Source organism: Pipistrellus hanaki, assembly GCF_964339955.1.
Source record: "Pipistrellus hanaki genome assembly, chromosome: 7".
In the NCBI taxonomy this organism is placed as follows: Eukaryota; Metazoa; Chordata; class Mammalia; order Chiroptera; family Vespertilionidae; genus Pipistrellus; species Pipistrellus hanaki.
The window spans coordinates 21,622,686-21,898,811 of NC_140509.1; the positions used below are offsets into that span (position 1 = coordinate 21,622,686).

The 276,126-nt window shown below is 36.3% G+C and overlaps 1 protein-coding gene across 2 annotated transcripts; it reads right to left on the reverse strand.

Moving 5' to 3' along the window:
- Window positions 1–15,285: 15,285 nt before the first annotated feature.
- On the reverse strand, window positions 15,286–236,516 carry HMGCLL1 (3-hydroxy-3-methylglutaryl-CoA lyase like 1). Of its 2 annotated transcripts, none has more exons than XM_084890880.1 (9): window positions 236,443–236,516; window positions 122,663–122,743; window positions 122,330–122,437; window positions 101,923–102,018; window positions 99,394–99,542; window positions 86,743–86,806; window positions 84,503–84,691; window positions 19,072–19,197; window positions 15,286–16,632 (listed from the first exon to the last, which is right to left on the reverse strand). In XM_084890880.1, exons 1-9 carry the CDS (start codon window positions 236,467–236,469, stop codon window positions 16,531–16,533), a joined length of 942 nt encoding a protein of 313 aa, XP_084747006.1. In that variant the 5' UTR covers window positions 236,470–236,516; the 3' UTR covers window positions 15,286–16,530. The 2 variants fall into 2 exon arrangements, with proteins under 2 accessions (XP_084747006.1, XP_084747005.1); XM_084890879.1 differs by lacking the exon at window positions 236,443–236,516 and adding an exon at window positions 168,212–168,704.
- Window positions 236,517–276,126: the final 39,610 nt, after the last annotated feature.

Below are 276,126 nucleotides of genomic sequence, written 5' to 3' on the forward strand. Positions count from 1 at the left end.
TAATACTCACCAGAGTCCTATTTGGTATGTGCTAGGTTTTTTTTTTATTTTTATTTTTTTTTATCTCATAGAAGAATAATGAGTTTAGAGAGATTAAGAAATTTTTTTCTAGGTTACACAGTTGATAAGGGACTGAGTTGGGATTGGAATTTTTCTGCCTGCAATCCAGTAGTCTTTAATCCTGTTTATTGTATTGTTTATGCATAGGGTAAAAAGAGAGAAAGAAAGCTTAAATACAAGAATCCACTCCAGGGTTAAGAAAAATCCACTTTGATAGTGGGTTTCCCTCTAACTTTGAGAAACAAACTGCCACTGGTCAAAGTAGCTGCAAATGACCTAGTAATCTGCTCTCACTAGGAGTTAATTAGCCTGAAAACCAGGGGCAGGAATCAGCAGGTGTGTAGAAAACCAATAAAATGAGGGGTTAACTGGGATAGCTGAGAGAAGTCAAACCAGACTTCTGAAATATAAAAATTATATGCATGTGGCTAAGTTATATGTATGAGAGAGAAGAGCCAAAGGAAGAAATAAAGTCAAATCCATTAAATGCCTTTGTATTTTTCAAGATGCCATACTTTTATTTATGAATATATATAGAACTTGGTAATTAAGTCATGGGCCCTCTAATTAAGGAATCACTGACCAGTGGTTTTCTACCTAACAGTCATTCTTGGTTATTAAATAGGCAGGTTTACAGTTTTCTGGTTGCCATTTATTTTGGCATTCACAACTGCTCTTGCTTTTCCATTATTATTCTCCAGTGTGATTTTTTTTTTAATGAAGGCAAGATCATTAACTTAATAAATGTTGATTCATTATAATGTTCATTGTGGTGGCCCTGAAATGTGACAGGCAAGGATCTGCCCTCCTGGAGCTAGAAGTCAAGTGGTAATGACTTAAATATATAATTACACAAAATACTTGGGCAAATTAATATCAATTATGGCAGCATTAAAGCATTTTGGTGGGATATCCTATTTGCACTTTCTTTATCTGGTATCCTGCAATATGATAGGAAAGCAGTAGGCAATTATTACTTCAACTTTAATATTACATTATGGGCTGAATGGTTGTAACCTCCCCAAAATTCATATGTATTTGACATCCTAGCCTCCTATGAAGTGAATTAATGTCTTGAGTGTGAATTAATGCCTTTGGGAAGTGAATTCATGTCTTGAGTGTGAATTAATGCCTTTGGGAAGTGAATTAATGTCTTTAGTGTGAATTAATGCCTTTGAGAAGTGAATTAATGTCTTTAGTGTGAATTAATGCCTTTGGGAAGTGAATTAATGTCTTTAGTGTGAATTAATGCCTTTGGGAAGTGAATTAATGTTTTTAGTGTGGAGCCCACATGAATGAGATTAGTGCCCTTAAAAGAGAGAACTCTAGAGAACTCTGATTTCATTTTTCCTATGATGATACCACAAGAAGTCAGCAGTATGCAACCCAGGAGAGAGCCTCACCTGATTCCAGCCATGCTGGCACTCTGATTGGGCAATTTCAGGCTCAAAACTGTGAGAAATAAATTTCTATTGTCTATAAGCCATCCAGTCTATGGTATTTTGTATTGCAGCCAAGGCTGACTAAGTCTTATGATTAATTCACACTATGTAATAGTTATCATCATTAGTCTTGATGATTACAATTAATGTCTGGACAATTATATAGAATGGATTTAGGAATATCTTTACAAGAATTGAACTCACCCAGTTCAATTGTGTAGAAATTGGTGTGGCTCAGGGGTGGAGCATCAGCCTACCAACCAGGTCACAATTTGATTCCTTGTTAGGATGTATGCCCAAGTTGCAGGTTCAATCTCCAGTATGGGCCATACAAGAGGTGGCCAATAGATGATTCTCTCTCATAATTGAAGTTTCTAGCTCTCTCCCTCTCTCTTCCTCTCTGAAATCAATAAAAATATATTTAAAAAATAAAGACTTGAAAAAATATCTTGAAGCTTATAATTTTGAAGGCTTAAATGTTTTCATTACCTCATTAAATTTAAAAATTATATTTATTAAATTATATATCAACATTCAAAAATATTTCAAACATGCTTATGGGTCTTAATGTAAAAAATAACTTTTGTTAATTAATATTTCTTTCATTTCTTATGGGAACTTAAAATATGTTAATAATAGACTTCTTTTAAAGCCTAAATATAAAAGAAAATAATACTATACATTTAACTTCATTGTAATAAAAAGCCTCATATTCTCTGGTTTCTAAAATATATGACCATATATTATGTTCATCCTTGAATATGTTGAATTACACTGTAAAACTTAGTATAAAAGTAACGGGCACTCAGACAGGTGGAGAAAATAATTTCCATTTTCTTTGTATATACTGGATTCTAAATTGCATGTTGCCTTCATTTGTAACCCAACCACTCAGTTATAGTAAACTGATGTGATGGGAAGTTTATCTCAAGACTTATGTAATCTTCGCCCCTTGTGTATCATGATATTTGAGGAATATATTTTCTAGGGATAACATATGGTAGAACAATCTTTCAGGTTACCTGTTGTGACCTTGAGTTTGCATTATAGGGGTAAAATATGCTTCCAATTAAAATTGTCCTTTGGGAATGCTATTCTTTATGAATTCAGGGTGAAGAATAGCTGAGTCTGGTCTGTGTCTGACAGCTGGGGCAAAGCACCTTGAGTCAATAAAACTCATATTTATTCCATCCTAAGTACTTACCTTTGGTTCACGTTGACATGATTCCACAAAGAACTGTAGATTTGTAAATCTCTAATACAGGTTATTGTCCAGACAATGCCTGTATTCCTGAAAAAAGGCTTATATACTGACAAAAAATAACATCAAATAAATAAATGATTGCACATCAGTAGTTCATTGGCTTTGTTTTATGTGCTTTGAGGCTCACAAGAACTTTGAAGACATAATTTATTTCCCTAAAAGATGTTTCTAGAAAACAAGATATAAAATTTGAACTTAAGGCTCTGTAGATCAGGCCTTACATAAGTTCTTCTCGATACATGAATTTACTTTCTTTTGAAAATGATCCAGCCATTTCAACCATTCCCAAACTATCTCCTAGGTTGACTCTAAAATAATGCTAGTAAGCCTACTAAACATTTTTCACAGTCAAGTCAAATCTAATTATAGGATGATTATTTTTCTTTACTTTCCTGTAAGCATCATCTTTTAGATTCTTCCATTTCAGTTTATCACCAGTGTCAAGCAGACAACACAAAGTCAAGTGTAATGAAGGCTAAGTAGTAAATAATTAACATCCCTAGTTTTTACTATACCCTAGTTGTTTTCTGGAACATATTTTATAATGTTTACTCTCTGATTTACATCTGAGTAGCCAAATCCAAAGACACTTTTCTCTTGCTATAGTTACTACAACCCCTCACCAACACTAGAATATCAAATTAATGACTAATAATGGGGAAGAAGTTAACCATTACCAGAACCTCCAGATAATTGAAAAGGTTTTAAAAAAGTTATGTTTTTCATTCTACGTGTTCCTTAATAGCCTATCAATACGAAAAAAGATAAATCACTCTCTTTTTTACATTTGTTTTGTCTTAAGAAATTTGGTGTTGTTTGAGAAACATTTGAATAATAACATCTCATGACATTATAAAATTTATTCCTGTTAAATAATTTAATCATTTTTATTTCTTTTTTTATTTCTACCTTTTGTATTGAACAAATCTACTGATGGAGAGAGTGAATTCTGTGTCTCAAGACTGAGCATGTGGTTGTAGAGGATTGGATTGAGGCTCTAAAATCATAACTCCAAGCACCTGCCCATCTGAATTCCTTGCATATATAATTAATAACCTCCTTATTGACTGGTTTACACACATCCATAGTCTCCTGTTTTCTCACTATGCTTCAGCCCCACTAGCATTTTATGAGTTTCCCAAATGCATCATGCCCCTAGCTTCCACCAAACAGATGTTTATATATGGTATTTTCTCCATGTGAAGTGGTCTTTTTCCTCCTTTTCTACTGTTTAGTACCTTAGTTCTTCATACACTATTCCATATAGTGCTAGAGAAAGACAAGCTTCTCCTGCATAGTACTTATTACACGTGTAATTGTCACTTGATGATGATTTTTGTGGGTCCCACGTTAGATAGTTATGTGAGGAACCATTGGTGATTTAAGTCATTGTTATATATCTAGCACAGAGAACAAATTTATCCCTTGGCCTGACTGACAGGGATTGTTGCTTAACCAGGATCCAGTCTTACCTACTTCCATATATAGAAATATTACTTTCAGCTGTCAATATGCTCCAATAAAATCTTGAGTTCCCTAACTCTAGCAACTAAGTAAAGTGATATGACACAGTTCTAACAAATGGCAATGGGAAAACAATAACTTTCCTTCTAAAAAGCGAGAGATACAGCAAGGTTGCTGTTACCCTTTCTTCAGGCCTTGGATGTGAAAGTAAAGGCTATCTTGGGACCATGAGGAAATCAATATAAAGATGAAAGATAAATATGCTTTCATTATGGTGAGGCAGATAAGTAGCGTTATAGGGTATTTTGATCACCCCACATAGGTGAGATGAGCTTCTATCCAGATTAGTTCAGATGTTGAGACTGCTGGGGTCACACATACCTAAAGCATATGAGGACAAGTATTAATTCACCTACTGAATTTTTCTGAGAAGATCATGATAGTGTCCAAGCAGATCTGAAAATGGCTTGTGAGAAGAAAGGGGTAAATGTCTCTGGGTGTAACTGTGTGGGTACAGCCAAGGTTGGGGTTCCCATTCTGTTAGGTCCTTGCTGATGATTGCATGATTTGCACTTCTCCACCAGCACCAATGGAGGGATATCCTGGGCTTTCTTATCATCTTTTCCAGTTGGGGCAATTTGACTGTATGAGCCCTTTCAAACATTTTGCCTCCCAACCTATTTTTTATTTTATTTTTTTAGATTCCACATGTATATGAGATCAAATGATATTTGTCTTTTTCTGACTTATTTCATTTAGCATAATGGACTCAAGGCTGATCCAAGTTGTTGCAAATGGCAAGATTCCATTATTTTTATGGCGGAATAGTATTAGATATGGTGTGTGTATGCCTTGCTTATTGTAAAAAATGCTGCAGTAAACATGGGGGTGCGTGTGTCTTTTTGAGTTATTGTTCTTGTTCCTTCAGATAAATACCCAGAAGAAGAATTGCTGGATCATGTAATAGTTCTATATTTTAAATTTTTGAGGAATCTCCATACTGTTTTCCATAATGGCTGTACAATTTACATTCCCACTAACAGTATTCAAGGATTTCCTTTTCTCTTAAGTCCTTACCAACACTTGTTCTATCTTGTGTTTTTTATAATAACCATTCTACCAGGTATGAGGTGATTTTTTTTTTTTTTGTGGTTTTTATTTGCATTTTCTTGATAGTGATGTTGAGGAACTTTTCATGTGTCTGTTGTCCAACTATATGTCTTTTTTGGAAAAATGTCTGTTCAGACCTATGCCCATTACCTAACTGCTTTGCTATTGATTTATATGAGTTCTTTATATATTTTGGATATTAACTCCTTATCAAATATGATTTGAAAATATTTTCTCCCATTCAGTAGGCAATCTTTTTATTTTGTTGATGGTTTCCTTGCTGTGTAGAACTTTCTTAGTTTGATTCAATCCTACTTGAAATATATATATATATATATATATATATATATATATATATATATATATATATAAAATCTTATATATATATAAGATTCCACATTTTTAGATGACATGATAGTGTGTGTATATATGTGTATACCTCTTCCTTTCCTATTTTAATGTGGTTTTATCTTTTTTTAAAATTTATTTTTGTGACTAGAATGTTCAACTCTATGTTGAAGAAATGTGACAAGAATGGGGTCCTTCTTTGTTTCTGACCTTAGAGGAAAAGCTTTCAGCTTTTTACCTTTGAGTATGATGTTATCTATGGGCTTGTCATATATGACCTTTATTATATTGAAGTTTGGTTCTCTCTTACCCACCATTTGAGAATTTTTATCATAAATATATTCTGAATTTTGTCAAATTCTTTTTTGACATCTATTTAAATGATCATATAAATTTATCTTTATTTTTATTAATGTGGTGTATAAGTTGGCTTGAAAATGTTGAACCATTCTTATATTCCTGGAATAAACCCAAAATTTATCATGGTATATCATCCTTTTAAATATTGTTGAATTCAGCTTACTAACATTTTGTTGCAGATTTTTTTCATCTATGATCATCTAGGGGTATTGAGCTATAATTTTCTTGCCTTGGAGAGACCTTGTCTGTTTTTGGTGTCAGGGTAATGATGACCTTATAAAGCGAGTTTCAAAGTGTTCTCTCTTCCTACTTTTTTTTTTTGAATTAGAATAATTAGTATTAATTCTTCTTTACATTTATGGTAGAATTTACCATTAGAGCCATCTTGTGTTTGTTTGGAGGTTTTTGGTTGATTCACTTTCCCTACTAAAAATGTTGGTCTCTTAGAATTTTCTATTTCTTTCATATTTAATGTTGAAAAGTTGTATTTTTTACGGAATTTATTTTTTCTAGGTTGTCCATTTTTGGTATATAATTTATTCATAGTATTTTTTTGTCTTTTCTATTTCTGTTGTATTGGTTGTAATTTCTCTTTCCTTTCTGATTTTATTTATTTGAGACCTCTCTTTTTTTCAGAGTAAATTGAGCCAAAGGTTTGCAGATTTTGTTTATCTTTTCAAAGAACCAGCTCTTAGTGTCATTGATATTTTCTATTGTCTTTTTAGTTTCTATTTCATACTTACTAAATGATGATGAAATGCATGGGAATTTTTTATCCACAGGCTTAAACTTTCAAGGTATCAAATGGCCTGTTCTTCCTCATGCTCATTTTTTTTCTTTGCATACTATACCATTTAACTTGAGTATCGTGACCAAGAACTGATGGCAGAGTAATAAATAAACTCCTGAAATTGTACATGATTGTCCATACATGCTAGAGTTTGAGATTAGTGAGTCAACCAGAAGGTAGGTAGTGTGCAGCCATTGTGATTGAAAAAAGATTGGCATAAAAATAGACAAATATACAGAAGTACATAGTGCCAGAAAAATGAGGTTAACACCATTCACCTAGAAACTCCATACTTTTCCAATTAAGCACTATCTAGTCATTGGTTCCCAATAGTATTAGTTGGTCTGTATACTGGAGTTCATGTAGATCCTTATCTGAGAGACCCTGTCAAGCACTTTAGAGCTACTAATTTGCAGCTGTACTTGTCATCCTGTAGTGCACTATCAAACTTGAACTAACCTACCTTCTCAGAATTAGCGAAGCCAGGGACTGCTACTATCTTGTTCAGTATTGAAACCTCTGAATTTGGCAGTGTTTATCTTATATATCTGCTAAAAAATACTTGTTAAATGGATGAATAAAGTTTACTATTCTGAAACTTGTAGGCAAATAAGAACCTTGATTTGTACTTGTGCTTTTTCAATCCATTTACAGGATAAGCTACAAGTTTCCTTAACAGCTTGTGGACTTGTATATGAGGTAGTTCTAGCAAAAGTGGTTAAAATAGCAAATATATCTTAGTTGTTTACTTACAGTCTGTTGGGCATCCAAATTTTTATGAATTTAACATAGTAAGAAAAATGGAAAGTACCAAGAGGTTACTAAAGAGTAGGAGCTCCTCTAAATTAGGAAAATGAGGGTACACTTTTCCAAAACATCACATTCGGAAGCCATTGAGGGCAGGGATTATATTTTGCTCTGCACACTTCAATAGCAACTGGGACTGTTAGGGAATGAAGTTTATCATAAATCCCTCAAAATTTTAAGGTTACTGGCTATGTCAATTCATTCAGCATACTCCGATGAGATGCTATAATATGTTAGATAACATGTGAGACCCAGGGATGCACAGGTATACATGATGCAGCCTCTGATTTTCAGCAGCTCACAATCTATCAGAAAGACTGGCACATAATGAATAATCATACTGAAGAGTGCTCAAGTATAAACAAATTACTGTGAGAGCATGCTGGATGAGTAGCTGCTACCTGAGGGAAATTATCAGAGGTCAAGAAATGAGCATGAGGAAGACAGGCCATTGAGGAGTTGTGATGCATTTTGAGGAAGTTCGAACAGAGACTGTGGAGGGCAGGGTAGTAGGAGATAATAGAAAATTTTATTAAAATGGTACATTAAGTCCATATTTAAAACTAGGGCACAAATGAATCCTGAGCACAGCAGTACTTCATACAGACATGCTTTTTCTTTAAACAGTTGGTGTAAAGTGGAAACCTTGACTCATCTTGGAAAACCACAAATCATTAAAGCCCAGCTCCAATTTATGTAGATATACTAAATGGTGCTACATATAAGTTATGAGAAATAAAAAATAAAATAACATGATTTTTTTAAAATTAAAGATAAAAGTGATAATCCTACAAAGTCACTGTCTTGCACCTGGTCATTTATCCAAACATTCTGCCCATGAAATTAATATATTTATTGATAGTTCACAGAAGTTTTTTTTTTGAAAAAATAAACACATTCATTTGAATTTCTTGGACAGTTGGAAACTTCTCTTGTCAGCCTGGATTTGAGTTTCAGAAACAATTGAATTTCATCTGAATACAAATACAGGAATATTGTGGATAACTGAATCGGTTAATATGATTGTTAATACTATAAACAAAACAAAAATAAACTATTAATACTTGTCAGCATAATATAAAAACAGAATGTGACTATATATTAGTGAATTTTTTTTCATATGGAATGGACTCAATGCAATTCTAATTTTAAAAGATAATGTTATTGACATGAATGGCATAACTTCCAAAATGACAGCTTTGGAGCATAACATTGCCAGCCTGTGCACATTAGATCCTAGTGATGGTGGAGTGCTGCTACAGAAGTCCATCAGGTCCAGGAAACAGCCTCTAGTCACCTGAATAGTAAAAGCAGGACTAAGAGCTTCCCAATGCCCATGTTGGACACCATCCTTTACATATGTCTACAAACCCCTTACAGAAACACACACATACACCCACTAATGCTCTTAACAAATCATCACATATTTCTCTTTTCTTCCTCATTGCCCATAATTCTAACCTTAACTCCTCTGATCTTCAACATCGATGAAGAACCTGAGAGCCAACAAAGCCAAGGACATACTCTTTTTTATTTAAGAGCAGGTCATTACATATGTTTTTCTTTATACAAGTGTAATAGATATCCTAGTGTTAAGGCTGCTGTGAGAAAGATCCAGATATTCAATCCCCAGAACTTATTCATCTTCCAACTGGAAGCTTGTACTATTTGACCAAAGTTTTCCTACTCCCCAGCCCCTGGTAACAACCATTCTCCTATGTTGATTATAACAGATAACAATATTGTGTTATATACTTTAAAGTTAAGAAAGATCATAATGTGTTATATACTTTAAAGTTAAGAAAGATCATAAATGTTTTCACCTCAAAAATATATGGTAATTAATGTCACTTAACTACTATGGTGGTAATAATTTCTCAGTATGTAAGTGTATCAAATAAGCATGTTGTTTTGACAATATTATATCTCAATTATATTTCAGCTGTGGGTGGGAGGAAGATATAAAGATATATATGAATCTAAATAGAAGTGCATTTGTGGCTATCCTTACAAACCATGATCAAAGGTTTAAATCCCATCTACCAATTTCATAGAAAAGATTTGACTGAAGTTTATAAATATATTGCTGCTTTCCTAATGTCTACCAGTGGTTCTTGCAAACTTATCAGAAGAAATTAGTTTTTTATATTTTTAACAAATACATTTTGAAATTGAGATTTTTAAGACAAAGTAAAATGGTCTTTTTCCAATGTTGTTTCATATAGTAGATAGGAAATTTTTATGAGGGAGGATATACTTTTTAGCAATAATAGTTTAACAATAGAACTATTTTTAAATTAACTATTGTACATTGGTATTCTAATTCCATTGCTTCCCCTCTCTTGAAGTATGCACATACTCAGAATGTGAATTTTGTCAGCGGACTCCCAGATAACACTGTCCCACCTGGATGAAACTGCTGGGAAAAGCAGGCCATTTCCTTATAAAGCAGCAGGCCTCTCAGAATGCTTCCAAATGTGTGGCCAACAATCCAACACATTGGCATTCATTTACAGGATAGAGGCCACTATGAAACCTTACTGAGAGGCAGCTTTCAGGATTCAGATGATTCGGATAATGGATCTGGCTACCTGTGATGTGTTTGACAGGAAGAACTAGCTGGAGAAATGTTCAGATGAAATACCGTGTTTCCCCAAAAATAAGACATCCTCCAAAAATAAGACCTAGCGCATGGAAAGATAAGACATCCCCTGAAAATAAGACCTAGCGCAACTTTGGGAGAAAAAATTAATATAAGACACTGTCTTATTTTCGGGGAAACACGGTAGTTAATCAGGAGTTTTGAGGCATTTTCTCTATAGTCTTAGAACAGTACAAGCAACATAAACTTGACACTATGACTCAAGCCCGAGGATACATGATTCCCATGGAAGCAAGAATAGCTCTCTTCAACTGAGCATGCAACTTTCTAATGGAGGCATATAGAATGATATTCTGCAGGACAAGGATAAAATTAGAAGCCTGACCAGAAAGACAGCCCACCAAATAAATACTGACAACTCATGTGGCAATGGATCTCCCTGCTGACTTGTCCAGCTGCCAAAGAATGGGACAAATACCTAATGTTCATGAAATGTCTGAGTTTAAATGATGCAGAATGTGGAGATGGAGCGTGCTATGATGGTCTTCAAACATGTTTATTCAGTAAAAGTCTGATAGTAAGCCCCTAGCTGTAACTGCAGTTTTCAGAAATAACAGGGACTAACTAGTACAGATAATAATTAGTTCAGAATGCACAGCCCAGTGATACAGCATTGTAAGTAAAGCATGGGACTTTGGTGTCAGTTTAAGATTATGTGTTTCTGGGGTTTGATGGTGAGCTGTCTGTTTCGGATCATGGCAGGCTCTTCAAGATAATACCCTCTTTACATGGAAGGGGATAAAGGATGATCTTTTACAAGATCCTCCCTGGGGGTTAGACAACCTAATGGAGGAAGAATTCCAGTCCAAGGCAGCGCCATAGAAAGGGATAATAAAAATGATGATAGTTAACATTTATTGAGCACTTACTAAGTGTCAGGCACTTTGCCAAACACTTGTAAGCATTGTTTCATGAATCCTTCTAACAGCTGTATAAATAAGGGCTATTCTAATCCCATGTTTTATTGGTGAAGGAAGTGAGGTTCAAAATGAAGTTTAAAGGTATTAGGTAAATTGACCAACATTGTATAGCCATTGAGTAATAGATCGGATGGTGCCAGAAAAGACTCAAGACTAATGGGTCTTCAGTAAGTCCATTAAACCTCCTCTCTCACTAGGACAATGAATGTAGTTTGGTGATAATGTCTCTTTCCATCAATTAATTGATGCTTTGCTTTTAATCTTCTTTTATGGCTATCCCAAGTGTTCCATTGCATTCACATTGGTTTTCTTTTACACTTTTATGAGCTTGAAGGATGTCATATGTAGAAAATTGGTAGAGTTTTTCTCAGATCTAAGCCTTCTAGGGAAATTCTGATGCTGAGTCTGGTCACACGGGTCTTCATCACATGGAGCTGGGACACAGAGTCCCCGAGAGGAATGTGTCAGGGATACTGACATTTATTCATTCTCCCATTTCTTCCCTGTAAACCCTGTTCACACTGGAAATGTGAAATGATATGGGAGTGTTGGTTTGAAATGAGGATTTTCAGTGTGAATGCAGAGTATGCAATAAATAGACTCTTGTTCTTTTTTTCTCCTTACTCCTTTGCAAGGGTGGTGAGTCACTGTTGGGAAAGGCAATTCACCCTGGAATAATATTCTCAAACTTGAGGGTCCCTGAGAATCACCTGGATGGAGGGCCTGCAAAAACACAGGTGCTGGGCCTCAACCTATGGCTTCTAATTCAGTATATCTGAGTTCCAGCCCAAGAAAGTGTACTTCTAGTGAATTATAATTGTATTCTAATGAATTGGTATTCCATTTTAGAATTGCTTCCAAACTGTTACAAAACAAACCTTAAAAAAACTATTAAGGGCTCAGAATATTTAAATAGGGGATGGGTTATACAGGGGAGAAACTATTAATCATGGTGACTAAGGAAGTTAGGGTTGTTGTCTCTACTGATTGTGGGAACCAGGATAGGGGGGTTGTTGATCATTGCCTCTGGTCCTGATATCAGCCATGGTCTCATCCCATATTGTTTCTTATTTTGCAAGGGTATGGTCAGTGAAGTTATTCAGATTTTCTGGACCTGGAGCTGAAATGCAAGGGAGGCCCAATGTTATCTTTGGTTTGACTGAAACTCCGTTTCTATGGACAACAGACCCAAGGCTTTGTTCCTAAGACTATTTAATGCTAATTAGAGCCTGATTGTCCTGAGGCAGGCAGGGAATCCAGGGTGCTGGATGAGGCCAGTTAGAATCAAAAGGAGAAAAGGACATATTCAATAAATGAAAGTTTTATGTTTACATTTTCATTTTGTGTACGTAGTTAGTTTCGGGAGCAGAGAAAAGACAGTGGGCTGCAGTACAGTGCATGAGGGGAAGTGGGACAAGGTATTTTGATTAAACGTAGCTTCAGACACCCAAAGGGAGATGTGTTCAGCAGACAAATGCTTTCAGACTTTCAGCTCATGAAAGTCCTGCCAGGATCTTGTTAAACATGCACTTTGTGATGTAGTTAGTCTGGGGTGGAACCCAAGATTCTACATTTCTCAATGTGTTCCAAGTGATGACAACCCTACTGGTCATGGAACACATTTTGACTAGTGGGATATAGGCATTTTTAATCTGTGAATCCATAGTTAAACATAAGGGTGTAAAGGAGGAAACCAAGCAATTAAAGAGGTGGCAGGACATGAGAGAGAGGAGAACAGTGTCCCTAAAATCAAATATGCTTCCAATAGGTGGGAATGCACAGGTTGGTAACTACAGCCTGAGGACAAAGAAGTAGATTTGGTTTTAGCATTTAACAGCCCCTTGAAACCTTTCTTTCATAGAGTAAATTAACTTCTAATACTGCTCTGGGTGGGTTTCAAGCTTTATCATTCTTCACAAGCCCTCACTCCACCCCCAACTCTTAATACCCAAAGATCTCACTTCCAAATAAAATAGAGACCAATTAACAAAATCAACCAATTTACCCTTAAAATCCTATACACCTCAAATGTAAAACTTTCTACTTCCTTCTTTTCCTCCTATCTCAAAGATAATTGGCTATAGGTCCTTTTTTAATTATTGGTAACTCACTTTAATTGTTGGTAATTTTGCTATAGTCTCACCATAAAATGTGTTCATATTTTGTTTTGTTTTTCCCCCCAACCACTCATTGATCTGTTCAAAGTTGCCAGTAACATTAGTTGGTCTATCCTAACGGTCTATTTGCCACATAAGTGATAGTTTAAAGAAGGAACATGTGATTATATTCTTCCCAAGGATACATGAGAGGAAGTTTGCAAATGGGTGAAGGAACATTCTTCATTGATTTTTAAAAAAAGACATTCACAGACAACAGTGGGATGAAGGCCTGGGGTGGGGAGGGGTTTGGGAGGAGGGGGCAAGGTAGGGGAAACAGAGGACATCTGTAACAGAGGACAATAAAAAAGGAGCACTATGTAGAACGTGAAGCCTGGCAGTGCTACAACCTTGCAACTCTGAGGAGCAAGAACCTGAGGGTGAGCCAACACTCTGAGACAGGAAAAGCAGGAAAATGGGAGAGATTTTTTTTTCTTGTAACATAACTGAACCACAGGGTCCAATGAGGGTGGAAATGCAATCTTTCTGAAATATTTGAGATAATTTTTGTTGTTCCTTAAGCCTATACAATTGAGATAGGGATGATATTTGTGGCTTATTTACTGAATGCTAAATCACCTGTGACTCATATCTGGAGTTCATCATTTTGAACATACAGGATGCACACATACAGAAATAAAGTCATAGAAGTGCAGCTGAAAGAGTATTTATTAAATGTTACAGTGATCATAATACATAACATAAAAGGGCATTCAGAATGTTCTCAGAAAGTCATAGCCTGTCTCCATTTATTTGGCTTATGAATTTCCTGAGTCCAGAATTTAGAAAATTCCTGTTTTTCAGTGACTTAGCCTTAAGGACATAGACTATAATAGGTCATCAACACATAAATGTGATAAAATATATCATATTTTCTAGAAAGGATATTTTCCTTGATATAAGGGCCATTCCCATAGAAGATGATTTTGACATGTATGTTGTTAAAAGTCATAATTACTTTGCTGTCTCAAAGTCTTTTTCCCAAGGGTAACCCTTGCATGGGTTTATGTGTGGGTGGGTTACTTGGGTGGGGTTTGCAATGATTCCAAGTTTCCCTGTTTAGTTGAAATGTAGCTTTAGGTGGGTTTCTGCCTATGGACTTCAGGCAGCTTTATGTGATTATGTAATTTTTCGTTCCCCCAAACCAGAAAAGAAACTTATTTTCAGCTAGCAGAGGACTTTAGGTGGTTTGGGTGGAGGAAAGATGACAAATACCTAAAATAACGTTTTCATGGTGAGTGTGATTAGAAGTATCAAAATATTTTTAGAAATGATCAAATCAGTAGATCGATGTGTGTGCTAGGCTGCACATTGGGTTTCTCACTATTTGCTTTGCCTTTTAAAGAGTCTGTGCTTTTTATTTCAAAACAGCCAAGTTTTGCCCATAGCTGCTTCTATCAGCAGTTTGCATCAACAAATGCTTTTCCAAATATCTCAAAATGGAAACCATCACCATTCTTTGAGAGATAGGAAAAGTCCATCTCAGAAAGTGAGGAGGTGTATATTCTGCTAGGCACCATCAGGATAGGCGTCCCATCACTGCCCCAGTTCACAGGGCTGCCTTCTTTGTGAAGGGAGAAGCACAGGGGGTATGCAATTAGCAGATCCACAAAGAGATGCAATTTTGCTTGCTTCTGGCACTGCTCCCACCTCCAAACACTAACCCAAATGCAGAGACTTGCGGATCACAAGCTCCTGCTCTCCATCCATCACAACTCAGATGAGCCTGCCTCTTTCATGGAAATGGTTTGGTTTTGTCAATTATCAATATGTTTCCCTCCTGATTCTTCTTATATATCTTTAAAGTTAACTTAGTTGTCATCAGTACTTATTCTGTTGAATTCCTTTCCATTTCAATGTTTTAATGAATATTTAGTAGAAAGTCCACAATGCACACATTCATATTTCAAGTTATATTCAAATTTATTCAAAGATAAGATCGCCCAATATTATTGGAGAAGTCTACATAAATAATAGAACAATAGATGTTTTAGAGACACATGTAATAATACTGTCTCCATATTATTTGCATAAGTTACAGAAATGTTTTTCTTAACATAGTCCTCCTGTTCCTCTTCTCAACTTGATATATTACTTTTTGCTATTTCTGGCAATTCTTTCTAGTACAAAAGATAAAAGTTCAGCCACTTCAACTTTAAAAATAACCATAAAAAAAGTCAACAACAAGATGTGATTTAATCAAAGTGCCCTGAATCAATGAAAAACAGTTTATTTTATGAATTAAAAACTGGCTTACTAACACATTCTTAGGATTATAATGACATTTCCTCCAGCAATTTGGAAATGATCTGACAATTATGAATGTGGATTAGGCTACATGTATCAATCTATTCTCATCACTGCAGTTTAGACAGCAAGATGAAAGTTGTGCCTTCTGTTTCTCCACAGTTGAGTAACACCACGCTGGTTTGTACTCTAACTGATGAAAGAAAGAGTATGGTAAACTGGAAGCATGTAACAAACATGGGAGGTCGTAATATGTTTCCAGGATATGGCGCCTTGCCATTGACCACAGCCTCTTGGAACAAGATAAAGTCATTGAAATAGTTAACAGATGTTAGCCATACTTGAAATGTAGGCGTTCTATTGCTAAAAATTATGTAGGGTCGGCTGGAGATCTGGCGCTTGGTCCATTATTTAACTGACTTGGCAAATGGGAAGCTGAGATCCAAAGGCATAAAGCATATCAAGGCCACACACTTTGCACACTATGCAGGGCTCATAAACTACTAACAGTACGTACCCGGTGCTAAGCCAGCTTGATTAAGTATTTCACAGAATATTTGGTATTTAGGGAAATCTTAGGGAAAGCTGAAGTCAATTTTCACGTCTACTAAATTAACAAGTGAGTTCTATAAGAACAAAAGAGTAGACTTTTCTCCATGTTCAAAGGCATATCTACAAATTTTCTTACTTAGCTTCAACTTGTGATTTTCCCTATGACTGGTTTCTCTTTGTGTTGACTTCAAAATGGATTCACTTGCACTCTTTTGAAAAGTATCTCTTTTTTCCCCCAACTTGTGTCTATTCCTTCACATTTCAGAATAAGTTGACAGTAATGATCTTTAGATGAATATCTGTAGCTGAAATGGATCTTCTCGGCCTTGAGTCACAAATTCATTCATGTCAAGCATTGTAGGAGGCTTGTGCTACCTTCGAGTTTGTCGTTTTATTTACAGCTTTGCAAATAAAGTCACCAGCTTCCATTACTTTGTGAAGATTCACACCCTGGTAAAGAAAGCAGGGATACCAGAGGGGAGGAGGCATTTGGAAGGAAGGGGACAAAAAAGATTCCTTTTAATTTTATTAACAGTTATTTAACCACTTAAAGTTACTAAAAAACACACTGCCCATTATTGATTTGGGGGCAAGATTTGTTTTCATGAACCATGCAGTCAAATTTTAGGTTCTTCTTCTTTATTAAAATCTATCTTGAATTTGATCCTGTATAAAACCACAGGCTGGCCACACCTGGATAAATCAGTATAATTCAGGTTGGCACCTTGGATTCTAGGAAGGACAATACTGAAACTAGAAACAACTTATAAATATCAGTGACGGGGAATTAAAATAATAATGGTTTGGAGAAGTTTAGGAAAAAAAATACCTCTTTACAAAGAAACTTGATAGAGCTATAAGAAATACAGGACAGTTGAATATATAATGTTTTTAAACCATATTCAGAAAAACCACTTTGGTGTACTATTGGAGGAGGGAGCTGTGGGTCAAATGAAATGAAGAATATTTAGGGAATATCTGGAACTTGTTTGCCTGGGTTGTACTCTGAAAGTTTGGTAAATCCATGCATGACAGATAGGCCATTGAGTATGAAGGACAAATTTAAGGCATGCTCCTCAGCTCTAGGACTTGGCATAACCAAAGGTCACCTTCCAGGTTTCCACCCAGTACCGATATTGTCACTGGGGGAGGCAGAGCATTAGTGGATTAACCAGAGAGTTGTGCTTAGGCAGCTTTTCATAAACTCTTATTTTCTCCCTCAATATGAACTAGAAACAAGGTGGACTTAAAACTGAACAGATTCAGACTTCCTTGCTATTGAGTAGTTGTTGTTTTGTTTTGTTTTTTAATATTTATGTGAGTCTGTAATTTTCTTAAGTATAAAAAATCAGGGCTTTTTATAACAATGATCATAAAGAGATCATCATTCTAATATAACCAACTAGTCAAGAAAAAATAAGTACCCAATTACTTCTCTCTTTTAATTGATTTGAGACAGAGAGGAAGGGAGTGGGAGCAAGTTATAAAACATGACCTGATACATATTCTGCATCTTCTAAGTTCAATGCAGTCATCAGATCTCTGAGAAAAGATTTATTTTTCTCCTGTTTCTGTCATGACTATACATTGCTGATAGAAATGATTAAGCTACTTTGTAAGTGAAATAATATTTCCTAATCATAGAAAATAGTCAATAGCTTTTGGTGTTTACAAGAAATAGCTTTTGGTGTTTAGTGCCACATGATACAAATGAATGTTGAGCATCTCTATGTAACACAGGTATAGAGTGTGAATAAGCTATAATAATTGCTCTCTGGCTGCATGGGAGCTAGACACAGAAATAAGATCATTTATTCTACAACCTCACTGAAGGTGGGTTCAGAGGTAGAGGCATGGAGGGTAGCATGGGAGCACTAAGGAGAAGAACCCAACAGTATGGACCTGCGAATAGGCAAAAAGATGCCAGAAGAAGAATTTTTGAGGATGGTGGTGCTTCACTCTTGGGTGAAATCAAGTATGGAAAGAAAGGCCATTCCAAGTGGTTGTGAAACCATGAGTGGTGAGAAATAGAATGGTGTAGAAATGAATACTGCAGGCAATTTTGGTGTTGCAGAAGCATTAATATGAGTAGGAGAAAGAGAAGAGGAGAGAGGGGAGAAGGGTGACTGGAGAGACAGGGGAGAGGGAAAAGGATAGAGAACATTCCATTTTGTAATCCAGCTGATGCTTTTATATCTCAGAAACGATTATGAACCTCTAATCATCTGTGAACTGTTTTTCTTGCCTTTCATATTTTTTTCTCTAAAAAAAAAATTCTGCCTTATCGACGGAGTAAGTCATGCTAACAAGCATGTGGCCAAACAAGGTGCTTATTTGGATGGAGCACGTGTGTTTCATGTAACACTTGCAAAGAGACTATTCTTGTTGTCTAGTGTCTCACATGCTAAGTATTGTGGAGCTCTAGGCCTCCAACTGACCATTTTAAATGTCAAAGAGCCTTGGGCTCTTTGCCAGAAGCCTTAGTTGTCACTGGGAGAAAATCAAGATCTCCCTTTTCTCCAAGGGAAACATCTATTAAAAAAAATCCCCAAACTGTGAAAACAATAATCATAACAGGAAAGACACAGGCTCTAATTCACAAAGCAGTAAAACCAAATCAGATAAAACATTTTAAAAAAAAAGTACTTGGAGATCATGCAGCACTATAAAAATGTGAAATGGTAGCATTATTGGTGATTGAACTAGAGCAATAAGTTACTTTATAAGGCTCCCCAAAGAATTTTTATTATATTTTCCCACTGTGCATTTTAGCAAAATAGCAAAAGTATAATAAAACTTTGACCTCAAAATTGCTTCCCAATCTGAGATGCATTCCAAGCTGGATCTGCAAGGAATACATGAATATTAAAATATGTAAAACTCACTTACTGTATTGAGCCCCAGGCCATTAAGCATATATATCAAATCCTCGGTGGCTACATTTCCAGAAGCACCTTTTGCATAAGGGCAGCCACCTAATCCCGAGACTGCAGAATCCACCACGTTGATCCCCATCTGAAAAACAAACCGAAACACCCAGGGCTTGTATATTTCTGGCGTCTAAATTGTTGCATTTCTACTTAACCTGTTCCAAAGAGCAAATAAGCAAAATCTGAACCCCTTGTCCAAACATTCACTTACCCACCTGCTGCTAGAACAGTCCTTGGAGTGCTGCTTTCTTTTCTAACTAATCTCATTTTAATCCTTTTTTTACTAAGGATTTGGGGAACTAGACTAATTGTAGATCAACATTAGGATGGTGTTTTCATTGCTAGCAACACATTTTTCTTTTGTAGGGGGGTGAAGCCTAAAGTAAGATGAATTCACACACCTAGATTGTATGTATTATGCGACCTCAAATCTTAAGTTTTATCCTAAAAGCATTCTATAAACAACATGAACTATTTCTAACATACCAACTCAAAATCAAGGTGCCTTAAAACTTTCTGGTGACGGTAGTGGCAGCATCCCTGCACTTGAAGTATGATTTTTGTGCGTTCAATTCACCCAGTCTTTTCTGAGCCATTATTTTATACACAACACCCTGCTGCTTTGGGTGTAGCAAAGAAATATTTAAGAGGCAAAGCATCCACTACTAATAATAGCATCAACTCACATTTACTAGGTCCTCACAAAGTGCTGGTGGTTATTCTTAACATCTCATGAGTATTAACTCTCAATCCTCACAAAAATCCCTTTGGTAGGTGCTCTTCTATGCCCCCAAATCACAGATGAAGAAACCCAACTACAGAAGGATCACACGTTTTGCCCAAGGTCACCTCTGTCTCCAGAGAATTCACATTCTGCTGTGATCTGTGGCGTCTGAAAACATTGGAGTTGGTACATGTTAATGTGTCTGGGGACATTGGAGGTGGAGGGGCTCTGTGTGTGCTGGAAGACATGAGCACAACAGACTCTCTGGAAAGGGCCCTGGAGATGAGATCTGAATAACAGGAGAAGAGAGGCAGACTATCATGCCTCCGTGAAAGATGATAACTGGGTAATCGAAAGCTACCAGGAGGCCCTATCTGATTCACTCCCGGGCATTAAAGGAAAAGTAACATGACCTCATATAAAATGAGAAGCACCTGAAAGCAAGAGCTCTCAGCCAACCTGCTAGATCAGCAGTTCTCAATCACAGTCAGAATCCCCATGCCCAGAATGCTAGATCCCCAGAGTTTCTGATTCAGGAGGTCTTGGCTGAAACTTGAGAATTTGAATTTTTAACAAGATCCCAGATGCTGCTCGCACTGCTGCTCTGGGGATCACTGTTTCCTTTCTCTTTTCTTTATTAATAACCTTTTTATTTTAGAATCATTTTCGATTTTCAGAAAAAAATGTAGTACAGAACATTCCCGTATATTCTGCACCCAGTTTCCCTTATTGTTTACATATTCAGGATTATAGTCTCATTGTCATGGCTCATGAGTAAGAATCAAAAGTTATTATTAACTGAAGTCCATATGTTGTTCAGACTTTCTTAGTTTTTAACCTAATGTCCTTCTGTTTCAGGAACTCCTTCAGGTCACAGCACTGCATTTAGTGCTCTCCTCTCCTTAAACTCCTCTGGCCTGGGTTGTTTCCCAGACTTGCTTCCTCTTTGTTGACTTGGATGATTTTGAGTAGTACTTGTCATGTGTTTTGTACAGTGTTTTTCAGTATGGGTTTATCTGATTTATTTTTCTTCATGTTTACAATGAGTTCTGGGGTAAGGTGAGGAAGATGACAAAGGTGGTTCTTAATTCCTCACATCCAGGGTACTGTGATATTATGATTAATAAAAATACACATATTTGGTCATTCAGATGGTCCAAGAATATCGGTATTTCTCATATTTGGTCTTCCATGGTTCCTGGCTAGAGTGCCTTAAACCCTTGGGATTTCCTAAGTGATGAGCATTATAAAGGAGGCTTCTGTTGTTTATGAGGTGACATAGGGATCTCACCTTAGGGATGGGGCCTGGTTGTTGTCTGGTGCCATTATGTGATTGGAGGGTTAGAATTTTCAGTCCCACTTAATTTCCTAAGGGCAGGGCATTTGGAGAGCGTCTGGGTTGGTGTACTTGTACAGGTGCTGGGAGAGGCATGTCCTTACAGAGGGCATGGAAGCTCTGTGACCTTCCCTGTACCTTATCCTATGTGTCTATTCCATCTCACTGTCTGAGTTATATCCTTAGATCATAAACTGGTGACCTAGTATGTAAAATATTTCTCTGAATTCTATAAGTCATCCAGCAAATTAGTTGAACCCAAGGAACAGGTTGTGGGAACCTGATTTATGGACAGTATATCAAAAGTATAGGAAACAGTCTGGACCTGTGAATGGCAACCGAAATTCAAGGAGGGAGTTGTGGGAAATGCTAATCTGTATCCTGTTGGTTAGAGTCACAGATGATAACTGGGCTTGTAACTGGTATCTGAAGGTGGGAAATGCAAGCTTGTAGGACTGAACATTGAACTTGTGGAATCTGATTCTACCAGCATCAGAATTAAGTTGAGTGGTCTAGAATTGTCAGTTTGGGGGCAGAAACCTCCTCCACCTCCCCCCACACTGGAACTGAGTTCAGAAACCCAGATAGATCAAACTGTCAAAATCCTTTGACTGGCGGCATTAGACTTTATCACCTGGCTGAGGTAGTATTTGCCAGGTTTTGCACTGTGAAGCCCCACGCCTCACTTCCTATACTGTACTCTTTGGGGGGAAAAAACTCATTATGTGCAGCTCATATTTAAAGAGTGGACAATATCTATATAAACTATTTGGAATTCTCCTATAAGGAAAACTTGTCTATTCTCCCATATTTGTTTGCAAATATTTGTTTATATCAGTAGGGACTCATAGGTATTCTTCACTTTTGGTTATAATCCAGTGTTATACATTGTATTGTTCAAATTGTTTGAGATTGGGGAGCTTGTTTTTTAAACAACTCTTCTAGATTCGTTCTTGTGAGACTTAAGATATGTTTACTTAGGCTCATTAGGACAGAACCATCGTCCAAAGTCCTGGATGTCTTTGGGGCCCAAAAGAAGTTTGCAAATATTATCTGTTTGCTTCTCCATCTTAGTTTCTCCTGTTTATACTGGTACTTCTCAACTTGGGAAGGTCTCAAAAGCTCTCCCTCCATTACAAAAATCTCTCTCAAATAGTGATCCTATGAGGTCAGTCTTATTCAGATGTTAACAAGTGACCAGCTAAAGTACTTGTCCATTTAGAACAGGGGTGGGCAACCTTTTTTTCTGCCAAGAGGCATTTGGATATTTATGGCATCATTCGCAGACCATACAAAATTATCAACTTAAAAATTAGCCTGCTATATTTGGTCAAACATTTAATTACGTAACTCACCCCTAATGCCTTGGCAGGATCAGACCAAATGATTTAAGGCCCACAGGCCAGATGTTCCCTACCTCTGATTTGGAATAATTTATTGAAGTTGCTGTGAATCAAAACAATAAGTATAAGAACTATGTACTGGGAGTGAAATATGTGGTATTGTCCAGTAATTGGGAAAGACTAATGTTAGGATGCTGGCTCATTTCTGGGAGTCTGCCATTACATCCAGTAGGCAGAGGGATTCTTGATTTACAGAGGTCTATAAGTTCAGTAGAATTTAATCTACCCCTCACCAAGACAGAAGTTTCACTGGTTCTCAGTCCTGGCTACCCTATATAATCACCTTGGGACCTTTCAAAAGGAACACTCAAACTTCTCCCCAAACCAATGATATCACAATTTCTTCCAGGAAATGAGGTCAGGTATTTGTACCAGGAGATTCTTTTGTGTAACTAGGTGTGGGAACCCCTGAGGCAGAGATTCCCATCCATTTTTCCTTTATCAGTCCTGGGTCTGAGTCAGCTTTAATTTTAGAGAAGCTCTGTACCCTGTGGGCAACAGTTAATTAAACATGACTGTGGACTTTTCAAGGACATCAGTTTCTGAAAGAAGACCCAAAAGAGTATGAGGGAGCAAAAGCCAGCAGTACTGGCATGGTAGGTGAAAGGTGGTGTCAGCCTACCATGAGGGCTGGAATCCACATATCATGTTCCTTTTCCCACCACTGAGGATGAAAGCTCAGCCACAGGGCCACAAGGCCTTAATTGGCCTTTTGAGAGAGAGTGAAAAAAACAGGTCACTCCTACCTTGTAACTAAAGCCCTACTGAGTGTAACTAATGGACCCTGTTGGGTGGCTAACATGAAAGGATTATTCGTGATAAAATAACCAGAGTCATGAGAGAGGAACAAAATTAACCAATGTCAAAATTGAGCAAACATAAATAAAGATAGAAAAACAATCTCACATTAAGTCTGAGAGCAAAGACTGAGAGCAAACTAAAACACTGTGGTATTTTCCACTTTCAGCTCAAAAAGATTATTAGCAATGAAATAGCATAGAGCAACAGAATATGGGGAGGAAAAAACTTCAACAATAGGAGATTGCACAAACAAAAAGCTGTATGAAAGAAGTCAGGTGCAAAAGAGGGCATCCATTATGATTCCATTAAGATAAGTTTTCGAATAGATAACAACTAATGCTGTTAGAAGTTAGGATAATAGTTCACCTTTGAAAGGTAAATACAAATGGGCACAATTAGAGCTTCCCAGGATGCTGACAACATTTCATTTCTTGAACTGGGCTGGTCACACCAATGTCAGTTTGTGAAAGTTCTCAGAAGTTTGTGTTTATAAATTGGTCAATTTTCTGTGTGTGCATTAGACTTTGATAAATATCAATGACAAAAAAAGCAGTCTTGTTGAACATTCAGGTAAACAGAACATTTAAACTGGTAGTGAAATAAATTGTAATTATTTTCTGAGGGGCAATTAATCAGCAATTAGTCTTAGTTACCCATATCCATCATCCTAGTAATTTTTATTAAAAAAAAGAAGTGCTTCCCAAGGAATAGTCCAAAAAGCCTAAGTAAATTACGTGGAGGGAAAAAATAGGTTTATAGCTGTAAGTACACAAAACACAGTTTATTCTTGTGTTGTTATTCTTTAATTATTGTATTATTTTCTATATGAATGACTGTAAACCTACTTTACCCAATCCTGTAGTTAGATTAACATATATATTTTAATGTATATGTGTTGTATCTGAAACACACCACTCATGCACATCTATATAGAGATTCATCACAATAAAATTTATAAGAATAAAAATTTGAAAGCAATTCATATATCAACTAGTATAGTGAAAAATAATTTAAATATGATGTAGCTATAAAATGGAATGATAAATGACATACAATGAATAATTAAGGAAAAAAAGTTTAGAGAATCATGACCAACAGTACATAGAATCATGACTACATTTTACCCTTCTCAAAAATAGGACTTAGGTGGTATGCCAAATGCCAACAGTGGTGATCAGTGGGTGGTATGGTTATAGGTTATTTCTTTTAATTCTGTGTGTCTTTGTTTTCTAACGCATGTGCAGTGGCTATTAATTACCATAACATATAAGTAGAAAAAGTAAGATTTCTGCAAATTTTAGCCTGCTTTTGAATGGTAGTAGATAAATGAGAATGAGCACAAATGAATCCAATACTGAATTTCTCAGCATCATTATTTTGCATCTAATTATCTTCCCATGGTCTAGGACTGTAGGGCTGCTTGGCATGTCTGGTAAAGGCAGATGTGATCTGAGTGAAAAGCTACCTGGAATATGGTCTTTTCTCTTTCTTAATATCAGGCTAGATATAAACATAGATTCTCTTTCAGTAAGCTCTTCACAAATTAATGGAACCAACTCTAAAAGCAATATGTGGATTTAATGTTTAAAGAACCAATTTTAAAGAGAGCTTATTAAAGTCTACACTATCTGAAAAGAAGAATATTAAGATATTTTTCCCTTTTAAATTCCCTCAAACACACACATACACACACACACACACACACACACACACACACAGTATTTTAAAAATATTTTTTTATGGAATATCTCCAACATTCTGTCCTCTATTAAATGTGAAGCTCTATTCCTCAGAAATAAAAGATATCCTCAGTGGCTAACATTACCCATATGCTAAGTAAGAAAGTTTTATTTTTATTATACATGTTTTTCTGCATCTACTTCTCTATTCCATTAGAAATGACAGGTAATGCTATGTACATAAGTTCTTACCAGCATGAGAAAAAAAACAAAAACCTATTATTCTTTTTATAAAATCTGTACAGCAAACAAGGGACCATATTTGTGAGCTTTATTATTAAAATGTATTAGTGAAATTGTGGTATTAAAGTAAATGCCATTGTATGTACTATATAATATATTTGAAAATAATTGATAGGCCACCTAACTGATACAAGAGATCACCTGCCTTCAGAATCATTCTTAGAAAGATACTCCTTTTCCCACTTCTCCAAATGTAAAGCATGAATTTAAAACTTTCAGACTCCTGTGTGTGTGTGTGTGTGTGTGTGTGTGTGTGTGTGTCTGATCACACAAGCACAGGTGTTGTTTTGCACCATATAATGCAAAAACAAAACCTTTGTGTTTTGCTTGGAAGGAAAGTACATCTTTAGATGAGTAACCACATGGTGGCAATGTAGCTCCAAAATCCACCCAGTCCAACTCCATGGTGTTCCAGCGCAAGAAAATGGCAAACACATAAATGAATAGCTTTATGTAATGCAAACAAATGTTTTTCCTTTAAAATAAGAAAACATTTACTAATGGTGTATAACACAAGCTGTAAGTTAATTTATTTAGTATATATATTTTTTATTCTTCTTTTAACTTGAATGTGTTCATTAATCCTGTTCTATGTGCTGGGGACTTAGAATACATACAAAGTCAATGCACCTCATGAAATGAAGCATTAGAAATAAAACTCACTATATATTTTGTCTGTCACTGAGAAGCAGCTTATTATCCAATGATAAATAATTCTCTTTAGAGCTGAAGGAATGAATTCTCCCTAAAACAAAATAAATTCAGAACTCAAAGGATTGAGCTGTTCTTGGCCTCCATGTTTCTCAAAGCTCATGATTAAAGCTTTTACCCAGTGACCCAAGCTCCAGTAAACTTGGTGAGTGCATTTAGAATGGTCCACCTGCTTGAGCTCTCCAGATATGTGCCTGGACCTAAGTGCTGAGGGAAATAGATACAATGCTAGTGGCCGCTTTTGCTGGGAAATGAAAAATTGGTGTAGCTAGATGATGAACATATTGCTCTGTACTACAACTTTAGGTGAGCTATGAGAAATACTAATTCTGTATGGTGCTTAGATGCCCAGACTAGGCTTACATGTGAACTAAAAGTACTGTCTTGACTTTTTCTTGGTGCTGTCTGATCTTACTATTTCCCAAACAAAACTGAGATATTCAATAAGAAAAGCCAAACATTCATCTTGCAAAATATTTAATGAAATCTAAATTTTAGGTATTGAGGATACATAATACTAAAGTCTCAAGGAACATATACAATGTTGGTAATGCTAGTTTTTGAAACAATAGCTACTTTGTTTACCTTTGAAGATAGAATTTTATCAAAAAATCTTTAATAATGTTAGATTCAAATAAATTTCCTGATAATGCAAAATACTTATTTTTAGATTTAACTTACTAAGGGAAAGGCACATATTCATGAGAGGTAAAATATTTTGAAAATATAAATGTACCCAACTGGTGTGGCTCAGTGGTTGAGCATTGACCTATTAACCAGAAGGTCATGGTTCAATTTCTGGTCTGGGCACATGTTCCTGTTGTGGGCTCCATCCTTGATGGGGAGTGTGAAGGAGGCGACTGATTAATGATTCTCTCTCATAGATGTTTCTATCTTTCTATCTCCCTTTCCCTCCCTCTCTGAAATCAATAAAAGTATATTAAAATATATAGAAATGAAGTACTCTTCTCTTCCAGTGGCAGGCCAGATGTTGCTATGGGTCACAGCACTCTTTTTAACAAGCTCAGATATTGCCTTGAGATGCTTCTTATACAGCACTCTAGATAGTTACAATATATTGAGTACCAGCTGAGAAAGAATCCTATTTGCTATTAATATGTTGTGAACATAATATCATGCTATATAAGCCACAGATAATGAACAGTTAGCATATAAGAATAAAGCACAGTGTGTTTTTTTGTTTGTTTGTTTGTTTTTAAAAACTGAAGTACATACCTAAATTGGTGTGTAAATAATTATAAGCATACAGACTGCTGGTAGGGATGACTAAGTTAATGGTGATTGATTACTAATGCCTTCTATAACATCTCTCTCCTGAGAAAAGCTTCATTTCTCCTCATCTTAATACATCCAGTGAGATAGGCTTACCTTCATTTAGAATATTTCAAATTGTGATAGAGATGGGGGTGTGTATATAGAAGGGGGGTGTTAAAGTAGAAGGAGAAACTGATAAGAAGAGGAGTTTCAATTGTAGTGACACTGAGAAGATAAAAAATACCATTAGTGAACATTTATTAAATGTTTATTTTGTCATAAGCACTGCACCATATGCTTCCCATATGATAAACCCCCACAAAATCAATGTGAAGTGAGCAGTACTAGTAATACATGCCTAGATTACTGATGAGGAAACTGAGGCTCAGAGAAGGCAAGTGCTTCATAGATTTAGTGGTATGACACAGAGGAAGAACACAAACTCAGTCTTACAATTCTGGGCTACTGCTCAATAGTCAATATTAACTGGCCACATGCCAGACACATTACTAAACAGATTATTTCATTTGATTGTGAATTAGGAAGAGAGCATTGACAAATGAAAATACTTTTTCTTATCTTTCTTAAACTTCCTGAAAAGTTTATTACAATTTAGCAACATTATCAAGACACTTGAGAAAGTAAATGATGGTTGCCCCAGTCATAGTATTTTTAGGAAGCGAACCTAAGAAAATAGCCAGAAATGCTAATCCAGGTTTATGTTCCAGGGTGGATGCTCTTTGTAACATTATTTATAGTGGTGGGGAAGGCTCATAAGTGACATCTCCACAAGAGATAAATGGTTAACAGATAGTTTAACAAAGATAAAATATTATGAAACAATTACATATTTTCAAAGAATATTTAATGGCATAAAAATGATTATAAGAAAATTGACAATTAGAGGGCAGGGTACTTATGTTTGGCAGGATTCATTAGTGTTTCTAGATTTTAAAAAATCTGCTTTATTATATATATATTGGTATATATAAATCTCTTGTATATATAAATCTCTTCTATATATACACTTATTATATACACATACAGTCATGTAATTAGGACAAATTAAACTTATTTTAAAATATATACTCTTCTTTCACAATCATTCCCTTCTTCTACCACTAAAATACACCCCCCCCCCCAAGTAGACAGATCTTGCTCTATTTTCTCATTTCTTAGATTTAGTTCAAATTCTACAGATGATTCCTCTCAGGATCATCTCTTTTTGTTCATTCTCGAGTGGATATTGCCTCTACTTCTTTAGTAGCCATCCATTCTCTCTAATCTATTAGCACAAAATATTTGGATCTGTTGTGATAATAGGAAGACTATATATATATATATATATATATATATATATATATATATATATATATGTGTGTGTGTGTGTGTGTGTGTGTGTGTGTATATATATATATATATATATATATATATATTAAAGCAGCAAGCAATATATATTAGCTTTACAATGTTAGGAAATTTACTCTGTCTCTTTCATATATGCTCAGTATATGGCATTAGAACCCAGAACATAAGTTACTACTAAAATATTTTTTAAAATGATCAAACCAATGATATGCATAGAAAAATAATACATGTAATATTAAGAACTTGGTGCAAGTATGTCTATACAAGGAATAAGTTAAATTGATAAAATTCAATTAGAGACACAGAACTACATAAAAATGTATAACCAAATAAATAAAACATGTCAGTGGATCATAATTTTGTTTGCTCCCTAAACCTTCTTTTATAATAGAAGTGCCTCATCATAAAGATGGGCTTTTTTTGTTTACTCACTGACTTTTTATTAATCCTGGCGGCAGCTGATTGGAACTACATGGGGTCACAATCACAGTGTCCTCCCCCAGAATTTGGAGCAAAGGCAAAGACAGAATCCATTTTTCTCAGAAGTGAGATGTATAGCATACGGCTTTAGACAAGCAATTTTTTTTCCCCAGTGGGGAGCAAAGAAAGTTGGTCTGTTGTAAAAGGTAAAATGAAGCATAGTCAAATCAGAGAAATGCCACCTGAATTCCAGACAGCCTTTCAGTGCTTCCTGAGGTCCAACTTTAATTTCCTCCCTACCTTTGTTTCTAAAATAACATTTAATGAGAGCTGTGCCAAATGCATTTACCCACAAAATAATCCCAGGAAGTAAGTACTATTATTATTATCCTCATTTCATAAATGAGAAAACTGAGCCACAAAATGTTTAATAATCATACAGAATGTCATATATTTGGTAAGTGATGAAAGCTGAGAGTCAGAATCAGGTGTAAAGGCTTCCAAATCTCTGCTCTTGACTTGCCTGTGTACTTCCTCTAAGAGGTTTCCATGAGATATCATGATGCTATCCACATAATAGTCTCTTTTCTGCTTAAGGTAGCTCCAGTTGGCTATTGTCACCTGGAAGCAAAGAGTAGTACCTAACACATTAAGTTAATGGCCTGACAGAGAAGATATTCATAAATACAATGAGCTATAATATAAGGCAGAATGTGGTAGCTATTATAATAATTATAACCAAAGCTATTTAGAAGCACCGGTGATATAGGTTCTCTATTTTATAGTGTAGCAAGAAAGGAGAGGTAGTAGGGAGAAGTTTGATGAATAATTTGGCTCTGAATTGGGCCTTGAAGGATGTGAAAAGGTGAGGAATGAATACTCGACACACAGAACACACCGAGAAAGACACAAATGATGAACAGGCCAAGGACAAACTGAGTTTAATGAGACTTGTAAGGAGTGTTGGGGTGGATAAAATACAGATCCTGATCATGGCAGGCCCTAAATGTCTTTCTATAGGGTATGAGTTTCATTGTCTAGGATCCTGGTTGGCAAACTGAGGCTCGTGAGTGGCTCTTTGGCCCCTTGAGTGTGGCTCTTCTACAAAATACCATGGCCTGGGCAAGTCTATTTTGAAGAAGTGGCATTAGAAGAAGTTTAGGTTTAAAAAAATTGGCTCTCAAAAGAAATTTCAATCTTTTTACTGTTGCTAATTGGCTCTGTTGACTGAGTTTGCCAATCACTGGTCTAAGACATAAAGATCGACTTAGAATTTATGAATAATCATGCCTTCATCAGCATTTTGTTTTACTCAGATTTAATTACCAAGGGAGCAATAATTGTGACGGTAGAAGGTTGAAAATATGTACTAGTAAACAGAAATACTAGCTAGAAAATAGGTACAATGGGTCAAATCAATGGTGACGAGTATTTAAAAAGAAGCAGAAGGAATAAAAATATTTTTAAGGAATAAAATTGAGGTAAGTTTGTGAGGTAAAATAATTGTCTAAAACAATGAGGAATAATGGAGGAAAAAGGTATAATTAACAAAAGCATGTTAGTTGTTTCTAGTTTAACAACTAAATGTAGGATGATCTAGTAACTGGAATTGTATACAGAATCAACTCTAGTAAAAGGTAGAAATTGCTTTCTTAAAAAATCCTTATAAATATAGAAAACTGTATAGATAACACATGTTTCTTAAAGCAACCCTGATATTTAAAAACTAACATTAATTCTTTTTGATCTCTCATTACATACCCATTTCCACTTGCTCACTCTAATTCATAGTTAAGCTTTCTTATAACCCAAGGAATTAGTCTCCATTGGGTAGTAAGGTGATTTTTAGAAGATATGATAACATGTTTCCTGGGTCTCTCAGAAGAGTCCAAGGGTCCTCCTCTCTGCTGAGTAATAGGGGTGTGGTTGGTGGTAAAGGGTGATAAGACACTCTAGGTAGGTTTAGGGGAGCCCTAGAACTCAAGAGTTGTACACAAGACTCAGAAATCCCCATCCTGCTGGCTGTGATAACAGAGCATCAAAGGCAAAGTGAGTTGTGTGGCAAACATGACTCAAGGCAACCTCAAAGACAATAGGGCACTCAAACCTGTCTTAGAAAGCATACAAGAATTCCCCATTTCCTCCTATAGGGCCAAGAGGGCACTGGTAGGTATAATGGCTCTAGAATCATGACTAGGAAAGTGCAGAGTGTGGGCTAATAGCCACTGATCATGGTAAGGGTACTATCATAAGACTAAGGCTGAACAGCCCGGAACACCCCATCTCAGTGGTGACAAAAGACTAAGGATGCCATTTGCCAGGTAACCCTTGACTAATGGCAATATGGTACTTAAACTTTCTTCAAATTTAGCTCACTCTTACGCATAGGAGAAAAAGAGGGTCAGGAGAAACTTGAGACATTTTTTCAAAAATCAGAAATGGCTAAGGTGATTTAAAACACACATATTCAGCCATTTAGAGATATTTGTTTAGGGACATTTAAATTGGAGGATTCATTAAACTGGACATTGTTATATATTTACATAGATATGGAATGTAAAATATCTTACAATATTAACCACTGTGTGAGTATTACCACTCACATTTTTATTATTCATTTCAAATAACTCAAGTTCAACCTGATTTCTAAATAACTTTGCTTACTCTAGGGCCACCATTGATCAGAATATCTCACAAGATATTTATGGAAACAAGATACTAATTTTTCTAAGCAGTAAATACAATTTGAAAGAAGAAAGCTTAGCACACATGAAATCAGAATGGGCTTTTCTCTAGTGGAAGCCAATTATTCAAAGAAGGTAGGAAAATAAAAATAGGTATAATTACAGCTAAATAGATAGGAGATTAAGCATGTTTAGAGAAAAACAATGTATCTGGAAAACATGATATAATCAATGGTTATGGCAGTTGTGAGCATTTATCTTGGGATAAAACTCAGAGGTAGATAATAGTTGTAGTTACATAGTTCAAGATGATTTTGTGGTCCAGAGACATTCTGTATGGTTCTAGAGCAAAACAACAGAGATTGTGCTTGATTATGAGGGGTAACTTGCTAGCTATTCAATGCTACCCAAACTGAAACGGGTTGTCTCAAAATAACCATCTCCTTGGCCACTGAAAGTATAAAAAGACAATCAAAATCTACAACTGTAGAAAGAAAAATCCCTTCTACTGTGAGTGAAAGCCAAGTCAGGCTTTCTATAAATGCATGTTAAATTTAGTTTGCTCAATAACATGCAATTGTGTCATAAAGTTATAAACATAGACAAACAGAATTAAAATATTAAGAGCTTCTTCTCTTATAGTTTGAAGCAACACATTAATGAGGTCAGTCCATTTGTTGGTATCTGAACTAAGACAGAGAAATTCTTAGTAAAGATGTAATAAATTCTTAAGGCAAAATGCAGTAATCCTCCAGATAGTATGTAGCTGTGATGTCCAGTGCTAATAGCCAAGAAAAAGTAATATATTGTAAAACATAGTTTTTTAAAACAAACAAACAATCTCCTGAAGGGTGCCAAACCCACACATATTTGGTATTTGTGGCAAGGCTCCCCAGTACCACTAGACTTACGAAAGCTGCCATATAACTTGTAACGTACTTATTTTTTTTTTTAACTTAAATACTTCCAATTATCCCAAATTCAATGCCACCCTCAGTTAAGAATAAAAATAGATAAGGAGATAGCAATCTTTAGATTTAGTTCAATTCAAGTGCTATTTTCCACTCTGGCTAGATAATGTTTAGAGGAGAAAAATTACATTATAGGATATATAAGAAAATACACCAAATATAAATCATGGTAAAAACAAACAAACAAACAAACACAAACACAAAAAAACAAACAAACAAATGAAAACACACACACACTCACACAAAAAAACCCAGATAGATATGGGTGAGAATGCAAGTTAGTCTCAACAACTCTCACAACATCACAACAGAACTAGATAGGTGCCATCTGATTTCCAAAGAACATTCCTCAGTGATAATCAAGTGAGTGTTTTGAGAGGTCTTGCATGTCTGTCCTCTTTCTGTTCCTTATCACTGAGGACTGATTCCTTGAGAAGGGGAGAGGGGGGGGGGGGGCTGCATTCCCAAAACTCTCTTATCAGCTAGACTCCTGCAGGTTCAGCCAATAGAAGGCTCTTCTAAAAAAATTGAGTTCTATCTTTATCCTTATATCAACTTATTTCATCATAAAGACATATAACTCCATCTCATTAGCTTAGACTCTTCAAAGATAACTTCCCTAAATTCCATTTTAAAGTGATTCCCTTGCATTTATTGTAGTTATTTCAAAATATTTTTTAAAAGATGTATTTTAATGGGGGATCCCCCAACACACACATGCATCCTAAAAACTCCTGCTGGAGATATTGTCCATTCATCTTACTACATTGCATACTATATTAATCAGGATCATTAGACTGACTGACTTAATTAAAAAAAAAGAACAGACTCATTGGTTCAATGGGGAAGAATTTAGTGGAGCTGATCCCTTGCTGCTGCTTTTCCTCATTTGCTCTTTCCCTCTCTCCCTCCCTTCCTCACTATCTTCCTTTTCCTCTCTCTCTTCCTCTTTCTCTCTCTCTGTTGACCTCTCCCTTTCTTTCTCCCTCCCCTTTAGACATCCTTCCTCTTCTTTGTTCTTTCTTTTCTTAGTTTTCATAATTTATCTCTTCCCCTCTTCATTTGTTTTTTTCTGTGTTGGTTTTATTTTTTTGATGTCTGCAATGACAAAGGTCACAGATGTTTATATAAGAAAAGCAAACACTTTTTCAAGAACTCCAACCAGAAAATTCTTGGGCAAATAATCTTTATTGATCCACCTTGAGTCAGATGTTTATCTATGGACCAATTATTGAAGTCAAGTGTATTCAAGTGCAAAGATTGCTGGCACTCATATACCTAGGAGGACTGTGTGTGTGTGTGTGTGTGTGTGTGTGTGTGTGTGTGTGTGTGTCTGTGTGTGTGTGTGTGTGTGTGTGTGTGTGTGTGTTGGGGGTGGGGGCTAGGCCCTCACAAAAACCACATGGGTGGAGTGGTGGGGGAACAGTTTTTTAGAAGAAGCAGGGGAGGTATTACTTTTGAGCAGCCCAAACACCAAATATTCATTAACTTCCTACTACAGAGGCTACTCAGTATATTCCATTTAAAATTCAATATCATAAAAAGATTGATTAGTGTTGAGCATTAATGTAACTATGTCTTTGCTTTAGGAAACTAAAAACATTTAATGCTCAGTAGTGGCAAATGTCCATCCCATCACTGAACAGATATCTGTTAAATTCCTACCTGGCCCTGGGTGCAAAGTATACAATTGTGGAAAATAATACATACAAAATTGTGCCCTCAGGACCAAAATTTCTGAGAAAAACAACGGTTAAATAAGATAAAAATAATGCAGGAAAATGAGGGACAGGAGAGAAATGTCAATTTACACCATTCTTTTGAGAAACGTTGCCCTGATAAAGGAGTACTATTTAAGATGAAACCTAGATGAGGTAGGAAAGTGAAGTAGGAATTTATCTGAAATAATAGCCTTTAATGCAAAAGTGAACAAGGTCAGAACAAACCTTTGAAAAGAAAGGATGTGTATTATATTTAGAGAGCAGTAAAGAGAATACTGTTACTGGTGTAGAGGAGGCATAGAGACAATGTTAGAAAATAACATCAGACACACAGTAGGACCAGATCTTGTGGACAGGTATGTTTTAATCATGTCAGTGTCATTAGTATGTAGCACAGCAATTTTCAACCTTTTTTATCTTATGACACACACAAACTAATTAAATTCTGTGGCACACCAAAATACATAGTATTTTTGGCCAATCTTACCAAAAAAAAGTAAAATTTTGAGTCAGTCACATAGGAAGGCTATTATTGTGTTGGGTGTGGTCAAATTTTTTTTTTATTTGACAATTTAAGGGGAAAAGAGGTCAGTGCCTCTAACTAAATAGTTTGGGATTTCATGTTTTAAAAATTCTTATGGCATACCAGTTGAAAATCACTTTTGTAATAAAATCAGTATTTTGTAATAAAATATCTTTGGGCATTATACTTCCTTCCATATCTCAAAATATTTTGCTGTTTAATAGGCCACAATGTCTTGGATTAGTAAACCACAGTGGACTAGGAAGCATGTTATGAGCCGAAGCTCACACGAAGTATGAACAAATTAACTGGGGTCAATTGGGCTTTTCTGTCAAATCAAATGTTTACTTGAACAAAAGTCTACTGTAACTTATTACAGAAGATTTTAGTTTCTTACTGACAATGCAATGTAAATTTTATAAGTGTTTATTAGTTGAATAAGTTCTCACTTCATAGGGACACCTTGTCTTCTCTCAAAACTATAGAATGATAGGTCTTAGTAGCACTTTCAGTTTTATGTAGGCTACAGAATAAATCAGGTATTTAGCCAGTATTTCCTAACCCTTTGCACTCCGAACCATTCTGGACATTGGCTACCAGCTACTCGACGCTACTTTGCGGCGGAAACGTGCGTTGAATTAACTCAATTCCCCGTAATCACTAATAAACTTCAATGTCCCTCCTGAGAGGGGACATCCGAGTGATATGCTAGAATTCCGATGTCCCCTGAGAGGGTACAGCGGAGTGCAAAGGGCTAATTATTCACTTACAAAAGGCTTAACATACCAATATATTTTAAATACAACCCTTTACTGAAAAAACTTATGTGTTTTTTTTTCAGTCAAGATCTGATGTATATGTGAATACTTAAAATAAAAGGGAAACTGTGAGAAGTACCAATTCAGGTAAATTAGGAAAATATTATCAGTTCAAAGGGAAAGGAAATTATTTCAGGCTGAGATAATCAGAGCAAGTTTCATGGAGGAAATGACATCTGAATTTGACCTTGAAGAGTAGGAAGATAGAGAATGGGGGTTGGGGGAGCAGTCCTTAAGAGAAAAATAAAAACAATACCAAGACTGAACTTATTAATGACAATTTCCTTGTTATTTACTGACTTTCACATTAGCCTTCACATAATCCTGAATCCCTCCTGCTACTTAATACCATTTGGTAGACATATCTCAAGTAGTACTAATTTTCTATTTATTAAAAAATATATTAAGTGGTTTCTTTGGACAGCTCACTGTGGGGACATAGATAAGGTAAGATGCAAACCTATATAATAAAAGCCTAATATACAAATCAACTGAATGGTGGAAAAAGCAGTGTAAGGAGCAGTTGCTATGACATGCACTGACCACTAGGGGCCAGATGCTCAATGCAAGAGCTGCCTCCAGCCTGCAGGCCTCCCAATTGCCCCACTGGTGACCCCACAGATAGTCCCTGATCACTGGCCAGGCCTAGGGACCCTACCCATGCACAAATTTCATACATCGGGCCTCTAGTATTATAGATAACTCTAGATGCAATAGAATAGATTTTTAAGATAGCCTAATATAATAAGTTGTAAAATTCAGTCAACTGCTACATTAGTGAATGCACTTAAGATTGCTAAACGTGAATACATAAGAGAATAGTATAGCTGTAGCTGTGAGTATGTGTACATATATTTTGCTGTATCCCCTAATAACTTTAATTTCAAAATTTCACTTTCATTATAGCTAATGTCTACAGAACATTCATAAGTACTACTGCATTTCTTAATAGAAATACATCTGTTCTTGCTCAGTATTTTGGGCCAGTTCCTTACTTTGTAACAATTACTCACACCATCTCACACGTCCAGGAGGAATTTACATCTAACCAATGTATGCATGCTCTGTAATATACAGCTGTATTAGAAACTGGACAGAACTGGAGCTCTTCCAGGCACCATATCTCAGTAAGGATTAGAGAAATCCAAAACCTTAGACAAAGCAAAGGACAACACAGTACAGTCGTCTATGCAAGAGAGTGCTAGTTATCTATTTCAATATTCTGATACCAAAAGTAGTATTTTCAATTGGATTTTTAGCTCTACACGGAATCATTTTGGTATACAAGTAACTCATTTTCACTTCGCCAGAGACAAATGACAGGCCATTGGAATTCACAGAAAGCACTTAAGCTTAGTTTTCCCCAAGTTTTTGTCCCCTTTGCCAAACACATATAGTAAGTTCTCACTTAATGTCACCAATAGGTTCTGTGATGTTAAGAGAAAGGACATATACCAAACCATTTTTTTTCCATAGGTTACTTGAATTAAACAAGAGTTAAGTCCCTAAGAATGACATTGAACAAAATGATGGTATCTAAGGATATACTGTAGTTGTAAAAATTATTTAAAACCATGTAAGGGTTGGGGGAACACAACATGATACAAAAACCTTTGGTTTTGTTTTCAGTTAATAACTGGATATTTGATTTTAGAAAAGTCAATTTGCTTCTTTGGGCTCTACCTCCCACATTCAAAAAATGAGCTGTTGAAGTCATTCTCTTTGAACTACTATTTTGAAATATATAAACAATATCCTTAGAGAGGAAGAATATAATTCATGGTTGCTCTCCTAATTATAAAGGAAATGAGAGATGTTTAGGAGATCCTTTATAGTTTTATTAAGGTGGAATTCAAGGTACTAGTATATAAACCTGTTACACGGGGTAGGCAGGCAGGCTACTAGTATACAGGTTTGTTCATTAACTTTTTTTTTTTTTTGCTTCTGATATATTAATCATCTGATAAAATATGAAAGTTAAAAATACATGTTTAACATAAAGAGAATAGCATGTTTACATGATTAACATTACAAGGGGGAAAAAAGCCTCTTCTATGTTACAGTTCTAAATATCTTACATAATAGATTTCTTTAGGAATCTGAAGAAAACATTACATCCATTTGCTAGGGAAAAAAATACCTAAAAAGACACACTCAAAATTGTACACATACATCTGATTTATAGGAAGAACACTGACTTAAAATAAATATATAGAATTTACTTGTCACTCTATTCAAGGGAGGAAAAACACTATACTAATACTTGGGAGCTCTGTAGTCTATGCATGTAAACATTTTTGTGTCAGTGTTTTTTAACGCAGCAATTTCTGAAATTTAGTATAAAGATAAGTTTTAATGTCAACATACCTTATTTATTGTTACAACACTGGAAACATTTATCTGATCAAGTAAAGCAGGAAATCTCTATGGGACATATATAAGATGTAATATCTTTTCATGAGAAACAACTTAATGTGTTTTATTAAGACTTTTGCCCTTATAGTGCTGCTACAGGATTTGAAACCAAAGTCATTTAACAATGTATGACGAATATGAAAAAAGTAAACTCAATATATGCAATCTATTCTGTAGTGTTTTTTTGGCCTGCAGTGTAAATACCCTAAAGAATAATAACCCACTATATCATCTAGACATTCTTTAAGGCAGTAAAGTTGCGTGGTATTTTTTTTTTTTGAGGCAATGGTCTTTTAGACAGTCTAAGAGACACATGTGGAACACATTCCTCAGCTTTCTGAAATCTCCAACTGTGAGTGGTACATGTATAGTCCTTTGAAACTTTCAAAAGATGAAACAAGAAAGGTACATTACATTGTAATTCTCCAAATAAATAACACTTTATCTGCCAAATATTGCCATCCAAAAGATTTAGGTAGTATTTTGGTGCCTACTAACCATGGGGGAGGGCTAAAAGCAAATATCCAAAGATCTTTAAATTTCGTACTTCTTAATCCCTTTACCTTTTTAACTCAACCCCCCAACCTCCCTTGCATTTAGCAACCATCAATTTTTCTCTGTATCTGATTTTGTCTATGTTTTCTTTGCTCATTTATTTTGTATTTTAGATTTTACCTATAATATTTTACATATATTTCCATGTCTAACTTATTTCAGTTAACACAAGACTCTCTAGGCCTATCCATGTTGTCGAAAATGGCAAGATTTCATTCTGTTTTATGTCTGAGTAATATCCCATTGTATTTATGCACTGTTTCTTTAACTATTTGTCTATCAACGAACACTTAGGTTAGTTGTTTCTGTATCTTGGCTACTGCAATGAACAAAAAGATGCATATATATTTTGAATAAATGTTTTGCATTTTTTAAGATACTTCCCAGAAGTAGAGTTGCTGGGTCATAAGGCAGTTTAATATTAATTTTTAAGAACTTCCATCTGCTTTCCATAATGACTGTACCCAATATACAATCTCACCAACAGTGTACTAGGATTCCCTTTTCTCCACATCCCTGCTAACACTTGTTACTTATTGATTGATTGATGATAGCCATTCTGACAGGTGTGAGATGATACCTCATTGTGGTTTTTGATTTCCCTGATTTATGGTGTTGAACATCTTTTCAAATAAATGACTATTGGCCATGTGTACGTCCTCTTTGGGAAATGTTTATTCAGGTCTCCTGCCCTTTTAAAAATCGGATTGTTTTTCTGATGTTAAGTTGTATGAATTCTTTGTAAAATTTGGATATCACTCTCTTGGGAATTATCACTGGCAAACATCTTCTCCGACTGAGTATGTTCCTTTTTTGTTTTGTTGATAGTTTCCTTCACGGTGCAAAACCTTTTTACTTTATGTAGTCCCATTTGTAATTTTTGTTTATTTGTATCATTGTCTGCCTGAGGAGAGATATCCAAAAGAATATCACTAAGAGCAATGCCAAAGAGTTTACTGCCTATGCTTTATTCAAGGAATTTTATGGTTTCAAGTTTTTTATGGTTTCAAATTTTATGGTTCCACATTTGTAAGTCTTGACTCTATTTTAAGTTTTTTTCTTATATAGGTATAATAAAATGATCCAGTTTCAATCTTTTGACACTATATGTTGAAGATAGTCTCTTTACCCAATAGTATACTTTTGCCTGCTTTGTTATAGATTGTCCATGTAGATATGGGTTTATTTCTGGGCTCTCTATTCTGTTCTAATGTTCTATGTCTGTTTTTATGTCAGTACCATGTTGTTTTGATTACTATAGCATTATGGTATAGTTTTATATCATGTAGCATAACATCTCCAACTTTGTTCTTATTTCTCAAGATTGCATTAGCTATTTTGGTCCTTTGTCGTTCCATATAAATTTTAAAATGATTTTAGTTCTGTGAAAAATTCCATTAGTGTTTTGATACTGATTGCACTGAATCTGTACACCACTTTGAGTAGTTTGTACATTTTGACACTTTAATGTCCATACTTCCTATCCATAAGCATGGTATATGCTTCCATTTATTTGTGTATTTAATTTCTTTTTTTCAATGTCTTATATTGATAGTTTTCCAAGTAGAGATCTTTTACCTCCTTGGTTAAATTTATTATTTTTGATGCAATTGTAAATGTGATAGTTTTCTTAATTTCTATTATAAATGGTGTATAAAAGTGCAACTAATTTCTGAATATTAATTGTGTATTCTGTTACTTTACTGAATTCATTTATCAGTTGTAATATTTTTAGTTGAATCTTTAGGGTTATCTATATACAGTATCATGTCATTTGCAAATCTCAGGTTTACTACTTCCTTTCCTATTTGTATATTTGCTGTGTCTAGGACTTCTAATATTAAGTTAATAAAAGTGGTCAAAGTGAATATTTTTATCTTATTCCTGATTTTAAAAAAGAAAGCTTTCAGTTTTTCACCATTGAGTATAATATTAGCTATGGGTTTGTCACACATGGCCTTTATTATGTTTAGTATGTTCCTTCTATCCCCAGTTTGCTGAGAGTTTTAATCATAAATGGATGTTGGATTTTGTCATATGCTTTTTCTGCATCAATGTGATTATCTGATTTTTATCCTTTGTTTTATTTATATGGCATATCATATTAATTGGTTTTCAGTTATTGGAATAACCTTCCCAGGAAAAAGTATCATGTGATCATGGTTTATGTTGTTTTAATGTATTGCTTAAATTAGTTTGCAAATATTTTGTTGAGGATTTTCGCATCCGTGTTTATCAGTGATACTGGCATGCACATATAGGAGTGTCATAGTCTGGTTTTGGATAAGGGTATTGCTGGCTCATGAAATGGTTTGGGGAGCCTTCCCTCTTCCTCAAGTTTTTGGAATAGTTTGAGAAAAATAGGTATGAATTCTTTGAATATTTGGTTAAAAAAATTACCTATTATGCCATTTGGTTCAGTGTTTTTGTTTGATAGGAGTTTTCCCCATTTAGTATTTAATTGATCTGTTCAGATTTTCCGTTTTTTCCTGATTCAATCTTAAAAGATGATATGTTTCTAGGAGATTATCTATGTCTTCCAGGTTGTCCATTTTATTAATATATAATTGTTCATAGTATTTCCTTATATTCCGTTGTATTTCTGTAATGTCTGTTATCACTTTCCTTTAAATTCTGATTTTATTTATTTGGGCCCTCTTTTCTTTTTTCTTGTTGAGTCTGGCTAAAAGTTTGTCAGTTTTGTTTATCTTTTCAAAGTTCTTGGTTTCATTGACCATTTCTATTGTTTTACTAGACTTTTTTTTTTTTCATCCTGGTCTTTATTATTCCCTTTTATTTTTTATTATTTTTTAATCTTTATCATTGAGATTCTTACAAATGTCCCTTCCTCCCTCATAGCTCCCTGCCCCGCACTCCAGGCCCTTGCCACCTGTGTCCCTAGATACTGCATAGATGCATATAAGATATTTGACTAATCTCTTCCTGCACCCCCCATAGCCCCTTTCCTGAGAATTGTCAGTCTGTTCCATTTCCAAACCCTAATCCTATCAGATTTTTTATTCACTTGATTTTTAGATTCATTTGTTGATAGATATGTATTTGTTGTCACTTTGTTGTTCATAATTTTTGATCTTTACCTTTTTTCTTCTTCCTTTTCTTAAAGAATACCCTTCAGCTTTTCATATAATACTGGTTTGGTGGTGATCTCATTGAGGTTTTTCTTGTCTGTGAAGCTCTTTACCTGACCTTCAATTCTAAATTTTAGCTTTGCTGGGTAGAGTATTTTTGGTTGTAGGTTCTTGCTATTCATCACTTTGAATATTTCTTGCTACTCCATTCTGGCCTGCACAGTTCCTGTTGAGAAATCAGATGACAGTTGTATGGGTACTCCCTTATAGGTAACTGTTTCTTGCTGTTTTTAAGATTCTCTTTGTCTTTTATCCTAAGCATTTTAATTATGATGTGTCTTGGTGTGATCCTCTTTGGATTCCACTTTTTTTGGGGGGTGGGGGGGTGGGGGGTGGGGGGTCTCTGTGCTTCCTGGACTTGTAAGTTTATTTCTTTCACCAGGGAGGGGATGTTTCCTATCATTATTTCTTCAAATAGGTTTTCAGTATCTTGCTTTCTCTCTTCTTCTGGCACTCCCATTATTAGGATGTTGGTACGCTTGAAGTTGTCCCAGAGGGTCCTTACACTATCTGCATATTTTTGGATTCTTTTTTCTTTTTGCTTTTCTTGTTGGGTCCTCTTTGCTTTCTTATATTTCATGTAATTGACTTGATTCTTGGGATCCTCTAGTGTACTGTTGAATCTCTGTATATTATTCTTTATTTTAGTCAGTGTATGGTTAATTTCTGACTGGACCTTTTCCATTTTTTGGCATTCTCCCTAAGATTCTTGAAGGTCTCACTAAGTTCCTCAGAGGTTTCTAGAAGATTCTTGAGTAATCTCATAACTATGGTTTTGAACTCTATCTCCAATAGTTTGCTTTCTTCCATTTCTTTTATTTGTGACATGTTTCTTTGTCTCCACATTTTGGCTGCTTCCCTGTGCTTATTTCTATGTATTGGGTAGCTGCTAAGTCTCCTTGAGTTGATAGAGTGGCCTTGTGTGGTAGGTGTCCTATAGGGCCCAGTAGCTCAACTTCCACAGTTACCTGAGGTGGACACTCTTGGTGCACTCCTTTGCAGGCTCTGTGCACAGTCTTGTAGTTGAGCCTTGATTACTGTTGGTATCATTGGTAGGAATCAACCTCCAGGCCATTTGGCTGTGGGGACCAGCTGTGACTACAGTGGGAGAGCTGCTGTGCAGGAGACCCCCTTATGGGGCAGCTCTTGCTTCAGTGGGGCTTTGGTGCTCATTGAGTCTGCCCCTTGAGGGTGTCACTTATGAATATGAAGAGTTATAATCTTGTATGGTCTCACACTGACTACTGGCTCTTGGATCTCCAAGGAAGTGTAAAGTCAACCACTGCCTGGGGCCACCCAGCAGGAGCTACAGAGAGAGCTTCAGATCCCTCCTCTTTGTATTAGGTTTGGAAGTGCCAGAAGAGGCCCAGCTGTGAAGCAAGGCAGGCTGGTGCTGGTGCCGTCTTTGGGCCTTTTATTGATAGCTTTGGGGGCTCCCTTACCTTGTTTGACAGGTTTTAGGCTGAGAAAGGACAGGCCATTCATAAGCAAAAGTAGTTATGCACAGCTTGGGTGGGGTTGTAAATTGGGTGGGGTGGAGTCTTAGGGATTCTTCAGGGCAGAGCGATCAGAAATATCTGTCAGCCAGCCCTGCACTGGAGAGGTCCTAGCACGGGAACCATGACTTCTATGAGCACCCCCATCTGGAAGAAAGTCACTCCCATGTTACTGCCCTGATGTCAGACAGTCCGGTTTTTCCCTGTATATATCTGGGTACCCTAAAGCCTCACTACGTGGATTTTCTGTGGTCTCCCAGTTTTGGCAAAGTGGCGTATGTTGTAGATGACCTATTGTTGTTGAGCCTTGATTGCTGTAGACATGTCAGTGTGAGGAACTGTCTCCTCAGGCTGACCAGCTGTGAGGGCTAACCATGACTACTGTGGGGCTGACCCCAAATGGCCAAGGTTATTTTTCCAGGATTCTGGTGCCAGCTGAGTCTGCCCTTGGGTTTGTCATTTTTAGAGTTGGTTGAGTTGTTTTCTGGTGTGGTTGAAAGCCAGCCACGAACTATGTTGGTTCTGGAGTTTCTTTGAAAGGGAAGGCAAGTTCAGCCTCCATTTGTGCCTGGCTTGGGGCTGCCTTGTGGGTGCTCTAAAGTTGTGTGTGATTGGTGGCCACTGTGCTGGGTTAGAAATACTTGGAAGATGCTGAAACTGGTTTGGCTCAATGGATAGAGTGTTGGCCTGCGGACTGGAAGGTCCCGGGTTCAATTCCGGTCAAGGGCATGTACCTTGGTTGTGGGCACATCCCCAGTAGGGGTTGTGCAAGAGGCAGCTGATCAATGATTCTCACTCATCGGTGTTTCTAACTCTCTATCCCTCTCTCTTCCTCTGTAAAAAATCAATAAAAAATATATTAAAAAGAAAGAAATACTTGGGAGCATTATGCTGTGAACCAAGACCAGCTGCCACCAGGGCCAAGTTGGACCCTTTTGTAGGCACTATGTGAGCTGATGTCAGCACAAATTGTGCCAGATTTGTGGCTGCTTAGATGAAATTATGTCTAAGACAACACTGACTATGCTTAATGCCAAATTTATAGCCATTGAATGGGAACTACAATGCAAGTTGCCACTTAGGCCAGGCACTTGAGTGGGCTGCAGTCTCAGGGGTCACCATGGTAGGGCTAACAGTGTTAGCCAAGTAAATGGAGCACAGATTTGGCACCTGGCTGCACCTGCCCCGGGGTGGAAGGAGAGCTCAACAAAGGAACAATGGCAGCACCGACCAGTACTTCCCAGAGAGCTGCTCTGCCCCCTGCCCTTCTATCCCTGCTCCTGAGCTAATCAATTCAGTTCCTCCCACATGTCCCTGGCACTTTGGAACCACTGCCCCTGCACTGGCTCCCAGAATGAGTTTGTGAGAGAGCAAGTCCATGCACCAGCCCTTCAGTTGGAATGCCTGGAACTCCAGCAGCCCTTGTTTTCACTTGGATATAGTCCCTGCTTTTAGGAGGGGGACAGCCAGATTTTAGGGAGATGACTCCTTCCAGCACCGTTGCTCTGGGGTAGGCATTATCTTTTCACTCTCTTAGGCTGGGCTTGAGTACTGTTTTCTCTCAGAGTGGAGATTTGGTGTGGAGCCAGGTGTTCATGGGACACATCACTCCTGGTGGGGGGGGGGGGGACCACTGCTGCTGAGATATCTCGCCTGATTCTTAATTGCCAAACCACTGGCATGGGGCCTTTCTGTTCAATGTCTCTGCTCCTTCTACCAACTTTGTTGCATCTTATTTATATCCTTGGTTATAGGACTTTGGTTCAGCTAGTCTTCAGGTGGTTCTCAATGAGAGTTCTATAATTTAGTTGTAATTTTGATGTGGCCATGGGAGGAGGCGAACACAGCCATCCTGTGTACCTACTGTGCCATCTTGACAGGAAGTCAAAATTTGCTATTTCTGAAATCCAGTAAGGGTTGGATAGAATACATGGCACATGTTAAGAACAAAAATATAACTAATTTTTTGTTGTTGTTGATGTTACCTTAACTATTAAGTATACTTATTAAAAACTTACTTGCTTTGGTATTTTTATTTAAAATTACAGCCATACTTCAAATAAGAGAAGGTAATAATAATTTTATCATAACTTTAAAAAAAATAGCACCATACAATTATAACAACATATCCACAAAGTAATTGTATATATTTTAAATGTAGGTACACTTGATTAGATTTTTTGGACTTAAACTTGAAGTTGTACTCAAAATATTCAATACAATTTGGGCACTCTGGGTGTTCCAAAATGCTTAGCTGTGCCAAAACCTAAAGCATATTAATAATGAAATAATGTTTCTAACTTTAGAGAGGGAAGTTAAATAGTGGAAAATTAAATAAAAATATGATTCAGGCTGTTTACTAACATGGCAGAAAGATAGTTTGATCCATTATGATCTATATGGAAGACAAATGTAGCAAAACCAAGATAATCTTTAGATCCCATCAGATGTGCCAGATACGTGTCCCCCCAAAAATGTATACACACTTTAACAGCTGATAGCTCAAATTTGCAAATGGAATGTATTTTAATAAACACTCTTTATAATTATTCAAAGTGTGTGTACATATTTTGGGGGGACACCCTATACACATACAGCAATAGAGCCTTTGGTGCATCCAAATAGAAATTTCTGTCAAAATTAAAGTGAACAAATAAGGAAGACTACATAAAAATACCTTATTTTTTAAAAAATGTGAAAAGAAAGGCTGCTTTGGTTCTCTTCGCTTCCTTTTCTAAAACATGGGTTACTTGTGGTATCAAATGCTGCAGTCTGCTCTCTTGGACCTTGCCTTCCTCAAAACTCTCATCTTTATCTGTCGCAACTGCATACAGAATCATTTCCTCTCCTATGCGGACCATTAAGGCTCAGCTCTTAAATATCTCTGATTTGCTCCTTTTATCAATACCACAATATGGCTTTCTTCTCTCTCCCCATGACTTCCAGAACTCTCCTGCACATGTCTGCCTTCAACCTCTATATCTGAAATAAACATTATATGATTTTAATTTGCTGAGAGATTTAAGTTTCAAAACATAATCCATAGTTTTAAGCCAATAGGCTTCTATGAATTCTTTAAATTGATCTAGAGTCCAAAAATGGTCAATAAAAATATCGTGTTTTTTTTTGTTTGTTTTTGTTTTTTTACCTGTGCTCGGATAAGCTGCTGCTAAATGTTTTGAGGACTATTTTGAAATCACCCTGATCAAACTGAGCAGGCAAATGTGCTTTGTTGCAGGGATGCCTCAGAGGCATCCGTTAGATCTCCTATTGCCGAGATGCATTTCAGCCACCAGGCTTCTCAGGAGTAGTTCACTGCAGAATATACAGACACAACACTGTCTCTTCCACATTTAGAAACACAATTTCTCAAGAAAAATTGTGCATGGCAGATACAAAGAATCTCTTCCCCATGAAGCATTGTGTGTGGTCAAAATTCAAAAATAAATTATACTAAGATGTGGGAAAAGTGGTCCTTGCAATGTGAAAAATAGTGTAGCTGTTTTAAAGCAATGTAAAAGGGGAGTTAAAATCCATTATTTTTATGCCTTTGTTTCCTTTATTTAGAACTAACTAAAAAAAGAAAATTTCAGCAAGGACCGGTTTGGCTCAGTGGATAGAGCGTCGGCCTGCGGACTGGAAGGTCCCGGGTTCGATTCCGGGCAAGGGCATGTACCTTGGTTGCGGGCACATCCCCAATGGGGGGTGTGCAAGAGGCAGCTGATCGATGATTCTCTCTCATCGATGTTTCTAACTCTCTATCCCTCTCTCTTCCTCTCTGTGAAAAATCAATAAAATATATTTAAAAAAAGAAAAAAAAAGAAAAGAAAATTTCAGAGAAGTTATGCTAGTATATACAAATTTGCAAAGCCCTCCTGCAAGACAATAAAATACATTCTGATGCAAGAGTTTCTAAATGTAACAGAAACATAAAAATTTTGGTCAGAAACATTGGTGCAACTGCAGATTTTTAAAAGGTCTCAAACACAATATTTATGTTTTCACCCTGAAGGTAGAAACCCCTGGGCTCCTCTCCAGATGGAGTCACCGCTGGAAGAGAGTGAGCTCTGTCTTTGTTCTGCATCTGATTGAGCTGTTCATTTTTCACTTCTGCTTTCCTGGGAGAACACATGGGATCTACCTTCAGGATAAAATATTTACAAGCTCTTTTGAATGTCTTGCTTTTCACCTTCAGGGCAACACTCTCTATGCACAGGATCATTTAAAAAATATGAGAACACAAACAGGTGCAAGTCAGGAAACACACAAGGCTTTAGACTAAAATGTCTTATTGTATTTTGGTTTTTCCTTGTTGCATTCCTTGCTTTTCTACACACTTTTACATATTAAATGTAAAATTGGTAGTGAGGCTTTTGTACAATTTCCTAGCATCTTTTTTTTTTTTTTTTTTTTTTTGGCTCTAGCCAGTCTGGCTTATTGGATAGAGCTTTGGCTTGTGGACTGAAGGATTCTGGGTTTGATTCCGGTTAAGGGCATGTACCTCAGTTGTAGGCTAATCCTGGCCCTGGTAGGGGTACGTGTGGGAGGCAACCAATTGATGTGTCTCTCACATCGATGTTTCTCTATATGTCTCTCCCAACCTTCCACTCTCTCTAAAAGTCATGAAAACATATCCTCGGTTAAGGTTTTTTTTTTAAAAAAAATTTATTATTTTTTTTTTTTGTCAAGACACACATTTCTATAGACTGAACAATATTACCATTAAATTCCAAGAGAAATTCTCTTAATTTGCTCATGTGTGCTATCAACTGAACACAAAACTAAATCTATCTCATTAGATTTCCATAAGATGATTTACTGGTTAAAAAAAAATCTCACAAGATTATTATAAAAAAATTAGACTTTTAGGTTCAAGTAGAAATCCAGAAAGGACAAAGTAAAAGGTGTATAAACCCTATTCTGCTGCCATAACCCTGACACATGTGGCTTTTAGTGATGTAATTATTTTTTAGACTTTAAAGAAACATTTCTACTGCCAGCCCTCCAGGTACCTACATGGATAACCACCTAAAGAGTATTATAAATAATTATAAACTAAAGCAAAGTTCTCCAAACACAAACAAATCATATGTCAACAGATGAATCTGATATTCAGTTCTGATTGTGACTCAAATTCATTCAGATTAAAGACCTAGTCAGGATTGACATTAAAACAAAGTTTCCTCTGAGTGGCTCTCCATAGGTAAAACCAAGTTTCTAGTGGAGTGATATCTAGGACACTCAGATCCTAGGCCATTCTCTCCTACTTCCTCTGGTTTTAGAATTAAGTGTAGATCATCCTGCCAGGCAGTATGAACCTGCCCAGCATTCCAGATAGAATCAGTCCTGGAGCCTGTTTATCATAATGATGTCTTTCCTGATAAGAACTTGATAAGGCAGGTTTTCCTATCTTGTTTGTTTATTTTTTCCAGCTTTAAATACAATTGCCATGTAATATTGTGAAAGTTTAAAGTATTCATCATATGGTTTGAAATGTTTATATACTTTAAAATGACTGCTACCACAGCATTAGCTAATAGCAACATTCTATAATTACCATTTCTTTTTTGAGGTGAGAAGATTTAAGATTTATTCAATTAGCAACTTTCATGTACAGTGTTATTTACTGTAATCACCATGCTGTGGTGATTAAGATTCCAGAACTTATTAATCTTATCACTGGACACATATACCCTTTGACCAATAGCTCCCCATTTCCCCCACCAAACAGTTGTCCAAACAGCCTTATTTGTGACGGTTACTAGGAGCTGAAGCTATTCTCCAATCAAAGTCCTAATGGAGTATATCAGTATCTACGTTCAGGCTGATTAAAAGCCAGACTCTCAGGCAGCAATTTTTAAAAGTATGCAAATACATACAGTCCTCTGGGACTGTAAGCAGCAGCCTCACTGGCAACCACAGTCAGGTGACCTGGAGGTGTCCCCCTGGCTGGCAGGAGCAAGATCTGAGGCTCTGTGAGTGCATGGTTATCTGGGAGGTACCAGTGAGCTGCAGGGAAGCGCAAGACGGTATCTGTGGCCCAGTTCCCTGAGGCCAGTTCATAGGCCTCCAGATGCTGAATGTGAAATCTATCCCTTATGCCTAAAGCAAATGGCTCTTTTTCATAGAAAGACTGTGGCTATGTTTCAGGCTGCTCTCTGTTAGTGCCCTAGGAGGAGCTGCCTGTCAAGGACAGTCTCTCTGATTTCTAGAATCCCTGGGGCCCTAGAACACAAACCTCCTTGGCCACTAGAGCCCAGAACTCAACAGGCATTCCTTGGTCAGGAGCCACAAAAAATGAGGGCACTGGATGCTTGCTCAAGTTCTCCTCTGGGAGATAATGGCCCTCCGGAACTCAGCCTGGGATTGTGCAAAGAGAGTAGCTTCCCTTGGAGGTGCCTGAAAGGATTGCTTACAGTGTAGGCCTGTGCTTGGCAAACTGCAACTCCCAAGCCACATGTGGCTTTTTGGCCTCTTGAGTGTAGCTCTTCCACAAAATACCACGGCCTAGGTATTTTGAAGAAGAGGCATTAGAAGAAGTTTAAATTTAAAATTTTTGGCTTTCAAAAGAAATTTCAATCATTGTACTGTTGATATTTGTCTCTGTTGACTAATGAGTTAGCTGACCACTGGCCTAGGCCATCTTCACAGAAAGGTTGAGCTCCTGGGTCTGTTGCCTCTTACTATGCCTTGGTGGGGTTGCAGGCAGTCATTTAAAAACTTTCTCTTTTGGTTAAAGTCCTGTGGGACACACAGGCATAAAATCCAAAGCCAGGTCACCAAAGCCAGATCATGTAGAAAAGTCTTAAACCCAAAAATTGGGTGCCAGGCTAGGGTATAAGCTTTCTGGGACATACTGGAGGGCAGGGGCAAGGTAGCAGGAATGTGCAAAGACTGAGTCCACTAGCCTCAGTTCCCCCCAGGTGTTTCCATAGGCCCATCCTTGTGGGGAAACCAGATGTCAGGATGAAGCTCCTAGACAATTAAGATTATTTTCTTTCACAGAGGGTGTGTTTCAGTCCACTATCTGTGATGTCCTGTGAGTGGTAGTCTGCCAAGAACTGTCTCCTGATTGTAACAGTTCCACAGGAACTGGGATCACAAGCCCCCTGACTTCCAGAAGGTGATTAAAGGGTGCTGTCCCCTTGGTTGTAGCAACAAAACATGGGGCACCAGACATGTAAAGACTCCGTCTGGGACATTTTGGTGCATTAGAGCATGGCAGAGGGAGAGCTGAAAATGGCGCCCACCCTGAGAAAAAAGAAAGATATCTGCCTGTTGGAACAGTCAGAAGGGGAGCATATACACAGCACCCACAGGAAAAAAGGGAAACAAAGTGGGGGCGGGGGGAGATGGTGCCCACTGGCTAAAGTGAGGCATAGGGAAAGCATAAAGGTGGTGGCCACCAGCCAGTAGGCCCCTAGATATGTGATAAATTAGATGCCTGTCCCTCAGGCTCACACTGGAACATTAGCAAATGAGCATCATTCCCATAAATTTTGGGCACCTCTCAAATCAGTTGCTTCTGTGCTGAGCCTTTGGGTGGGGAAATTCAAGTACTCAAGCCCTTTAAGAGCTGTTTCTCAAATGGTTATGGCTTTGTAGGTCTTGTGAACTTGAGCCCTGAGGTTTTCAAAGGTGTTCTGGTATTCATCTTTCAGGTACAGATCTTAAAAGTTGGGATGCCTCATGTGGGGTTCAAACCCTTTGCCCCTCACGGAGAAACTCCAGGTTCTGAGTTCCTTCCCGATTTTGAATTGCTGTGCCAAGGATGGGGTTTATGGTGAGACTTTCTTAGCTTTGCCTACTTGTTTCCATCTGGGCCTCTCTAGTTCCCTGGAAGCACAAGAGTTGCTAAGACCAGCTTGAGTTTTTTTTGCAGAGGTGTGCTTGTAGCTGCAGATCTGGTGTGACCTTGGGAGGTGATGAGCCCAGGATCCTCCTACATGGTCATCTCGAACCAGCACACTGCAAAGTCTTATATAAATAAGTATGTAAATTAATTTATTAAATCTAGATATTTGTTTAGGCTAGAGACCACACAGGATGTTTGAGGGTAGAGAAAGCAAACCTCTTGAGTAGCATGGATTTAAAGGGGAATTACACAGACCTAGATTAATTGTGTATATATCCTTTATTTTCTAGTTAGTATCATGTCTTTCAATCAGGGCTTTTAGGATAGTATTAAAAATTGGAATAAAAATAATAAGGCTAAAAAGAAGAATGTAGTTGGGGGGGAGGGAGACAAAAGGCTATTTAAAATACCAATAAAAAACCCCCACCCTCAAACAGCAGTTTGAAGCAAGGGAACAAGCTACATGAAGTAGGAGCAATAGGCAGACTGAGTCACCATGTGATCAATCATGGCTCTATTTTACTACTGTTCGATATACCTTGAGGATATATCGAACATGGTAGAGGCAGCTTCTACAATCCCTTGATCTTGAAACCAGATATGTGTGCACTTAGTGATATCATGAAAATAATATAAGCAAAACTAGTTATATCCTTTGTTTTATTTTCTAGGTTAGTTGAGATAGTGAATGCAAGGGGAGGGAGGATAAAAAGGAGTCCTTGAGCAAGCACGCCCAGTTAGCAGGAGAGGGGCAGACAGAAGGGAAGAGAGAGAGGAGGGGAGTGAGAGGAACGGGAGAATAAAAAGTACTTGCTACTGTTTGCTCATTTGTACTGGCCAAATAGAACCAGGGTAAAGGGGACACATTACAAAACCCCAAGTCTGAACAAAGAATCCAAAGGGCTTCAGTGTCACGTGGTTGATGCAGGTGCGTATTCATCATCTGGGAAATGAAAATTATTCTTTATTCAAATGCCATTAAGGTATGTACAACTCGATCTGGAGGCTTCATATTTATCATCATGAAGTATAAAGCCAAATGTCCCTTTTTCAGGAGCACCAAAGATTAACAGATTAGAATGTTTTCCACATGTCCATTTTTACTGTCAGAGTTTTAAAGAAGTTTTCCAGCTTCCGCAGTTGAGCCAGATGTCAGTGGGTCCCACAGTGAAATGAAATTGGCAGAGTGGCCTTCTCGTGACCCCTGCTTGTTTTATCAGGGATCAGTTTAATGTCTAAAGAGCCATTCCCTGCTGAAGACCATAAAGTTTTTGGGGCCTAATATGCCACAATTACAGATTTCTGCTGACTTGGTTGAACCACTGAAACCCAGCAATATTTCTTACAACTTTTCTCACATAGCTCTCTAATTGTTGTTTGTGTTGGCACAAGAAAAGTAAAGGGTCTCATTTCCACTGTAAGTTTCTGGTCTCCGGTTTCAGAAACATCAGTAGAGGATATTTTACCAGCCACATTTTTTGTTGTGTAAACAAGTCCTGGTGATTTACCCCATAGGTCCCTCAGCTGTGCACTCAAATGACCACGGACTCAAAGATATCAGATGGACACTTTCTAAAATAACAACAGGAGTTAGCACCATAATGTGTTTTTTTAATTTTATTTTAATTAATAGCTTTGTTTTAGGACCATGGCCAAAATTCCAAATGTGGTTATAATGACATATTTCATTCTTTTTTTCTTGAACTTTTAATTTATATTTTTATGTTAAAAAGCATATTTTTAAGTAATCATATAGTTTAAAATAGAGCTTAATGGTGGGTGGGGGGAGGAAAGAAGACCTATGTAATACTTCAACAACAAAGATATATATATAAAAAAAAATAGCTGAAACCGGTTTGGCTTAGTAGTAGAGCATCGGTCTGCGGTCTGAAAGGTCCCAGGTTCGATTCTGGTCAAGGGCATGTACCTTGGTTGCGGGCACATCTACGGTAGGGGGTGTGCAGGAGGCAGCTGGTTGATGTTTCTCTCTCATCGATGTTTCTAGCTCTCTACCTCTCTCCCTTCCTCCTCTCTGTAAAATATCAATAAAACATATTTTAAAAAAAATAATAGACATCTACTTCCCATACAGTGGAAGTGCATCACCAATATTGATGAACCCCCCTATAAGCTCTCCTTGAATGCAAGCCCCCCCCCAACCCCTGCAGAAAATCCTGCAAACCATTCTTTTGTTTCTCTTCATAGTCTTTGAACTTTATATAAGAAAAATATTACTGTATGTATTCTTCAATAATTTGCCTTTCTCTATCCATTAATCAGTTTTTGAGATCTATCATGTGTTTACACACAGATTTAGACATTACACACAGATTTAGATATTCCTTATCATAGGATATTTCATTGTGTGACTATGTCATACTTTATTCCATGAATTGGATATGGAAGTTGAAATGAATTCCTCATTTATTATGAACAAAGTTGCTACAAATGCTTTTGCCATGTTTCCTGCTGCCCAGGTACAAGAGGTTTTCTAAGTTTATACCAAGAAATTGATGGCTGGGTCATGAAATTTGCAAATGCTCAAAATTACTATAGAGTCAACATTGTTTAAAAGTGGGTATATCACCACATTCTCATCAGCAATATATGAGATTTTATGTAAATCTACATCATTATCAACAGTGGATACTGACTTTTGCCAATAAACCAGGTATAAAATGAAATTGCATTTTTTCTGAGTAAAACCAAGGTTGAATATGTTTATGTGGCATTTGTATTCCTTTTTATGTGTAATACCTAGCGAAGTCCTCTGACCTTTTCCTATTGGTTTCTTTTTTAAAAAATTTTAAAAGGAAACTCTTTAAGGATAACATATATGTATTGAAGAGTAGAAATCATAGGCGTATGGGTCAAGGAGTGTTTACAATATAAAAATACTACTCACATCAGAAAATAGAATATTACCAGCCCTACCCAGTTTGGCTCAGTGGATAGAGCATCGGCCTGCAGACTGAAAGGTCTCAGGTTCGATTCCAGTCAAGGGCATGTACCTTAATTGTGTGTACATCCCCAGTAAGAGATGTGCAGGGGGCAGCTGATCAATCTTTCTAATCGATATTTCTAACTTTTTATCCCTCTCCCTTCCTCTCTGTAAAAAAAAAAAATCAATAAAATATAAAAAATAGAATATGACCAGTACAGAACACCCTTCCCACATTATAAGTCCTATCTTAAAATCTGTCACTATAGATTAGTTTTTCATGGTTTTGAATGTTGTATAAATTAAATCCTATATGTACTTTATCAGGTCTAGTTTCTCTTGTTCAACATGGTTTTAAAAATAGTTCAACCATGTTGCATATAGCAATGTCCTGATGATTCTCATACATGATAAATGTAGAAACCAAAATATGTGTATGAATTCTACTAATGTGCATTTGAGTTACTTCCAATTTGGAGCTATTATAATATTGGTGTAAACATTTTTGAAAATATCTTTTCGTATGTGTATACATTTCTGTATAAATTTAGGAATACAATTGCTGGTACCCATTTAATACCTAGCAGTGCTGTGTGAGAGTGCCATTTGTTCCAGTCTTAACAATACTTACTAGACTACGTAATCTTAGTGATTCTTGTGGCTGTGTAGTGTTATCGTGTGGTTTTCAATTACATATATCTGAAGACTCATGAAGTTGAATACTTTTTCACAGATTAATGGTCATTATTATATCTTCTTTTGTGAAATGTCTCTTTGAGGCACCTTTCCATCCTATTGGATTTTTCATAGATTTGTAAGAGTTCTATATGCATTCAGTATACTATTACTTTGTCAGAGATGTAAAAGGCAAATATTTTCCTCTATATCGTGCTTATTTATTTATTATCATAATATATCTGTTTTTATTTAAGTAAACTTTTTTTTAAAATATATTTTATTGATTTTGTACAGAGAGGAAGGGAGAGAGATAGAGAGTTAGAAACATCGATGGGAGAGAATCATCGATCAGCTGCCTCTTGCACACCCCCTACTGGGGATATGCCCACAACCAAGGTACATGCCCTTGACCGGAATGGAACCTGGGACCTTTCAGTCTCCAAGCCGAGGCTCTATCCATTGAGCCAAACCGGCCTCGGCTATTTAAGCAAACTTTTTATATTAGGTAAGTTTTAGATTTGCTGGGGGGAAAAAGTGTGTAGTACAGAGAGTTACCATATTAAACATACCCAATTACGATATTCAACTTCTATTAACATTTTTCATTAATACGTATTCTACTGTAATAAGATGAAGTATTTCACAAATGTCAATTAAAACAAATTGATAGTGCTCTGCAGATCAACTATATCCTTACTGACTTTCTGTCTGCATGAGCTATCAATTACTGGAAAAAGTATTATATTTGAAGTCTCCAATTATAATAGTGAATTTGTCTGTTTCTTGTTTCAGTTCTATTACTTTAGCCTCATGAATCCAATACTGTGCTGCTTGGATGCATACACATTCACAATTGTTATTTATTCTTGGGTAATTATCCTGTTATCCTTATGCAACATACTTACTTATCCCTGATAACTGTCCCTGTATGAAGTCTCCTTTGTCTGAAATCAATATAGGCACTCCAGCTTTTATCTGATTTGTGTTAAAATCAGATCTGAACACATAATAATCTGGCCATTCAGAGAGAGAGAGAGAGAGAGAAAGAGATATTAGAGGCCTGGTGAATGAATTTGAGCAATGGTCCGGCCAGAGGAAAGGGACATGGGTGGTTGGCTGGCCTGCCTGCTGATAGAGGGGACAATTTGCATATTAGCCTTTTATTATATAGGATATACACCAAGTGGCCAGATTATTATGTGTTCAGAGACCATAATAATCTGGCCACTCAGTATATATCTCCTTTTATTTTTAACACATCTGAGTGGATTTTTTGTAGTCAAAAATTGTTTTTTATCCACTCTGACAAAATGGATATTTATATCTATCACATTTAAGATGATCATGGTTGGATAAGTGAATTAATACACCATCATGTTCATGAATGTATTCTATTCATTATATTTTCCCCTATTTTTCAGCTTTCTCCAGTTTTAAATGAGAATTTTATGATTTTATTGTATTTCTTCACTTAGCATATCAATTACCTCTTTAAAAAAATCTTAGTGATTTTGTTAGAATTTCCAATACATAATTTTAATTAGTCAAAGTTCACCTTCAAATATTTACTATTTCATGTGTAGTATTGATATAACAGTACTCCCAATTTCTTCCTCCCATCTCTTATAACATTGATATCATTCATTCACTTATCCACAGGATAAAAATTATTCTATACTTTGTGAATATTTTAAATAAACAGTTATATAATAGATGAATTAAAGATTGTATTTTACCTTCATTTATTATATCTCTGATATTCTTCCTTTCTTGTGTAGGTGTCATTAAAACCCTTAACATTATTTAGATACTTTAAATTCCATCAGATTTTATACCTAATCTTAATATATATTTTACACACATATAATTTTCCTTCTCTATGAGGCTGTCCTTTTGCCATGAAGTAATTATATTTTTTACTCCCTTTTCAAGGATTAGTTGATCATATATGCTTTGATTTATTTTTGAGCTCTTGATTCTGTTCCATTGATCTACGTGTTTTATCAATATGTTATCACCATACTCTTTTGATTACTATAGCTTGAAATCAGTACTTCATTCTTCTTTCTCCTAACTGTTCTGACTATTTGGAATCTTTTGTTGTTGTTATTCAACTACTCTAAAAACTGTCATTAGAATACTGAGAGTGATTGCCCTGAATCTATAGATGTCTATGGTAGTATAAACACTTCAATAACATTAATTGTTCCAATCTATGTAGACAGGATACATTTTAATTTACTTATGTATTTCACCAGTATACTTTTCTTGTTTTTGGTCTTATTATAAGTAGGATCATTTTATTTATTTAACTTTTAGATAATTCTTGTTTGTATAAGAACACTACTAATCTTTGAGTGTTAATTTTGTAACCTACAAGTTTACTAAATTTGTTGATTAAATCTAAAGATTTTTGGTATAGTCTTTCAAAGTTTCAATATATCAAATAATTTAACCTTCAAACAGAGACAATTTTAATTCTTCCTTTCCAAATCTGATATTTTTTTTTGCTTGCCTGATTGCTTTGGCAAGGACTTCCAGTATTATGTTTAAAATAAGAGTGGTGTGAGTAGGCACCCTTCTATTCATCCTGATCTTAAAAGAATAGCTTTAAATTGTTCACTGGGTATCTATGGGCTTAGCACATATAGCCTTTATGATGTTAAGGTATGTCCCATCTATATGTAATTAGTTAAGATTATTTTTATACTAAACAAATGTTGAATTTTCAAACACTTTTTCTGTCTATTGAAAAAAACTTACATGATTTTAAAGTTTTAGTCTAATAATGTAATGGATCACCATCCTGAAATTCCAGGTATAAATCCCAATTGATCATGGTGAAGGATCCTTTTGATGTGCCACTGAATTTAGTTTGCTAGTATTATATTGAGGATTTTTGCATGTATATTAACTGGGGATAATGATCTGTAATTTTCTTTTATAGTGTGTTTTTTTTCCCTGACTTTGTATGATGGTGTTCTTGTTGTGTAAAATGAGTTGGGGAGTGTCATCTCCCTTTTTAATTTTTTGGAAGAGTTTGAGAGGATTTACATTAATCCTTAAATGTTTGATTACAATCACTAGTGAAGCCATCTGGTCCTTGGCTTTTCTTTCTGGAAGGTTTCTAATTTCTGATAATAGGTCTTCTTACTAGTAATAGGTCTATTTAGACTTTCTACTTCTTTCTGATACAGTCTTAATAATTTGTATGTTAGCATATAGTGGTTCCTAGAAGCATCTTATGGTTCATTTACTTTGTGAAATCTGTTGTAAAGTCTCCTTTTACATTTACAGCATTGTTAATTTGGGGCTTTCTAATGTTTTATCATTTTCCCCCCTCTTTTCAAAGAACCAACTCTTATTTGATTAGTCTTTTCTATGTTTTCCTAATATCATTTCTTTCCTTCTGTTTTCCTAATATCATTTCTTTCCTTCTGCTAAGTTTAGGTTTTGATCTTTTTCTAGTTCCTTAAGGCAAGATATAAGTTGTTTACTTGGGCTCCTTCTTGCTCCTTAATGTAATTATTTATTGCAATGTAATTATTTATTGCTTGAACTTCCCTTTGCTATGTTGTGTTTCCATTTTTCTTTGTCTTAGGATACTTTTCTATTTTCCTTTAATTTTTTTCATTATTTTATAAATTGGTATTTCATTTGTTCTTTTTACAAATGTATCTTTATTGTTGAAAGTATTACAGATGTCTTGTTTCCCCTCCACCTGGCACCCACCCCCTACCCCTTCTATGCCTTCACCACACTATTGTCTGTGTCCATGGGATAATCTCTTCCTGCCTTCTTTTATCCACTGATTGTTCAAGAGAATGTTTAATTTTCATATATTCATGAATTTATAGTTTTCATCTAGCATGTGTTCAGATAAGATACTTTTCATGATTCCATTCTTATTAAATTTTCTAAGACTTATTTTCTGATTTAACATATGACCTATTCTAAAATATGTTCCATGTGAAGTTTAGAAGAATGACTATTCTGCTAATATAAGATAGAATGTTCCATTTTTTACTGTTAGGTCAATTTGGTCTATAGTGTAGTTTAAATTTGTTGTTTCTTTCTTGATTCTCTGTCTGAATAACCAATGTGGAGAGTGGGGTATTAAAGTGCTCAACTATAATTGTATTGCTATATATTTCTCCTCTTAGCGCTTAGTTTTTGTTTTATGTATTTAGGTGCTCTGACGGGTACATAAATATTTACAATTGCTAAATCTTGATTTATAATAAGTATATAATGACATCTGTCTCTTTTTACCATTTAGTTTAAATTCTATTTTGTCTGATAAAAATAGCTACCCCTGGCTTTTGTGGTAGTTTTTGTTTGGGGGCAGGGGTTGCTACCATTTGCTTTATTTTTTCACTCTGTATTCTTAAGTCTAATGTGAGTCTCCTGTAAGGCAGCATATTTGGTTCTTGTTTTTTCAGTCCACCCAGGCATTCTGTATCTATTATTGAGTGAGTCAAATTTTGGAGCTCTTAGGACAGGGGTGGGTGAGTGCACCACTGGCTGAGGATAGCTGGATAGGTTTGCTGGTTGGGTACCCTGCCCAAGTGAAGCTGTAAGATTGGGTTTTGTGGCTGCTGTGTTCTTTGGTCAGGCTTACCAGAGAGTTGTGAGTGGGTGCAATATAGAAGGAGTTGGCACCATGCATTAGCTTACCTGTCCTACTGGGTCAGTAGGAGGGGAGCTGGATCCTGCACAGCTCACTGTGAGGGGTCCCAATTTATGTCTTGTTCATGAATATCATGGTCAGGCAATTCACTGGTTTTGCTCTGCAGGCAGAGAGAGCCACAGCATGCAGGGCTGTTGGAGCTATGCAGCACCCCATGTGCTCTGCTAGGGTTCCCTGGGCTGAAGGCTCTCTCAGCAATAAATGGGGAGACAAATTAGTTTCCCTGCCCTGATGTAGCAGAAGCAGCAGCTTCAATGCCATTACTACTTTTTGTTTGTAATCTTGACTCAAACCCATCTGTGCCTCAACCTCCCTGATATACAGGGCCACTGACTTTTTTCAGGGAGTGATCAGCTCTGCCTGTCCTCTTGGCTCAAGGGTTGCTGGCTTAGAGCTAGATGGGGTAAACCCAAAGTGGGAGCTCCCATAGAGTGATTCTGGGCAGGTGGGGGTGCTGGCCAGCCTGGAGGGCAATATAGTTAATGTGTGACTACTCTTCTTATCCTTGTGGTATATTTTATCTTAGATCCTAAGGTACAGAGGGGTGCTTCTGCCTCACTCCCATGTTCCAGGATTATCTCTATAGTCGTGTCTTGTCCATGAATAATGGTTACTTGTTCTTATGAGGGGGAACATAGGGACAACCTATGTCAGCATCTTGGTGATGTTACTCACCTAAGCTAATCTTTTAGGCTATTCTCACATGGGACTATAATTGGGGCAAAGTACTCCTTTGGTAATTTCTTTCCATGATAAAAATAGATCATGTAAAAATAGATCATGTAAAGAAAAGATCATCTGTAAATGTATTGGTGTCTCTCTAAATAAATTTAAAAATTGGGAGGCCATAGATCTGAAATGTCCAATCTCATACTTTGTCTCTTTTTATCCTTTATCTTCTGACTGAACTACACATAGCTTTGTGTCTTTGATATTAACACAGGTCCACACTAAAAGAGGGGGGGTCAGAGTGCACCCAGTCAACTCTCATATTTTACAGCTGAAGACACCAAGTTGATGGATGTAGGGGCCATCTCACCTGGTGTGGACTTTACTGATAGATCATTTACTCTGCAACACAAAAGCTCTCTACTAGCCTTTCTGCATTCTCTGTGGGAGCCTTCACTGTCAGTTCACCACCTGCTGAGAACAATCTTGCCCATCCTCCTTTTCTTAATCAACATATGAAGCACAGAAACGGCACACATTTTCTTACATTATGTTTGTATTTTGATGCTGCATGTGTGTAGTATATCTGAAATATGAAGTCCCAATAAAATCTGAGCAGGTTTAATAACTTTCCTGAACTATTTTCATGGAACATCAAATTACAACTCCTTTCCTAACGTTTGTATTTATGTAACCACACGTGATGCTCACACAATCTTATCCTTTCTATCTTTGTATTAGTGCAGCATGTCAGTGTAATGTAAAAACTCATATGTAGACATTTAATGATTTCCTTTTTTTAAGTGAAAAAAAGCACAAAAAAAAAACAATAGTGCTTTAGTCTGAGGAAGCCTAATGTGTGTATAAAGACAATTACAAATGGACAGATCTATTATTTTTACTCACTGTAGTTCAAAGAGATTCATTTAAACCCCCAGTTCTTACTAAACCCCCAGTTCTTACTAGTCTAATCCAGAATTCCTCTACTTACTCATAAAGACCAGAGTCTCTATTTGGAATTACTAAGTGGTCCAAAATTGTGTTTACCATTTTCTAACCCCACTTACCACTGTCTCTTATTTAAAATTTTAGATCAAGTTCCTCAAATGCTTGCAGGAATAAAACATGTAGGGGGATACAAAGTACACACCAGATCTTAGAGCATGCTCTGTTAGTGTGAGGGCTACTTATAAATTAGTTCCAGCATGTTTTTGTAATGCAAGAATATGAACTCACTTTGAAAACAAGCTGGAACTTCATTAAAATCCACAGCAAAATAGGATTTTCATGTGAAATTTCACAATTTAAGATGAGGAAGCCACCAATGCCTCTATATCTAAGCATTTATTTATCTCTTTGTGCACCAAGAATGAAGGGAAAATACACATATTTGCCATAAAATATTTTCCTCACTGATGTTCTCTCTCAATTACGGTACATATTTCAAGTCAAATGGCCAAGTAAGGCTCCCTGTTTATCTGCCTACTCCTTCTGATTTTGCTTAAAGTACAAATACAATTTCCTTAAAGGAATAGTTTTATTTTCACTTTTTTTGTAATTTGGTTACATCTTCCCATCAATATCACCCATGATCTCACTCACCTGGAATCTCAGACAGGGACACAATTATTGTTTCCTGTGCCTACAGTAGGGTAACATGATTTCAAGTAAACAAACACCATAACCACATTGACAAACATATGCATATTTCTAAATCACAACTGCTTTGCATTAACACTGTTTCTGTCACACTGGGGATGCTTAATTCTTAGGGAGTTCTGTGTCTTACTGTTGCCTCATTTGCTTAAAGGTAAATTTCAGAAAGTTGCTTTCATTCTTTATTGAAGTTATGGCTTATCAATCAAAAAGTTCCCCCTTTTTAAATATTTCAGTTTTTTTAATGTAACTTTGTGGTTACTAATATTGTTCATTCTAAGGTCTGGTATTCATAAAGCCCTGTGTATTTTTAAGAGGAAGTGCTCCAAAATGTCTAGGTAGAAAAATAAATAAGGTTTCTCTTTTTATAGAATAGAAACTGTATTCTTTGAACCTCAATGAAAATAGTTGGTATTGGTTACTAAATCAAATGCTTTCTTTAAAAATTATGATCAAACTGAAAACATTTTATTTTTAAAAAACGGGCTTTATTTGGTTACCTGTAGTTATTATGAGATCAGAGTAAACGGAATCTAATTCCCAATGCATCCTCTTCACTTCTCAACTTTTTATCTCAGGAAATTGATATTGTAAACATATTTTCCGTGTTCCACAAGGAAAGTTTTTCACCAAGAAATTGATCAAGGTATTTATACACTTTAAATTTGTATCTGTAGCACAGATTTCTCCCCCAAACCATATCTTACATATTCAACTGTCTACTCAACATCTATCTGGATGAGTGATTTTCAACTGGTGTGCTGTAAGAATTTTAAAGCATGCATTACCTGACCTCTTCCTGTAGACTGTCAAAAAATGATAACCAACACAATAAGAACCAGCTGGAGAGAAAGAATCAAAATTAAATCTACTAAAATTTTGTGTGGCACACCAAAAAATAATTAGTTTATATGCCATGAGATGAAAAAGGTTAAAAAATCACTAATGTAGATAGTTTAGATTTCTTAATTATAACATGGCCCAAACTGGAATGCTGATCTCCCCTACCCTGAATCTTATCTACTCCTAGACTTCCCAATCTCAGTTGACAGAAATTCATCATGAAATCAATTCAAATTTTAAAATGCATCAAGATTCTTACCAGTTCAGTAGTTACTACCTTCAGCCAAGCTATCATTATCTGTTGCCTGGACAAATGCAGTAGTCTTCTAACTTGTCTCCCTCTTCTAATTATGCCCTTCCTCATATCTAGTCTCAACTGATCAGCCAGAGGAATTCTTTTAAAATGCAAGCCAGATCCACCCGATCCTGCAAATTTTCTGCATTTCATTCAGAGGAAAACCCAGAAGGACTCACAATGGCCTAAGAATCCTCTTCTACTGACACAACTCCAACCTCACTGGCCACATTACTGAACACACTGCAGAATCTTTGCTATCCCTATTCCCTCTTCTCCCAGGTGAATTAACACTCCACTTCCTTCAGGTCTCTGCTTCAACCACTCTTGCTTTCCCTAACTACCATAGTTAATACTGCAGCCTATCCTCAGACACACATGTATAGATTCAGGGGGTTCTAAAAATCATGAGGTGCAGGTTTACTTAGTAGGATATACAAAAACATGCTTTCACTATAATGTGCCACTTAATGGAAATATGTTCTGAGAAATGCATCACCATGTGACTTTGACATTTTGTGAACATCACAGCATGCGCTTCAACAAACTAGATGATATATGATATAGCCTGCACACCATGTCACGGTACCAAGGACTAAAGATTACATTAAGCATAAGAGAAAAGGATGCAATCAAGGTACATGGTAAATGATATATATGAAGCTACTGTCAGCACGCTATTTAGCAAGGATTTTTTTTTATAAGTAGAAAGAGTATAAGATGATAAAGTATAGTACAATAAATACGTAAACCAGTACACAATACTTATTATCAAGTGTTGTGTACTGAACATAAGTGTTAAGTGCAATACTTTTATGTGAATGGAAGCCCAGTAGGTTGTGTACACCAGCATCACCACAAATGCATGATCAATGCACTAAGTTACAAGGTTATAGTGGCTACTATCTCACCAGGTGATAGGAATTTATCAGCTCCATTATTGACTGACATGTCATGTGGTGCATGACTATTTAGGTCATTTTCACACACATCATTCATAAGTAATGGTTACTACCAGCAGAGTCCCTGAGGTAGTTATAACATCACTCTGCTTATCTATGGAACCAAATCAATGGGTTGTAGGTCTGCCTGATACAGCTCCTCAAATGAGGAGTTCTGCTCATCAAAGAGCCTGATTTGCCCATGCTGCATCATAGCCCCATCCAGTGCAGAATAGGATGCCCGGATCTAGTCTGACCCGAAGGACTGGTGAGAACACCTGGAAGCTATGTAACTTAGCAATGCTTTAGCAGGGTGGGGGGAGAAAAATATTATAGTCTACAGAGCAAAGCCAGTGGCACTGTTCAGCCAGAGAACTTGTAGTGCAGGTCAGTTTGAATTAAGGCTCAAAAACAGCATCTTATAGTCTTAGTTCTGATGCTCCTGCTGCTCATAGGCAGGAAAACTAATCCATAGCCCTCTCTTTGCTGGATAGAGCGTTCAGCCTGTCCTATGAGGGAGCTATCAGAGCACCCAGGGAGCTGTGTAGCCCATTCAACAGGCCTAATTAGTGTGCACCTTGAACAGAGAGCACAGCTCACAGCTTTACCCATCTGCAGAGAAAGCCAGTGGCTTCACCTGACCAGGGAATTCAGTGTACAACAAGCTTGTCAAATTCGCAGCCCACAACAAATATTTTGGCAGCCCAGACAATATAACAGTATGTAAGAACTGTTTTTATAACAATTTTAATTTTTACAATATCCTGTTAACATAATAATGAACTATAATGTCCACTAATGACTGATTACTATAATGGTGTTGCATCATTTCCCCTTACATGCTTCACAAACAGGCACAACATTTCTCTCCACTAATACCAGCAGTGAATATTTTAGCCGCCGATGGCCATGTCATTAGTGTTGGACTGACTTGTTTGGTGTGCGCAACAGGAAATATCTCACTTTTGGAGAACAAGAAAAATAGGTTTATTTGCATTATGCTTATTTGTGCAGTTTTTCAGTGTCTAGTAAGTTAATGTTCAAGAAAAAATATTAATTTTTATTAAAATGTTCTATTATGTTAATGATTACTCATTTATTTAAGCCCGTTGTTTTTTTTCCCTTTATTAAGGTATTACACATGTGTCCTTATCCTCCCACTGTCCTCCTCACCCCTCTGGTGTCTATTGCTTAGGTTTATATGCATGCATACAAGTCCTTTGGTTGATCTCTCCCCATTATCCCTATCTTCCCTCTGAGGTTTGACAGTCTGATCAATGCTTTTCTGCCTCTGGGTCTGTTTATGTTGTTCATTATATTTCATAAATGAGTGAGACCATGTGATATTTATCTTTCTTTGACTTATTTCGCTTAGTTAGCATGTCTCTATAGAAATAAATCTATGTTTCTATGAAAATTGAAGCTTTTATATTTTTGCGGCCCACATAAACTTAAAACCTTGTTTATTTGGCCCACGTTAGCTTTTGAATTTCACATGCTTGGTGTACACTCTTGTCTGGTTGGGTCCCTTAAAAAGGAACTGTGTAGGCCTTCACAATAAAAAAAAATCAGATTGGATATGTAAGAAATATACCTTTACATAACAAGTTCTATATACAACAAACTAACAAGTTCTATATACAACAAACTACTCCAATAAAGAAAAACCAAAACACTTCCTCTGAGATCAGAAACAAGGCATGGATTCCCACAGTCACAACTCCTGTTTTATACAACACTGAAAGACATACTGATAGCAAACAGACAATACAAAGAAATATGAGAATCCAAGTCAGAAAGGAAAATAAAATTCAATATTTGCTGATATAATTTTATATATAGAAAATTCCATGGAGTAAGTAAAAAACTGTTGGAATTAAGCAATAATTTCAATCTAGTGGCAGAATATCAATTCAATAGGCAAAAACATCTAAAGTAAAAATAAACTGTCCATTCACAATAAAATAAAATAAAACAATTCAACCAAGTTAAAAAAAAATGTCTATGCTGCAAACTATAAAAATTGGATGAAACAATTGAAAAGCCTTTATGTATTTATATTGTAGAACAGAAGAATTACTATTGTTAAAATGACCATACTTCCAAAGCCATCTATGGATTCAATATAACTCCCATCAAAGTTCTGAAGGTATTATTCATAGAAAGAGAAGAAACAATCCTAAAATGTGTATAGAATAGAGAAAAACAACCCTGATAAAGAAAAAGTTGGAGGTGTCAGGCGTCTTGATTTCAAACTGTACTACAAAGTCATACTAATAAAAGCAGTATCATGCTGGCACAAAAAACAGATGCATCAACCAACAGAACACAATGGACAGACCAGAATTAATTCCAAGTATATATGGTCAAGAATACCCAATGGGGGAAAGATAGCCTGTTCAACAAATGGTGTTGGAGAAACTAACAACACAGAGTAATAAAACTGAACCCCTTTCTCACACCACTCACTCAAAACAGATCAGAGACTAAAACATAAGTCCTGATATCATAAAATTCCTAGAATAAAATGTAGGGGGGAGTGAACTCAATAAATATATGAAAAGATGTTCAACATCACTGATCATCAGGCAAATACAAACCACAATGATATTATCACCTTACACCTGTTATATTGCCTATCACCAAGGAGACAAGACATTTGTGGCAATATGGATTGACCTTGTGCACATTATGCTAAGCAAGGTAAATCAGAAAAACAAGAACTGCATGATATCACTTATATGTGGAATCTAAAAAAGTGAATCCTATAAAAAGATTATAATGGTAGTTACTAGGGTATTGGTGGCAGGGAGAATAAAAGGGATAGTGTTTAAGGTTACAAACATGTAATGGGGAGTAAATAAGTCATACAAATCTAATGTTGAAAATAATGAATAATATAATTAGGTAATATAATGAATACCACTACATTAGCAATCATATTGCAATATGTACTTATCAAAGTAACATGTGGTATACCTTAAACTTATACAGTATTACATGTAAGATTTATTTTTTAAAAAAAAGAAGAAAAAAAAGAAACAGAAAATATATTTAAATTAATAATGGCTGAAAACTTCACAAACCTAGAGTGAGAAATGGATATCCAGATCCATGAAGCTCAGAGACCCAAACAGTTTTGAACCCTCATATGACTCCACTGAGACAATATAATTAAATTGTCAAAAGTTGAAGATCTAGGGGAAAAAAACTTTAAAAGCAGTAAGAGGAGAAAATCACATACAAGGGAACCCCCATACATTATCAGTTTTCTTAAAAAACTTTTTAGGACAAAAGAGAATGGAAATACATATTCAACTTATTGGAAGGAAAAAAGAAAAACCTGTAAACCAAGAACTCTGTATCTGGTGGAGCTGTCCTACAGAAATGAAAAAGGGATAGACTTTCCCAAGTAAATAAATGCTACAGGGAATTCTTTGATAGAAGTAGCAGGACACTAACACATTAATAACATAAGAAATGTAAAACTCGCTGGTAAGGGTACTCATTTATATTTTGTAATATGATAATGGTAAAGTACAATTGACTTGCAAATCCAAGTTAAAAATTAAAAACATGAATGATGTAAAATCATCCATAACTACAATCTATTATTAGTTACACAACATAAAAATAAAAATTGTAACCTCAACCACCTATACTACACTATAAGAAGTAAAACTATAAAACATAGGAATTCCATTGATGTCAATGTTTTTGTCATCTTAAAATTATAAGAACCTATTTTAACTAAGTTATGAAATCCTTATGATATCCATAAGGGGGAAAAATCTATAGTAATTAAAAAATAAAAAATAAGACAAAAATATCAAAGTATACTGACATCCAAACACAAAAGAAAGACAGTTGGATAAGAGAGAACAACAGATCTATAAAATACCAAAAACAATAAACAAAATGGTAATAGTAAATCCTTAACTATCCATAATTACCTTAAATGTAAACAGATTAAAGTCTCTAATTAATGACTGCATGGCTGAATAGATCAAAACAACAAGATTCAATGATTAGTTGCCTATAGCAGACTCACTTTAGCCTTAAAACAGAAATAGACTGAAAATAAGGGCTTAAAAAGAGATTTCAAGCAAATGGTAACAACAACAAAAAGGTAGCAGTAGCTATAGTTTTTTATGAGACAAAATAGATTTTAACTAAAAATTGTAAGAATAGACAAGTAAAATCATTATTTAATGATAAAGGGTTCAAACTACCAAGATCTAACAACTATAAATTTATATGTATTCAATATCAGAACACCTAAATATATACAGTGAAAACAGAGCAAAAAGGAAAATAAACACCAATACAATAACATTAGGGAATTTTAATGCTACACCTAACTGTCTGGATGATCTATCCATTGTTGAATCAATAAAGAAATAGAGCAACTGAACAACACCATAGATCAAATGAACCTATTAGACATATACAGCTAATCTATCCAACTACAGCTAAACATACATTCTTCTCAAGTGCACATGGAACATTTTCTAAGATATTAGGCAACAAAACAAGTCTTCGCAATATGAGACTTTGAAATGATACCAGTTTTTTCTTCAGACTACAAAGGTATAAAACTGGTAATAACAAAGGAAAACTAAAAAATTCACAAATACATGAAAATTAGCACTCTCCTAAAAAAACCAATGGAGAAATGAAGTATCTTGAGACAAATGAAAATGAATCATAACATAACAAAACTTATGAGGTATAGCAAAAGCAGTTCAAAGTTCCCCACAAAACAACCTAACTCCACTCCTTAATGTATTAGAAAAAATAGAACACAGTGAGTCCAAAGTTAGCAGGAATAGAGGAATAAAATGACTAGAGCAGAAATAAGTAATGAAGGACAGGAAAACAATGAAAAAACAAACAAAAAGACTATCCGTTAGCTAGACTAAAGACAAAAGAGAGAGGACAAATGAACAAAATTATAAATATAAGCAGCATAGGGACTATGAATTATATGGCAAAAATTGGAGTTACACAACCTAGAAGAAATGGAAAACTTCTTAGAAACATAAAAACTATTGTAATAAGATATAATCAGGAAGAAATACAAATTATTTCTATAAAGACTGAGTCCATAATAAAAAATCTTCCAGCAAGAAAAGCCAATGACCAGAGGGCCTAACTTGTGAATTTTACCAAATATTTAAAAACTATTGCCGAAACCGGTGTGGCTCAGTGGGTAGAGCGTCGGTCTGTGGACTGAAGGGTCCCGGGTTCGATTCCGGGCAAGGGCATGTACCTTGGTTGCGGGTGCATCCCCGGTGGGGGGTGTGCAGGAGGCAGCTGGTCGATGTTTCTCTCTCATCGACGTTTCTAGCTCTCTATCTCTCTCCCTTTCTCTAAGAAATCAATAAAATATATTTTAAAAAAATAAATAAATAAAAAAATAAAAACTATCAATGCCAATCCTTCTTAAACTCTTTCAAAAAAAATCAATGAGGAAGGAATACTCCCAAACCCATTTTACCAGGCCAGCATTACTTTGATACCAAAGCTTGAATAGGACATTCCCAGAAAACAGACCAATGTTCCTGATAAATATAAATGCAAAAATTCTTAATAAAGTACAAGCAAACGGATTTCAATGGCACACTAAAATAATCATTTTCCAAGAACAAGTGGTTGGTTATACCTCGAAGGCAAGAATTGTTCAACACCTGCAAACCACTTCGATACATCACATTGACAGAATTAAAAAAATTATATGATCATCTCAATAGATAAAGAAAAGCATTTCATAAAATTAAACATCTGATCCTGTAAAAAAGCCACAATTTTGGTCAAAAGAAATGTACCTCAGCATATTAAAGTCCATATTTGAGAATCCCACAGCTAATATCATACTTAATGGGAAAAGGTTGAAAGCTTTTCCTCTAAGGAATAAGACAAGGGTGCCCAGTCTCCCCGCTCCTATTACACATAGTAATGAAAGTCTGTGCCAGGGCAATCTGGTAAGAAAGAAGAAAATGTAAAAGAGGCATCAGAATTGGAAGTGAAGAAATAAAATTGTCTCTATTTGCAGCTGATATGATTACATATATTAAAAAAAACTTAAGATTGTACAAAAAATTAGTCTAATCAATAAAATTAACATGCAAATATCAGTAGTAGTACTATTTAGAAAGGAAATAAAATATTGATCCCATTTACAGTAGCATCAAAAAATACAAAATACTTAGGAATAAATTTAACCATGGAGATGAAAGATCTGTACTCTAAAATACAGAATATATATATATATATATGAAAAATAAACAAACACTAAATTGAAAAGATATCTGCACCCCAATATTTGTAGCAGCATTATTTACAATCGTCAAGATATGAAAACAATACAAGTATCCATTGATGAATGAATGGATAAAGAAGTTGTAGCATGGGTTGATTGTGTAAACATATATATGTGTATACATGTATATATATGCAATGAAATATTCAACTATAAAGAACATTATAACTTGATGAACAAAAAGATAGCTACAGAGGCAGACACATGGAACAGACTGTCAAATTACAGCGGGAAGGCTGGAGAGGGTTTTGGGCGGGGGGGGGGGGGGGGGGGGGGAGGGGGGGCGGGCGGAGGAGGGGAGGTAAGAGATAAACCAAAGGACTTGTGTGTATGCATATAAGCATAACCAATGGACACAAGACACTGCGGGGGGGGGGTGGGGGGGGAGGACAAGTGTGGGAGCAGGTCAATGGGGAAAAAAAGGAGACATATGTACTATTATACTTTAAACAATATAGATAAATTTAAAAGAAAAAGAATGAGGCAATCCTGCCATTTGTGAAAACATGGAAAAAATTTGGGGGCATTATTCTGTCAAATATGTCAGAGAAATAAAGGCAAAGGCTGTACAATCCCACTTGTATGCATAATCTAAGAAAATAAATCTTACCTAAGGAAAAATGATTCGATTTTTAGTTACCATGGGCGAGGGGTAGGGAGAGAGGAAACTGGAGGAAGTTGGTCAAAAAAATACAAACTTTCAGTTGTAAGATAAATATTAGGGATGCAATATACAACACGATGTTTGTAATTGCCACTGTTGCATCATATCCCGGGAAAATTAAGGGAGTAAATCCTCAGAGTTCTCATTACAAAGAGAAAATGCGTCCCTGTTGTATCAATCTGAGATGATGGGTGCTAAATAAAACTTAAGTAACCTTAGTTAATTAGGTATAATTTCATTCATTGAATAATTAAATAAACTTATTGTTAAGTAAACTCATTTCCCAATATATGTAAAGTCAGACCTGCATGCTGATATCTAAACTCATAGAAGGATGTATGTCAACTATATCTAAGTAAAATTGTAAAACAATAAACCCCCTTCATAACTGCTTTAATGAGTAATCAATGTAATCCATTAAGTAATAACTGTGTAATTTAGATTTGACTATATATGCTATATTATTTGGCAGGCAGGCCTTACAGAAATTTATTTGCCTGAGGGATTGAGGAAGCCCAGAGGAATTACTTCCACTCTATTGAGGAATAACTGCATAATAGCTGTGGCCTGTGAAACATGATTTCATGAAATGTGGATTACTGTCATTAGCAGGCCCCTGGATTTGTTTTTACAAAACTAGCAATGCCTTGGGAAGACCCAATACCCTGCTGACTCCACCTGATTTTTCCTAACTTGCAGTGTCAGAGCGATCACTCTCTCCTTTCTAACCCCTATTCATTACCACCGTCCCCTTACATATACTTAGAAGCCATTCTCAGTCCTACTGACTGTGGATTGGAATGACATCTCTCACGTGTCCTTCATTTTGTATCTTCTATCATCATTTATCACTGGGAAAGATCATTGTTGTCATTTCTAGTGTCTGTGTCTCTCGTCTCTATAACTTCACCTTTTCATCTCGGCAGCACCCTATCCCAGTCCATCCCCTAAAGAGAATTTGGAATGAATTCCCTAAAACAAGGCATTAATCAAACTACCCAAATTAAATATATCTGGTGGTTGAACAATGCCAGTAAAAGTATAAAAACAAGACAAAAAAAAACTCTCTCAAATTTGGCCCTAAATAGTGTCTCTTCCGGATACCTGTGACATAAGTTGTAACTCTTTGTGCTTCCATTAGAAACTCTCCAAGGTCGGTAACCTGAGCTTACTCTTGCATGCACCCTTCCTAGTCCTAGAGCACATCACTGTTTAATGTATATATATATATATTTTTTTTTAATTTAATATATATATGAATGCTGAAACCAGTTTGGCTCAGTGGATAGAGTGTTGGCCTGCGGACTGAAAGGTCCCAGGTTCGATTCTGGTCAAGGACATGTACCTTGGTTGCGGGCACATCCCCAGTAGGGGGTGTGCAGGAGGCAGCTGATCAGTGTTTTTCTCTCATCAATGTTTCTAACTCTCTATCCCTCTCCCTTCCTCTCTGTAAAAAATCAATAAAATATATATATATGAATATGTAATACATAAATATACACACAAACTTCAGTTATAAGATAAATATAGAAAATAAAGTAGAAAACAGGATATACAATTTTTAATTTATATCAGAAAAAGATGCAACTAAGAGATGGTAATATAGAACAATCCTGATTTTATATCCCCACACACAGTTAAAAGAAGAATAAATAATAACTATTCATGTGTAAGACACGAAACACCCCTTTACACCACAGAAACAAAGAGAGGCTAGATTAGAAGGGTAAGAGGATTGCCCACACCCTGAGCACATTGTCTCTCCCCCAGGCCAGCACTGTACCATGCAGGAGGTCTCCCCTTAGCCTATGGTACCTCCAGTGGAAAAAAAGAGAGCTCAGGGGTGCCATCTGGCCCTCTCAGAATTGTAGGAAGACCCAACTTTGGCTTTTTCCTTCTGAGATTTCAGGGGAATCTGAGGGGTTCAACCACTTGGAATCTAATTTTGAGTAAGTAGGTGGAAAGGCACTTGTCACAGCTAGCACTCAGATCTTGACAAACTACATTCCTACCTGAAGAGCCCCAATAGCAGTCTCAACCAGCAGCTTTGTTCTTCTGCAGAATCAAATGGTTCAGTTGGACCAGGGAACTTGGCAGGGATCAGGTCTGCCTATTTAGGTCCTCAAATGAGTTTTGCCAGCCTTAAAGATTGGTCTGACTATGCGAAGGTAGAAGAATGGAGTCATAGCCACACCTACTGCAGTGTGGGTCCCAGACCCATCTGACCAAAAGGGCAGGCAAGACCACCTGGGAGCTGTGTAACCTAGCTACACTGGAGCTGGGAGGCTGGCAGGCAGATCTGATCAGCCTCAGAGAAAAGCCAGTGATGGCCATGGAGGATCTCTTGCTACATCTAGGCAGAAGGCTAACAAAACATCTCCCTTTGATACACATAGCTTCTGACCCCTTCTAGCCAGAAAACCTGCTTGGAAAAATTTGGGAGTTGCTAAAGTAGGTCCTCCCAGTCCTACCTGGCCAGGAGAGCTGAATCATATCCTTATGTAGAGCCTGCGTATGGCCCCATCTGACGACAGTGCTGGCAAGAACACCTGGAAGGTACTGCCTAACCCAGTGGTCAGCAAACTCAATCAACAGAGCAGCAAACTGTGGCTTGCGAGCCACAGTTTGCCGACCACCGGCCTAACACAACAGCTTGAGCTGAGAGTGAGACAAGCAGAGCTGATCACCCTGAAAGTAAAGCCAATTGCCTTGTTGGGGTAGGAAACTTGGTGCACAGGTTGTCTCATGATAAGACTACAAACCAAGAACCTTAGTAAGTAGCCTTGAAGTTGCTTCTCCCACTGAGTGTAGGGAAGCTAATTTGTAGGCCCACATATTGCTAAATATAGCCTTCTGTCCTCCTGATAAGAGAACCTTACCAGAGAACACTGAAAACTGTGTAGCCTATCCAACATCCCTGCTTACAGTAACATTTAAACAGACAGCCCAGGCCATGGCATTCCCTGTCTGCAGAATAAAACCAGTGGCCTCCCCTGTTCATGATCTCCAGAGCATACTCTTGCCTGATTGGGGTAACCAAACAACAAACCATGCAGGCCCTGGGCCCTCTCCTGCCAGGGCAGAGAAGCTAATTCATAATTCCCCATAATAATGAGTATATTCCATAGCCACAAACATCTAGTAAGCTTGACCAGAGAATCCAGGCAACCACAGAGCCCATCCTTCAGCCTAATTTGCAGGGACCCAAGCCAGTTCTGTCCATCTGTTCTCAGCCAGAGGCACACTTCCCACCTGACCTCATAGATCAAATGGTTGCCTTGCCACAAAATAGACCTGAAGAGCAAGCCCTACCTGTTGAAGGACATTGCCAGCAGACACATCTAGAAACATAAACTGTGTTGAATGGTGAAAAAGTGTATCTGCCAAAGCAAACTTTCCAAGTCTGGAAGAGGAGACTATTTGTTCAAATGCAGAGATACCATTGTAAGGAATCAAGGATCACAAAAAAGCAGATAAATATGAAACTATCGAGGAAACTAATAAAGCTCTAATAATGAATCCTAAATAAATGGAAATTATGAATTGCCAGACAAAATAATTTAGAATTCTCTTAAAAAAATAAACTAAAAACACACACACACACACACACACGACAAAAGGACAACAAAGAAAGGGAAACTATTTTAAAAACCAACCAACAGCCATAAATCCTAACGCTCAAAAATATAGTAAATGAATAGAAAATTTATAATAGAGAATTTTAAAAACAGACTTGGCCATGAAGAAGAATCAGCAAACTGCAAGAACATTTGAGATTATCCAGTTAGAGGAGGAAAAGAAAGAAAAGGATATAAAATTAGTATCCAGAAATCAGTTGCATTCTTATATACCAATAATGAACTATCAGAAAGGGAGACTTTTAAAATTGTCATTTAAAATTATACCAAAAAGTAAAATAACTCGGAATGACTATTTAGCCAAAAGGGGAAAGACCTGTACTCACAAAATTATAAGACACTGAAGAAAGAAATTGAAGATGCAAATACATACATTGTGTTCATGGATAGGAAGAATTGTTAAAATGTCCATACTACCCAAAGCAATCTATAGATTTGATGCAATTCCTATAAAAATACCAATGATGTAATTCACAGAATTAGAATAATTCAAAAATGTATATGGAACCATAAAATACCCTGAACAGGCATAACAATCTTGAGAAAAAACAAACTTGAAGGAAATTATTCTACCTAATATCAAACTAAACTACAAGGCCATAATCATCAAAACAGCATGGTTTTTCTATAAAAACACCACACAGATCAGTAGAGTACAGAGCCCAGAAATAAAGCCACATCTATATCGCTAAGTAATATCTGACAAGAGATAAGAACATGCAATGGGGTAAAGATATTCCATCAATGGGGCTGGGAAAATTGGACAGATACACACAGACAAAAAAAAAATGAAATTAGTCCATATTTTTAAACCATATATAGAATAATCTCAAATGGATTGAAGACTTAAATATAATACTTGAAACCATAAAAGTCCTAGAAGAAAACATAGGCAGTCAAATCTTGGACATTTCTCTTAGTGATATTTTTTTCTGATATATTTCCACAATCATGGAAAACAAAAGAAAAAATAGACAAACAAAAAAGGTTTTTGCACAGCAAAATAAAACATCTAAAAGTGAAAAGACAACTCATGTAAATGGAAAAATATATTCACCAATGAAACATTTGATAATAGATTAATATCTAAATTTTATAAATAACTCAGACAACTCAACATACACACACACAAAAAAACCCCCACAAAAAACAAACAAAAAAACAAACAAAAAAAACCAAGTAATCCAATTAAAAAATGGGTAAAGGACCTGAATAAACACTTCTCCAAAGGAGACATACATAGGAAAAACTGTTTAACATCAATAATCATCATAGAAATGCAAATCAAAAACACAGTGAAATATCACCTCTCACCAGTCTGAATGGCTATCATCAATAAAACAAAAAGTGTTGGCAAGGATGCAGAGAACAGGGAATCCTCATGCACAGATGGGAATACAGATTGGTAATAGCCACTGTGGAAAACAATATGGAGTTGCCTCAAAAAAAAAATAAAAAAAAAAATGGAACTGTCATTAGGAAAATACAAAGCAAAACCACAATGAAATAATGCCTGTTAGAATAGCCATCACTGCAAAACAAGAGATAAATACTGGTGAGGATGTGGAAGAAAGAAACCTCTGTGCATTGTTGGTAGGATTATAAAGTGGCACAGCCATTATGTAAGAGCATGGAGGAGCCTCAGCAAATTAAAAAAAAAAATAGAACTACTATATAATTCAGCAGTTTCACTTCTGGGAATATATCCAAATGAAACTAAAACACTAAAAAAGAAACTAAAACATTAACTTGAAAAGATATCTGAACCCCTATATTAACAATAGCCAAAAATTAAAAAAACCTAAAGTGCTCATCAATAGATGATAAAGACATTGTTTTTAATATGCATATACATATAATAGATATATGTATATAATAGTAGATATATATTTTATATAATATATACGTGTATACATATGATGTGATATATATGTATATAAATGAGATATATGTATATATGTATGTGTATGATATAAAAGAGATACATTAACACAATATTATATAGCTATAAACTAGAAAATCCTGCCATTTATGACTATGTATGCATGGTGCTTGTGCTTGAGAGCATTATGCCAGGTTAGGTAAAGAAAGTCACATTCTGAATTGCCTTACTTCTATATGGAATCTAAACAAGCAAGCAAGGAAACAAACAATAACAATAAAACCCAACCAAACTCATAGAAAAAGATGTGGCACTTTGGGGGTGGTAGGTGGGAGATGGGAAAATATGAGGAAGGTAGTCAAAAGGTGCAAACTTCAAATTATAAGATAATTGAATGCTAGGGATGTCCTGTACAACACCATGACTATAGTTATCACTGCTGTATATACATGTAAAATTTGTTAAAAAGAGTGATTTCCAAGAGTTTTCCTCATTCGGAAGTTTTTTTTTCTTTTTATGCTTTTACTTTTTAAAGTATATTAGATAATAAATTCTACCTAAGCTTACAGTGCTAATGATTTCAAAGCATATGCAATTGAAACCAATGCTGTACACCTTAAACTTATAAAGTGATATATATTGAGAATTTTATTTAAAAAAATGATCCATTGTGATCCAATATATGGAATTACTGCCATGAAGTTCAAACCCAGAACTAGAAATATTTGGGACCATTTGAAAAAGCTGTTCAAACAATAAAGCTAAAGATTCTTGACTTTTTGACTATTATGGTTATTAGTGGTTTCAACTATGTGTTTGTGTTTAGTGGTGGCTACATAACCATTAACTGGTTACATTATTTTATTTTTAAAAAAGGTCATGAGAGCACTAACCAATAAATCAGTGTTCTAAAAGAAAAGTTCTGTGTTTGTGCATAAAGTTTCCTTATAAATATAAATTTTCAAGAGAGAAAAAAATTAAGAGAAAAGAAACATGAAATCAGAAAATGAAAAACTTAATGTGTTTTTATACAAACAACAGGGCAAAACAACATTTCCCAATTAAATCTACATGTATTGAGAGAGATGTGACAAGTACTTGGTTGAATACAAGATATTGGAAGCAATATTAAAACAATAAGATGAAATAGTTACGGAATGGGTAAGAGAGGTACTCTAAAAGGTATTGATTTTTTGAAATTTTCATTTGTTAAGTCAAGAAAAGTATCATAAAAGCTGACTTCAACCCCCACCAATAATACAAAATCCAAAATTAAGTCCTAAATAGAAAAAAAAAATCACTAGACTGGTAAGACAATAATTATATGAATAGGCAATGTTATTTTTCCCCAGACGGTAACAACAAGATTAACTAACCAAGATAAGACTATCTTCCTGATTCAAAACTTGCATTATATGTGCAAAGAAAATAAAATAACAGCTTCAGCCCAGGATAACTGACTTACGTGGTGCAATCAGAGGTAAATACAGAGATACCCATTAATATACAGTAATTTCTGGATAACATGGTCACCCTAATAAAGTCAAAATTTCTAAGAGTAATGATATTCAACTATATCTGCTTCTGCAATTTTATTGTTTTAAAGAATCAGCTATTTCATTAATTTTTTTCTATTGTCTTTCTATTCTATATCTCATTTATTTCTCCTCTAATTTATTTCTTTGCTTTTTACTTACTTTAGGCTTTTAATTGATGATAATTTCATAAAAGAGATCTAAATATGTACTCTGATTTATTTTCTAGTATAACAGAATTCTTTTGCATGAGGTAAAGGAAATCTAGAAAAATATGAGACTTTCCAAATAATATATTTTCTAGATAATGGAAAAGTCAGTGTCTTATCATAATGTTGCTTGCATAAATAATAAAAAACGTACTCACTGGAAGGACTCAGGAATTTCAAGAAAATATAGCAAAAAGCACAGCACAGGGAATAAATATAGCAATAAATAATAGCAATAAATATAGCAATAAATATAGCAATAAATATAGCAATAAATATAGCAATAAATATAGCAATAAATATAGCAAAAAGCACAGGGAATAAAAAGTCATCATACAACTCAGCTCTCCTGTTCTCCCTCAGCAGCATGGTCCTTGCCTCTACCTCTCAGTGCACACTGCTCTCTAGGGCTCCCCTTCAGATCTACTCAATCTCAGGGTCCCAAGAAAGATATTCTAACTATCTGAGTTAGGGATTTTCCTGGATCTTATGAATTGTGAAGTGCAGTAATGGATACCACGAAGTTAAATATCCCTATGCATACCTCCTCATCCCAGAGTATTAACTGTAAATTAAAAGAGATAATATAGGTAGGGAAGCAATGATTTCAAAAGTTAAACCACAATTAAAAAGAAACAGCACAAAACCTCTACTAATAAAGTCAGTGTTCTCTCTCATTGCTTTTCTGACTATTAGAATTTTAAGTCAAGAAAAAACCCTAATGATATGTATAACATTTGCCTATTGGATCAGCATGGGAGAGTGAGAGCAAGTTTGGATGTGTTTTCTCTCAGGGTGAGCTTCAAGCTTATGATCTAAATATAATCCATTACATAAAGACTAAACACTCATTTTTAGCACATTATAGTAGAATTCCACATCTGTTATAATGTTGATTAATTGAATGCCAGTTTAAAATGTCATCTAGCTCAGAAACAGCTTTTTCCAAACACTCTTTAAGTCCCTTTGGATATATAGAGACAGATAAAAATTGGATTATCCTTAAAGACAAAAACTGATAGATCACCTATTACCAAAATCAGAGAGAAGTTTATATTAATAAGATGTTGGAGATAAACAAAATTAATAAAATAAACAAAATTAATAAAATGTTTACCCATTTTTCATGATTGATAAGAGCAATTCAACTATGTGAAAAAAATTTAAAGTTACTTTGTTCATTTTGTCATTGATTTTTATAGATCAGAAACACTGGAAAACCGAACAATGTTGAACTTTTGCCAGATTTATTTTCTTCTTCTTCTTTTTTTAATGATAACATACATCATCCAATGTTCTTATGAGAATATTTTTGAAAAGAATACTGTGCTGGGGAAAGTTTACTGTATAGCAAAAAATCCTCAAAACCAAAGAGCTTTCGACAATAGTGAGTTAAACTTGAACAGTTTCCTCACAGCAATATCATCTATAAGCTGTAACATCTAAAGCTAACATCCAGGACTGTCTGAAAAAATAAAATATTTCTTGAACTAATTAATGATGCACTTTTTTGTTAATTCTCATCCGAGGATATTTTTTCTATTCAATTTTAGAGAGAGTGGGAGGCAGGGAGGGAGAGGGTGAGAGAGAAAGAGTGAAACATTGTGAGAGACACACATGGATTGGCTGCCTCCCAGAGGAGCCCTGACAGGGCCAGGGGTCAAATCTGCAACCTAAGTACTTGCCCTTGACCAGGAATTGAACCTGAGACCTTTCTGTGTAAAGGCCTACATTCTAACCACTGGAACAACACTGGCCAGGGCAATGATGCCTTTTTTTTTTTTTTTTTACTTTTTTAGGGGCTTCCAATTTTCAGGTTTTTCGTTTCTTTCTTATTCATCAATTTCTATTTAGTATTTTAAAAGAGGTAGAAAAAAGGAGTAATACCTAATGCATATACATGGTGGAACAAAAGTAGGTTTACAGTTGTGGGAGACATAGTTTATTCTTATATGATTATTAATTATTGTATTATTTTCTGTATAAACAACTGTAAATCTACTTCTGCCCCACCTTGTATTTACAACAGCACATTTGTAACAGAATGCTTTATGTTTCCTGGCTCTTATCACAAACACACTGTTATTTGTTTTTATTATTACTGTTATTAGTTTTTAACTGCAATGACTATAATAATAGTATTAATCAAATACATTATTACAGAAGCAATTGTTCTAGAAACTCTGCATCTTGTCTCAGCAGTGTGCATCCTACGAATACAGATCTGAGACACAGACTCATTTGGCTTGCGATTGGAATTTTTAAAAATTCTCCTCAAGAACCTCAAAAACAAATTACATGAGAAAGCATGTGCTGCTTGGTAGCATTTGAACATAGTTTATTTAGTAAAAGTCCATATAAAAAAATGAATGCTTTGATGTAAAAATTAGGTAAATAATTTTGTGGTTTTTTTTAAGGATAATAATAAACATACGGAAAACATTATGAGGAAAGAGCACATTAAGCTAAAAGTCTATTAAGTTTAAGAGAAAAAAGGCACATTAATGATTCTTCAGGAGAAAGTTAAATATTTCCTAAGCTGCTTTGTCTCTGTGCTACCCATTAACATGGTACTGACATTTGTGCTGTGGGATCTTATTTGTTTTGTTCTGTTTTTATCTGATTGTCAAAACTGGAATCATGCGAGTGGGGAAAAATAGAGGCTGTGTAACTGTCTGGTGGGTAAGTAGATTAAACAATTTGTTCACTGGTGTTTTACTTAGGTACTGGGAGCACATAGAAGGATGAAGCTCGATTTTTACTTAAAAACTTAAGACAAGTATAACTGGGCCAAATTCGTTTCTTCTATTCCTAACATGCTATGCCTTTTCTCACCTCATTTTCTTGCTCTTCTGGTTTTGAGTGGTTATAAGCATCCCACACTGAAATCTTATAGTCTCAGAATTATTTCTCTATATTAAATGAATCTGGTAATTATGAATTCTTGACTCCCATATAGCCATCCACATACAGCCCTAAGTCATATGTATATGCCATTAAAAATACAATAACCTGTAAACCCAAGAAAAATTTCTCTACTGCCCTCTACTCCATGGTCAGTATGTGCTTCCCAGACTGGGGTGTGCATTCTATTTATAACTTCCTTTTGTTTCCTACCATGTGGCCAAGTTTCCACTTATTATGTGTCTGCTTGCCTTAATATTAACATCCAGTTTGGAGCACTGTAAACTGTTTCTCAGCCCCTAAATTAAAGCAAATGATATCCACTCCACATCCTACACCAATTTTACTAGAATCCACTTCAAAGATTCTGTTTTAGAAAATGAAGTATGGCCACTGCTTCCTGAAGCCAAAGTTGGCCCTGTTCATAATGAAGTGAAACTTTCTCTGATTTCCTTTCTATTTAAATGCTGACAGTTTATTCCACGACATTTTTTCCTCCCCCACTAGAATTAAACCTGGTTATTTTGCTGTTGTTGTTGCTGATATCGGGGGGGGAGAGAAGGTTAGGAGATGAGAAAGGACCCTGCCTTCCTCAATGGTGTTTGGGACAGGATACCGTGTGCTTACAATGACATTTCTGGACTGCCTCTGGCCATCTTTAACAACATAAAAGTTCACAAATATTTAAAGACTGTCTGAGCTACACACAATTTCAAAGAGAGCAGCAGTGTATATTTCTTTCTTATGTTGTCACTGGTTTATTCAATTATGTCAAAGTGGATGGCAGAAAAGACAAAACAAACAAAAACAGCCTCTACCACTCTAAATTTTAGCTTCCTCATCAGATCTGCACTCTTTGACCATTTCCTTAATTGTTCACTTATACTAGCCTCTCCGGCTTCCTGTCATGTTGCTTATTACACAAGCCACTGTCACCTTCTTTACCTATTTACACTGTGACTAGAACCCAAGATCCGGGCAATGTACCAGCAAACTGGACTCCATCCCACCCTCCATATATTCAGAGAGCCTGGCACATAGCAAAAGAACAGAAAATACTTACAGATGTTTATAGTCACACTTCTTACTAACCACCACAGGAGCCGCTGAAGAGTATCCACCCCTATACGCATGCACGGGCCCACACACACATACACATATGCAGACACGCACACACATGCACAAGCCCATATACTCACACACCAGTTGGGCTTGAAGATGCATTCACTCCGAAAAGGTTCTTCATACCTGACGGTGCTACTAACCCTCAGCCTTTTCAAAGTAACTTACCTTCTTGGATCTTTCAAATGCTGCAGGCAATGTGAATCTGAACTCTAAACCAGTATGAGAGGGGTCAAGGAATAAGGACAGAGGGAGAGTTTGCATTTCTCCTCCACTCAGAGCCAAGGCCATGAGAATGAATGTGCTTGCCTTCTCCCTTTGAGAGATGGAATTGCTGGTTTACCCTTTGACTGAGGTGAGGTATCTTGGGGATCTCAGCCTCATACAGGTTCCCACCCATATTCCCCATCTTGCTTGGGCCCTGGGTAGTGTCATATACTGCTGTGCAGCCATTACACGATGGGAAAATGCCCCAGGATTTTAGTCCTCATCTCTCTATAAACAGAAACTGTGTAATTCAACTAATTCAGCAAATGTTATTAAAGGTTAGTTTCTCTTATGAATATTTGTCTTCTTTCCCATTCCTCAGATAAGATTCTCCCCTGTCCCAAGTCCTTTGCCCAAATGGTGTTTCATCTGTTTGAAGCATTCTTTTCAATAGACTGGGGCACAGATGTGCATACATACACACACACACACACACACACACACACACACACACACACACACACACCTTCTGGGGGTTAGTTCCTTCTCATTTTTTAGATCTGATTTTAAACATCACTCCCTCAGGTGGGCCTTCCCGAGCTCTTAAAGTCACAATGTAGCATCAGAAATACTTTGCACTTGGTCATTTTCAAGAGGCAGACTGCCTAGAATCAAAAGTTTGGGTTCCCAGATTTTTGCACGGTAGCCCTGCCTCTATCCCAAAGCACTAGACTATCATTCATTAAGTAATGAAATATTACTACAGGAATGAAATATTACTCAGTGCGTTGCCACACAGAAGACATATTCATATAGAGAAATGAGAGAAAGACAGATAGAGACAGAGCGGACAGAGACAGGCTGAGACACACCTCTGAAGAACTTGCTGGTCAGGAACACTTAATAAGTTACAGTTGCAGCTGATCACAAAATCCTGAAGTGATGCCTAGTTCTCTATTGTTTTAGAAACTAAAATACCTAGAGAAGGAACACTGTAAAAATTCCCATGCCCCAAATTCCATGGGATTATGATTTTCTCTCCTAATTCAATACAATGTTCCTTGCCTGCTTCCAGAGGGTAAATAAGGATTTGTGCACATATGCTACAAAGTCAAAATAAGCCCTTGTGCGGCTTGATCTTCACATGATTTTTTTTAACTCCTGCCAAGTGACTGTACCGTTTAAGGCTGTGATATTAAGCTCTACTTACCAAATTTCAGCTCCAACAAAGAACTTTCATAGTCTTACCTTTAGTCGTCAAAATCTTGTGTTCTAAGAACTTCAAGTGAATCAATTTTTAGCAGAGTTTAAGAAACTAACACTATTTTGAAATAATACCCTTAAAATGCTATTTCAACCTATTCTTCTAAATTCATTCAAAATAACTGAGTTTTTATTAGAATTTAATAAATACTTTTTTAATCCTCCAACTTTCTAGATCTCTTCATTTTAATAATAATCTAACAGAATATACTTGACAAAAACCAGAGGTTCTTTCCAAAGTGTGCTTGCCAAGATCAGGAAAACACCTTAAACAAAATATTCTACATTTCAGCACCACATCTCATCACAGAGCACCAAATTATCAAAAAGAACATTCGTTACATGATTACAACAGTACACTCTACTATCTTTGTGCCTTGCATATTTCAAAATGCTATCATATTTCAACCTATTAAACTTTATGTCTGAAAGCCCATGGGAGTTGAAAAAAGCAGATGCAGCTTTAAGGGGATTAATACCTTAAGAATAATAAATTCAGGAATTTTATCAAATCAAATTAATGGTAATATGAGATATCATTGCTCTAAAAAAAAAAAAAAGAAAAGAAAACATGTGCAATTTACATTCCTGTTGAGTGCTTATCATGTACTGTTTAAATATATATCCACAGACATTTAGGAATGTTATCTTATTGGAGCTCTTAGCATGTCTATATTATAAGTAAAGATACACACCTTATATACACACAAATAACACAAAATACCTGGAGGGCCGTGAGGATATTGGCTAAGGCTTGTCCGTAAGTGTCATGACAGTGGACGGCAAGAGCAGTGGGTGGGATTTCCTTCATGACACTTTCCAACATTCTCTTCATGCTTCCTGGAGTTCCCACTCCAATCGTGTCTCCCAGAGAGATCTCATAACAGCCCATGCCATACAACCTCTTTGATACCTATGGGGACAGGTGAAGAGCTTGTAAAACAATGGAAGCGAACAGACCCAAACCCTGTTGTTCCTCAGCAAACATGTGGAGGTAAACATCACAAGGAAGATTGTGATGCATCCATGGGAAACATTTTAGTTTTCTGATTATTTCCTTGTTCATTAAATCCTAAGCATTATATAAAGCCCTGAATGGCAATAATGTAATTATATTGTGATATTCAAGTTTATCTTAGAATCACAACTATCTATCTATTCACATGTTCCAATAGGAATTATAAACTACAATTTCAACTATGGCAGGCTTACTTTTCCCAATTCTTTCTTTAATTAAAAGGAAGCATTACATATTTACTTTGGAAGTAGCATTTCTTAAGGAGTTAAATGAGGAGTCAAGAAATATCAATACTAGTTTCAGCTCTGTCACTCAGTAGCTTTATAATTGGTAGAGGATCAAAATATTTCTGGCTTACTTTTTCTGTCTCATAAATGGATGCACATATATTATGATCTTGCATTTCTTGACTCAAGTGCTAAGAAGTGATCTTATAAAGTGGGGTTTCAGTGGAGTGATGGATAGTCTAGAAGTCACCTCTGGTATAATAAAGAGTTGGTGGTGTAAGAGGAAATGGACACCACTACTGGAGACAGTCTTTTGAAGAAACTTCTATGTGGAAGGATGGAGAGAGTCAATAACTAGGTGAGGATGCTGAATTAAGGGAGAATGTTTTCAGATGGAAGAGACTTGAACATGTTCAAGTGCAATCGGGAAGAAATCTAAACAGTCGAATATACAGGGACTGAGTGAGGGGAAGAACTGGAGACTTGAAGGACAAGAGAGTGAAAACACGTTGCATCAGTCACTTCAGAAAGTAAGAGAGTGAGTTGGCTACAGAATATATTAGAATAACACAGAAGGCTATTAAAGGTTGCTGGTGATGAATGTGTAAAGTTTCTAATCTGCCTGTCACATAATTCTTTTCAGCAACTGCTCAGGCATTCTGGTGCAGGAATAGAGACAGCAGAGGCAGGAGAGCAAGGAGTCCTGTGTATAGGCAGAGTTGGGCCAGATTTTGTGGAGTCTGAATTTACACTATTTTGGAAGTGTTCTTTAAGACAAAAGTACATAATTGTGAATTCAAATTATTAACAGAGACTGGGAAGGATCCTATGCAAGTGAAGGACTACCCCCTGTATGCTTTGTTATCTTATGGTATAGTTGCCTCTGTGTGCAAAGGTCTTGCTTACATAATGGAGCAGGGGCTATCCCTCATTTGAAAAATCTGCCCTGAATTTCACAAGTTCAAATACACAAAACTAGGACTGGCTTTAGCCAAACTGAACGTTTACCCAACCTACATTTTGATTTCTAACTGTACCACCTTCACTGTAATAGTATATCAATAAATTTTAAGAACATTAATAACCCTAACAACAGGTGCACATTAATAAACTTCATATACAAATAAATCTCTGAGATAGTCTAATGTAATCTCAAAGACTGAGCAGTTTGCATTCATTGCTATCTATTAAGAAACAGGAATAATGAGTGAAAATTGAACTTTCATCAGAGCTCCTGACTGACTAATCTATTCCTGTAAACTGTTCTGGAATAGTATCTGGAATCTCAGCAGTAAGAGCTATAGGATCCCAAAGGAACAAAGTACGTATACTCCATACATGTGCTGAACGTATGCATGAGAAGAACAAAGGAATGCTATTGGAGCAACCAAGGTAAAGTGTGCACAAACTGCCCAGACAGTTGGGAAGGGCACTCACTGTGGTCTGCCCACCAAAAAGCAAAGCAGACACTTTATTCCCTCCACCTTGGAGCACCCAGAATATGAAATTCAAATGTAACTTAACTCTGAACAGTTATAGGCAATATGTACGTTCTCAGTGTTAAAATGAAACTGCTAGTTAAACAATCACATGACTCCCACTCCACGGTTCCCTTTAGTCTCTGTTGTGCAGATGCACGAAGTATGAGGGAAATAGACTCCTTTTAAAAATAACATACATTGTTTTGCCATGAACCAGAAAACCAAAGGCATATCTTACTTCTGTCACTTTTTGTGGTGTGATGCTTCCTTCATACGGACAGCCCAGGGCGCAAGACACATACCTAGGTTTAAAGAACAGAACCACATGAGTACAGTGGATAAGCCGCTTCCTATTTTCCATTTTATAAAAATAAAGCAATAGCACCCCAAAAATCATTAAGAAATTTTACTTTACATCCTTCAGTATTGTTGTATGCTCAGACCAAACAAAAACAATTTTGGAACATTTTCAATTTAACTCACATGTTCATCTTCCTAATAATTACCATTTGATATATGTTATTTGATGGCAGATGGGAATAAGAGATAGGTGCTTAGCTTATGGGATTGTTTCTACTATTGCAACATGTGAACATTCAAAGCAGAAAATACCAGTGAAACATAGTTTGATTTAAATAAGTACATGCATTCAACTGTTAACTATCCAGGTTTTTGGAACCATAGAGAAAGACCATGTAGATGACTATCTGAACTTTGCTCTTCACTCCCATCTGGATGTCTTGGCCTCACTTAGAGAATCTTTAATCACCCCGAAACTCTTAGAACTGGCCACAACCTCAAAGTTCATCTTATCTCTTGTGGCTATATTTAAATCATCCCAAACAGAAAAGCATCTAGTCTGCTTTTCAAAGGCTCCAAATAAGGATATTCTATAAGCATCTTCAACAATTTAATATTTAAAAAGCCAAGCTTTTCCTGAAAAGGCAATGATACATTTCCATCTTAAAGTCTTAAGCTGTAGAAAAAGTCTGCTTTAGCTATTTTCAGCTCAACACCAACCCCATTTCATTCAACTTTCCTCAGATACTTTACAACACTTGTATTAAAATCATGCTTCATGCATTGGATTGTCGGGAATGAAGCAATTCACAGGAGGAAGAGTTGGGTGGTGAGAAATGAAGCTTCAGATCCAGTTCTTCAAACCAGAATATGAGAGGATTTAGGAGACTTGAATGCCAAGGAGACTAAACTTTGAGATCTTTCAAATTTACTTTGGGGCACTCAAAATTATTAGGTAAGTTATTGACAAGATCAGATTTGTTTTCTGGAAATGTAACTCCTTGGGAATGCTAGAAGTGGTTACCAGAGGAAAGGTGGAGGCAAAAACAGAAGAGAATACCATATTTCCTTGATTCTAAAATGCTGTTGACTGGAAGATATACTATGGATTTCATTATAGGTTTTGGAGTAAGAAAATATAATATACATAGCCCTAACCTGTTTGGCTCAGTGGATAGAGCTTTGGCCTATAGACTCAAGGGTCCCAGGTTCGATTCCAGTCAAGGGCATGTACCTTGGTTGTGGGCACATCCCCAGTAGGTGTGCAGGAGTCAGCTGATCGATATTTCTCTCATCCATGTTTCTAACTCTCTTTCCCTCTCCCTTACTCTCTGTAAAAAATCAATAAAATATATATTTAAAAAAGAAAATATAATATATAGTAAATAATTCAATGCATATCCATTGATTCTAAAGATGTAATCTAATTTCAATGTAAATGTGATTAAAGTTGTGTTTTGACATTAAATAAGCAGTTATGAGGATAAGGAAGGAGAAAGAGGGCAAAGTCAAGTAAAATTTGACAGTCATACTGGACAGAAAGCCCATCTCTTTGCTTTTCTAATTACTAGAAACTACGTTTATTGTTTGATTAATCTATACATTTGATCAAGATATGTGAAATTGAAAAAATGTACTTCTGCAAGCATAACATTAGATGAGGTGTCTAAGGATGAAAAATAGTAAATAGTTTCATTGAATTTATTGGGGTGACATTGGTTAATAAAAGCATAACAAGTTTCAAGTGTACAACTCAAAAATACATCATCTGGACACTGCATTGAGCACCCATCATTCCAAGCAAAGTCTCTTTCCATACCCATTTCCTCCCCCTTTGCCCACCTCCATTTAGCCCACCTCCTTTTCCATATGGCTGTCATCACACTGTTGTCTGTGTCTATGAGTTATGATATATGTCCTTTAATCACTTCACCTTCTTTCATCCAGTCCTCCCACCCACCTCCCCTCTGACTAATGTTGTCAGTCTCTGCCGAAACTGGTTTGGCCCAATGGATAGAGTCAGCTTGCAGACTGAAAGGTCCCAGGTTCGATTCCAGTCAAGCGTATGTACCTTGGTTGCGGGCAAGAGACAGCTGATTGATGATTCTCTCTCATCGATGTTTCTAACTCTCTCTTCCTCTCTCCTCCTTTCTGTAAAAAATCAATAAAATATTAAAAAAAGAAAGAAAAAGTCTGTTCATGTAGTCTTGCCTCTGGTTTGTTCATGTTTATTTTGTCCATTAGATTCCACATATAACTGAGATCATAGGGTATTTGTCTTTCTCTGACTGGATTATTTAATTTAGCATAATAATACCCAGGTCGATCCAAGCTATCACAAAAAGTAAGGTTTCCTTCTTTTTTAGGGCCACATAGTATTACAATACATTGTATAAATGTATCACTGCTTTTCCATCCACTCATCTACTAATGGGAACTTGGACTCTTTTTAGACGTTAGCTACTGTAAATAAAGTTGTATGAACATAGAGATGCATGTACTCATTCTAATTAATGTTTCGGGATTCATAGGCTATATTGCCAGAAGTAGGATGGCTGGGTCACATGGCGGTTTTTTTCAATTCAGATATAATGATTATACAATAGATAATATGTTGGAAATATAAGTACATTGAATCTGAACCCAACATATCTAGATGTGATTAAATAGAAAACCGAAGCCATCCATTTATATGCTGTTCCTCTAATTGTGAACACCACAATAAGAAGAAAAGAAAAAAAGCAAATGCAAAACAATATGAAACTAACCTTTCCTGAATTTCTATTACCTGGCCATAGCTACCACTCTATGCCATAACCCTGTCTTTCTGAGTACATTTTCATTCACTCACATTTTCCTGCTAGTCTTTCCCAGGCCTATGGCTTGCCTGGTCTTCACACTCCATGATATTTCATCTTTCTATGTATTTATCTTTCTATGTTCTCCATCTTTGTAAGTTGAGTAGTCACTTCTTTAACCTATTTACACATGGGGCTACTTTCTCCAAAGTGAATGTGACAGTTCTCAACTGCGTTCATTCACTGCACTTTAACCCTCTAAAACAGAGTAAGGAACAAAGCAAGTCCTCCTCACCACTCTTTAGCAAATAAAATTTTATTGGACTAAACCATGCCCATTGTTTAGCTATAATCCATGGATACTTTCATATTATAACAGCATATCTCAGTAGTTGAAATAGAGACTATCAGAAACACAAATCCTAAATCATTACTCTCTGGCCTTTACAGAAAATCTTGCCAACCACTGGCAAAAGGAAGGCATGATCATGAGTGTGAAAATATGCTGCTTTGTCTACTTAGACTAGTGGCTAACAGCAGTTTCTAGACTTCCGCTCTTTTTCAATAATCTATGACAGTGGTTTTCAAACTTAGCTGTTCAGAATCATCTGGGAAGCTTTAAAAAAGCAAAACAAAACAAAACAAAAAAAACTCTGATGGATAGGATACTCTCCAAACTAGTTGAATCAGAGACTTAGAAAATAGAATTCAACCTTTAATGTTTTAAAATAATTTTTGAAGTTTCATTATCCTGTAAAGTTAAAAACCACTCAGCTATTAGTAATACTGCCTTATCCAGAGTGCTTGATTAATTCCCTTATATAAAAAGTGATATTCAATAGACCTGATAGTATCTAATCTCAGAAATCTCCCGACTACTTTGCCACAGCATTCTTACTCATCTTTGATTGGCTCCTGGTTATTAAATGTATAATTTTTACTTAGTGTGTTCTCATGGTGATTTTAGTTTCTGTTGGAATTCCACAAGAGTCTTGTATTATTTAAATGTCCCTAAGAAGGAAACCTGACTTCCCCACCCTTGCCCTGAGATCTTTACCAGTCCCTGGACAAATTCCTACCTTAATTCCTCAATTGGTTTCTACAGGACCCATGTGTTATAAATCCACAACCCCACACTATTCATGGCATAGGTCCCAGTGACTACATTGGCAAGGAAGTGTTTTCAGGCTCCAAGATTGCTCAGTTACAAATCCATGTCTTAGAGAACATCTATCTTTTCTCATGCAGACATTCAATCCTATTTCTAAGCCACAAGAGACTGTATCTAGGATGGATACCCCATTGTGTTAGTGGCATCAACTGGCATACTAATCATATTTTCTTTGATAAAATCTGGGGGCTTTCTTTTCTTTTCTATTCTGAAAATGGTATATGTTTTAAAATGTGTCATATTTTTATGTTTGCAATGGGAATAGAAAAAGGAGTCCCTGAACCAGCTCAGTTCTCCTTAGTCTCTCTCTCACCATATGCAGGTAACTCCAGGGGCAACTTCCAGTCTCCTAGTGTATATTATGAATTGATTGCCTGCCACGTTCAGATGACATATCAAGTTCAATCTGTCCAAAAGGATGCTCATCCCTATTTCCCCTGCATTTTTCATTTTTTTTAAAAAAAACACCAGAGCCATTTCCAAAGTCTGTCCTGCTAAATCACTCAAAGGTCACCTTTGAGAACATATTCAAAGTTTGGCTAATTCTTCTCCTGCAGCCTCTATAGCATGCAACCACTGCCAATGGCAGCCCAAGTACACACAACAGCCCCTGCGTCCCCTCTCCAGGCAGCCACAGACGTCTCCTGCATGCTCTCCTTGCCTCTAGACTCTTACCGCTGGTTTTCCTCCAGGTCCTAATGCCAAAATGATACTCTTAGAGAATAGATCTCACTACATATTTTTCAACTTTAAAAATATTTTACGGGCTTGCCAGTGTCTACCACATAAGCTTACTATTCAAATTCAGCAATTTGTGAAAACTCAATGTAACTTTCTTTAAAACAAAACAATACAAACAAAAAAAAGTTATAGTTTTATTGATTTCAAAGAGGAAGGGAGAGTGAAAGAGATAGAAACATCAAATATGAGAGAGTCGCTGATTAGCTGCCTCCTGCATGCCCCACCCTGGGCATTGAGCCTGCAACCCGAGCATGTGCCCTGACTGGGAACTGACCTCCTGATTCATAGGTTGATGCTCAACCACTGCACCACAACAGCTGGACTTCAGTGTAACTTTCTACCTCTTCCATTCACTGCCTCCAAAACTCCTATTCCAGTAAAAGTAAACTTCTTCCTGTTACCCAAACATTTCTTGAGATGTCTCATCACTATTCCTTTGCTCTTTGCAGATTTCCTATCCTGATTAAAAAGGCCACCATTTCTGAGGATGTTTCATATATTTACCTATTTTATTAACTAGAGGCCCAGCGCGCATGGAATCATGCGTGGTCAGGGTCCCTAGGCCTAGCCTGGCCTCCTTGCACGGCCTCTGCTGCCCAGCAGCACTATGGGAAGCTCCCCATCCTGGAATGCTCCGTGATGCTCGCGGCCCTTCAATTGCTCTGCAAGGCTTCCCCCGCCTCCGCCCCTGGACTGCTCCTGGAAGCTTGCTGCCTCACTGTGAAGTTCGCAGCTGGAAGCTCTGCAAAACTACCCCTACCTCCACCCCTTGCCACTGCTCCGTGAAGCTCCCCTGATCCCACAACTGCTCTGCAAAACTCCTCCGCCCAGAGACTGCTTTGAGAAACTCGCTGCCACCTCTAAACTCAGGCCACCCAGCCAAGCAGCCCGCCTCTCAACAGTCCCTAGTGCCGCCCTGCCACCAGCCCCCCTCATGGTGAGCGGCTTCGGGACTGGAAGAGAGGGGGTCTGAGAGGTGCTCCATGCACTTCATGGTGACCCGTCACCTGTTCGGTCGTGACACCACCTAGTTCTTTATATACATTAGGCTACCTTCTTCATGAACTTTCTCCAGGAAATTTTTTAATTACTTTAAATCTAATAGTATTTATCTGTGTATCTGTTACTGCACTTGCCCTTTTTTGGAGCAACATAATAATTATTACCAGTCTGCTGGTAACTCTTTGAAATCAGGCAAATTTTTCATTTTCATATTCCACATAGCACCACAAGGCACTACATTAGATAAAAACACTCATTATATCTTGAATGAATTAATGCACCAATATGTTTGTTAAAATGTAATTTTCATCCTCTGAATAATTTTCTGTAAAATTACTCACCTATAAAATAAATGTACAGCTAGATGCAGGTTATTAATGTTCTAACTCCTATAGCTAGAGATGATAGCACGTATTTGAAAGTTCAGATTTGGAACATAGTTTAACATGATTTAGGATGACAGAGTAATAAAAGAAATCCCCAATCACAATGAAGCTAATTGTGTTAAAATTAACAAAAAGCGCAGTGTTACAATAAACTCTGCAGAAGGAGTTGGGGGTTGTTTTATGTGTGTTTGTTGAAGCCATTTATCAGTACAGATAGTACCTGACTTACGTTGGTTTGACTTACAGTTCTTGGCTTTAGGATGGTGAGAAAAAAAGGGCATTCAGTAGAAATCACACTTTGAATATAGAGTTTTGATCTTTCCCAGGCTAGCCATGTGCAGTACAACTCCCTCTCATGATGCGAGACAGAGCCAGTGAGCTGCAGCTCCCAGCCAGCCATGCAATCATGAGGGTAAACAAATCAGACTCTACTGTGTATTCATTGTGTGAGAGGATTTTGCCCAACTATAGGCTAGTGAAACTGTTCTGAGCATGTTTAAGGTAGGTGAAGCTATGATGTTTAGTAGGTTAGGTGTACTTACTTTATTCTGAGGCTGTGATATGTTCAATTTATGGTGAATTTATTGGGACAACCCTGTTGTAAATTGAGGAGCATCTGTATTGTGAAAAATCCTGATAAATGGCAAAACTAAAGCATCCAAGTCTGTAACAACTTTACATAGTAGAACTGAATCACGAAAAAGCACTTACACTTAAGCCTTACTCAAGTCTACCTGCCCACAGTCATCTCACATTCCTCCAAGCATCTTGGCAAAACAAGAGAAAAAGGATCAATAAAATCTTGAATAAATGTCACCATCACTTGAAGTGAAGAGAGTCAACCATGCCAACATCAGAAGAGACAATGAGAAGAGTGATGAGATTGCATGCAATGTCTAAAGGTAATTGAGACATTTAAATAAATGAGCTGCTGTGACGTACGAGAGAGTATATCAATCTATTCCATTAGCATTCCATTACTAATACACCAACAAAAAAACATAATGTTTGAGAGACTATTGTGCACTTATCACTGTAGATGATATAAGAAATAAAGATTGTCCCTTGGGCCTTAAGAAACAATCCTGCTGAAATTCTCCTTTTGCTCTAAAATGCTAATTTTATGAGAAATGCAAAACACATTCTTTCCTCAAAAGCTCTACATTATGGCTATTTATGAATGCCTGTTCAAATGCAGCTTATCCATATTAACTATTGCTGGGTATGTATTATTCTAGCATACAGCAGTGATAGAATAATATCTAAGACTTTAAAAAGTACAAATTCTCATACACACCACATGTATGAATAAAAATAACTTTAACAGATGTCTCTTTTTTAGAATTTTATGTAACCATATTTTGGTAAGTTATGATTTGAAGAAGATGGTGCCATGTGTGCAAGTGAATTCCATTGGCGTAAGTCAGACCAATGAAAAGTATTTGTTACATCAATCATCAGAAACACTACCTACCAGTCACTATGTATTTTAAAAACCGAGTCCTAAATAAGAGGCTTATTACCTTACTCAATAAGAGTGCTATTACCTTTAGGGTCTGGATCCAAATCCAAAATGACATTTTGCATTAGACAATCAAAGATAGGAAATGCAATATGTACACCATGGCCTAACGGTTTGACTAGCAAATAAGCAGGTTGCAAGTTCTTTAATAAATGCATTAAGTTACAAATTATCTCTATCTCTCAAAGGAAAAGCCAGTAAAATAGATTAAAGACTTAAATTTAAGCCCTCAAATCATAAATTATATAGAAGAAAACATAGGCACCTAGCTCTTGGACATCAGTTTTAGCAGTGTTTTTTGTGGATTTGATTCCAACAGGAGGGAAACAAAAATAAACACATGGGAATACAACAAATTAAAAGGCCCCTGCACAGCAAAAGAAACCATCAACAAAATGAAAAGGCAGCCAATTGAATGGGAGAAGGTATTTGAAGTGATATTTTCAATGAGGGGTTAAGAGCCAAAATATGCAAAGAACTCATACAAAGTTTCAATAAAAAACAACAACCACCACCTGATAAAAACATGGACAGGAAATTTGAATAGACATTTTTCCAAGGAAGGTATACAGTTGGCCAACAGGCACATAAAGTGCTTTTCAATATTATTAGTTATTAGGGTAATACAAATAAAAACCACAATGAAATATCACCTCACACTTTTTAGGATGGTTATTAGCAAGAATAGCAAGCACTGGGCAGGTTGTAGAGAAAAGGGACCTCAGGCATGGTTGGGTGGGAATGTGAATTGGTACAGCCAATATGGAAAACAGTTTCTCAAAAAATTAAAAATAAAACTACCATATAATTCTGCTATTCCACTTCTGGGTATTTGTAAGAAAACCCTAATTTAAACAGGTGTATATATCCTATGCTCATTATAGCATTATTTATAATAGCTAAGATATGGAAGCAAACTAAGCATTCAACAGTTAATGAATGGGTGAAGAAGATATGGCACATATATGGTGTGTGTGAGAGAGAGAGAAAGAAAGAAAGAGGTGGTATACACATAATGAAATACTACTTGGTCACAAATAAAATGAAATATTGCTATTTGCGACATCATAGATGGACCTTAAGGGTATTGTGCTAAATAAAATACATCAGAATTATAAACAAAAATTATATGATTTCACTCATATGTGGAATATTTTTTTAAAAAAAGAAAAGAAAGCAATGAACTAACCAAAACAAAACAAAAACAAGCTCACAGATACAGACAATGGATTGATGGTTACCAGAGAGGAAGGAGTTAAGGGAAAAGCAAAATGGATAAAGGTGGTCAAGTGTATGATGAAGAATGAAAAGGAGACTTTTGGTGGTAAGGACTAAATACAGATATTGAATTATAATGTACAACTGAAACTTGTTATAGACCAATAAATTTACCTCATTAAAAATTATGAGTAAAGTAAAACATTATCACATCCTACTACTATCTTTGTTTTTCTGCATCTAAAAGTTACCTGTGATTGTCATTATTAGTTTAATTACTAATTTACCTTTTACTTCCTGTTCTTATTATTCTGTATCTTATTTTTTTCTAAGGACTTGAAAAGAAATACTGCAGTTACAGTTCACAGTCAAATACTTCTGCATTTTAAAGTTTTCATAAAGAATAGGTGAATAATTTTGTTTGGATCTTACAACCATTTTCAAAGTACAGTTTTGTTTTGTTTTTAGCTTTCAGTAGGCTCAGGCTTTCAGGAGGTTAATCATGGATCAAGTCATTCCACGCCAAAAGAAGAGGCCTAAAATGATTATGTAAAAAGGTTGTGTTTTGATACGCTGACCTGTGAATTGTAATTTTTAATATGCATTTATAAGCATTTTAACAGCAAAATGACTAAGGGCACCTCAGTGATAGTTTCCTTTTTAAATCAATATTCTCCAAAGAGCCTGCACATATGATTCTTGTCACAAACACTTAGTGCACGTGATTCATTAAAGAGTTGACGCTTACTTTAAACAAGAAGGAATAAGACCAGAATGTCTTCCATTTTACAGTAGAGCTACTATGTGGGTATTTTGAAGCGTTTCAATTTTAAAAGGATCTTGACCAACTGAGAGATGATCCTTTCAATAAATGACATTAATACAAAGAGAGAAAATGATTACATTTACAAAGCACTTAGTTTTCTTGTCTTTTTAACTTTTTAAAAATTTAGACATAATAAAAATATGACCAAGATTTTTTAAACATGTCATGTGAATTACATATTAAAAAATGAAATCCGAAATGTAAACATTCCACTGCTCATTCACATATAATGTATATAGAGCAGTAGTTAGCTGACTCAGCATTTTATGTCAATGACTTGGCATGCTGTCTCTTCCCAATGTGTCCCAGATGTTATCTAAAGTTCTGAGCATCTATTAAAAATGTGTACACATGGATGTGCATAAGTGTGTTTCAGGAGGGAGGAAATCAAACATTGGCCTTCATACTTTAATAAAAACTGCTATTTTGACCAAAGGAAAGTTTACTGTTTTTATAAAAATTTAAATGGTGAGCATTTATAAAATGCATAGTGCCTTATGGCCTTTAAATCCAACAGCTGACAACATAAATTTTCTGGATGATGGTCAAGAACATGTTGATGCAGCTGTTGCCATAGAAAGACAGGCTGAAGCATCTACTTCATCTTCAAGTAGTTGAGTGTGTATGGCTCTTTTCTTTAAATGAGTACCAGTGGCCTATGATTTTTTAATAATGAGCACCTAAAGCCCAGATCTCCAGTTAAAACAAAATCTAATTTATGCTCTTTAAAAGTTTGGGGCAGGAAGAAGATATTTTTTCAATTGTACAAATAAATAGTGAACTCACATACTGAAAGGCAAATTTCTAAAAGTGAAGAGTGTTTCAGGAAATCTGTCCCAGAATATCTAGATCTGCCATTGAGCAGCATATATTTGCCTATAGTATAACTCTACCCTAAGTCTCCAATGCGCTTTCTAACTCATTTGACAATGTGCTACCTCTCCATCTTGTATTTCTGTGCCCTTCCTGTCAAAGCCTGGGAAGCTTTTTACATTGTAATATGGTTAGCAGTTTCTCTATTGCTGGGACGATATTAATAATAATTATTCAACAACTAGTATTAAAAAGGATTTAGCGTTTCTGTTAGTTTTATCACAGTACCTACTCTGTTTCATAAGCGGAAAACTAAGATGGTAAAATCTGATATCATATAGTTTATGTTTACATCCATCATTCAACATTAAGAGAATTTCCTAGTTGATGTGTAAGCTGCACATGCACTTTACTTCTCATATTTATGTGGTTTTTAAACTTTCCATTGAGAATAACTTTACTCTAAAACCTACATGCCACATTTAAATGCACATGGAAATACAATAGCTCCTTTATTTTTTTCCTCTTTCATCTAAAGGAGACAAAACAACTTATGTTTTAATTTAGAATCTTACAGTTCAGCCTTTCTTTTTTTATTGTGGTTTTATAATTTTGCACTGATAACAGACATCCTTTATTTTCTGTCTATGGAAATACATTATGTCATTAAAAATTTTTTTCTTCTATGTGTTTGCATGTTATGGATATATTTATTTACAAAAATAATTTTGTTAAAAAAGGAGACATATTTACTACTATTTGTAATGCTTCAAACAATAAAAAAAATCTAAAAAAATAATTTTGTATCTTTAAAAAACTCATGTTGCAAACATACTATATAGGAATAAAAATATTAAACAAAAGTATGTAAACCAACAATATAGTTCACTATGGTTCAGTCTAATTCCACTTGCCCTTCCAATGACCTTAGTTGAATTCTAATACTTTTCTAATATTGTCACTCAAAATTGCATTTGCTTGTCTTTTGCATTAATTGCAGAAGATTTCCTGCCACCAGGAACTTTGGTCACCTCAACAGAAGGAAGCACAACCTGCATCTAAATTCAATTGCAGAACTCAGCCTTCTTTTACAAATGCTTTGCATTTGAATTTATTAAGATGGTATGGTCTGTTTAGAACATATCCATAATAATAAAACTCAAAAGAAAATTACGTAGTTAATGTTTTAGAAATTACTTCTTTTTAAGAATATTTTTATTTGTTTCAGAGAGGAAGGGAGAGGGAGAGAGAAATAGAAACATTAATGATGAGAATCATTGATTGGCTGCCTCATCTTGGAATGAACTGGGGATCGAGCCCACAACTCAGGTAAGTGCCCTGACTGGGAATGGAACCAAGACGTCTTGTTTCACAGGTTGATGCTCAACCACTGAGCAACACCAGCCAGGCCAACAACTTCTTTTAAGTTACCAAGGGATTGTTATACATTTCATAGACACAGGCCTGGATGTAGACCCTGTTTGCAATAGATGCTGCAACTACTGGTCCTGGAAACAGACAAGAGAGAGATTTTCTCTCTTTTCCTTTCCTGTATACCTAGTTTTGGGGTCACCCAGGAAAAGCAGGAAAGTCAGCTGCAAAGAGGGAGCCTGACTGGGTGAAATGCTGGGCCCAACTTCCCAGTGTAGCTCAAAGACTCACATTTATTTTACATACTCTATTGAACTTCTAAATAATATATTCTTTGAAGGAATACAGTTAAGGCTGTTAAAAAAATTTTAAGTATTTGGAAAACACATTAGATGATTCCTTTCCAAATGCTGCTATGAGTTTACACCAATTTATCAATCACACTGGGCTGAGATAAAAAAAAAATGGCTGCATTTAGATGTTTTAGTGTTAATGAGTAACAACATCAGGTCTGCTTGCTTATCCCTTGGGTCCCAACTGCATTACACATTGCAGGACCTAGGTCCACAGTAATCGTTAACTGATATTAATGAGATGTGCTGCTCTATAGCCATGACCCTGATCACATAAAGCACAAATAAGATAGCCCAGGTACACCTTTATGATTGATAAAATATCGATAGTTCATAAATGGTCGTGAACAACTGATATTAACTAAGTAGAATTTGTGGGATTTCATACCCTCGTGCTGGAATATTCAGATGCCTTGCAGACTTAACAACCTCCTCAAACTTCTCCATACTTTCTTCAATAGAACAGTTAATATTCTTCTTGCTAAAGGATTCAGATGCAGCACCAAAAACGGATATCTCTGTGGCCCCAGCAGCAACCTGAAAAATATAATTTAAAGGCAAAAGCTAATAATTTTAAAACTGCTCTATAAAGGCATACTTGTATTCTTTAACATCTGCCTTAGAATTGAAAATTACATTCCTCTCATATTGCCACATACTTGCTTTTGAAATGTAAAAATATTTTATAATAACAGAATAATTCCAGAAACTACAACACTCATAAATACATGAGGCACAGAAAACACAGTAATGATGTTCCAGTATAATATTGCCTTTCCTAAATGACGTTATCCTCAGAAATATTTCACCTTAATTATGGAAAATACTAGCACTCAATAAAACCTCTTAATATCAATAGAAAACCTATTTTTTAGACCAACTATTAAAGCAGAATACAGTAAGTGCTTTCCTTTTCTCCTCTTCTTTCAATCTAACAGAAAAACATTTCTCCAGTTCATCATTTAGATAATGTCCCAAATCTTCCCACCTATTAAACATTATATATATATATATATATATATATATATTGATTTTTAAATATTTTCTTTATTATTAAATATGTGTTCTCCCCCCCCCCCGCCCCCACCCAATTCCTCCCTCATAACCATCCCCTGCTCATGCCCTCACCCCCCTGGTGTCTGTGTCCATTAGTTATGCTTAACTGCATGCATACAAGTCCTTTGGTTGATTTCTCCCTCTTATCCACACCCTCCCCTGCCTTCCCTCTGAGGTTTGATGGCCTGATCTATTTTTATTGATTTTAAAGAGAAAGAGAGAGACAGACAGAAACATCAATGATGATGAGAGAGAATCATTGGTTGACTGCCTCTTGCACACCTCCCACTGGGAATCAAACCTACAACCCAGACATGTGCCCTGACTGGGAATCAAACTGTGACCTCCTGCTTCATGGGTTGATGCTCAACCACTTAGCCCCACTGGCCTGACTCTTCCCATCTCTTAACCTAGCTGCCAGTGGTTCACCCCTGACTGCTACACCCATATTCTTCTGTGTCTAATGCCTAACCCTCTTGCCAGTCTTTAAATCCAACTAGTTAACCCAATCAATTTTCTTTTTGTCTCTTTTGCCATCTTCACTCCTTCCCCCAAGCTTCTCTAGTGACTTATTTTCAAATGTCAAGTCTCCTGATTTTCCAGCTAAAATTTAAAACTTTCTATGAATGTATCTCTAGCATTGTGCCTAAATTTCCCTCTCTTTCTGATACCCTATTAATACATTAAGAACAACAAATTCTGTCATCTTTCCTGCAATTTAAATATTCCACTCTTTCCTCCCAATAAATGTTTAAGCTCTAAAATTAAAATATTAATTGAACACCTACTGTGTGCCAGTATGGTTGTTAGTACTTTGCATGCTCTATTTCTAATCAACAATCTTGTTTACTGTGAATTATATTATAAAGTCTTACAGTTGAGAAAACTGGAGATTAGAGGCTAAATCACTAGCCAGAGGTCACAAAGCTATCAGCACTCTGGACCCCTGTTTTGAGCACAGCCTTGTCTGATTTCCAAGCCAACATTTGTCTCTCTCCTCTACTTACTTACACAAGCTATCAAAGGGTGTCTTTCAGTATCTTTTCAAGGTAGATACAGTCCCTGCTTTGTTTAGACAGCAATGTTTATACTTTCTTAAAAATGCCTCTTTTTTCTTTATAAGGTGACAAATAATTATATCAAATCCAACTAAAGTGGTTTTAACAAGACACACTAGTACCCACCACCTCAACTTTGTGTGATAGAGTCCGAAATACAAAAGTGAAAAATAGCCATTAACAGCAGAAGCAGCTGCTGCGACACTTTTACACTAACGCCATGGAAGCATAACACCTCAAGCCTTTCTTTAAAATTCCACTAATTCTTTTTTGTGTAATTGTTAAAGCTTTTGCATATGCATCCCCAAGTCCAGAAGACTAGGAGGCAAGAAGCCAAAGAGGAACAGGAAAACTGTGACAGGCAGTTCCAGTGACAGCGACTGGCCTCAGCCAGAGGAGAGAGCAGCAGCAGAAAGCTGACCCCAAAAGCGGACAAGAGTAACCATCCACTACAATATTAACAACAACGATACTGTGCCGAGAAATGGTTAGGTTATATTCCACAGTCCTCATTGGAAGGGAACGCACAAAATATAATATCCAAAAAATTCATCAAAATGGATAATTGTATTTCTGTGTTTTGATTCCTTTGAATGGTTAATTTGGAAGAATCATTTATCTAGAGCACTCTAATCCCTAATTGCTCCTTGAGGTTATTAATCTCAAGGTATTAATGTAGATATATTAGCATAGTATTTATAGAGGATAACAAGTGAGGCACAACTGATTCCATTTTAACTTTGTAAAGACCTTTACAATAGTAAGACACATACTGATTTTCGAAAAATTAGTAGCGTACTTACAGCACGATGAAAACCCTGAAGATTAGGAGTAAGGACAGGATATCTAACTCCTGGATACTGACGAATGCCTTTCATCACTTCAGTGTGATCAGCCATCTTAAATAGATAATAGTTATATGTGAATATATCCTTCAATATTCTATGAAGCATGCTTTTAGTTTTTCAGGAAGATTATAATTGCATGCAATTAATGTATATTCTATAAATCAATGTTTGAAATAACAAAATTATACCAATATAACTAAAAATATGTTGTTTTCAATGCCATAAATACAGAAAATCTAGATCTAGTTTTAACTTAATTCATAAAGTTATTATAGCCCTAGTCAGTTTGGCTTAGTGGATAGAGCATCAGACCTCAAATTGAAGAGTCTTGGGTTCAATTCTGGTCAAGGGCTCATACTTTGGTTGGGCCGAGTGCTTGAAGCAACTAATCTACAGGTCTATCTCATATTGATATTTCTCTCTTTCTCTCTCTCTCTCTCTCTCTCTCTCTCTCTCTTCCTCTCTCTCTTTCTCTGTCTTTCCCTCTTCATTCCTCTCTCTCTAAAAAAACACAATGGAAAAATATCCTCGGGTGAGGATTAACAAAAACAAAAATGAAAAAAAGTTATTACAAATGGTCATGAATCTTAAACTCAACTATTTTTATTTATTGATTTTATTCTTTCTTTCATTTCATAGACCAAGATCCTAATACCCCTGAGATTGGGGAGAGTTTGAAAGACAATATGCTATGCCTTTACCTTCCACATGAAAATTTTATGTCGAAAAAATTTTCAGTATATGAAATTTATAATGCTTAGTACAGTGAAAATTATACATCTCTGTTAGGTTAATTTAACAAGGATGAGATACTAGTATATTGCATACATGTATTAGTTAGTAATAGTCATACTGCTTTATGCTGTACTGTCTTCAGATTACTGTGTGTTCTCAGAATGAAAACAAAAAAATACAATGGAGTATACCACAGGAAAATTTAATTTATCCTGCAAGATTTAATTTTTCTATATTTTCTATGACTCATAAAAATAATCAACCTTGAATGAAAATATCATTTTACTAGTTTCCACAAAGATTATAATTTAGCCGCCTAGAGCAATTATTGATGATCAAATCCCATAACCATCACATTGATAAATTACCACTGACATAATCCTGAGCTTCACACATTTATGAATAAATTATGGCAAGAACAATAAATATGAAGAACAATGAGTAAACAATGAAAATTATATAAAATCAGCATGGATAAAGCTTTGAAAACATATATACCAAACCAAAATTTATATCTTTAATTTAGGAATGGATGAAGAAAGGCTTGTATTTTCTCTACATATATTGGTTTGTTGCAATGAGCATGTATTGTTTTTCATTTAAAAGTGAAATAAAAGTAAAACAATCAAAGTATAATATTTTTTAATATAACCACACTTAAAAATGTAAAATTTTATACTATTTACTCTTATTCCATAATTGGTCTTATTGACTCTGAGTTAAATGCCAGTAGAATTAAATTTAATACTTTCAATGACTATAATTTGGATTAAATAAAAACTTTTAATTAAATATTTAGAGGCAAAAAGAGTACTTCTCATTGACTACCATCACGCCTTACTGACATTTAAGCTTTCATGCTTCATTCTCCCCACACACATTTATTGACCTGAAATGTGATTCTTGCTCATTTATTTCTAATGGGTCACATGTACATAGGAATCATATTCTCCCTACCTCAAAGCTTCACCATTCATGACTATCCGCTGTAGTCATCTCCATTGCTAAGTCTTTCACTTCATTCTAAGTTGATATGACTTTAATCCAGATGTTTACTGAGCACTGACTATGTCTAAAACCCTATTCTAGGCCCTGTGGGAAATATAAATACAGAAAAGGTCCTTGCACTGAATAATGCACAATACAGTGGGGAGATAAAACAGGTGCACGTGGAAAGTTAACAATCCAAAGGATTATTAATGAGAGCAAAGATTATAAGAGGTCAGAACAGAGAAAGGCTGGTAGGTCCCTGTGATCTCTGACTATGGAATATTCAAATTTCCCAAAATATGGCCACAACCATATTTCCAATCTCACATGATCTTCCAGAATCTCACCAAAACCCATCCAGGGGTGGACTCTACTTACCTTCAACTTGAACCAGGGGCGCAGGTAGTGAGGGGGTTGGGATTTCTCCAACAATACTATGTGACTTCTGGGGCAGATTACAGAAAAGGATACATCTGTCATGTGGCTTTCTCTTTGGGGGAGGCCATTGTGGGGGAATGAGTTGACATGCTGTGAGAAAAGCTAAGCTTATGCAGAGAGGCCACGTGAAGAGGCCCATAGAGAGAGACACATGTGAGGAGAACTGAGGCCCCCAACCAGCAAGCAGCCAGCATCATCCCCTAAACTTGCGATCCAAGGAAGTTAGATAACTTTATCCTCCAGCATGTGAGTCACCAGATGAGGCCCCATACAGTGTGAACCAGAGACAACATGCAACATGTCCTTCCATACTACCCTGCTCTAATTTCAGTCCTCGGATTTTATTAGCTTAATTTACAAATGTTTATTTATACACTAAGCTCTCAGGAAATTCATTACATAGCCAAAAAGGCTGAAACAGTAAAAAATAAATAAATAAAAATAAAAATCAACAGGGCTGGAAAAGAGGAGGGGCAGGTGCAGAGAGAGATAAGAACATGAGGTTTGATGTTTGGCTGGAGAAGAGCCAGCCACTGTGTGTCTCTGAGTTAGGTTCCCATTACTCTAAAACTTCCAGATACTCTGAAAGGAATAGAAAGCCATGCCTAGTGGGTGATCAATTAACAGTAGGAGGCTGGAACAAATGCAGTATTTTAATAATCTGGGAGAAAAGCAAAGGGCAGGCTAGAGAGTAGAAAGGCAATTTTCAGGCAATTTAAATATATATATATATATATATATATATATATATATATAAAATTTATTTATATATATATAATTTATTTATATATATAATTTATTTATATATATATAATTTATTTTATAGATATATAATTTATTTATATATATATATAATTTATTTTATATATATAATTTATTTTTTACAGAGAGGAAGGGAGAGGGAGAAAGAAACATCGATGAGAGAGAAACATCAATCAGCTGCATCCTGCACACCCCCTACTGGGGATATGCCCTTAACCAAAGTGCATGCCCTAGACCTGAATTGAAACGGGGACCCTTGAGTCCACAGGCCGATGCTCTATCCACTGAGCCAACCGGTTAAAACATTGACAAGTTCTGTTGTAGAGAAATGGCATAGGGAATAAATTCCAAAGAAAAACCAGTAGGACACAGTGGCTACTAGTATAAGGCCATGGCTTTACTTAAAAAATGTTGTCCCTGAACCTTTGAACCTTCTTTTCAAAGAATCTTATGTTTGTGCATATTTCAACACAATTCTCCATTGCATCTTTATGAATTTAGCCTTTGTGCTAGAGTGTTACTCATTAGCTCTCTGTCTCTTTCTCTCCCTCCCACACTCCTTCACAAACACAAGTTATCTCTCAGACATGTACATGTAAACATGCACACACAAATTATAATAAAAATTTCAGAGCACTTATTTCTAATTTTAAGAAGAAAGAAAAACAAAGTCACAATTAGTTTTAGGATATTGCAATGAAATCTACAACAACACTCCCTTACTAGAAAATAATGTTAATCGGTACTATGAACACTTGCGTCTAACATAGTATGCATAAATATTTATTAGAGACATTTATATTAACATGATAACAAATAGGAATAAATAATGCTTCTCTAACTAACACACAGATTAGGGTAAAGTATGTGCATCAGAAAACAGCACAAAGGGCACAAAACAAAATGGAATCCTTAAGAAATATAGGTCATATTATCCTATAAGTGATTATTTCATTTTACATGTAATTTAACAAAAATGTTGAATCAAGCCGGGACTGGTTTAGCTCAATGGATAGAGCGTCGGCTTGGGGACTGAAGGGACCCGGGTTCGATTCCGGTCAAGGGCATGTACCTTGGTTGCGGGCATATCCCCAGTAGGGGGTGTGCAAGAGGCAACTTGATCGATGACTCTCTCTCATCGATGTTTCTAACTCTCTATCTCTCTCCCTATCTGTACAAAATCAATAAAATATATTTTTTAAAAAATGTTGAATCAAAATAAAGAAATTTGTGTAATGGAACTCAAGAAATGCTTCATCAGTAGAATCAGAAAATAGACAGAAACAAAGCTTTGATAATCATTAGATACCTTAATGAAATTATGATAAATATATTCATTAGAATCCACCAAAATCAGCACTTTTTTTCTTTTTAAAAATAATCACAATATAATAAAGTATTTTAAAAAAAAACAGTATTCTGTCTAAATTTGGACAATAAAGACAATTAAGGAAAGAGCTTTAGGAAATGCTGATAGGACATAATTGTATTATAATAAATAAACTAAAGCAGGTTTCAATGAAAGGTATAAAATCCCAGCCTTATTTATGTATTCATCATTTGCTATACTCTTAGGTGTACAGTATACTTCAATTTGATGTTTTTTTGATGTCTAATGTTTATTATTCAAACAATAAGAAAACTATTTCTTTTTAAAACAAATCTTTATTGTTGAAATTATTACATGCCCCCCTTTTTCCTCCATTGACTCCTTCTAACCAGTATTACAACATCTACATCTGGCTTTATTTACCATATTTGTAATACTTTGTTGTGACTTTTCATTTAAAATCATAAATATCCCCACAATTTAGTTGATAATATGCTTTGCCATCATTTTGCCTAGTCTAGAAATGGCAATATGTATATGTCTATCTAGCCAACAAAACAGGCTATACCATGGTTAATCAATTCATAGGCATCCATATTTTTATGTGGATTCAAATAATCACAATATTTGTATAACACTCCAAGAGTCTTTTAAAAATATGCAAAGTGTCATAAGGATTAGAATGTGGTAGGTGCATAGTTAAGAGATTTTATTATATCTGTTACTCATTCTATTGATATTATGGTGTGATTAAATTTGGACAACTACCCATTATATATGTACTCCTCTTTTAATACTTTATCCCTATCTGAATGCTATATCTCTCCTAAATATTTAGGAATTCAATGTGTTCTCCAGGCAACAGCACTGGCTAAAATATAGTTTGGGTATTAAGTGTTGTAATTTCACGTACATTCCCTAAAAGTATGGAATTTTAAGATAATGTATGAGTACATAGTCATAAAAAATGACAACGGGTTTCCCCATAAACTTAGAAGAGGAAAATATTGGAAGTTTCAATTACATTTTGAAAGAGACTATAAAATTTACCATTGGGGCATACAAAAGTTAATTTCAAAATATCATGAGACCTTAAAATATCATGATTTTGTAATTCATTTTAGTATTTGAATACTGGCCCATTTCAATATTTTATACAGTTACTGCATAGCTAACATCATGGCATAGGAAAGTAAAGCCGATGCAGTCACCGGCTAGTGGGGGAAGCTTTGTGTGTGTGTGTGTTTGTGTGTGTTTGTGTGTGTGTGTGTGTGTGTGTGTGTGTGTGTGTGTGTGCCAAATATACAAAACAGTGCAGATACCATTTGATCTGAGGTTCCATGGAGCACAGACAAAGAAACATTTTTTTTTTCAACCTAAATGAGAACAATGATAGATAATGCAGGGACTTGTTTTTCTTTGAAAGAAAATATTCATAGAGTTTCATAAAGCAAAACTATTCAGAGCACTTAAAACTATTCAAAATTATTCATAGAGCAAAACTATTCATACATGCATATATTTTTTCTATGATAAATTGAACCTTCTAGCGTATTGTAAAAGGATTTAATAAGACTAAACTTAAAAAGATCTTAAAGTTTCTGCAGATAATTATAGAGTAACATTTACATAATCAATTTAATTTTTAAAGTAATATCATTATTTCATTTTCAAGTCCATTGAAATGAAAAGTAAAACTACTTATTGGCCAAAACCAGTTTGGCTCAGTGGCTAGAACCTTGGCTTGTGGACTGAAAGGTCCCAGGTTTGATTCTGGTCAAGGGCATGTACATTGGTTGCTGGCACATCCCCAATAGGAGGTGTATAAGAGGCAACTGATCAATGTTTCTCTCTCATCAATGTTTCTAATTCTCTATCCCTCTACCTTCCTCTCTGTAAAAAAATCAATAAAATATAAAAAAGAAATGGTTACAATGATAAATTGTATAAATACTATTACCCTTTACTTCTCTTTAAAAAAAAACAGTTGATAGAGGAAACAGAATATACACTGATAAAATTCTGTTCAGTTCCAACAGAATATATGTTGCCTGAGATATTCAATGAAGGGAAATTAATATTTATGATATATTTTAGATGAAAGTGCATAGGAAACAGAGTTTCTAATCCAGTTTTTAGAAAAATTCACTTATATATTCATTTAAAAACAAACAAACACTGGTTAACCTGTTTTTCCTTTTCCCAGAACAATTGCAATTATAAAGATACATCATTTTATATATATATATATATATATATATATATATATATATATATATAATTTCAGATCTATATTTATTATTCATTTTTATTTGAAAATCTCTTATATACATTTATCATTCATAAAACTGCTACACTGATTGTTTTAACTCTAGAGATTAGTAACTATAAGATTCCAAAGTGTGAGAGGAATTGTTTTTCATCACAGTAGAAATCACCTGCTCAATGTATCTGTGTGGCTCTGTTGAAGTTGAGGTGACTGGACTGTGTGATGGGGGGAAGCATTAAGAGTTTGAATTAGTACTGTGTTTTTAAATGGTAAAAGTTTTCTGGTAGGATCTAAAATTAAAGTGTTTCTCCAGTAGGAGGCGGGGGGAGGAAGTTAAGATACTGAATCTTTACAGTGATTCCTGAAAAGTGATTATCTGTAAAATTACGTAACTGGATCCCTTCCTCTCTTACAACTGGACTTGTAACCTGTATATAGCACTCTTTTTTAGCCTCTTTTCCCTGGCCTGGTCCAGACAAGTCAAGCTTCCTGGATGGGTGAACACTACCCACTATCCTTCACTCTACACCTGTGAAAGAGCTTAAATTGTTTCCCTCCCAGCCCTTTAGTAAGACTGGTATCAGAGCACTTATCATGGTATTATGAGGAGGAGGGGGAATCTATGACATTCCAGGAAAAACAGGATGAGATAGTCAGAAAAATCTAAATTATCTAAATAATGAGTTTGGGGAGATACAAAATGGGATTCAAGACATATGCTTTGGTGGTGAGAGGCTTTTTACCCTCTGGGGCAGTGAAGAATTATCTACACTATTAAGAGAGATATATGTAAATTGACTGTACCTCTGAGACACCCACCAGCCAACCAGGAGGGAATATGCAAATTAGCAGTACAAGGATAGTGGCAGCCCCACCCCTCAGCTGCTCCAAGCAAGAGTGGGGCAGGCATGGCAGGACATTTGCTATGAAGGTGATGGGGGGGGGAGGGGGAGTTACAGGAGCGGTGCTCTGGCCAGAGCAAAGTGAATACTCCAACTGGAGCAAAGACAGAAGGCAGTGGCCAGAGCGAAGCCCTGGGTCCTGGGTGCTGGAGGAAAACAGGTGCTGGCAGTCAGGTGAAGAAAGGCCCATTACACGAATCTTCGTGCAACGCGCATCTAGTGAGAAAATAAGACAAAAAGCAATTGAACAGAGTAGCTTTACTTAGAGAATGGATCTCCTGTAACTGCCTTTAAGTAACACCAACACAAAGATTGGAATACTACCATTAAATCATTTATGTTGCTATATTATATTTCTTTATGTATGAATCCAGACACAGACTTATCCACTTATGGGGAAAGCTCACAATTGCTGCATTCTTCAAAAAATGTTGGTATAAGTGTTCTCATATACTTAAAAGATATAGAAAAATAGAGTACCCAGTGTATCTCCTATTAAAACTGTCACTCTCAAGTTAAGCCAACAGTCCATATTCATCCTGAAACCAGAAGTGTGTAAATATTTGAGGAGACATAGGTTTCAAAATGGACAAGCCAGAAGCTAAGCTTATACTTAGCAGATCCATTATGTTTCTGAGGAGAGTTGCCCCTTTAATAATTGCATCCACTAATACAAAGATTTTTAAAAAATAAATACTATAAGTGTATTTTCTTTTCCTTATGATTTTCTTAATAACATTTTTCTCTACTTTATTATAAGAATACATAGTGCATAATATACATAACATATCAGCTATGTATTAATTTACTGTCTATGTTATCTATAAGGCTTCCTGCTCAACAGTAAGTTATTAATCGTCAAGTTTGGGGGGGGAGTGAACAGTTTACATGAGTTTTACACTGCCTGGGTGTTTGGCACCCCTAACCCTTGCCTAATTCAAGAATCAACTGTGTATTTATTTTTATGAATTATCTGCCTAATAAACCATTTTCATTCTTTCCAGGAAATAGACTTAAACTTGTAGACCTATAACCCTTGTTTTCCCCTGCTCACTAAAACAGTTTGCTGAATAATTTAAAATATTTTAAATGTTCTTTGTTTTTGTTTGCCCACCACCATCATTATCACCCAGGAGAACATAAATATATTCTCAAAATAAGCAGGAAATGTCACTAGGTATTTGTCTACAATCTCCACTGGCCAGATGAGACATAATTGATGATATTGCCTTCTATATGCAGGAGCACAGCAGAAAGACAGGATGTGGAACATGCAATTTCTTTAACACATGCCATCGATTACTCTAAAAATGTAAATAATGTGGTCTCAGATCCTATAACTCAAAAGTCAACTTGAGCAGTAACCCCTTTGCGAGGCGATACATTTGTAAATGCAGTAATGAGGAAAAATGAGACTGGAGCTCTTCTTGACAACCCAGGTGAAAATGCTCTCCCCAGCTATGAATACCATTGTAGGCTGGGTACTATAACCTCGTCTCATTCACAGACTCTCTGCACAAACCCCCCATATCTCAGCCTCAGTAGCACAGAGGAAACCTTGGTCTGCTTGAAGAAGTAAGACAGTTTTAATAAATCACAGTCTTACAATAATAAACACAGGAAATCTCTGGAAAATTGAGCATCCAGTTTTTTCCCCTACCCAATACCCTGTCTTGGCTGCCACTCCTAAAATGGTCTGACACCATCTTCAGAAAATTTCTTAAATCCAGAAGCCTTAAAACTAATTTCAGAGGTGTACAATTTCCTGTAGTACTTCCTTAGTCAACATTACCATTGTGTCCTAAGGACTTTGGTACTGCCCTCTATCAGTGGAACACACATGCTTCTCAAGAGTGAACAAAACAAGTAGCATATGATCCCTACTCTTTTACTGTGAATGCAGAGAAGACATTAATTATAATCTAATAATGATCACCCATATTTATTTTTAAATTATAAAATCAACCTATCTACCCAATGGATTTGTGGGTTATGAACTAGGAGACCAATGTTCCAGACAGAGAAACCTAAGCCATTTTATGAAATAACATGCCCGGGTTTCCTAAGAGAAACATAACAAATACGTGTTAGTTATTCTTTGTTCAGGTCAGTGCCTTTTGTGACCACCCTCCTGGTCTTCCCGTGTCAAAACAATCATGCTCCCAACATCAATCTGAAGCAGGGGCAAGAAGTCTCAGAGCTCCCAGTATAATTTTCTTTCCATTCAACTGTGTTGTCTCTCATATATCATGCCTTGGTGCTTGATAATAACCCTGTTGACGCTGTGATTTCCCATGCACGGAAGAAGTGATTGTTAAAACACTATATCTAATTGTACTTGTTCTAGACTGACTATAAATAGAGTTTCCCTTCAAATTTTACACTTCCTGCTGTTAGCTATCTCTGCCCACAGTGAACAGCTCCACTAATGGGAAGAGAGAATAAGCCTGGGTTGTTTGAGGGAGACTATCTCACTGCCAATAAACACTGGCTATAAGAAAGGGCTACAGCAAAAAAAGTCTTGCTGCCAAGACAAGCAATGTCCTCACTATAAGAACTTGTCTGATTACACTACAATGATCTGGACAGTATATGGATCTTGAGGTGTCTGTTTTGGTAAATAGTAAAGAAGGCAGAAGTAGATCTTTGCTGAAAGGCCAAGAGATTTGAAGGCAGAGCTTGGAAAGGTTTGCCAGTAACACACTTCTTAATGTATCCCTATGTTTGATTTTTATTATTACTCATTTACAGATCTTCAATTCCTGTAAAAAGCCTTTTGTGTGAGTTTTAATCTTTTCAGTGATTTAATTTCCATTATCCTTTTTTTACTTTATAATTGCCTTATTATGTAGAAATTATGGTTATTGTAAGCAACTATATGTTATTCAATTTTAGAGTCCAAGAAAGAACGCAATGTGTTTTTTAGTAGAGACATAGTAAAAGAAAGGGATGAATGGGTGAAAAAAAAATGGGAAAAAAAATCCAAGGTATAAAGTGATTAAAAAAACAAACAAACAAAAAATAAAACAGCCCTAACCATTTTGGCTTAGTGGATAGAGCATCAGCCTGTGGACTGAAAGGTCCCAGGTTTGATTTCAGTCAAGGGCATGTACCTTGGTTGTGGGCACATCCCCAGTATGAGGTTTGCAAGAGGCAGCTAATCAATGCTTCTCTCTCATCGATGTTTCTGGCTCTCTATCCGTCTCCCTTCCTCTCCGTAAAAAATTTATATATATATATATATACACACACACACATTTTTTTTTTATGAGGCACATTGGTGTGTGTCACAAGAATTTTTAAAACATGCAGTACGTGTTTAGTCAGGGGCACTGATCTCTTTTCTCTTAGATTGTCAAATAAAACTTTTTAAAAAATGACAATAACCAACACAACAATAGGCATCTGATATTAATGAATCAAAATTATACCTATTTTTTTTTTGTCAGATCAGTAAAGAACATAATATATTTTGGGTGTGCCACAGAATATTAGTAATTAGTTTATGTGTTCCGAGAGATTAAAAATCACTGCCTCAGGCAATTTGCTTGCTCTAAGTAACTATAGTAACCATGATGTACTAATGGTACAACGAAGCAACTTTAAAATAACACACATTCAGGTTGATCACTTCTTAAAAACAAATGGTTAAGCAAACCCCACCCATTGTTTACAGGAATGAAGGAATCACTCTTTGTAAAGCTATAGCAAGTTATACTATTGTATAACCAACACTAGTATAGAATATCAATCAGATACATTGCCGCATTGTAAAACAGTATTCAGAATGCATGTGATTATTTTCATTTAAAAGGAGAAAAATGTGACTGTAAATTTAGAGGAACATGTTAATATAGCAACTTAAAATAATGCAGGGTGTTTTATGCTAACAAAAAGGGAGCTGGGATAAAGGGGGTTGGGGAGGAGTTTGGGGACATCTGTAATACCATCATCAATACTGGAAATAAAATAAAATAGCCCAGCTGGTGTGAGCCATCCCATGCACCAGGAGGTTGACTGTTCAATTTCCAGTCAGGACACAGCCTCAGGTTTCAGGCTCAATCCTCAATAGGATGTGTAGGAGGCAGCCAACTATTGTTTCTCTTTCATCCATGTTTCTATCTCTCTCCCTCTCTCCCTGCCTCTCTCTGAAATTAATAAAAACATATTTAAGAAAAAGAAAAGAAACTAAAAAGCAAACAAAAATCTAACTGCTACTTTTCATTTCTAGAGTACACTGACTTTTGCTCAAACACACACTCAAACACACACTCAAACACACACACACACACACACACACACACACACACACACACACAAGCCTTCCTATTCTTCATTCTTTCCAAATAAGTAGGCATTTAATACATTGACCTGAATCGTGTGTGCATGCCAGGCATGCCAAATAGGCTATAACAGACTTTGCAAAGGTGTCGGTCAGGAAGCGGGACTGCTGAGCAGGTCTAGCTGTGGAGGCACAGCTTGTAGGTATAGAAATAACATTCTGCAGGGAAGGCCCTGACTCCTGCCCTGTGTGTGCTCACTGTTTACGGAGTGGATGGCAGGGATTCAGGGCGTGGAGGGTAAATTGCAAGCTCTAATGTTTACCTCTTACTTTCTGGCCTTTTTTTTTTTTTTTTCCTTTTTTCCAGCCCCATCTTCTGGTAGAAGGTGGTTCTCCCCTCCTGGGACCTCCTCTCTACTTTGGGCTGCATGTTAGAAGTTGGTACTCAGGGAAAAGGTGGCTTTACTGCAGAGTAGAAATGGTTAGGAAAGCAAATGCCTAGGACTGTTTCACCTGCTTGGACCCTATTTCTGCCTTTGCCAGAGGTGAGGGGAGGAAGATCTGAAGGGGCTGTGGGTGCAGCTTTCTCCCCGTCACCTTGCAAGTTGTCTAGGCAACACACCTCTCCCTCCAATTCCAACCTGAACCCCAATTGAGGCAAAACAACTTTATAAACTGAGTAGGAGTGATATAGTATTAGCATCCCTGCCAGTGCTAAAGCCTGCCTTCCTTCCTCCCTTCCTTCCTTCCTTCCTTCCTTCCTTCCTTCCTTCCTTCCTTCCTTCCTTCCTTCCTTCCAGATTTTTAGAATGCAGAACTTGCTTTTCTCTTAACTTATTTATTCTTTAATTATTAGTGAGAAAAAGCATATAACTGAGTTAATTAAATGTGATTATTTTCATTTAAAAGGAGAAGATTCCAACTGCAAAGGTAGAGGAACATGTTACTATAGTAACTTAAAATACTGCAGGGTGTTTTGTGCTAACAAAAAGCAAGGAAAACGTAATTGCTACTTTTCATTTCTGGTGGTCAAACTTTGGAGTTCAATTAAAAAAAAAAGTGTCACAGGTTATAAAAATGGCTCCAGAGACATTTTCCCTCACATGTGCTCTACTAAAATGCCCTTCCCTATCAAGAGGTGCTATCTGTCCCCCTCCCTCTGAAACTGGGGGCCACTAATAGATTATTAAAGAGTAATGCTGTAAGATTTACAAGGCTTGGTTATAAACGGCACACCACTTTTCCCTGCCTCTTACAACACTCCCCTTCGCAGTTCTGAGTCACTGGTTTTGTCAAAGCTGCTGTGCTGTGAGGAAGTCCGCACCCGCCCATACAGAGACGAGGAGGAGAGGCTCTGAGAACACAGAGGGAAAGAGAGGTGCCCACAGCGCTCAGCGCCCAGACTCCTCGTTCCTCTGCTCCAGCTCTGAGCAGGGTCTCAGAGGGACGTCTAGCCAGAGACACCCAACTGAGCCATTCCTGAATTCTTCATCCACAGAAACCACAAGCACAAACAAGTGTTACTAGGCCACTAAATGGTAGAGTTATTTGTTATGCAGATAATCAAAAGTACCAGCATTAATTTTACCAGCTTTCAAAAATACATGACAATTGCACCTATTCGAATACACATGCACATGTGCATTTGCACAAACATACAACTGGAATGTTCTCCACAAGCTACCTGGTCAATGCAGAAAAACACCAGACTTACAGAAGAGTCTAAAGAGTCTGTGGTTCATTCCATTTGATGCTGGGAGCAAAATGAGGTAGAACCTATTGTATGTTTATTTTCTATTTCCTGAGGAATGAATATATTTTTCTATATATACAATATATAGTTCTCATAGAACAATTGTATCATCATTTAATTTTCAATTACCACCTAAGGTCATTGACTAGAGAACTTCATGTCTTTATTCTCTGAGACCAAATTTTGAACACACAGGCAATTATCTGACCTGGAAGAAATTCAACATGCTCAAGTAAGTTGAAAATGAAACAAGTCTGGCCAGTGAGGCTCAGTGGTTGAGCACTGACCCATACACTGAGTGGTCACCGGTTCCATTCTGAGTCAGGGCACATGCCCTGTTGCAGGCTCAACCCCCAGCAGGGGGTGTGCAGGAGGCAGTGGCTGGATGCTTCTCTCTCACCAATGTTTCCAGTTTCTTTCTTTCTATCCCTGTCCCTTCCTCTCACTCTAAACTCAACAAGACCATATTTTTTAAAAAATGAAACAAGCCTAGTACATTTAGAAACTATAGTTAATAAGAATATACCCTCAAACCTCTTCAATATAAGCTTTTTACAGGAAGCAGCACTAGTGTGTGTCCCAGACTACCAATTCCGGAGAAAAGAAGAAGAAATGGAGATGTACTCCACCAATGACTAGTTTGGGTGATCTGAACTGGCCAGAGCCTAACTGTCATAATCAAACAGATCCAACTCTATTATAGAAATAACTTGTGGAAGGCCTAAGGGTACCACATAGGACAGGGGTTACGTGAGGGTCAAACATAGTGCGCAGTGGAAACGTGTACCAAACCCAGAACTACGTGTTCCAAACCAGTCTCATTTGAATGGAGTTTGGGTTAAATCTTGCTCCTTGTCCAGCCCCAACCTCGCTGAGTAACAGGAATCCTATAACCCTATAAAATGGGAAACTGCGGTCTTGGTAAATTTCACCAGGATCTTCCTTGGGGAGATGGCAGAGGCCAACTCATCTGGGGTTTATAATAAATGAGACTCACCCTGGAACACTTCCCAGATGATAAAATTACCCTGCCAGCTAACAGTGCTTCATAAGCAAATGAATTGGGGGTCTCTGGGTGTCTGCATGCCCAAGGGCATTATCTCATTCTTTCTGTTTCTCTCTCTCTCTCTCTCTCTCTCTCTCTCTCTCTCTCTCTCTCTCTCTCTCTCTCTCTCTCTCTCTCTCTCTCTTTCTCTCTCTCTCTCTCCCACACACACACACACACACAAAATCAACACCTCCCACTAAATTGACCCCCTTCCTTGCCTATTCACACACCCATCCCCCTCAAAAAGAGCAGAGCCAGGAATAAAGCCAGGAGGAAACTCAGTAACAGAAGCTGCAGCCTCCTGCATCTCATCAATGAGAAGCTGCATCTTAAACTTCAATCCAGTAAGTGTGTTTTCATTACCAATAAAGAATTAATTGCAGCACACAGTAAAAAGGAGGGTAGGGAAAAGCTTACACATTCCTTCTTGCTTACATTGTACTTGGGCCATATATTTAAGTGTTAGACTGATTTGTAAATAATTGTTACAGTCTTTTATGTCTATTTCCTTTTCCTTTTACAGAGAAAGTCTTTTTCTATCCCTTGCTGACAGGTCAAGATTTGTGACGCATCCATTCCAATAGTTAAAAATTAATTAAATGGGGAGCAAATATTTATAACCAAGACTTTGCATATGACATACATAAACATAAAGCATTGTATACATTTGATGTATTCTTATTGTTAAATAAATGATGTTCACTTGAATCACTCATGTGAATGAAAATGCTTGAAGCCACATGTCTAAATTCAGGCTGAATGTAAAACTCTAGTTCACTTTTTACAATTAATGTATTTATAACGATTTAAATAGCTGACTACTAAGAGCCACATTTCTAAGTTGCCATAAACCTGTCTATTTTTATAAACATGTTTTCTTTCAGCTGTTATTGTTTGTCCCACTGAATTGGAGGGCTGTCTGGACTCATGCGAAATGTTCTCGTAAGACACTCTAAGGAAAACTCTTTCTAGATAAGTTGTAAAGAACATTTTTTTTTTCATGGCAGGTATTTTATCATCTCTGGTCATTTAGAGTATAGGTGTGGGATCCTGTTTTATATGGCACCCTGCTACAGGGAGCTTTCTTTAGCTGATTTAGTTAGAAAGCCACTGCCAAACAAAACAGTAGGAGGGAAATTGTAAAAAAAAGAAAAACTTTAAAACACTAAAAAAAGAAATAAGTGAACAAGCAGCAATCTAAACATAAACTAGAGAACTGTTCCCATGACCTAGGTCTGACGGGAAGAAACAGAAGATGCAGAGTTAATAGAATACCAGTTTGGGGCCACGCTCAGTCTTTAGAAGAAATAGAAGTTACTTCAGACAATTACACAAAAGCTGTGGTACTAAGGCTGTTCTGTCACAGACCTCAGACCTGACTTTAAGTGAGGTGAGTCTGATGTCATAACAGTGTCTTCTAAAATATGAAAGATGAAAAATTTCAAAAGAGGAGTTATCACTGTGAGTTGGTTCTTCTCACTTAAGGCCTTTTTTGTTGTATAAAATCAGCAGTTAAATAATGAGATGATCTGCAGCTACAACAATAAAAAATTGCTCTGCTTAGTCAAGCCTGGTGATTTTTAAAACACAAACACAACTATGGAAAATAAAATAGCAAAAGTGGAATATTCAAAATATTGCCTTTTTGTTATTAATCCTCACTTGAGGATATTTTTCCATTGATTTTTAGAAAGAGTGGAAGGGAGGGGGGGGAGACGAAGAGAACATGGATGTGAGATAGACACATCAATTGGTTGCCTCCCACATGCACCGACCAGGGCCAGAGATCTAGCCTGCAATAGAGGAACATGCCTTTGGTCGGAATCAAACCCACAACCATTCAGACTGTGTGGGCTGACACTCTATCCACTGAGCCAAACCAACTACGGCTCAATATTGCCTTTTGACATACACTTGATATGTTCTGTAGTAAGTGACCAGTGTAATTTTAGAATAGGAACCTCATCATGTCTTTGATTCAGGCACACTGCTTTTATAGATAGATGATTTATCTAAAAATCTTTTTTTTGTTTTGTTTACAAATACATGTAACCAGATGAGTAATAAAAGTGAAATATACAACATATTCTTTATAATTTGAAAGATTAGTATCTTAAATTATTCAGATTGGGCCCAAATATTTAAACTAAACACATATCTTAAGCTTTAAGAAAAAGGCTAAGAGAGAAGAAAAAGAGTGAAGGCAACGAATTTCTGTGGAGCCCAGGAAGGTCAGTCAGTCTGTCCATCAGTCAGGCATTCATTACTGACACTAGTCAGGAGTCCGAGGGCTCTGGGCACTGGGCAGTCACACTCAGGGATCCAGTCACAGGCCTTGCTGCCCTGAACCTCCCAGGCTGCAGGCATCACTGCTGGGATTTCCAAGGTTCAAAGAGGTTACGTCACTTGCTCCAGCTCAAGGAGGAATGTAGACAGGAAGACAGTACCAGAGGAAAGTGTACCTCACCGCAGCTGTCCTCAAGAGCTATGTGGAGAATTACATCATTTATTCCATAATACTTTGAGCCTAGGAAGAGTTCACTAAGTCTCAATAGGTTAAGTCCCAAATTCACCGCAGGACGAAGTCCAGAATAAATCATGTTATTTTATGGTTCCATCACATGTATCTACTTAATGTGAGGCCAGAAGGCATTTTCCCATTACTGCTCACAGAGGACTGCTTCCCTATTGTTTTGTCCATCTTTTCTCTTCACTAGTTTAACAAGAAGTATGGCCCTCTAGAAAGGGTCCTATCCTTTTCCTGCTAAAGGCCACTGGGTGTGTTCTCCACCAATCTGAACAATAATCCACCAATCAATTCCCAGTGTTGCTTAATAATAAATGTGACCAATGAGCATTATAATAGGAAAGAAGACTAATTTGTAGGCAGTTTTAGAAAACTACTGGGAAATAAAAATATATTGAGGAGGACTAGTAAAATGTAATGTCTGACATAGTAAAATGTAATGTCTGACATTAGTCATTAATTAATATTACCATGAACTTTTCTCTTTCTTCACCCTTATTCTAAAGTGATACCAGAATCCAGGGTCTATCCACCAAAATAATCAAGTCTGTGGACTGAGCACCAGCTGAATCAAACAGGGCAGCAATATCATGAAGTCTTAGAGATGAAAAAAGGGTCTCACGTTCTTTTAAAATTAATGACAGTAAGTGAAATAATAATAGGTAGTATTTTACAGAGTGGAAATATAAAGAAAATATGTACAGTCTCATCAAGCCAAGGAAATATTTGTGACCTTCATTAAATAGGACCAAATATGTGACCAAAAGTAAAAGTCACTTGTCCAAACCAAAGAATGGAAAGTAATGTGCTATTTTTTCAGGCTAATTGATTCACTAACCATTTCACAATTACTTACTGAACACCTACTCACTAGGCACCAAACACAAGGGGCACAATAAACAAGAGAGACACACTGTCTCTATAAGGCATATAGTCCAAGAAGAAGATTATTGAAAAATATTTACAAAAAATATGATTATAAACAATAATGAGATAAAAGAAAAATTATGTTCTATTTGGAGAATGAACAAAAGTAACTGCTATTTGAATATTGACTCCATGAAAAGTGACATATTACTAATACTAATAATTATACTGTGGTTTCTGTTGCTTCCAATGTCTTTTGTAAAATATATTTTTATTGTTTTCAGAGAAGAAGGGAGAGGAAAAGAGAGATAGAAACATCAATAATGAGAGAGAATCACTGAGAGAGTGTCATAGTTCGATGCTCAACCACTGAGCCAGGTTGCTTCCTATGTCTTGCAATTAAAAAGACTTTAATGTTTTAAGACTTTGCACATCATTCTGTTATAACTTCAGAGCAATGCAGAAATTGAGATGCTCAGAGCAAGTATTAATAAATAATTATAGCACCAAAGAGGCAGGACATATAAATGGAAAACAAAAGCAATTTGATTGGGCAGGGCTTCAGCAAAATGAATGGGAAAAAAGAGTTAAGACTGGAAAGGAAAAAAGAGCCCGGGGAAAACAAAAAAAAACAAAACAAAAAAAAACACACACAAAAAAACATACACACACCTTGAATACCAGGCCAAAGTTTCCTGACCTTTTCAATGGGGAGAAAGGAACTCTAAAGAAGTTTGAGAAGGCTGGTATTTCTGGGAGATTATTTTAGGAGTGGGAAAATACAGGTTGTCCTCAAAACATGTATACACACTTTACTGACAGCCCAATTGATGTTTCTTTCTTTTCAGCCAGACTAAGCTTTGAACAAAGGAAATAAGCCAGTCAGAGAAAGACAAGAATCACATGATCTCACTCATATGTGGAATCTAAAAAACAAAATAAAGTGATGAACAAAATAGATCCAGAGACATAGAAGCATGGAACGGTCTAATGAATTGCAGAGGGAAGGCTGGGGTGGTTGGATGTAAGGAGAAGAGTTTAACCAAAGAATTTATATGCATATAGGCATAACCCATAGATATATGTGGTGAAGGCGTAGGGGGCAGGGGCAGGAGCTGGCTTGAAGGAGTCAATGGGCCAAGGGGACATTTGTAATAGTTTCAATAATAAACATAAATTAAAAATAAAAAATGAAATCCATCCTAAAATGCTACTGGAAGTTTTAAAACACAGTTGAAGTACAAACACTGCCTTTATAATAATTCAAAGTATATATATTTTGGGCAGACAGCAGGTATCTCCCCAAAATATATACACACTTTAACAACTAACTTAATTTTCTTTCCTTTTCCGGTTTAACTTGTCTGAATATTGGGTAAAGCCAGACTAAGGTTTGTACAAAAAAAATTAATCCACTAGACTTTTTTATGGAGATACATAAAAGATAAAGTTTACAGCACAAAACTGGCAATAGTTGGCAAATTGAGGGCAAAAAATACTGAAGGAAATGATTTGCATTATCAGCAGTGCCTAGACCAGAATGGTCATCGGTTTGAAAATAGGCATTAACAAAAAAATATTAATTTCATTAGATTATTTTAAATTTTGAAAATGAATTGTATATTGATAAACACTGGTTTTATAATCATTCAAAGTGTGTGTACATTTTGGGGAATACTATATATATGAAATTAAGGAGAAACAATGCGTATGGATATCATTTAAGGGACTACCACAATAATTTGTCAATAAGGGTGTGGGCTACTAATGTATCAATGGGACTGAAAAGAAAAGATGGGTATATGCTTTAGGGAGGAATAAGAATTTGTATGAGCTAGTCACTGACTAGATATAGGAGACAACCCGTTGAAGATTCAAGTATAAGATTTCAAAAGGAACAATTGAGCTATTAGCATACAGTAGGATGGACAATGAGTTTGATTTTGAACCCACTGGTTTGAGGTACTGGTGGTACATGTAGCCGAAGCTTACCAGAAAAGGGAAGACTAGAAACACATATTTGTCATCCTCTAAGAAGCGACTATTAATGTTGGGAGGATAGGCAAAAGAGCCCAGAGAACACTGCTGAAGGCAGAATCTCAGGGGAATCTTAAACTGAGTGGGTGTGAAAGAAGTCAGGGACCAGCCTTATGCTCATGATGTTGAACCATATACTCACGTGGAATTAACGTAGAATTCTAAGTAACTTTTTAGGACTTAATTTATATAACATATTTCATCAAAGGGTTTTTCCCTTAATCTTAACTCAGTGAATGCGCTAAAACTTTGTAAGAAAAAATATCACCCTGTCCTACCTTCCTGCCAAATCTGAAATGGCAAGAGTGTCTGGACTCTGATATAACAAATTAATAGTTATATCACAATGTACATCACATTGCTTTCTAAATCTTAGCAAAGCTGAATTAAGAATCCAGATAAGGAGTTATGGATTTACATACCTGTGGTACCCATTTGGAAGACACAAAGCTGGTCACTTCTATTACAGACAGGCCAGTTTGGGAAAGTTGATTGATAAATTCAATTTTTATATCTGTAGGAACTATAACCTAGGAAAACATTAAAAATTATTTTATAATTAATTTGTAAAGGATCTATCAAAACAAACAGAAAATTACTTCCTTACTGAAAGCAAGTCCTAGTTAAGATTTATAAATTCAACTAACAATTGAGAACAAATATTATATTGTAGCATATGAAATATGTCTTTAGAGCCTTAAAATATTAATATTTAATTTAACATAAGTGATTGTGCAAAAGTTATATCAAGCTACCTTTTCATTCTGCAATCCATCCCGAGGTCCAACTTCTACTATTTTAACATACTCGGGGAGTCCAGATACTTGGGATACTTCCTGTGATGGAAAGGACAAGGCAAGAAAAACAGAAAACCATTAAACCATCAAACTTGCTGATTAGAAAATTCAAACTACAACAATTTGTGAAATTAAATTCTCATCCCAGAAATTTAAAATGTTAAAAAATCAATGCAATGATACTACGTAATCCAAATACCAAGTTAATGTTATTGGCAATATGAGGTGTGTTTTTTTTTCCTTATAACTTTCTGATATTCAATCTAATTATGATAAAATTCCAATCTAATTATGATAAAATTCAAAGATTAATTGCCAAGATATACATGGAAATGGTGATTTACTCAGAATCCAAAAAGCAAATCGGTTGAGTAATTCTACATGTGATGATTTACTAACCATTGTTAGGGTTCATGGAAAAACTAGGTGTTTGTATTAAGAGACTTCTACCACGCAGTCATACAAGATGCTGCCCTCTATACCCTGGTACTTGAGGAACATGGAATTGGGATTCTGGCTTGTGTCTGGAAGCCTGAAGCTAGAAATAAAGGTATCCTTTTTGTTTGTTTGTTTGTTTGTTTGTTTGTATCACACACCACAACCAGCACCTCAAAACAGAACCCCTGGCCCAATAGAACCTAGCCCTTTGCATCCCACTGGAAACAGTCTATTTCCAGCCCAACATATCACCCTGTCCTACCTTCCTGCCAAATATGAAATGGCAAGAGTGTCTGGACTCTGGACCCTGTGTCCTGAAACTGAGCAGTATGGACACACCATATTTAGGACATTAGTTTAAAATAGAAAAAATAGGAACAGCCTTTCTAAACATCACACTGCAATTAAAACTAGGAGTAGGCCACATCTTTTCAGACTGTATCAGCACAATGTCCTGGTATCTCCAAGCCAAGTTAAGTCTGGGTAACTCATTATCAAGTTCTTCAGATGGATAGCGGATGGGATCAACCTAATCAGCAGGACCTGTACTTCAAGGCTTTGTAAATTTAGGTGGACCAATTTATAGTTTTATCCTATCCTTGTAACAAGAAAATGCACTGGTGCAGTGACAGTTTATCATGCAAAATCCAGTTTGTTTCTATGACATAGAAAAATGCTACCTGGCTCTTTTAGAGTCCAAAACTGTTATATGGTTTAATTAGCATCCTCTTCTAACTCACTCAGTGGAAGAACCCAGATGATTCCTGTTATAATGTTTACATACCGCCCTCCACCATTTCCATGAAATTGGGCAATTCAATATGCAAAAAATAAGAAAAGAGAAAACAGAATTCTCATTTCTGCATCTTCTGAACAGATAATGATGCACGCGGTTAAATTGGAGGGTGGAGGATGGATAAGGGATATATGGCCTTCCTGAGCTTTAGGCTCAGTCTGAAATAGCAGTCATGAAATCATGTTTCACTTCCAAGAATGGCCATAATTTCAACCAGGCAATAAAGAAAGGAAAAGGGGAGTAAATAAAGAGAAGCTCACTCCTCTTTCCTATTACCTCCAGACCTAAAACTGCAAAAGATGGAAATAAAGCAAAAAACAAAACTAGGTAATCTTAAATCATTTGGTCTCATTATTGTTGATTGTAAACTCAAGCTGCATTTGCAACAGCAATTAGCTCGGAGCATACATGGATGAAGAGTACTCCTTTACAAGACAGCAGCGTTTAACCAGAAAGAAGCGGAAACTATGATTATTAAGCTGATAGCAATATGATGTGCACAATTACAGAGCTTGAGACTTTCTAATACATCACTGGTGTAGCTAGCAGAAGTAACAACCAATCTGAAGATATTACAGACCACCACCATTGATAGCCATTTTAGTCAAAGCAGAATAGATGCTCACTTAATATTATTTTACATTTCTTCTTTAATCTAATGCTACTATTACATCTTTCAGCTATGGGTACTTACTAACTCTACCCAAATACCGGAGAAATCAGAAAAAAAAAGTCAGAATGTGTTCAGTAAATCAAAGAGCAACAAGGTTTCCTTTTTAACAGAAAAATAAATAACACAAAGAGTCAATTCACACATACTCGCTGAATATGTGTAATGAGACCCCCATCTTGGTGCTCTTTAGTCTCATCCTGGGCATTACCAACTCTGTACTGACTTTTCTAAGGAAACATAGCTGTACAAAAACAATACCTGCTTGGCATAGCCACCTAACCATTGTACAAGCACATGGAGTTCAATGATTTAAAACTGATCCCATTATTTTCCTACCTCATGCCTCTCCTCAGACATTCTCCCACACATACTATTCTTTTTTTTTTATATATATATATATTTGATTCATTTCTTACAGAAAGGGAGAGAGATAGAGAGTGAGAAACATCAATGATAGAGAATCATCGATCAGCTGCCTCTTGCACGCCTCCTCTGGGGATGTGCCCACAACCAAGGTACATGCCCTTTGACTGGAATCAAACCCAGGACCCTTCATTCCGCAGGCTGATGTTCTAGCCACTGACCCAAACTGGTTTCAGCCACATACTATTCTTTACCTTCTCTCTTACCACTGGTATTTCTCACTGGTCCTTTTGTTACTGGTTTCATTTTGGCAAACATCTAGTACCCACCAAAAGAAGCTTTTAGCTGTAAAATAGGAAGGTTTAAAAGTCTAGGGGGTCCATGGAAAAAGCATAGGGCTACAGAGTTACAAAGGGTACATTTCCATAAGATAAGGGAGCTGAGGACTACAGAAAGGTATACATTTACACAACAAAGGGATGGAAGCCCCTCATTCAGAGAGGAAAGAATAGATCCCAGAGGGAAGAGGGAAACAATAAGGGAGAAGAAGGAGGGAACCTCACTTACTTCACTTGAGGTTTGAGCTCTGGAGTTGCTATAGTAACCAATCTAAGAGGGGCAGTGACCAATCAGAGGGGATATCAAGGGACAAAGATCTGCAGCCTTTATACACTGAAGGGAAAGGGACTTGGCAGGACTCTTTCCTCCTCCCCATGTACTTGTTTCTCAATTAATTTCCACCTTTCACTAAAGCACCTTTCTTCCCTGGTTTCATTCTTTGACTCCACCGGACAAAGAACCCAGGAACCATCCTGCCTTGTGTTCCAGTCCAATTTCCCGTGTCACCATCACTATTCATGACCCTCAGAGAGTGCTCAATAATTACTTGTATTGTATTAGTGAATCTCTTTTGTCACTGGTTTCATTAAAATTGTCATTTTTCTCACTCTGTTGCTATAGCTTCATAAATATTCTCCCTTAATCTTGCTATTCTAAGTTTGAAATCCTTCAGCATTTGCCAGTCACCTTCAGAGAGATCAACTTAAGGTCAAAGATGATTCATGACTAGCCTCTCATCATCTACCAATCTCTACTTCATACAGCCTATGATCTTAGCCATGCTAAAGACATGTCTTGCTCATTTTCACATCTGTTGGTTGGAAATACATTCCATCTGTGGGAAAAAAAAAAAAACTTCCCACTAAACTCATTTCTCTTTTTCATGGACACAGGACTAGACCACATTTCTCCCCATCTAAGAGTAATGTTTGAACAAGTTCTAGTCAATGAAAGTGAGTGATATGTACCATTTTAAGCTTGGACCATTAAAGTATCCCACACACATCCCCCCATGCTCTTTTCCCTTCAGCCAGCTTAATGCAGATGACTATGGCAAATCTGGGAGCTAATGAAAACAAAAACAAAAACAAAAACAAAAACCATAAAAGTGCTTACATCCCCAAATCACTGATTAAATAAGAATTCCATGCCAAGAAGAAGAAAATATTTTTTACTTTTATGGACAAAAATAAATGTAAGCTAGTTCATACCACTGAGAGTAGAAGTATAGAGTGGACCTCAGTTCTCAATATTAATTCATTCTGGAATGCTGTTTCAGAAGCTGTTTGTTCAACAACTGACTCATTTTTTTCCCAGTAGAAGTAATGAAAATTGAATTGAAGCATTTCAGACCCCCAAAAGATTCCATTTTAACCATGTCTAATGTCCTATTTAATCAATAAACAAACACTTATTTTCTTAAGTTTATTGAACTATCCCTACATGCAAGCTAATAAGTGAGCCTGCCATGGATGCTAACAAAAGACACAGACTCCTAAGTCAGAAAAGAAGAAAACTTATTAACTCACAATAAATAGCAGTAGCTCTGAACCTTTTTAATGTCGCGACCCTTTAATACAGTTCCTCATGTTGTGGTGACCCCCAACCATAAAATTATTTTCGTTGCTAATTTATAACTATAGTTTTGCTACTGTTATAAATTGTAATGTAAATATCAGTGTTTCCTGATGGTCTTTGGCGACCTTGCTAGCTGTTCTCAACTTGTGGGTCGCGATTGGTTGGGAGTCACCACAACATGAGGAACTGTATTAAAGGCATATCACGGCATTAAAAAGGTTGAGAACCACTGAGCTAGAGAATCAGTGCTTGTGCTGATTCCCCAAGATTCAACTCTCACCTAAAGAAGCAAAGAGGACCATATGATGCTTGCACGGGCAATCAGTTGTATTCCAGGAAAAGAAGTCCAAGCATAGACAACCTGAACTGTAAGTAATGTGCAGTAAGAATATCTTCCTTTGGCAACAGAGGTAGACATTATGTTTAGTATGCCTGGCCCATGAGCATGCCTGCCTTTTGATTCAAAGGAAGACACTATCTCTATCCTCCAAGGCTTTAAGCACACTTACCTCTTGTTCCAGAAATATATTTCTATCATTCAGAGCTATTCCACATACAAAAATCCTTGTAAAGATAGTCTGAAAGAAAGGCAGTCACGCCTCTACTTGCAAAACATAGAAATTCAAAACACTTATGGATAATTATTTTCCATTAATATCTACTCCTCATGTTTATACCATCTTTGTGTATGGCATATTCTCCGGACAGTAAATTCCTCTGTTGGCCCCTCCAATGAACAAAGGCCGGGACCAAATATGTACAATTTATACCATAAGATATTTAACTAAGGCTACTAGAACTCCAACTAGAAAAATCAGGCCAACCTCCAGGACTGACTTCAGCCATGTCTCCACCTCCTAAGGGTCCTTGGATTCAGGCAGCTGAGTAAATCCGAGGCAACAGTGGCTGCTGCATCAGAAGCTTAGGTTTACCCTGTGCCTATTTTATGATAGTGGATATGTTTCCATAATCAGTTCTACAGTTTACCGATCAGTGATGGTAGTCATCCAGGTGATGAAGACTTACTCAGCAGTGTAACGCTAGTGGGTCTCACCAGAGTATGGGCCTCTGATGATCGAATCAGCCCTGCCCCCAAAGGTGTCTTTAATCTGCCAGGTACATAAATTAGGCCACTGACTACAAGCCAAGTCAGTAACAATATGGGAATGGCTTGGAGTTCTACTAAGTGAGTATAGAGATCACATACATTTTCAGTTCTGCACAGCTGCTGCAGATGTAGTACAACTAGTGGCCCAGTGGACATCATCGGGTTTCAGTATAGCCAAAACATCATCCAACCAGGCTCAAGCGTTAGGGAAAGCACTGTGAACAGAAGGGCCCCATTGAGCTAGTACCTTTGTTTTTGGCAGTAGACTGAGCAGGAGAGGGCAACTGCTACTTTTTCTGTGTAAAGCTGAGATTACACTGGGGACAGGCTGACCACTTTCTTGAATATAAATTTCCATCCCATCAGTGAGGTCTGTTGAAATTGTCCTACCTTGTTAATCTTGAGTCCACATTTGACCCTCCCTCCCCCAATGGAAATAGGGCCAGAGAATCCCAAGGCCTCCATGAGTCAGGTTTCCAGTTTCAATAAGAGCTCAACGGCAAGCTAACACCTGATTTTCAAAAGATACCTGGTAGCTGTATCAGGGCAGTAGGGCCACATCTCCTCCCGTTCCCCCAGCCCAAAGATATGTTCATTTCACAACATGCTCTTCCTAATTGATATGATTCCCTCTGGCACTTATGAGACATAGAATTGCAATCACATCACACACTAATTTTTACTATACATTAAACTGTGGAAGCAACCAAACTACACTGAATTGACCCAAAAGGCCCCACCCTAAGGCCCCACCCAAAAGGTTATTTTGGCTTCTCCTTTCCCGCTGTGAGCACTGCCCAAACCCCATCAATTGAATCAGGACTCCCACAACAGGTCTGAATAAGATGATGATTTTGGCATTTTTATCAAAGAAAGCCATAAAAGTTTGAGTTCTTTCTCTCCCCCAAAGTTCTCTAGCATCCTCAGATGAGTGATCACAAAGAACCAATCATTGTTTTCCTTAAAGCAGTTGAATTAGGAAGGTTGAGAATCAGGGGGCACAGAGGAAGAGATCAGCTCCAAATTAGTAAGCAAGGCACATTTAGTTTCAATTTCAGGCAGTAGAGCAGCTGCTGACCAGCTTAATGAAATGAATTTGTAATGTTATAATTCCACCCAAAGTCCTATATTGAACATCATAATCATAATTAATGACACCATCTATTTCAACTTTGGGAACCCCAGAGTTGCTTTGTTTTCCATCAGGATAACAGGGTTTGTTCCATCTGGCTGACAGGGGCTTCACTTGCACAAAATTCATTATCAAGAGAACACCTCTTAAATCTTCATCCAGTAATAATGTAAGAGCTAAAAAGAGTTTTGTAAGATTACAAGGCTGACTATGACATTTACTACAATTATTTGGGTCTCATTTGCCAGTGGGTTGCATCTCAGGATTACATATACAACCTGGAGCAGTAGGACCCACATGTTAGTCAATGACTCCTCTATAGTTTCCCACAGGGAAGTCTCCCAAAGAGGACCAAAGTTCCCATACAGCAGCCAGAACTCACAGCAAACAACCAAGCAAATAAAGAAACAAAACATCACAGAGACCTTTGCTGCCACCTCCAATTGTGTCTAAGTTTGGCATGACAGACTACAGGACAAGCTAAGCTGTCAGAAAGTCCAGTTGTTGCTATTCCTCCTGACCAAGCATTACATACTCTATCCCTCATCTCCTAACCCAACCAAATTTCTTATGATTCATTCACCTGGTTTCTGGTTTCTTCCCATTATGTTGGCCAAGTTTCTTCCTTCTACATTCCCAATAACTGCTTAGGGGAAGAGAAAGAGAACCTTCAACCCACCCAAGACTCATCTTAGTGCTAGTTGTTACTGTGGGTGGACCTGAAGCTGACTACCAGATTGCCAAGGAAGTTGCCCTGCCCTGAGCAATATTAGCAATGACCATGGCAACAACAGGCCTTTGCACCTACCTACTTTCCAGGAATCAGACTGCAACTATCATCCCAACCCCTCATTAGCAGGCAATTAAGTAGAGGAGCATTTATTGCTCAAAAAAAGACTATAATATCTGGTCAACATGTTTATTACCAATCCCCATGGACTGTCTTCAAATTGCTTTAATCCACCTGAAAATTCCTCATTCTTCTCTTTCAGAAAGTCATGTATCCTTTAGCATTATCCTCATCAACAAAACTGTCAAAACCTGTGAAGGGCTGAGATTTTATTCTATATGCTAAGTGACCCTGCCACAGTTTTATGGATGCTGGCAGAATATGTGTGTCTTGGATCAGAGACAAATGGCTTATTTTCACCATCAACATTTTATTTCACATATTCCCCGAGCATTATAGGAGCTCTGCTTGGGGACCTTGAACACTTCCATCATGACCAGTAAGCATTACAGCCTTTTCCTCGAGAAAGGAACACTGTCTCTATCCGTCAAGACTGACTGCAAAAAAAAAAAAAAACACCTTGAAAATGTATTTTTAAAGAAAGGTGATCATTGCCTTCCTAGTAAGACATGAATAAATATGAGAGATCAATGAAGAATTGTTTCTTAACACTAGTACCTTGCTTAATACTCAATTATTGTCCTTAATCAAAACTCTTACTCATTACCTAAGATTTAATTTATCATCTATTCAAGAAAAACTTTCCTGACCTCTCCAGATAGAATTAAGTACTTTAATATATCATAAATACTATGTAGAGATCTATTTTAAAATGCATGCGTAATTACTTTTTTACCTACCAATTTCCTATTTTTCTTTCTTTCCCCCCCACAATCTTTATTGTTGAAAGTATTACTAGAACATTTGTTCCAGTTTTAATGTTTTCTATTTTTCATATGAACCTTCAGAGTCACCAAAGTGGACACCTCCCAACTACTTGGCTTGTTAAATAAATGAAAGAATGAGTTAATTCACATCTAAAATTTAAAAAAGCTATGTTGACCTTTCATTTAGGCCATCACATACTAGTCAATATTGTTATAGTTATTAAATATAGAAAAATAAACTAAACAAAAACCCCTGCAGATTCAAGCTTACTTTCCTTATACTTTGAGTATATGAGAGTTTATAAATGACTTGTTAAGTTTCAGGGAATTGAGTTTAAAAATGTTGTCTGCATATGTCAGCAACATCATTCTTAAACAGGTCTATAGTCTAAATTTATTTTTATGGCATTGAATGCCCCATGTTACTGAATTCGGTATATCCTGTTTAATGTGGGATGGTGTATGATACTAATAAAAAACAAAAGATTTATTATCCGGAATAAGGGTTTCAAAAAGCCATGTTATATGGCTGAGTATATGCCCACATTGGAATCAGATTTCTAATGGTTCACTTTCATAGAGTCAGGACAAAAGCAATACTATCTTGCACTTCTATGCTGCTTTATTATTCCAAAGCACTTTTCTATCTACATTTCATCTGCGAAGCTACCCTGTGAGGTAGGCAGAAATGAAAGAGAGATTAAATGACTTCCTAAATTCCCTGACTCCTAGTTTTCTTTAGAATGAGATTAAATACATCACCAAATATTGAGCTTTGGTTGAAAAAATAATAATGAATCATTCTTTAATGTAGGATATAAATGGACTGCTTTACTCACATTTTTCATTCTTACTTAAAATGAAATGGAAGACTTATTTTGATGGGGATTTCTCTGAAATCCCTCTATGTGTTTATATATATAACATATATATTATTACATTATGTGTTATATAACACACACACAGATATATAATTTTACAGCAGTCATAATGGTTGGCTTGTATACATATAATCAACCCTTTCTGATGGTGATGGATAGGGTTCCTTATTATTTGAAAGACAAGTACTACTGTTTTCCCTAGGAAAATAACACCATCCACAGTAGAAATTTTCAGAAAGATTGTTACATGTTCCACTCCATTTCTTAAGGAGTCATTTTATGTGTAAAGAGTCTGTATGGATACTGAAATATCCCACTTCATAGCCAGTATTCTTATGGAGAACTACCATCAATGATCAAATCAAATACTCCCACTCCAAAGATAAAATCTGAGTTAGAAAATTGTATGATTTGCTTTTGAAATTAAATTTGACGTTTTAAGGGGGCATTAGATGTCCAACACTTTTCCAAAAGAATCTAATTTTGTCATCTCCTCTGAGATATGTACATGATGCAGTTTGGGGTAAGGTTAAACCCTCCACATTCTGATATTGTTATTTCTTAGATATTAATTCCTCTTTTAGTCAAATACAGGGAGAAACACATAAAGCATCAGCACTAATGAAGCAGATACCCATGAGAACCCGGGTCCTGTGGAGCAATCTAAGGACATTTCTCTCCCAGGGTACCTTTCTGGGATGAAGGGCTGAGTCAACAAAGCTAATATTTGAAACCTTCCTTTCAGAATATCCATGTCCCAAGGTTGATTCAAGGGCAAGCTCTGGCAGTTCAAGAAGAATTTATTTAGCACCACATAAAAAGAAAATTTTAATGTATTGTTAAGTCATCTTAAACTCCATGAATGATACATCTTAATTTATTAAATCAAAAGGAAAGCAACCACTTACTTTTCAACATTTTTTGGCCAAACAGAAGGAAAAGTAAAATGCGTGCAATACTTTTGCCCAACTGCTTTCAGGCAATGTTTGAACAGAGATTAAAAACAAGCTCTAAAATTGGGAACATTAGTATGTATGCTAATGCTTGTTCTTGGCATTCAATGGAAAATTAGTGCTGGATGTCAGTGTGGATATACAGCATGATAAAATATTGATTCCTTCTGGAAATATGTAAATTTTATGAGTACTTAGATAAATAAAGAGGGGTTATAAAAAAGCATAAGAATAGGGCATCTGTCATAATAAAAGAAACATAACAGAATGATGAACAATATGAAATTGTCTACATTTATTAGAAATCAAAAAATGAGGCTCTTAATATCTATAAATTTATTACCCAGTCATATAAATTCCATTTCTAAAAGTTTCTTGAGCCTTAGCTGGTTTGGCTCAGTAAATCGAGTGTTGGCCTGTGGACTGAAGGGTCCTGGGTTCATTTCTGGCCAATGGCACATGCCTGGGTTGCAGGCTCAATCCCCAGTGTGGGGTGTGCAGGAGACAGCCAATCAATGATTATCATCATTGATGCTTCTCTCTCTCTCTCTCTCTCTCTCTCTCTCTCTCTCTCTCTCTCTCTCTCTCTCTCTCTCTCCATTCTTCTCTGAAATCAATAAAAACACATTTAAAATAAATAAATATAAGTGTCTTAAGCAATAAATGGATACATATGCATTTAATGGTCACATAGTCATCCGTTAATGTTTTAATACAAAAGAATAATTTTATTATAAATAAAATAGTATATGAAGATTAAAAATAGAAATGTTAACTATGTGAACAGTTTATGAAACATGGATGGTAATAAATAACAGGAACAAAACAAAAGTGAGATGTAGCACAAGTAAGGAGAAATAAATTGAAGAAATCAAGAATAGTATATATTTTTTATCTTATTGTTGGCAGTAAGAATAGTAATTTTTAATGCAAAAATCCAATAACTGATCCAATAAAAACATTAAAATAAATGAAAAGAATTCAGAAAAGAAAAATGTCTATGCATTCACAGAACATGAGATCCTTCATATGCCATTAGGCTTCTTTAAACAGTGGCTGCTATTTACATTAGTTAGTTTTAAGAAATAAAATGATTTATTCTTGAATTCATGGCAATTTAAGAAAATGAAAAAGTCTTATGAAAAATTAGCCAAAATTCTCTATATATTCTTCATTACTATTATCATTACTATTGTATTAACGTTTACTATAGTCATAAAAGTGTTAATTTAAAAATCAAAAGAGGATGTTTGGCTTGAACTATTTTAAGTACAAAAAGTTTTCTTTTCCTCAGGGTCTTCATTAATATTTTTTGAACCACTAAGGTTGTTTTTGCCTTCTGTAAATACAGAAGCAGTCAAATTGATGGAATGTGTGTGTGTGTACATACAGACACACACACACACACACACACACACATAATAAAAGCATAATATGCTAATTAGACTGGACAACCTTCCAGACAAAGCCAGGCTGCGAGGGAAGCCCGGGTCCTGGATGCTGGAGGGAAGCCAGTGCTGGCAGCTGAAAGAAGGAAGGCCTATTCTTGCATGAATTTCATGCATTGAGCCTCTAGTATATATCTTATCTAATAAAAGAATAATATGCAGATTGACCATCACTCCAACACACAAGATGGCTGCCCCCATGTGGTCAAAGATTCTGCCCCTATGTAGACACAAGATGGCCAGCAGAAGAGGGAAGTTGGGAGGGACCAGGCTTGCAAGGGTGGGCAGTTGAAGGCAATTAACCCTGCAGGGGAGGACAGATAGGGGTGACTAGGCTGGCAGTGGAGTAAACAGGCTGGCAGAGGAGCAATTAGACATCAATCAGGGTGGCTTGAGAGTGGTTAGGGGGTGATCAGGCTGGCAGGCAGAAGTGGTTAGGGCAACCAGGAAGGCAGGCAGGCAAGCAATTGGGAGCCAGCAGTACTTAATTTTGAGAGGGGTCCCAGATTGGAGAGGCTGGGCTGAGGGATAAACCCCCCAGTACCCTAGGTACAAATTTCGTGCACCAGGTCTCTAGTATATAATATATAAAAGGCTGATATACAAAGTGTTCCCAGGGGAGTTCGACCAGGAGACTGGGCATTCTATTATTTGCTACAATGTGCACTGACCACCAGGGAGCAGCATGGAACAAAGGAAAGCCCTGGTCTGTAGCCTGCAGCCAGAGAAGGAAGGCATACTTGGTAATAGTTGGAACAGCCTCTTTAGTACAGTTTTTTCTTGACCTATGATATAAGAGCTATTATGTTAAAGAAGGACAAGTGGAAGTTTCTGGAAAATATCATAGAAAAATCTATCTCTGTAGGACATTGTATTGGACAAAAATGTCAATACTGCTACTTCTCCATTTCAGACTCAGGATGGACAACAGTAATCAAACATGGGCATCTTCATGTAAGGTTATCTCTCCTAACCTTTCCAGTACAGCCATCTACCCCAGTATATACTAACCAGGTAAACACTATCAGATAAATATTACTATCTAGCTCCAGAGATCCACTATGATCAATGATTGAAATGGCAAGCAAGACAATAATCTAGTTTTCACAACTGGTATGGTGTAGCATTCTTACCATTACATACCTCATTTATTCATCTATAAAATGAAGACCATAAAACCTATAAAGAGTTGTGGCAATGCCAAGAATAGTGTTTGTATACAGTAGCCATCAGACAAATATGAGCCACAGGCATTTTCCCCCATTCATTCATTTAATTCTGACTGGGCACATATGCTAGAATACAAAGAAAGCTTATTTTGGTATAGATTCAATTTTAAAAGAACTACTCCAGTTAAAATACTCCTAAAATGAAACATTAGTTATTCTAGTAGCTTTGTTCCTAATACCACTACCAAAGCAAACTATTAAAAGAAACTATTTTCACTTAAAAGGATGGTATTGTAGTAGTGACAAACTCTGGAGAAAAGGCCACCTGGCTCTACCATGTACAGAGACACAAACTTGAGAATATCATTTAATTACTCTTCCTCACTCTCCTCTTTTTAAAGTAGAAATTTACCTCTCCTCTAAACCAAAGGTCATTGGCCCATAGTTTGTCATAAAGATTAAACGAGGCTGTGAATATAGAGCATTTAGCACACTGTTTGGTAAAGAGTTAATACTTACTGTTTATTGTTTGCCATTCTTACAGCTAACTTGGACATGACAGGTTTTTTATAATACTTTGACAGAAGGACAGCTTGAAGTTATTCCATTTATCATTTAAAAATATACCTACTTTTTAAAAATCTGCAATGAAAGGAGTCATTGTTGATAGCAGAACAGATTACCTTACATAGTTCTTGCCGCAATCAAAATAATACATGGAAATTATTCAAGGTCTTTCAGTAAGGAGCTCAAAACACTTTGGAGACATTATCCCATTCTGGAGTCTGCCAACAATTTTATCCACCTCCAGTGCTGACACCATCCACTCCACCCATCCTGTTCCACTTGGCAATGTCAACCTCAGTTTGAACCTTTGAGAGGCAACAGAGGGGCACTCTATCATGAGGGTAAATAAGAGCTCATACTCAAAACCTGGCTGGATAATGCCATAAATGAACCCAGGAGTCACAGCTATTTACTTGTTGGAAATGTTTTTATGGAAAAAATATAAATTTGAAAGGCAAATTAAATACATTAGTAATTCTGATTGGCATCATATGCTCACAGGCAAGAATATCTAAAAATCCTTATATCCTCGGCACAAGCTAGATTTTAATTTCTTCGTTCACCCCAGGGAGTATCCAATCAACTTCATACAGTAGTTTGGGGTTTAGATCTTGTGGAATGCAGAGCTCATAGGGAAAAAGTTAAACATACACACCACACCATAAGATTTAATTTGGCCTATACCCTTGAGAAAAAGAGACAATATACTTCACATAGCCTTAAAGTTACTCAGTTCCTCGTTTTGTCATTAGTCTTAAGAGTACACTGATTACTCTAATTGCTGTTATAGGTAGCAGAAAGAAAAAGCCTATTGACCTCAAGTCCATCTACACATACAATAGAATTTTCAGAAAGCACATCATTTGGGACATTCAAATTATAAGAGCAATGAAATATACTGAGAGTAATCAAAGCAGTAGAAGGTGGCATAGACAATTCTGAAAAATTATGCCAATACAAAGGCCCCTTGAGGAATGAAGCCTAGAGGAGGGGCCCTGTTTACCCAGGGCTAAGAGTGGTTCTGCGTTAAAGTGAGTCTTAGTTCATTCCTCTACAACCTATCATCCTACAGGTCTCTTCATCTCAGTAAATGGCATATTTTTTATTCTATACTGCTGCTATGGACTGAAAGTTTGTGCCACTCCAACCAAATTCATATGTTAAAATCTGCTAGTAATCTTGATTTGGACTTCCCAGCCCCCAGAACAGTAAGAATACATTTTTGTAGTTATAAGCCACCCAGGCTATAGTATTCTATTATAGCAGTCCAACAGACTAAATTAACTGCTAAAGTCTACGTGTGGACTCATCCTCGACTCCTTCCTTCTTCTTGCAGCCTACATCAGGTCCATCAGCAATTCATGTTCTACTTTCCTTTTCAAAATTAGATTTATTAGAGTGGCATTAGTTAATAAAATTAACCCTTTGCACTCCGCTGTCCCCTCTCAGGGGACATCGGAATTCTAGCATATCACTCGGATGTCCCCTCTCAAGGGGGACATTGCAGTTTATTAGTGATTACGGGGAATTGAGTTAATTCAACGCACGTTTCTGCCGCAAAGTAGCATCGAGTAGCTGGTAGCCAATGTCCAGAATGGTTCGGAGTGCAAAGGGTTAATGTTTCAAGTGTACAATTCTGTGATACTCATCTGTATATTGCATTGTGTGCCAACACCCATATATCTGACCCCCTTTTCTACCTTCCACCCCTCTTTCTTTTGTAACCACCATACCATTATCTGTGTCTAGTAGTTTTTCTTTGTTTTCTTAGAGAGGTTAAGGGGAAAAAGCAAACCTCACTCACTGATGGTGGGAATGTAAACTACTACAGTCACTATAGAAACAGTATGGAGGCTCCTCAAAAAATTAATAGAGTTACCATATGACCCAGCAACCTCTCTTCTGGGTATATACCTAAAAAAATTTAAAAAAAAAAAACATTTATTCACAAAGATACAGGCATCCCAATGTTCACTGCAGCATTATTCACAGCAACCAAGACAAGGAAACAACCAGTGTCCTTCCATAAATGACTGAGTAAAAATGATATGGTACATGTATACATTTGAATACTATTTGGCCATACAAAATAGGAAACACTGCCAATTGTTACCGCGTGGATAGATCTTGAGGATATCATGCTAAGTGAAATAAGTCAGAAATAAAAAGTCAAGCATCATATGATTTCCACCCATATGTGGTCTATAAAACTGAAAGCAACACATGTTCTATTTTCAAAATAATTGTTTCACACCTCAAATATTGCAAGAGCATTATAAGTGGACTCCCTGATTCTACTCTCAACACTTACTATCCAAGACAACAGCCTCACAAATATTTTTAAATACAAGTCAATCACACCATTCCTATGATACAAGAGCCCCCATGATTTATTTTCCTCAGAGAAAAATCCAGCATTCACAGAAGTTAGTCAAATAATGGAGGGTGTTCAGATTCATATTATAATTTTGGAAATATAAAAATTAACTATTCATAATGCTACCTGAAACTCTGAGGAAAACATTTAGAATCATATTTGTACAGACTATACAAGGAAAAGCTTCAAAAGTATGTGGAATGAGAGCTGCAGGTTGTGAGGAAGTTGCAACAAAAGGAAGCTGGGCCAAACACGTGGACCACTGCTTTTAAAAGCAGAAGGGGCTGTGATCTAGAGGAATACACCTGTTTCTGTTACAAAGATTCCCCTGGGGAGGGTGGGGTACACTCTGAGGGTCCAGATATCTACTAGCGTGCTAGAACTGTGGGGGATTCTGTGAAGATTGTTATCAGCATCAACTTTCCAATGGTCTCATGGGATTCTGTGACAAATTATGATGCATTCTTTGGTGAGACCTGGCATGCAACAGTGAACCAACCCATGGAGCTTACAAATAATAATGTACAGGAAAAAAAATGTACAATAGATTGTGGTAAGTATTATGAAGAAAAGAAATCAAGGAAGGAAGGGGAAGAGGAATTGGGGGACAGGTGACATGTTGCAATGTTACATAAGAAGCGTGGTTTGAGAAAAGAACGGAAGGAGGTGGGTGTCAGTGATGGGCGCAAAGTACTACAGATCTCTTGGGAAAGAGCTTTCTAACAGCCTGTGCAATGTTCCCTTGATTGCCTGGGAAAACGTACTTGTGTGTTAACTCTTCTAGAAAGGTCCAGAAAACCAATGTTAAATGGATACAAGAAATGAATGGAATAAAAGGATAAGGGATCAGAGGCATAGGGAGGGCACAGGTAAGCACTAGCACTGTTCCAGGCAGTGGGAGTCTGGAGCAGAAGACATGGTCTATTTTTCTTAGCTCACCTTGGCTGCTGTACTGAGAATAGACAAAAGGAGGCCAAAAGGTAGGAGGTTGTAGCTAGAATCCAGATGACAGATGACGGCAGTTTGGCCTCAGAGGGTATGGGTAGAGAGGACAAAAGGCGACCCTGAGGGTACAGTAACTTTTCACCCTGACAAAGTCAGTCTCTGACTCCAGGACTGGGCAGGACACATGACAATCTTAGGTCCATATTTTCCCTGGAAGTCTGACAATGTACAGTGCAGAGAGTCAGAGTATTTATGAGAAATTTCAGGAAAAGGCAAGTCAATTGCTAAATGTGTTCAAACTCGGCTTCTCTATGAAACTCCTTCCCACCTTCCCCCAGAATACTACTAAATATTTTCCTACAAGAAGCTTTCTCACACTTCATAAAGTAAAACTCAATCACCCTAATGATACCAATATTTTGTTCTCTCTGTTTGCTCCCACGCCACCCAAAAGTAAGACCTCACCTGCAGATACTAATTTATCCTAAATAGGCTTATACAAAGATTTATATTTTTTCCCAGTTCCTAGGCTTTAAAGTATATGGCTGTGCTTAACCCGTTTCCCACTTCAGCTTATGAGCTCCTGAGCCGGAGCACTTGCCTCTTCTGTCTTGTTGAAGTGACAGCTAACCTCAGGCCAGCCCGCAGCAAAAACACTCCATCTCAGGTGGCCTCCGTGCTCCCCACAGCACACGCCATTAGCAACCCCGGCTCAGCCTCTCTTCCGAGCTCCTCATCTGGCTCTGCATCTAACACTCTGATCTCTCCTAACCCCAACTCTAATTAAAACTTATGTTTTGTTTCCTTAGGGCTCTGAACCCTGCTGATAATGTGGCTACTGGCTTTATTATGCTTTCCTTTCCAGGTGGCCCGTTTCATTTTAGAGGGCGCTATATCTTGAACCCCAGAGGTGTCTCTAATGCTGGGAATGTGAGCAGGCTGGTTGAGGGGTGGTCTGGGGCCTCTGAATTTCTGATCCTTCTTAAATCACATCATGTGTGTATTTGTTCATTCCATGTAAGCCAAAATCTAGCCATATAAATGTTCTCCATATAACGGGGAGTATGGGGTCACTCAATAAATTGTGGTGCCTGGATAGAGTGCAGCTGGTACCCATATTGTACTTACAAGTGCTTCATATACTTGAAGACTGTGCCTAATTCATTCCAAAACCTTCTATTCTCAAGCTGAACAAGTGAGCACCGGGATACCCCACCTGTTGGTGTCAATCTAAAGTACTACTCCTCATCCCAGAGATGCAAATCAAAGCCACAATGAGATATCACCTCACACCTGTCAGAATGCCTATCATCAACAAACAACAAGTGTTGCCCAGGTTGTGGAGAAAAGGGAAACCTAGTACACTGTTGATGGGAATGCAGACTGGTGCAGCCACTGTGGAAAACAGTATGGAGTTTCCTAAAATCATTAAAAATGGAACTCCCATTTAGTTCAGTCATCCCACTTCTAGAAATATATCCTAAGAAACCCAAAACACTCATTTATAGCAGCACAATTTACAACAGCTAAGACTTGAAAACAGCCTAAATCCCCATCAGCAGATGAGTGGGGAAAAAACAAAAAAACAAACAAAACAAAACAAAAAAACAACCTATGGCACATTTACACAATGGAATATGATGCAGCAATAAAAAAGAAAGAACTCTTACCATTTGTAATACCACAGTTGGCCCTGGAGAATATTATGCTGAGTGAAATAAGCCAGTCAGAGAAAGATAAGTATCACATGATCTCACTCACATGTTGTATCTAATGAGCCAAATAAAATTATGATCAAAAATAGACCTAGAGTCATAGAAGCATGAACAGACTATTGAGCCTCAGAGGGAAGGCAGGGGAGGGTGGGTGGGAAGAGATCAACCAATGAACTTGTATGCATATATGCATAACCCATGGGCACAGACAATGGGGTGGTGAGGGCCTGGGGTGGGGATATAGGAGCAGGAGGGCTGTAAGAAATTAATGGGGGGAAAGGAGGACCTATGTAATACTTTCAACAATAAAAATTTTTAAAAAATAGTAAAGTATAATACAAAGATTAGTGTTTCTATTTCTACTTAACACAGGGATTAACTCAGGGGTCCTCAAACTTTTTAAAGTGGGGGCCAGATCACGGTCCCTCAGAGAGCTGGAGGGCCGGACTATATGAACTACTAATTCCTACTGTAACACCTCGGCTGCACTCACTGCCCAAAAAACCTGGCGGGCCGGATCAGACTCCTCTGCGGGCCGCATGTGGCCTGCGGGCCGTAGTTTGAAGACCCCTGCTGAATAGTAGGTTGAATGTGAGGATGATATTTTCTTAAGTTGAGGGCTATTAAATACCTGAACATATTGTTACACAAATGCAATAGCACTGTCTTAAACTTTGGTGACCACACATCCCTTTTTGTTAAAGGTGGTCCTGGTTTATACTTGTCCTGGAGTAATTAATTTAGGCTAGATTTGATCCCTGGTCAGGACACATGCCCAGTTTATGGGCTTGATCCTCAGTTGGGTGCATGTGGGAGGCAACCAATAGATGTTTCTCTCTCACATACATGTTTCTTTCTCAAAAACAATAAAAATCTTAAGGGGGACCCTGCCATCAATACATTTCATATTGAAGTCCTTTTTCCCACAGAACAACTTTTTCTCCCATGTACCCTCTCTTTCTACCTCCCTCACTCTCTTCCTCTCTCCTCCCCTTTCCCCTCTCTCTAAAAAATAAATTTAAAACATATTTTTAAAATGTTCCATCTCTACATAGGTCCACCATTCTCAGAAGTATCCAAACTGCTGCTCCTTCCCAAATCTCATCAACATGTGCTTAACCTTGCCCATAATCTGCCAAACTATGAACTTGATTATCTAAGTTTTACCTTCATCCAGAGGTACCACAGAACAAGTTTGGGACAGAGAGACATCCCCTTATCTTTTGCCTACCAGTGGAACCAATCCTATGCTAATAATCCTATGCACACAGGCTAACAATCTGGAATTCCTTCGTTTTAGACTTCTCAGGGCCATTTGATGAAATGATCATCCTAAAGGAATGCCAGCCTAAAGAGCCACAGATGCACCGAAGATGGACAGGAGAGGAGGCCAGAGATATTATTGTGGAGCAAATACTATATATACAGCCCTCTATTTAATCTGCCTGGTCAGTTTGTCCTTGAATGTGCCCAAGTAGTCTTACATGTTCTTATAATCCAGAAAAGGGGCCTGCCTAGAGATCTGGCAGGAAGGTTAAGTCTATATGGAAGAGGCTGCAAAACACACTTGTGCCTCCATCACATCTGAGTCTGACAGTTCAGGTGAGTTCTGGTCAATGGAGTCAAGCAAATGCGTGTCATTTCTGAAGTGAAGTGGTAAGAAGTACATGAGTGTTTCCTATGTTCTCTTTCCCTATTCTCCAGCTAAATGGAAAGAACCTACAGGAGGGCAAGGTCACAAGAAGGAAAGGTGGGAGTCTCTAATGACCACATAGTCCCTAAATGACCAAATTATCCTCACTGCACTTGAGCAAGAAATCATCTGTGGTCATTTTAGGCCATAGAAACTGAAATTGCATGTTATAGCATTTAAGTATATTGGCTAATAAAATCCAAGTGTTAGATTCTGAGCTATGAGTAGAGAGATTCAGCCTGTGTTTGCAGAATCCCAGTTCAGTAAGATGAAAAGGCATTTAAATAACTGCTGGGAAGGATCCTGGGGCTTGAGAAGGGCATTAGCTTCCACAATGCTGCCTTATCTTCCTCTCTAACTTCTCGTGTTGTCAGATGTTCAAATATCAAGAAGAAAAACTTATATTCAGAAAAAAACCTAGATTTACTTTTAAGGATGAACATGAGCTTTTTGGGAAAATGTAGTTTTCACCCCATGTCATTTAAGCCAAACAGAGTTTGTTTCATTCATTCATTCATTCATTTATTCACAGTTGTGAATAGAGAATTGTCATTCTCCAGGCAAGAGAAATGGGCAGGAAGATATGATTATATGAAGCAATTCGAAGAAACACTGTATGTATTATGAATGAGTTAGTATCAAACTGCTAAACTACTCACTTGATCAAAGGCATGGATTTTTATTTCCAAAGTCCAGAGATTTCTTGGAACTTTAAAGTAATGCCAATATAATCAGAGTAAGACCATAAAGGTATAATAGCTGGATGTCTTTCCAACTCTAAGAAATGATTTCCAGTGGCTCTGAATAACTGGACATCATCACTGTCCTTCACTGTTAAAAAAAAAAAAAGTCCCAGTATGTTCTGTATTATGTGAATCTCATGTTCTGTTTCACACAATACCTATAGCTGTTCTGTGCAAATCCCAATTCCAGCTTTGTAGAAGTTCAGCTGCGATCTACAGTTCATTCTGTTAAGTCTTTTCCATAATCCCTCCGTTCCATATTATATATACACCTTCAGTACTTCCTTCCCTCCCTCACATCCTAACACCTTCACTTAATCGCCTCTTAATCATTTGCCTGAAAAGAACACCCTCCAGTCACTTATTGTTTCCTTCCAGATGCTGCCGTGGAATGACTCCCCGTGGGCTTCACCTAACATTCCATCCATGTTCATCTGGCTGTGCGGACTATGAGTCCAGCACTCCAAAGCTTTTAAGCTCTTTCTTTCCAAGAAAACTCATAGCTAACACCATTATTTCCTCACAAAAACAGCTAACATCTGCAGACTGCAACATCAAAACAAAGAGAAAAAAAACTGCACAGTTCTGCTAAAGTTGGATGCAACCTTTATCAGCCATTTTAGGCACTAAATCAATGTTCTTCTTTTAAATTTCTATTAAAAAATAAATCATAGCGGCTGTTTTCAATTTTCCCTCTGGAATAGTTAATGAACCAGTTATATGCAATGACTAATTAGTCTTTATGCCTTCCAGCTAAGCAAACTATGCTTCTAGTTGGAAAATTAACCTCTAACAAAATTCATCGGGTTGTTTGATAAAGTTTAATTTATTCTGTATATAAAGAGTTCATTTCAGCAGCATTATTTAATCCATTTAATAATAAATCAAAATATCCCAACAAAACTGCTTATTCTAAACTAACAGTGAGCAATAGTCATACAAATTATTCACTGAAACTCCTAATAAAACGTCGATATAATTAAACTGCATTATCTCATAAAAGACATATTTAAAACTTTGATCTTACTTTTTCTCAATCTTAGTTACAGTAGCTTCTTCTTTAGATATAAGAAATAAGGTCCCTACAATATAAAACCAAGACAAAACCCAAGCTCTTCATCCCAAGTTGTTTCCTGTGTAGAGCATAGTGTGCTTTAGCCATGTAATATTGATTTGTATTTTTTAAACTTTAATGTGAATATGAATCTCCTGTAGAGCCAGATAAAACAGTTCACTGGGACCATATGCAGAGATTAGGATTCATTAGGTCAGGCTGGGCCCATGGATTTGCATTTCTATCCAGCTCACAGATGATGGTAATGCTGCTGACCCAAGGACCACAATTTGAGAAACACAGGTCTAGCTTAAATCAAATTGAAAAATAACTACATGGGTGTGCTTCTTCTAATAGTACATCACCATCAACTACAAATCGATAAAATACCTCTATCCATCCATTACAAAAATAATTAAAATTAAAATTCAAAATTTTATATTAGTATCCATTATCATTCCATAGCTTGAGTAGCACTTTCTAACCTCTTCCTTTCCAATGCCACTATTTTATGTTTGTGTAAGTGATTTATATGTCCTCACTTAGACCATCCAAATTGGTCTTCTCCGCATACACTACAGGAATTAACGATGGAATTTAAACAACACTAGAAACTCAAACAATTCTATAAAATCTCTATAAATTTCACAAAGTCATTTAAACATTTTTTTCTATCCCTTTTTGAAATTTCCAATGGTATTTTAGAAATACCAATTATACTGAAGGGTCAAGGATACAAAAAAAAAAAGACAAAACACATTGAGCAATCAACTATAAGGCAGGTAGGCAGGACAAACAGAATAGGCATTATGGAGATTATCTTAACCCCATGGTCTGCAAACTGCGGCTCGCGAGCCACATACAGCTCTTTGGCCCCTTGAGTGTAGCTCTTCCACAAAATACCACGGCCTGGGTGAGTCTATTTCGAAGAAGTGGCATTAAAAAAAGTTTAAGTTTAAAAAATTTGGCTCTCAAAAGAAGTTTCTATCGTTGTACTGTTGATATTTGGCTCTGTTGACTAATGTGTTTGCTGACCACTGTCTTAACCAATGTCTCTCCCATATCCCTACTTTTCAGTGCTTCCTCTCAGGTCTTATTAGGTCCATCTCATACACAAAGTCCTCAGTTGCTCCAGGCCCTAACTTCTCTTTGGCCATCTTATCATTCCCCCCTTCTAATCCCCCCCAAAAATTATTTGATATAACATCATTACTAATAAATATGTACTTACATATATTCACATACATGCCCAAAGACTTACATTCCCATGCTCACAAATATGTGTGGATACATATGCTATCATTTTCAGTGGGTATGTATTTATTCATATCCTATGCATATTCATGTTTATAAATAAACATATTTAAAAGTACATGTTTATGAGCTATTAATGTATGTCCTTGTGAAAATGAGAGCGACTAAAAATGTATCAACACTTGAAAAGTATTCAAATTTTTATTGCTGTTACCTAATAAATAAAATAGTATTGTAAGAATGTGTTGGCAGGAATGTTAAAACCAAAATGTAAAAAATAAAAGATACACCATATAGACCAAATCTAACCGTTCTGCCAAAACAATAATACAAATAGCAAAACTATATAAGAATATGCTCAGTATTTCTGCTTTCCGTATGGTATATGAAAATTGTATAGTTTATGGGTGACTAGGCACAAATATAATTTTTTCATACTTATTTTTTCTTCCTAAAATTTAATGAGATATCGTTTTATAGTATGTCTCAGCCTATGTTCAGTATTTTAAACTTTTAGTAAGAGTCCTTTCTCGGCACTTTCTACTGCCCCTACTGATTAATAAAAAAATATTTCTAACTATACTATGAATCTAAAAATGGAAGAAAGTTATTACATGTAGTTTGAGTAAATAACCTGATTCCTAGTTTTATGTGTGGCTTCATCAAAATTAGGTAAGTAAGAGTTCATACAAAGTTAATGACAAGTATTGTAGTTTTGTCGACAGTTTGAGAAGTGGGTTTTCTTGATCTTGCTTTCTAAAAGGGAAGGGAAGGTGGTGACTAATCTCATGGGGCACGTGGCTTCATCAGAAGTGGATAGTGCAGCTTCAAAGTCCCATGTTCCCCCTGAACAAAGTCGGCTGCTGTGGGGAGGAAAAGTGAGAAATACTAAGTCCGGCCACAGAGAACTCCTCCACATTCCACACTTTCAGCACAGTTTTTAGAAATGCTGGGCAGAAACGGATGGGCACAGCAAAGCTGCATCAAGCTGCATCTGGGATCATGTAAATTCAACTCAAATGTTCAGCCATAACCTGAGTGGCTGTGGTTCCTAAACTCCTTGTTTCTCAAAGGGAAGTGTCCCAATGTTCTCTTAGGTGTATACTGTGAGTGTTAGGACAACTCCCTTGTCATTCTGTTTTCCTTCTCATCCATTATATTTTGGTTGATCAATAGGTTGCATCCTATTACTCTGACCAAGTCCTGGGATTGAACCTACAACCTAGGTATCATATTTGCCTTTGACTGGCAATAGAACCCTAGACCCTTTGGTGCCCAGGCCAACATTCTAACCACTGAGCCACATAGACCAAGGCTCATCTATTATATTTCTTACTCTATGATCAATTCTATGCAATTGGTTTCATTATCTTTACCTTTGTGCTATTGATGACAAATGAGATAAAATTATTGTTTTCTATGCTTCAAACAACCCATGTCTTATTAATAAAGATTTCTGAGAAACCTTCCAACAGCACTTCAGCAGTGACTTTGTCTGTTTTTCCACTTACTGTACTATAGTGTGGTTTTAATCTACAAACTATGGTTTTGGATGGCCAATTAGAAAAAAAAATAAAGAAGTAATGGTTGAAGTAAAGTAAATCAATTTTTCCAACAGAAGTTATCTAGGAACTTTCAATGTAAATCTGACCTTTGGGTAAGACTTTGAGTCAATTGTACTTGCCCTGAGTTTGAGGTACTTACTGGAAACAAATGATGCATGTCTCAGAAATACCCTATACAACCTTAGTTTTTCAGTAAGTAGCTAAAAAAACAAAGGGTACGGAGTGCAGGGAAAGGTTATGAGAGGTTACAAAGAACGAGAGACTCATTTTAAAGAGTCTCTGAAGCAGGAGTGATTCATTCAGTTTCAAATGTTGGGTCTCAAAATAAACTAATGAAGGAAGCTAAGCTATAGCATTCTAGCGCATTTGTGAGCATTTGCAGTTTGCTTCCTTAAAATGATAGACCAGCCCACCTGGTGTGGATTAGTGGCTGAGCATTGACCTATGAAACAGGAAGTCACAGTTAAATTTACAGTCAGGGCAAGTGCCTGGGTTTCGGGCTGGATTCCCAGTAGGGTGCCTGCAGGAGGCAGCTAATCAATGATTCTCTCTCATCATTGATATTTCTCTCTCTCTCCCTCTCCCTTTCTCTCTTGGAAACCAATAAAAAATAATGATAAAATAAATAAAGTGATAAATTAATCTAGATTTTTAAAGGTTATATTAAAAGAGTACAAAATAATTTTCTTATAATTGAAGTTTCAATGGCTCAAAGGACTAAATAGATATATAAGAAGAAATAGAGGCTTTGAAAGCTGACATAGGTTCAAGTCCATTGCCTCTACCAGATTATGTGGCCTGGAGGGAGTTTTATTAACTGCCTGAGAATATTTTTTTTTCCAGATTAAAAATGACAATAATAGGATCTTCTCTGCAGACCTGTAAGAGTTCAGTAGTTATGTAAAGTCTTTTTCAAAGTCATTGAGTAAGTTTGCTCTCTGATAAAGAGTGGTTGGCATTAACATTACTGTATAATTTTCAAGACCCTGGTTAATAATATTCTATTAACAATTAATATATTTTCTCCTTAGTTTCCACTGTCCTTGGGGCTGTATCAGTAAAAATATTGCTATGATATGTTTGATATTTTGCTGTCTATGGATTCTTCTAAGATTTTTATGGTTTCCTGTCTTACATTTAAATCCTTTATCCATTTTGAGTTTATTTTTGTGTATGGTGTAAGTTGGTGATCTAGTTTCATTTTTTTTGTATGTATCCGACCAATTTTCCCAAAACCATTTATTGAAGAAACTCTTTGACTCCATTGTATGCTCTTGCCTCTTTTGTCAAATATTAATTGAGCATAATGGCTTGGGTCAATTTCTGGAGTCTCTGTTCTGTTCCATTGGTCTATATGTCTGTTCTTGTGCCAGTACCAGGCAATTTTGAGAACAGTGGCTTTGTAATGTAGTTTGATATCTGGTATTGTGATCCCTCCAACTTTGTTCTTCTTTCTCAAGATTGCTGCAGCTTTTCAGGGTTTTTTTTATTTATTTATTCCAGATGAATTTTTGGTGAATTAGTTCTAGGTCTTTGAAATATGCCATTGGTATTTTATTGGGGACTGCATTGAATCTATAGATTGCTTTGGGTGGTATGGACATTTTAATAACGCTGATTCTACCAATCCATGAACACAGTATGTTCTCCCATTTGTTTATGTCTTCCTCTGTTGCGTTTTTATCCTCTAATTTTCTGAGTACAGGTCCTTTACCTCCTTGGTTAAGTTTATTCCTATTATCTTAATTTTTTGTTGCAATGGTAAATGGGATTGCTACGTCAAAATAAAAAGCTCTGCACAGCAAAAGAAACCATCAACAAAACAACAAGAAATCCCACTGCATGGAATAACATACTAGTATTTGCCTCTGATAAGGGTTTAATCTTTAAAATTTATAGGGAATTCATACAACTTAACAAAAGGAAGATACACAATCCAATAAAAAAAATGGGCAAAGGACCTAAATAGACACTTTTCAAAAGAGCACATATAGAAAGTCAAGATACATATGAAAACATGCTCAAAGTCACTAATCATCTGAGAGATACAAATCAAAACAACAACCATATCACACCTGTCAGAATAGCTATCGTCAACAAATCAACAAATGAAAAGTGCTGGCGAGGATGAGGAGAAAAAGGAACCCTCCTGCACTGCTGGTGGGAATGCAGACTGGTACAGCCACTGTGGAAAGCAGTATGATTTTCCTCAAAAAATTAAAAATGGAACTTTCATTTGACCCAGTGATCCCACTTCTAGGAATACATCCCAAGAAACCAGAAACAACAATCAAAAAGAATATGTGCACCCCTATGTTCATAGCAGCACATTTTACCATAGCTAACATTTGGAAACAGCCTAAATGCCCATCAGCGGATGAGTGGATTAGAAAACTGTGGTACATCTACACAATGGAATACTATCCTGCTGTAAAAAAGAAGGAATTCTTATCATTTGCAACAGCATGAATGGAAATGGAGAGCCTTATGCTAAGTGAAATGAGCCAGTCAGAGAAAGATAAATATCACATAAGAGGGGGAGGGGAGAGAGGACATGTGCTGGGGGTGGGAGCAGCCTGGGAGAGATCAATGGGGGGAAAAGAAGATTCATGTAATACTTTAAAGTTTAAACAATAAATAATTTAAATTTTAAAAATGTAGAACTCCCGCCGAGACCAGTTTGGCTCAGTGGATAGAGCGTTGGCTTGGGGACTTAAGGGTCCTGGGTTCGATTCCGGTCAAGGGCATGTACCTTGGTTGCGGGCACATCCTCAGTAGGGGGTGTGCAAGAGGCAGCTGATCGATGATTCTCTCTCATCGATGTTTCTAACTCTCTATCCCTCTCTCTTCCTCTCTGTATAAAATCAATAAAATATATTTTAAAAATGTAGAACTCTGTATATCATCTATTTTTTTTAAAGGTGAGATCTTTTGTAAAAATAATTTTTTATTTTAGAGAGGAAGGGAAGAGACAGAAACATAAATGATAAGAATCACTGATAGGCTGCCTCCTTCCACGCCCTTTACTGGAGATCCAGCCCGCAATCTAGGCATGTACCCTTGTTCAGAATCAAACCCAGAACACTCTAGTCCACAAGCCGATGCTCTATCCAGTGAGCCAAACCAGCTAGGGTAGTGGTCGGCAAACTCATTAGTCAAGAGAGCCAAATATCAACAGTACAACGATTGAAATTTCTTTTGAGAGCCAAATTTTTTAAACTTAAACTTCTTCTAATGCCACTTCTTCAAAATAGACTTGCCCAGGTCGTGGTATTTTGTGGAAGACCCACCCGCAAGGGGCCAAAGAGCCGCAAGTGGCTCACGAGACGTGGTTTGCTGACCACTGAGCTAGGACATTTAATCTATTCTTGCATTTGTCCCAAAGCAGCAAGCCTGTTGCAAATCTAGATAGAGCAGGTATGCTAAAATGATGCAAATGTCACTAAATAATGTTTGTTTGTTTTTATTAAGGTGAATGATTGACATTTGAGTTAACAAGTTATCACTGTCTTTCCCATCAAAAGGTTGACATCTGTATATTCTTCAAAGAGCACAGAGATTTAAGAGATGTAGCTCTCCAGAGATGAGTATTTATGAAAGCTCATGTTTCACCTCCTTTAGCTCAAGTTTTCCTTTTAATATTTTCTAGAGCATACATTCAGCAGAATTAAATTAAATATTAAAATCTTGTCAGGAGGGAATGGGGACTAAGTGATAGCAGACATTCAGGAGTGAAAGTCTGAATAACTACATCTGTTTCTCCACAAGTCTTGCAAAATGTCTTTTAAGTACAGCCCGAAAACCTAGGCAAACAGAGCTCCAAATTGCCCTCGGCTTTTATGTTTGACCAGGCCCACAGCTTTCTGTAAAATGCAAGGTTTGAACTGTGTCACGGCATTTAAAAAATCAGAGACTTCTCAGCCCTTAAATCAAAATTCTCAAAAAGTAGAAATAGTGTCTAACTAAAGTAAGATTCCTATTTGGACTGCAACATTAACCAATGATCGGCTTCTATTTCACAGTGAAATAAATACAGATTGAGGAAAGAATTTCAAAAGTGAATGCCAGACTCTGTAGACCCTGTGGGTTACAGATGTAGGAAAGTGGTGGCAGAAAGCCACTCCGCTTCCTTCAAGATCCAAAAACATTTGGAAGGAAACCCCAGAAGGAAAGACGTCTGACAGGCATGTTCTCTTTGGGGTTTCCTGCCTCCTTATTTGCCAGGCTTCCTAGACCCCATCGCTTGTTAATGAAGTTCACCGAAAAGACTGTATAACTGCTGATTTCATAGAGTGAAACTTACATTAAAGGTATTTTTATACAGTTGAAGTTTCCTGCCATCTGCATTTCCCTACCTCACAAATCCAAGGAAGCGTGACTTGGAAAGTTACAAGCATAAGGTGACATTTGATGCGGTGACTATCAGTGGAATATTCAGTCCGAACACAGAATCCAAAGCCAGAGACATGGATTTGACATTGTAATAGGGAAGCTGCCTCGTCCTGAGGCTATCATTATAGCATGGATTTTTCTACTACTTCTGTAAAATGCAGTTATGAGAAGATGTGTACTGTACCCTGTGTGAATTAACTCAATCAAAGCACATTTATGAAAGGTGAATAAAAAATTAAATTCTGCTTTCTCTGACCTTTACAATGATAGCCAAGAAAAACACACACAAGGTTTTCAATCTTCCAAATTAGCACCTGGATTTAAAAGTATACATTATAGTGCAATGTGAAAACTAAATAAGAGCTAAAACTACTAATTTACCTAACTACTAGTTTACAAAAATATCTTTGATAAATAAATACATATATTTGCCAACTAGAAAATTAGTTAATTTGGCTAATGGCACCTGAAGTTTATATTATGAGTTATACAAACTATTTAGTTCTATAAACATTTAAATAACATCTAAGTATTTATGCCTTCCACATTACAGAAAGGCAAATAAAATATAGTTTTACCCATTGAACTCAGTCTAACACTGAAGATTTTATATATCTAAAGAAGTAATATTTCAATGTACTTAAATATATTTGGTAGGAAGCTTTGCATGTGTCCACTAATCACTACACAAGAATTAGGGTTGGCTGGGAGTAAGGTGGGGAGAGGTGAAGAACATAAGAAACGATTATGAGAAGAGTTTCACCATCTGCAACAAGTGAGCATCCATCTTCAAATAAAACATAAAAAGGCAAAATTTAAGATTAGAGGCCTTTAAATTATTTTTTCTATAAGAGACAGATTAGATATATGATATAGAGGTAGATGGATATATACATATATACATACTAGAGGCCTAGTGCATAACATTTGTGCACTGGGACGGGAGGGGTTCTCTCAGTCCCATCTGCAGTACGGGACCCCTCGGGGAATGTCTACCTGCCAGGAATTGGGCCTAAGTTGGCAGTCAGTCATCTCTCTCGCAGTCTATGACTCTCTCAGTCCAGGATCCTTCATTCCTTACTGCCCGCCTGCAGCAGAGGTGGGAGAGGCTTCCCTCACTGCCACTGTGCTTGCCAGCCTTAAGCCTGCAGGCAATCCTGGCTCTGGCGGAGTGGTGCTCCCCCTGTGGGAGCACATTAACCACCAGGGGGCAGCTCCTGTGTTGAGCAACTGCCCCCTGGTGGCCAGTGAGCATCATAGTGACTGGTCCTTCCGCTATTTGTTCAATTTGCATATATATATATATATATATATATATATATATATAGAGAGAGAGAGAGAGAGAGAGAGAGAGAGAGAGAGAGAGAGAGAGGAGAGAGAGGTAGATATATATATATATAAATATAGAGAGAGAGAAAGAGAGAGAGGAGAGAGAGGTAGATATAATGTCTATTGGTATGTATATATTCATATACATATATATTTATAACTAAATAACTCTCCATAATTTCACTATGTTAATTTTGCCCATAAATCTCCAATCATCTTATTTAACCAAGAATGCCTTCTATCTATCCAAATTCCACTTGACTTCAAATGAACCTCCAACACAAAGACTATTATCACTATTATCACTAGCTCCCTCTGCTGTGGATTAGAATAATATTACAAGTGAGTGTGTTTTTAATTGAATTGCAAGAAAGGACTGAGGGAAAAAAAAAAAAGTGGAATGAAACAATGAACTTTACAAGAAAAATGGCAATGAAGAATCAAGATGTGTCCTGGACAGTACCTGAGGCAAAAGCTCTAGCAGTTCTATCTCCCATAACACATTGCTCCTCTTTCCCTACCACGGTCCTCACCATCTTGCAAGTACCAAGACAGCCAGAACAGAACTCTTCCTCTATCCAGACTAGGGAAGGACATATCGGCTCCACCTATCTAAAGAGTGTTTGGAACTCACAACCCCGGTCCCTTTCTAGTTGCCTAGAAACAATAGCTTTTGTGTTTTGCATGTTTAGAGAGTTTCCCCATTCCTGTGATTACTTGGCTTTTATATAAATGATATGAAAAAAAAAAGTTTAAAAATATGAACTTAGATGAATCTGAATGTTTTAAATCATTTTTATATAAAGTTATTATATAGAGTCTGATTTCAGAATGAATGTTTTGGGAACAAGATCTGTCAGTCAATATTATTTTCTGTAAGAAAATAACAAAAAATGGCTCATCAGGATGGTTAGATCCATGAGGAGAAAGTAAAAAACACCTGACTGTTCATTTAGAATGAATTATCATCACTCAGGAAAGGGCAACTGTCCAAAAGGGAAGATAGTAAACTTCTGGTAATTTAAAGACAGCTTCCTGCCTGCTGAGTAGAAGTGAGTAGGCACTACACTGTTGAAAAATAAGCCAGTGTTCAGAAATGTTCTGGGTGGTCTCACTGAAGTGTCCCCATGTCACTCTGCATTAAGGTCCACAAAATCAAAGATCCATAGGCTCAGGAAGAGAATCTGGATGCCCAAACCAGCTACATGTATGAATAAAGAGTGCAAGCCCTGCTTAAGGCATTCATAAGTACTCAATTTAAAAAAAAAAAATCTTCATTGCTGAAAGTATTACATATGTCCTCCTTCTACCCCATTGATTTCTTCTAGTCTGCCCCCACCCCAGTCCTTCACTTCCCTATTGTCTATGGGCTATGCATATATGCATATAAGGTCTTTGGTTGATCTCTTCCCATCCACCCTTCTCCAACTTGCCCTCTGAGATTCCACAGTCTGTTCCATGCATCTGTACCTCCGGATCTATTTTGTTCCTCACTTTATCTTGTTCATTATCTTCCACATGTGAGTGAGATCATGTGATAGGTATATTTCTCTGACTGGCTTATTTTGGCTTTTAAGTGTAGTCTAGGCCAAACAAACCCATTTCCAGAGGTTAAATTTGGCTTACCTATATAGCAACTAATTTGCATCTCCTACTTAAGCTAACAATACAGAGACTCAAAGGAGGAAACGGGGATTCTATGTTGCTTTTAGTATTAGGGCTACAATTTGGGCCATTGTTCCAACTCAGAATTTTTGTTCAAATATCCAAATATATGTTTTTGCCTTTATCTCTTATAATACCATCTGTCACATGAGAGAGGTCCATAAAAATATGGGTCTGCACAGTCTAGTCCCTTAGTTGATTAGGGAAAAGAAAAAGTAACAAAAATAAAAGCTAAACTTGGAAAGGAATAGACGAGGAGAGAAGAAAGGGTCAGGGAAAGTTACAGCACAGGGAGAATAAGCATAGAGAAAGCCAGAAGCCTTGGAGGAGTTCAGAGCTAATGAAAAAAACAAGAACACAGGGTCGGGGGAGGGAAGGATGTGAAAGCCAGCTGGAGGAAGAGAAAGCAAGGAATACAGGAGCCAACAGAAACCCAAGGACAGAAAGTATTGGAGATCGGAGGGAACAGGAAATGTATTGGAAACCAAGTTGTTTTTCCTTTTGTATCCAGCGCAATCCTATTCCAGGCAGAACTCTAGTCTCAACCTCAAAGAGGATAGAAGGGAAGTTGGAACTCATAGGAGTTTCGTGATCAGGAGCCAGGAGCTCTGGAAAGGCCGTTTAGAGTAAGCATGGTAAGACAGCAGGCCCTCTGATGGCAGAGGCACCGAAGGGTGGCACCAGCACCCAGCACAGGGTTTCCTAAAATTAGGTGAAGTATAAACACCTATGGTTGGGCTCCAACTCGAGCTACTGAGTCAGAATGTCCAGGACATTTCATAAACACCTCGGGTGATTTCATTCACTCAGAACGTTCAGGAAGCCCTGGTATGGTGCTTAAAATCGGGGAGTCTGGAACTAGAATTTCCCGAATTCAATTCCTAGCTCTGCTCTTCCTTAGTTGTTGACCATGAGCAAGTTATTTCACCTTTCTGCATCTCAATTAGTAAATCTATAAAACAGATTGCTATGAGGCATAAATGAGTTATTACACATTAAGTACTAGTAGTGAGGCAGTGCCTAGTACATACTGAATGTAGTGGTAGCTACATTTAAGTTCTTTGAATAGAAGACACATATAAAAAACATGCTTTAGTTGATTAAAAAAGAAACATGAGTAAGACATAAAAAGGCTGAATTTCTCATAAAATACCAGAAAGCATACTTCCAACGGCACAGAGACCACTAAGCCACAACCCTCAGAGACTGTGCCCCTTGGTCTCAGCATTCACGAGCCAGCTATTGTCTTTTTGGCATTAATATGTGAACAGCTTAACAAAATGCTTTTTCTTTTCTCAAAAGCACATGTAAGTCCATTCAAATTCAAGGTGACTCCAGGATCTAGAGTCCCCATGCTCTTGGAATGAAGTAATAAATCCAGGGCTTGGCTGATGCTAAGTCCCACATCCAGCACCAGCTGCTGGCGATCATTCACCTGGTAACCCACCCTATTTGATAGTGCTGTTCTGTTTAATCATTTCCCAATATATCATCCCCAACAATCATCTACTTCTTCTGTAGAACCCTACATAGTTCTCTGCCTTTATGATAAAATTCAAGTCTATTTTTCCAGCTGGGAACTCAGCTCTATCATAACAAGCTCCACCACATTTTTAACTTATTTGGTGAATATTCTCAACATCTTCTGGTCTTAAATGAAGCCTCCATCATCCTGACCTATAAACCTCTCATGGAGAGACGGCTCGGTCTCCTATACCTTGCTAACAGATGGTATCTTTAGTTTCCATTACATCTTCAAGATGGTTAATCCTTTTTACTTGTACAAAAACTCCTGCTCATTTGGGACCCATGTGATTTGGCAATACCTTCCTTTATCTCTACTTGAGAACTTGTATCCTTTACACACAGCAAGCATTAGAACTTAGTTCGCCATTATTCCCTTCAGCCCAAATTTTGACACTATTTGGCAGAATAATCAATGTCCTGGTGAACTACCCATCCAATATTTGATTTCCAGTGCAATTCACTGGAATTTCACTACATATCAGCTGCCATTAATTTGCATGGTCATGCAAAAGGCTTATTATTGCTTGTTACTGCTCACTTATTAATAGTCTCTGACTATATATGCCTATGTTTTCAACTTTCTATCTCTGTTGTGCCTTTGGCTTCATCAGAACTACAAGTCTTTGGAACTCTCCACTTTTGCTTCATCTCTCAGTTGTATTATGTCAACAAAGAGGATCCTGAGAATGTCATTATACCTGCTAACATGCTGCTTGAGAAACCACAGTGTGATGGTAATAATGAAACAGACTTTTCTCAAGATGAATGAGGTCATTCTGTGAACTAAATCTTTTGCTCCAAACAATACTATTGATTGAAATATAAAATAAGAATACTAAACTGTATAAATACTCTCAAATGCAAATAAAAATGGTTGAGGCTGATAAATATGGCAGAAAATAGGTTAAACATATCAATAGTCACATCACATATAATAAAAGTTAAGGTCATCTAATTAAGGATTCAATCAGACAAGTAGCTTACAAGGAATACATTTAAAGCAAAATAATAGAGAAATGGACATGTATGGTCTTAAGGCACTTTTAAAAGGCTTAACTGACATGGGCTAAATATTCAAATAAAGAATATTAAAATACTAACTCAGAACTCATAAAAATAGAAAATAATTTTTTCAAAAAATAAAAATAGCAGCACATCACACATATTCACGCACAGATACAAGCATATGGATCTGGACAAGAGGATCAACAAACTTACAAAACATTTTTTTAAAAAGCTTACTGAGTAAGTGAATGAGATTGATTATGAATACATAAATCAGGATGAGATGAAGCAAAATATTAAAAAAGAAAAGTTTAAGAAGAATAAAATGTCTAACAAATTCCTGTCCACGAAATAGAAAGATTTGAGGTAAATTCATACCAATAGAGATAAAATACTATAAAGGAACTATAATCATTCATTGATTTATTAATTCAACATATTTACTGAACTATGTCACACATAAAGAAGGAGTACATAAGATTGTTTTTTCTAAAGCCAAAGACTGAAGTTGGGCATTTTTAAAATGTCTTCTCTATCTCTCATAATTTATATTTATTGTGGAGATCATTGCAATAGTCTGTTTTTCCATAAAATATTCCTTTATATGAAGTATCCAATCTTTTCATTTATTACTTTTGAATTTAAATTGTTACTCTACACAAATTTCCAGCTATAAGATTGCAAGAATCTAATGTACTACCCTGTTTCCCAGAAAATAAGACAGTGGTCTTATATTAATTTTTGCTCCCAAAGATGCGTTAGGTCTTATTTTCAGGGGATGTCTTATGTTTCCATGTGCTAGGTCTTATTTTCGGAGGATGTCTTATTTTCAAGAAAACACAGTAGTAGAACATAATAATTATAGTCAATAATACTGTATCATATAATTGAAAGTTAAGAGAGTATATCTTATATGTTCTTGCCACAAAAAATGGTAATTATGTGAAGTGATGCAAGCATTAGTTAAGGCTATGCTGCTAATCATTTTGAAAGCTAAATATGTATCAAATCTGTAAACCTTAAAGTTACACAATGTTCTATCTCAACAGGACTATGAAAATACATTAAGGAAGAATTACTCTAAATAGTGTTCATTCTATATGGACTGTATACACTTCAATTTTTGTAATATGGTAAATAAATATATTTTTTAAACCCTCATTATTTTGCAAAATTGGTATTTTTTACATTTCCCTGTTATACTGTTAATCTTTCACCTAGCTTGTTTGGAGCAAACTGCTTTCTAAGGAAAAAAAAACCCAGAAAATATAGATAAAATATTAATGAAAAACAGTTGTTTGATCATCTTAGTATTGCTAAAGTGGTGAGTGCTTCAGTGCCATGCAGAAGAAAAACATGAGTGGTGATACCAACACTGAGCATGACTTTCCTTTCCAGGCATTTGCCAATTCCACATTAGCAGCTGGGAAGGTCATCAGAGCTTCCGGAAGCCTTGGAGGCCAAGGAGGAAATATTTTCAGTTCAGGTTCCAACAAGGAGGAGGCAGCCTGATAAATACCATGCTTTCCCGAAAATAAGACATCCTCTGAAAATAAGACCTACTTACAGGTTTCCTTCTGAGTAAAATATAAGACATCCCCCGAAAATAAGCCTCCCCCCCCCTCCGCCAGGCTAAACTGAGGGATTTGGTCCACTGATTCTGAAAGAAATGGAGTCACAAAAAATTCACCAGGAAATTCAGGAATTGGATTGTTATGATGATGTTCCAGAAGATGATGACATGATTGTCATTGAATAAATGAGTAAATTCTTGATACTGTAGGATTCACAGTTTGTCTGATTTGTGTTGACAACTACTGTACTACCGTACTGTATACAGGTAATAAATTTCCTTTATTTTCATTTAACAATAAATGTGTACCGTATTCTTCTTCATGGAAAAATAAGACATCCCCTGAAAATAAGACCTAGTGCATCTTTGGGAGCAAAATTTAATTAAGACACTGTCTTATTTTTGGGGAAACAGGGTACCTTAGGCTTTTTAATCCTCATAGGAGGATATATTTTTATTGATTTTAGAGAGAGAGGAAGGGGAGAGAGAGAGAGAGAGAGAGAGAAAACATCGATGTTAGAGAGGAACATTGATCAGTTGTTTCCCATAATCGCCCAGACTAGGAATCAAACCCACAACCTAGGAATGTGCCCTGAGTGGGAATCGAACTGGTAATGTTTTGGTGTATGGGACCAAAACAAACTGAAACACCTAGCCAGATAATAACATACGCCTTTTTAATTTGAACCCCCGAAGAGATAAATAAAATAAAAGGGTGAAGAGAAAAGAACTAGCCCTCAGAAATGAAGTAGGTCCAGTCTCAAACCAACTAAGAATCCAACCGGCTTAAAATAACTTATTCTTACATTTACTGCCTGCTAGAAGCAAAAGTTAGTCCTTTCTGTACTCAACACCTGTTAAAATGGCTATTATCAAGGAGACAGGAAATAAGTGTTGGGGAGGATGTGGAGAAAACATAACATTTGTGAACTGTGGGTATATGAATTAGAGGAGCCACTATGAAAAACAGTATGTAGATGCTCAAATATTTAAAAATAGAACTAACATTCAGCCCAGCAATTCCACTTCTAGATATTTATCTGAAATAAGTTAAATCACTATCTTGCAAATATATCTGTACCCCATGTTCATTGCAGCTAAGGCATGAATACAATATAAGTGTCCATCAACAGTTAAAGAAAGTGTGGTGCATATGGTTTATATATACAAAATTTAATATTATTCAGCCATAAAAAGAAGGCATTTCTGTTATTTGGGACAAGATAGATGGATTTGATGCTAATGAAATAAATCAAATACAGAAAGACAAATACTTATGATCATGCTTATATATGAAATCTAAATAAATAAAAAAACACACGAAGTCATGGATACAGAGAACAAATGATAATTGCCACAGGCAGGGTGTGAGGAGTGAGTGAAATGGGAGAGAGGGGAAATAATTCTTTGTGGAGAAGGATAGTGTCACTCAATGCCTCAAATTATGTTTATAATTTTCTTAAATCAGATGTCACAATAAACTCAAAAATGAATAAGCATTCCAGGAGGAAAGATTCATGAAACAGATCCATAGGAAATACTGAAGTCAGTTATCAGACATGGAACTTCAAATAACTCTGATAAATATTCAAGTATTTATGATAAAACAGAATTGTGGCAGAGAGCTAAAAACTGGTTTTAAAAACCACATATAAATATGTTAACTCACAAATATAAATTGCATTTCCCATGAACACAGACAAGAGGGTGGTGGAGGCCTGGGGTGGGAATGTGATGGTATGGCAAGTGGGGAAATGAAGGACACTTGTAATACTATCAACAATAAAGAGAAAAAAATAAAAAGTATATGTAATTAAAATTAAGAATTCAATAAACTAGATTAATAGCAGCTTACAGAAAGCTAAAGAAGGAATTAGTAAAATGGAATATAGGTGAGAAGAAAATATATTCAAACTAACATGGAGAGAAAAGAAAGAATGAAAAATCAAATAATGGGTGTAAGAAATAAATTGGTCAAAGAAAAGTTTTAAGATTCTTCAAACTACAGGTCCAAGGAAAAGGTCAGAAAAAGCAGCAGAAGCAATACTTGAAGAGAATGACTGAGAATTTTCCAAAACATATGAAAGCTAGCAATCATCAAGCCATAGATCCAAGTGCTATGAACAATTAGCAGATACAAAGAAAAGTAAATCTAGACACATCATAGTCACACTGTTGGAAATCAAAGACAATAAAAAGAAACAAAGATACATTATTATCAAAGAAACAAAAATAAGATTAATAAAATATTTCAATGTTTCTAACTTGCACTGTATCTACTGAAAATGTGCATTTTGTACTGCTATCATGTAGTTTAATTTTTATATGAAATATATATTTAGAGTCAAAATTCATTTATATTTATGCAAATTATGTGTGTATTGAAATTCATGCAATTTCAAACAAAGAAAAACTGTAAGAATTCATCAGATTTTTTACTAAAGAAAATATAAAGCCAATAGTTGTATTTGAAGGAAAATAATTTCAGATAAAAGAATGGAAATAAATGAAGAGCAAAGAAAAGAAAATATATGTGCATAAATATAAGTACATTGACTATGAATATATTAAAGTACTAATTTACATGTATATAAATACACCACATAGAGAATGTAAACAATATGAAAAGCAGAAGGGAGTAAATGGAGTTATTTATATTTCCATTTTAATGACTTTCATAGTACTAATTTATATAATATACTACAGGCCAGGTGCATGGATTCATGCACCTGTGGGGTCCTTCAGCCTTGCTTATGCCCTCTCACAATCTGGGACCCCTTGAGGAATGTTGGATAGCCAATTTCAGCCCAATCCAGACAGGAGGGAGCCTGATCCTGTCCATTGTCTGTCCCCTGGTGGTCAGTGTGCATCATAGCAACTGGTCGACCGGTGGTTGGGTCAATCAGGCACTTAGGCTTTTATACCAGAACTAGAGGCCTGGTGCATAAAAATTCATGCACTGGAGGGGGCATCCCTCAGCCTAGCCTGCTCCCTCTCATAGTCTGGGAGTCCTCAGGGGAAGTGATCCCATGATCAGGAGAAGGTGATGAAGTGCAAACCTCAGCAGACCCTGGTTGCCTGAGCTTCAGGCAACCCTGGGCAGCTGGGAAGCCACCATTGAGACTTGCCTGCACCTTGGGCCAGTCCTGGGCAGCTGGGGGGCTGAGGGGACTGGGGTACTCCTGAGATAGGTATGAGAGACTGTTTGCTGCCATCTTTGAGGCCATGGCAGTCAATTAGAATATTCCCTCATTGGTTGTGAGTGCTGCCATCTTTTGAGGGCATGACAGTCAATTAGCATATTCACTCCTTATTGGCTGTGAGTGTCTCCATATTTGCAATGGTATAAGGGTCAATTAGCATATTCCCTCTTTATTAGATAGGATATATAAATTAATAAGACAAGGTTGTGTGTTAGCATAACAACTAAAAATACAGTAAAAACAGTATAAAACTAACAAACTACTACATAGAGAAAATAAATAATAAAAACACATAATTCAAAAAAAATAAATAAAAGAAAATGGGAGGGGGAGAACACCTGAGACAAATAGAAAACCAACAATGGAATGGCACTTTGGCTCCCTTCTGAAAATTCCTCCCTACTCATTATAAGGTATTTAGTAAATGTACTAACAACTGCATAGTTGCAAACCAAAGAGCATATAATGCTCTGATTAATTTTGAGCATAAAGTTAATACTTTTAGGCAAATTCTAGAGATCATGTAACACCAAATACTTTATTTGAATACTAATTTTTGATGACAGCAAATGTAAGTTAAAGGACCAGAATATGATGTAAAATAACTATAAATTTAATCTTATAATCTACAATTTTGCTTTTATAAATCTAATACATTTTAAATACTGTTTGTGTTAGAATTTAGGTTCTTGGGAATTTTATGGTTGCATTGGGGTATTAATATTTCAAGAAATTTAGTTACTGCTTAAGTAGCACTTGAAAATAAAAAAGGGATTACTCTACTAGAAAACTTAAGTATAATAAAAACTTTAAAATATACTAATTCAGCCAGGTTCATCATACCCATTTTAAATGAGACAAAAATAAAACAGGCCCTTAGAGACAGTTTAAATCACAAAATGATTCAGTTTAACCATTTGATTAAGAAAATTTTCTGCAAAACCAATGTCATTAGCAAAAAAAAACCAAAAAAAAACAAAAACAAAAAAAAAAGAGACTCAAATATTTTAATTAGTGGAGCTGTGGTAGTGTTAGACTTTCATGCACATTGATACATTTTTATTGATATTTAATAAATTATTAAATTCCAAATATGTGTATGTGTATTTACACACACGGACACACACACTTTTTAAATATATCCCAATAACTTATCAGGTAAATGTTACTATCTCTAATGTGTAAACTGATATTTTAAGCAGGGGTCTTCAAACTACCGCCCGCGGGCCACATGCGGCCCGCAGAGGAGTCAGATCGGCCCACCAGGTTTTTTGGGCAGTGAGCGCAGCCGAGGTGTTACAGCAGGAATTAGTAGTTCATATAGTCCGGCCCTCCAGCTCTCTGAGGGACCGTGATCTGGCCCCCACTTTAAAAAGTTTGAGGACCCCTGTTTTAAGATTTAGCCAGGTTACTACTGCCTGCACAAAATCCCAGAATAAATTTGTCACAGAAAAGAATTTAGGTTTCCAATCTTCTATTGTTTAGCACATGATTCTTTCAAAATACAGTCTATCTGTCCCAACTATAAACAAATAATTTCAAATCATGGGGGGTTTCTGTTCAGGATTTTTCTGTAGATTCATGCTGAGCAAATGATTAAGCATAGTGCTATCTTTTCACAGCCTCCAAAATCTATTTTAAAGTTCTACCCTCATTAGTACATGACTAGGTTCTACGAGATGAAAAGGTAAGATACAAACAATAATAATATTTGTCATTTATCACTAAGACCAAACTTCACTGACATCATGTATTCATTCCATCACTTTAACATTCGTTTCACAAATATTTATCTTTGTACTATAATACACCAATCACTGCTTTGAATCCTAAAAAGTGCTGGAAAGAATTTCATGGTCCCCATACATATGTGATGCTTAAGGCCTAGAAGAGTAAACACTCATTCATTTTTTTCATTCAACAAGTATTTATTGGTGATCAAAAACTAACAAGGCATTGTTACTAGTCAATACTGAAATCTTCTGGAGAATTCTGCTCTTACATGATTTTAAGAGTCTGGCAGGAAATTAATCATCAAATAATCACACAAAAAAAATGCATATAATACACATCCTATCTAATAAAAGAGCAATATACAAATTGACTGCAGCTCTGCTACACCCACAAGCCACTCCCACCAGCCAATCAGGAGCGAGTATGCAAATTAACCCAACAAAGATAGCTGTGGCCATGGAGAGAACAGGAGGCTTGGGTTTCCCTGGCAATGGAGGAAGTCAAGCTTTTTACCTGCCCTGGCCTCTGCTTAAGGCTACAAAGTTTAATTATAGAAGATAAATAAATCCCAACAAAAATGGAGGCAGCCACAGAACTGGAGATAGAAAGAGGCTTGAGTTGCCTCTGGCGATGAAGGAAGCCAAGTTTCCACAGCCCTAGCCTGCCTTGACCTCTGCTTAAGGCTACAAAGTTTCAATTATAGAAGATAAATAAACCCCAACAAAAATTACTGCAGCCACTTGGCTCTGCTCAAGGATACAAAGTTTCAATAATAAAAGATAAATAAATCCCAGATACCAGGGCCTACACTTGGGTCGCCAGGGTGTGTGGCCAGCCTCCAAACCACCACAGGCCCCTCACCCAGGCCACTCCATGCCTCAAGGGAACCCCCACCCTGATCCAGGATAAGCTTCAGGGCAAACCAGCTGATCCACACCCATGTACTAGGCCTCTGTCCTATCTAATAAAAGAGTAATATACAAATTGACTGTCACTCCAACACACAAGATGGCTACCCCCAAGTGGTCAAAAATGACTGTCCCCATGTGGACACAAGATAGCCACCACAAGATGGCCAACAGGGGAGGGCAGTTGGGAAGGACCAGGCCTGCAAGGGAGGGAAGTTGGGGGTGAAAAAGCCTGCAGGGGAGGGCAGTTAGGAGTAACCAGGCTGGCAGAGGAGGGAAGTTGGGGGTGACCAGGCCTGCAGGGAAGAACATTTGGGGGTTACCAAGGCCTGCAGGGAATAGCAGTTGGTCAGGGGGCGGGGGAAGACCAGGCCTGCAGGGAGGGCAGTTAGGAGTGACCAGGCCTGCAGGGGAGGGAAGTTAGGGATGACCATGCCTGCAGGGCAGGGCAATTAGGGGCAAACAGGCTGGCAGGGAAGCAATTAGGAATCAATTAGGTTGGCAGGGGAGTGTTTAGGGGGTGATTGGGCTAGCAAGCAGAAGCAGTTAGGGGCAATCAGGAAGGCAGACAGGGAAGCAGTTGGGAGCCAGCAGTCCTGGATTGTGAGAGGGATGTCCTAATGCCCATTTAGGCCCAATCCAGGTTCAGATCTAAACAGGCAGTCGGACATCCCTCGAGGGTTCCTAGACTGGAGGGGGTGCAGGCTGGGTTGAGGGACACACTCCCTGTGCACAAATTTTGTGCACTTGGCCTCTAGTTATATATAAAGATTAGTGCACTGTGCAATATATGGTAACAAGGTACTTGCCTTGTGAATAAGAAAGATTTCATAAGAACGTTTAAGTTGAGATCTGAAGGATGAATAGAAATTAGTTAGTTGGGGGGGAAAAATCCTCCTAGAAGAGGGGAAAACAAGCAAGGAATGTTGCCAAAGGAAACATTATTAGAGAACTCAAAGAAGGTCACTGTTAAGAATAGGAGAGAATAGCTTAATGATGTTGCAGAGAGCCACAATGAAAAGACCATTTGAACTTCAGAGAACACACTAAAAGTGTTGTGTTCATTCCTAAAAGTGAGGGCAATTCATAGAAAATTATTTAAAAGGGGAGGGGAAAAAAAGTAATGGCATGATTCTATTAAAAAAAAAAAAAAAAAGAAAAAAAGAAAAAAAGAGAGAAAAGAACATATCCCAACTAGCTATATAGGCAGTGGGTTGAAGAATGATTGCCATACAGTGTTTCCCAAAGTGTGGTACGTGTACCCCCAGGGGTACGGGAAGAGTTTGGTGGGGGTACGCGTTGCACTGGAGTTTGGTGGGGATATGCACTGCACGGTGCTTAGCTGCGCCTAATTCTACATTCTCATGAGTACGAGGGGTACTCAGCGTTATGAAAATTATAGAAGGGGTACACATATGTCAAAAGTTTGGGAAACACTGGTAGGAGTCCATGAGAGATAATGCCATTTTAAAATTGATAGTAGCAGTCAAGTTGGAAAAAAAAAATAGATTTAAGAGCAATTCAAGAGGTAAAATTGTAGGACTTAATGATACCCTGGATGTAGAGAAATGCAAATAAGGAGCTCTCTGTTTATGGCTTTCAGGAATAAATTGTGATGGTGTTCCCCGTAATAGAAAATATTAGAGAAGGTCTGGAATTCTAAAGGGGGGGCAGGGCAGAGAGACATGAATCCACTTTTCGGAAATGTTGAGTTTGAATTGCTTTTGAGATATCCAAGTGACGATGTCAAGTGAGCAGCTAAACATCTGGACTGGAACTTAAGAGAGAGATGGGAATATAAATCTGGAAGACACTGATACACAAACAGTAACTGAAACTTTGAGTGTAGATAAGAAGTCATAAAGAACTTAAACATTTAGACAGATACAGGCCACTGAGCCACTCCGGTTCCAACTGAGAGCTGGGGCTTAACGCACTTGAGGGCCTTGTTAAGCAGGAACAGAGGAAGGCCCTAAATTACAGGCAAGTGTCAGGTGTCAATGCTGCCAAGAGTTCAAATCAGATAAGACGTAAAACATTACAATGCCAAGAGACTGGGACTAAAATAGAATTATGTTGAAAATTCAGTGAAAGCCCAGAAATGGGGCATCTCCTCTCAAAGTAGAAAACAGTTGGTCAAAACAAGTGATTAAGTTTAAGCTGTGTTTGAGGAATGAATAGGAGTATCCCAGGCAAAACAGTTGAGGGATAAAAAGACAATATCTAGAGAAAGTATTGCTATTCCTCAAAAAGGAACAAGAAGTCTGCACGGGGGTGATGGATGTCAAAGTTCTATGCCTCACATTCCTTGCTCAGTCATCCCAGTCATTTTCAATTATCTTAGCTTCCACTTCTTAACCGGGCAAAGAAGAACTCCTCACAAAGCACCCTAGCTTCGGTCATTGTCCCCTGAACCCACAAAATCAGAACATGGCAGGTGAGAAACACAATGTCAACCCAACAGCAAAAGTCATATAAAGCCTCAGCCTGGGGAAACAAAAGTTGAGAATTTCTAATTGATTATGTAACAGAATGAATATGAAAGTTAAAAGTTCCAAAAAAAAAAAAAAAATCAAATCAGAATGTACGAAAATTACATAGAAGGATTTGTGAACATATGAGAAGATAAAGACTAGTGTTCCCTCTCGTATATTGTCAGCAGAAGCTTTGAGTCATATGACTATGGCCACTTTCTAAGGAAGTGGGAGCAAAGTATCCTTTTAAGAATCCACAAGTGACAAATGCTAAATTCCAATTTGTTAGACTGCAATTTCACATATTGGATACACTGAACTGAGAATACTATAGGAAATGAAAAACTATAGGAAACTTGAACATTAGAATAGTTGATTTAGAGCCACATAGTAAAATTGTGCTTATCTACTGAAATACTAAAATACAAGTTATTATTTTGTTCACAAGATACCAGTAAATCGGGAGTCAATTTTTTTTTTTTTCTGTATCCAGTAAAATTCAAAAAAAATTGCTAACCCCTCCGTGTCTCTCCCCTTTGCCATGTTTTAGCATCCATGTAACAATTACATCACTGTTATTACTGGGTGAAATTTAAATTTTAAAGGAAAAGCAAATGTCTCCCTAGGTATTTTCCACATTTACCTGCCATTTCTAGTTGAGAATGCATTAAATCACATGTATGTGGATACTGTTAGATTGCTTTTCTCTAAAAAAAATCGGCTTTCCGGAATTACATGGGGATTAAACTTGGGTGTGAAATTGGGGTTTTCTACCATTACTTTCAAGCTTGTTCAAGTGTGTTGAAGCGTAACTACATGGGGGCCAATGAGTGGCATGATGGCTCCTTTCTTCCCACCATGTTTCCCTAACCTTGTATGTTGGCTTCTCTCCTTTTTCTGCCTCACATTCTGGCAAATCTGTCCTCTTTGTTGCGCAGTACACGAGAGGAACTGAAAATGAGGACACCGTCCTTGGCCGACTGCCTAAAACCACAAATGATATTATATAATGCGTCCCTTCCAACGGAAAAACAGATGCAACCCTTTCCTTCAGGGGACCTGCAAAGGGCCGCAGGTAGGGGTTTTGCTGGGTCTGCGGTAGAGCGGGTCCACATGTTTATAGCAGAGAGATGTTGGGAAACCTTGTCAAGGGTGAGGAGGCCCCGCACCCACCGCAGACTGCTGCAGGGAGGGCCACGGGGTGCGGAGGTGACATAACAGGGTGGGGGAAGGCCCGCTGGCCGGCCGTGTGCAAGAGGGTGGGGACACCCTGGGCCGCGAGGTGGTACCTGCGCGGGGTCGAGCGCCCCTGGCACTGCATCCGCGATCCAGAGATGCTCCCGGAGAAGCTGCTGGTAGCTGAGGCAGTGCTTCACGGCCGAGGGCACATTCCCCATGGCGGGGCCTGGCTGCGGTCTGCGATAGGCGGGAGCCCGGAGAGAGGGATGCGGGGCGGCGCCCGCGTTGCGAAAACCGCGCCCGCTCGGGAGCGCGCCCTCCCCGTACGCGCGGCGGGCACCGGAGCAGCTCTGTGCAGGGCTGCGGCGCCCGGGAGGCTGCGGGCAGGACGCGCAGCGCCTCGGGCACCGGGCACCGGAGGCACCCGCTGCAGAGGACCGCAACACCGGAACCTAAGAGAGGAAGGAACTGAGCCCAAGGTCAGGTGCAGCGCATTTTTCACGCTGAGCTGGGCTAGCACGCAGGGCTGATTGCATCTGCACAGGATCCACTGAACTGGCTTCTCACCTGATTCAGATCGTCCGCAGCGGGAAAGGGGGCTAATAAAAGGAAGAGGGCAGGTGTTTTGCGTTGGTGAGTTGGCTCATTCCCAGCTGCAGCCTTTGGCGCTCCGTGTCCAGCATTGGGCTCACTTCGATTTTAAAATATTTCGAAGCAGTTTGCAAGGTTAAAATACATATGCAAGCATCCAATAAAGAAGAAAATAATGAAGGTGCAAAATTGTTACAGATGACTTGGTAAGTTGTCAATAAGTTGGTCCTCTAAGTACAGCTGAAATGGAATTGCATTGCTTAAAAAGACATATGACACGAAATTATTGAAGCCCTAAAGGCTAAATTCATTCGAACTGAAAATTCTGAAAGAAATTATAAGACTTTAGAATAGGAATGATCTTGGTAGGGAGGAGGTTGGGAAGATGGGCCTGGGACAGACCACCTCCTTGCCTTCGCCCTCTCTCACAAGCACACTTGCACCACCTGGACCCACTCTAAAACTCTAGGTTCACCAGCCTGCAACTGAATAGCCATATTCATCAAGACTAGTCTCATGCAACCACGTGTGCATGGTTAGGGATACCAGTCAGTCCCACCGGTTGTTGCAGCAACTATAAATCAGGAGCTGACTAATGCACACACAGTTGCATGACCAGATGAACTGGTACAAAGATTACATTGTAAAACGTAGTATAATCCCACTTAGAATTTAGCGCCCAGAATAAACAAACCATCATTACTACTTGTGAGGGTGGTGTGACTACCACTAGCAACAGACATCAGGGTGTAAGGACAAAATAAGACAAAGAAGGGGAGAGGTATCTTGTGGATTCTTTAGTGAAACAGAACTAAAATGGTCCAGGCGGGATTGTATTGGATTGAGGAGATCTTAGTCTGCTCACAGCTTTGGCCACAGACTCTGAGCTACCTAACTGAAGTCATGCAACTATTAGAAACTTTTAAAACTCTCTAAAGTGCCAATGGTCCCCATTCTTATTTATTTGGACATGACTTTTATAGGTATATATACATAGGGCTAAATCTCTCTTACATGTTGTTTTCAGCAGAGCTCAACTGTTAATTATTTTCCTATCACAGCTGAAATGCAACATTAATGCCTACTACCATTTGTCCCCCCTTGGTGTATTTCTATAATAGGGAACTCCTCGGTATTTGAAAGAATTTAAAAGGACCCAATTTGAACAACATGAATTTAGCAAAGTAACTGCAATGGAGTCAATCATTCAAAACTTGAAAATTTTTTGACAATTACAGTTTAAATCTAAACTTCGGGGAAATACGACCTCTAAGATAAGCCAAATAATTGTTGTATGCACCTTTGCTACTGAGAAAAAGAACACCTATATATAAACTTTACTGCTTAGTTTTCTGAATATGAAATATTTTCAAAAAACATATCCCATTTAATTGAGCATAGTAGTAGTTTCTTTAAAAAATCTTGTACATATGAAAATATTTGTTGTCAGTTTTAACTTATATGGAAAAATGTTATAAACTAAAGATTTTAACATATAGTTCTTATAAATACCAAAACCATTTGCAATAATGAAGACCAAATTTCTTGAATGTTTAATCATAGAAATAAAAGGGGCTGAAAATAGATGCACCCTTTCTAGAAAGTACAGTTTTATGTTAAATTTCATCAGTAATGTTAAAATGCCTGAATTTAAACAGTTAATATTACTGTACTTCTTGCCTGTGGGTTTTTTCCTTCTTTTTTTCATGATTGAAATGAAAATTCTCAGTATGTATCCTCATTATGGCAGATCTAAAGAGCTCTAGGTGTGGTAGGTAATGCAACTCTCTCCCCCCGATAGGAGACCTTGGCTCCATCAGAACAGTAATCACTTGTTAAAAATCACGAATTTAGTTAGTGTATTAAAACATTCTTGCCATTTGGTCACTAAAATCAAACTTCCATATCCTGACCTGCACTCCATATTACTCTCCCTGCATCACAGGACTTGTATTTGTTTTCTATGGCATTTCAGTCATTCAAACAGAGGACAATACAAAAATTCGTTGCAAATTAAAAGGAACTACATTTCCTGTTTTCTCTAGTGACTTTAAGTCACTTTTAAGTTATGGGCAAAACATTTTCTTTTACCTGTCTGTCTTGAATTGTTCTCAACTCCTTTCTCTCTTTAACTGTGCACCCCAAATCCAATCTGTCAACCAGAAATGTTAAACATCTTGAACCCATCCGCTGTCTCTCTGTTCTTCTGTTGACTTCTCTCTGCTGCACTTCTTTCCTCTTTGAAAGGCACTGCCACAGAGCAGTGGTGATTTTGGATTATCCGGGAGGGGAGCCTGAACCCTTTTAATTTTATTGTGCAGCTATAGTTTACATTTAATACCAATTAGTATTGATCTCAGATATAATATTTACCACAGTTCTAACCTGTAAATGTTCCTATGGTTATTGTATTGGCACATATTATTTCAAAACATTCTGGAGTTCCTGTCCCTTCTGGGAAAGTGAAAGTAGGAGCCAAGATATGCTGAGCTGAACTAAGAACATTAAATTTATCCCAGAGAAACTGAAGATCTTACAACATAGTTCTCAAATCTTTTATATATATTTTATTGATTTCTTACAGAGAGAAAAGGTGAGGGACAGAGAGTTAGAAACATCGATGAGAGAGAAACATCGACCAGTTGCCTCTTGCACACCTCCTACTGGGATGTGCCCTTGACTACATTGGAACCTGGTACCCTTCAGTCCACAGGCTGACGCTCTATCCACTGAGCCAAACCAATTTCAGCCTCATATCTTAATTGATCCACATGAAATAAAACTAAACTGAAGCCACATATTCTTCATACCCAGTCCCATCGTGTTCCCTCCCTCCTCTCCATATGAAATGATGACAATAGATTATAGAGTTGTGCTTTGTTCATATCCTAAACAAAGGCTCTCAAAAACAGAATGGGGAAGGGTTTGTATTCCAGAAAGCAGTCAATCCCAAACCAAGGTAGATTGACAGTACCAACCCCCTCAAGTGCCAAGTCCTTGAGGGAGAAGGGTCCAGTTAAAGCAGCTTATCTACAGAATCCCTTTGTTCCCAAAGATGATTATTTGAGAGTCTGCATGATGGCAACATGGATAGAATCAGAAGCAAATGAAAGAAGTTAAATTGTAGTAATAGTAAGTGCCAAACTGGCATGTAGTCAAAGTACCTACTGGGCAGGGATCAAAGACACATATGGTGAGTCTCAAACAATGATGTCATAGAACTTTGGCAAGTATCGCGGGAGTAATATGCTCCAGCCTTAAACAATACAAAAGAAAGAACGGAAACAACTTGGTTACCAATCCCGGATGATATCTATGGGGAAGTAAAGCTTTCATCATCTCAGTTTTATTGCTGAAAAATTTAGAAAGCTTCTCCCAGACGTTATGTCTAGTTGATCTGAATTGATGGGAAGGATAACAAGAGTGTTTTAAAACATTCTTGGCATTTGGTCACTAAAATCAAACTTCCATTAACAATAACATTGTCCTGAAATAGAGCATTTTTTTGAGAATAAGTAATGATCTATTTTACCAGAGTAACAACCCATCCAGGTTATGGATACCTGGCACGAGATACAGAAATCAGAACAAAGCTGCAGACCACATTTCTCCAGATGTAAAAGCCTACTTATTCTTTTACTAACTCAGAAGACTCCAAAAACATTAGCTTTGCCAAAATAGATACAGACATCACTGATATTAGTTTATTAGATGGCTGCAGTGTACATAATTTTTGCCAACACTTATAAAAGTATCTTTTAATTCCATTGCCTACAGGCTCAGACTCTATTTGGAAAATGTTTTTATCAATCAGTTGACATATTTTGAGGTGTTACAGTAAACAGACACTAACAGGTAAGTTATATTAACTCTTGCCCATGGACAGTATCATTCTTTGAATCTGGATCAAGTACCATTGTGTGAGAAGACAAGTCAATGCTGACTACAATTGCAAAGCACTTTGTGTTTTGTATGGCACATAGTCAGTGCTTAATAAATCTTAGCTTTCTTTTTCCTCTTATTGAATCATATCAGTTCACTGTTAAGATGTATTTGACATTATCACAGTTAAAGGGAATCTGTAAAACCCAAATTTAATTACTTCTATCGAACATTAGTTTAATCCACCAAAGTATTTTATATGCTTTTTAAATCCAATACTCAATAACTAATGGAAAAATAAATATAAACAGAGTTGTAAGATATGCCTTTTTGACTTTAAAGATCTCACATTCAAATAGCAATATTAGATGAAAACTAGTTAGAAATATTAGGTGGTGCAGATATAATTTAATCAGATAAATGTAAGAAATTAAATTTTAAAATTGTATAATCTTATAAAAAAATTATAGCAGGGTTTACATATTCATCAAATGCTTGTTGAGTAATTAATTGCATATAATTACTATTAAATAGGACACTATATGACTCTGTGGGGAGTAATAGTGAACAAGGTAGTCTTTAACACAAAAATAATACTTTGATTTGCTAGTGAAATACGATGCTGCTCAATTATCCACATGAGAGCAGTATGTTGATGAGTGCCAAGTGATCATATAAGTTGAGAACTGTAGAAGCAAAAGGAGTTGACTCCACCCACGTTCAGTTGGGAAAATAAGAGACTTCAGGAAGAATGCCACATTCAAGAGAGTTGGGCAGACTGCGTCCATTGTAATGAAGGGAAGGAGCAAGGGAGAGGAGAGAAAGATCAGTTGACATCAGACTGTATTACTACCAAGAACCACCAAGATATAGATGTAACTTTCACATAAAATTCTTCAACAAATTACCTGATTCAATGATATTCTTATCTCTCTAGTTATCTCACTATGGATATTACAGGTAAAATAATCATTTTTAATTATGTCACAGATGAACATAAACATATACATCTACCAAAGGTGCTAAGATTCATTTTAAAGTGTTTATTTTGCAATTCAGACTTTTATAGAGAGCTCCAAGTTTTTAAAGTGTGCAATCCCTGTTCTCCATGGGCAGAGGAGGAAAAATGGTATTTACGAAGTGACTAGACTGATAAAGCACTTTGCTGGGATTTTTAACTTTGAATCATCAACCCCATTTAACAGTTGAAGAAACTCCAAAACCTTGAACTGCACAGAAGTGTAAGAAGTAGACTTAAATTTGCATCTGTCAAAGCCTTTGCTCTTTCTTTTTCATCTCATGATTTTCAAGAATAAATAATAAAAATATTATTTATTTTTATTAACCTTGTTAATACACATGGTTATTTGTTTCTCCCAACACCTTGTAGAAAAGGAAATCTTTGCTCAGAAAAGTTAAAATGTTTCCTAGGGAGGTTTCCTAGACCTAGAACTTGAACACAAATCTTCTGACTCTGTATCCCACGAGATCGGTACAATATATGAAGGAAGCAATCTTATCCTATATATTAAATTCAAGGACCTTTTCAAGTTTAATGACATTAAAAGGACAGTATAAGGTTAAAGAACTCTCTTAATAACTTAAACAGCTATGTATGCTTTGTTTTACTTGAGGGTTTAATGCTCAGTTCTACATCTTTAACAATTTGCAGAGGGGTAGCTCATCTTGATTATCATGTGTGGAGATGGTGGTGGTGGGATATCTACTATTATAAACCATCAACGCTGTGGGTTTATTATGACTATTAGTTTATCAAAATAACTATCTATCTTATAGGAATTATGATTTTTAAGTGTTGTTCCTCCTCTTCATCCTCCTCTTCCTCCACCTCCTCTTTCTTCTTCTTCCCTCCCCTCTATGACCTGACATATTCATTATTACATTTTCCCACTTTTTTGTTGTTGTTTTTACCTAAACTAGTGAAAGTTTTACTCCATAACTGAAGGGAGTGTTCCCATCATGGAAAAAGTAGTTGTCATGCCAATAGTTCCCCGTAGTTCTCTTGGAATACCAGTCTCTAAAGAATTCACAACTTATTGATTGGATAATGGGATGAATCCCTTCCTTACTAGAATGCCATCACTCCCAGAACATTTCAGTTAAAAGATATAACAGCAGCCCAGCCGGTGTTGCTCAATGGTTGAGCATCAACCTATGAAACAGGAGGTCCCAGTTCAATTCCCAGTTGGGGTACATGCCTGAGTTGCAGGCTCCATCCCCAGTAGGGAGCATACAGGAGGCAGCCAATTGATAATTTTCTCTCTTCTTTGATGTTTCTATCTCTCCCTCTCTCTTCCTCTCTCTGAAATAAATAAAATAAATAAAAATACATAATATATATATATATTACTCTTATGACTTTCTGCATATACACACATATATATGCATAAAGTCATAAGATTTCTTTAATATCTAGCATTATTCAATGCCCTGCATTTTTCTAACCTCAAATCTCCACTAAATTCACAAATGGGAATGCATCAATATGGAATCATATGATTTTTAAGGCAATAATATATAGTTATTATATAATGCAATATTAGTTTATATAACTTCTAAAATTTCATATGTGATATTTGAATAAATTTTCACTCATTCATTTCAAGTTTGAAATTAACTAAAAAGTCTCCCACCAGAGGCCTGGGGAGCAGTGTGCAGAATGGGAGTCCTATATCATTTTCTTGAGATTCCCCTTTTCCTATACCATCCCAGCTCATTTGTTTTCTTTCAAGATCTTCTATTTTACTTTCTTACTCTATGTTGTAAAAAGACACTTGTTATTTATTTTATTCTTCCCTCAGAATCTTTTCTCTATGCTGTAGTTAGATATTCATGGGAATTTCTGATTCTTGGTAATTAATAGTTTACTTAACAGAAATTTAGAGTATATAGAGTTAATATTATAATTAACCAGCATCATTTGCAATATTTTAGAAATGTTTCTTGGCTTTGAAACTTTATCTTCAACAACATAATAACTTAAATTGGTGTTTCTCAACTTTAGCACAAGTGATATTTGGGCCTGATAATTCTATCATTTGCATTGCAGGAATATCAGCAGCATCTCTGGCTTCTATCCACTAGATACCAGTAGCCTCCTCCAACTAGGGACAGCCAAAACTATCTCCAGAGATTACCAAATGTCCCCTGAGAGGCAAAAACCACCATTGATTGGGAACCAACAATTTAAACAATGATGATGATAACAATGAAGATGACAAGGACCTTTTCATGTGCCAGGAACTAGTCATTCTAAGTACTTAAAGGACACATTATCTCATTCACAAGATAGGTTCTGTGATTCCCACTTTACAGATGAGATGATTTGAGTGCAGGGAAGTTAACCGAGTCACTTAGCATCATGGCTCCTTAGTAAGAGAGCTGGACTGAAACCCAGACACTTTGACTTCAGAGCCTACATTTTTAATTGTCAAGCTATATATAGCTGCTTTGCTGAAATCACACTAATCAAGAAAGAAATCATCAAAACCATGGATCATTTTAGGTTTAATTTCTTTTCCATTATTAAAAACACTTAAATCTTTGGAAAATATAGTTCCTACAAATTGAAAATCTTTCCAGGTAAGTTGGTTCCCTTATTGCATTACTGCTGTTCATTGAGGTGCAGAAATTCCATTAAAGACCAGATCTCCCAGGCAGAGATTAAGTCAAGGAGTTATATTCATGGGATCACCATAGAAATCATCATAAAACCATAGTCATGAGTATGAGGCCCATAAATATCATAAGGCTGCTTAAGTGTTTGATTAATTTATAATCATCATTTTAATATTAAGAGGATCTGTTTATTTTTATTATCATTAGTTTAGAAGAAAATAACTAAAATTAGTTCACAGAATTTATGCTAGCTCCTTTAGTATTCAAATATTTTTAAAAATATTTCTACAATAGTAACCAGAGAAAATTAGATTTCTTTTTTCTACTTCTTTATCTTAACTGTGTGTGGCAAAGGTGATATTTTCACAAAAAATAAAATCTATCATGCAGCATAATTTATAAAGGTTTAACCTTTGTAAATACTGTCTCTACAGAAAATGTTATTTCTTCTTCTTAAATTGTGTTTTAATTAGTTTCAAGCTGACTATAAAATGTTAAAAGGAATATAATCTATTAATAAAAGGTATGTATCTAATCAAGCACACTTAATTTATATAATATTAAATACATGATATGTATTATTTTTTTCAAGCTTCTAGGTAAGTTGATTAAAAATATAACAAAAAATTGACACTTAACTTACATGTATTGATTGATTTCTATGTGTCATGTGCTATCTTAACAGTTCTTCATATATTAACTCATTTACTCATAACAACCCCTTTTGGTAGTTACCTTTAATATTCCAATTTTGGCCTAGCCGGCCTGGCTCAGTGATTATTGACGTGTGAGTCAGAAAGTCATGGTTTGATTCCCAGTCAGGACAAGTGCCCAGGTTGTGGGCTCCATCCCCAGTATAGGGCATGCAGGAGGCAGCTGAACAATGATTCTCATTCATCATTGATGTTTCTATCTCTTTCTCCCTCTCCCTTTCTCTCTGAAAGCAATAAAAAATATATATTTTAAAAATAAATCCCCATTTTGAAAGAGGAGAATCAAAACCACAGAAAGATTGAAGAACTTGACCGAAGTTACATAGTTAGGAAACTTTTAGCTAGGCAGTTTGGCACCAAAACTATGACAGTATCACTAAATTTATACTGCCATATATGATAGTGTTCATCCACTGATTAGGTATATGAATTAAAGTATAAAATCTATCTAAAAATTAAGTTAGAAAATCTCAGTAGGAAAATTTACTTGGTCTCTTAAAAATTTTACCATCTATGAAATTCTTAGCAGCAGCAGGTAAGAATTTTGATGAAATGAAGTATTAATTATAAAATGGTTTTGAATATAATGATTCTAATATACTACTTAGTTAACTTATATTCCTTCTTCCCTCTCATCAGCTTAAATGTCTGGTTTCTCTAGACCTGTCCTATCACTTATGTCAATAAGACCAAGTTTGCTTGCTTCAGTCCTGGGGTATATTTGTCCTGATGACCTGTACTATTTAAAATTTCCTAAATTTTTTATTTTATTAAAATTAGCCAGAATGGGTTAAGTTCTCCACACTGTACCTCCAACTTCTGCCATAATCTCATTTTGCAGTGTGTGAGACATTTGTTCTGAGAATGGTGTTCTCACTTTCACACGTGGTTAAATCTGCAAGATGACCAGCAACAAACCTCTTTATTTGATCTTTTCCAGATGCAACATAAAACTGCTATCTCCCTTTCAAGGACAGCATGCAGGGTGCCAGCTGATAAAATAAAATGTGCTTTGTGAGGAGCAGCAAGGGACAGCTCATTCTCTCTGGTCCCAGGTGGTGATGATGGAAAAAGAAATCTACCCATCAACCCCTGCTGGTCTCTTGGTCTCACTAGCTAGTTAGTCCTATGGTCTCTTTCCTAGTCCTGTGAGATATCTGTTGTTGTCAGAATACCAATCCCCTGAGTCAGAGGGAGATATTGAAAATTATAGGCTAAGCATATGTGAATTATATAAGAGCATGGAAGCTGAGAAGTCCTGCTATGGTGTATAGAGAGTAGTACACACTCTGAATACTGTGGGGATTTTAAAAACATATTGTACATATTTGTGTTATCTTGAAATTTGGAAATAATATTTTGAAAAAGTTATGTTTTCTTAGATAAATTAACATTCTACAGGGAATTAAATGAGATGGCTTATGCTTTCACAACATTTCATTTGAAAAATATTGAACAAAGTAGATATTGAATAGCCTAATGACTTTTATATTGAATATAGATATTAAATTTGAATAGAAAACATATTCATAGACACAACTTGCTTGATGAGTTTATCGTGTATACTTCTTCAACATAGAAACCTGCAATAAGATTGTATTAGTTTTCTGTCACTGTATAACATATTACCACAAACTTAAAGCAACACATATTTATTATCTCACATCTCAGTATGTCAGGAGTCTGCACAGAGCTGAATTAGGTCCTCTCCTCAGTGCCTCACAAGGCTGGGATCAAGGTAAACGGGCTCTCTTCTCAACTGGAGTCTATTCTCAAGAGGAAGAATCCACTTTCAAGCTCATTCGGGTTGTGAGTAGAGCCCATTTGTCTGATTAAGTCCTGACGCTTTGCTGGCTCAAGGCTGGAGACTGCCCTCAGGTCCTAACCGCCACCTCAGGTCCTAGAAACCACCCATAATTCTTGCCAGGCGGGCTTCTCCAATTTATGTGCCTCACTGTGTACCCAGAGATGTGTCTCTAGCCCCAGTCTTCTAAGACAGCGCCTCCTCTGGTGGAATGTAACTATAGAAATAGCATCCCATCCCCCTAACCCACAGTTAGAAGCAAGTCACAGATTCTGCCCACACTCACGGAGAAGGGATTACACAGATGTTAAGCCCAGGAGGTGGAAATCACTAGGTGTCAATTTAGGGTTAGTCTGTGATAAAGATATTACATTATTTCAAAATGAAAAAAAAAAGAATGTGCTGATATATGACAAAACATTACTTATAGGTTTCAATGGTTTTAAAATATGTTCACAAGTTCTTTGAAATCACTACCCTGAGAAGTGGTATCCATGACCCCTATTCTTGATGCAGAGCTAATCTTTCTTAACTCTTTTCTAATCAATGGAGCCCTATTGAAGTGGTGTCTTGTGACTTCTGAGACTATGCAGATAGTTCCTGAACTGTTTCTATCATTTGCCCTTTGGAGGCCCCTTTGGGGACACACCCTTTCAGAACGTAGCCACCATGCTCTGAGGAATCCATATCACATGGAGAGGTCGCGGGTAGGTGTTTCAGTTAACAGACCCAGCCCAGATCCAGAATGTGAGTGAGGAAGCCATCTTGGAAAGAAATCTCCCAGCCCCAGATGTTGAAGGTCACAATCATCCCTAAGAATTCCCAGATGAGGCTCAAAACATTGTGGAGCAAGAAACATTTGTCCTCTGTGTGCCCTTTCCTAAATCCCAATCCACAGAATCTGTGAACATAATAAAATGGTCATTACTTACAGCTCTAGGTGGTTTGGTATTTAGTAATAGTAGCTAGAACACATATTGAGGAATTATGTGCAATTTTGTTTAAAATCTTTAGAACAACAAATTTGACATAAAATAATATATAAAATTTGTTTTATTTCATATCTATTATCACCAATTAGTTCATGAAGTTTATATGATTAGAAACTCAATTTTGCATTGAACTATGGTCTGCCAAGTTAAGCATTTTACATTTAAAACAGCTGGGAAAATTATATTTACTATGTAGATATTAAAAATCAATGAAAATATTAAAATACAGAAAGCCTATAGCTAAGGCCAGTTGTTAACTTATCAACATGGAAAATATTTAAATATTACCAACTAAATGAAAAATATATTAAAATAACATGTTATGTATAAAGAGTAATGTGTTATATGTGAAATGCAATGATTCTTTATCACCAACAAAATGTGGGTATAATTTGCTTTTCCACATTTCAGTTGGGTTTTATTTCAAGGTCAAGTTGCAGTATTTAGATGTTATGAACAATGTAAGATATTTCTTGGAACCTAACATAAGAAAGTAAAAATCTTGTGATTTTTGGCTTTAATTGCAAACACCATGTAAATAAACTCAATGATATTTAATAAAGAAATTTTGAAAAAACCTCGAAATCATATATACTTTTATTTCATAAAGTTGAAAAGATGATGCCTCTATGAGACTACCCTTTTCAACACAAGAGTACCAAAGGCATATTAAAGTAAATGGTTAAATATGCTTTACAGCTGCTTTATCTATGGAGACATAGCTTCTTTCATAACAAAACAGTTCTTACATAAGAATTAATCCCAGATTTTCAGAGCTGTGATTGAAAAGAACACAGAAGTTGTTAAGAGGGAATTGAAATACAAGATATATTAAGAAGTTGTAAAAGAGTCAGGGCTCATGGCCCAGAAAATTACATGTCTGGATTCTATGGAAATAATAATAATAAAAAATCCTGTACTTATTCTGTTATCTTTTATAAAACGTAGAGAGGAACTACCAACAGCAATGGTAAAATGACCTCCTGGGTGTATACATTTTGCATTTAATGGTTTTGTCTGTGTCCTGTTCTTTGATAGGATATCATAAATGCTCTTTATTCGGCTTTTGTCAAAAATTACAAAAATATTAAAGACCCAATTTTCTGCTATAGTAATTGGCACTTAAATTACCTAAATGACATTCCCAAATAAAAATCTAGACAATCCTATATGGTTTCTTCTACCTTTTGACTGAGGGAAGAACAACAGGGGTGACTGAGAATTTAAAGTAGTTATCTTTCACATTCACATATGGTTAAACATCGTTTGGGCCAGAGTTGTAATTCATTACAAGTAGTCATCAACAAATAGGAGTCACCAATAAATGAATGACACCTCAAAGCTTTTGAAAGTCCACAAATCAGTGGTGAGTCTAGACAACAGCCAATCAGCTAATGCCTCATACTGGGGAAAGTCAACCAGTCAACAGCAACCTTACTCCTGTGACCACACTACCACAGATGCCACTCCATCAAAAACAGGTCCACTTGTGAAAGCCCACCAATCCCAGAATGCTGGGCTTTCCAAAACTGGATTATCATCTCTAGCTTTGGCTTTGAATTTTTATCTTAAAATTATCTCTTTATTGTAATCAAACAAGAAGTAAAAATTTTCCATCAAAATACCAAAGCCACTTATTAATTTGCAATTATTTCAAAGATTGAATCATTGATTACCGTTATTTATGAGTTCATAGTCCAGATAGCAGATGCACTTGTGCCACTGTGAGATTATCACATGGAATCTTTTCAATTCTTGCAGTGGTTGCTATTATTTATTTTTTTACTTGTGTATATTTTCACCCCAAAAAGCAAGGTTGCATTTTGTGATAAATTTTATGAACAGTGGTCACTTATTAAACAAGGAAAATGAACTCAGACAACAGTGTGGTGACCGTGGCAGGGAGAGTGCCGAGGAGAGGTGGAAGATGGTATAGGAGAGATAAATGGTGATAAAAAAAAAAGAAAAAGAGACAATTTTGAAGCTCTTTGAGCAGTATGCATTTGTCAATTCAATATTTAAAATTATGGAAAATCAGACACAAACCAGAATATTCCAGCTAAGATTTTAAACTAGTACCAAAGAAAGTGATAACAAATATTTTATGAAGGGAAATTCAAATAAAGAAAACAAGATGTAATGGCCTTCCACATGAATATCTTCATCAATCTTTCAGTTCAAATGACTCAATGTACTAATCAGAAGCATTTTTTCTTATTCAAAAATTGCAAGCAAATTTTCAAGTGCCAGGGCAAAATCTTCAAAAATATAAAAAATAAATACTAACTCCTTTTACAAATTATCATGTAAATGTCTCCCTTTATTATAGTATAAATGAATGCAAGTAATCACAATACAGGGGAAAAAATCTTCCCTTTGCCCATGGCAACTCTAGTTGCCACAAATAGCAAAAGCTCAGTGTCGTTCATACACTTGTGAATCTGGACTGTGTTTGAATTGGAGTCTGCAGGTCAGTCGGATGGCACTCCTAATCTGAGCCAAGTTTGTCTAATCCTAGGTGAGATTTTTCTAGCATTTACATTCAGTTGGTGGAATGGCGAGAGACTGGTTTTAGATTGTTTTACTCATTTGTCTGAATGTTTTCTTAATATTGACTAAGGCTATTATAGTGAATGGATGATGACTCATCATTCTGTGGGATACAGTTGATTTGTTCTCATTGTAGCTGGGAAGGTTTCAAAGGGAAACAGTGGAAGCACACAAAGTCTCTTCACTGGCATTCCACCACCTTCTACTTGCCAATGTTCCAAGTTGAATCCAAATTTAAGGAGTAGTAAGACCTTAGACTACTCCTTGAAGCTACTAAGTCACACTGAGAAAGGCAGGAATGAATAGAGAATTGGCAATCAATTTACTACAAAGGGATTTAATAGTTTATCTTAAAAAAAAAAACAGAACATTTTTTTTCTGGTAAATTGGCATACTTTCCTATTGTAAAATGTCCTTAATTATAAGGTGAATTGGATACAAATTGATGTATAAGAAAATTGACTTGACTATGAATCACCGATTTTGACCACATTTTTTAATTAGCATGTTTTATAATATTATTTTATCATAATAAAGCTACACAATAAAATATTTAAACCATAAATAATATGAATTGAGCAAAGTATGTTTTCTTACTTTTTTGGCAATTACTTTACAACATATGCTTCTTTAAATCAAGATGTTTGTAATTTATCCAATCCTAGTGTTTTTCCTTTACAGCTCCCTGAAAGTTCCTCCACTTCAAAATAGGATAAATATAAGTAACAATATCTTACTACTAATAATATAATATATATGTTATCTCTCTAAAATACTTGCATTGGCTTTAGATCCCTTATATTGCTAAATAAAATATATAAATCTATACTAATAAAAGAGAAATATGCAAATTCTCTGTACCTCTGTGTCACCCATTAGCCAATCAGGAATGAGTGTACAAATTAATCCAACAAAGATGGTGGATTAATTTGCATATGCAGGTGTGGAACAACAGGGTGGGACACCTGCTATGAGCAGGAGGGTGGGAGGCAAAGGTAGTTGCAGGAGCAGTGCTCTGCTGGGAATGAAGACTTGCAGGCTCCCAGGCAGCTTGGAGCAAAGGCATGGGAAGGAAGGCCTATTCTTGCACAAATCTGCGGGCCTCTAGTATTACAATAACAGATTATTATTTTTAAATAATGTAAACAGAAGAAAACAAGGTACAGAGCATAAGTAGTATAAGAAGAGCTGGCATTCTATATGAGACTCTGATGCCAAAAGAAATGTCACAGATATTTTTATTTTGAAGTCAATTGTTTAAATGATGTTCATATGCACACACACAAACACATATATGCACACACACATCAATAACTAAAGCTGTAAGAGGATCCTCATGTTTTAAGAGGATTTCCATTCTCAGAGAGCCAAAAATGTTAAACAATCCGTAATTACATTTTCCTTAAAATCACAATTTTTTTCCCCTGCATTTCTTATGTTTTATTGACTTGTTTGTGTTTTCTTCCACAATTAAATACAAAATCAATAAGAGTAAGTCACATAGCATGCAAATGGGACTAAAAATTTGCAACTTCTGGTACATTTAATAATTTTAGGTATTATTTTACTCATGAAGTTTATGAGAATTCTGTTTCACTATATACAATAGTATCAGTACTTTGGTATTTTTCTATTTTTCACTTTTCATATCAAAGCAAGTTAAACATAATAAAAATAATCATATTCAACAACTGAACAAGAAAATACATACAGATGAGAAAATAATCCTGAGGAAGATGAATTGTTGACATCACCATATGATGAAATCAACTGGCAATGAGTCAGCTATGTCTAAAGTACATGTTATCTGAAATTCAAACATATGAAAGTTGAGATCTGTATATAATTTAACAAAATATTATAACATTTCTTTCTTTGCAACAATGGATCTCAATATTAAGCTTGCACCAGAATCATCTGGAGGTCCTTTAAATATAGATTGATAGGTCTTGCCCTAGAGCTTTTTATTTAGTAGGTCTGGATGGTGCTTAAATATTTGCATTTTAACAAGTTCCCAGGTAATGGTGATGCTACTAGTCCAAGAACCAAAGGGAGAATTGCTGATTAAGGAGGGAATGGAGGAACAGTATACAATTATATCATTCTTTTTAATAAAATATATTTTATTGATTTTTACAGAGAGGAAGGGAGAGGGATAGAGAGCTAGAAATATCAATGAGAGAGAAACAATGATCAGCTGCCTCCTGCACACCCCTACTAGGTATGTGCCCACAACCAAAGTACATGCCCTTGACTGGAATTGAACCTGGGAATTTCAGTCCCCAGGCTGACGCTCTGGCCACTGAACCAAACCGGTTTTGGCCAATTATATCATTCTTGAATCCAGTCTACCACTTCTTTGGATAAGTTGTGCTATCTTTTAGGCACCTTAATAAAAATGGCTATTTGTGCCAATCTGAAAGCAGATGCTGCAATTATGGATTATATAACTAAAAAATTGTTTAAAACTTTTCTCATATATAATGTTGATATTATTCCCTTAATTCATGTCTGGTTCACAGTTTCAAGTGTGGAACTGTCTTTTGAGCTGTTTTGTGTAAATTTCATTTAGTTTATATTATATTTTAGATTCTATCTCTAGTTAATAAACTCCATTTTTTCATGTAAAATAGGATATATTTGTGAGCACTTTTGCATCATGTGTGTGAATCTATTCCTATCCAGAGTTCTCATTGCTCAATTTTGGAAAAGAGTGAGAGTTTGTCATTTTAGTTAATATAAACTCTTGGGCACAGGAATGTACAGGTTTGAAGTACTAAACTCTTCACAGTGGTCTTAGTATTTGATTCATTTACTTCATGAGTTGGGAGACAAAAAATGTCCACACCACCAGCTTACTCAGTTTTGTTTCATCAGGAAAGGACTTCTTGTGGAGAAAAATGGTGGCAACCTCCCATCATTAACTTTAGTCTTTTATTGCAACCCACCAGTCTGAAAGTTTCTAGGATACTGAGCTTGATGAATTTTGTACAACCAAAATGTTTATGGCAAGTTTATGTTTCTCTAAACATTTATTTTAAAAGACGGTCATTTCTCATTTAGCCCATGATTGCTCCAACAAGAATGTCACAGTTTGTCTTAGGAGCAGTATTAAGAAACCTCCTGCTCCTACCGTGTATTATTTTCTCAGTGAAAACATTCACTAAGAAATGTAACTTGATTTTATTTTGTAAGTATGTACAAAAGTTACATGCTTCAATATGTATTTCCACACAGAAGTGGTTTGTTGGGTGTCTGTCGAGTTGAGTGGGGAGAAGGGTCATTCATAAAAATGGTCCCAGCCAAAATGTCCCTTCCTTTTCTCTGTTAAAGGAGAAGACAAGTCAAGTGCAGCAGAGCTGGCCTGATTGCTGCAGACTCCACCACTGGTGAATGTTTTATCTACAGGGTGCTTGCCAAGTTTCCTACTGACAAACAAACCCTGAAATATGAACCTCAAGCCAGTTCATCAGAAAACAAATATTCCATATAAATTAGTTTGAAGAAAAGAGAATCATACACATTCTTTTACTGCCAGTTATTTTGAAATGAAACAAACCCCTCCTACCTCTGCCAAAGCATGTGACAAACACACATAACTAGCTAAGTGGTAAGCCTTGTGATTGAATTTGTATTTCCAGACTAGTTTCAATTAACTTTTGTGTTTATTGATTTGTCTAGATTTATAATTTGAAAAATTTTAAATTGCATTTTCAAAAAGAGTGTGCATTTAGTTTCTGAAAGCTTTTGATGAAGACAAAGAAATTTTAATATATTGGTCTAGAAACAGTGATACTTGAACTAGGGGACATATTAAAAACGTAATGAAAACAATGGAATGTTCAAGAGCTAATGATATATAAAGCTTAAAGTTGTCTGGGTATTTTTTTTTTTCAGTTTGCAGGTTAATAAATGAAATGTTTTGGTGGTTTGTTTTTTTATTATAGTTGTTGGTTCTTTTTTTGTTTTGTTTTTTTTATATTCCAATTGACAAAAACCTAAAGCTACAGTACAATTGCCATTAGGATGATAACCATTATGAATTTACCCTTTCTAAAATTAGGGAGTTTATACTAGAATTTGTGAATTGCTAACATTTATACAGTGGGTTCTACAGTGCATATTCTAAGCCGCTTGGCCTGTACCAATTTTTTTAAAAATCCTGGGAAATAACTACTTTTTTAAAAATGAGGAAACTAAAAGTATACAAAGGTCAATTAGCCAAAGAGCTGTAGTTTATATTAATGAATTTGTTGCTATTTAAATGGAGGTGGCAGACAAGGTGATCTGCTTTCAGATTCTCTCAATGAACAATCAGTAGCCTTGGCTATTAGAAATGCTGTTGCATAAAGCCTTCAGCTGGCAGCACTTGGGAGGATTGCTTCCGTTTCAGAGCTGCTCCCTCCCCAGGGCGGCCGAGCCCAGTGACTGATGGAGGCGGGATAAAAAGTCTGGGCCCTTTCCTCCGAGATGGGCCAACTCTGCCTGGCTACATGAGCTCCAGAGGCTATTGTCAAGCTTACATGGCACCACGACCACCACCAATCCTGCTACCCTTCCCTTTCCATCCACAGATATTGACTCCAAGAACACTTCCTAATAAATATACTACACTCTAAACTCCATATCAGAATCTGCTTCTCAGAAAAGTTAACCGGGGACAGTCTGTCTGCATAAGGATGAAACACATTTGTGCCTATTACATATATTCATAATTATTATATAATGTGTCCATAAACATCCCTGTACATATAGTTGTAGGTATTAGTGAAAATTCATATTCAAGTAAATGGTGGCTAATTTTGCTTCAGTTTAGTATTCCATAGCCTAGCCTACAGATTTATTATCCTATTTGGATTTAGAAAAGTTACAATAACTTTATAATTGTAAGTCTACTTACCAACTCTTACAATAAATCTTTTAAGATTGATGATCTCCTTATCTATTCTCTACAGTGCCAGCTTTTGCAGTAACAAGTGATCAGTATTACCACTGCAAGCAATCCTCTGAATCACCTCCCCAAGCCCTTGACTTAGAAATCTATTCCAAATGTTGTATTATTGTTTTTTCATAACCCATTCTGAACTGTTATATAAACCTTGGGGTTATGCTTTCATCAATATCATATGTGCTTTGCGATTTCCCTCCAGCAAAATAACAATGCAGTACAACTTTCAGTTTACTTTTTCAAAACAGATGGAAGAGCATAAGGTCTTCACTCTACAATTCTCCTGCTTGGTAGATTGAAAGGTGCAAGTTATTGAAGGATTAATCATCCAAAACAAGGATCACTTCTGTGTACTTCTATTGCTGCCTTTTGAATTTTCATTGCTCTGTAAGGCCTCTGCTTCATGGTAGGTGAAGGTAGAAGTAAGAGGAAAAAGAAACAAGAATTCATCAAGCTATTGAATAAAATTCATCTTTTTAATAGACACTGATTAAAGGATATTACAATTGGAAAAAAGTTGTATTTTTCATACACATATCTCCATAATTGGGACAAATAGCCCACTAAAGTAGAAAACATATTTTCATGTTTATACTAGTAGCCCTGCGCATGAATCCATGCACCAGTAGCTCTCTACGGGACCTGGCTACTCCTGGTGTCGGCTGCCCAGAGGCTTTCCGTGATCCAGAGGCCCATCCGCGGCCCGGCGCAGAATGCTTGCCTAGCCACCATGGCGACAAAGCAACCATTCCGCCAAGCTGCTCAGGCTGCCCGTTCTCAGTGGCCAACCCCCTGGGACTGGGGGACTCCAGTGGGGCTGAGAGGCCTGGGCGCTGCCATCTTGTGGCAATGGGTACCTCCTTCTTGTGAAGGAGTGATAGTTAATTTGCATGTTACCCTTTTGTTAGATAGGATCTCAAATGAATCACCCTATGTTTAGAAAGAGGAGCTAAGATCCATGAGCTTTTATAACCATTAGTGGCAGAGGAAAGTTTGAACCCAAGTTTTCTTGTTTCCTGGCCCAATGTTCTTTCATGTACTACCTAACCACAGTTTTTACTTAATCTTCTGTATAGTATAAACTAATTCTTAAGGAAATTTTTCTAATTATTTTAGCAGCAATCTTAAAAATTCATCTATATTTCTATATCAAAGGATGAGCATAAAGGTTTGGCATCTCAGCCCAATTGGGGACAATGCCTCCAGCACTCCCTTTGGGCTCAGCTGTGATGGGCAGTAGGCCACTTTTCTGTTCATTCTTGCTTCCTTCTGCTCCTTTCTTGGGAGCTCTCCTTAAAAACACAGTATATGTTAAACTCCACCTTAAAAATCAGTTGCTTTTAGAACCCAACCTAGAAAAAGTCATATTTTTTGAAATCTAGTTCTATTTCTTCCATTAATATTTTGTGAGTTGAAGAGAAAGTCAGCTTTCCTGTCCCTCCAATTCTGACCTCCACTGTCAAAAAAAAACAAAGTTATTTTTATAATAAAAATAAACTTTAAAAAAGAAGATATAGATAGAAAAAAAATAAAAACAAAATTACTTTTGTTCTTTTAATGCAACTAACTCTAGTCCTTCCTATTAGACCAAAATAATTTGATATCTTTTAGTATACATTCAATTACTTGTCATTAGTAAACATCTAGGATATTAATCTTGGTAGTCTTCCCAATCTTCTCAATTGTTGGTTGTATGGAGTGTGTTCCACTCAAAACCATTTCCTTGATCAGCTAGAATCTACTGCTACCACTTAACATCTGACCTTCTCTCAAAAGTCTTCTAGCCTGACTTTTATTATCTCCTTCATGAAACACAATATACAGTTACATATATAATCTTTAAAGATAGTCAACATCCTGCACTTGTCTCTGCCAGAGAGAAGTTCTAAGTTTCCTGGTGAGTAAGTCAGTGGCTCCAGAGAAGTTCAGTTTCTCCCTTGCCCTGATCCAGACTGAAATGAAACCCTGCCAACATTTATGTATTCCTGCTAGAGAATCAGACATTCATTAGATAAACAAACTGAGAAAGAAAATGAATTTAGAAGAACCAAACTAGTTCAGATCAAAAGAAAGTTTATTTTAGGGCAGCCAAGACCAGTCAGAGTAATTGCATCAAAATAAAGGGGGGAAAGCCCAATTCATTCTAAGATAAGTCAACTTTTTCTTTTCATCGAATGCATGTGTGTAAATGAAGAAAAAACAACTGTCTTCTTTCCAGTATCAACTAAAATAGTTCCTTAAACTCACACACTGGATATCTGAGAGCATTATAAGTGTGCTTGAACAACAATTCTTCAAGTTCCATTTAAGTATATTGAAAAGTACTGGCCTGGTGCTTGGTTTGTTGGAGCTTTGTCCCATGCACCAAAAATTTGAGGGTTTAATTCCTAGACAGGGCACAGACCTAGATTGTGGGTTCAATCCCCCAGTCATAGCTCAAATGGGAGACACTTGATCCATTTCTCTCTCCCTCTCCTCTCCTGGTAAGTCAGTGGCTTCATCTCACCCTAAAATCAATAAACATATCCTTGGGTGAGGATTAAAAAGAAAGATTTAATATTTCTGTTTTAGTGAACAAAATATGATATTCCAATCAATAGCAAGTATTACTAAATATTAACATGACTTTAGTATTTCTTATTTTTCAAAATATCCACCTTTCCTCCATGCTATTTTCTCTTTATTATAATATATAACCTCATATGTGAAAGTGTGTAGTTGTATGATATAAATTAATTGCATTTAAAATGACTATTTTCTATGGACTGAATTGTGTCTACCCACGATTCATATGTTGTATCCTTAACCTTTATCAGGATGGTATTTAGAGATGGGAACTATGGGAGGTAATTAGATAATGAAGATGGATTTCTCATGATGAGATTAGCACCCTTATAAGAACAAACACAAGCTCTCTCTCTTTGTTTCTCTCTATGCCTATCTCTACCTCCCATCATATATATGAATAGCAAGACGGTAGATATCAACAAACCAGAAAGAGTGCCATCATCAGACACCAAACTTGCTGGTGCCTTGACTTTGGACTTCCCAGCTTTCAGAACTGTCCGAAATGTATGTGTTTAAGCAACCCAGTCTATGCTATTTTGTTATAGTAGTTTGAGCTGATTAAGATTAATTATAAAAATGCTTTCATAATAAAAACTAATTTTAACTACATGCACATAATCTTTCCTTTAAAGTTTGTTCTTCTGATTAAGTTTTAGAGATATCTATGAGCTTTATATTTTGGTCGTTAACCCATTCTGACTAAAAACAAGTTTGGGTGTTTATTTTGTTCAAATTCTATAGATTGCATAGTATAGGGCAGTGTTTCCCAAATGTCTCTCATGATGAGAATCACTGGTGGAGTTGTTAAAATACAGATTCCTGAATCCCAACTAAGAAGTGCTAAACTAGAATTTTGAGGAACATATAGGTAAGAGCACTAGTTAAGTATACAATTTTACCTATATGTTCTCCCAAATTCTAGTTTAGCACTTCTTAGTTGGGATTCAGGAATCTGTAGTTTAACAACTCCACCAGGTGATTCTCATCATGAGATATGTTTGGGAAACAGTGGTATAGGGTGTGGCAAAAGTAGGTTTATAGTTGTTCGAATGGAAAAAAATACAATAATAATACAAGAATAAACTCTGTGTTTTATATACCCGCAACCATAAACTACTTTTAGCCAGCCCTATATATAATCTTCCTGCCTTTAATCTTAAGATGATAATTAGAAAATTTCAAGAATATTTCCAACAAATACATATCATTTGGTTTAAGCAATAGCAACAAATATCCCCACATATGGTTTGTTTATCTATTAAATGTTAGGTGGCAAAACCCATTCTATATTCTAATTTAAAAATTTATGAATAGAAATAATAATCATGAGCTATGTTTTGCTGCCGTTTCCTATAGCCACACTTTATTTTTCATTGGCTGTCATGTAAACAAAACAATAATTTTCTAACACCAAGTTAATGTAAATGGGTCATTTTAGCATTGCTGATAAAAGTAAAAAGGCAAAAACAGAGGGGAACATGTCTACTTTCTCCACTCCCTCCTGTAAAAGAAGTGATATATTTATTTAATTTAAAAATATATATATTTTATTGATTTTTTACAGAGAGGAAGAGAGAAGCATAGTTAGAAATATCAATGAAAGAGAATCATTGATCAGCTGCCTCTTCCACACTCCCTACTGGGGATGTGCCCGCAACCAAGGTACATGCCCTTGACTGGAATCAAACCTGTGAGAAGTCCGCAGGCCGATGCTCTATCCACTGAGCCAAACCGGTTTCTGCAGAAGTGATATATTAAAAACCCCCCCACACACACAAAAAAAAGGAGAACTATAAAGGAGATGACAGAAACAAAATGTTGAAATCCTGAAAGCCTACATTTGAGTAATATTCCCCTAGTAAACAGAGAAAAGTAAACCCCAAACTAGCAGCTGGAGAAGCACTGCAAAACTAGCAAGGATCAAGAAGTGCCGGCATCTGGTCCTGCAAAAAAGTATACGTACAGGTGGCGTGGAAAACAGGAGACTTGCAAGAAATCTTTTTAAGAAGAGTTCCCAACTTAGAATGGTAAAACTTCTGTGGATGTCTTGGACCTAACATGTATTGATGTTAATCTTTGATGAATGGAATGGGCAAAATCTGAAATTTGTACATCAGAGAGAGACGTATTCATAGACTATTTCCTGATCATACTACAGTGTTAAGTCATGCTTCAACACCACTTCATTGTTAACTGTAACCATTGCATTATAGGTACATTTCCCTCCCCCCCCACCATTTATGTCTTTGTCTTTTGTCTTTACAGCCAGTCAACTCCTTTCCTACCACAATGACAAAGGAATGGAAGCCTCCAGGGAGGCTACATCAGAGGGCTTCTTGATTTAGGAACAACAGGCATGATGAGTGTGGAGGCCTCAAAATGAACACAAAAATTTAAGAGAAAATCAGCATGGTCACTAGTGAGGCCCTTGTACTCCATCCTCTCACTTGGAATAGGAACAATGAGACATATTTCCATGTAAAATAATTTTATGGGTAAAATTTTCTTAAAAGACTTATAGAACCCGGCACTTGAAAATATCCAACAAAACAGCTGGAACCATTCTGTGGCAGATTATAAAAAATAGCCACTTACTCTTCTCTTCGTCCCTGCATCTAGTAGTGTGACATTACAGATCTTCCCATCAAAAGGAAGGAGGGGGGGGAGCAAGGGGAGAAAAATGAGGGACATCTGTAATACTCTCAACAATACATTATTTAAAAAAAAAAAAAAAAAAAAGGTGGGGACAATTTCCTCACCTTTGATTCGGGGTTGGCTATGTGGTTTGCTTTGGCTAAAGGAACATTATTAGCAAACATGATGCAAAACAAATGCTTAAAAATCACTTGTGGATTGGGGCATGTTCTCTTGCATGTGGAATCCTGACACCACCAAATGAACAAGCCAATTATTGCCAAAAAATGAGGGAAAGAAGGTACAGATGTCTCAGCCAGCAGCCTATCATCCTATCAGCCAACAGCTGAGATAACGCTACTGTCAGCCAACACAGCAGTTGATAGAAAGGCCTGAGCTAGTCCAGAGAGATCAGCTGGGCTGGTTCAGACTTCACCTAAAGCACAGAATCACGAGCTTAAATACATGGTTATTATTTTAAGCTGCTCATTTTGAGATTTATTTGTTTTACAGCAAAAGCTAACTGGAATACTGGCTGTCAAAAATCTATTGTAATACCCACTATGGAATAAGACCCATTTTTTAACAGAACTTACTACTAGCTTTACAGGATTTAATTCTTAACTAGGAAAAAACAAGTCAGGTACTGTCATAACTCACATCTGAGAGAAGCACTTAATTAGAAAACTGACACCAAAACAAATTTTTTAAAAAAAATTTAAGAGCTAGGAGAAGACAAAATCAGTAAAGACAAAAGAATAAAACATCATGAAAACGTAAAGTCCTTGAAGAGATGAGTGATTGACTACCAAAGAGAATTAAGTTGCTCAAACCCAGAGCGATCATTGATAGTCTAAGAAAAGCACAGAAGGAAAGTTCCTCTCTGTGTAAGGAGTTATCTGTATGAAATTAAACAGAAGCTACCCGAATGTCTCATTGTTTGTCTATAAACTGCCCAAACAATTTAACTTTCCTCAAACATGTATTGGGCACTCATTGTGTTCTAAACACTCTTCTAGATGTCAGGGGGAAAGGCAATGAAAAACATGCACAAAAGATATGCCTTGCTTACTTTACCTAGCTTAAGGTAAATATATGGCTATTTTTCTTCTTAGGGATATAAAATTTACATACAATATCTATCTACTGTATAATTGAGTTTTAACAAGTGTATATATTCGTATAAAACACTTCCATCACCCCTAGAAAGTCCCTTCATGTCCTCCTTCAGCTACTCTCCATTCCCAAATAGGCAGTTATGTTCTGATTTCTGTCATCATGAGTGAGTCTGCCTGATCTTAAAGTCACATAAATGGAATCATACAATAAGTATTTTTTCTGTCTGATTTTTTACTCTGTGCAATATTTTAGAAATTCATCTATATTGTTGTATTAGTCATTCATCCCATTTTTACTGATTAATATTCCTTTGTATAAATATACTTTTTTTTTTAAATTCCATAATCCTGCTAATGGACATTTGTATTTGTTTCCAGTCTTTGGTTGTTAGAAATAATGCTATTAACATTTTTTTCCTTTATATAATCTTTATTGTTGAAATTATTGCATATGTCCCCTTTTTCCCCCCATTGATCCTTTCTAGCCCCACCCTGCTTCTGCCTTCACATTATTATGTGTCCATGAGTTATACATACATATCTTAGGAACCCAGAACACGATTCAAAATTGTGCGGTGCCACTCACCCTCAAGTCGCCTGTCTGGCCCTGCCTTGTCCCTGGGCCCTGCAGCAGCTGCAGATACAGCTGCTGATGGTCTGGCCCTGCCTCACTCTCTGACCCTTGAAGCAGCCACAGCCTCTGCTGCTCAAGCCCTCCCCCAGAGCATGCGCACAGACGCCCCTGCCACCCAGCTCCTGACACTGTGCACAACCTCCTCCCGTCCAGTTGACCTGTTAAGGCATCCTGGTTAATTAGCATATCTCTCTATTTTTATATATACATGCCTAACACCCATCCCAACCTTCCTTCTGAAAAAAAAATGGTATTGTTAGGAACAAAACAGTGCTATTTGCAATATAAAATATGATAGCAGAAATGGAAAACTGAATAGAAACAATGGACAATATGATTGAGAAAATCACCAGAATAATAATTTTTTTTAAAAGGCAAAGAGAAAGACAATAGAAGAGGAAGGATAAAATTTGAGAATCTGTTTAAGACTATGAATATTTGGATATGAATAATAGACATTTAATAAAGAGAAAGTAGAGAAAATTTATCAAAGGAATAACTTAATATGTTTTAGAAGTTAAATAAAATATTCCAGATTATTGCACAATAGTTTTAAAAAGACTGAAGCAAGGCATATGATTTTGAAAAATTACAATTTCAGAAACAAAGATAAAAAAAATTCAAGAGAAGAGAAAAAAAGGGGGGAAATGTTTATATGCAGATTATCTGGAGTCAGAATGTTATAGGACTGCTAAATAATTAACTGTTTAATGATCTTCATAGTGTTTTCAGTAACTAAAGTAGCTTTGTAGTTTACTGTAGATTGAGCAGCCAAAGATACTGTCACAATAAAAAGCTCTGAAATCTGCCGAAACCGGTTTGGCTCAGTGGTAGAGCGTCGGTCTGCGGACTGAAATGTCCCAGGTTCGATTCAGGTCAAGGGCATGTACCTGGGTTGCAGGCACATCCCCAGTAGGGGGTGTGCATGAGGCAGCTGGTTGATGTTCCTCTCTCGTTGACATTTCTAGCTCTCTCTCTCTCTCCCTTCCTCTCTGTAAAAAATCAATAAAATATATATATTTTTAAAAAGCTCTGAAATCTAAACCCCTCAAAAATGAGGAAGGAAAACACGTCTCAAGCAGAATGATGTACTCAGTGGACATATATCAAATGTGAGAAGGGGCTAATGACATTCTCAGGCTTGATAGGTTTTAAAGTTTTTATTGTCCAAACAACTTTTCTCAGGAAGTTACCAGAGGAGGTGTTTTCTCCAAAGAGCAGATGAAACAAGGGGGAAACATGGGCGGCAGGAAACAATGGATCTAACACAGGATGATGCAAACCAGCAACAAGTCTCCAGAGCAGGCTGACAAACGGAGTGGGAGGAGGAAGGACCCGAAGAGGGAGTCCAAAAAAGATGAAATTGGTGGAGTTCTGGACACATCTGGAACATGTGGAGGGGGTGAGAGAGAACTTCATGTTCGGTTTCATACACTCAGGTATTATGAGGTTTAGTAAAGTCCTTTTAGTGAAAAATGTTTTGGTATATTTGTTTTGTTGTAAATTCATTAAATGCACTTCCTATAAAATGGTATCTCCTCAAAAATGCGAGTTTGCCTTTAACAAGCTGTAAATTATACTTCTACAGAGTTATCAGGCTATTGATTCTAATGACTTTTTACAAATTAAAATTCAAACCAAATTACAAGGCTAGGGGTTTCTGTCGGCTACCTGTATTTAAATTCGACCAATGCCATGCATTTGATTCCTTCACAAATCATGCTACTAACAAATACTTTATAATGAATTATTCATACTCCAAACCATGAGCAATTTCCCCAGGAAAAAATGTAATAAAGACACTAAGATTATGGTTATCTACAATCAGCCAAGATGCTGTGACAGCCTTCAGAACGATGCGACACCAAGAACAGCAGGCACCCTGCTTTGGTATTCATGACTCCTTGAAGCTGCATTTTCCATTAAGTCCCCAACTCTAAACTAAACCTAAAGGGTACTATTATTAAAAATTTAGAAATGTAACAATGTGTTGATTTCTTTTTTACTATTATTGGACATCACCTCCACAATTTACTCTGGCATTGATTAATGTGTTCAAAGTAGGGCATGATAAATAAATGAATATAGATATTCATATATATATATGCATAAATGAATATATACATATATATATATATATATATAGGGTCGGCAACGAAGTAATTGCGGGTTTCACACATATATGGCTTCAGTTGAATTTTTAGGTTTGCAGACGTAGTACAAATGTAAAACACATTTTGTTATTTGATAGTTGGCTATTCAGCTGTTAATCAGTAAAAAGAGTTTTTTGATCTGTTTTGTAGTTTTCGTTTGGCGTTCATTGAAAAATGGAAAATCAAAAGGAACATTTTCGTCATATTTTGCTTTTTTATTTCCGCAAAGGGAAAAACGCATCGCAAGCTCATAAAAAGTTATGTGCTGTTTATGGTGACGAAGCCTTAAAAGAACGGCAGTGTCAAAATTGGTTTGCCAAATTTCGTTCTGGTGATTTTTCACTCAAAGATGAAAAATGCTCTGGTCGTCCAGTTGAAGTTGATGACGCCCTAATCAAAGCAATAATCAATTCGGACTGTCACAGTACAACACGTGAGATTGCAGAGAAGCTTCATGTATCACATACATGCATTGAAAATCACTTAAAACAACTTGGCTATGTTCAAAAACTCGATACATGGGTTCCTCACGAACTGAAAGAATCACAGTTAACGCAACACATTAGCAGCTGCGATTTGCTAAAGAAACGTAATGAAAATGATCCATTTTTAAAACGACTGATAACTGGCGATGAAAAATGGGTTGTTTACAACAATATCAAGCGGAAAAGATCGTGGAGCAGGCCAGGTGAACCAACTCAAACAACATCAAAAGCTGATATTCATCAAAAGAAGGTTTTGTTATCAGTTTGGTGGGATTACAAAGGAATTGTCTACTTTGAACTCTTACCACCCAACCGAACGATCAATTCTGATGTCTACATTGAACAACTAATGAAATTAAACAATGCAGTTGAAGAAAAGCGGCCCGAATTGACAAATCGAAAAGGTGTTGTATTCCATCATGACAATGCAAGGCCACACACATCTTTGGTCACTCGGCAAAAATTAATGGAGCTTGGTTGGGATGTTTTGTCACATCCACCATATAGTCCTGACCTTGCACCATCTGATTACTTTTTGTTTCTATCTTTACAAAACTCTTTGAATGGTAAAAATTTCAATAATGATGATGATGTCAAATCATACCTGATTCAGTTTTTTGCTAATAAAAACCAGAAGTTTTTTGAACGTGGGATTATGATGCTGCCTGAAAGATGGCAAAAGGTCATTGATCAAAATGGGCAATACATTACAGAATAAAGTTATTTAGTTCCATGAAAAAATTGTCTTTGATTTTTTTAAAAATCCGCAATTACTTAGTTGCCGACCCAATATTAGTATATTAACTTTTATATAGTAATGTTTATACTCTCCACCATCCTATGTCAGGTCTGATGGGGAGTGTGTACTTTAGAAGCCCTGAAGAGTAGCAAAGAAAAAGGGCAGAATTCATTGAAGAAAGATATTCAACTAGCCTTTCCTATTTTCTCACACTCCTGGAGGGTATGCTGGGATTAGGCTCTATGAACTCCTGCTTCCTAAGTATTGGGGTTTTGTTTGTTTCTAAACATTTTTAACTGAGCCATGATTAAATATATAAATACCTCAAGGAACACCCTAGATAAAGTGGAAGTGGAAGCTTAACAACATTTGAGCCAAAATAAAAGTAGAAGACCTACCTGACACACATTTCACCTTCAAACACATAATATTACAAAATTAAAAAAAGGTTAAATAAAATTCTAATCAGTTATATCTAAGAATTCTTATAATGATAAAAATGGGGAAAAAGTATAGCTAAACATAATAAACTAAAAAATGTAGGCATGGTCACAGCATATTAATTATTTAAATGAACATATTTTAATATGTTTATACTTAATTAATAAAAACCATATTTAATTTTCTATAAAGTTAACATAACTTATTAATAATTAAATTTTATTATGTTTGTATATAAAATATTTTTAAAAAGAATAACCCTGGTATTTCAATTCATTCTACTGTGACAGATTTGTCTTATTTTAGATTTTTATAATAAAACTCATAAATATAAGTTTTTTGGAAGTAATTATCACTCTAAGAGATCTATTTATCACTTTAATTAAGAGATGGTGGGTTTTGCACATAACTATATTATAGCATATATCTTGTCATAACGGATGGTAAGATCCTGAGAGTGAGCGAAATATTTATAGTAACAGGTCCCATGCCTGGTAGTTAATCAATATACTTTGTTTTAGTGAAGGCAAAATCATATCCTTTCTTGGACTCTGCTAGATTTCTGGATAGAGAATTTCAGTACATAGTTCATTTTCCTGTGAACTTTATTGATTGGCTAGGGAGACCACATGGCTATATACAATATGAAGCAAGGAGGGGACCACATAGGGAACTCAGGCTCTTGACATCTCTGTATCATCTGGAGTCCTGTTTGGGTCTCTATATTGGCAAACATTTACATTTGGGGCAGATGTTGTTTTTCACATGAAATAAAAATTTTATTATGTTACAAAAAACTGTAAATGTGAATATAAAGCAGAGACTACTTGGCCAGTTTGCTCACTAGTACGTGACTCACTAGCCCACACTAGCCTCAAGGCATTTATGATTCAAATTTATGCCTCCCCAATTACAGGAGAAAATTACATAGAGTTTTGTGATCTTGCAAAGGTCAAAACCACTAATATAAAATGAGAATGCCTAAGGTCTAATATATGGTCAAGTGTGTCCTAGAATTACAGGAATCAAATGGGGTAGGCAAATATGGGTTGATATTGTCATTAATTATTCATAGAAGAGATATACTGTATATTGAGTGTGTTGGAATAATCTAAGGTAAAATTTCAAGTAGATAAATTAGCATAATTTAGGAATAAAGTTTGAAATAAGAATGGTGTACTCATAAAACAATAAAGACCAATTTAATGCAATAGAAGTTAAATGCATAAAAAATGGAAAATAAGGTCAGAAAATTATAAAGAAACTAAATGATGCCCCACAAAAACCTATTAAGGTTAGTCTAAGAAATTTAATCTTGGTACAGCAGGCATCGGGGAACAACTGTTGGTTTCCCCAAAGGTAAATGATGCAAGCAAATAGTCTTTTGGAAAAGTGTAAGTGAGTGTTGATAAGCAGACTAGGCTAAAGAGGTTAATATTTTACAGCAAGAATAATTATTAGAAAGCTCTGAAGTGACTAATTAAACTGCAGGCAATGAAAAGGGAGTGGAATATACAAATCTAAAAGTCATTGAAATTAAATGCTTAAAAGTCCCAAAAATTGTTTTGTTTTATGCCAATTTCCTCTGGTGTTGGAAATAGCTTCTGAATAAATTTGCAAATATGAACACATATCACTTGGAAAATTACTTCAGCCTGTCTTTCAGCAAATATTCCACTCAAATCAATTATGTATTCACATATCTTTTAAAGCCTTTAACACTTATTAAAGTATTATGCTTATAATTTATTTTTGTCTATACTTTCAGCTGAAAGAAGGTGAAATTTTTGTTGAAAATAACACTGAAGACCATCATCAAAGACAGACAGCAATGGTAATGTGTAATGAATAGAAGTGATACAACATGGTGTTCTTGATCCAAAGTGACAACTGCAGTTGAGATTAGCAAGGACATTAGCCAGATGAGAGATAATAAAATTGGCAGATTTATGGCTTTACTGAAAGAGTGTGTGTGTGTGTGTGTGTGTGTGTGTGTGTGTAATATTTGCTAAAACATCTGCTCAGTTAAAACATTCAGTGAGAATTACAGAAGAAATAAAAAGGAAATGGAGATGAAAGAGAAACTATATGTCTGAAATCTCAAACTCCCTGAGTCTGAGTCGGCTTTTACTGCTTGATTTACCACTCTTTGTTCAAGATTACTACTGAGAACCCAGCAGGTATGTAAGACAAAGAGGAATTGGAGAAATGAGTTGGAACATCTTAATCCATGTAGCCAGAAGTGATAAATGACATTTCTAAAATGACTAAGATGCTCTTCCCAGCATTCTTGTACTTGAATGCCTATTAATAGTGAATGTAAGTACATCACATCTCTTTCTTCAGTAGATCAATCTGTTGATAGCTTTCCCAAATTCTAAAGTCGTACTTAATTGAAGTAAAAAGAGCCCTCTTGGTACACTAAGTGAATTACTCATCCATATGTGGTACATTATTCATATCCTGGGAAAGGAAGATTCCTTAAAGGAGAAATTTAGTTCCTAGAATGTTTTTACTTTCCTTGCTAACCATTTAATTGGGTCTTTTGTGAATAAAATTGAGCACTGCTTAATCTGAAGGTGAAATATTTCATTCCATGAAGGCAGTTTGAAGAGGAGGATTTATAAATATTCTGAAAATAACTGAGAGTTTATTATCTGTTAAGGCACAGATATCCTGAGTCTCCAAGTAAACAAACCTTTGAATATAAAAATTCAACTCCCTAAGAGAGTTGGATGTGCCTACAAACTGAAAATAAAGTGACCTAGACAAAACACATAAAACTATTGATATATTATCTGGAGAGAGAAAATGATTTAATTCTAATGGATTCTAATAGAATTTGAGTAAGTTGGAAGAAAATAACATGTCCATGAAAACAAATTGAAAAATTATAGTATATATGGATTTTTTTCAAGTAAAGTTTATCTCTCTGTCTATGTCCAACAATATGGTAAATAGACAACTAAGACCTAGCTTTGAACTATGCATACAGCTAAGGGAAATACTGGCAAGGTCAAGTACCAACTTGTAACTTAGTCGGAAACATTACAGAACTAGACTAGACGGTCAGAAGTTAAATATGACAAATACCCGACTGTTATAAGGCCTAAGCAAGAGTCCTGGAGAGGAAAAACTTTCTTAATTTTAGTAAACTAGACTAGCTAAAAACAAGGAGCTAAATTCTATCTATATCATATTTAATGTTCTGTGGTTGAATTAATTATCAAGTTACTAAAACTACATACATTTCCCTCCACATTCATGTCAGTTGGATGCCATCTTTAAAATGGGTCAGTTTTCATTTTTTTTTTTTGATTGGTGAAGAAGGTGCATCATTTTGAATGCTTTGCCTGGCACCTACAGCAGGATTTCTTTACTACATCCCTAAAGGATGGGGACGGGGGTGGGAAGTGAGGAGGAAGGAAGGGAAAGGGAGCTTAAATGCTTGGGTAGGAAGTCAGGAAAATTCTTTGTCCTAGCTTTCTTGACTCTGGCCTTTGCTGAACACAGAGAATGGCGATATTTAATAAGGAGAGGGACTGGAGAGAACGAGTTAAAGTGCTGGGACTTAGTAGCAAATAAGAGAACTGACCACAGAAGCCACTGTGGGAGCCCAGCCTGTCTGCTAGCATCAGCTACCATTTGCCCCAGCCATAGGCCTGATAGGAGGCACCAGGGAAGTCCTCCAAAAGTGTCCTGAACTCCTGCCTCGAATGAGGCTTTTCTCTGAAACTACAAATCTCATGATCAAGCACAGCTCTGGGCCTTTAGGAACCTTGTTTCATGATCACACTGATCCGTCATGTGACTCAGGATGTCACACACATTAATAAAACTGAGACCATCTCAATGGGGAATATACTCAAGGGAGGATCTAAAATACTTTAAATGAGGAATAAACATTTGAAGCATTTAAAAACGTTATTGCATCAATAATACTCTATAAATGTCATGCATGGAATACTCATAAAATTTCAGATAGAGAGCATGATGGAATATCAATCGAACTCAGAAGGTCACTATGAATGAGTAATGCACAGTAACATGTTCTCACGGAGAACAAAGGGCCTAAGTTTCCTGGTGATGCCCATGGTAGCTCCCTCATGTTTCCATATGTCATTGTTGCTATAAATGCTTTGTTTCCAGTATTACAGCTGGGCCCACAACCTAAATCTTTTCAATTCGATTGCTGGTAAGCTGAATAGCTTATGGCTTAGTGAGAGGATTCATATTTCTTAACTTTAAGCAATGAGTTGTTGCCTGTGGGGATGTGTTAAACTAACATATGAGTAATATGCCCCTGGAGAGTCAAACAAAGGAGGTGCCTTGTATTCGCACACAGTCCCTGGTGTATTTTCTTTTTTTTTCATTGCAGTTATAGACAAAATAGTATCATTTTAAAATCTGCAGAATAATAAAGAAAAAAAAATCTTCGGAGGCCCAGGTGATGAACTGTTTAACAAATTTAATAAAGGGAAACAAGCTCTGTAAGAGAAGGTTCCTGGGATCATCATTTACTCCTGACAGACCCACCTGCAGGGAAGCACAATGCGAGGAGCTTCCTTGCGGTGATATAAACTTTTAAAGCCCTGAGCCCACTGTCCCTCAGAAGTTGAAATAAGGGTGATGAAATTACTTCTCCACACGAACACATTTGAAAATTGACTTGAAACATCCGTCCAAAAACAAAAGCAATCTGGTAATTCTTTCAAAAGCATACCTATTCAAGAAATCTCTCCTCCGAACATCCTTGCTAATGCTTGTTCAGATGTCTCAGCCAAAGAACGAGCATGCATTCCACAGGTACAGATCCAATCTGATCATAAAGCCTCCTGTATTTTTACTAGAAGAATGACAGTGCAGGCTGGATAGCAACATGACACGTATGCCCCTCGTCTCTGTTCTACAACCTGATGGGTGTGCATGGTGGTGAACGACAGCATCTCTCTGAGTCCAAGGCAAAGGGCAGGGAGAGGGCATACAGGAAAGCATGCAGAGTAGCTTCAGTTGACTTCAATTTGCAAAGCATAATTTGTTTTATCCAAACAACGGACAAACATGGAGACTACAAGATTCAATTTAAAATGTTATAAATAACTTTGATCCTAGAACTCAATGCTTAAAACTGATACAATTAGCAAAGAAGAGAACATCACAGACACAGACAACAGTATGTCGATTGCCAGCAGGAAAGGGGGATTGAGGAGTGGTGAGCACAATACAACACTTTGTGCAGGTGATGTGTTATAAAATTGTACACCTGAAACCTATATACTTTTATTAATCAATGTTACATCAGTGCGTTCAATAATATTTTTAAAAAGACTGACACAATTATGTCACTATTGCAATACTGGGAATTTTACTACACCTTTGTTGGGAGTTAGACCAAAACAACAGAGTAGGACAAAGTGATATTGAAAATTAGAAATAAGAAAGTAATTTAGAAGCATGAGTTTTCCTCCATTAAAAAATATTTTATCAATATTTGACTTTCCAAATTACCTTAAATGACAAAGGATGGTTCAACAATGGAAAAGTAAAACCAAAACCAAAAGGGAGGACCAATATATTAAGTGAAAGGAAGAGGCATAGTCATAGGTATATTAAAGGTAATAAATAACAAATGGTAAACAAGACTTCATATGCATGTGTTATATATAGTATGCATGTATTATATATAATGTATATATTGTGAAAATTTATATATAAGGTATATATAATTGTGAAAATAAACACCCTAAATTAAAATGGAGTCAGATTTGCATTGCTCACCAAAGCTTTCAGACCTGCACAGGAAGAGAGGGTTTCCTTCTGTCCCAGCAACAACAGTCTGCACTGCTTACAGCCAATAATCAGCCATCATAACCCTCCCCAATTTCCTCTTAAAACCTAATGGAAGCTGGCCTTCCCTTTGTTTCCTCTGACTTGCCTTACTGAGTTCACCACAGTTTGCTTGTCCTGAATTGCATTTCATTTGCTATTCCCATATAAACTCGTTTGGACTAGCTAAAGACCTTGTTATTTCATTTTCAAGGTCAACTATCTACATAATACATTTATGTTTGTGTGTGTGTGTGTGTTCACTTTTCCAATATGAATTAAAAAAAAGAATAGTATGTACTCTGTTAATATTGGTTACCTTAAGAGAATTGATTGGAGTAGAGATTAAGAAGAAAGAGGAGATAATTAAATTTATTTTTGTAAATCTTTGATTAATTTCACCCATTATAGTATATGTAAACATATATATGCATAATTCTATAACTTAAAAACCCACCAAATAGAAAAATATTATTTTTAAAAAGAATGTTTCTCTTGGAATTATATTTCTATTATAATGTCTACAGCAATCCTTTGTAATTTTAATAAAAATGAATTACTTTCACATTCAGATGCCATTTTGTAAAAAAATCTTAATCAGAATAAGGAAATGATACACCTTTTATTTTTAAATATATATTTTTTTATTGATTTCAAAGAGAAGAAGGAGAGGAAGAGAGAGACAGAAGCATCAATGATGAGTGAGAATCATTGATAGGCTGCCTTCTGCACTCCCCCCAACCTTCAATCTGGGATCAAGCCTGCAACCCAAGCATGTGCCCTGACCAGGAATCAAACCATGGTTCATGGGTCGACACTCAACCATTGAGCCATTGAGCTGGGCTGATACAACATTTCCTAATAAATTAACAATAGGTATATAAAATTATAGGTCAATTTGAATAAATTTTTGATCTGCCAGATTTCTTATGCTTCTACCTAACAGGATGTTTAGTTTTTGTCACTTCCATATCTTTTGAACTCTCTTTTAAGACTAGGCTCTCAGTATTATCATACCAATAACTGTACATCATTATCAACACTTAGTGGAAATCTGGTAGGCATTAGTGGGTAAATAACAGCTGACTTTGAATCTATAATGCCTCAACGTTGAAAATTTGGGATTTACATGTAATTTGCACTTTGGTTCATGATGTAGGTGAAAAATGAAGTGAAAACAATTTAAAATAACAAGCTGTTGACAACAGAGAATACAATTAGAAAACAAGGACCAGCATTTCTGGTAAGGGATCCTTGAATGGTTCTGCAGGTGTTTCTGCAAACAGGTTTGTCAAGGATGTCCATGCTCTGCAGTTTGTCCGACATCATTTCTGTCTCACAGAAACTGAACTCATAAAACTGATGGTCAGGTACTCTCATGACCAGCACAAATTGTCCTCAAATCAGTCTTCTTTACAGACTCTATGTACTTGAGGAGGCAGATAATACCTTTGTCTTTCTTTCTAAAAATCTTATAACTATCCTAAAACCAAGAAAATATCCAGGAACAAATGACTATGGGGGCAAAAAATGAGAGTAGATATTAGATTGTGACATTTTAACATTCCAAGATAAAATTTATAGCTATTACTTTTAAAATAACTTTTATTTCATTTATCTGCATGCAAATCTGATACTGATATTAATTCATCTAATGAAACAACTATCATATTTATTAATTCTTTACTTGTTTGAAATAATAATAGCTTTATTCTGAAATATTCACTTTCCCAACAAGTCTCTTGTGGAGGAAAATCAACATACTAGGGAAAAAATGACATTTGTATCCAACTTGATCTCCAAAGTTCATCCCACAACTTTGCTTTCCTGAAGGTCATGAGATTCAGTTTGTTTTTTATTATGGCAAGATTAATGTACTAGCTAATAACAAATATTTTCTTCACATTTTCTCCCCTGCATCTTTCTTTCTGTACAGCAATATCTATCCCTGAGCTAAATATCTTCATCACTCTAGAACAGAAGCAAACAAAGGAACTGGAATTTTTTTAAATTAATTGAATTTAAAATACATTTTATTAAGTTCAGAGAAGAAACAGATTTTTTAAATACAAAAGAGTTAGGCTTTCAAGATTCAGATATTGAAGAGAAAATGCTTTCTCTTATTACCAAAAGCCACATCTTCAAATAATAATGAAAAGCTCAAAGACTCTTCCTATAGGTCCAACTTAAGTAATAAAAACAGGATTGTGAAAAGTGTAGGACACACAAAATAGATAAAATTGATTCAGCTTAGGGGAAAGAATTAACAACAGAATTCTTGGAAAAGATGAACAACAGAATTGTATAAACTTCGTTGACAGTCTTCCTAAAATGGTACTCTGTGCCTCATCTCTCTCACAGGCAGAGCCACTGAGCTAATAGGACCCTGGGATGAGGCTGAAGGGAACCTAGAGCAGAGTGACTCTCCCCAATGTGTATTCTGAAATGCCCCTTAGGAAAAGGTGACTCCTAAAGAATTCCTACTCCCAGGCCACAAAAGAAAAAATAGACAAGAGCGCATCAAAACAAATAAGCTTCTGCACAGCAAAGCAAACAATCAATGGCATTAAAGGACAACCAATGGGGTGGGAGAAAATAATTGTAAGTCATATGTCTAAGAATAGGTTAATATCCAAAATATACAGGGAAATTAAACAACGTAATAGCAAAACTAACAATAAAATATAACCTGATTAAAACTGGACAACCTACTTGAATAGACATTTCTAAAAGAAGGAAGGGAGGGAGGGAGGGAGGGAGGGAGGGAGGGAGGGAGGGAGGGAGGGAGGGAGGAGGCAAATGGCCAACAGCTATATGATTAGGTGTACACAGCATGACTAATGATCAAAGAAATGCATATCAAAACCACAATGATATTTTACCTCACACCTATTAGAATGACTGTTACTCCCCTGTCCCCAACCAAAATGCAAAAGATAACAAGTGTTGTAAGGATGTAGAGAAGAAAATATTTATACATTGCTAGTTGGAATGTAAATTGGTGTAGCCATGAGTTTTTCTCAAAAAAAAAAAAAATAGAACTATATGATCTAGCAATCCCATCTCTGGGTATTCATACAAAGGAAAGGAAATCAGAATTTTGAGGAGATATCTGCATTATGATATTCATTTCAAAATTATTTACAATAGACAAGATATGGAAACAACCTGTGTCCATAAATAGATGAGTAGATTAAAAATGTGATAGATACCCCATTGCGTGTGTGTGTACATGCATGTACATGCATAGAAGAGCAGAAAGGCAGAATGGTAACTTGATTTTGAGTGATTCCAGGGAAATGAAGAGATATTTGAAAGCGATTTCACAAATTTACAAATAGGTGGTATGACACAGAGATGTCAAGGTTTATTTCTAGGTTTCTGCCTTATGTAATTGAGTTGATGGACATGAAATTTCTTGAGAGAGAATAGAGGGGAAAAATAGAAAGCAGGGCAGGGAAGAGCTAATGACTTATTGGGTCGGCAACTACGTAATTGCGGGTTTCACACATATATGGCTTCAGTTGAATTTTTAGGTTTGCAGACGTACTACAAATGTAAAACACATTTTGTATTTGATAGTTGGCTATTCAGCTGTTAATCAGTAAAAAAAGTTTTTTGATCTGTTTTGTAGTTTTCGTTTGGCGTTCGTTGAAAAATGGAAAATCAAAAGGAACATTTTCGTCATATTTTGCTTTTTTATTTCCGCAAAGGGAAAAACGCATCGCAAGCTCATAAAAAGTTATGTGCTGTTTATGGTGACGAAGCCTTAAAAGAACGGCAGTGTCAAAATTGGTTTGCCAAATTTCGTTCTGGTGATTTTTCACTCAAAGATGAAAGACGCTCTGGTCGTCCAGTTGAAGTTGATGACGCCCTAATCAAAGCAATAATCAATTCAGACTGTCACAGTACAACACGTGAGATTGCAGAGAAGCTTCATGTATCACATACATGCATTGAAAATCACTTAAAACAACTTGGCTATGTTCAAAAACTCGATACATGGGTTCCTCACGAACTGAAAGAATCACAGTTAACGCAACACATTAGCAGCTGCGATTTGCTAAAGAAACGTAATGAAAATGATCCATTTTTAAAACGACTGATAACTGGCAATGAAAAATGGGTTGTTTACAACAATATCAAGCGGAAAAGATCGTGGAGCAGGCCAGGTGAACCAACTCAAACAACATCAAAAGCTGATATTCATCAAAAGAAGGTTTTGTTATCAGTTTGGTGGGATTACAAAGGAATTGTCTACTTTGAACTCTTACCACCCAACCGAACGATCAATTCTGATGTCTACATTGAACAACTAACGAAATTAAACAATGCAGTTGAAGTAAAGCGGCCCGAATTGACAAATCGAAAAGGTGTTGTATTCCATCATGACAATGCAAGGCCACACACATCTTTGGTCACTCGGCAAAAATTAATGGAGCTTGGTTGGGATGTTTTGCCACATCCACCATATAGTCCTGACCTTGCACCATCTGATTACTTTTTGTTTCGATCTTTACAAAACTCCTTGAATGGTAAAAATTTCAATAATGATGATGATGTCAAATCGTACCTGATTCAGTTTTTTGCTAATAAAAACCAGAAGTTTTTTGAACGTGGGATTATGATGCTGCCTGAAAGATGGCAAAAGGTCATTGATAAAAATGGGCAATACATTACAGAATAAAGTTATTTAGTTCCATGAAAAAATTGTCTTTGATTTTCTTTAAAAAAATCCGCAATTACTTAGCTGCCGACCCAATATTTGTTAAATGAATAATAATTGAATTATATGTCAAGGCCCCTAAGAGTCTCTCTGTCTCTCTCTGTCTCTCTCTCTCTCCTCTCTCTCTCTCTCCTCTCTCTCTCTCTCTCTCTCTCTCTCTCTCTCTCTCTCTCTCTCTCTCTCTTCCCTCCCTCCCTCTCTTTCTCTCTCTTTCTGAGGGAGCAATCCACTCTGCAGATACAGAATCAGAAACATATGTCTTAGATGTCAAATGAATGCTAAAGAAAATAACTGGTAAAATTGCTTAATTGGCATTTGTCAAGTAACTAGAGGGAAAAGGAAATGTAATTAAAAGTAAGTGATTTTTCCAGGCCACTCAGATACCTATCAGAGTCTCTTCAAGAGGTGTACATGAAGTACAGTGTTTTGTTAACTGGTTTACTTACACATTTAAATATTTCACATTTTCTAAGATATTGATTTCTTTGCTGAACAGTGAATTTTTCTGAAGTTCCACAGGCATGTTATTTTCATTCTTCACTTAAGCTATACTAGAGGCCTGGTGCATGACAGTCATGCACTGGGGGATTCCTCAGCCTGGCCTGAGCCCTCTCTCAGTCTGGGACCCCTTGGGGGATGCCTATGCCAGTAGGCAGTCATCCCTGAGGGGTCCTTAGCACTGCCCCAGAGACAGAAGAAGCTCCCACAATTGCCGCTGCACTTGCCAGCCATGAGCCTGGCTTTTGGCTGAGCAGTACTTCCCCTGTGGGAGCGCACTGATCACCAAGGGGCAGCTCCTATATTGAGTGTCTGCCCTCTGGTGGTCAGTGCACGTCATAGCGACAGGTTGTTCCACCATTTGGTTGATTTGCATATTAGCCTTTTATTATATGCTTCTAGAGGCTCAGTGCATGAAATTCGTGCACAGAGCGGTGTGTCTCTCAGCCCAGCCTGCACCTTCTCCAATCTGGGACCCCTTGAGGGATTTTGGGCTGCCAGTTTAGACCCAATTCTGGTAGGATCAGGCCTAAACTGGCAGCTGGACATTCCTCTAACAATCCAAGAGTAATGGCTCCCAACTGTTCACCTGCCTGCCTTCCTGACTACCCTTAACCACTTCTGCCTGCCAGCCTGATCACCTCCTAACCACTCCCCTGCCAGCCTGATTGATGCCTGCTATCAGTGGTCAGCAAATTCATTAGTCAACAGAGCCAAATATCAACAGTACGACGATTGAAATTTCTTTTGAGAGACAAATTTTTTAAACTTAAACTTCTTCTAACGCCACTTCTTCAAAATAGACACTCCCAGGCCATGGTATTTTGTGGAAGAGCCATACTCCAGGGGCCAAAGAGCCGCATGTGACTCATGAGCAGTGGTTTTCCGACCATTGGGTTAGTGGATTGAATTCCTATTAAAGCACTTGACAACCCTGTAGGACTAACAAGTATTTACTCCTTAGTAAGTAGTTATGTTAGTTCAGTTACATAATTAACAAGCAGTTCAGGGCTCTGTCCATGATGTCAGAAAGTCAGGGATAAAACCAGATATTTTTAATGCACTTTCACTTTGCCTCCCCCCACCCATCCTTTTTTAAAATTTATCCATGTTTGCCGGGACCAGTTTGGCTCAATGGATAGAGCGTCGGCTTGGGGATTGAAGGGCCCCGGATTCGATTCCGGTCAAGGACATGTACCTTGGTTGCGGGCATATCCCCAGTACAGGGTGTGCAAGAGGCAGCTGATCGATGACATTCTCTCATTGATGTTTCTATTGTAACTCTCTATCTCTCTCCCTCCTCTCTGTACAAAAATCAATAAAATATATTTTTAAAAAATAAAATAAAATTTATCCATGTTTTCAGTTGCCTTTCTTTCCTCTCTTTATTCACTGACCACTTTTGCCTTAGTTATGGTTGTGGCTGTTCTTTAAGAGTAACACCAACTGCAGCACTTGCATGCAGGCTTTCCTAAGCCTTTATTACCAAAGGAAAGCAACCCACCCTTATGAATGGGAACACTCCTTTCACCAATACCCTATAGGTGGTGCTTCATAAATTCTAAGTGATCTAAGCTCAGCTTAACTTCTATCAACCAATTTTTGATGGCTGATTCAGTTTCCTCAATAGTCTATAAAATATAAAAACATGATTAACAGGGGAAAAATTTTGGAACATACATAAGGTGTTCCCCCAAAATGTACACATACACTTTGAATAATGATAAAGGCAATGTTTATTAAAATACATTTCCTTTTCAAAATTGAGCTAACAGTTGTTATACATTTTTTGGTACACCTGTATCATAGACAGAAGTTAGTTTCCTCATATATAAAATGCTTTTATAAATCACAAAGAAATTCACAGTGATTCAATTTAAAAAAAATTGGCAAGGAGTATGAACATACAGTTTCTAGGAAAAGAAATACTAAGGCTTTTAAATATTTTGTAAAATGGTCAATTCCACTTTTAATTAACATTATACCTAAGGAACATTAAGGCAAAAAGGAGCCATTTATTTATTTAGAATTTGAGATAGAAAAAGATATATATTATGCTAAGCAAAATAACCCAGTCAGAGAAAGAAAAGTATCACATGATCTCACTCATATGTGGAATCTAAAGAACAAAATGAACTGATGAACAAAATAGACCCAGAGGCATAGAAGCATGGATCAGACTGTGGAATCTCAAAGGGAAGGTTGGGGGTGAGGGGGTGAGAAGAGATCAAACAAAAAACTTGTATGCATATGCATAACCCATGGACACAGGGGGAAGAAGGCCTGGAGTGGGGGCAGGTGCGGGCTAGAAGGGGTCAACGGGTGAAATAGGGGGACATAAGTAATATTTTTAACAATAATGATTTTTTAAAAAAAAAAAGATATAAAAGTTTTAGAACCATGTTAATAAAAGTGTGGGGAAGTGAACGGTGCTTACACTGTAAATTAGAACAAAGTTTGTAGAGGAAAACTGGAAAAATCTATCTAATTCAAAAAATATCATTGGATACAACAGTTCCATTTTTTTAAAGTATTCCTATAGGCACAGATAAAAGATATTCCTTTTTGCATTATTTTTTATGGCAAAATACCATAAATCAAATATCCTTCAGCTGGGAAACTGATGAACAAGTTATGGCAGGCAGCCACCTAAAACATTAAGATACCTGAAAACTTGATTATAAAACATGCCAGTAAGTTAAAAAGCAACACATATAATAGTTATGTAAATGGCTTCTATGTATGTTTTAAAAATATAGAGCCATGCCTACTTATATACGTATCTAGAAAGATACATGGAACAGTAACAGTGATTCCATTTGGGAAAGGGCACTGGAGAAGAGTTGAAAGAGCTTATTTTTCAAATATATACAGAGATAAAGAAATAATATGTAATGTATATTATATCAATAGTAATACTAGAGGCCCAGTGCACGAATTCATGCATGGTGGGGTCTGGCCGGCCTCCCAGATGGAGGCCAATCAAGCTGGGCTGGTGGGGGGAGGGGAGATGAAAGATTGGCTGGCTGGCCTTGCCCTCTATCAGGAGGTGAGAGGGAGGCAGCAATCAGGCTGCCCCCTCCCTCCTCACTCCCCAGATGGGGCCAGTTGCCCAGCTGCAGTGCACATCATATCAACCAGTCATTTTGGTCGTTCCAGCCTTCTGGTCACTTGGCTTTTATATATATAGACAATTACATGTTATATAAATTATGAATGTAGTGCATATTACATATATATGAATTAGTGAATACACTATTTAAACTCTGTCTAGAAAGCAAAATGTTCTATTTTCAAACAATGGACTTACTTGAGTATTTTGATTTTGCTATCTATTGCCATGTAACAAATTATGACAAATCCTGGGGCCTTAAAATAATAAACATTTATTTTAGCAATTTGTGTGGGGCAGGAATCTGGATGAGATTTAGCTAAATGTCTCTGGTTCAAGTTCTTTTGTGAGGTACGTTCAAATTGTTACCTGGACTGTGGTAATCTCAAAACTTTATTATATGGTTAAATGATCCACTTCTTTTTTTAAATATATTTTTTAATTGATTTCAGAGAGGAAGGGAGATAGAGATAGAAACATCAATGATGAGAGAGAATCGTTGATTGGCTGCCTCCTGCATGCCCCCCACTGGGGTTCGAGCCCACAACCCAGGCATATGACCTTGACTGGGATTCAAACTGTTGAACTCACTGTTCATTCATCTATGTTTAACCATTGAGCCATGCCAGCTAGACAAGGATCCACTTCCGTACTCCCTCACATAGCTGCTAGCACCCCTGGGTCCTGTGCCACACGGCCTCTCATCCACAATCATGGCACCACCTCATTCCATGGCAGCTACCCTCTCTTAAAGCAAGTAATCAGAGGTGGAGAGAGACAGCAAGAACAACCAAGAAAGTGCCATGGTCTGGTTAGAAACTAAACTTAGAAGTGACACCCTACCATTTCTATCATATACAATTATTCAGAAGTGAGTTAACAGGTTCAAACCATACTCAGGAGAGGGGATTGTACCAAAATGTGACTACAATAAAATGGGAATAATTGGTGGCCCCTACATATTTTTTAAGAGTTTATGTGAAGAGGATAGACATGTATTCCAATCACACAATAAATTCTTAATTTTGGCTTCATGGGCAATCTCTTGTCTGCTTTTAGTTTTATTTTTGGAAGCAGACACGTATCTTCTTAAGTAAAATTTGAAGAGCATGGTGGATAATCAACTTAGGTAGTGTGATTTATTCCAAGTAAGGTTATGAGTGTAAAGTAAGAATACACTCCCCCTACTATGTCATTTTAAAGTTTCCTTTAAAAAAGATAATGATTTGAGAGGAAGATCAACGTGAGGGAGAAACATAGACGGAGTGCCTCCTATACATGGCCCAACCAGGGATTGAACACAACCTTGGTAGGTGCCCAAACTGGGAATCAAACCTCCTACCTTTTGGTGTACAGACGATGTTCCAACCAACTGAGCCATACCAGCCAGGGTATTTATAAGTTTTCATGCATCAGAGCAGCCACCACATAATGTTTAAGGACACACATTTTCTTAATTAGACTGTCCCTTTATGCTTCAGACAGGGAAATGTAAGTCACATTATGGCTGGCTGGGGAATATAAGATTTAGGAGGAAATTCCAAGGCTGAAACAAGTGGTGCCCCCTCTCTTGATCATTTCGCTAGCACAGTATCGGCCGCCTTCCCCCAGGCGGCTATGCTGCAGCTGCAGAAGTTGCTTCCTCATCCAAGGACAGCTCCAAACCTTCCCTTTTATTCTTGTTTGGAAATCCTCTTGGGCTTTTAACTGGAATTAAAACATTAATGAAAAGTCATCTGTCTCAAATCTAGCCTGTGGTGCAAAAAAACAACAATAATATCTCCATGTTAATTGAACTAGTGACATGAATCGATTCTTTAATTCATTGTTAAAAATCCTTGTTGGAGGAGGGTATAGGCAAGGAAGGGGGATTGTTGGGAGATATCTATAACACTATTAACAACAAAAAATATATTTAAAAAAAAATCCTGTTGTAGCCTATTCTAAAATGTATCAAGATAATTAGGTGGAACGATTCATCAATGTGCTTATTTTATTGCGCTCCAAGTAATATTTTATTAGAAAGACAAAATAATATAACAGACTTATTTTGCAGTTGGACAAACGGGTACCTTTTTAGGAACAAAACTAAAAACCTACTGGAAGGGCCCCTGCGGCTTCATAATGACCATACAAGAAACTGCTGCTCCCTTGATTAGAGCCTAAGCTTCCGAGAATGAAGGAAGAAACAGAGAGAGAGGCCGAGGGAAGGAATCCCTGTGCTCATAACTTTTATGCTCACAAGCTTTCCCCCGGCAGGAATGCACTTTTATAAACTCCCCTCTTCGGTTCTGAATCACGCTGAGACTCTGCAGTCCCAGCGGTATGCTAAAAAGTAATGGAACCAACATGACCTCGCCACACAAATAATTTTTTTACAAATAGGGCCTAAAAACAGCATTAGCTGAAACTGTACAAGATGCCAGAAATAGGATCCCATTTCAAGAATTAACCCACAGGGTACTCAGGAAGAAGTTAACCCTCTTCGTGGAAAACCACATGGTTACCCACTCAAAGTATCAGAAACCAACTGTTCTACTTTGTGAAGTCCCTGGATAAGCCAGGGTAGGTACTTTCCCTAAGACCTTAAGCAAAAGCAGTTACATTCTCTTTTTTCGCTTCTTTGCCACGTGAAAGAAAAAAACAAAAAACTATATGTTATTGCATCTAATATTACATGTTAAAGCCTTGTAAAGATTAGTTTTTTTTTTGTGTTTTTTTTTTTTTATTACAAAGACCAGGCCACAAACGATCACAGATTCATAGCAGGACTCATTCATTTTACTTTAATATTTTCTAATTAATGGAGCATGAAGGACTCACACAGATATTCTTTCCAAAGCAATAAAACTCAAATTATTTTCTCTGAGCTATCATCTTAAATGTTTGATTTATACTAAGAGGAAGCAAATCCTACTGCATGGGTAGCAGCCAGTTTCGAAAGCTGCACCGGTTAAATATTTCAAAACTTTTGGAAACATCGTTTGCCAGAACTGCATGGAACACCCGTTAAGCAGACACGGGGAAGAGCACGGAAAGACATTGTGATAGGGTCTCTTATAACATTTACTCGCAAGCCAAGAAACACACAACTTTTTTTCAGAAGTTTGGACTTGTGCACATGATGTGCTCACACAGACTGGGTTATAAAAATCCTGAGCTGAGTTTCCATTGACCTTTGCCCTGCCTTCTTAACTTTGAAGAGCCCAATGACTTGTGTTTGAAGATAAGCCTAAGTGGGTTTCCAGTAGAGATGATCCAGATTGGTTACCTGCTTAGATGACTGCATACAAGAAGGTGAACATATTTAGCATTTAGAAGTTGTTTGATTCACCAATCACTACCAAGAATGCCTCGTGAGTCAGAAAATATTCACTAGTTAGTTGTAAACAGTCGGTATTCATTTTACTCAACATTGAAGATACTTTTGAGTACCTTAGAAGGTAAAATGAATACATTTTTACTAACATATTAAAGAAAAAAAACATTAATAAAACTAAACATAATTAAAAGTTATTGAGCATTTGCTATGTTCTTTATATTTACCCTGTTCAACCCTCTCAGTAATTCTATGTGCTTGGATCTGCTATTCTTACCCATTTTATATATATAAAGTGCAGAAAAGCTGAGTAAGCTGCCCAAGATTGCCAAGCTATTGACAGGTACAATGCAGGCTTTTTCACTTCAGAGTCTGGGTTTTTAACTACCACACGTTAAGACAAACACTTCACTGGGTGAGAATCAAGCTTGTGTTTTGTTGTGGTTATTTGTTTGTAATTCTAAAAAGGAAACCTATGCCATTATGGATTCTATGTGCAAAACAGACACCAGCACTTCTATTAAATGTCTCCCTCACATACCAATAATCAAAGCCATGATGAAAGCACTTAAAATACCAGTTAATTCTGTAAAACCTTCTAGGTCTATAAAACAAATATTATTTTTACTAGCACAATGGATTACACATTGCCATACATAAAGAAGGAGCAAAGTTTCTTTAGTAATATACAATGCCTGCTAAATGTAATAGACATCTATCACACTTCCTGGTTGCCCGGAACCTTTTGATACCTTAGCTATGGGGATTTTCCTCATGTGGCAGATATAACTCTCAGTGTTAACACTGCAGGCATCTGACTTAATTTGCACATAGAGGCATCCTACAATGTTCACAAATCAGATTCACCTATGAGAGACGTGGGTTCAGGAGTGAGTGGCTTGAACGAGAAGGTGTGAACACTGGTGTGAGCCCTGGATTTGCAGACTGAGTCCCCACTGACAGCAGCAGAAGCGGTGGAGAATCTGAGCTTCAGCTCAGGGCCAACTCCTGTGGTTATGGCAGCTGTCTCCTGGTCAGACAGATGCTCCAGGGACCAGATGATCAGCGATGCTCCTGAAGCATGGTTGTTAACCTGATCCTTCCGTACGACCAACAATCCTGTAAGTTAGGCAGTAACTTTCAGAAAAACAAAACAATGTGTATGCTTTATCAGCCAGATTCAGCTTCCATTGCTTATGTTTAAAAGCTCTAAGTTGGGGAATCTTGTTCTGGATAAAATGGGAATGAACACGTACCACCTTGTTTCTCTCACTGAGCACGGTTATAAAGCCTGGATTGATTGAAATGGACATGCTTTGAAGACCCTGAAAAGTAGATCGCAACTGGTGGGTAGAGGAAATGCAAAAGAATTCAAAGTGTTGCCTAAATTGTAATGAATTTTCTATTGCATCCCTTTTCTTTTGAACAAAGTAGACCCCCTTGGACTCCTAATCTACTGGACTAAGGGGTAATACGTGAAAGTTGGCTTAAGCCACTACATTTGGTAATGTGTTATGCAGCAATGGAAAGCTATGTATAAGACAACACAAGCAGATAACAAGAGAGTTTGACATAAAGCTACAACTGACAGAATTGAAAGGAGAATTCGAGATTTTAATTTCTAGTTGAAGACATAAACATTCCTCTCTTAGTAAGAGAAAGAACTATTGGACAGAAAACCAGCAAAGATATATAGAAAAACTTAACTTTGAGATTTTTTCATTTACTCATATTTAAATGGAGAAGGCTTTCAATTCAATCCTTTGTGGAAGGAATATACCAAGTATAGTCAGATACCAATATAAACAATGGTCGAGGAGCATGAGTTAAAATCTCTTGTTATTTAAGCAGCTGAGACTTAAATATTTTTGTTGTTACTCCAGCAACAGATAGCCTTTTTTCTGGTCTATATTGTCTATCAACAGGGTATAGCTTATATAAGTACAAAACATTTCTGTAATAAAATTCTTTATGAACATTAGATAAATGAGAAAGTACTCTATATACTGATATGGAATGATCTGTAAGATACAATACTAGTTGAAAAAGTATGATACAAAAAAGTGGGGGGGAAATGCTAGAATATAAGGCCGGGTGTTTGTGTGGGTGTGTGCATTTGCTCTTTTTTAGAATATATTTTTATTGATTTCAGAGAGTAAAGGAGATGAAGAGAGAGATAGAAACATTATTGATGAAAGAATCATTGATCTGCTGCTTCCTGCTTTCCTACTGGGGATCAAGGCCACAACCTGAGAATGTGCCCTTGACTAGAATCAAACCCTGGGACCTTTCAGTCTGCAGGCTGACAATCAAGTGAGACCTAGGGTTGCATTTGTTCTTGATTATCCTGGGAGGGGCCATAAAATGATAATACCAATCATTCTGGGGCACAGAACTGGATGCCAGAGTACAGAGTTAAGAGGGTACTTTTCAGTATATACCCTTTTGTACTTTTTAAAAATGTTAAACCTTGATAATGTATTACCTTTTTGAAAAACAATAACTAATCCCTATTGTTTAAAAACCCATACAATCCCAATCAGGCTTAAAAATTCATTTATAGAAAAGAGTAAAGAGAAACGAATATACTGCTTTTTAAAATATTTGATTTGTTAAAACTTATTCTGCTTGCTTTTTGGTCTTCAATATTTTCTAGAAAAAAAATACATTTTATAAACTTGTTTTATAAAATAAAAATATACTTATGCTCAAATTCTTAGCCTAAACAGTACATTTGAATTCCTTGTTTCAGCATTCCAGATTCTTTATCATTTATACCTAATCTACCTTCCTAACTTATATTGTTTTCCTCCTTGAACACATCCTGCATTTTCTTACCAAAGAGCTAAGCTATACTATTCCCCATGAAAAATCATGTTTCTTTCAGAGATCAAGAGTGTATAATAATGGAAAAGAACAAAAGGGCAAGTTGGAATGTAGATGCTTTACAATTAACTTTCACCTAAGTGTCTTATTACAAGTGTCTTATGTCAGCCCTGGACATAAGAAGTACTATTCTAACATGTATATATCTCACTAAAATTAATATTATATGTAACTAGAGGGCTGGTGCATGAAATTCATGCATGGGTAGGGTGCCTAGGCCTGGCTGACAATCAGGGCCAATCTGTGGCCTTACCAGTGGGGCAATCTGGGTCCCCCGCTGGCACCCGCCTTGGCTGGCTGGTGCCTGCTAGCTGGGAGCAGCTCCTGCATTGAGCGTCTGCCCCTTGGTCGTCAGTGTGCATCATAGCAACTGGTCATTCCCAGGTCATTCTGATGCTCAGCTGATTTGCCTATTAGGCTTTTATTATATAGGATTGTATAGATTTTGATAGACTGTATAGGATCCTACTTGAATTTTCCACTTAGTGTTATTAATAATTAGTATTTCTACACGATAAAACTAAAATAATTGATTTAGCTACAAAAACTTTTTTATTATAAGAGCATATTGCACAATAGCATGGAAAACATTTAGTCACACTGATATTGGGAATTTTTAAGTTCTGCAGGACTAGGGGTTCCAGTTTTCCCATGTGGCAATAATTATTGACTGAAACTCAGGAATAATGTTTTAAACCTGTACAAGTGTAAATAAACAGCTTGTAAGATGATAGTAAACAAACATTAACAGAATTAAACAAGCAAATAAAAATAGAATTGGATAGCAGTCATATTAAAGTATCCCTAAAGTTAATAATATACTATATGTTAAATGTGAGTAATGAATAATGGAAAATTCTATTTTGGTGATGATGTCACTTAAGGGATGATGATGATGATGATAATCTATATATATAAAAGGCTAAGAGAGAGGCCAACCAGCCAACTGGCTGGTAGGTATGACTTGCACAGATCACCAGGGGGCAGACATTCAACACAGGAGCTGCTGAGCAACATCAACTTTGCAGAGCCCTCTGGCACTCTGGGCCCCCTTTGGGGATGTCAGACTACCAGTTTTGGCTCAATCCCTAAAGGCCAGGCCGAGAGACCCTGCTCACTCCACAGATACCCTTCGAGTCCCAGTGCTGCCCCAGGTGTAGCCGGCTGGGGAGAGACCATGGGAGGCTATCTCTAGGGCATGTCCAGCCCATCTCGCCCAGTCCTGCCTCGCCAGCCACCTTCTAATTAATTTCCTGTCAATGTGCATGAATCCTTGAACCACGGCTCTAGTAATAATATAATTGCAGCATAGGTAATATTTATTGTGGGGTCATTGTGTATTAGCTATTTTACAAAGTATTTCAATTATATCACTCCATTTAATTTTCACAGTTAAACAATGAAATTGTGGTTCATTTTGGTTTTGTCATTTCATAGATAAAGAGACTGAGGTTTGAAAATATTCAGAAATATCACATATCAGAGTGGTAATAAATGCCCAAGGTAAAACTCAAAACCTATGCTCTTAAATACAGCTACACACACACACACACACACACACACACACACACTTATGTAAATATAAATGTATTTCATATTGTAGATATAAATGAATACAATATATATATGAATACAAATAGAATAAGGATGAGATCAAGAAGTATGAGAATAAGGAGGGAAGAAAGAAATTGGTTCCAAAGTTACTATCATTTTGCAATGTTTGTAGATGAAAATGGTGTAGATACATGCCACCATTATCAAGTTATTTTTGATAGGCTATTTTTAAAAAATATATTTTATTGATTTTTTACAGAGAGGAAGGGAGAGGGATAGAGAGCTAGAAAAATTGATGAGAGAGAAACATCGACAAGCTTCCTCTTGCACACCCTCCACTGGGGATGTGCCTGCAACCAATGTACATGCCCTTGACAGGAATCAAACCTGGGACCCTTCAGTCCACAGACTAATGCTCCATCCACTGAACCAAACTGATTTCAGCTTGATATGCTCTTATTTTTATATATCCTGATTCTTACAAGGATTTTAGTGAATTGCTTGGAGATATAAATGATAGTTTCATGATTAATTTTGACCTTTACTTCATATGAGAACCTCATCTAAAATAGGATGAATGACTTTTAAAATATTTAACTTATTTGGGTCATAGAAAATAACTAATTTAAACAAAATTACTAAATCATGAAAAACAACTAAAGGGTCATAAAATATCTGTAAATTGACCTTTACTCTGTTATCATAATTACCTGAACTGTTATGCAAATGAGCTAGAGCTAGGTAACCAGAATTTTTTTTTATTTTTTTTTTTATAAAGTGTGGTTTTTCTGAGACTACTCTTCCCAATTTGGAGCTCCACATATATGGGACAATGGTAATGTGACTACAAGATTGCATCCAACCATTTAAACTAGGATAACAGGGCCTATGAGAAAATATTCAGAGCTTGGGATTTTTTTAATGAACTGAAAAGGCGAATGTTAAGGGGGTGATGTCTAACAGCTGTTCTCTTCTTGCAGTGAGGCAAGAGGAGGATGAGACAGGCTTTAATTGTAGCAAAAGGGGTTTAGATTTGATATGTGCTGAGTTGACATAATGACCCCAATTTTTTTTTGTAAGCGGATCAAAAAGAAGAAATCCATGAATTAATGTTTGAAAATATTATTAAAACAATTTCAGAAAAGATGAAAATCCAGTAACGTCAATACATTCTGCAAGAAGGAAACAAAAACATTTACTTGTACCTAAAAAATATTTTTGTTGAATCCTCTAATCGTATGTTAAATAAATATTTTTGATCCAAGTATTTAAATCAAAAGTTTCATGTAAACATAAGCATAGGATAGAATTTAATCACTGAACTAACACAGGATGTAGTGAAAAATATTAACAGGGAGTTTCCAGAATAAATTTTAGGTGTGTACACAGGCAGAAAAAAAAATGCTAGGGCAACATGCACACTTTTTATCTGGTCTGTTCTTATCCTTCCTGAGTATGCTAGCACTGCCTGAAACAGTGAAAAGTTTTTCATTCTTGCCCTAACTGGTTTGGCTCAGTGGATAGAGTGTCAGCCTGTGGACTGAAGGGTCAAGGACTATTCGATTCTGGTCAAGGACATGTATCTTAGTTATGGGCACATCCCCAGTAGGGGGTGTGTAGGAGGCAGCTGATCAATGTTTCTCTCTCATCGATGTTTCTAATTCTCTATCCCTCTCCCTTCCTCTCTGTAAAAAATCAATAAAATATATATATTTTTAAAAAGGTTTTCATTCTTGGAATAAATTATGAATGGAAATATTAAAGACATTTCATAAGGCTGTAATGACTAGATAGCTTATTGTGATCCTTGGAATTCTAGGCTCCAAAGTCACCAGTATGAGATAACAAGTAGCAAATGAATTTAGGCAGGAAATAGAAAGACATAGTGATGGTCATTGGCTCTCTCTTCTGCTACGCATTACCCTTTTGGAAATCTTGAAGACGTCTTGAACAGATATAACCTAGTTGTGTCATTCTGTGTGCCTGTGCATGTGCTCATTTTTATTACATCAGAATATAAAATGAAAAAGGAATGTTTTCTATTTTATTGCTCATTTTAGAATTGTTAGTAATGCAATCACTCTAATTTACATATCAAAGTCTCCAGCTCCTAAAATGCAATCCTTGGAATCAAGACCTGGATGCTTACACCACCTAAGGCCAATTTTGCCTAAAGGTTGGTCTTATGTGTTTGATTACTTCTACATATTTAAGGCATATGCTTTTTGAGAAGGCTCACTACATATTTTTAGAATTTCATCACTCAAGGCCACAGCTGGTTAATACCAAACACCACTCATTTCCAAACTTTTAATGGTCATCAGAGTATAATTCTGCACATCAGAAAAACAGATATTCTTATGCTCAATGTACAACATAAAAAACAGGCAACGACAAAGAAAAACAAGGTGCTCCGTCACAGCTACTGCCGCGTCCTGGTGCTAGAGAGAGGCGTAGCAAATGTCCCTTCAGTTTCCTTTTTCTCTGCCCTTTTAGCAGAAACCGCAGAGCAAAACAGTGTGAATATTCAAACATCGGCCTTCCAAAATTTCAACACGGCTAAAAATCTGTGAAGACTAAGTTCATTAAATAGCCTTGCCCTGAGGAAGTGTTGATAGCAACAGTGTAGCCTAAATTTCTCCCTTTTCCTCACCCCTTCTCCATGGCCCGTTTCCAAACATTCCCCTCACTCCGATACATGTGCCTAAACCTAATAAAGTCAGTGCAGGGACAGCATGGGACCTGATGTTGAGACTAATCTGTGCAGCACTTGAAATATACCAAGTCGTAATAATCCCCGTACACTATCTTTCAAACCAGCCAGAAGCAAAACTCCAATCTGTAGGAAAACCCTCCCTTGTGCAACGGGTTTTAGTTTTCTGTTGTTTTCATAGAAGAGCCCAGACCAAAGCTCATTTTTAAGAATAAAAGTTTTTTAGCAAAGGAAATAGAGAAACAGTTCAAACTGCCTATCTTGATGGAAGCTAAATTCATAAGAGATGGTTCCCATATGCAGGGGGAAACACTCTGTCTGCTTTTGCATTTGCTTGGCACTGGGGGCCTATTTATTACTTCATATACTTGGACGCAACAGCAGCTATCATGGCGGAGAGCGGTGGTATGGTGATAGATACAATCTGAGTCCTAGAAAATGTCATTAATAGTTATTTTCTGGGCTTCATGAAGCACAGATAACAGGGAAATTAAAGGATATGACTCTATAAAATATATCATATATAATACTACATATTATAAAAATAAGAATAAATTCACTCCATTAAATCCAATAAGGTTGGGTTTTTGTTTTGTTTTGTTTTTTTGTTCTGTTTTGTTTTGTTTTATAATACAAAAAAAACTGTTTTATACATAGAGGCTAGTATTCTAGAGCCAAAATAATTTTTCGAAGTATCTCCAATTGGGGATTCTGCTACAATAATTCTTCAATTAAAATATACCTTATACATGTTTCTGCTTTAAACTATACCTGCTTATCAAGTGATTACATAGATAAATATTTATTTTGCCAAATAACCTGGTCACATCTGCAGCCCAAGCCTACCGTTCCTTGAGAGTAAGTGTGATGTAAATCCAACCTTCAAATGGCATATCACAGTGGCTAACAATCTATTTTCAAAGGCCATTTATATTCATCTCATCTCATGCTCACATTTCTGCAATGAGGTAACTATAGAAGGCTTCTTGGCTGACTCAGTGCCTCCCTTTGTCATGTGTCTGACAATGATGGTGACACTGATGCCAATAGTGACTCACCCCCAGGCACTCAGTGATGGTTCAGACTAGATTCATGGATGACTCCAGTCTCCAAATTCTTCCCATAATATCCTGCTGAAAACACCTATGGGCTATGTTAATAGCCAGAAAGCTACCACACATAAATTATTACCCACTCTGGGTCAGGGTATCAGCACATATAGCTGATATTTTGAGAAACCGGAGCTATGGCTAAGGTAACATTTAGTAGAGATTTCAATACTGGCACAATCTGATATATTTACTCTGGAAAGATCATTTGCCTTGCTCCTCTAAACCCTTATTATTATATCTCACCTGAATTGTTACAAATAGAGACATAGCTGCAAAGACTTTTGAAATTACTCGGAATGAGGAAAGTTCAGTAGCACAAACTTTAGAGGAGTTTCAATGCATATTATTATTTACACACACACACACACACACACACACACAAAACAGCAATTAGAATAAAAGAAAATACAAGGGTTAGATTGAAAAATACATTACTAATACATCTGACATGTAGTTTTAAGGAAACTGGCCTGTGTGAGGTGACTAGCAGTGACATAAGCAAAATGGCACCTAGCTTGTCAGGAACATTGTATGAAACTGATCCATCTAATGATGCTGAGCATAAAAGAAGAGAAGCTACAAAGAGAGGATGTTTCTATTTGATGCTATCTTATTTAGTCATTTAATTAAAAAAAAAAACTAGTTTTATATCATTTAGGAAAGTAGCCATCTCATTGACTTACCACTTTGTTACTGACATTAGACATAGTCTGACAAAAGACACAAGATCTGAGAGAATTATCATTATTAACCTGTTAGAAACAAGTAGGAGGAGGGAGGAAGGAGAACATGAAGAAAGCAGACAGATTTCCTCCCCCCACAAGCATTGTTAAATATTCATCAGTCTTTTCTACCAATAAGTGCAGTGTCATTTATCCTAGTAATATCAATATGCTCAGTGCATGTCTGTGACTCTGACTTCTTGGACACAGGTGCCCATGTGTTCTCTAGCTGGAATATGAACACAATCATGTGGGCATCATGCTAACATGAAGGTTACAATTTTGCTGTCTGGGCTGTCAGGAGATGCCCACAGGGCCGTTCCATAGAGCACACTGTAAGTAGCAATCTACATTAGCATAACAGAAGTTCTTCATAGTGCCTTCCTTTCCCAAAGTAAATTATATTAAAGAAGTTAAATAGTTTTCTTCACATATCTAGAGGAAATAATGAACATAAACTGATAAATAAAAACAGACCCAGAGAAAGAGAAGCAGTGATCAGACTCTCAATCTCAGAGGGAAAGTAGGAGAGGGTGGTGATAAGCGGGAAAGATTAGCCAAAGGACTTGTGTGCATGCATATGGGCCTAGCCAGTGGCCAGGACAATAGGAGGGTGGGGCCATATGTGGGGAGTGGTTTGGGATGGGGATGGGGGGGATGAGGACAATTATGTGATACCATAATCAATAAAATTAAAATAAATAAATAAATAAATAAATAAATAAATAAATAAATAAAGTTTTCTTAAACTTCTAAGGAGGTCTTACCTCCTCAAAGAATTAGCTCCCACTCTACGCAAATATTATCAGTGACTAAGGCCAAAGGAAACTATTCTGTACCGAGGCGCAGTCCTGCGATATCTTCATGGTAGAAATTAAACAGGACGAAACGTTCAAAAAAAAAATGATGGAATTATGGAACCGAGAGCTGTGTACCTGCACACTACAGGACTCTAGAAGCACCATGTGTTCCAATGAGTTTTAGCAGCAGTTGTCTTGTTTTCCAAGCGAAACCTCTTATCCCTCTCTCTGCAGTCAACGTCCAAATACGGGAAAAGATAAATGGAAAAGATCACCCCTTTCTCACACACTGTCCTTGTATAATGATACCAGGAACCCTGTAAGTACCTCTGGGAAAACCCTCTGGTATGAAAACAACTTTTCCAGGAAAAAACGTCTTGTTGCCTTAAACCTAACTTGAGGCTATGGCCTCACACATAAAACAAACCACAAAATGAGTCTACGCTCGTCAATCCCGGTTTTCGGCTCAATTAGCCTGTCCCTTCCAGTTCACTGACCACATTAACAATGGTGATTCTGTTTAAATGTCACATTTCTGATGTCACTCTCCTGCCCAATAAAACCTTCTGTGCTTTCTACTGTTTTAGGAAACAGCGCATGTTTATTAACACAACATGCAGGAATTGGATTTAAGCATGTATCCTAATTTGTTCTGGACATAATAATAAATCTCTTGACTACTCTTATTTTCTTCAATGCCAAAATAAGGACAAATAATTAGGTTGAATAAAAATTAGAAGAAACTAGTTGAATAAACTAAGGGTTTGGTCAAAGTAATTATTTGGTTAAAAAAATGACTCTTAACAGCCACTTTTTTCTCTCTCATAAACTAGTTTCTTTGAAGCATCACTTCAAGAAGTCTTTGAAGAGAAGTTTTATAGTCTCTTTTGACTTTTTATTCAGAATTTTACTGTTAGTTCTGAAGGATCGATTTTTTATTTCATTTAATTTTTATTAAAATATTTTTGTTTTCTCTATTCATATTAGTTGTGTTAGGTCATTTTATAAGTCAATGTGTGTGTTACACACAAAAGTTACAAACTATGAATTAATGGAAATAAGAATTTAAAAATATTAATGCGTTATCAGAACAGGTCCAATAGGTTTAAAAAATTGTGAAAGAAAGGGGGGAGGAGGCGTTGGGTAAGATAATCCTTCCAAATAACATCCTTTTCTTTAATTTTTGTTTTACTTGGTTTATTGATGCCATTCAATTATTATTATTGCTTTAAAATGATAAAAGTATTAAAAATCATGGTTCTATCAAAAGTATAAGCAAATTGGCAAATAAAGGAATACTATTTTTAAAAAAACTTATAAAACTATTCCCACAAATCAACCATGACTTACACCTATTTCTATATATTTCCAAACTTTTCCATGTATACATACATGAATTTACAAAATGGAGGGTTGCTTTGTCCCAGGCACAGTGCCAAATATTTATATAACCTCATAGAATTCTCACAACTTCAAAGGGGAGGCATCAACCCCATTTTTTAGATGAAACTACTGAGGTTTAAAGAAGTTGTAAATGATCCCTGTGGTGTTATGTCATTTATTTAGCCAATTTTCTATTCTTAGAAATTCATATTTTTTTTAAAAATGACTACAAACAGCACAGAGTAAGAATCATTGTTCCCAAAGTAGTTTAAATAAAAAATTTTAAAATAAAGAAACAGTTCTTGGATCAACACTGACATCTCTACTTTCATAACCTCTCACTGTCCCACACAATACTGCCTGATTTTCCTCTTTTCCTGCCTTTTATTGGATCAAATTTTTCCGTTCCTTTCCATGTTTGGTATATTATGCATTACATTTCTATTTTTCAGTAATTGCTCCAAAAATGTACCTTTAAAAAAGGTTAACAAAGCCAAAAAATTAAGCATTCTCTGTCCTACTTCTGAACAGAATGTCCTTAAAAATTTAACTCCTATGTTCTAGTAGTGTAGTTTCATTTTATTACTCTTAGGGAATTATTTTTAATGTACACAGCCAATGTTTATTTTACATTTTCAACTTGTTGCTTCTTGCTTTTTTTACTTTGGGCTACAATCCTCTTTCAAAGCACTGCTTTGGTCATTCTCTCAGTGGTGATTTGAGAGTGGTAACTTCTCATGTTTTTAGTTTATCAGAAAATGCCTTTAGTTAACACTCATTTCTGAATGATAGCTTAACTAGGTTTAGCCATCAAGGGTAAATGGGTGTCTTCCTTTTACATTTGAACATATCACATAATAATGTGCTCTGGACTGTGAAAGTCTCTCTAAAGAATTATTGGGGCTTGCCTTCAACAAAAAGTGCAAGTATGTCCATGGTACAGAAATAAATTTTATAGTAAATTCCTATAATTTTGAGTCTATGTAGTTGAATAATGTCAGACTGTACCATTTCATATAGTACAGCCTGTAATTTCTCCCCATTGGTTACTTGTCTTTGGTGTGCATACTTTTTCTTGAGTTTATTGGGGTGACATCAGTTAACAAAACAATACAGGTTTCAAGTTATAAGTCAACAAAATATCTTTCTAATACTACAGCATGCATCCATGGCACAAAGTACTAGTAAAGTCTCATTTTTTTCTCCTTTGCTCAATCTCTCCATCCTCCCAGCCCCTGAAATCTCATGCCCTGACAGCTGTCAGTCTGTTTTCTATTTATGACTTCATTTTTTATAGATGACTCTTCAACTACCCAAGTTCCAAGTTTGCCTTCCCACTTTCCTCTAGCAGGTCACTATAATTTCTCACCACAGAAAGATCCACAGTAAGTATCCCATCCTGGCATGGCTACCAGAAGGCCCAAGCCCTTGTATGCTTTCTTTATTCTTAGGAAACATCCAGGATTGAAATGACTATAAAAGGGGTGTTTTCTTATCATTGAGCTTATACTTGTATATACAAATATAAGTCCTTTGTCAGATACTTTCTCAGTTTACAACAAGTTATTTTTATTCTCCCAAGAGTATCTTTGGAAGAGCAAAATCTTTAATTTTTAATAAAGTATAACTTATCAATTATTTTCTTTTGGGTTTCATACTGTTGGTATCATATTTAAGAAATATTTGCCTAACCCAAGGTCACAAATATTTTGTCTTGTAAATTTATATCACTCTAGACTTTTTTATTTAAGTGCACAATGATTTTTTTGCATACATGCACACACTACTCATTTGTTCATTTGAAGAATTGTACATAACTGTTCTTCACTGAACTTCCCTTGCATTGCCAAAAATCAGTTGTCTATATATGGATGGATCTATTACTGAACTCTAATCTGTCCATTTATCTATCTTATATGCCAATACCACTTAGTTACTCTAGCTTTATAAACCTTAAAACCAGAAAATGTGAATCATCAAAGTTTGATCTTTTTCTAAGTGTTTTTTGTTATTTCATACTTTTATATTTCCATATGAATTTTGGTATCAACTTAACAATTTCTAACAAAAAAACTTCAAAAATTTTATAGGGGTTGCATTGGATCTATATATTAAACTGGTAAGAATTGGCATTTTAACAATATTGAGTCTTCCAAGCCATAAGCAAGTTATGGCATTCCATTTGTATTTTTAAATTTCTCTAAATAATGTTTTATAGATTTCAGCTTACAGATTTTATACATTTTTGTCAGATGTATAAGTATTTCATATTTGCCTAAGTGTTTAATATTTTCAAATAAATTCTCATTTTATTTTTATGTCAACACCCCATTTTTTGTTAATGTATACAATTATTTTTATATTGATTTTGTATCATGTAATGTTAATGAACTCAATAGTTCTGGTAGCTTTTAAATTTTTTCTTAAATATCCTATGAGTGCATTACCTTAAATAAAATTTTACTTTTTGCATTTTAATTTGGATACCCTTTTTTCCTTTACTTACTTTATTGCACTAAAACTTTTCGTATACTATTGATTAGAAGTGGTGGTGAGAGCTAACATTCATGTCTTATACTTGATATTAAGAACACTATTGATGATAGCAATATGGGTTTTTTTGTATGTTTGAGGGTTTCTTCCCCCCCCCCCCACATTTTGATAAGAATGTTGTTGTTGTTTAGTGATTGTGTGTGTGTGTGTGTGTGTTTGTGTGTGTTTAATTTGTAGTTTTTAAAATCAGAAATGGGAGATGAGTTTTGTCAAATACTTTTGATGGTTCTATTGAGATGATCATACATTTTTCTTCCTGTTAGTCTGTGGATACTATAAATTTTGTTGACTTTCCAATGTTCAATGAACTTTCTATTAGTGGCATAAAACTCAATGGAGTTTTATTGGTATTCTCCATTGATATGTATTGTATTGATGTTATGGTATTTTCCATTTTACATGTTGTTTTTACTTTGCTATGTTTTGCTTAGAATTTGTTACTCTATTTCATGAGAAATAGTTTTTTCCCACTGTAATTTTGATTCTTTAAATATTTTTGTTATGTTTTGTTATTAAGGTAATGCTGGTCTTATTGAATGAGTAAAGACTCTTGAAAAATCTGTGTAAAATTGGTATTATTTTGTCCTTAAATATTTGATAGAATTCACCTCTGTAGTCACCTTGGCTTGAAATTTTCCTGTGAAATTTAACTTTTAATAGACAGTGCTATTCAAGTTATGTATTTTTTATAACACTGGCTGTTATGTAATTCAAATGTTGTCTGTTTCATTTAATTTGACAAATCCATTGGCATTAAGTGTTCATATTTCCTTATTGTCCTTGGTATAGACTTTCTATTTTGCTTCCTCTTCATTCCAGATATTTAGAATTCATTACTCCCTCTTCTCTCTCTTTTTCTGCCTCCCTCTCTTCCCCTTTCTCACGTCCTCTCTATCTCTCACCTCATTTGTCTGGCTAGAGCTTTACTAATTTTAATGATATTTGCATATAACCAGTTTTGGATATTAATGATTTACTCTTTTTGTTTCTATTGTATTGATACTGGCTGTAGTTTTTATTATTTCCTTTGTATCTTCAGATGGATACTGAGGTGATTAATTTTAGAACTGTAGATCTATAAATTTTGTTTCACTTTTCATTTTTAGCAGAATTCCACAAATGCTAACATCTGGTGTTTTTATTTTTCAGTAAAAATTAATAGAATTTATTTTTCTTTGCCATAGTTATTTAGAAGTTTATTATTTCATTTCCTCATTATTTGGATATTTTCAAAATGTCTAATTCAATTTATTCTAACTTATTTTAATTCCACTAAGTGAGAGAATGTACTTTGTATCACCTTAATACTTTTGTACTAATTGATGCACAAACAGACCAGATGTGTTCTATCTTTTGTGTATTCTGCTGTTCTTAGGTAAAGTGCTCTACAAATGTCAGGTTGGTTATGGTGTTTTTCAAGTTTTCTATATCCTTGTTGATTTTATCTACTTATTCTATCAATTATTGAGGAGAAATAGTAAAATCTTCAACAATGATTGTGAATTTATCTTTTACTGTTACCATTCTATTAGGATAAACTTTAGGATTGTTATATTCTCTTTGTGAATTGACTATTTTATCTTTATGACTCCCTTTACCTCTGTAATATTGTCTGTTCTATGATCTATTTTATTTAATATTAATGTGTCTACTCCAGGTTTATTTTTTCCAGTGTTAATGTAGCACACTTTTTCACAATCTTTTACTTTTTACTCATTTCTCTCCTTATAATTATAGATTATTTCTTGTAGAAGCATGTAGTTACTTTGGTCTTCTTTTTTTCCAATCTGATAAAGTCTATCTTTCAATTGGGGTTAATGTGGTTATTGATATGGTTAAGTTTGAGTCTATCACCTAGTTATTTGTTTTCTTATTGTTCTGTTGTTGTTGTTGTTGTTTTTGTTTGTTTGTTGTTTGTCTTCTTTTTTCTGCCTTCTTTTGGATTAGTTGGACAGATTTTTATAATTCCAATGTATCTCCTTTATTGACTTATTAGTTATTATTCTATTATTTCAGTGATTGCAATAAGATCTAGGGGTGTCGAACTCAATCAGAGAAGGGGCCAAAATTTAAAATCCAGCCTAAATCGCGGGCCGAATGGTTTACTGAACAGTCATAAACTGACAATGTCATAAACTGACAGTGGAGTGCAGTGATGACAGCGTGGTGCGGGCCACATTGCAAGGCCTGGCGGGCTGGATTTGGCCCGCGGGCCTTGTGTTTGACACATGTGGTCTACACTTAAGTGATATTATACTCTTCATACAGTACTACACCTTAAAATGGTATATTTTCATTTTCTTCCTCCCAGATTATTTTATTTCATATGTTGTAACTCTTTTATATTGCTTTTACTTTTGTTTAAACAGTCAATTCTCTTTGAAGAAATTCAATTTTGTTTAATCTTGTATATTTACCCATGTAGTTACCATATCTGGTTATTTTCATTGTGTTGGATGCAGAATGTATTTTCACCTGCAGTCATTTTTATTCTATCTAGAGAATGTCCTTTAAAATTTCTTATAATATGAATCTGCTCAAAATTCTTTCTGATTTTGGATTCCAAAGAAAGTCTTCATTTCAGATCTGTTCTTGAAAGATATTTTAGCTGGATATAAATGTCTAGGTTCCTACTCACTGCATTATGATTTTGAATAACTCTCAGGGCAGTATACTGGAGCAATCATAGAATTTACCTCATTTGTATCCTATATCTCAGGGATTACTTAGCTTCTCTGATATCCACTGTATTGAAAAATGTTGTCTACTTGGTTTTGTTAATTATAGGTCAGAGAATAAACCTAGTCTGTTATTCCATCTTGGCTGGAAGTGATTTCAGATATGGACATATACATATATGCTGCAGGTATTTTATTAATCAATCATATTTTATCACATTACATACAGAATTAAATATAAATTATCCATTTTAACATGAAGCCTTAACTATTTCAGAAAAACAACAAAGATGCAGTTTATGCAAAATATCAATATCTCTGCTAGTGCTAGATATAAGCTGTTATTTCAAGTTCTAATGGACAATACACCCAATCTACCTACATACATTCCTAGTGTTGTTACTGTTCTTAAAAACTGTTCAGCAAGTTCCTTTGATAATACTTTCCTCTTTGTTTTTTTTAATATATTCTTGATTGCAGTGTTACAAATGATTCCCTTCACTTCTGTTGCCATTTGATTTCTCCCCTGTGAAACATGACATTTCTTTGGTTTATAGACTAATACTATCATAGCCTTTGCAGTGTGATCTCAACACACTCAAGTTGACTTACTCTATTGACACAAAAAAAGTAAAAAAATAAAGAAAGAAAGAAAGAAAGAAAGAAAGAAAGAAAGAAAGAAAGAAAGAAAGAAAGAATAGGAACATTCTGTGGATATTAATAATGTTGAAATATATATTTTCAGTCTAACACTATTTTCCAATTAAAATGCAGAATATCATCTTCATGAAAGAACACACAATCTGGTAAAGATTTTAGGGAAGAAGAAATTTATTTAATTTTAATCCAGCCTGTAGGAAGGCATTTCCATTTCTTTTATGTGGCCTACATTAAGTAAAAACATCATCTTCTAAATAGAGGAATCATGGAACAAGCCTCTCGCTATTGTGTGCTGATGTTAATGCAAAAGAGAGACTTCATGACTGGAAGGCATCCATGATATTAAACAGGCCATTGGGCTGTGAAGTGCTGAGAGTTGTCATGCCGAGCAACAGGCCACAGGAATGCAAATCATCCACGAAGCCAAGAGTGGAGCTAGCAGGTGGCCTTGCCCATTCATCTAATGTCAACATACTGTTCAGTCCAGGCCCCTGGAACATCCTGGAAGGCTCTCTATTGCTTTTAATTAAGTGGAATATAGGCCACATAGTGTTCCTTCAGATAAAATTTGAAAAAAAAAAAAGAGGAATCTTCTGAGCACTGAGGGTCACTTGCATTATATAAATAAATATGGGTGTTTGACTTAGGTTGTGTGGTGGTTTCAGTTTCACAGCTTATCCATACATTATTTCAGCATTTTATGAAATCTATTTCTTTGGCCTCTTTATGACTGACCAAAATTTTCATGAGGAAAGAAATGTATTCTTTCAGTGCTCTTATGATTAACATGTTATACTTTTGAAATATTTCTACTTTAAGGAGTTTTAGAATAACCATAACACATCTTTTCAAAATGAGTTTATAGAAGATTAACCTATAATAGTGGAAAGTGTCAAAGTATGGAATTAAGTCATTTTCTGAGGTCTGACTCTGAAGCCAAAACCATTTGTAATTGTAATTCTGCCTGAAAGTGTATATACACACTGCACACACGTCACCCACACACATATTGAATATATCAGATTATGTAGAACAAGTCACTGTCAGAAAATACTGCAACCACCACTCTTTAAAAGCCCATTAACAGTGATATTTCTTAAAGCCACTCCCCATATATAGCAAATATCTAAATTAAAAGGCCAACAGGATAGTAAGGATTTCAGAAGTTTCCTCTTAAACTTCATTACAATGATCTTATTATTTAACTAAGGTTAGTATTTTCTTCCTTTAGATATTTTTTGAGAAGTAGCATTTTGCTTTCAGTGGTGAAAATCTTCAACGACTTTGTGGGAAATGTGTTTTTTGTTGTTGTTGGAAATAGATTAAGCATCTCCATACAAGTAACTGGTTGATATAAATTCTAAGTTGTTAAGGAATGGTAAAATTTTTACTAACAGTCTGGTAAAGTATTAGGAGAACCATTACTAAAAATTTGAAATCAGATTATATTTTCTATACCCAGATCCATATCCATATCCATATCCATATATCTATATCTCATAGATAATAGCTGTATCTCAGTATGTCCTTGTTACATAAATGAAGAAAAAAAGGGCCAAGGGTGTGGAAATACTCTCAGTAAATGATAAACCTGACTAATTATATAATACAAATATGGCACATACCTTATAATAAAATATAAAGCAATACACAAAGAAAGATGGAATTCCTTCCATTCAAAGTTCAAACTTTTGAGCAAGTTGTTCAATATGCTTAAAAATCAAGTTCTACCTAGATTTTGACTAAAATCTCATTGCTCTTTCTGGTTAATTTACCCCTCTATCCCTTTCTGAGTGCATTACATAAACCTGGAGAACTTTAAAATCCTTACCAAAAAAAAAAGCCCTATTTCACACCTACTGGTTCAGATTATTCCAGTTAGGGCCCTGTTATATATATACTATATATGAAAATATTATAGCATCTTCTCATGCACAGTAAGTATTGATAAGCATTGCTTTAGTCATATCAAAATAAATATTTTTCTTCCAACATACATTGTCTTAACTCCACACACTTGCTTATGCTCTTTCATTTTTCCTCAATTGCTCTTTTCCCTTTTATCTTGACGATTCCCTGTAAGTTTTATCTCTCTCTCCAACATTAAAGTCTCAGAAAAAAATTAATTGTTCTCTGTCCTCTGCCAACTCACTTCATTTATAATTAATGAGGTTATGTTGCTGCAGTACACTTTGCAGCACATTAAATTTGGTCCCAAGCCCTCAATTGCCAGGAGATCCCAATATAAACCTTTACTAGAGAACTGCTGAGTTTATAACGGATTTGTAGGGATTTAGACTGGGCAGAAAAGGGCCATGTTGTCTTCACTGAGACCATCCTTTCCTTTAGGACCATTCTCCTTCCACACTAAGATGAAGTCTTGAGCTCTCTAACTACCACTGACTATCCGGTGTCCTTAGCCACAGTGCACAGCTATCCAAAGCCCAGAGAGATCTTGCCCTCCTCCATTTAAGTACCTTCCACCTAATCAATTCCTAAGTGAGTTTTTCAATGGGCTTCAAACTACAAGGTACAACCTGATTAGAAATTATTATCAAGAAGTTCAAGTTTTTACTCCCTACTCCACTATTAAGGAGCCTTGAATATACACTTTTGCTATTTCAAGGAGGCAATGTACTGCTCATGCTTTTCTGTTTCCATAGCAAAAAAACAAACTACAAAATAATCTCACAATATATTATCCCACCACAGAATTTTTAACCAATTACAGAGAAGTTTTTTCCCCTCTAGAACAAGCATGTCAAACTCAAAGGCTAGCACGGGCCAAATAATCAAGGTTTAAGTTTATGTGGGCTGCAAAAAAACAAAAGCTTCAATTTTCATAGAAACATAGGTTTATTTCTATAGAGACATGCTGAATACAAAGAGCTGAAATAAATGTGTCATTGCTAACATAAAATAATAGAACATTTTAATAAAAACGTTAACTTACTTGAACATTAACTTACCAAACACTGAATAACTGCACAAATTAGTAAGCGTAATGCAAATAAACCTATTTTTCTTGTTCTCTGAAAGCAAAATATTTCCTGTTGTGCACACCAAACAGGTCAATCCAAGACCAATGATGTGGCAATCGGCTGCTAAAATATTCGCTGCTAGTATTAGTGGAGAGAAATGGTGCGCCTGCATGTAAGGGAAATGAATTTAGCATGATTATAGTAATCAGTCATTAGCAAATGCTGTAGTTCGTTATTAATAATTATGTATAACAGGGTATTGTAAAAATCAAGTTATGAAATTTTAATTAAATTTCTTTCACATCATCATACTGGTTGGGCTGCCAAAATATTTGTTGTAGGCTGCATGCAGCCTATGGGCCAAGAGTTTGACATACTTGCTATAGAATGACAGTGATCTTGTTATGAGATAGATCATGCATTTAAAAATACAGATTAAGTGACTACTCTACATAAGTGTGCTAATGCTGTATACTGTGCTAAATGCTTGTGATGAGAGAGAAAAAGTAACCTGTAAATCCTGACCCTCATGTAACAGGTATTCTGAGAAAGATTCATACAAGGAAACTGACTATTACAATGTGGCATTCTAAGTGCTGTATGGGGAAGTATGAGAGGCCATGGGTATACAAGAAAATAGCATCTAATCAAGAAGATTTCACCTTTCAAACACAGTGTCTGTAGGTAATTAGTGCTTAATAAATATATTTTAACAAAATGAATAATTTTTAAAGGCTTAAATTTAAAATGTATGTCTTCACTAGCACTTACTCCTCAGATGCATAAACTATTGTGAGGGAGGTACTTTAAAAATTATGAAGCAGCTAAAAATTAGATCCCTTTTCCTCTCCACTATGGGATTAAACTATGCTTTGAGAATTAACACTTATCTTTAAAAGAAGCAAATGTCTACAATTATTTACTTACCACTGGTGGTGAGAATGGCGGAAACATTAGAACTATGCCCAGGTCTCCTGGCGAGATGCAGTACAAAGGACAGCATGCCCAGCACCATACTGGAGGGCTTGGAATTTTATTGACCAAGCACATGGGACTGGGGAATCATTAACCTCTAGATTGATTATTTGGCAATGGGATGATGACAAATCTTGGGGCAAATAAATCCTGTGGATAGAAAGTGGGATGTCCTAAAAAGTAGTAGATATCCTTATTTATTTATTTATTTACTTACTTACTTACTTACTTACTTACTTACTTCCTGAGTAGTACATTAGAAAGGAGAGAGGTTAGAGGAAAAGCAACATTGGGTGGGGCTTAAAAACTGGGTGCCAGTGCCCCCCAAAGTAGACTCATCGGCATATGGAGAAGTGTAATTTAACAATGAAATTAAATTCAGCTATATTTTTACTTTCCTCCTATGTTTTGATTCTCTATAATTACTACTAAATTTTGATCGAAGTCTGATAAAATTACAAGCTGAGTAGGAGTGATGTGAAGGGATAAGATAGCAAGCTGAAGGCACTAGTGCCCATAACTAATTCCTGCTGGGTTTCCTGGGATAGTATATTTTTAGGGAATTGGGTCTGAAAACTCCAGGCAGTTTTTTTCATCATACAATGGAAAGCAGCATGGATGGGCCTGTGAGACTAAGTAGTGGTGTCATTCTACCCAACTCAGGAGTGAGATGAATTAGCCCTCTCCCACCCCCGCCCTCCAAATACACCTTAGAAGGAAGAGAGTGGCACGTGATTGGTTACTCTAATTTACCTTAAGCAAAATTTCCTCTTCTGTCTGTTTCCTAATTAGAAACATAACAATGCCTTGCCCATAGATCCACGTGGGGAGGAAATAAATCAGAACAGGGCGTATAAAAGATCCATTAAAGTAAAACACAGGCTAGATTATTCTTGTGATACCTAGCAATGATTAGGATCACGTTTACCATTTTAAATTTAAGTGGCTAAAATCAAATGGGCTTAATAAGAACATGTTGGTCTGTTAAGAATCTGAAGAATTTCATACAGGTTGATGTGATTACTAATAAATAACAAAGAAAAGCTTTTGAAAGTTAGTTTAAAATGCTGTAGAATGAATGGGCATTTATGAATGTATAGTTTCATTGAAGTATGTTCCAATGCTCAAATGTGTATGCTTTAAAAAATTTATATTCAATAGTATTATTTGCTAAACAGCCATTTTTTATGCATCTCTGCTAGTCTTTCATATTTACTGGTACAAATGATTCTGTTTAAAGTCTACATTAGCCATGACTGGTAGGTCAAGTACTTCTGAAAAAGGATATTCATTAAGGGTAGTAAAGAATATGTATAACAGATTCTGTTTTAAGTGTGGCAATAAGTATCCACAAATTTATATTATAGAATAAAGTTTCTATTTTGGAATCCAATATTTCTTCAGAATATTCTCTAGCTAATTAATTGAAAGTACTGGTGGGATTTCTTTAGTTGCATTCACTAAAAGTTGGAATCTACATAATTTTAGAGTTCTAGGGTGGGCTAGAAAATTGAAAAGGGAATTAGAGTTATACAGATACAATAGTGATGCCCACATGTTACAGTGGTAGTTAGTGACTCTGGTCATTGGAAAGAAAAAAAAAGGCAATCTGGCTACATGTGAACCTAAAGTTATATATCAAAAACATCACAAAATTAAAGGCAAAGGACACTAAAATGTTTGCACCATACATGATAAAAGCTTAATACATTTTAAAATGAATATTTACTTTAAATAAATAGGAAAAGAGAAATATTCCAATATAAAATTAGCAAACACAGGCTTAGTCAATTCTTAAATAAGATGTGCAAATTAATAATAAACGCATGAAGAGCTAGTCAAACAAATTAAAGAATCTATCAAATTGGCAAAAAATGTTTATAAATTATAACACCCAATGTTAATAGATTTATAGAAATAAAATCATTCTCATAGAATGCTGGTGAAAATTTAAATCAGACAACTTTCTCAAAGTCATGTTGGCAATTATTTTTAAGATCCTCAAAATAAACATATCCTTTGATTCACTAATTTGGTAACTAGGAATTAGTAGTAGGACACAATCAGAAATGTGCATTTCTGATTACTTCTATTTTGGCATTTATTTAGCAAAAACACTGAAATCATCTAAAATGTTGGAAACACCTGACAAGAAATAGTTATATAACGAAAGACAGAATAAAACTCTGGGCAACCTTTGAACATTGTTTTCAAATGAAATATATAACAAGGAAACCTTTACTTAAAAAGGGCTAAATAACAAAAGTGTATGTACAAAACTATACATACATAATTTTCTTTCCAAATAAGTATGTGTGCTTGTTGAAAGTCACAGAGCAAGAGAGGAGCAAGGGAGCAAGAGCAAAGCAAGAGCAAGAGAAGTCTTTCTCACCCTAACTGGTTTGGCTCAGTCTATAGAGTGTCAGCCTGCAGACTGGAGGGTCTAGGGTTTGATTCCCATCAAGGGCATGTACCTTAGTTGCAGGCACATCCCCAGTAGGGGGTGTGCAGGAGGCAGCTGATTGATGTTTCTCTCTCACCAATGTTTCTAACTCTCTATCCCTTTCCCTTCTTCTCTGGAAAAAAACAAAAAAAAAAACAAAAAAAAAACACAATAAATACGTTTTTTAAAAAGAGAGAGAGAAGTCTTTCTCTGGGGGCTAGAGTCAGGAGCTGAATCAATGAGCCCTTCAATATTTGATGAAATTGCAGTGGCTCCATCCTCCTAGCCAACTGATAGTTGCCCAGGTCACACTGACAGGCAAGCACCTTCCCTACAGTCACCTGACTTTATAGTGCATGCATCCACCTTAGCCTTTATTTGATCCCTTCCCCCAGTGATCTTTAGGAAATAGATTGGTGGTTCCCTGGGACGAGTGAAGCTTGCAGCTTCTGGTTTATAATGCCTGGCCTTCTCTTCCTTCTCTCCCTATTGTTAATAACTAGCTAATTATGATGAGAACACTAATATTTAATAGCTACATACACTGTTTCCCGAAAATAAGACAATGTCTTATATTAATTTTTGCTCCCAAAGATGCACTAGGTCTTATTTTCAGGGGATGTCTTATTTTTCCATGAAGAAGAATATTTATTTTTTGTTGTTAAATGAAAATAAATGTATTACCTGTATATGGTATGGTAGTATAGTAGTTGTCAACACAAACCAGACAAACTGTGAATCCTACAGTATCAAGAATTTACTCATTTATTCAATGACAATCATGTCATCATCTTCTGGAACATCATCATCACAATCCAATTCCTGAATTTCCTGGTGAATTTTTTGTGACTCCATTTTTTTCAGAATCAGTGGACCAAATATCTCATGTTTAGCCTACGGGGGCCTTATTTTCAGGGGGATGCCTTATATTTCACTCAGAAGGAAACCTGTAAGTAGGTCTTATTTTCGGAGGATGTCTTATTTTGGGGGAAACACGGTAGAAGCAGAGATCATCACTGTGTCTTATGTTTGAATGTCTTGTTCACTTTTAATAAAGTTCAAGTTATAGTATTATTTCTAAATGTATATAGATATTTCAAGGTACCTTAATCTGTTTTTTTTTTTACGGTTTAATCTTCAAAACCCAGTTTTTCTATTAAATTCATCAATCATTACTTATATTTATGTCATTAAAGTACTTATAAGCATTTCACTAATGATTTATAAATAGACCATGATGTGACTTGCTAATACTCATCTTTGCAATGAGAAAAATACAATAGAGATTTATTTTATACAGAGCTAAATGGCATCTATCTCATTTGCTTATTCAACAAATATTTATTGCATTCCCACTGGGTGGCAAGAGGCATTTTAAATGGAGAAAATAGAGTAGTATACAAAATAAATTTAATTCCTGCCCTTATGAGCTAACATTGGGACAAACAATACATAAGATAAATGTGTAAATATGCTAGTTAGTGTCAGTGCCTAGGACAAAATTTAAGTCCAAAAAGTGAGTATCTGTGGGAGGTAAGGGATGGAAGTAGATTTTTCACAAAATAGTTAAAAAAAAAAAGTCTCACTAAAATGAACAACATTGTACCAGAAATTAACTAGTTATTAGTAACAGGAAAGAAGCAAAGAACAAAGGGAAGGCCAGACATTATAGGCATGTTCCCTGAAAAACACTGGGGGAAGGAGACTGGACAAAGGGAAGATAGATGCAGGCTCAGTAAAGTTGGGGTCACATAGGGAAGGCACTTGCTGTCAGTCACACCTGGGACAGAGGTCATTGGCTAGAATGGGCATGGCCACTGTGCTCTTGGCTCTCTTGGGACTCCTGTAATGCTGGGCTTGAGGAGATCCTTTGCTCTTACTTCCCTACATCCACTCACAAAACCCATGGACCCCACACACGATGGACTGATGGACTATAAATATTCTGATGCTGAACTAGACCTGGCTGCAATATGGAAAGGAAACTCAGGACATCGGCTTTGCTTCTTGCTCTGTTGAATCCCAGCTGCATCTCTTTCAGGAATGGATTAAGGTGAATGGGATTTTTTTATTTTATTTTATTTTATTATTTTATATTTTAATAAATGAAACTTTTGAAACCCAGGGATGTAATTCTACACAAATAAAAATCACTCATCCTCCCCTGAATCTCAGAAAATAATTTTTTCTCAAGTGATCATAAGGATCTGACCCCAAGCACTCGGTAGGGAAAGGGATCTCCCACTTCCACCAGTGGATACTCCACTTGCACTGATAAATAATCTAGCTTCTACCTTGAGAAAAGTCTGCCAGGAGATACTGGCATAAACAAGATCTTTTAAAAGATGGATTTGTCTACATTTGTCTTTTCCCCGTTGATTTCTAAACCCAGTCCAGTCAAGTATTTGCCCTCACCCTTTTCCTCCTATTCACAGTATAGGTAAACTTCCGCATAGGTAAACTCAGTAATTGATTCTAGATCCTCATCTTAACTGACCTCTCAGGACCATTGATTGATCTTTTTTTCACGTGACTTTCAAGATATCACAGTCTCTGTTTACCTCCAAACTTACTGGCTGTTCCTTCTCAGCTTCCTTTGCTGGTTTCACTTACACATCCAGACATGTAATGTACAGAAGGGCTCATCCTTCCTTTGCTTTCCTTCTCCAATACACTGAACACCCTTGCTGATCTCACTCAGTCCCCCGGCTATCCCATACCATGCAAATGCTGACAGTTCCCAAACCTTTATATTAAAGACAAACCTCATATATCTAATTAAGTGTGATGTTCATCCTCAGACCTGCTCTATCTGCAGCTTTCTTCAAATCAGTCAATTCTTCAATTCCATTTCTCCAGGTGTTTAGAATAAAAAACCTTGGAATCTAAAATTGGGACTAGAAAGCTAAGCTAGGGATATAAATTTTAGGATCATCTAATCTAATAAAGAGGGAATATGCAAACTGACCATCATGCCACAGCAAAGATGACTGCACCCACAGTGAAGGTGGGGTTCCCATAAACAAGATGGCTGCACCCACAGCAGATGCTGAGTTCCTGTAACGAGCCTTAACAAGCAATCAACAGGGACCTAAGGTGTGTGATGCTAGACTGGGGCATGGGACCTGAGGCTGTGCCTGCTACCCATTGGGGCTTGACAGGGACCTCAGGCTGAGTCCTGCTCCCCCTTGCTATGACCTGAGGCCAAGCCCCACACCTGGCAGGGCTTAACGGAGGACCTTAAAGTGCACTCCCCACCCTGGCCTAGGCCATTGGACCTCAGACCTCACCCCCCCACTCCAGCACTGGGCTGGGTGTCCTGAGGCCACATTCTCCATCCAAGTTCCAGGCCAGGGGACCTGAGGCTGCACTCCCCACCCTACAGGGCTTGATGGGGGCCGTGAGGCTGTGCTCTCCACCTGGCAGGACTCGACGGGGGACCTGAGGCTGTGCCCCTGCCCAGTAGGGCCTGAAAGGGGTGGGGCCAGCCGGTCTGGATCTCACCCAATGAGAGTGAATGGAGCTGACTGGGGCTGGGTCTTGCACAATTTTGAGGTGCCACAGGTGGGCAGGGACTTTACACTGGGTCCCGAGACTCTGACAGGAAGAATATTTTCATATACATTTTACTAATTTTCTTTCATCTCTGATACTTCTATTATAGAGAAAAGGCAAACAGCAATATTGAAATACTTCCTCTAACTAATCCCCTTTTATTGTGCATGATTTTGTGCACTGGGCCACTAGTCAGTACATAAATGCTTTTCAGGGAATTTCCCTAAAAATTATGTTTTGGTTTATCTTAAGATACAAATGATCCCTTGTGCTTGTTACAAGTCATGCTTCAATAGGAATTAAATTGAGTAATACTGAAATGAATTTGTAAATAGACACAAAACTGAATTCTTCCATAGTAAAGTCAGGAAGTCACTTAAACAGCTAATAGACAATTTATTTGCATGTTTAAAGACTAGAATTCTTTTGCATCACTGCTAGTTACAATGTATAAATGTGTGAAATACTCAAATTCAGGTAAAGGCACAGAGCACTCACAGATTTAAAATCAGATAATCCAGAGGTACTGTGAATAATAGTTTTTCACTGGAAATAGTAAAAAGTCAACAGAATTGGATTATTTCAAATTTCCTTACTGAGATATTTATATTTACTATCTGCCACATAAGAGAAAAATAATTGAAAAACTGAAGAGTAATAACATAAAAAAGGAAATTTTTTTTTTGCTAATTCAAACATTTATATTTTTTAAAGAGATGTTAAATACAATTAACATATTCTAGCAAGAGCCATTTTTCAATTATACTATATGACATAAAATGTTAGTCCTCAAGGTCATATTCAAATTTTCTATTTCATTATTCAATCAGTTATAATAATTCTAGAAGACCTATTAGAAAACTATTTTCCTTTCAGTAATAAATTACCACTTGAAAAAGTCATCTTGAAAAGCACAAGGTAAATAATGTTCAGTTAAACTTATGTATGTGTGGTGTAGTAAAGAATCCCTAGTTTTGTCTCTGATTCTTGGCTTGGAGTTTCAAAGAAACTTGGATTTTCCTGAGTGGAAATCTTCTGAGTAGGAGTGTCTTTGTTATGCTAATTAGGTGACTCAAGGTGGGCCCTTGGATAGCATCAGGACTGGGACTAAAAACCAATCACATGATTGGAACTTTGGGCTATTCCAAACACTTGCAAGAAAAAGGCAGCTGGAGTATGAGCTCATCAAGTAGTTAACAATTTAATCAACCATGCTCACAAAATGGAACCTCAATAAAAATTCTGACAACAAACTCAATGGTGCTTATGGGTCAGCCGTTGAGCACATTCCTATGAAGGTAGGGTGACATGCCTAGATTCCACAGAGAACATGGAAGCTTTGGACCCCCTAATCTCACCCAGATATTACCTATGTGGTTCTTCCATTTGGCTGTCCCTGAGCTACATCCTTTATAATAAAATTGTAATCATAAATATAGTGCTTTGGGTGAATTCTGTTAGTCATTCTGGCCAATTACCAAACCTCTGTGGGAGTTGTGGGAACCTCTGACTTCTTAGCAGGTTGATAAAAAATGCAGGTGGCTCCAAGACTTGCAGTTAGTATCTAAACTGGGGGCTGGGGACAGTTACATGGAGAACTTTGCCTTTAACCTGTGGGGTTGACACTAGCTCAGTGTCCAAATTAAACTGAATTAAAGGACTAGTTGGTGTCATAGTAGAATAGAAAAAATAATGATCAGTATAGAATAATAGGTGTCAGAAATAATGGGGAAATAGTATTCTTAAATGAAACACCTAAGGGGTAACCAAATCTGTTATCAAGTCTGTCCATTTGATATTCAATTATCAGCTCAATTCAATTAAAATAAATTAATTTATAAAATAAATTAAATTTTCCTGAATATTGAGATCTAGTTGCACAAAAATCACAATAACTTTTACCAAGTAACTTTTCCAGAGGATTTCCTTTCCCACCCACATAAATATACAAAGAGGAAGCTTCTGAGCCAGTTCTTCCTACTGCAAAGTAGAAATGTGGCAGGTATCCAATATATGTGAATAGTGTAAGTGGTAAGCCTGGATGATGTAGGAACAAAACCTACTTTTTAGTCATCGTATTTCATTGCTTACACATCTTTCTGGCATCAGCACATCTTGATTTCATTTAACCAATTTTTTCAGCCATCTACAAAATAAAAATGCAAGGCTCTTACAAAGAAATATTGGGAAAAATAAATCCAGATATAAACAGTACGTCTACAGGATTGTTATAGCAGCTCCAATTATAATGAAAGCAATGTTTTTAGCTTTCTTGCATTATGAACATAATGCTCCCAGTATTTCAGAAGCAAGGGGTCTATTTATAATGGTCTTGGCCTCATGATGCCAAGCCCTTAGCATGTGAACAGAAGCCAGAAAAATCAAGGATCCAAATTAAACCATGGAGAATGCCAATGCTAGTTTCTTTTCCATTTCCTTAAACATAAGACTAAGGATGGAGAAAGTCCAGTTAAAAATACTCTTACAGTTGAATCTTCAAATGTGTGAAATACAAAAAAAAGCATTTGATCTCTATTTTTTTATTCAAAATCTACATAAAGCAGCACCAAAATTAGTTGAAACTGATTTTATGGCAAAGAGGAAGCACTGCAAAAAACTAAAGTATGCAAAGGAATTAAATCAACATTAGGCTTCATCTCTTTCTCGTAGGATACAATAGAGACAGCTCACTGGTTTCAAAAGAAAAACACAACTGCTGTAATGTTGAAAGATCTAAGGACAATGAACCTTCCAGAAAACAAAGTAGTGTAATTATACCTGCTATCTGTACAGCTCAGGTGGTGAAGAAAACAACATGGATGAATGGTTGTTAATAATTACTGAAAAACTGTGCTCTGTTACAGAGTAAAATTAGCCCACTATGACCCTTCATTTCCAGATAAGTCATAATGAGATGTTGGTTTTCATACCTACATGGTTTTAGGACATTTACAGACTGAAACACCCAAACTCTGGAATGTGAGCTATTTTTTCTCTGTTTTCCATTTCAACTACTGAACAAGTACCAAACCATCACAACTGTGTGTTCATTATTACGCAGGTTAAAAGCTAGGAAGCTTTGAACATTTCCATCATAAAAGTAAGTTTTTTCCTCACAGGACTAAAGTGTCCTTAGCTTAGAGATTTACAAAATATTGTCTCATCCACAAATGAATTCTGAACTCTCTAATTGCATAGTATTTTCCGGTGTATAAGACGACTTTTGAAACGAAAAAAAAGTCAACCGAAAATCGGGGCAAAAGACCAAAATTGCACAAAAATTACCTGCAGATCTTGACGGCAAAGTAAGTCTTTTCTTTGAAGTGGGGGGTAGTCTTATACAGCGAATATAGGCCTAAACCTATGTTTTAACTGTAAAATTAGGGGGTCGTCTTATACGCCAGAAAATACGTTATTTTCTATTTGGAAACAATAAATTAATAAACATTCTATTTAGCCACATTGGCTATATTATTATAATTCAAGGGATACATAAATGTACCATTTTCTCCTACTCAGTGGTCATAGATTATGAAATGTAACACCTAGTCAGCCTCATGACTTCCTGATTATCCACATCTACCAGCAGAGGGGCCCATGGGTGCAAGTGAACTGTCTCCTTGGAACTTGGTCAGTCTCCTTCAGGGCACTTCCCACTTCAAAATCCTGAGTGTTGCTCCAGGATGCCCTCCTCACCAGAACTTTTCAGGATTATTTATGACTTTTAGGACAGTTTTCAAAAGAGAGCAATGCTTAACAAAAAGATATAAATTATATTAGTGGTATTTCAAGCATTCCACGTTGCTTGTTCAGCTTCCACATGAAGCTGTTCCCGCCTCTATGCAATGATGGAGATTATAAATTGTTATTTCCTCCACAACCATGAAACTAATTTGATTTAAAAATACTTAGGGCTGATGATTTTTAACCCCAACATATTTATATAACATAGAAATGCTATCTTTTGGTGGATGGCATTCATTCTTGATGAAAGCCTTCTTTCTAAAGCTAGAACATAAAAATGATTTCTTCAACTTGTCTATTATCTGCCTCCCTTGCCCTTGATATATTCCTTTCTAGAATCCCATTCTGGTACTAACACTTAACCAAAATCTGTACTTTCCTAAGTTATTTTTTATAGTTTTCATAAATATTAAAAACTCTTATGAAATTATATTGTAAGACAATAGTCCTCATTTATAAAATGAGAATAGCAAAGATTACTTATTTTAGAAGCTACCATAAACAGTGCATCCACAATTCCCAGACTATTTTTTATCCAAGCCTTAAATTGGTTTAGCCTCAATAAGTTAGAAGTCTCTCTCATAGTGACCTAATATTTTCTATCAATTTAAACAGAATTTTATTTCTGATTACTAAAGTTCTTGATCTATTAAACAGATAATCAATTATCTTTTTAAACGACAGTTTTTACATATTTTGTAATACATTCCACATAATTCATTTATTTCCACATAAGCAAATGAAATTCCATTTAACACAGTGTTATTTTGTTTGTATTATTTGAAATATCTTCAATATGCTTACAAGCAGGGATACAGACCAGATTTTTAAAATAAAGAAAAGGAAAGACAAGAAAAAGAAGTGTTAGTATAGGTTTAGAAATTTGAATTCGTTACCTGAGCAAGATGGTAGTAAAAAGCTCATGGAAAAGGAGACAAGCCTTTTCGCGTTATAAAGGTAGTTATTGAACGGAATTTTCTTCACACTTTTTCCAATTTTTAAAGGTCTATTTACTGTGTTTGATGTAGAATTTATGTACTTTTACCACAAAATCAATAGCATTAGGAAAGCTATTCACTACCATGTTCAAAGGAGTTGGAAAACATAACATGTGTGGATTACCCATCTTCTTTTTAAAGAGACGAAACATACATTGATTCTTTTGAAAAGCGCCATGATTAAAGGGCTTGTGGTAAGACCTTTCTGACATTTAGATATAGGTTCACATTCATAACTCGTTCCACGGGACCATTCCATATTCCCACAGTGTTGCCTTAACGTCGAACCTCATACACTACTGTTCTGTTCAACAGCAACGACAGGGCCAAATTCATGCTTCTTATTTTGAAAGTTCTGTGTTTTTAAAGAGTTTGATCAATGCCTTCTACCCATTAAGTCAGCAAGAGGTATTTTAGTAAGACCAATCAAAGGAATGAGGTAAAGGCAAGCAAGGAAGGGGAGTAGGAGTGGGGGGTGGGGGGGGGGAGGGAGGTTGGGGAATGTGATGGAAATGGAAGAAAAGAGAAAGTGCTCCCAGGATTTATGGGTTATTACAGCATAAGTAACACAGAGAAGCACATTACATGCTGATTAGTAAGTCTTCTTAAAGACCATTTTACTCTTCTTTGACATAGCTTAAATTATGTAAGCTTTCTTTTTTTTATGGCCAATTCTTAGGATACTCTGCTTGTTTGAACTTTGCCTTGATGCTTTATCCCAAGTATAAATGTGTTTCTCTAACAAGTATTCGACTTACACTCATGAGTGCACATAAGACTCAGGATACAATTTGGCAGGTAGATTGGTTTGTGACCAGACTTTTTCTTTTAAATTAAAAACGGAGACAGTATCTTTCATATTTTCTGAAACTAAATTAGAGAACTATGCTTATATTTCAGAAATACAGATAAACATGGGTCAGGGGAAAGTTTGAATAAGTTGTGCAGTATGAAGGGGATCACAGTGAACTATCCATTTGAAAAGTTCTTGCATTTCTGGAAGGCAATGCTGACAATTATTTGAGAGCATTTTCTAAATCTGCCTGGAACCACTGCCAATTTTGGTGTGATGATTCTTTTGGATCCATAAGACTATGGTATTAAAAACCTTTCACTTTACCTACCTTTAAATTATACACATGATTTAAAAAATAAAATAGTGAAAATATGTTTAAGTCCTTTTTTATCTAATGCCTGGGAATCCATTTGATTTTAAAAGATACATAATATGTACAGAATATGCAAAATATCTAATACAGTTCCCTGCATATCACAGGCGCTCAATAAATTAATTTGAAACACTTAGTTTCTATTATGTGCCTCTCTACATATTTACATGTATAATCTTTACACTAAGAGGTAAATGGAGATAGCATTACCCCCATATTACAGATGAAAAACTGAAGCACAGAGAAGTTAGATAACTTGTCAGGGGACACACAGCTGGTAGAGGGCAGAGGATGCTATCTGATGAGAGGATAAACCCAATGGATTGAAAGGGGAGGTGTAGCACCTGCAGAGAGTGACTGGAGCAGGGTTCCAGGTGAGTCTGGAGAGGTGGGAAGGGAGCAGGTCACAGGGGCTTGTTAATCATTTGTGGGGTTTTTTTTGTTTTGTTTTTTACCCTAAGGGCTCTGGGAAGCATTGGGAGTTTTTTTTTGTTTATGTTTTATTGTTGTTGTTGTTGTTTTTAATATATTTTATTGATTTTGTACAGAGAGGAATGGAGAGAGATAGAGAGTTAGAAACATGGATGAGAGAGAGTCATCGATCAGCTGCCTCTTGCACACTCCCTACTGGGGATATGCCCACAACCAAGGTACATGCCCTTGACCGGAATCGAACCCAGGACCTTTCAGTCCCCAAGCCGACGCTCTATCCATTGAGCCAAACCGGTTTCGGCTGTTTCTTTTGTTTTTAACGGAAAAGTACATGAACAGATATGCCTGATTATTACTTGACTGAAATGTGAAAAATATATCAAAAGGCAAAGCAGGCATCAAACAACCAGTTAAGAGGTGTTTACAGTGTCTCGGCAGGAGATGTTATCTGAGTCTAGGAAAGTTTTTCGGAAGATAAAGAGATGCTTTTGGGGGGTATTTCACATACTTTCTTCTAACCAACATCCCCATTATCTGCTGAGGCCACTTAAAGCAACTGAACACCACAGTATAAGCAACTAATTTAATGAGGTAAAAAGGTCAACATAAGAGCTGCTTGCCCCAAGAAGTTTTCCTTGAGCAATGATTCCAGGTTAGATGCCTCTGCAAATACTCCAATTATCATCCCTTACAACATCATAAAATATAGTATCTTGTAATAAGATTTTTCTGCTCTGCCCGCTCTGTGGATCCACGAGCTCTTTGAGAGCTCTGTGCCATTGGTGGGGGAATCGCCAGGATTTGAAGCAGTGCCCGTCTGTGTAGTCGATTTTGAATGGAAAAGGAGCATGTAGCTGCATTCCACAAGAGTAGATCATTAGTTCAAGTGCATGTGTACCTGGGAAAATCAGTGGCACATATGTGCTTGGGTAAGGAGATTTGTGTTGTGTGGGTGTGTATGCTGTGGCAGGAGGATGGGAGATGAGACATCCTTACTTCTTCAGGAAGTCACCTCGCCCTACTTCATAAATCATGCAACTCCATGGCAGGCACTGTTTTAGTCCCACACGGTCTCCCTTGTATCTAAATTAATCACCCCCCTGTGCTCATCACACCCACAGACCCTGTTCTCAAGCAAAATATTTCCACACCTTCACAAAAGATTTTACATTTCATTAGACTTCATAACATTAAAAAAATTAATGGAGAAAAGTCCTTGGAAGAGTGATTTAAAATTGAGTTATAGAATGAACAATAGAGAGAAACCTGTGCCATTATAGACTCATTCTATATAAATGACCAGAAATATTGCATTAAAAATTCATATGGTTTTCTAACTACTTGACTTGTTTCCAAAGTCAACTGGAATTGTAATTTGTAGTATCAACATTTGTTGAATTTATTGAGTGCCTTTTCCATGCAAATTTCTATGAGTGACACTATGAGGACTACAAAAATAAAAGTTATTTAAAATAAAAGGATGTCCCTTCCAAGTAGATGAAATTCATGTGTAAGCCTGTATAAATAAATACCATCTTCTAATGACTTGAGAAAAAATACAGCCCACCCATGGAAGTCACATCCTTCATGGAATGTTCCCAATCACAAAGCATTAATTACATCAAAACAAACAAACAAAAAGAAACTAAAATTTCCCGAAGGGAAGACCACATTTTCTGATCCAATATAATAGTAGAAGTAAGTACTAAAATCATCATTTTAACTTTGCTAGAGACCATACTGCATAATTTAGAAAGGCCTTACTTTGAATTACAGGAAATGTAGTAGGTTCTAACCTCATCCTTTAATTATCATGGAAGGATCTCATTTTACTTACCTGTAATGTAACTTGTTACAGGTGATCTGAGAACAATAATGCCCACCTCAAGTAGTAAGAATCGAAGGAAATAATGTATATTAAATGTCTAGCATAGTACCTTACATACAATAGCAGCTGGCCATAACTAACAGATTGACAGTCACATGCCAAACTAAAGCTGTCTTTTTGAGAGTTCAGCTTTGGAACCTTCAGAGTAAGAAATGTAGAATTTCAGGAAAATATGCCAGAAATAATACAAAAACAGAGTTGGGAGGGTGGGGATGAGAGTGGGCTGCATTTTTATTTGTGGTTCCTCACCTGAGACTTCTTTCTTGGGTTGGAGGGGGCATGAGGAAGGAGATGGCATTCTCAATGAAGCCAGAAATATTGAGTGTAGTACCTATTAGCCATATTCAACTGGGGTGCTGCAAGAAATTTAACACATAGTACCTAACTATTTTATCAGGGGCACTGACCTCTTTATCTTTAGATTGTAAAAAAAAAAAAAAAAAAAAAAAATGGCAATAGCCACCATAATAGTAATCTAGCAAAAATACCCTGTCTTGAAACATAAATATACAGATCAGATAATAGAGTTGAATCTTATTGGCCACATGAATAATAAGGTTGTATCTGAATGGTTATTGATACCAGAAATCTATATATGCAAGTATAAACACCTGATTTTTAAAGAAATATATTTTTTTACAGAGAGGAAGGGAGAGGAATAGAGAGTTAGAAACATCAATGAGAGAGAAACATTGATCGGCTGCCTCCTGCACACCTCCTACTGAGGATATGCCTGCAACCAAGGTACATGCCCTTGACCGGAATCGAACCTGGGACTGTTCATCCACATGCCAATGCTCTATCCACTGAGCCAAACCAGTCAAGGCTACACCTGGTTTTCTTTAAAGCCACTTTGGAGCAAAGAGGGTAGGTAATTACTACACCATCATTATTATTATTATTGTAAATCAATCAAAATTATATCTATTTTTGTCAGATTGGCCAAAATATATGTTTTGGTGTGCAGCAGAATTTTAGTCATTAGTTGATGTTGCCATGAGATAAAAATGGTTGAAAATTGCTGTATTAGACCATATCAAAAACATATCAAGACTAAATATTGATAGACTGATTATTGCATAAGACAACTAATATGAATTTACTCTGTGAGACTTGGAATGAATTATAGGTGTATTGGAAAACGTTTGGACCATTGCACCCATAATCAGTGTCTGATTTCCTCAGGTATGTGGTGATCAACATAACACTCAGGAAAGTATAGCTGAGCCTGTGTACTCCATCACCTCTCTGTCTCCTTAACATCTTTTAACTGAAAAATTGAAGACACAAATGAAAAAGAGAATAGTCCTCTATCTTTATTGTCATAGAGAACTACTTGATAACATTTATGATAATATATCTGAGAATATGGATCAAAAACTCCAAAAATTGAAGAGCAGCTGGAGTCAAGACATAGTCACCATTATATGTAATCAACTGAAATGTTAAGTTCAAAGTGAAATATTATACTGAGGCTAAGATGTTTATTTAGGATTTCAAATGCAGGTTTAAGAACCAAATTCTGCATTGCAAAATATATACTTAATTAAAAACTGCTATTACGTATCTCTGTCTGGAAAAGGACCAGTATATTTCAGATCACCTGTAATAAGTCACACGAAGGGAAACAGTGAGGGGTTAATGGCCATCCAAATATATTTGAAATTGTTTATTCAAAGAAGGTGTCTCCATGACTACATGCTAATATTTAAATAAATGCTATCCACTGATATTTAAACCACTGGTTATAAATATGGCCCCTTCAAAAACTCTGCTGCCACTAAGCAAAATGAGAAAGCACTCCCAGGACCTTACAAGCTTTTACAATGACTGAAAGCCCATAATGTTAGCAAGTGCATTTAAATAATTTTCCATATTTTCTGCTCAAAAAGAAAACTTAATAAATATCAAATATATCTAAATGTTGTTGATGCTTAAAAATAAACATTTAACTGTCCAATTAGATATATTGGTAGCACTTTGTAAAACAAGAGCCAAAAATGCCTAAAAGTAGCAAGAAATCCTTATGACACTAAATTTCGGCCCTTCTTGGAAAAAAATGGTTGAAGTGGGGAACCTAGGTAGTGAATTAACTGTGTGGCCATCTTTCTTTGCTCCCTACCTATTCATCACCAAATTATATTTTAGTTTAAATAATAAATCTAGCAATACTGAAAAACCAGGAAGAGAGGAGAGGACTTCAAATTAGCTGTGTAATTCTAATAATATTAAGTAAAAACTCGAGCCAGTATTAAGTTTGAGAAATACCCACTCTATATATTGCTGCTTTGAACATATTAGGTACACTAAGATTAATGCTGACACTGCGAACATTTATTTCAAGAGCATCTACAATAAGAGATAGAACTTTTATGAGAAATAAAATACTATTGGAATTATTTCAAGGATGGTTAAATATAGATATTTTAAATACACACTTAAGAGTATACTCACTACTTGGTAAAATAAATGTTTCAATAATATAGAATAAAACTTTCGGAAAAACAAATCATCAGTTTCCTCAGGCATGACAAATTAAAATATGAATGCATTAATACGATTTATTTAAGTGAAAAAACCCCTATTAAGTATGGTATGTACCCAAATCCTCAAGTCTTTTTCAATGTTTACATAGGCTCCAAAACTCCCATCAAATTTAACAGGGGTTTGACATGCGCACATAAAGTATGCACTCTTAAATTTAATTATTTCTCATTTAATCATTCCCCTTCATGATGGTCTGGCTTGATACCAGAGAACAATGAAAATGTAGAGTACATGTCACAAACAGACTGCAAAGAATAATATGGTCTCTGATGAAAAAAAATAATATTGAACACTTAGATTTTTAAGACTCCTCATGAATATACAAGTAGAATTAGACTGTCCTCACCTTAGAAGTCTTTTTAGAGTAAATGGTTTCAATATGAAAACATTTCAATGAAGATAGGGTCACAAAAAGTTTTGAATGACAATTAGGATTTATAGTTACATGCTTTGTTTTAAAAGTGTGACATAGTAGCTGTAGATTTTCCCAACATTTGGGGTCAGAATGTGAGGCCAGGCAAAAGGGCAAGGATGATTCAAAACCAGTAAATTTATTTACTTTTAGCCAATTATAATTAATATCACATCAAGACTGTTTACATTGCTGCTGTCATCCATATGCATTAGCACCAGGTTAATGTTCAAGCCATGAACCAAATGATTGCTTGCATAAATCTCCACTGCTGTTAGATAGCAAAGTCCATTGCCCTAGCCTTACTTCCTGAGAATAACCTTTGATCTTCAAATCAACAGTAAAATAATTACTGACTTGGGCCAAACCAGGATTAGTCATTTTGGTTCTGAGTAGCTGCACAGCTGGAAACAGATGTGCAGGTCTCCTGCACCGATCCTAAAGGATCTTCCCCAAGAGTTTATATCATGCTTGTCTTTCGTTTATCAGAGGCCAAAATGTTTCTCTTTTGTAAACGTGTGTAAAACATTCTCAGAATTTCAAACAATAACAAGTCAGGACTGAATGCGGCCAAAATGCAAAAAGGAAATCTCCCATCTGTCCAAATCAAATAGTTGCATTATCAGAAAATTAAGGCTAACAACAATGCACACACACATACACATACACACTTATTTTAATATAGACTTTCAATAGTTTTTCCAAGGAGAAACACTACATGGGGTAAAGCCAAAAGTTTAAGCAAGAAGGAAATTACAATGGAAAAACTTGTATTTGTGAAAATATATCTTAAAATGTGTTAACAGCCTGGCTCATATGGCTATCTTGGTTGGAGTGTCATCCTGTTCACCAGAAGGTGGTGGGTTACATTCCTAGTCAGGGCATAGTACCCAGATTGCAGGTTCGATCCTCTGTCAGGGCATGTGCAAGAGGCCACCGATCAATGTTTCTCTCTCACATTGATATATTTCTCTCTCTGGCGCTCGCTCTCTCTCTCTGTCTTTGTCTCTCTCTCCCTCTACCTTTTCTCTCTCTCTAAAATTTAAATGTGTTAACATATGAAGTTAATTTTTACTGATAAATTTGTCTTTCTTCTTTCCCTTTTATGCATAAATATTATTAATATTATTTTTTAGGGAAAACCAACTACATAAATACAATATCCTATGAAATGTTTTATGCTTAATTTCAGCCCAGTTGCTCAGTTGGTTGGAGCATCACCCCGCACTAAAAGGTTGTGGGTTCAATCTTCACTTGGGGCACATATAAGAGGCAATTAATTGATGTTTCTCTTTTTCTCTCCCTTTCTCTCTCTCTAAAAATCAAGAAAAACAAATGCTTAGATGAGGATAAAAAAATTATAATTTATGCTGATACCTTTAAATGTCATTTGCTCAGAGAAGAGTACTGTACTCATTCATTTTATTCAACAAATATTATTTAGTCTATTAAATGCTAGGTAATGATCCTAGGCATCTAGAATACAAATGCAAATAAGACAGAATGGAACTCTACAGCTTTATGTAGAGTTATAAATTCTACTGAAAAGAGACAGGCAGTCAACAAATAAATAAGATTAATTTCAAGTAGTGACTGATGCCAAGATAACAACAAAACCCAGTGATATGACAGCTGAGAGTAACTGGGTGTGTGGACAGCCTGCTTTAGATGAGGTATCTGGACAAGGAAGACCTCCCTGAAATTGATGTCCCTGGTGTAAGAATTAAGGATGAGAAAGAATTAATGTGTAGAATTATGCCATCTGTGTTCAGAAAGTTATTGGCCTGTGGTTTTCTTTTCTTATAATGTCTCTGTCAAGTTTTGATATCAGGATAATGCTAGCCTCATAGAATACATTAGTAAATAATTCTTTCTAGTTTTCTAGACGATTTTGTACAAATTTAGTGTCATTTCTTTTTTAAATGTTTATTAGAACTTGTCAATTTAGCCATCTGGGCCTAGAGTTGTCTTTGTGGAAATGTTTTTAACCATAAATATAAACTCTGTAATAGTTTGGTTGATTTTTACTATTTCTTTTCTGCATTCTATTTCATTAATGTTTACCCTAATAATACTTTCTTTGCTCACTTAAAAAAAAAAAAGAATTAATGATGAGGAAACTCTGGACTAAGAGCTGTCTAGGTAGAATGAGCAGCAAGTGCGAGGGCCCCTGAATAGAAAGGAGCTTGGTGTATTGAAGGGGCACAGAGAAAGCCAGCATAATGGAAGCACAGGAGCTTGGGGAACTTGGAAGGCACAAATTTCCACTTGACCTTGGAGCCTTTCCTAAGGAGAACTGATTTTATTTTGAGTTTTTCCTAAGCATATTTGAATCTTTTCCCCAAAGGAGCACTGGTAGCATGGGAAAGCTAGAACTTTCTCTTTTTAAACATTAATGAATAAGAAATAAAAATAGTATAGACAACTATACTAACATTTAAAAATTAATTTAGCAGACTCTTCTTGTCTTGAAAAAGGAATATGTAATCCAACCAATGTATTTTCCCTATCACCTTAGGCTATTGTCAAACCCAGGGCAATCAGGTGATTTCGGTTAGATTTCACAACTGTCAAAAACCTCTTGGGGCTGATTTTTATACTTCATTGAGTTTGGCTCCTGGATGATCTGATTTGACAGAACTGACATTACTCGGGTATCACACAGACACAGACTAAATAAATTTGCAGTATTTCAGAAACTCTATTGTTTTTATTCCAGTTGTCGCTGGAGCTTAGCCCCCTTCTTGCTCACTTGAGAAATGAGCATTCAGAGGTCACAACTCACTTGAAGTTAGCTCATGATTGACATACTTTTTAAATCTAAGCAATATGTTTCTGTAGAAATTGATAACATTTTACTAAAGAATTAATTAAATGAACATTATTTCAATTTAGCGTCCCAAAGCTAATAAATTTATACTGGTTAAAATCCAATTCATGTCTTGTAAAAACAACTAGAAAAATACAAAATAAACTTCACATGCAGTTCTACCATCCAGAGATAGTCACAGTTAATATTTGGGGGTTCATCTTCCAAATAGTAAGCCTTTTTAAGTTCACTACTCTTTTATTACCTATTTGTTCATATTTAACTGAATTTTTGGGGTTTCATATTCTTCTAAGGCACATAATTATTAATAATAATTTATGAACCACAATTATATTACCAACATTATACTACCAAACCTTTAAATAGTTCTAAATATTTTCTTTTATTAAAAAATATTCTAAAGCCATAAAACTTATAGAGAAAAACATGGGCAGTAAGCTTCTTAACATTGATCTTGACAATGTTTTTATTTTATTTTATTTTATTTTTTACAAAGAGCAAAAGGCAACAAAAGCAAAATAAATAAGTAGGAAATCAAACTAAAAAGCTTCAGCACAGCCAAGGAAAACATCAACAAAATGAAAAGGCAACCTATAGAGTGGGCTGAAACCTTAAGCATGACAAAAGGTTAATATAAAAAATAACTCATACAACTCAAGAGCAAAAGGAAAGAAAGAAAGGAAGAAAGAAAAGGAAGGAAGGAAGGAAGGAAGGAAGGAAGGAAGGAAGGAAGGAAGGAAGAAAGAAAGAAAGATAGGAAAGAAAACACAAAACAAACAACCTGATTAAAAATGGGAAAAGGAACTGAATAAGCATTTTTCCAAAGAAGACATACAGATGGCCAACAGGTACACAAAATGTGTTTAACATCACTAATCACCAGGGAGATGCAAATCAAAAGCACTTTATTGCAGCATTATTTAGAATATCTGAGATATGAAAGCAAGGTAAGTGTCCGTGGATAGACAAATGGATCAAGAGGATGTGATAAAATAAATGAACACAAGAAACAAACACATAAATACAAAGAATAAATTGATGCTGGCCAGATGGAAGGGAGGTTGGATGGAAAAGGTGAAAGGGATTGTAAAATACAAATTGCTAGTTATAGACATAGTCATGGGGATATAAAGCAAAGCATAGGGAATATAGTCAATAGTATTGTAATAACTATGTATGGTGTCAGATGTGTGCTAGACTTACTGCAGTAATCACTTAGTATAAGAATGATTAAGGTATAAGAATGTCAGATCATTATGTAGTATACCTGAAACTAATATAATATTGCATGTCAAGTGTAATTGGAAAAGAAATTAATTTAAAGAACATGAGATATCACCTCCTACTTGCTGAAATGGCTATTATCTAAAAGACAAGCAATAACAAGTACTGGTTTAGGGATGTGGAACAAAGAGAACCTTTGTGCACTGTTGGTGAAAATGAAAATTGGTACAGCCACTATGGAAAAAAGTACAAAGATTACTCAAAAAATTAAAAATAGAACTACCATATGAACCAGCAATCCATTTCTAAATACTTATCCAAAGGGAATGAAAACATTGACTCAAGAAGGTATCTGCACAATCATGTCTATTGTAGCACTATTTACCATATAGCCAAGATATGGAAACAACCTAAGCGGACACTGATGGATGAATGGATTAAAGAAAATGTGATATATATTTATTAAAGAAAATGTGATGTATAGATAAATAATGAAATATTATCCAGTCATTAAAAAGGACATCTTGAATTTACAACAACATGGAGGGACCTGAGGGATTTTGCTTAGTGATGTCAGTCAGAGAAGAAGCACCATATGATTTCACTGATATGCAGAATGTGTGAACAAAATAAAACAACTCATAGATATAGAGAACTGGTGGTTCCCAGAGGCAAGGAGTGATGGTGGAGGGTAAGGGGGTCAAAAACTAAAGTCTACTAATTATAAAATAAATAAGTCCTGGGGGTATAATGTGCAGCATAGTAACTATAGTTAATAATACTCTATTGTATATTTGAATGTTGCTAAGAGAATAAATTTTCAAAGTTCTCAGCACAAGATAAAAAAGTAACTGCATTGCCGAAACCGGTTTAGCTCAGTAGATAGAGCGTCAGCCTGTGGACTGAAAGGTCCCGGGTTTGATTCTGGTCAAGGGCATGTACCTGGGTTGCAGGCACATCCCCAGTAGGAGGTGTGCAAGAGGCAGCTGATCCATGATTCTCATCAATGTTTCTAACTCTCTATCCCTCTCCTTTCCTCTCTGTAAAAAATCAACAAAATATATTTTTTTAAAAAGTAACTTCATGTGATGATGGATGTTAACTACACATATTGTAGTGATCATTCCACTGTGTATGCAAATATTCAATCATTATGTTGTGCACCTGAAACTAATATACTGTTATATATCAACTATATCTCAAAAAAAGAAAAAAAAGAAAAGATTATCTGGTAAAAAATGTGGATAGTACCAAGACACAGAAACATGGCTTAAGAAATGTATAATATTTGGAATTAGAATGAGGTCTGTTCTCTGCGGCCTGCAGGTTAATAGTAGTTGGTCTATTGAGGGGGGAAAAAGAAAAGAAAAGAAAAGAAATTTCTCAAGAGAAGAACACACAAAAAAAGCTAATGGCTTCCTAGTCTTTGGTCTTTGTACCTTGAAGGAATGGCTACATTTTTCCATCTCTGGATATATGAGGTATTCCATGGTATCCTTAGAGTAATTTTTACTTAAAGTAGCTATAGTCAGTATCTGCTGTTCAGTCTTCCTATGGGCTTTAAGAAGTTGCTTCCTATGCAAATAGAAAAAAAAATTTAAAAAAGACAACCCCAAGAATAAAACAATCTACATTGGTAAGTGGAAAGAGAAATTATCAGTGAATAATAAATGTGAAGAAAATGTCTTCATGATAAACATATTTTTAAAGAGGACAATATAAGTAAATATAAATAAGGATTTGGAGTAAAGTATGTTCCCTTTTATTTTAGATAAATTGCCGAAGCCCAATTTCCTCACATACAAAACAAGAGAAATAAAACAATATGAGTGAGAACCTTTTGCTTGAAATTAAAGAAAACCAATTCTATTTTATGAACAATTTGTGGCACAATCCTTAAATCAAAAAACTCCTTAAATCTCAAATACATCAACTAGTAAAACCTCCCCCTAGTTTGCTGTGAGACAGACCTCTCTTTATCCTTCTCCAAAATCTTTGCTTCTCCAAAATCATTTTTAAATAACAGTTTTCTTGACATATAAGTTCTATACCATTAAGTTCATTCTTTTAGAGTGTGCTGTATAACTCACAAAGTTATTTAACCATCTCCACTATCTAATTTCCAGAACATTTTTAACACTCCAAAATGGATCCTGTATCTATTAGAAGTGATTCCTCCTTCCCCCTTCCTCCAGCCCTCGTCACTCAATAATCAATTTTCTGTCTTTATGGTTTTGCCTATTCTGGATATAAATGGAATCATATAATATGTTGCTTTTTGTATCTGGCTTCCAGATTCATCCATGTTGGAACATGTATCATAACTTTGTTCCTTTTATCTTTATTGCTTCAGTGCTTCATTTTTCTAATTCTCTCTGGAAACCAAAGGCTTCATCTGTTCTGGTCCATCTGGAGGGAACGAGATGGTTGCCAATAGGTCTGGAGCTTAACTGCTTACAGATTCGCTTGCTGAAGAATGGCTTGACTCTCTGGGACCCAAATGCTGAGACAAAAGCGCTCTGATTAGTTACACTTTGGCAAGGCTCATCTTTAAACCAGTCAACCGAGGTTAATATCTGAGTAGCTTATCTTGGTTCCTCCTTGGTACTAATAGTAGTCAGGGAAACAACACAGGCTATAAAAACGTCTGATTTGAGGAAGCCATATATAATAAAGATGAAATCAGGTTTGGGAGTTATATTTCCCAGAATATTTGGGGATGGCTGAGTGAGGAGATGAAATAATGTGTTCAGTATAATTCATAACTGTCAGACTAGTGAGCAGTAAGAAAATAGATACAAAAATAATTTAAACATATGCCAATACAAAACTTTGTCAGTTTGTTTATCCAAGAGAAGCTTAAACATTCTAGAGAAATTATGAAAGTACTAGAGGCCAGATGCACGGGATTAGTGCACTGGTGGGGGGTGTGGCCTGCAGGGATCCACTTATCCCCGTCAGCCACGCTGCGCTTCCACTGTGGGTGTGCATTGACCATCTGCCCCCTGGTGGTCAGGACCTGTCATAGCCACTATTCATCTGGTCGTTCTGGTCGCTGGACTTTTATTATATAGGATAGTTAAAAAAAAAAAATTGTTCCAAAGGTTTTGATTAATAGAAACCTTATCAGCATTTTCCCCAAAAAAAAACACTGGGAAAACTCTTAGTTGCTTTTTCTAAAATAAAAGTGGAGGGTTTTGTGGGATGGCACAGAAATGAAAGCAAGATTAATTGATTCATGAAATGGATAAGTAAGTATAAGTGGTGGTGTATTTATGCAATGGAATACTCTATAGTAGTTATACCAGTTATAATGTATTAATTACAATCACAGGCAGCAATAAATTAGAATCTCAAAAATATACTGTTGAACAAAAGAAATAACAAATGAAATATATAATATTATTCTATTTACACAAAATTTAAAAAAAGGCAAAACCAAATTTATTGAGATACATACACACACACACAAGCTGGGGGAAAGCAAGTGAATTTAGCATAATGCTTATTAACAGGTCAAGGTGAGGAATGATTTTGAAAGAGGTTAACAATGTAATAGGTATATAAGGAACTTCTAGAGGATGAAGTTCTATTCTTTCACTTTAGTTGTGGCTATTTGAATATATATTTTGTTTTTAAATTATATGTAAATTTTCATTCATATACACTGATTGGCCAGATTATTATGATCTCTGAATGCATAATAATCTGGCCACTCAGTGTATATCCTATATAATAAAAGGCTAATATGCAAATTGTCCCCTTGACCAGGAGTTCAACCAGCAGGCAGGTCAACCGCCCATGTTCCCCCCTTGGCCAGGCTGGCTGGACCCCACCCATGCACAATGCATATACATACAAACTGAGTGACCAGATTATTATGCGTTCAGAGATCATAATAATCTGGCCACTCAGTGTGTGTGTGTGTGTGTGTGTGTGTGTGTGTGTTTTCTTTTTGATTAAAAAAATAAATAAATAAAGACAAATGTTTCAAATTTGCTGTACCTTTTCTGTACTGATAGCTGGCCAACATTTATACATTGCCAAAGATATATTTAGAGTGGGTGGTGGGGAACACATTTTATGAGTTTTTCAAGATAAAAATAACGTTTTGAAAAAAAACATGAGAGAATTTTGAAAATTTATTTTAGAAAATGTTTATTTCATTGCTTGGTTTTGTACTAAAAAAAATAATTTGTATTAGCTATAAAATTATATATGTAAAGATTTTTTTTAAAACTTGTGAAAAAAATTGTTTAAGTACTTTGAAAAATATCCCAAATGAAAAATTCTGGTGACTACTTAAACCAATTTGCTAAAATTGTTAAAATGATGGAATTTCAAAATAGTTTGCAAGAAAAGTGATTCACATCACAAAGATGAAAATTTTGGATCTATGTATCATTTTGAGTTAACTTTTCTACCTGACAACTTCAAAACCAAGCTTGAAAAACAAAATCTTGAAATCAGAACAGATTTTCAAATTGCTGGATCATACACATTATTAAACAAAAATTTAAAAATTTAAAAATTAAATGACATTGCACTCACTGTAATATTAAAATTCTTACATCAGTTTCTTCCATTAATAGTTAAAATATATTAAAATTCATTAAAATATTTACTTAAAATATATTAATTTATTTCAAATGTATCAACTTATTAAAAAACATTCATTTTAAACTTATTATATTATCTCATTATAAATGTACATTGTGTGCACTGTGTAATGTTTACTGTCTCCAATCCCAATGGTTTAAAGATGTCATTTTTGTGTAAATAAAATATATTGTGCTCATGCTATAGAATTATAATAAGTACATAATTTTTAAAAGTTTTGAGACTAATGGTCTAAAATTCTTTTTAGTATCACATGAAATATTAACTTTGGATTTCTTGCCCTTGACTAAAATCATGTGGCGAGAATCAAGTGAATTATGTAAATACTAGAGGTCCAGTGCAAGAATTCACACACGGGTGGAGTCCCTCAGCCTGGCTGTCAATCTGGGTCAATCAGGGCCGTCTCCTGCCGTCTGAAGGGAAGTACTATGGGAGGTTGGAGAGCCAGGGGGAGGGACCGCAGGTGGTTGGCTGTGGGAGCATGTGGACCACCAGGGGACAGCTCCCCCTGGTGGTCAGTGCACATCATAGTGACCAGTCATCAGTTGACCAGCGTTACAGTTACTGAGGCTTTTATATATATACTAGAGGCCCAGTGCACAAAATTCATGCACAGGGTGGGGGGTGTCCCTCAGCCCAGCCTGCACCTTCTCTAACCTGGAACCCCTCAAGGGATATTAAATTGCTCCTTTAGACCCAATCCCACTGGACATCCCTCTCACAATCCAGGACTGCTGGCTCCCAACTGCTCACCTTCCTGCCTTCCTGATCAGCCACTAACCACTCCCATGCCAGCCTGTTTGATCTAACTGCTCCCCTGCCAGTCTGTTTGCCCCAACTTCCTTCCTCTGCCAGCCTGGCCACCACTAAATGCCCTCCCCTACAGGGTTGATCGCCTCCAGCTGCCCTCCCTTGCAGACCTGGTCCCTCTCAACTGCCCTCCCCGGCTAGCCATCTTGTGGTGGACATCTTGTATCCACATAGGGACAGGATCTTTGACCACATGGAGGCAGCCATATTGTGTGTTGGAGTGATGGCCAATCTGCATATTACTCCTTTATTAGATAGGATAGAGGCCTGGTGCATGAGTGGGGGCCAGCTGGTTTGCCTTGAAGGGTGTCCCAAATCAGGGTGGGAGTTTTTTTGAGGCATGGGGTGGCCTGAGGTGGTTTGCAGGCTGGCCACGCCCCCTGGTGACCCAAGGGGAAGCCCTGGTATCTGGAATTTATTTACTTTCTACAATTGAAACTTTGTAGCCTGGAGCAGAGCCAAGCCCCCTGCTCCCTGTGGCTGTCGCCATTTGTTTGGTTTTATGTATCTTCTATAATTAAAACTTTGTATCCTTGAGTGGAGGCGTAGGTAGGTCAGGATGTGTGGAAAGCTTGCTTCCTCAATTGCTGGGGATAAGCCTCTCAACTGTTCTCTGTGGCCGCAGCCATCTTGGTTGGGGTTAATTTGCATACTCACTCTGATTGGCTGGTGGGAGTGGCTTGAGCAGGGTGATGGTTAATTTGCATATTACTCTTTTATTAAGTAGGCTAGATCAAAGTTCCATATCCTTTGTCATACACATCAGTGTTCTTATATCATCTTTTTGTAGTAATTGTTTTGAACATTCATATAATTTCTTTTTTTAACCTGAGTTTCTGCTCATTTGCATAAAATTTGCAAATTTTTCTGATTTTTCAATATTCAACATATCAATCATTAACTAGTATTTATCCAGACTGTATGAATGATTCAATTTCTAAGCGGAAAGGAAATGAATTTAGAAGAATGACTACTTTCTAATATATGAACTATGGTTTTAGGCCCTCGTAGTTTCAAACCTTGCAAAAATACTTTATATCTATATACATGAAACGTCTCCTCTCATTTTTTTCTGGCAGAAAAAGAGGCAGCAGACAACTATTATATAAAATATCCCTTGTCTTCCTCAAACTTAGGCTATCTCTCTTCTGGTCTTTCTCTCCTTCTTATATAAGTTTCATTATATTTTAAAATATTTTATTACAATGTTTTTAAGGGTTTATGTGTTTTTTTCAACCAGTAAACTATAAATCCTTGAGGACATTGTGTCTTATTATATAAACTTGTAAGAGATTAGGTGGTCTGAAGGTTGTGGGTTATTGTTAAGCTGATAATCTTGTAAGAGATGCTCCAAGAATTATTTTTGCATAAATAAATTAATCATATATTCATTATTCCTTGCATCAGTGTTTCACAAAGAGTGTTCAAAAGAATAGTACTTCCGTAAAAGTCTCTCTGATAAAAAAAAAGTTCTATTGCCAAATGTTCTTGTGTGATGTGTATTACTATATTTCCTTACTAGAATTTCAAAATGCACATCAGTCTGTTAAAAGGCTCTGATAATTTTTACAGTAAATAAACCTGTTTAAAATTCTTTAACACAGTCTTCCCCAATATGTAAGTTGAGTTAAACCCCTCCTTTTTTTCCCCTGGAACACTTATTAATGTTCTGTGGAAGTGGTTTTGTATGCAATAATACTTTAAGAAATGCTATGTTATAACATTTCTGTTCTTAAATGTGCATGCAGAGAAAGCAATCAAGGGGAAGAGCTGTAATTATTCTTAAGTAATTTAGTGGGCTGTCTGCAGCTAAAGTGAAGGAAATGAATTCTAAATAGTTAAATTATTTACCCATGTAGAACTATGTCATTTGTTTATATTAAAAACATATGTTCTAAATTGAGAAGTAAATTTTATTTCATGTACATTTGTAGAGGGGGAAATTTTGTAGTTTCACTTGTCTGAAAATGACCATAATATAGAAACTAAAATATTCTGTCTTAAATTAATTAAATCAACTTAATTCATAAATTAAGCACAATAATTGTATGTATTAGTCTCTATAGTGTCAGCCTTGAGAATCTTCATATTTAAAACTACATTGCTAAATATCTCTAGGGATAAAACACCAATCACAAAAGAAGCTCATTCTCATCTTTTTATTTTTGACCTCAAAGAGCATTACGAATTTGACCAATTCATTCTTCTAATTTAAATTTCAATTCTCTTATTCGATTTTTCTGAAGAAAATCTGTTCTTAAAGGGTATAAAATTATACTGCCAAAGTTATTAAAAAAGTTTCATTAGGTAAATGAAAAGTTTTTGATTGTTAATATTCATCTTTAAATATAACTTGTAATTTAAAAATTATTTCTTTATATAATATACATAGTAGGATTAAAATGTATTTATTAATTAATATATTAATTATTTGTAAAACTCTAAAAATCACATTTTTTATTAACTCAAAGAAATTATTTTTTAAATTCCTTTTAGGAGAATAAAATACTGAAATAAATTGCAAATAAAGGGTTACTTTTATTTATTCCTTCAAAAAGTATTAGTTATGTATATATAATTAAGTAGAATGAATATCAAGTGAGATTAATTCTTATAGTATATTTGTAGATAGTGAGCCAATTTCAAGAATGACTGTTTTCAGTCCCAAAGATATAACTTGATGGATTTTTTTTACACAGAAAAACAATGTTATTTCATTCAATCTCAAGCATGTGATTTACATGGAGTGGAAGGAGGCAGAAATAAACACAAAAACTTAAGAATCTGACCCATAATGCTTTGGAACTCTTTATGCTACAGATTTGGACTCATTCCAAAAGTGTTAAAATAGATTCTGCAGACTCTTAACTCTCTACTCCCATAGAAACCTTCAACACTATAAAGAGAGAAAGTAATTTTTAATTTTCTGTATCTTACTCTGTTCCTTAGAAGAGGTCAAAGGGAAGAAATCTACTTACAGTCAAAGAGGCAACAGAACCAAGGAGAACATTTCTAACAAGGGATGAATTACATTATTCTGCCCTTCTCAATGATTAAATTACCTGATATCAATTCAGGGGTCACATAAGACTGATTATGAAATCATTAAGAGTTAGGAGGAAGTGCCGAAGCCAGTTTGGCTCAGTGGTAGATCGTGTGTGCAGGGGGTGTGCAAGAGGCAGATGATCGATGTTTCTCTCTCATCGATGTTTCTAGCTCTCTATCTCTCTCTCCCTTCCTCTCTGTAAAAAATCAATAAAATATATTTTTATTAAAAAAAAAAAAGAGTTAGGAGGAAGTACCAGTCACTCTTTTATCTTTGAACTATCCCTAAGGAAATCTGTAACAGAAGGAGGAAGTTTGGGGGGGAGGGGGAAGCCATAGGACAAGAAAGAGAAAAATAACTCTAATTTTGTACAGACTTTTGGACCACACACTTTAGCTTTTTGAAAACTACTTTCCACATAGCTTTCTTCCCTGTGCAAATGTTATTAATAATACATTTATATTATTAATATAAATATATACTGGGACAACAGTAGGACATTTAACAAAGTGAAGTTTATGAGTGAAGAAAAAGAGGATGAAGTTATTTATAAATGCTGGGAAATGCAAAGTTCTTTCCAAACATAGTGGAGCCCCATCCATTTATTTTAATCCTTAGATTGTTAGCTTTTTTTTTTAATTATTTATAAATGGTGTTTACTCATGTTTTAAATAAAATCCATAGCTACTTCCTATTTCTATATACACAGTATTTATTATTCATTGTGACAATTTCAACAATTTAGAGAGTTTGACTTAAGTCAAACAAATTAGTTTCACATTTTTTAGTTTAAAAGACTGATGAGTTCAATCATACTATATATTCATTTATACACATTTACACACAGTTACACTAGTAAAATGTACAGATGACTATAAATCATGCCAAAATAGAATGCCCTGTAGCATAGATTGCATTGTCTGCGATCTATGTAGCGTGACACTGTTTAAAAAATGCTAGTTGCACAAAGGGAAAATGTTAACCTATCTGAGAAGTATCCTGTTGACATAAAATCTCATTCTATTATCTAGCTTTTTCTGTTTTTAACAGTGTCAGGCATAATTGCAAAATGAAGCTTAAATCAAAGTTGGTAAATGGGCAAAATAGTCAGACCTGGGAAGAGAATGAGTAGTTCATTGGATCCCAAAGGAGGACCAGAGAGAGCAAGTGTTTACCAGAAGCTGTGGGGGATACCAAAATAAGAGAAGTTGAAGGAGTCAATAACTGAGCTGGAAACAGAGTTTAGTAAGTTCCAGAGGTGAGTCAGTCAGGTAACTAAAAGACGTATTAAAATGTAGAAGCATAGGAACCTGAGTTGGAAAAGTATATAGAAACAAAGGAGAAAGGGGCTGTGAAGGTTCATCCAACCTGGTATTGCCCAAGGCTGGCTTTAAAGAACTTGTTAAAGGGGAACCTATTCATAGTTTGGCCCACAAATGACTGTCAGTTCTCACTACCTCATTTGACATTTTCTTTTCAGATTGACATGTGTGTTTTTCCAGCAAACTAAACTTAAACAATTTGAGTAATGAGATTCTCTTCTAGTTATTATCCATTTAAAGAACAAAAAAGGTATCAGAACTTGGCTCCAGATTTAGTGTTTGTATTCATTTTATATGGTTGCCATAACAAATTTAATAGCTTGCCACAACACAAATTTGTTATCTCCCAGTTTTGTAAGTCAAAGTCTCTGCTTATTTCATGTTTTTCATAGGCTATCATCAAAGTGTCAGCATGATAGGCTCTTAACAAGAAGCTCTAGGGAAGAGTGTACTTCTAGGGTCATTCAGGTTGTTGGCAGGTTATTCAGGGTGCTCCTTGCAGTTGTAGGACAGAGTTTCCCATTTCCTTGCTGGTTGTCTACTGGTGATTGTTCTCAGCTTCCAGAGGCCATTCATATTCTCTGGCTGGAATTCAAGTGATTGCACTGGGCCCATCCAGGTAGTCCAAACTATTCTCCCTATTTTGAAGTCACCTTACTAGCAATCTTAATTTCATCTGCAAATTCCCTAAATAGTAGTGCCTGGATTAGTGTTTTATTAAATAACCAGGGAAGGGAAGCTTAGTTCCGGTGGGGGTACCTTTATAATTCCGCCTAAAACAGTTTTACTACCAAAAAATTGTGTGATCCCAGACAGAGAAGGCATCTCCCCCTTAGATATAATTTCCCACTGCAATATTAAAAAAAAAAAAAAAATGGGGCCAACTAAATTTTAACGTTCTTTCCAGCTCTGTGTTTATACCTAAGATCTCAGAACTTAGCACAGTGACAAGCATTCAGTTAGTGTAAAATTAATATTTGAGATTAAATAAATGGCTATCTTTGTTGAATATTGACCTTGTCTCATTTTTTTATTTTTAAAAATTATATTAATAAAAGTGTATATAACATCTAATATTTTATTATATATAAATAAAAATTTATATAATATTTTCACAGGCTTAAAAATAAATAAAGAAAAACTTCAGTGACACATTCTCTACCCTAGGACCATCTTACAGAATTGGAAAATCCTGCTGTTTACATTGTCCAATGCTGCAACTATGCCTTTAAATAATATACTTATCCTCCTCTATTTTGATGTAGAACATATCTATTGCTTAGTCACAATAAAAGATGAGGAACTTACCAAAATTACACTCCATTACCCTTCTTCACTTACATCCCAAGTGCATTGGTGACTGTGGCAAATTACAATTTCCAAGATAAGATCTCCCATTCCTCATCTGACAGTGTGATGCTGATCTCTGCTCTCATCAAGATGTGGAATGCTTGTTCCCCCTCCTTGAATCCCATACTCTTGTAAAACAGCAGAAGTGATGTTATTTGACTTTCAAGGGTAAGTCATAAAAAACCAATATAGCTTTCTCATCGTTCTCTTGGGATGTTCATTCTTGGAATCCAGCCACTGTGCTCTAAAGAAACCCAGATCACAAGGAGAGGCCCATGTGTAGGTGTTTCCAGCCAGCAGGCCCCACTGAGGACCTAGCTGACAGCCAGGATCAACCACCAGACATGTGAGGAGACCTTAGAAAAGACTCTAGACTCAGCCACCATTTGACTGTAGCCACATGAGACACTCCGGGAGGAGTTGAGCCAGATCAATCCTCAGAACCATGAAGGATAATAATAGCATGATTACTATTGTTTTAAGCTACTAGGTTTGGGGCTGGCAATAGATAACTGGAACATTTCTATACATATTGTATATTAAGTTTTATTGTCTTGGCATTTTGGTCAGAAATTCATTATAGTTTTATTTGATTTGATGAATGGTTTGCTTTACTATATAAAGAATAAACATTTAAAAATAGTGACACTCTGGTTAAGATGGCAGAGTAGATAAATACTGTACTTATCTCCTCCCACAACCACATCAAACTTACATATAAAGCAACTGCCCTTGAGAACCACCTAAAGATTAGCTGAACAGAACTCTTATAACTAAGAATATAAAGGAGCCATGTTGAGACTGGTAGGAAGGGTGGAGACTCAAAATGAACTGGTGCAACACTCATGTGAGGAAGTTAAGAACTGGGGGGAATATCTGGTTCTTCCTGAGGAGCAAAAAATCCCATTCCCACACTGAGCTAATGATCCCACTGCACCAGTGCTGGGAAGAGAAGCCCTCACAACATCTGACTGTGAAAAGCAGTGGGGATTCCATCCTGATAAGACAGCGGGCTCCTGTAGAATGAGGTGTCCTCTTAAGGGGCCTAGCCCAAAACTCACTGGACCACAAACACTTGCCCTGAGCTCCAGCAAAGGAAGAACAGCTTTAAAAGCACCAGGATCATACAGGGAGGAACTGAATTGTCTGGTTTCAAGGTGAGAGCTGGAAGAGAGCTGTATCTATGACAGAAAGGCAACCTTTTTCTTTGTGGAGGCCCCACACACAGCTGGCAGATGTATATTGTACCCATTGACTTGGCTACCACCACTCACCTCAACCTGAGATTATTCTCTGAGACCCCACCTCATTCAACCCTCACACCAGCCCAAAACTCATTCAGTAGACAGTCCTCATAAGCTGCCAGTTTCAGCCCATGCTGTCGACTTTCCCCAAATCTCTCAAAGATCCACTAACCCAAAACCAGCAACTCAGCATGCCCTATACTTCTTGGTAAATGGCCCTGGGCACTAGTGACAGCTGGCCTCCATTCACAGCATAGCCTCTCTTAAGGGCCTCCAAGTCCAGCATAGATAGCTACCGGCTGCAGGTCACTTTGTAGCTCTTATCAGGTGTCCACAGGACAGGCACAGGCAGTGGCTGATCTTGGCCTGCACTAAAACCCCTCCCAAGAAGGTTCAGAGCCAACACACCTGGTGAACTGCTTCAGAATACTGCAGAGAACCATTTAATTAGCCCTACAAATGACACACCCAAAAGATGGACTCACGAGGCACCTGAGCCTTGCTACAACAAATCCCACTCTGGAGGACAAACTTGGCATGAAACTTAATCAGCTTTAGTCATTACCAGTCCTCATCGCCAGTCGGCTTGAGGGTCAATTCCACTCACTGGCATGACAACAGCAATAAAGAAGCAATTATAAGAAGAGGACACACACAAGGGACACCTCTGGAGCACCCAGCTCACATGACCAGGGAAACTATGCCACTGGGCTACATAGGACAAGTAATACATAAGGCCACCCCACCAAGAACAGGAGACACAGCAGATCTACCTCGTACATAGGAAGAAACACAGGAAGGCAGCCAAAATGAGAAAACAAAGAAATGTCCCAAATCAAAGAATAAGACAAAACTCCAGAAAAGCAAATAAACAAAATGGAGGCAAAAAAAATCTACCAGATACAAAATTCAAAACTTTTTATAAAAATGCTCGATGATCTTAGGGGAAGAATAGATGAACATACACAGAGATGGAAACATTTAAAAAAGAACCAGTCAGTAATGAAAATACAATAACTAAGGTGAAGAGTACACTAGAAGGAATCAACAGCAAATTAGATAAATCAGAGAACCCAATCAGAAATTTGGGGGGCAAGGTAGCAAAAAACACCCAGTCAGCAAAAAGAAAGTTAATAAAAAAAAAAAAAAAAAAATATATATATATATATATATATATATATATATATATATATATATATATATATATATATAATGCCATAGCCTGTTTGGCATAGTGTATAGAGCACTGGCCTATGGACTGAAGGGTCCTGGGTTCAATTCTGGTCATTGCCACATGTCCAGGTTGTGGCCTCGATCCCCAGGAGGGAGAGTGCAGGAGGCAGCTGATCAATGATTATCTCTTATCATCAACATCGGAAAACAGATATTTACATTATGATTCATAACAGTAACAAAATTACAGTTATGAAGTAGCAACAAAAATAATTTTATGGTTGGGGGTCACCACAACATGAGGAACTGTATTAAAGGGTCACAGCATTAAAAAGGTTGAGAACCACTGGTATAGAGGGTTGCTACTGGCAGTAAGTATAGGTCAGGAATATTGCTAAATATCCTACAATTCACAGGAAATCTCACTAAAAGAAAAAATGATCTGTCACAAAAGGTCAACAGTGCCAAAATTGGGAAACTTTGGAACATACCTATTAAATTTAAAATTTTACTTGTTCCATATATCACTTCTGATTCCTCTGGATTTAGTGGATATATTTTCTTCTTTCTGGTGTGTGTGTGTTCTCTAAATATGTGTAGATCTTAGTTTATATTTATGCCAAAAATAATTTAAAAATACAAAGGTAAGTCATTGATTTTTCTCTCTGGTTTTTTTTTTTTTTTTTTTTTTTTTTTTTTTTTTTTTTTTTTTTTTTGACAGTTTCATCCTTAAATGAGAAAGTGGACTATTAGTTTCTGATAGATAGGGGTAATGTCAATATCTATCAGAAACTATCACTGTAGCTTGCTTGGGTATGGAGCAGGCAGGCTAGGGATCCCTTCAATTATCAAATAAAAAAGACTTTTTATCCTTGGGATAAAGTAATTTACTGTATTTTACTACCAGCTGGAACTTATTTTTCTTCTTTCTCTCTCTTTCTTTTAAAACATTTTCCCTGTGTCTTGATTTAAAGGTATGGAGTTATTCTATATCTTTCTCTACTTCTCTTTGAGACCCAAAGTCATTCTAGAATACCTTCCCAGATACCGTGTTTCCCCAAAAATAAGACATCCTCCGAAAATAAGACCTAGCGCATGGAAAGATAAGACATCCCCTGAAAATAAGACTTAGAGCAACTTTGGAAGAAAAAAATTAATATTGTAAGACACTGTCTTATTTTCGGGGAAACAGGGTAGGTTTTAGGTTCTAGCTTGGAGGCAAATACTACTGCTGTCAATCACATTATCTGCATACATGGCAGAGGAGGAGGGAAAGGGACTAGGTCTTTTCAGGCCTGCTATTATGAAAGCAGTGATTTAATTAATTAATTTCCCTGATGACTCCCAAGTCCCTCTCTTACTCTTTGTATTGTCACTGAACTTAGAGTTTCTCATGGGCTCCAGTAGGATTGATTGCTCTCACTTCTGCAATCTTGGCTGGGATTCTTGGGCTCTGTTTTCTCCATGAATTCCACCCCATCTGCTTTTTAACTCCAGGGTTTGTTTCTACTTTCAGGTCTACAGGTAGCTCCATATATTGTTTTCCAACACGTTTGTGTTTTGATTGTTTTAAATGTTTGTCCTTAACATTTGGGAATCCATGGGTAGGGGGAGAGGTAAACATGTAAACCGGAAGCTCCCCTGAATCAGTGACAGACCTTAGCTTTACATATTTGTCGTATGTATAATATTGTCAAACATCATGTATTTGGTCATGCTCCCCAGAAACATATCCTTAGACAATGATTCTTGTGCAAATGATTTATTGATGATATTCTGCTAGGGGACACTAGTATGAGTGTAGGGAGGCCAGGAAGGAAGATTCCAAATGTGATAGGAAGAATAACACCCTCCCTCCAGAAAACTGTCACACTCTAACCTCCTTAATCTATTTACATGGCGAAAAGAGTCCTACCCTTGTGATTAAGTTAAGGATCTTGAGATAGATTATACTGGATTATCCAAGTGGGCCAAATATATTCACAAGAACCCTTAAAAGTGAAAGAGGAAGGCAGGAGTGTCAAGGACTAAGATTTGAAAACACTGCCTTGCTAGCTTTGAAGATAAAGGAAAGGCCCACAAGCCAGAAATAAAGAGAGCTTCTAGAATGTAGAAAAGGGAGAGAAAGAAGAAAACAATTCTCTCTTAGAACCTCCAGAAAAACCACAGCACTTCCAATATTTCATTTGCTCAAAGTGACCAATTCTGGACATCTGATTTTCAGTTTGTATAGTTTTAAGCCACTGAGTTTGTGATAATTTGTTATAATCGCAATAGGAAATGAGTACATCAAGGGCAAGGGCAAAATCTCAGGCAAAATCCATCAGAAAGCATCTTGGCCTGACCCCACAGAAGCACTCTGGGGTGCCAGAACAAGGGGCCCATCACCTGGATACTACATGGCTGTGATACTGATTGTTACTTATAGTTAAATACCCAGGTTTTCTGGCTTTCAGGCTGGGGTGAGGAAACGCTGAAATGTACACAGGGTTCTTGGATAAGCTCTAACATCGTTCACTATTGTATTGTATGTAGCTGCGCCCCCATACACTCTTCGCCTGATTTTCTTCTGCCTTATGTGATCCGGATTTTACAGAAAATACATCTCTAATCTCCATTTTCCAAGTCAAGTTCTTCAGCACAGTTGATTCTCTCTGAACCTAACTTATAGTTTTATCTAGAAAAGTCCTTTTTTGACTAAGACTTAGTCATTTTCTATTGATTGTAACATAAGTTTAGAACAGCATAGCAAAGGAGTTACAGGGAAGAAAAAAAAACCTGCAGAAAAATGTAAGGAATTTGGTACTGGTCATCTGACTGAACTTTTAGAAAGCAGCAACATTTTCATTAATATTCCAAAATAAACATGAAACAGCTCTTAACATAAAATAAAGGCACTGGATTAAAGTTATTATCTAAAGTCATCAGTAATCAAAGGCAAATTGGAGGCAAAGATCTGGGATACTGTGAGTCTCATGCTAGGGAACAGTAGTAATGGTGTAAAGAACTTAAAGGCTATAAGGATAGTAATTAATTTTGAATTTGGAATCCTATATCATAAAAGGGTAATATGCAAATCGACTGAATGGTGGAACAACTGGTCGCTATGATGCACACTGAGTAGGCAGGCAGATGAGTGGGGGCAATCAGGCAGGCAAATGGTTAGGAGCCAGTAGTCGCAGATTGAGAGAGGGATGTCCAACTGCCTGGGACTGGCCCTAAACTGGCAGTTGGACATGCCCTGAGGGATTGTGAGAGTGAGCAGGCTGAGTTGAAGAATGCCGTTCCCTCGCTTTCCTGCCCATACACTGGGCCTCTTGTGTTTACAGAATCACCACCTCTATCACCTTGCTCAACAAAATTAAACACTAAATAATAATCTCAAGAAATTATTCCAATAACACACATCCTCAAGTCTAAATCTCTGCCCTTAACCTAATAAGTGAAAAGAGAGAGAATTGTTTCACTCATCTTTTCTTTCATCTACTCATTTACTTGAGTGTTGTCTATAATACATACATTGTACATTGGCATCTAGATAATTATGTGAAATAACAGGTATAATACTACACATATGTACAACTTAGGTTTCAGAAAGCTTTCAGTCTCATACTGTAAGGCAGATATATAGAATATCCTAAATATAAGATACAGTTATATTTAACAAATATAAAATATTTAATACATTAAATATATCAAGTACATTGACCCTCTGATAAAAACACAATTCTGTCATTACTAGTAGGTCATTAAAGGTAAACTGGCTTAAGAAATACCATGTTGGTTAATTACCTTGAAAATATGGGATAGAGAAATATCTAATCTAGGTAACATATTCCTCCCCACCAACACACTCTTCCTGATTCTACAAATAAGTTTCCATCAGCTTTTATAGAAAAAGTGTATTATGTATCATCTTCACCATATGAGAAAGTAATTGTCTACATCATCAAATCAACTTGGTACTTAAAATGTGTAAAGATTTAACCAGCTGCTAAACCTTAAAAGTTACATTTCTTTGATTTATAAGGATTTCCTTTAAAAATATTCAAACTTAAACCTGAAATCCAAAGAACTTATACTTGATTTTCCTGAAGTTAGAATCATATCCAAAGATTTCAGAGTACAATTAAGGTTTTAGTGTCCTAACGAATGTATACCAATCAGATCTAGAGCTCTGGTTTGTCAATTCAATCAGATATGCTGAAATCCATATTTGACAAGCTCTGGTTTGTCAATTCAATCAGATATGCTGAAATCCAGGTGAGGAAAATTATATTTAAATTAAATTGTTCCCTTTTTGTTGAGCCAGAACTATTCCAATCAAAATTGCAAAACCTTAATCATATGGCCCAATTATCACTATTTTATTGCTCTTCTTCTGTTGTTTTTTATACTCTTCAGCATGTGCAGCTTTTTCCCAGCTAATATAAAGGCTGCTAAGGCATTTGCTTTTATTGTACCCCCTTGTCATTAGTTTTATGTAGGATTGTGCCGAGCCAGCATGGCCAACGGTGACCTTGAGTGGGGGCGGCTGAAAGGCTTAGAAAAGACAGACGAGAATGAAAACTGGGTCTCGGTGGGATGCTGCTTCCTCATGTACAGACAACACCACACCCCACAAGCTGTGTCTTTATTTTATAGCAGATGCCACAAGGCAAAGTAAGGGAGTGATCAAGATGTTTACAACATTCTCGTGCATTTCAATCCCACTCAACTACATGCACCTGAACTCCATCACTCAGGCACCACGTGTTTGAACCTTAGGTTCAAGATTACAACTACAGCTGCTGGCTATAATTGTGCTGGAGGGCTCTGCCCTACAAATG

Bases quoted from the DNA above. Each gene is read 5' to 3' on its own strand.
- HMGCLL1 (XM_084890879.1), bottom strand. From the start codon at position 168,319: ATGGGGAATGTGCCCTCGGCCGTGAAGCACTGCCTCAGCTACCAGCAG. The intron at 122,438-122,662 runs GTAGCTTGATAT...ATGTTTTCCTAG, and splicing joins ATGGATTGCAGAATGAAAAG to GTTATAGTTCCTACAGATAT. The intron at 99,543-101,922 runs GTAAGTACGCTA...TATATTTTTCAG, and splicing joins TTCAGGGTTTTCATCGTGCT to GTTGCTGCTGGGGCCACAGA.